We start from the raw sequence: 251,388 nt of genomic DNA on the forward strand, positions 1-251,388 counted from the left end.
TTGAACGGTTCAGGGACATTACAACTCTTCTGAGGTTTTTATGAATGAATCATGTTATGATGAGTCCCTTATGATGTAAATTTTCCTTATCCTCTAAATCATTTTTAAAGTTATTTTCATGAGACCTTAGGAATGTTTATCATTCATACTTTACTCATTTCTTCATTTTCACTATCATGCACTATTTCCAAAATTCAAACAATGCACCTAAAGCTTCATCTCCTAACTTTCATATGCCACTATCTCTATTCAACTTCTAAGAGTACACCATGTTTACCTACTTTTCCTCCTCTACAAGAGCCCTTACTTCTCACTTATCATTAGTCACTTGTGTCTTCCACGCCTCTTACTATAAAATCTCCTTACAAATGAGCTACATACTCTTCCAATCATTAGATGTTACTTTTCTCTCAAATAAAGACCCTCGGCTCTCCTCCTCATCCACTCTCCTCATCATGGGTTTAACATCTTGAGTTGAAACATGCATATATTAAGCTCAAGGAGCTAAAGGTGCAATTATATACCCTCACCTCTCCTCTTCCTTCACATCAAAAACCTTCATGGATGACATCAACAATTTCATCTACCATCCTTATATATCCTTCTTTTCCTAACATGGATTCATTTTGTTTTTATAATTATAATGGTCTTGGAGACTTATGTGACATGTATGACACTTCTATATCCTTAGCTTGACTATTGCCTTGATGAGCATGTTAAGATCAAACACTTTCCTAGAAGATTGATAGATAATGCATTAGATTTGTTCTACAATTACCCCCTAGTTCCTTACACACCTTTATTGATCTTGTTCATTCATATACCCTTCTCTTCTAAATTACTAGAGAACCACATGTTTCCCTTACACAAATTTCACATTGCAAAGAAGACCCCAACAAAACATGTTCACATGAAAATTCATCATCTTATTTCATGCTCCAAAGATATTTTTCTATAAATGCTTCTACCTTATATTCAAGTGAAATTACATCTTACTCATCACACTTCTCTTTTGATTTAGCTATGGGGCCCAACAAAGTTTATTGAATACTTACTTAGATTTGGGGCACTCCCTTCTTTCATTTTACAAGCTAGATAAAATAATTTATTTCATCGGTTGATTCTTATAAACAACTCTTGCCCCATCCCTTGGAAAATAAGCTAATCACTCGTCCACCTCTACCATTTTAGAAAATCCCTAATCAAAGTCAATTGATCCATCTATTTTGTTACTGTCATCGACTATTAGGTCATTCTACGAACCAATATTAATATTAAATAATATCCATTATATTATCAATGATGGTTCTATAGTTCTTTCTCTTAATGATACATCTCCCCCTTCTACTCTTGTTGATGATATTGATTTGTTTGATGAGTTAGGCACAACACAAAACTTATCATTCTTATATATTAATTGTATCTAGGATAACAATATAGATTGTTAGGGTTAATTAATGACATCCCAATATTATGCACCAAAATGAGTAAGAGTTTTATGTACACCCTTCTCGCTACATATGAATGTGTTATCAAATTTTATTAAGCCTTCACATAGACTCTTCATATTTACCTCATTTCTTTTATTCCACTAATTTCTATTGTGAATTATGCGACTTTCCATGATGCGTTTAGTTGACAAGTTGGCATTGGACTTGTGATATCTCTATAATCTCCACTATAGTTGATCACATTTATCTTTTCTCCATAGACCCAAAGCTAAGCATGGAGCCCATGAATAAATCCATATTGTCTATTCCCCTCGTATTTTCCCAATACTTGAAACTCACTGTGACTCCTAAAACCATATAGTGGATCATATTTCCCTTGTTTCCTCATCTAGTACTGAGTACCAAAACGAAAATTGATATTCATAAAAATAAAAATAAAAATTACAAAAAGAGGCAAAAACCTTGCAAGCCTAGAAAGATGACATTTTGATACAAATAAAAGACCAAGGCTCAAAAAATGAGTTTTAAGCTTTGCAATCACTATTTAATATGCTCATAGTTTTTGACAAATAACTTTTTGCATAGAAATATGAACTTGCAAATAAAGGACTTCTTTTACAAAAACTTGCACAATGAAAGACCTACAATTCATCTACATGAAAACACCATAAAAAAAAAATCACTCTTGAAATGTTAACTTGGATGTTATGAATGCTCAAAATTTTCTTTGCAACTTCAAATTTTCACCTTTTCCATCTGTTGGCATATGTGCAAAGTTTGATGACATGTTATTGTATGTTGTCATTGATGTCAATATGTTGAAGTATGAACCGATATATTGAAGAAAGCAAACTGGCAAGAGAACCAGTATGATGGTATGAAGTGAACCGGTATGATGATGTAAACCGATATATGTGAAAAGGTGAACCGGTATGTTGGAATGTGAACCAATATATGCAAAGTTTGTATCAGGGTTTCATTTGATATGACTACCGGTTGGTAGTCTCAGCTTCAGGGTTTCCAGTTGATGCATTTCAAGTCTGTGTGATTCGACCAACGACATCCTATGATGAGTTAGCATCAAAATAAAGATCAGATCGTGTTGCCACATCAACCTTGTGCGCATGAAGAATTTCCTTGAGGATCTTGCATGAAGAAGATTGATTCTATCTACCTCAGGAATGTGTGAAGTCTCAGTAAACGATGGAGAGGGCGTGATGGTTTATCAGCTTCCAGAAGCGGCAAAGATTGAATGATGGAGAATGTCTTGAGATGTGTTGAAGATTGTTTCACCCTATGCAATGTGATTGAACGGTCAGGATTGGACTGACTGTATTGTTAACCTATATGCTTAGGGTTTTAGGTTTTGGTTACCGACCTAATTGTAGTCTATAAGGTTGATGATGATTCTCATTCGAGGTTGTTGGAAAAAGTTATGTGTGTATCCAAGTGAAGAGATACTTGATTCTTGCTAGACCGGTGCAATGAGTAGAGATCTGCAAAGTGTGATTGCAAAAATATAGGAACTGAAGTGGATCTGCCTTGGCATTAAGTGTTGTTATCAGATCAGTGTATTACCTGTTGACTTCTAACCATTTCAGTAGTTGGAAAATCCCTTTATCGGGTAGCTTTAACAGGCTTTTTGTAAATCCTTTAATAGGGTGACTCAAAATCATTGAGTTCTTCAAATCCTCTTGCGAGGTAACCTTTAATAGGGTTCTAACCTTTAACCGGGTATTTAGCCATCCCTTAACCAGGTGATCCCTAGCAGGATCGGTTCCTAGCAGAACCTTTTGTAAAGTCCTTAACCGGACTAGGCTCCTAACAGATCGGACTTCAGAAGAGTTTAAGAACAACTTGTGGGTATTCATCCCCACCGTGGTTTTTCCTAGTTGGGTTTCCACGTGAAAAAATCAGTGTGTTATGTGTGATGCTTTTTCATGTGATGTCTTAGTGTTTTCTGTTAAGCGGTAAATCATGTCGATCCAGTGGTGATTATATTTCTGATGATGTATTACTTGTTTATGCATATGGGTGAAGTGGAAATGAGATATTAGGTCTTGTGAAGATCTAAGTGTTACTGGTTTATATCTTTCACAGTCTCACTGTGTTTTAATCGGTAGTGCCCTGATTTAGATCGGTGATGTTGTTTACCAGTTAGTACAATCTTTGCAGTTTAAGTTGTTAACGAAGTTTTTGTCTATACTAATTCACCCCCCCTTTCAGTATCTGTTGAGTATTTATTGTTCATCATTATTCATCAATTGGTATCAGAACATCCTCCAGGTCCTCTGTGTTATAAGCTTAACTGCTTGAGGAAAATATCCTATTCTAATGATGAAGAGGGAAGGTCCTAAGTTCAACAAAGATAACTTTAAGATATGGAAGGACATAATGAAGATATGCATAAAAGCATGGGTGCTCAACACTGGAACTATGTTGAGAATACTTATGTTGTCCCTACCGGTACTTTCACTGATGATCAAAGAAGAAAAATTCAGGAGAATGGGCAAGTCATGGAAGCTCTTATCAGCAATCTATCTGATGTTGAGTTTATAGATGTTTAGGAAAAAGACAATCCCAAAGATGTATGGGATACTCTAGAGTCTATCTATGGCGGTGATGAGCATTTGAACCAAGCTAAGGAAGAAAGCCTTAGAGGAAAGTCTAAAGACATGTGAATGGTTGAAGGAGAGACCATTCAACAATATGGGATAAGGATTAAAACTATTGTTGGAGACATCAAGAGTGCAGGAGGCACAATGGATGATTCCATCGTTGTTAGCAAAGTTTTGAGAACCTTATTACCGGTCTATGCAATAAGGGTTGCTGCTATTCAAGAGTTGAGATCTATTGACAAGACAAAGGTGTCCCTTGATTCTATCATTGCTAAGTTGACCGCATATAAGCTAAACAGTTATGATGGCAGTGTTCAGAAGATTGATTCAGCCTTTAGAGCATTTGTTGAACTATCTAGAAAGGGTAAAGAAGCTAGTACCAGCTGTGAACCTAGGCAAAGCAGAGATATGGATGATGAAGAGATCCTGATGGAATTTGAAGCTCTTTTTACCAAGAGACTTCCTAAGGGAACTGGAAAATACAGAGGTAAGCTCCCTTTGAAATGCTTTTCTTGCAATAGGATAGGACACATTGCTGTCAACTATCCTAATAGTGATAATAAGGACAAACCAAAGAAGTTCAAAAAGTTCAAGGAGGAAATAGGAGAAACTGTCTTGTTGCAGTTGATGAAGGTGTCACTGATGATGAATTAGAAGATGAAGAAAGTGAAGACATAGTGTTTGTAGCCCTCAAGGAAGATGTGTCAAAGAAGAAGGCTCTTGTCTCTCGCTTTGATGATTCTAATGAATGGATTATTGACAGTGGTTGTTCTCACCACATGACTGGTGATTGGAGAAAGTTTTTGTCTCTGGAAGAGTATGATGGAGATGTAGTCCGATTTGGTAATGATGCACCTTGTATGGTAAAAGGCAAAGGTTCCATCTCTCTAAATGAAAAAAGTAGTGCTGATAATGTGTATTGGGTAGAAGGTCTCAAGCATGACCTTTTGAGTGTTGCTCAGCTGAATGATAAAGGACTCACTCTGGAATTCAAAGATGGAGTAGAGTGCAAAATAAAAGGAAAGAGTGGTGAACTGATGGCCACCGGCATGTAGACCAAAGGTAACCTATTTTAGTTGAATACAAATATCAGTCAATGTCTAATGGCTAAGTTTGATGACAGTTGGATATGGCATAGGAGACTCTGCCATGTAAATTTTGATAACATTGTGAAGGCCAGTAAGATCAAGGTTGTTAGAGGATTGCCTATGTTGAACAAATCGGAGAATCCTTTGTGCAGAGAATGTCAACTAGGGAAAATGTCTTCCTCAACCTTCAAAGGTAAATCTTTCACAGCAGATAATTTACTTGATCTTGTGCATACTGATTTGTGTGGTCTTATGAAAACTAGGAGTGTTCAGGGAGATAGGTACTTTATGATTCTTATTGATGATTGCTCAAGAATGATGTGGGTCACATTCTTGAAAGACAAGTCTAAAGCTTTTGGAAAGTTCAAAGCCTTCAGAGCACTAGATGAAAAGGAAAGTGGTAAGAGGATCAAATGCCTTAGAACTGACCAAGGAGGTGAGTTCACTTCTGGAGAATTCAATAAGTATTGTGAAGAGAATGGCATCAAGAGGCAACTGTCTGCCCCCCAGACTCCACAACAGAATGGCCTAGTAGAAAGGAACAACCGGACCATAGTTGAAGCAACCAGAATGATGTTGATTCAAGGGAAGGTTGCTCACACTTTTTGGAGAGAAGCGGTGAGCACTGCAGTCTACACTATGAACCGGGTACTCATCAAGAAAGGTAAGGATAAAACTCCTTATGAGTATTGGACTGGTAAAACTCCAGTAGTAAGCTACTTTGGAGTGTTTGGTAGCAAGTGTTATATTAAAAGAAGTGAACACCAAAGCAAGTTTGATGCAAAATATGATGAGGGAATATTCCTAGAGTATTCCACCAAGAGCAAAGCTCTCAAGTGTTTTAACAATAGGACTCAGAGAATTGTTGAAAGTATCAATGTTAGAGTTGATGAAACCTCTGAGAAACCCGAGGAAACTGACAGTGAGCAAGCGGTAGATGAACTGGTTGTAACCTTCTGGGAACTGGTTGCAAAACAACTGAGTACAAGTAACAGTGCTCCTACACCAGTAGATGCTGATGTAGATGAAGATGAGGATGAAGAAGAAAAGCAAGAGGAATTAGTTAAGATCATTCCTAGGTATGTAAAGCTACGTCATGATCCAAAGCAGATCATAGGAGATAAGGATGTTGGAATTCTTACAAGAAGAAAGGTCAAAGAAAATTCTTGCATGATTTCTAAATTTGAGCCCAAAAAATTTAAAGAGGCACATAAAGATGAAGACTGGATTAAGGCTATGGAAGAGGAACTTGACCAGATAGAAAAGAATGGTACATGGTCTTTGGTACCCAGACCAGAGCATAAAAATGTTATTGGCACCAAATGGGTTTTTAGAAACAAGTTGAATGAAGATGGCACAGTGATAAGAAACAAAGCAAGATTGGTATGTAAGGGATATGCTCAAGAAGAAGGAGAAGACTATGGAGAAACCTTTGCTCCGGTAGCTAGATTGGAAGGAGTTTGAATGCTTCTTGCATATGAAGCCTTCAAGGGATTCAAAGTGTACCAGATGGATGTGAAATTTGCATTCCTGAATGGAATACTTGAAGAGGATGTATATATAGAGCAACCAGATGGGTTTTCCCTATCAAAAGACATTGATATGGTGTGTAGGCTACATAAAGCCTTGTATGGATTGAAGCAAGCACCTAGAGCATGGTATGAATGTTTACACTCACATCTTGTAAAGATTGGATTTGAAAAAACAAGTGAAGATAGCAATATCTATCTAAAGTCAGAAGGAGATCAGATTCTGATCTGTGAAGTGTTTGTTGATGACATAATTTTTGGTGGAGATGACAAGATGAGCCATGCATTTGCAAATGAGATGAAGAAGGAATTTGAGATGTCACTAATCGGAGAGATTAAGTTCTTCATTGGATTATAGATTCAACAAATGAAAGATGGTATCTTTATCACTCAGTCCAAGTATGTCAAAGAGGTGCTGAAGACCTTTGGCATGGAAGATCGCAAACCAGTTGGTACACCCATGATGACCGGTTGTAAATTGTCAAAATAAGATGACTCAGCATTGGTGAATGAGAAGGATTACCGGTCAATGATTGGTAAGTTGCACTATGTAGTACACAGCAGACCAGACATTGCACATGTCGTGGGCATTGCTGCATATTTTCAGAAAAGTCCAAGAGAATCCCACTTGGTAGCAGTCAAGCAGATTCTTAGATATCTGAAGGGAACTATAGATTATGGGTTGTGGTATCCATACAATAATGATTTCAATCTCAAAGTGTTTACAAATGTCGATTGGGCTGGTAATGTGGACAACCGGAAGAGCACAACCGGTGGTGCATTCTTTCTTGGTGGTAGACTAGTCTCATGGATGAGCAAAAAGCAGAGTTGTATCTCTCAGTCTAAAATAGAAGCAGAATATGTAGCAACATTTATGAACTGTACTAAGACAATTTGGATGAAGCATGTATTAAGTGGTTTCAAAGTCCTTGTATTTGAACCAGTGAGTATATTTTGTGACAACATAAGTGCAATTAATATTTCCAAGAATCCGGTATTGCATGCTAGAACCAAGCACTTCGAGCTCAAGTATCATTTCTTGAGGGAGAAAGTTCAGAACAAAGAGGTTGCATTGGAACATGTTTCCAGTAAGGAGCAGTTAGCAGATATATTCACCAAGCCTCTACCAAAGGCTACATTTACCTATTTAAGAGGTGAATTAGGGGTGTTGCCCCTTCAAGAGGTAAACTAAAAGTATGTGCTCCACATCAGTCAGGTATTGCATTGTCAAATATTTTTAGGATTGATGTGTTGAAGGATGCTACTCCTCAGGGGGAGCAGCATAGTGGAACATGGATGTCTGTGCCTCCACTTTGGCATTGTTGTCAAAGGGGGAGAAGATGTGAAGCAAAGAAGATATCTGCAATTTTGGAGACATATTATGGAAGAGATTGGGGAGAAGATGTGAAGCAGAGAGATATCTTTGTATATTGCCATCAATGCCAAAGGGGGAGATTGTTGGCATATGTGCAGAGTTTGATGACATGTTGTTATTGTATGTTGTCATTGATGTCAATATGCTGAAGTATGAACTGGTATATTGAAGAAAGGAAATTGGCAAGAGAACCGGTATGATGGTATGAAGTGAATCGGTATGATGATGTGAACCGGTATATGTGAAAAGGTGAACCGGTATATGCAAAGTTTGTATCGGGGTTTCATTTGATATGACATCGGTTGGTAGTCTCAGCTTCAGGGTTTACGGTTGATGCATTTCAAGTCTGTGTGATTCGACTGACGACATCCTGTGATGAGTTAGCATCAAAATGAAGATCAGATCATGTTGCCACATCAACCTTGTGCGCGTGAAGAATTTCCTTGAGGATCTTGCACGAAGAAGATTGATTCTATCTACCTCGGGAATGTGCGAAGTCTCAGTAAATGATGGAGAGTGCGTGATGGTTAATCAGCTTCCAGAAGCGACAAAGATTGAACGATGGAGAATGTCTTGAGATGTGTTGAAGATTGTTTCACCCTATGCAATGTGATTGAACGATCAAGATTGGAACGATTGTATTGTTAACCTAGATGCTTAGGGTTTTGGGTTTTGGCTACAGACCTAATTGTAGTCTATAAGGTCGATAATGATTCTCATTCAAGGTTGTTGGCAAATGTTATGTGTGTATCCAAGTGAAGAGATACTTGATTCTTGCCAGACCAGTGCAGTGAGTAGAGATCTGTAAAGTGTGATTGCAAAAGTATAGGAATTGAAGTGGATCTGCCTTGGCATTAAGTGTTGTTATCAGATCAATGTATTACCTGTTGACTTCTAACCATTTCAGCAATTGGAAAATCCCTTTACCGGGTAGCCTTAATAGGCTTTTTGTAAATCCTTTAACAGGGTGACTCAAAATCATTGAGTTCTTCAAATCCTCTTGCCAGGTAACCTTATACAGGGTTCTAACCTTTAGCCGGGTATTTAGCCATCCCTTAACCGGGTGATCCCTAGCAGGATCGGTTCCTAGCAGAACCTGTTGTAAAGTCCTTAATCGGACTAGGCTCCTAACAGAGCGGACTTCAGAAGAGTTTAAGAACAACTTGTGGGTATTCATCCCCACCGTGGTTTTTCCCAGTTGGGTTTCCACATGAAAAATCAGTGTGTTATGTGTGATGCTTTTTCATGTGATGTCTTAGTGTTTTTTGTTAAGCGGTAAATCATGCCGATCCAGTGGTCATTATATTTCTGATGATGTATTAATTGTTTATGCATATGGGTGAAGTGGAAATGAGATATTAGGTCTTGTGAAGATCTAAGTGTTACCGGTTTATATCTTTCACAGTCTCATTGTGTTTTAACCGGTAGTGCCCTGATTTAGATCGGTGATGATGTTTACCAGTTAGTGCAGTCTTTGCAGTTTAAGTTGTTAAAGAAGTTTTTGTCTATACTAATTCACCCCCCCTCTCAATATATGTTGAGTACTTACTGTTCATCATTATTCATCACCATCTACCTCCTACGATACTACAACCAAACATTCTTTCATGCAAATAAGCTTCCTCTTATTTTATTTTGAAACCAACCCATTCAATTTCTTTTTTTACAACAATATTTGAATCAAAATGACACTTGTGTAGCAAAAAATTCAATATAAAACAAACCCTGGGTTTGGAATTAACCTTATAATGAATTGAAATGAAAAGGAAAGTGTGCCTTGATAGGGCACAAGCTTGATTTGAAATTGAAATGCTTGAATGGAAATGGTTAATTGAAATGATTATACCTTCAATTGATGATGCAATGCTCTTAGTATAAGTCTTTCATGTGTTGATGCAAAAAGATAAATCATAATAAAATCCATCATAAATTCACCATGAAACTATAATTGAAGATGCCTTGCTATAGCTTGTTGCTCTTTAGACTCAAATGAATTGGAATGATAGCATAATGATGACATGATGAAATGAATTAGGAGTGATATCTTATATAGGGATCTCAAAGTAAAATAATCTTTTAACTAACTTAAAATAGTCATTCTTTTGTATAGCCGATAGTTCTAAAAATGACAAGACTAACATATTATCCTCCAAAATTTTAGCCAAAAAGCATTGGTGACAGGTGCTAGGCATCATTGACCTAACAAAATAGACCCAAATTTTTAGTGTCATGAGATAATAAGACCCTGATTCTACAAATATAATTTATATAAAAATTATAATATTTAAGTGCAAGAAAAATGTGCATTGAACTTTGAAATGACATAGGACCCATATAAGCATGAAAGGAAATAAGATAAAGGGAACACTTAAAATAAGGACCCAAATAATAAAGTGTTGATGTATTGAAGTGAAATAGGACATAATATTGAATCAAATATTAATTTAATGCAATAAAAGGTCCTATAATGAATAGAGGAATGATAAAATTAAAATAAGTGCTACGAGAGTGTGCAATTAGACTCCATGATTAAAGGAGCAAAATTTACGATGCTACACCACTAAAGAGAAGTAGGAGCAACATCCTCCATGATATATATGGGAGGTGCAAGAATCAAACTTTGTGTGAAGATATAAGTCAATGATGGAATTTTCGTAATTGATTCAAACATACAATCAACCAAAGATCGAGTGGGATAACTAGTGTATGAATAAGGATTTGATACATATGGTTTATTTCTAGTTCCACAATGTTGAGATTAGGAACATTGGTAGATTGTGATGGAGGAATATCCTCTATATTAGGGGGAAGTGGTATGGAACCTGAGCTTAGAGTTAGTGAGATAAAGATAAGGCAATGTTCTAGTTTTCATTTAGGTTATGGACGAGGTATGTTGATGTTTAATGTGGAGGGACAAAGTAGGGAGTGGAAAAAGGAAAATAGTCAAGAACATCAAGGATGATGGGAGGATTAAGGGAAGTAACATAAAGACCACATAAATGTGGCAACATCTCAAAATAGGAGGTTCCTTAAGAAAAAATAGAATTTGTAGGTTTAAAAGGTTGTGGTGGAGTGGATTAGGATTCATAGGGCTAGATGGTAGTGGTGGGAGTGAATCAGAGATATCATGAGTGGTAACATGATAATGATGCTTGCATAGTCAAGCCGATCAGTTATGTTGTGCATGTATGCTAGATTCGATGCTAGCAGAGATGGGGCCATTTACTTGGTATTCATTCCACTTTTTGTCTTATGGACAAGTGGTAGAACTAGGACAACCATAAAATGTCATGTGACCACACTATGTGTAGAAGAAGAAAGGGAATGATAAATAAACATGAGTTGTTTACCCCTTTATGTCTTAGAGGTAGGGAGAGGAGCAAGAGAAACCATAAGAGAAGGAATTTGAATCACCTTTTACTACTAATAAAGTATGTTAAAATAGTAATGTGCTAGAAGGGGTAGGCTAGAAGTAGTTGAGTGAGTTCAGTTTTCTTGAAACACAAGTGGTTGATATCCATTATATACTATAGTATGTATCAAACTATAGTTGGGAAACTTTAAACATGTGCATATGAAAAATGAAACAATTTGCATTAATATGAGCCATGAATTGTCCAAGTAGATGTGAAAGAAATTTGATATAGGCATGATTGTGAATTATCCAAGCTCTTTGGTCTAGACTAAATCAAAAGGGTGATGGAACCCATGGATGAAACATAAAGGTTATCATGCATGACAAATAAATACCAAACACATCATATTCATATCCATGGAAATGGTTGACATTTAACAATTTATTAGGCACTACATTCACCATGCTAATTAGATCAACCATAGAATAAAATATACTTTTCTAGTTTACTAAAATATGATTGTAGAGTGGGTCGTCATATATGTCATCAAGCATGCTAATATAAGTGAACAAGATGATGGGCCTAGGAACCATTCCATCTTGAAGTGCTTGGGATGAAAGGTCCACAATACCCACCATGCTAATTAATGGTGAAGAGGAAGATGGCTATCCAACACTAAGGAAATGAGAGGAATGAATGGATAAATATTAGTGATAGGGCTGATGGTATTTATTTAGAATTAGGAATAATTACTACATTAATATCATTATGAATTGAAGAATTTTTTTCTTTTGAAATTAAGAGCTACAAGAGCTTAATAAAATGATTTAATGCCTCATCAAGTAGGTCAAAGTAATCTTGAGAGAAGAATTGGTCAAAGACAATAATTGATTGGAGAAAGACATCAGAAAATTTTGAAAAATGAAAATAATTTTAGAATTCATGTCGGGTTCACCAAAATGTGATGTAGGGAAAATGAATCTACCTTATATTTTTTTTGTTTTATGAATCAAATTTTTGTCCTACACTAGTCTAGTATGAATCTAATATTCAAGTTTGAAAGTAATTAATTGAGTGTTTGTGCTACCAAATATTAGAAAAGAACAAATATCATTTATAGACTATCCAATATATTGATTTAAAACTTGGAAAAATGATTTCACTAAGAAAAAACAAAAGAATTGAATATAAAATGATAATCATTTTCTTGCTAGAATATAAATTTAGCAAACAAATGTTAGAACATAAAATAGAAAGAAAAATAGAACACAAAGTTGGATGCTAGAGATCTTTGGTTCAAATGCATGTGAAAAGCATGAATATATATGCAACAGATTATCATTCATATGCCTAATGTGATGGTGCACTTTGAAAAAATCACAATTCTCTTGAAATAATGCCCACAGGCAATAAAATAATAAATAACACATATCAACAATTACAATTATGGTAGAAATGATTTAAAAAACTACCTTAATCTATGAAATTTTTTAAAATGAAATAACAAGGAGAGAGAAGAGAGAGTGCAAACCCCCATTTTTTATGAAGAGTCCCGATTAAAAAATTGCAAGATGATCAGATGGAAAATTTTGGGATTGCTAAGGATCTTTCCATGAATTTTCTACCTCTATTTTGGTATTTTGACCTCAATGAACAACTAAAAGGTATGCAGGAGTAAAATAGTGTGTTCTTTTATCCTAAGTGTGTCTAGGAAGGTATAATAAGTGACAAAGTTATGGATACAATCATAGGGATTATAAACTACTATGTGAATCAGAATAACTAAAAAGAAATGAAGATCGCAAGGTGCTAATGCAATACAAAAATAATCATCTCTAACAAAAAAGAAAATAATAAGGAAAGATCACAAAAAATAAAACAACATGACCTAAAACACTTGAATAAACCAAGAGGGACAATGTTGGGTTGTTGGATGCTGCAATGAACCTTTATAGAGTGCTCCTATATGGAATAGAATGATCACATGAGAGTGACAATGGTTAATGATGTTATAGAGACATGAAAGGCTTGTTGGTAATAGCTTGATATTGCAAAATATAAGATTATGAGTGATAGATTTAGAAAATGAGAAGGTAGGAGGGAAATATGGGAAAGTCTAGTGGTGAGAGAGCCATTTAAGTTCACTCCAAAAAAGTCACCACTAAATTGGGTAGGTAGAAAGTGGTAAACTACTCACCAATGGATATTGAATGAAAAAATAGTGAATAAACTCTCATGCAATTTTAGCTCTTGGAAATGACAAACATTAAAAAATCATAAGGTTCATGGATATAAAACATCTTGCACAAAAGAGACTAGGGTAATTAGGACCTTGACACCATGGATGTAAAAGGGACAAGAAAATAGCTAAATGAGTCTAAAAATTTACTAAAGGAGACAAACACCAAAGTGTGTCCAAAATGTAATGGAAATTACAAGGATAGATCCAAGCATAAGAGGCAAATTGGTAGTACCCAAGGATTCTTGTCCTAGATTGTCAAAGCCTTGAATAGTAACTTATGGTTTATATAAATATGCTGAAATTGTTATCTACCTTATCCAAAAACTCTTTCATACAAATGTTTGAACATGACACATTTAACCAAAACTATTTATATAGCATTCTTGAAATGTGAAAATAACATGTAACGATAAATGCTATTAAATACTGTATGCAGGAAAAGCGGGTCGATAGAACTCAAAATGCGAAAAACGGAGCTCTATGGAGCCTTGCTCACACACCCACAGGACTTCTTGGTGCAAGCTATGGAGTAATGAAGTATCACTCAGCTTCCCAAGGTTGGTCCCATGGTTCTCTATCTTACATAGTCCCTCAAACCAATGTTTTTGCTCTCAGATCACTGAGCAAAATGGTTTAGGGATGGCAAATGCAAGAACGAGAGATGCTTTTTATTGATTTAATATGAGATGCATCCTAAGTTATGCATGATTCTAGAAATGCAATAAACTAACTATAAGATGACAAGGTTAGTAAACAAACTATCCTAGCATACTATATTAGTTAATGATTCAAGCTAATGATAAAGAAAGTACTCTAAACATGCATATTTAGATTAATTTCTATCTAAAAGAGAGGCTAAAATGATGAGCATAAAAATGGTATGAAAGCTTGAATGTATTTGAGCATAAGTATGATACTACAAACTTGGATGGATCTATGAAAATGGAGGAATGAGAGCTCTATTTATAGCAAAAACAAGGCAATGGATGGTCAGGATTGAAAGAGTTGATCAAGGGCCAAGTTTGAAAGTTGGGAATCCATGTTTGCAATTTGCACCAATGAAATGGTGACAAATGTCAACATAGGGTTGGGTTGAGAGAAAGGGGTTGGAGGCATTAAATGCCTGAGAAGACCTTATGGTTATCTAGAGGGTAAGGGTTAAGCTTAAGTTAGGCTTACCCATTGGATTAAGAGTTAATCCAAGGATAAACTCTTGTGCAAATGATTAAGAGATAATCATGGTCAAAGCATTAAAGGCTTGATGAGACCCTTGGGTTGGATGAAGGTTAAGTTAGGCAAAAAGTCTCTAACCATGTAAGAGGGTTGAATTAACCATTAATGGTTTGGGAGACTTTGGAAAATTAAGTGGTTGAAGACTTGAAGCCTTTAATGGTTATCAAAGACTTTAAGGTTTTGAGAAGTGACCTCCCCTTGCTTAGGGATGTGACAAAGTTTAGAAGATGGGTTAGGCTAATTAGAAGTGATTAGAAGAGTCTAGAAAAAATTAGGAAGGAGTTTAGGAAGGCAAGTGGGAGATGTAGGATTTTGCAAGTGGATGGAGGAATAATAGGACTTAATTGAAATAAAGTTAATTTAATTCAATTTGGTTGTTATTTGGGGAAATCAAATAAATTAGATTTATTCAATTTAGGATAAACTATTTAATTAAATTCAAATTTAATTAAAAGTGGATAGGGGGGATTTAATTGAATAAAATGATTTATTCATTAAATGGGTATAGTGAATTTAATTGAGTAATTTACTTAATTAAATAGAGGAATACGATAATTTAATTAAATTGAATTTAATCAAATAGAGAAATGAACATAAAATATTCATTTAGGAATATGGTCATTTTTATACGTCTACAAATACCAATATACTAGGGAATTCTTGAGAGACAAATAAGATGTTATAACCACAATTATAAATGATAACCAATACTTATAGGATAAACCATATATTATATAGAAATATTCTCTAAATCCTTTCTTATAATATTTCTATATAGTTCTAACGTATGCACAAGATCCCAGTTTTTTTATTGAGTAATGTTATGTTGATCAATCAAATTACACTTTTTACATGAGGTTTTATTAGCAACCAAGGTCAATGACATAATATCAAATCAATATATGTCAAAATTGGCTGATTTTGTTATAGGTTTTTGTTAGGCCAGGTGCTAATCTTCAAGAAGTATGCCCAACTAAATGTTAACCATGTGAAGTAGATGCTACATGAAAAGTAGGAGGGGTAGGTCTAGGTGAGTTGGGTATACCATTCACTACAAGAGGTAAAAAGGTGAGTTCATGAAATAAATAATGCCTCATGTAGGTTGTATGAGATGGGAAAGAAGCGGTTGATATAACATTGAATATAATATGAAAAAAGGGAGGAGTGTTGAAATAAATCATAGCACTAAAGTCCATATATTGTTCTTGAAGACTCCCTAAGGAACAACTAGAAGGAGAAAATAATGAAGTATGGTACACAATATGCCATATCATCACTCTAGGCCACATGTAATGATAATTGCAAGCATATTATATGATGGTAAAACACAAGATATCATGTATAAAAAATGATCTAATATCATATAAATTCAAGTAAAAGAAACTCATCAAAGGACATGCATGTGTAAACACCATAAAGATCATTTATGTTAGAGGTTTGAAATATATATGCACATTTTAAAGATCATACACTTAATAATGAAACACGATAAAGACACCACATGAGGAAATAAAACCTAAATATAATGAGTGCCTATAATATGATCATGAGGCAAAGAAGAGTAATCTTCAATAAAATGGAACCATTAGAAAAATGAAAGATAACATAAAATTAGAAAATGAACATATAATTACATATGAAATAATAATAAACAAATGCACCTAGATAAAAGAGCTAATTTATAGTTATTACATACATATGATCATAAGTGAGTGCTAAAATTGACAAAGAGGATTAAGGTACTTAGATCTAGGATTTGATGAAGAATATTTTGTTGTAGATGATGTTTTATGCTTTGTTGCTATGTCCAAAACCCAATTTGCATTAAGTGAGTCTTAACAAATTTTTGAATTGATTGTTCTTTGTATCAAGTTGATCTCACAATTGCAAATTTGATCCATTTGCAACCTTGAAATCTTTTAATGGATTCAACCTCCTCATGCAACTTTTGACCTATTGTTTTAAACATTTGAAAGTGTTTATTGTAAGTGATTTCATAATTCAACTATGTAGAACTTTTTTGCGTCAATGTTTTGCATCATGATCCATCATTAGGATGGGAAAAGAGTGCTTGTAGAAAAAAATGATAGTTTGCAAACCCAACTTAGATATTTGAGCACAATGGGACTAATGAGCACAATTAGAGTTTATGTGCTAGGTGTTGGAGATGACTTCCTTCCCTCCTTTTTCCTTAGCCCAATCCTTGGATCAATTTAATAATTTTGCACAAGCTGTAAGACATGCTAAATTTAATGAAAATCCCCTGTGTTTCTTTATCAATATAGATATTGATGATATTGAATTCATTTTTTCCATACAACATCATAATGCACAAAATTGAATATTTTATGTTGAAGCTGGTAGGTAACAACATGAGTCTTAAGGTGTGATGTTGTACACTTTTCTAGTGGTTGGGTTTGATGATTTTTTGGTCAACCATTGAGTGCAATTTGCCTTAGTTAGCTTTCTTGTCACACTTGATCAATCCAATAACCATTGCGTGTTTGTTTTGAAATTTGCTCTACATTTGACGTTGTTTTATTTTACATTTGTTTATGCTTGATGTGTACAAGTATTTGTCATGTATTTATGTTTATCTTAAAACATTGAGGTTGGGCTTAGTTGGCTTGGTCCATGCTTAAAATTTCTTTTTGGAAATTTGGGGGTTGAAATTGTAGCTCTAGTTTTGAGTTGTGTTAAGATCCTCACTTGTTGCTATAGGATAGAGAACAAATAGTTTGGAAAATTAATTCAAAGCCTTAGGATTTTTAAAGTTAGATTCAATTAAAGCCTAAAATTATTTGATGACTTTCACGCAAAATTCACCATACGCATACTAGTCAAATGAGTCCAAAAACAATAGATAAAAGTGCTAAATATGTGTATTTCATAAATGACAATATTGTAAAAAATATATTTGAAAAACTTAAAACATTGACATTTCAAATAATATCAAAAAATAAAAAATCTAAAAAACAAACATGTTAATTATTTCATTTTTTTCTTTTCTTTCTATATATATTAAAAAATGAACCCTTAGCTTTTTGACAAAGTTGAATGGTTCTAAATGAGTCTAGAGAGTCTTGCTAAGTGTGAATGCTTGATCAAAGAAGATGAACTTAAGATCACACCAACAAATTACAAAATTATTCAAAATATTTATCTTCTCAACAAAAATATAACATTTTTCAAACATATTTAGTAGAGTCACCAATTCTATTAGATTTTTGATTGTATAAGAATTTTTTATCATCAATATTTACATCACACTCTTGATCCATCCTAAAAATGCAAAAGAATTCAAGAAAATGTAAGATCATTCCCAAAGAATTGTAAGATCGTACAATATTTTGTCCTCTTTGAAAATAAAATTAAGTTCATGATTTTCAGTGTTAAGCATTTAAATTTTACACCTCCCAGGAGGCGCACGCGTGGCAGAGCGTACACAAAAACTAACATTGTTAAAAATAATAAATAATACACAGAATGGTATAAACTAGAAATCTCGTATGGTTAACGGTCAGATTGTCAGGCCACGTGGAAAAGCATGTATAGGCCACGTGGATGAGTCGTAGAAACCGGACACGAACTCCGTCAATGCCAGTCACAACAAATGTCTATGTGGCAGTCCTCGATTGCCTCCTTTGTGGAGATTCGTCCGTCCTTAGGTTGAGCTGGCAGAGATGGTTAACGTGTTTCAGCCCTTTTCTGAGCTAGTCGAAATCGTGGGTGTATATGTCGTGAGACAGCTCGTAGGGTTTACATTTGCAGGTCCACCTTTGACTATATATCTAGGGCATTTAGAGCGGTTAATGAAGTGAAATGATATGCCCCTAAATTAAGGGATTGTTTGAAAAAAGAAAGGCCTAGGGGAGCACATTTACAGAGCTGATTAGACTGTCATCATGAATTTTGGGAAGCTGGATGACTCGCCTATGTTTCGGAAACAGGTCAGCTGTACTTGCATTTTATTGTGCTTTGTTTTTTCTACTTTCACTTCTGGCTTTCGCTCTGAATTCCTTTTGGATAAATGGTTTAAGATTGAGTCAGATCTTTGCGATCTCAATAATGGAGGGGATCTGCTTGTAGCTTGTACAGATTTTTGAGTTTTTCTCTGTTTAGACTTTTTCGCCGCTCTCTATTTTTATGATTTCTCTTCTATTTCAGTTTTGTATCACTGTATTCTGGATGCTTTTTATATATTTGTTGAGCAAATGGGGTTTGAATGGGGCCCTTGTAAAAGAATCATAACAAAATCCCACCATTTGCACATTTGTCCCTTATTATAATTCACTTTGCTAGTGCATGATAGCAACGTTTGACTTCAGCAAACTGAGATCTATGATATAATTGGCTAACAATAATGTCTGTCTAGAATTCTGGATGCACTTTATACCGAAATAATTATCGATTTAAGTTTCTGCACATTGGCATTGGCTATTCTATCTGAACAGCACCCTATACAAGATAAATAGGAAAATGCAACTTCTTGATACTGGGAACATGGGATTCACGTCCTCACACCAGATCCTAACTGTGCCAACTTCCATAGACATGCTCACCACTTCCGCGTCTGAAGGCCCTGCATCCTGCTCCACTGTCTAAAAATGCAAGCAGTAGCAGAAGGTGGCTCAATTGCATAGACAAACAGGCTTGCTGGGGCATGATCCTGATCACCCGTACTCTTATGTAAGGATTTCCAATACTCAATCCGTCTCATCGTTACCAATTTACCATCGTGCACTGATACTTCTGCTTTTGGAAATTATTTCCATCATTATTATGTTGGCCTATTTAATATGCTTTACTTTATGTCATGATTTAACTCTTCATTATCAATGTAACCTTTCTTTTCATCTCGCATTATAATTTTTCTTAGTACATCATAATCACCTCTCTGATACTTCTGCTTTTGGAAATTATTTCCATCATTATTATGTTGGTCTATTTAATATGCTATACTTATATCATGATTTAACTCTTCATTGTCAATGTAACCTTTGCTTGCATCTCGCTATATAATTTGTCCGAGTAAATCATAATCACCAATGACTGAGCTCTGGAAATATGTGAAAATATGAGCAATATGATCAGCTGCTTGGGCGTACTCATGGTACGTGTGCCAAAGTACAATTTCATACTTTGGCCCGCTCAAGGAATTTCTTTATATTTGGAGTTGCCTGTCATTACCTTGATCATTCACATTGGGTCCACTTAGACTATTGATCTTCTAAAACCTGTCTCCTTCTCCACTCTTAATCCTTCAACCATTGCCATACCTTTAGCCTTTTTGTTTGTAACTGGAAGAATGCTTTTTGTTGCTCCTACCATAAATCCCTAAGAAGAACTCTAAAACCCATTGAGGGTGAGGTCTAGTGTCCCTCTTTTTCATAGCTTTGGAGTCGTTTTTCCTTAGCAGAAGTATGTTCTAGATACTTATAAGTTTATCACATAGTTAGAAATTTTAGACTCAACAATCCAAAATTTTGTCTCGAAGTTGGGTCTCGGCAAAATAAACATAATCACACAAAAGAATAGAGATCAATGCATGAGAAGTACAAAGAATTAATTTAGATAATACACAAGTCTATGTTGATCATATTAACAATACTCGAAATTGAGATTGATTGAACAAACCAAGAGTATAAAAATAGGGACAAAATGTCATTTGCTTTTTACAAGTCAAATAAAGGAAAAATTTGGCCTTCCTTCTTGTGCAGCCCAAAATAGTTTTTATGTTTTGCTTTAAAAGACTGGAGCAAGGGCCTGGGGGCAGCAGTGCCCTGCAGGGCCAAGGGGCAGTGATCCTCACGGGGGTCAAGGGGCAGCATTCACCAATGGAGTTGAGGGATATTGCCCCTTAGAGGGTCTGGGGTAGTGCTGTGAGCGCATTCCTTGTCATGGTATAGGGTGGAGCCCCGGCCACTAAGCCCAAATGAAGGCCTTAGAGGCTACAAGGGCATGCCATTTTTCATAATTTTATTTCTTTTAACCAACTAGTAAATTAGTTCCTTTCAAATTGCACTCCCAATCATCTAACATTTAATTCAATCCATTGAGAATGAACTCGTTGAAGACAAAAATGATGAAAAATTGATTAAATGAGTAACAAATGAAAAAAATTGATATTATAAGGCCCAAAATTGTCACTTTTTTTTCCACATTGCCAAGTTTTTGCTTAGGATTTGCAAGTTCGAGGATGAGACTTGCTAAGTTTTTGGGGAAAAATCATGCAGAATTTGTGAGTTTCAAGGTTTGTTTAGCGTTCTAATGTAATTTGCTAGACAACCCAAAATAGAACAATGTGTGAGGTAAAACTTGTGATAAAGTCTACCAAAAGTTTTATGACTTACCACACCTCTACAAAAAAGTTATAAACAATCCATCATACTGAAGCATTATATTTTTATTGTTTGACGTCTGCTGTATATAGTTGTGCAGCTCACTAAACACTCACCAAAAAGGAAAGAGAATATTAATAGCACAGATGCAGCCCTGGACGAGACTGTTGAAGGGAACCAAAGGGGTATCATCCTCTGGTTTTTAGATTTGAGAGGTTTCATCCTTAGAATGGTAACTGAAAACTAAAGCAGGGGAGGGTCTTCTAACGGCCAAACACCTCAATTCGTAACATAAAGGAGGGCTCAAATCGTAGTGCTCGCATATGTTGACTGCCTTCCCAAAATAGAAAATGCTATTCAAGTCAAGATTTCGTTACATTTGAGCTCCCCACTTTGTCAACATAATGTTCCCTTTGAAATTCAATTCATAACTCCCCATGATGCTTTATCAGAAATTGATGTAATTGAATTTTAAATGTTGTACCCCTCTTATAGAAAATCACGCTGCAAAATTAGAGATGCTAAGAGTGAAATATTTTTTTATTTTTTATTGCCAATTTTCCCAAACCATAACCTCCCAGAACTTTTTATTTCTCTAATCTATTGGGAAAAATAAGTGATGGGCTTTTGGGTTGCTGCATGACGAAATAATGGAAAGGGGACATTACAAGTATGTCCTTCCTAGAATTGCTTGCCCATAAGTAGTGCAATGTTGGATGTTCAAAATCTTTGGCTCCTAAGTAGCATCCTCTATGGGTAGGCTCCTCCAACAAACCATAATAGGTGGGTCCCATTTCTCACTTTCTTCTTTTGTATTTGAATGATGGCATTTGGAACCAATATAAGTTTTCCTTCATCATCTCGGGTTGTCAGATCAATTGATGGTGCAATATATTGGCTTAGTGCACTTTTGAGGCAAGACACATGCAAAACATTGTGAATTCGACTGCCTATTGGTAACTTTAGCATATAGGCCACGTCACCAATTCTTTTCATGATCTTATCAAGTCCATGGAAGTGAGGTTTAAGCTTTTCCCCACTTCACTTCATGGAAGCTTTCTTGTAAGTCTGTAGGTGCAAGAAGACTGTCTCCAACCTCAAATTTCCACTCATCGTGGTGTTGGTTTGTATAATTTTTTTGTGATTCTAAACCTATTGTAAGTGATTTTTGAGGGCTCTTAAAATATATTGACTTAGCTTAACCAAGTCACTTGTTGCTAGTACCCTACTAACATTAAGCACGAAATCTATAATTGTTAGTGCATTATAACCATATAAAGCCATGGACATGTGATGGGTGTTGTAGTCGTTGTCATGCCCCCATTGAAAGAGGATAATAAATAATAAAGAAGAAACAAAAATCATAGAGTTCGACACTTGTAATTGGATTGGCAACTCTTAAACATACATCATTATCAAAGAATAATAATATGTATATTAAGGTCATCCTCCATCTGATTAGCAATCAATTAGAATATAAATATAATTATTTTGTTTAGTCACAGCAGCGGTTGAAGAGGCAAAGGCTTTGTAGAGGAGATGCCTCTTTTGAGAACGGTTATTTTTTGGCAAATGTTATGACTATTCATCCCCTCTTGAGGGCTATATAATTAAAGCAATATTATATTATTTAATGGTCATTTAGGATAGTTTAGTTTAATTAGTTAGTTTCTAATTTAGCTTTTGTTAAGAATTGTTTCGTTTAGAAACGTTGTCTTGTAATTGTCTTTAAATGTAACTTTGTTTTCATTAATCGAATATCCAATTACCATTTCATGGTACCAGAGCAGGACTAAAGTTTTTTTGCAAATTTTTTAAATAAAAAATTGTTTGCAATTCTAAATTTTTTTGGGAGAATTTTCTTAGTGATATATTTTTTGAAGGACTTAATAGTAGAATTTTTTTTTGAAAAATGTTGGTTTTGTTTTTCTGCAAATTGCAAACTTCAAAATTTGCATTTTTTTGTTTTGTTTCTGCAAATCGTGGGCTCTTTCTGTTTTGTGGTGACGAAGGGTTTGTTTCATCGCTCTTCTTCATGCGACACGTCTTCCACTTTTCCCATGACGGTTTGTGTTTTTTGTCTGCGAGCGACATGATTATGTTTCAGCCGTAATGGGGCGATTTCTTTCGCCATGTCTGCATTCTTCTGTCACCTACAACGGGTTTTTTCGGCTCCTCTGTGTATTGAAAGATTTCTTTTTCTGCATTTTTTTTCCTCATCACCTGTGTTGTTTGGTTGTGTTTTTACCATGATTCTTTTTCCACGATTGATGCGTGACAAGATTTTGCAACAAACGCATGGCCTTTTGCAACCCACGTTTTTGTGGGTCCTGTTGTGACGTTTTCACACATCGCTCCATTGCAAATGGAGACCCCCTACTTTTTAGGCCCTTCCGATCTTTTGGCTTTGTTTTTTGGGTCTTTTCGCAAAAGTCTTGTTAGTCTCTCTGCTTTGCGAGTGTTTGGGGTCATATTGATTAAATCTGCTTATTTTTTTGAGCGAATTTGGTGAAGTCTAGAGCCCGTTTCATCAATTTTAGGGTTTCTGCCTTTAGTCCTAGATTTTAGGGGTTTCTTTTAGAGTTTTGGAAAAACGAAACTTAGAATTGGAATCGGGACCCTTCAAGGAACCCCTTCAGGGGACCCTTCAAGGAACCTCATAGTAAAATTGGAATTGGGACCCTTCAAGGAATCTCACAGTAAAATTTGAGCGAATTCTGAGCACTTACTATTTTTAGTAAGTTTCATTGCCTCTCGAATTGGTCTAATTTTGCCAAAAATCAAACTTACTATTTTTAGTAAGTGCTTTCTTGACCTATTTTGTCCAAACCCTAACATTTTGAAACACTTATTATTTGGGAAAATCTATTTTTTGGTAGGTTCTTCACAGGAAAACACCGAGAACTGAATGTACCTGAAGACGTTGAAGACTGAACGTTCCTGAAGATCATTTCTAAATCCAGAAGAGTCACAAAGCAGACAGGGAGAGTCAGAAAATGGTTAAGTGCTGGAAGCCTATTCTTGAAGTGGAAAGCCAGAGAAATTTGTCTAAGTCTGGGAAATCACCCCAAATTCATATATGGTGGCCTGATCCTGAAGAAGCTCAAAAAATCCATTCAAGTCTGGGAAATCAACCCAAATTCATATATGGTGGCCTGATTCGGAAGAAGCTCAAAAAATCCATCCAAGTCTAGGAAGACACTTCAAAATCACAAGGAGATCAAAATGTTCTAAGCTCGGATAATTGAATGATGAATTTCCATGCCAGGGAGAAATCCACACATGAACTCAAAACAAGGCACCGAATTCAATTGAGTCCGTAATTCATAAAATAATGAAGAATCCTCCATCATATCAGTTTAGTGCTCAGATGTGTAGATGGGTGCCAAATCTAAGTACACTTGGAAAGTTTGAAAAACGAGTGAATCCTTCCACAAAGTGAAATAGCGCCCAGACATGAGGGAGGGCGCTAAAATGGATGACTCATTGAAAATTTTGAAAATCATGAATTCCTTGGCTATGGTCAAATGTCGCCTAGGAACTAAGGAGGGAGCTAAAGTGGTATGCTCATGGACAATGGACAAAATGATGAAATCCTTCTCCATGATGAAATTCCGCCCTACTCCTCTGGAGGGCGCTAAAACACACAAGGCATGGAAAGCAAGACAAATGATGAATTCCTCCACAAGAAAGAATTCTGCTCTAGGAGTTGGAAGGGCACCAAAATGGAATGGTCATGGAAGGAAGAAGAAATCGTGAATTTTTTCTCCTAGGTGATATGGCGCTTGGACACTATGGAGGGCGCTAGATTGAAGAGTTCTTGGAATGCACAAAGAAGTTAACAAATCCTTGACCAAGTCAAAATACCACCTCGAAATGAAGGAAGGCGCCAAATTGAAGAATGCTTGGAAGGAAGGAAAATTGTTGAATTCCTCCTCCATGGTGAAATTCCACCCAACACATAGGGAGGGCGCTAAAGAGGGGTAATGAAGGAAAATCCTCCAAATCATGAGTTCCTCCTTTTTTTCAAAAATCCACCCAAGGAATTGGCATGGCGCAAAATGGAAGGTCCATGGAATTCATGAAGTGGATGGAATTCCATGGCAAATGCAAGATTGCGCCCAAAGGTGATGAAGGGCGCCAAAGTGGGGGTTGCATGGAAAATGAACACTTGATAAAATTCCTCCTCCAATAAAGAAAAAAAAAACAACTACTTGAACAAGGAAAAGATGATGAAACGACTAAGTCAAAGAAAAATCAAAGGAAGGAAGAAATTCCATGGCAGAGTGAATTCCACGCCTTGAGAGGAATTGCACCCTACTCCTCAGGAGGGCGTCAAATTGGCCTAGGCATGGAAAATCCAAGAAGTTTCAAAATTCCATCACCAAGTGAGTTTTGTGTGTAAGGAAGGTACTAGGATGCCAAAACTTGATGATCATGGAAAGCTTCAAAATCACAAAATTCCTTACCAATGCAGAATCATTGCCCAAGTTCAAAGGCAGGTGCCCAAGTCAAGGTATCAAGGAAGAGCATGGAAAGGATAAATTTCCTCTATCAAAGTCAAAATCCCATATCCAGTCAGGAAGTCGAAAATTTTCTAAGGCATGGAAATATTGAAACTCCTTCACCAAAGTGAACTCCACACCCAAGCCGGAAAATTGAGGAAATTGTCTAAGGCATAAAAATCCAAGGGTCAAGGAGGAATGGAAAAGTGGAAATCCCCTCAGAAATTTTTTTGAAATTTCCATTTTTGGACACCAAATCTTATCAGATCCGAAAATTCTTGCAGATTTGGAATCATGAGAGAATTCTCTCTCTCCTAGACCCGGGTCCTAAATTTTAGGAAAGTTCCTAAAAAATAGGAGATGGTTGTAAATCATTAAAAAATCTCCTCCAAAGCAAGGAAAGTTCGAGAAACTTTATGGATCAAATTCTTCTCTCTTGAAGTTTTCTCTCCAAGGTTTTCTCGCCAAGTCGCAGCCGAGTCAACGCATGAAGAATTAATGGAGCATCTTTTGCATGTAGTCATCACATTTAGGCATTATGGCAGATTCCTTTTGCACGCAACCGTCGCATGTGGAGGTGATGGTGCATTTATGACATGATGGGGCAATTTTTGCATGGATGAATATTCAACACATGTTGGGCGAATTTGAAAGAGGTGGTACATTTAATGCACAATGGATGCTATTTTGGGTACTTTTGAATTGATTATATAAGGGTATGATGGGTTATTAATTGCCGATTCCCACCTTTTTGCATCTTGAGTGGAGAATCTTCTAGGGTGAAACCCTAATTAGGGTTTTGCATGTAATCATGGCATGAGGCCTATATAAAGGGGTGACCCCCCTCATTTGTGAGAGGAGGGAGACTTGTATGAAATTATTGCGATAAGTTTTTGAGATAATAACAGTGATGCATTGTTCTCTGATGGTGTTCACTTAAGTTATTTTTCAAAACTTGCATGGTTTCACCTTCCTCACTTAGAGTAGAATTTTATTTTCTCAGTTGTTAGATAAAGTGCTTTGATTTCAATGGAGAATGTAATGGTGTTTGATGAATTCCCATGGTTCATACTTTTTGCATCTTGCTAATTGTAAGTTGTAGTGTAAAGTTAGCCTGAACCCCCAAATTTGTGCTAAGTTCGATTGTGAATAGTCATTTGGATTGCGTCGTGTTGGGTATTCAAATGCACTTTCTGAATGTGAAGATCCTTCAACATCCTCAGAAGATTGCACCGGTTCTTGCAGAGTTGTATTTAAACTTGGCGAAGCAGAGCTTGGTTTATTTGGAGTTTGTCCAATAGAGCTTTATCTATTGATATCACTGCCCTTAGGAGTAGATTTGGATCCTTCTAAACCCTTTTCCCTTTATTTTCAGTTCATTTTAGTCCATTTGAAGCAAAAGCATCGCAAAATTGCCATATCTGATGATGGAGTTCCAACCACAACAAATAAGTGAAAGAACGATCCAAATGTAAGGCCCCTTGGATTACCTGCAATCACATCAGCCTACTGAGTCACGTCCGTAGCATAAAGGAACCTTGGAGTCGATTGTTTGAACTTCTTGCAATCTTAGCATGCAATCGCACTTTGATCAAGAGAGAGTAAGGTGACTATTGAAACTTTATTCTGTGTTCGACGTAGTCATAAAAAACACGTCAACAATCCTTTTTTTCAGATTTGCGAGATCTATTTGCGTTTTCATTTTTTTGAACCCATCCTAAGGTTTTGACCACCATTCTTCTAGTTTGAAATTTGCTAGGGTTTTTTGCAAATCAAAAGAAAATCAACAATGCTCATTTGTTTTTTTCCGTCAAAAGCACCTAGAAAAATCAAAGGTCTTTTTTTGTAGACACTCACCTTGGGATTTGTGTTTGGTAGCATATTTTAGTGCCTTGGGATCTGTGATGGCTATTTTTTGATTTGAGTTTACATTAGAAGCTTTTGCCTTGTTTTTTGTGCCTACACAAGGTTGACCACTTTTGACCTGGTTATTCGTGATGGCGTTTTTGACCAAAATTATGTTGGAAAGTAGTTAGAAGTTCAATAATCGTAATTACAACACGTGGAAACAACACATGCTTACAATATTTAAGTATTAGTGCCTTGACTAAATTGTTTTGGGTAAGACTACTCGTCCCTCGACGACCGGAAAAGACTAGGATGATGTTGATGAGCACAACTAGGAAGCGGTGATGTTCATCAAATGATCACCGATAATCAGTTGCCTCAAGTGCAGTTTAGCAAGACAACTAGAGAGATTTGGACTCATTTGAAGGATCTCAATGAAACCTCAGATAAAAGCAGAGCATTTTTCTTGAGGGATATGCCGTTTTCCATTATGATGGACGATAAGATGTCTCTACAGGAGCATCTTACGAAAATCATGTCCGGGTTACTGCTTGTCCCTTCGGCCAATGGTTGTCCCATTATCCGTGTGCCATGTAGTATACTCCCGTGCTTTGGATAAATTTCGGCAACAACGCCAGATGTTTACCCTCTGGGTGAACAGTTTAGAACATACAGATAGAATATTCAATGCAAAACAATAATGCCATAGATACCAGATAAGATCAAGCAAATATATGAGATATAATTTCCATTCATAATCATGCGTGTCTTTACAAGTGACCTTCCATGGTATATAAAGGAACCGAGGGGGTGTAAGGGGCAATCGTCGCACCCGTAACTACCATCCCTAGGTTACCATACTAACAAAGATGAGTACTACTTAATTAACTATGGTTTTATTCTCGTACAATATTACCAATAACATCATCCCCCCCAAAAAACAAGGTCGTCTCCGGACGTCTTACAAACAAAATGGGGAATACTTTGTTACAACAAAACCCAAAATCAGAAACTAAGGGGGTGTAGAGGGCGTCCCTGATGAAGAGGGTGCCGATGTGCGGGGTGCGGTTGTCAAGCGAGCCCGTAGCTCATAGACCTGCTCAATCCGTAGCTTGAGGTCCCGCTCCGCAACCATTTGGCGTTCCATTGCTATCTTCACCATCATTGCCGCCTCCAAGACCTCTTTATCTTTCTGCTCTACCATCTCCGAGGCACTACCCAGGGGACTCTCCAACATAACCCTGTCCTCGCGGGTGTCCGCCAACTCTACCTCCAAGGCACCCTTCGCCGACCTCTACTCGGCTAAATACTGAGTCCAAGGTAGCGCGCTCTGCATCCCATGAGGCCTTCTCTTGAGCCAATTGCTCTTTGTGCGACTCCTCCATTTGCTGGAGTCGAGCAACCAACTCGTCTCGTGCCAACAAAGTCTCCTGGCGCTAGGTCTTGGTACTCTTAGCAATAAACTACGTCCTCCACAACTCATAGTAGGTCTCTCGGAAAACCTGCTTGATCCGCCGCAACAAGGACTGTCTACTGGTCTCGCCAACCTGTTCGTGGAGGCCGCAATCCTCCAACATCTGTAAGATTTCCGTAGCAGGCCATCCACCAGACTCAAAACACTGTGCAAAGTGTGTCGTGCACCGTCCCCTCATAAACCCGAGTAGCTGCTCCAACTCCTCTGTCCGAGCATCTCCTTGATTGTAGTTTTTTTTTTTTTAATTATTACTTCTTTGTGAGGATTCAGGGTCGGTCAATCGCCTCTGCTCGTGATATAGTTTTAATTTCGAACCATTGGTGCTGCCTGCAACCTCCCGTCCATCCAGTGTCGACAACTTCACTGCACTGTTCTCTGCCACCTCGCAGACTTTATATGGTCCTAACCATCGTACCTTGAATTTGCCTGGTTTAATCTCATTATGCCCATTATATTTCAGTACCAGTTGTCCTGGAGCAAACCTCATTTGTTTCAAGTGCTTGTCCTGCCATAGCTTCCTCCTTTGTTGGGCTGCCTCCGTAGCCCACTGGGCCATCATTCTTTTCTCATCCAGCTTGTTCAAGACATACAATCTCTCCCTCAGGCTCTCCATGTCCCCCAGTTTGTTCTCGATCGCAATGCGGAGGCTTGGCACCATGAATTCCGCTGGCACAACAGCTTCCTACCCGTACATGAGTTGGAACGGAGTCTGGCCGATGGTCACCTTGTAGGTTGTTGGGTAGGCCCACAAGACCGAGGGTAATTTTTCTTCCTAGTCTTCTCCCTCGACATCGCACGACTTGTAGATTACCCCCACGAGAATCTTGTTGGTAGCCTCGGCCTGCCCATTGGCTCGCGGGTAATAGGGGCTAGACAATGAATGAAAAATATTAAATTCAGTAGTGATGAGTTTAATAATGTGGTTCACAAAATGTCCACCCCTATCGCTAATCAACTGCATAGGGATACCATACCATGTGATGATTTGCTCATAAATGAATCTCGCTGTACTTATGGCTGAGTTGTCAGGTAGGTCCCGCGCTTCAAACCCACTTGGTTAAATATTCTGTGGCTACCACAATGTAGCGACACCTCCTGGCGCGACTGGCCTTGAGTGGTTCGATAAAATCCAACCCCCAGCGCTCGAATAGTTCCTGAGCATGCGGAGGGTTGAGGGGCATGAAATCCCTCTTTAGCGGCTTCCCCGCTTTCTGACACGTATCACAACCTACTACCCATTCTTTGGCATCGTTATACAATGTGGGCCACCACAGGCCTGCTAGCAACACCTTTCTTGCCGTAGTGTCTGGTCCCATATGGCCTCCTGCTAGCCCCTCATGTGCCTCCCTCAGAACGCTTGGCACCTCTTCCTCCATCACACACCGACGTAACACCTCGTTGGGTCCCATTTTATACAACAGTCCATTAATCAACTGAAACGTGCGGATTCTCAACATGAGTTTTCTTCTTCTCCCGGTGGCATACCTTGGGGGAATACGGAGGTGGAAAGATATTCTCCGATGACAGTATACCATGGTGGCAATACTGTGATCTTGAATAGGTGAGAATCTGGAAAGTTGTCATTCACCCCCTCTGGCGGCTCTCTGGACCTAATCCGGGACAACTAGTCAGCAATGACATGGCTCTTGCCTGGCCGTACAATTATTGTGAATGTGAACTCTTGAAGGAGCAGATCCACTTGCTTATCTTGCCTTGGATGATGGGTTTCTTTACCAGGTACATCAAAGCCGGGTGGTCCACATAGAAGGTGAAGGGTGTTGCCAGCAAGTAGTGTCGAAATTTTTGTATAGCATAGACAATTCCGAGGGCTTCCCTCTCGGTGGTACTATAGTTCTTCTCGGCTTTTGACATCAACCGACTGGCAAAGTAGATGGGATGATCCAACCCATGTCCCCTTTCTTGCCCCAGTGTAGCCCCAATGGCATAGTTCGAGGCATCCATGTGTAGGTGGAATTCTTGGCCCCAGTTTGGATAGGCCAGAATGGGTGCTGCCACCAGTCTCCTCTTGAGTTCCTCGAATGCTTCCCCTTGTGCCGATTCCCATATGTATGGTTCGCCCTTCCTTGTTAGTTTGTCCAATGGAAATGAAAGTTGGGCAAAGTTCTTAATTAACTTTCGGTAATATCCGATGTGTCCCAAAAATGACACGACTTCGGTCACATCAATGGGCGACTCCATTTCTCCAATTACCCGTACCTTATCAGGGTTAGTTTTCAGTCCAGCTTTACAAATGATATGGCCCAACAACTTCCCTTGTGGTACCATGAATCTACATTTCTGTGGATTTAAGGTGAGCCTCGCCCTTCGGCATCTCTCCATGCACTCTCTTAGCGCCACCAAGTGAGCGTCCTCGCTACTGAAAATTGACTAGTCATCCAAAAAGGCTTTAAAATTTCCCACAGACATCTTATTGAAGATTTGAAGGACTATCCTTTGGAAGGTTGCGGGAGCATTGCACAACCCGAACGACATCCGGTTGTACGCATAGACTCCATCTTCCACCACAAAGGTGGTCTTCAACTTGTCCTCCTTAGCTATCGAAATCTGGTTGTATCCTGAAAAGCCGTCGAGAAATGAGTACATTTCATGGCCAGCCACCTCCTTCAGGATGCTGTTTGTGAAGGGTATAGGAAACGGGTCCTTGATGGTGACTGCGTTAAGGCACCGAAAATCCACGCAAATGCGGATCTGGTTGGCCTCCTTCTTGAGTGAGATCACAATTGACGAGACCCACTCACTTGTCTCCACCCGAAATATGATGCCGGCCTCCAGCATCCATTCGATCTCTTCGTTCACTTTGGCAGCATAGTTCTTATTCATTCGGTACGGCCTCTTCCGTACTGTTTGGGCTCCCGGGACCAATGGTATCCAATGGACATACATTTCTGGCGGGATCCCCTTCAGATCCTTGTAGGACCATGCAAATACGTCCTTGTATTCTAGGAAGATTTTGAATGCTGCGACCTTCAGCACTGGGCTTCAATCGTCGCCTACCCAGATATTTCGGGGGTTGTTAGTGTCTCCTAAGTTTGTCTCCTTCACGGTGGGGTCTTCGTACTGCATTGGTCTATCCTTGGAGAATTCGTATGCTGGAACATCATTCACTTTGGCGTCTCCCTCCTTATACTCCATGTACTCTGGCGGGAATTCCTCCTTCTCGTCTGACTCATCCTCAATCTGTAATCTTGCTATTGAAAAAAAAATAAAAAATTAAGGGGAATATTACACACAAGTATGGTCATATGAAGAAAGATTGCAAGAAATGATTAGCGTTTGAGCAATTGAAGTAGGGAGGGTCTTAGTAGAAGGTCCATGTTGCAGAGAATACTAATTAGGAGTCTATCTTTTACGCTTTTATTGCCAAAAGACCAGTAGACCATGTTAAATCATTTGCCTAGTACATTGATTCTAGAGCTTCTTGACATTTCACTCATCGATGAGATTGGTTCATAAAATACACGCCATTTAGAGATTTTGTGTTCTTTGGAGGAGGCGAAGAGTATATTGTTGTCAGCAAGGGCAATGTTCAAATTTTCTTTGGAGGGAGCAATTTGATATTTGTCAATTTATACCATGTTCTAGACATGGAACTAAATCTTCACTCTGTTAGTCAAATTATGCGCCATTCTTCGAAGCTGGATGTTGTCTTTAGTGCACAGGAGTGCAACATTTGTTGACAAGGAGACTCGCACTACAGTTACTGTTGGCCTTGAGTATCATGGTCTTTACAGACTTGTTGACACTAGTGATTCTCAAGAGCATGCTATGGCAACAAAGAGTTCATCCATCAACACACTTTGGCATCCGCTGTATGGGCCCCTGAATGTTCATTATCTCTCTCAGTTGGCTCGAGAGGGTTTGGTTGTTGGGTTACCTAAGATTTAGTCATAGGCATTGGTGTTTGGGGAGCTTGCCAGGTAGGAAGGCAACATCAAACTCCTTTCTTAGATGGTGATGCTTGGAGAGCCTCCAAGGTCTTGCAGCTTCTCCTTGCAGATGTGTGTGGACCGGTGAACAGTGTATTAGTTGCTGGTAGTAGGTATGTTTTGTTATTTGTTGATGACTTCAGTAGGAGAATGTGGGTGTTTTTTCTTCAACACAATTTAGAAGTGTTTCCTGAATTTTAGAAGTTTAAGGCCTTAGTTGAAAAAGAGCTAGGGTGTCCCATCAAAACTCTTAGGTCAGATAACAGGGGGGAATTTTGTTTTACTAATTTCTCCAACTTTTGTGCACAACATGGCATTAAGTGCCAACTTACCACACCCTACACTTGTTGGCAATTTGGAGGAATTGATTATGTGTTGCATTGATGTTTTGTCATTGATGGCAACAACGATTGTTTTGGTTGTTTACCGGTTTCCGGTTGGTTTCGATGGAGTTGTTGGATTATGATATTGATCCGGTATGCTCCGATATGTTTTGGTTTGTGGAATTAATTTGGATTTTTCATTCATGCTATTCAGATGTGTATCACGATTAGTTGGTTCGGGATTTGATGACTTAGATACTATCATTTGTTCTAGTAAGGCTTTTAGTCACCGGTAAGGGTTTTATGGGCAGAGCTTTGTTGAAGCTCTTTTGATGCACGTGATAAGTGGTGTTGGTGCGACTTCTAGATGGCTTTCGGGATGCTGTTGGTTATCTTGTTGATTGATGGTGTTGGATTTGGGTCTAGACCTAATGGTGTCTTATTCGGCTAGGTTATGGACCGGTTTATGTAACGTGTTGGTGGGTAATCCCGATGCGTTACCAGATGGATTCATTGATTGGATTATGTTGTTTCGGTGTTAGGACGACTTGGTTGATCATTGGATTGCGGGTTAATGTAATGAATTTATTGTATTATCTTTTAGGTGGTCGACCTAATTGTTTAGGTCCCAGGTTGGTATATATATGATGTAAGATCTCTTTGTAGATCATGGGGATTAATGGGATTATGGTTATAGGATGGTTATGCGATTATCCGTGTGCGAATAATGCGGTAATCATATGCAGGAGTTTTGGTCGATCATAGGTGATCGAATTGGGTTGATAAGAGAGGTTTAAGACCTCCGGTATTGAGCTTAACCGAAACTGTACTCGGGCATAGGAGATGCTATCTTTTTAGTTCACTCTTCTTTCCGGATTGTAGTCTGGATTTATTTTGTAGTTAGTGGGGCTTGTTTTGTGATGAGCAGTGCGCTCTAGGCTGTTGGCCTTCTTGCATGTGCAGGCCCCTCATTTTGTAAACACATATGTACTGCAAAAGTATTATCTGATAGTGGGTAGGCTTCCCACTGTGGTTTTTCCCTTTACCGGGTTTTCCACGTACAAATATTGGTGTCATGTGTTCTGGATGGATGGTAACTATTCTATGATTTATGTTTATGCTTAATTGCTATATCAGTTATTCCGGTTTTTGGTTTATGCATTCCGGTATTGGGTTTATGTGTTTCGGTAATAAAGATTCGAATGCTTAAAGTTCTGTAATTTGTTGACAATTGATTCACACCCCCCCCCCCCCTCTGTTGTCCTCTGGTTATCTGAGTTGTCTAAGAACACTCCCTAGCAGAACGATGTTGTTGAGCAAATAAACGACACAATCACTGAAATGGCCCGTTCTATGTTGGAGCATAGACACGTTCCTACAAAATTTTGGGCTGAAGTAGTCTACATTGCAGTTTACCTTTTGAATGGGTCTCCCACATGGGCGATTAAGAAGATGACCCTAGAGGAAGCTTGGTCTGGGAGGAAGCCCAAAATCAACCATTTAAAAGTTTTTGGCTCTATTGCTTATGTTTGGATTCTAGTTGCAAAGAGATCAAAACTATATTCCAAGAGCCCAAAAATGATGTTCACGGGTTACAGTGACAACCATAAGGCTTATCGATTGATTGATGTAGACATTGATTGTCTCATATTTAGTTGAGATGTTGTGTTTGATGAAGGAGGGCCTTTTTCTACCCACTTCTCTTGTTTTGAGTCTTGAAGATTAGCCTTTCAAGGCGGAGGATTTGGGTGTTCAACTTTCCTTAGATCCACCTAAAGGGAGAGATTTTGTTGGTTTTGAACCAGAGAATGTTGAATCTCCTAGGCAAGATCTTGTTCCACCAGAATTTCCTCAAGAAAACCTAGATCAGCATCTCGATGAGTTTCTTCCAGACACTCCTATTCATGCCGATCCTCCGGTGTTAGATACAAGTGCATTTCCTTGTTGACCTAAATAGTGGGAAAAGACCATTGGTGTTGTTCGTAATGATGAACTTGTTGAGGGGAGATCTTCTAGAGGCAAGAACAAAAAGAACACAATAAATTTTGCTCTCATGGCAAATCTTTAGAGTATTTATGAGCTTTAAATGTATTTCGAAGAAAAATGAATACTTGAATGGGAAAAGGCTATGGAAGCTGAGTATCATAGTCTTTAGAAGAACAACACTTGGGTTCTATCAGATCTTCCACCTTGAAAGAAACCCATTGGTTACAAATTGGTCTACAAAGTAAAGTACAAAGCTGATAGAACTCTTGATAAGTATAAAGCTCGATTAATGGTTAAGGGCTTCTTGCAAATTGAAGGCATTTACTATGAGGAAACCTTTGCTCCTACAACAAAGATGAGCACCACCTGGCTTGTTCTAGCCATTGCAACACAATTTAGTTGGAAGGTGCAAGAGTGCCTTCCTCAATGGTGAATTGGAGGAAGAAGTCTACACGACTCAACTTCAAGGTTTCAAGGTTGCTGGTAAAGAACACCAGGTATGTAGACTGGTGAAAGCACTCTATGGCCTCAAACAGGCTCCTCGGGCATGGTACATAAAAATTGATCAGTATTTGGATGGACAAGGCTTTAAGAGGAGTCCTAGAGATCCCAACTTGTATGTCAAGAACACTGGTAGTGAGATCATTTTTCTTGTCATCTATGTTGATGACTTGATCATTATAGGTAGTGTGACACATTTGATTGAATAGATCAAACAAAATTGTGCTAGTCTTTTCATATGACATATTTGGGACTTTTGCATTATTGTCTCGGTGTAGATGTTTGGTAGACTAGTGGCAACATCTTTATTTCTCAGTCAAAGTATGCCAGGCGTTTGCTGGATAAGTTCAAGATGGATGATTGCAAACCTTCATCTACACCTATGGAGAAAGGGTTGAAACTATCAACCAAATCAGATTCACTTGTGATGAATGGATCAACATTCAAGCAACTAGTTGGCAGTCTCATCTACCTAACAACCACTAGACCTGATCTTAGTTATGTTTTGAGCTACATATCTCGCTTCATGATAGCCCGTAAGACAAAACATTGGGTTGCAGCGAAGTGTGTACTGAGAAATGTGAAGGGTACACTTGAATTTAGCATTCTATATAGCAGAAGCAAAGATCCTCAGCCGATTAGTTTTACAAACTCAGATTGGGAATGTTCTATTGATGACATGAAGTCTACTTCTGGGTATGTCTTCAGTCTTGGCACAAGCGCAGTCACATGGATTAGTAAGAAGCAGCAGGCGGTAGCTCTTTCCTCAACAAAAGAAAAATATTGGGGAACTGTAAAAGCAACATGTGAGGTAGTTTGGCTATGAAGGATTTTTTTTGACATGCAAATGTCTCAAGCAAGTCCTCCTCTCTTATTCTGTGACAATCAAGGGGTGCTGAAACTTCCCAAGAATCTAGTCTTCCATGAGCGCACCAAACATGTCGAGCTTCATTGCCATTTCATCCAATAGCTTGTAGAAGATGGATCATACAGTTGCAGTATGTTCCAACTGAGGATCAGATTGTAGACATCCACCAAGTCTCTTAGCCTAGACAAGTTTGTAAAATGTAATGTCCTCGTATGTTAATGCTTAGGAATAAGGGACAATTAACTTAAAAATCAATTGCAAGAGACTTCTTCCTAAAAAAACCTTTACAATGAATTTGAGTAGTGGCAACTGCAAAGTTAAATATCTTGTTACTATGCAAGAATAAGATCGTTGACAATGCTGGTATAATGATGATGATACTTATGCTCAACCATTTATCTTAACTTGTGGAATGGTATGTTTTAAGCATAGTATCATTTGATGTACAAGATGGATCTGATTTAGTCTATCTTTATGTAGCAAGGTTTAAGGACTATATCGTTACCAATATATCGATCAAAATATCTTTGATATCTGAACGGTTTTCTGGTCTGCAATATATATATGTCTGATGCTTGTCTTACAATCTTTCAAACAATATGAAGTTGTTGCTGTTTCATATATCACAGTGAAAATATGCAGATGATCTCCTTCGATCGACTTATTTGCTTATTTGTTATAATTCTCATGAAATGGTGATGTGACAATAATGGTTGATCCTTAAGGAATGCTGTGTCTAATATTACTCAATAAATATGTAAGTTCTTTCTGCTATTTGGTTCGATAAGACCTTCCACTATAATAATATAACCTGTCTGATGTAAATATTACAATGACGATCTTCCTTGGTACCGTTTCTGATATATGACACTGGATATATGCATTCTAGCCCCTTATGACTGCTGCTCACTCTTGATTGACCCAATGTTGGATAAGAAAATTGTTGGATGTGGTTGTTCATTGCTGCTGCTAGGATATGTTGTTGTCATTGATGTCAACATATTCCTGTGATTTATTCCGGTGAGATTGAGAAGATTTTCTGATCCAGTTTTGTAGTTTAGTTTTGCTGATCACTGCTTTGCCGAATCCGGTATTTCCTCCGGTATATTCCGGTGTGATCAGATCTGGTGCTGAGATTTTGGGATATTGTTCTGGATGATCTTGTGTATCTTTATTTCAAATGGTTTGTGATTTGGTGCTCCGCAAGTTATCTTTCTTCGTGGCAGTTGCTGATTGGTTGTGTTCTTGAGCTTCTAGACGTTGATAGATGAAGATTTGAAAAGTGGCATTGGTGCAACTGTTCCAGATGATTCTAACGTGCTTGATGGTTTTTCCTGGTCGTGTCCTATTTGTTCTGGCAATCCACATTGATCGTTGTGCAAGTTGTTGGTGATTTCTATAAACCGGTGGTGATTTACGTGTTATGCGGTATTTTTGGTGGTGTAGTGTGTTGCAGTTGATCTTGGCGTGATTTTCGGTGGATGTGATCATTTGGGAATTTGAATTAGGTCCATGCTATGTAATGTAAATCATTATATTGGTATGGTGATCGATCTTTGTATCGTGTAATGTAATTTTGTAATTGTGAGTTGTGGGTTGAAGGTTTAGCTGACCTTGTTATCAAGGTTGATGATTTGTATATGTGGGTGAGATATTCATATAATTTGAGTATTGGTATTGTGTCTGCATTTTCAGAGAGAGGTGAATGTGTGAACAAGAGATTTATCATTCAGTGAAGTGTTGAGGTGAGATTGCAGTTGCAGAGCAGACAATTGTGCTTAACCAAAACTGTCATCGAGCATTTGTAGCTGCTATCATTGCAGTTCATTTCTTCCGGATTGTAGTCCGAATCATATTGTAAGTCAGTGAGACTTCCCTGAGAGTTGTAGCCTTCCGGTCAAATATCTTTTGAGCAGTGAGCTCTAGGCAGTGTGCCTAAATGCATGTGCATTCCCCATTGTAATATTCTCACATACTACTGCAGAGTATCATCTTATTGTGGGTAGGTTCCTACCGTGGTTTTTCTTTAACCGGGTTTTCCACGTCAAAAATCTTGGTGTATGTTCCGGTGAAGACTGATTCACCCCCCCGCCCCCTCTCAGTCTTCCTTCTTGATTGCTGCTAACAAAAACAAAATCAGAAAAAAATGTTCCATCTCCTTTAAGTATGATTATGGATGCCTTCTTATATCTTATGGTACGAATGATAAGTCATGCTACCAAAGGGCATGTCTTATTATCAACTCCTTCCCCTTGTGTTAATTGGACCACTTCATGACAACTCCAAATCGTTGCATACATAGTCCATATCGGTTTGTATATAATAAAAATAGTACCCTTTCATTACGAGAATTGGCTAATCTTCTTTACCTGTTAGTCTCCTTTAGTAATCGCTGTCATTCATCACAAGGTAAACCGCTTTCTTAACATCGTGCCTCTTCAAGGATACCTAATCATTCTTAATCGATATTAACATCCATTATTTAACTGTGTTTGCATTAGTTTGGATGTCGATTAGTGGAGGATCAACACTCCAAGCTTAATTGATTTGTTATTCATTAGTCGACATGCTTAATATCATCGATTCCTTTAGAATACCATAATCACCATGACCAATCTCTTGACCCGCATACATGAGGATGTGAATGCTGTTGATAAATCGCTATCTAATTAACTCTTTAATTATCTCCAAGGATTGCCACAAAATAATCATTGATTTCTGTCAGTATGATTATTATAAATAAGACTCTCTCTCTCTCTCTCTCTCTCTCTCTCTCTCTATATATATATATATATATATATATATGCACACAGACACATATTTATATACATATGTATATATATTTGTATAGATGTATATATGTATATATATACATGTATATAGATGTATACATGTATATAAGTATATATATACCTATGTATATATATGTGTCTATATTATATCTGTATATGTATATGTGTGTGTATGTATATATATTATATATGTATATAACTATATATATGTGTACATGAATGTACACACATGCTTATATGTATGTATATGATACATGCTTATATGTATGTATATGATATATATGCATCTATATGTATGTATATATACAGAATAAAGCTGGAGTTCCTACATGGGTGAAGTAACATTGCTAAATGGACTATTTACTAAAGCTAATGGGTTGCCAGTTTTAGAGACTTAGACACATATATGATGTCTATATGAATAGAATTGTAGTAAGATAAGATGTCTCTCAATGAAACATATATTTCTAAGGTTCATAACGAGAGTTTTTGCTTGCACTAGCTTTTGCGAATTCCAGAAGTACTTTCAATTGCAAACCTCAGCTGTTCATTAATTTACATTTGCCGTTGTATTTCTGCTACAGGTACAAGCATCAGAAGAAAATGCAGAAGCATTACGGGAGCGTTGCCAGAAATTTTACAAAGGATGTCGGAAATATACGTGTGTTTCTGATAAATCTCATTGTATCCTCCTTTGTGTTCATTCTCTTGGATAAATGTTCATTTTAATATTTTTGTAAGGGCATATCAGTGATCTTCAATGGCATATGTGCATACTCAAAGGAAGTTATAACTTTTTTTCTATAGTTATCTGGAATTACATTGAGATTGATGAAGACATATATGTGCTGAAATTATTCAATCAAATACTCTCTCCATTATCATTGACCTTCACCAGTTCTTGTCATACTAGAACTATGGAAGCTTGAATATTATTGCAGACAGGGACTGGGTGGCTAAGGTAGGCAACCAGTCCAAGAAGCGACACACACACTCTAGTTATCAACAGCAGAAATAGTAGTAACTCAGAATTTTTGACAGCAAACAACAGTAATTCAATATTTCCTTATCCTAACTTCAGAAACAAGAGATAAAAAATTCAGAAAAGTTAAAATGTTGGAAATTTCTACCACATCTTCACTTAAAGGTACCTTGTCCTAGGCACCAGCCTTAGCATCACATAAAATAACAACTTATTGCAGATACAGCCATACAGCCTACTCAGAAAATACATAGTATTAACTTAGAATTCATCCCAAGTTCTTTGACCAGCATCAATCATGTGCAGATCCTCTATCACTGTCCTTGTCTCTCTTTTTCTGTATCCTACATCATATATCCCTGTATCCAGTGGTCGTTTGAGATAAAGGCCACAAAAAATGCTGCCAATAGAGTCCATTTTTTTAATAACAATGATCTGCCACTTCTGTTAAATTGCCTAGAATAGGACAGTCACTGCTAGCCAATAATAGTTGTAGGAAGTAACTGCAGGTCAGAAGTCTGCAGCAAAGTGGATAAGGAAAATGGTTACCCATAATAGCGAATGAAAGGGGAAGGCCTCTAGGTAACTACCTGTCAGAGTGTTTAAGACTCCATCCTCCCATAATCTTCACATTTATTCCCAAATGGAGCCACCAGAAGTAATTACTTGTCATGCAGGTCCCATTAATCAATTTGCAGGTCATAAGATTATAAAGTGAAACCGTCCCCCGCTATGACATAGAATTCTCATGTCATAGAGGATCATGCCAAGAAAAATAAAGGGAGAGATGTGAGCCCTGGGAGGAATATCCAAGAGTAACCAATCATTAGAGAGATAAGGGTAGGAAATCAATACCCAGTGGAAAGGAGCTAACCTACTAGAAGACTAAAAGTGTGGGTCTGGGCCAAGACATGTGAGCAGCAAATAAGAAGAATTTAGAATCTTCAAAAGATGCTGGTGGTGCCCACAGAAAAAGACGTCTAAGGAACAAGATTAACCCCAATAAAAGGACCTGCAAATAAGACCAAAACTACCAGCAAACACACAAAAATCAAACAAACGAAAACTGTTAAGCAGGAATTGGTGGTAAACCTGGATGCTCCCGCATCATATATCTGATGGTTAATCTTACTCCAAAATTATTGTCAAAACGAAAATCCAACATTTTTCAATCTGTCCAAGCCTTGCTCAATGTCGGATATGCAGATTTGTTCTTATCATGCTCAGGCTGCTTACAATCCATGGAAGAGACAACATAATACAATTTGTTCTCAGTATGTAACACTCTGAATAGAAATAATAATATCTTCAAATTTCTTGGGCACAACTCAATATCATTTTTAACAATGGGAAAGCTTGGTCCATCTACTGATTGTTTGTGAGGCCAGCAAAATGCCTATAATGCTTGCAATTAGAAGTTTAAATTATAAGGCAATTAACTTTTATGTTCATCTTTTGGATGAAATGTGATTTCTATTACTGAAAGAAGCTAAAAAGGAACAAATGCAAAGCAAAGGGTCAGATTAAATTTTAAATAAAGCAAGGAGTATGCCTTATCTTTAGCCCAATGTAAAGTCTAGATGTGAAATGATACAAAATTACAAACTGTTAATAAAATCCACAAATAGTAGTGGGATTGCAAAGCACAGTAAAATGACATAGCAGAAAACTGGGGTTCTATTATCATCCATGACAAAAAAGTAAGAAAGCAAAATATCAATATGAAGTGTGTTAGCCAAGTAATGCAAATTCAACAGCCCCATGCAATTACAGAAAGGCATAACAATAGCTGTATTTGTAATATGAGGTCCTTTAGAGATGCAAGAAAATTTCTAATCTTTAGTATCTGAGATGGGGGTATAGAGCCATTAACCGGTGTATATTCACTAGTATCAAAATTGATAATGTTGCCAAGAGAGTGGCCTTTGCTGATAGGGGCTGCTGTAGCTATCCTTGGAGGTAACAAAGCACTTTGCATTCTCCTAATATAGAAGGTTGATTTTTTGGAAGAGATAAAATATCTGCTTATATGGGCCTGGCTATACAATTTGTATTAAGTGCGGGGAGGATTGTTTGTCACTTTTTGATTGTAGTTAGCAATTAGAATTTGTTATGTATTGTTAATATTGGTTTAGCCAACTAGAAGTTGTGAATGAATGGTTATAAGTGGTTACCAACCATCATGGTCTGACCAAAAACAGTTGGGCCCTTAAAGAGAATAGGTTAAGGAAGCTGTCTGATCTGTGAACTGCTTTTCCTGATCTACTGTCATTGTAATTAAGCAATAACTTTGATAGAGCATCTAATCTGTTATACTTGTACAATCAATTTGGTATATAGTAACATACTGTTAGCTTCTGTATATTATTGCATTTGGTAGCATAATGATATAGCAATTAACAGTGAGGACTCTGTATAATAAGGATGGTAGATCTTGGAATGATGTGGGAGGTAACAATTCCTGACTGGTTTTCTCCTATGTGTTGGCATTAGCAGAAGCTGTGGGATGCTTGATTCCTAAGTTGGCAAAGATTGGGCAAACTGATAATGCAATTGATAAATAGGCCTGGGTGATCTTGCAATGCCTGACACCTAATGGCTAAAGGTCACAACCTATCTAATAAACAGGGACAATCATCTCTGTTTAGAATATTGGCAGAAGACAAACAGTTTAGTTCTCTATATCTTTGAATGCACATTGTTACTTCCCAAGATACCAAGATACCATAATAAACCGAACATTTGAAAATGAAATGTGCCTTAGTATTCACTTTACATGGAATGTGAAGCATATAAATCTTGTTCTCCTGAATATTATGGTGGTTAGTCTTAAGATAAAGCTGGTACAAAACACTTTCATTTGGCTAAAAAGGAATTTATGTTTATGTGACAGTGCTTATGCACATAGGTCTTTGGGAGATCTGGAAGAAACATTCTATAATTAGTGTCTACTTCAGGCTGAGATGCTGAAGAGGGTGGACTGTAGAGCCAAGTTGTCTTTATAAATTGTCTATAAAAGTCTCCGCAGAGCTTGCTCCCTACTCCTGTAGTATCTGTCAGGACTCAGCATAATGAGAGTGCTGATATTTATAGGCCTCTGAACTTTTGCTGTCTCTGATACCACTTCACTGTTACTTATCTGAAAACACTGTAAAGCTGCCCAACATCTGTCCATGAGTGCTGCATGGAGGTGTGCTATTTTGCTGTTGAAGAAACAATGATTGTCCCTGAGCACACCTGTCAGAGATAAACAGGGACAATCATCTCTGTGCCCAAAATCATCCCTGTAGGGAACAATTGTGTGCTTTTTGGGTGTTTTGGAGCTGGGCAGGATTGGGTTACTAGGAACCTCTCCATTCACATCCTTCTTTAGTGAAACCAAATTATTTATATTTGTAATTGGGTGTCTTTGAGCTAAACTATTTGTGCAACTAACAAGCTTTGAAAGTTAAAAATATTTCTGTCTTTGTAAAACATAAAACATCAGAAGGTTTTGAAATTCATTCATGCTTTGTTTCTAACCAACATGAAGCCTATTGATTATTTAGGGCTAACTCACATTTTGGTTATTGCAGCATGGTTGTACTCTTAAGCAGTAAAAAATACACCAGACCCCATTTCAAAGAAATGGAAAAAATGTTAGATGCATTTCAGATCAGCAAGCGTTGGATCTGTTTCTAACCTCTTTTTTTTAATTGTTTATCTTCTATTCAGAGTCATATGGATGTGCCTATGAGGAGGATCTTGTGATGCAGGTTGTGGCTTCTTTTGTAAATGTATCATTCCTACAAATTTCTCTGTTGGTAATGACACTATTTTGTCCTCTGCTGTTTACTTTTTTAATGTTAGAGTCAGGGTGTGATTTGTTTGTGCCCAAGAGGTATTTGGCGGATTGCTTTCTGGGTGTTTTGGGGCTGTGCGGCTGTGGTGATACTGGAGCATCAGTTCACATTCTCCTTTTTAAAATCAAATTGTTTGCATTAATAACAGGTGTCATTGAGCAAAACTCTTTTTACAACATTGCACATCAAACGGGCTTTGAAAGTTAAAACATTTTTCTCTTTGTAAAACTTTAGAAGAAGGTTTTGAAGTTTTAACAACTGAAATCATGCTTTCTTTCTGACCAAAATAAGCCCTATTATTTTGCTAGTGCTTGCCTGCAGTTTGATTATGAGAGCATAGCTGTATTCTTAAGCACTCCAAAATATGTCAGATCAATTTCAGTCCAGCTAGTGTTTGGTCAACTTCTGTTTTCATAAAATTTTCGATTGTGCATCTGCTATTCAGTCTCAAATGATGCATCCATAATGATGACCCTGCAATGCAATTTGTAGCTTCTTTTGTGAATGTGTCATCTCCTACAGATTTCTGTTTGTTAGCAACTAGCACTTGTTTAGGCCTTTTCTGTTGATTGCTCTTATGTCAGTGTTAGGGTGTGAATAACAAACAGAGAAATAGGGTGGGAAGGAGATCTGGTTCCTTTGTTTATGTCAGAGTTTCCAAAGCAGCTTTGAAGAGAATATAGGGCATCTGTTCCAAATCTTCTTTCGAAAGGTTTCTTGAAAAATAGACAGGAGAGTGTTACTACTGGCCAAACTATTGCCATCAGCTACAAGATTTGGGAGTTCAAATATGGTTTTTTTTCCCTGCCCTTTTCGTCACCAGAAAGGATTTGAATATTTTTAAGCTGAAATCATCTACCTTCTTCCAATCAAAAGAGGCTTCCTTGCACCAGCTTATAGTCATTTCACTGCATCCTTAGGAACACCTAAGACATTTATTATCCCTTCAAGATCAGCTAATGGAATGGATTCCTCCCTTAGGATGTTCTTCAGTATTGATGCTTCATTAGAGCTGCTGCATGTGTTGCGAAATAGAGCTGCTGCCATAGAAATGGCATTTTATAAAGATTATTCTGTTGGTAGCTACAATTTTCAGTCTTTTTCTGTTGGATGTTCTTATTTCAGTTTAATGGCAAGCAGTAAACAAGGAAAATAGATGTAATGTGAAAGATCCCTGATGGATCCCCTTGCTGATCTGCTGTAATTTTTAAAATAATAAACCATATTTTCCTATGATTTTTGCTGATGGTTTTACAAAATAGAGAGAAGTTGCAGAATGTTTGGTTTCTTTTTGAATATATAAGCAAGTAATGAATAAAGAACAACAAATAAGGAAGGAAACTGAAACAAGTAAGAACATTCAATTAAATCAGAATTGATACAAATCGTACCAGGCAGATTTTTGATTTATAAAATCCAGATTATTCCCTACGCACTGGGGATGTGCTTACATCCAATAATGCTTACATCCAATAATGGCACCAACTGAAGGGTAGATGATGAACACAAACCAAGAACACCAGCTATGACTGAATGAAAGTCTTCACCACTTCCAGCGTATAGTGTACCTGCTGTAATGGTGGCATCAAGTTGAAACAATTACGCCCTAGCTGGGAAATTCAACCACCTTGTTGAAACCCTCACCAAGCAATCCGAATCTCCACAAGGAATAGTGCATGCACTCTGACCAATAATGCCAATGCCAAAAGAATCCACTGCCAATCAATAGCTAAGGGCTACGTCTCAGCCAGTACCAATCATGGGGTTTGTGTCCCAGATTGAAGAATTGCTCTACTAGAGCAATATCGCACCAAACAAGTTTTCAATATGTAAAAGATAATGAGAAATTAGGTTTCCTTCTCCTTATATCTCTTTCCTTCTAAATCGAACCCTAAAGATATATGAAAAGTTTGCTTTAATATAAAGTCATATTTCCCAATATTGGGCGCCAGAAAAAACCACTTTTTCAATATAAAATAACTCCAAGTGCCAAAAGGACCCTGGCAAGTGAAAATCATTTAGAAAATTTCAAGACCTTTCCAACAAGCTATAACACATGGGCATACGAATCCAGATGAAGCCAAAAACCCCTTATTACTCCGAAATGGCTATAGACATAGCCTTATTTAACATATTAAAACGCTAACTTAGGAAATATTTAAATATATTAAAAATATAACCCAAATAGCTATAGAAAGCTCGAAACACACCAAAAGCCTGAAACTGAACCTGTCACTTGTCTGTGACTGATGTCGGAAATCATGGATCAACTGGCAGTCTCATCCCTAAAATCTAGGGATGCTCTTAGAAACTAGGAAACACACCCAAATCTCTTGAAACTGAAACCAAGGAATGGTCTCATGGAACCCCAACCCTGGACACTGTCACAACCTCCTAAAATGTTGGAACTGCCTCCTAAAATGTTGGAACTGCTCCAAACTGGTCTACTACTGCCAGAAACACCAAATCGAAACACTAAATATCCTGATTGAGTCTCTATCCACCATTGCCAACCTACAAGACTCCATAATAGGCTAACTCACAGGTCTCTGCTAGACAGAGCTAAAGAGGGGACATGACATAATGTCCCCTTTCTAGGCGACAGGAAATTAGGAGAGGTTTGACTTTTCATCGGAGTTTCCGTAGGTCAACCAGATGGTTAGGGGACTCATTTTGAGGAGCATAGAGCTTTGCGAGGGCTCTATGAGCCATTTTGAGCTTTTAGATGACAATTCCTATTTTTTAGGAAGAACTAGCAGTTAACAGGTTGACCACCCGGGGGACCATGGAGCTGAGCAGGAGCCTCTTGGACAGTTTCTAGCACTTTGAGCGAGGTTCCTACTTTTAGGGCGAGTTCCTATTTTTTAGGAGGAACTGCCAGTCAGCTTGCAGGGGTTCAGTCGTCAGCAGTGATCATAGCACTTCAGATGGAATTCCAATTTGAGCTATGGATCTCATTTTATTAATAAGGAAATATTTAAATATATTTTAATATTTCCTAAGTTTGGACTTAATAAAATAATAATAAAGTGATATTATAATCACTTTATGGGGAAATAAGTTATAATAATTCATTGGCCCTCTTACCTAGGCGTTTTAGCAAATATTACTATAATAATGAAGGGGCCAAATTAAAATAACGATGGAGGCCCCTTGTGGTTCGATTTTCATAAGGAGGCATAAATAAAATAAAGTTATTTTATTAATAAAAGGGGAAATGAAACCCTAATTCGAAATTAGATTTTGGGCTGAAAATAAAAGGTGTTTGGGAGCTCATTTTGCACATTGTGATTAAGATTTGTGGCTAGCCATGCCTTCCCCAGCCTAGCCGTACATTTCTAGCTTGCCTGGGAGTTTACAGAAAATAATTTGGAGGGTTTACATTTGATTTTTTTTTCCAAATTTCATTGTCAGCATTAGGAATAAATAATAGAATCATTCTTTCAGGTTTATGATATCATTGGAGAGAGATATGAGCAAATCAGTGGGGAAAATTGACCAAATTTAATGAAGTCTCCTGGGGGCCTGAAGGAAACAGCAGCAGTTCTATCTATTTGTGCAAGATTTGTTTTTGATAATTATTATTTAGGAGAATAAAACCTCAAGGAGCAGTTAGAACACCTTGGAAGCTCCTGTAGCAGCAACTGGATTCATTTTAGTCAATAAAAAAACCCTCCAGGCAAAGTGTTGGACTCTTGATAGGCCAATTTTGGCATATCATTGTTGAATTCCATTATTTATTGGCATTTGTTAATTGTTGTTATAAAATCAGTCAATCTGAAAATTTCTTTGTAGTCATTAGCTCATGTTTTATCATTGTTGTTTAATTGCATTGTCAAATTCCCAAGGCATATATATTACAAAACACACAAAAAAAGCATAAAACCTCAAAAACAAACATATAAAACCAAATTCCCCTACCGTTGGCCACAGAGATCAAAATTAGAAAACTAAATCAGATTGCTTCAATTAGTACTTGGTATCTTTTAGTGGTATCAGAGCATAATCTTGCCAGCCTGTGGGGTGGGAATTGCATTCACTTGGGGTGATTGGATTTGGTATTTAGTTGGACAGTAAAAAGAATCATCTTGACAGGGTTCTGCAAAAATAAACAAGCAGGGAGGGAATTTGATCAAACACCTTGAAAGAGTTCAAGACACACTAGAGGTACAACTACATCTAAAAGTACGAGGAGGTCCCCTGTTAAAACATTCAATGATATAGTCATAAGCAACTATCATAAGGATTGCTCCCTTCCAAAAAAGGTACAGGATATGCTTACTTTCACCCAATTTATGGGTATTCCAGATGAAGCTGAAGATGCTATGAATTCATATCAGTTGCAAAGGAAAAGAGAAGAACCGATTGACTCATCGATAAATGAGGTTTGTAAAAATCTCTATGAGGAATTTGATGAACATGCTACAACGGATGAAGTGGTACCTATGAATGTTGAAAACATGTCATAAAGGTATGGCAATCATTCTGATTTTTATAACAATAGTTCTTCATATGAACACAATGATGATTCAAAGGTCATGGCACACGAGGAGAAAGTTGTAGGAGGGACTCCTACAGTTGGCACGCAATATATAAGTGCTAAACAATAGGGATGCAAGGGGAAAACAAACCATAGCAGCCCTGAATTTTATGACAGCAGTCTTACTACTAAGCATAATCAAGATTTAGATGCTTTGGTACACGAGGATGATGGTTGTGAGGGGTTATCTCATGATGGATGAATCTTGCCCTCTTTTATTCATTTCAACCACGCAACTTGCCTTGCCTTTGCCAGAAATCTGTATTTTTAGAAAAAGTGGGATGGTCCTTCAGTGAGGGACAGGAGCACTTTTGAAAAAGTGGGATGGTCCTTTGGTGAGGAATGGGAGCACTTTTCACATCTTGGCGTACCCTTTTGTTCTTTAAATCTCTCAATTGCATCCAAGGCACAAAACATCATTCGTCCTTCGCATCCAAATCAAGTTTTGCCATAAAATATCAAACAAAGAAGAGAAACTTGAAAAAAGTGGGACGGTCCTTCAGTGAGGGACGGGAGCACTTTTTGTCATTTGGGTTGATTTACTCCTTTGTAGACTGCTTAAATTATATTCAATGGACAAAACATGCTTCCCTTAACCTCTTCAAATCATAAAATCACCTTAACCTTGCAAAGATAGTGCAAATTTGAAAAAAGTGGCACGGTCCTTCAGTGAGGGACGGGAGCACTTTTTGCGTTCTAAGCCAAATTGTCTCACTTTCCACCTCGAAATTCCTTTGCTAGGGAAGATTTCATCTTACTTCATGCTATGAATAGAAGTTAATGTCCAATAGAAGTCTAAAATTGTGCATATAAAGAAAAGTGCTCTGGTCCTTCAGTGAGGGACGGGAGCACTTTTTACCTTCTAGGCAAAAACTTCATCATTTCTTTGCTTTCAATCAAGTCTGGATGCTCCATAATGTTCATTTTGTCCTTCACCATGTCTTTGATGTCTCAATTTAACCAAACAAGGCCAGGAATGGCTCAAATAAGTCTTTTTGCCCTGGTCCCTCAGTGAGGGACGGGAGCACTTCGCCTTGGTCCCTTGGAGAGGGACGGGAGCACTTTTTCCTTTAACCTTCAGAATTCACCATTTTTGTGCCTTCAAAATCTTCAAAAGTATCAAGTCATGTCCAATTATCATTCCGGAAGACCCTGCACAAAACGAAATAGAAAAGTCAGTGACAAATATGCATAAAATAACATTTGTGCTCTGGTCCCTTGGAGAGGGACGGGAGCACTTTCGTCCTTTCTGGCTAAAATATTTCAAAATTTAGGTCTCCAATCATTTCACAAGGCATAATTAGGTCATCTTCAAGGCCAGGAATCAGTTATCTTGAAAAAGTGGCATGGTCCTTCAATGAGGGACGGGAGCACTTTCTCTGTTTCAGGCATCATCTTGCCTCCAAAATTTGATCAAAATTTACCTAGGCAAAAATGTACAATTTCATCTTCAAAATGCTAACACTTAGACAAAATTTGAATTTTCCCAAAAAGAACCCTGACTAGACCTAACCTGAGACATCTCTGACTTTCCTGACAGACTAACCTTACCTCAATAATCAATCTTCGGAAGGACGCTTAATAACTTTCAAAATTTGACTAGACTCGGCTTGAAAAATATCCAAAAGAAACCCCTAAGGCTTAGCCCTAGCCCAGACAACTCACTCACTCAAAACCCTAAAAGTAGAGAGAAGAACAGGCAAAACTAAAGCAAAAAGAGGGGGTCCCCATTTTAATGGGGCGATGTGTGAAATGGTCACAACATCTGGCGACACCACTGAGAAATGTTGGTAAACATTTGGAAATCAATCCTTCTTGAAGAAAAACTCAGAAAACCTCCCTCAATAAAACAAGGAGTTAAACAACACTTACAAGAAGAGATCTTCATATCGAGACAAAGTATCAAGTCCACAGTTACCCATGTGTGTGCAAATGAGTTAATTCCCCTCGACAAGACAGCCATGATCTCCAGGTTCCCCTGTGATAAGCTACGTAGTTTATCTGAACTCCAAAAGCATCCTGGATAGAGCCTCGCTGCTAGTCAGACGTCCATAGTCCCGACGAGGTTATCGCCGCAAGCTCACGAACATTGCTCCATTGCCAGCCAGGCGTCTATAGCCCTGATGGAGTTACTCGTATATTCCCTCTAGCCAATTTGATATTTTCTTTTCTGCTCATTTTTCTTTTATTTTCTCATTTTTTCCTTTTGATATTGCTTTTTGGCTCCATCAATTCTTTTGGCTTGTAAGCAGTGAAGCTAACTAGGGTTTGAGGATTGAGGTGGCGCTGAAGCCAGATTTTAGATTTTTCACCGATCACAGCTTTGCCTGAAAACCACAATGACTCGGAGATTATAAGTGTGAAAAGATATAATAATTGGAGGACAATAATATCTGAGCTAATCTTGCTTCATTGCAAATAGGGCCTGACTCAAAGTTTTATCAAAAGAAACCTCTTTGTATTTCCAAAAAGACCTCATAATTGCCCAAATGCAACTAACAACCGAGTGAGAAGTCAAAGTGCTATATGACAAAATCACCCAATTTCAAATGGATACCCCTCAGGACAAAACAACCAACCTAAGACAAGACACCTAAACTAAGACCCAGAAAGCAAAACAAAAGGCAAACCAAAACAAAACGAAAAAACAAAACGAAAAACGAAAGCAAACTAAACTAGCTATGTACAAGGGAAGGCCTTTTGCATCCTAAGACTGGAAATAATGCTTGAGATACCTCCCATTGACAGGCAATGGGACGTCTTCTCCAGTTAAAGTCTTCAGTTTGAATGCATTTTCTCCCAAAATCTCTGAAATTTGATAAGGGCCTTTCCAAAGCTTATCAAATTTGTCATGCTCTCCCCTTTTCTTGTGTGCTTTATCCCAGTATAAGACAAGATTTGAGATCCGGAACGCCTTGACTCTAGCTTGCCGATCGAATCATCTTTTCACAACTCCTTGATGTTTTGCAAAATTTTCCAACGCTTGATCTCTCTTTTCCTCAAGATTCATTAACTGTGTTAATCGGGCTTGAACATTGTCAGTGTCTTCCATGTATTCCTGAATAAATCTCAAGGTCGGGATCCTGAGTTGCATGGGGAAAACTGGGTCTTGGCCATAAACCAAAAAATAAGGCGAAATTCCTAATGCATTCTTGGTCCTTATTTTGTCTGCCCAGAGGGCAAATCTCAATTGGGTATGCCATTCTCTCGGACTTCTTTCCAGCAGTTTCTTAATAACACTGAGTAGGTTCTTATTAGTTGACTCAGCTAACCCATTACCCTGAGGATAATAATTTGATGAAAATTTGAGGGTTATTCCATACTCAAAGGCCCAATTCGAAAATCTCAATGATGTGAAGGCTGAGCCATTGTCGCAAACCAATGCATAAGGACATCCAAACCTTGTGATAATGTTTTCCTCCAGGAATTTAATTACGGCTTCGGTAGTGCATACCTTGAGCGCTTGTGCCTCCGACCATCTGGTACAATAATCAGTAGCAGTGATAATATACCTAGGTTGTGCTGAGGATGCGGGGTTGATGACACCAATAAAATCCATTCCCCATTTGGCAAATGGTCTTGCTTCGATCACTGGATTTAGCGGCATGGCAGGATTCCTTTCTCTGAAAGTTGCGACTTGGCATGTGTGGCAAGTCTTGATATGATTAAATGTGTCTTTGAAAAGTGTAGGCCAGTAATATCCTGCTCTTAAGATCTGATGAGCTGTAGCGAGGTTGGCCCCATGTCCGGTCCCAAACTTGGAATGGAAATGTTCAATTATTTGTTTGGCCTCATCTTTGCCAACACATCTCAGATATATTCCCTCGTGATTCCTGCGATATAGAACGGATCCTTGAAGCATATAATGTTGACACTTTATTCTTAATGCTCTTTTCTGCGTGGGTGTCATGCGGGCAGGGCACTTGTTGTTGAGTAGGTATGTCACGATTTCTTTGTACCATTCATCAGGGGTGACATCCTCTAATTCATAAACTTGCTGGATTAATCCGGGTCCGTCAATTGCCAATGTCTGTGCTAAAGCTTGTCCTCGAACAAGTTTCATAGGTTGAATTTCAATATCAAACTCTTGGATAATGGCGACCCACTTGCCTCTTCTTTCTCCTAGTTCATTTTGCATGAGGAGGGTCTTGACTGCTGCATCTGGCACTATTGCATAAATTTTGGCCCTTAAGAGGTAATGTCTGAATTTTTTAATGGCCTTGACCAGTGCGTATGCCTGTTTTTCAATGTTGGGATATCTGAGTTCTGCATCTTTCAGTGGGGTGCTCATGAATGCAATTGGATTCTCGTCCCTTTCTTCACTTCTCTGGGTGAGAATAGCAGCGCAAGTGTAGTCAGAAGCGAAGGAATATAGGTAGAAGGGTTTGAGGTAATCAGGACTGATCAATACTGGCGCTTCTGCGATTGCCGTCTTTATCTCCTCGAATGCCCTCTTGGCCTGTGGCGACCATTCGATCTTTGCGTCCTTCTTCAGCATCTCCTTCAAAGTTCTGACTATCTCAGCAAATCCGGTGATGAATTTTCTGACAAAGTTGATCTTGCCGAAGAATGATTTGAGTTCCTTCTTGCTAGCGGGCAAATTGATAGTAGATATAGCTTTTACTCTTTCAGGATCGATGGAGATTCCTCTTTCTGAAATGACATGTCCTAAAAGCTTTCCTTCTATTACCCCAAATATGCATTTCTTCGGATTGTGAGACACACCACATCTTTTGCACCTTTGGAAGACTCTTCTTAAGTCATCCACATGATCTCTTTTTCTGGAGAAAACTATGATGTCGTCCATGTATATAATAATGCATTTTCCAATTAAGTCTCTGAAAGCGATATCCATGGCTCTCTGGAATGTGGCCTCGGCATTGATAAGTCCAAAAGGCATTCTTTTGTATGCAAATGTTCCCCACTTGGTGGTAAAAGCGGTCTTCAGTCGATCTTTAGGCTTGACCAAAACTTGATTATAACCTGAATATCCATCCAGAAAAGACATCATCTGCGACCCATTGACAATCTGCAACACTTCATCCAGCGATGGCAGAGGATAATTGTCCTTTTTTGAAGCTCGGTTGAGATTTCTGAAATCAACACACAATCTGTTTTCTCCACTCTTTTTTCTGACAGGAACGAGGTTGGCGACCCATGTCGAATGCCTTACTGGGAAGATGATTTTGGTTGAGAGCAGCTTCTTAACTTCTTGATATATTAGGGGTTCCAATAAAGGATTAACCGGCCTTTGTCTCTGCCTAAATGGCTTGCTTCCTGGCTTCAAAGGGATTGTGTGAGTGATAATTGCAGTGTCATAAGTCTTGAGATCTTCATAACTCCACACGATGACATTTGGGAAATCTCTCATATTTTTCAAGATTCCATTTCTTTCAGCTGCGGTGTAGGACTTTCCAATGAACACATTCTTAACTTGTATGTCATCACCTATGTTGATTGTGTCACACATGTTTCCTTCCATACTGTGGCTTTTCATCTCTTTCAATTTGTCAGGATCAAAGATTCTTTCCAACTCCACCATTCCTTTTGGAATAGTGTTCGTCTTCAAATTTAAAACTCCTTCAGCATCTAATTCTGCTCCCTCCACTTCTTCTTCATCAATGATTTGAGCTAGGAAGACATCTGTGTTGGTCAAGAAATCCAGTATGTGCTTGTCATCTTCGAAAACTTGAAAATTGGTGATGTTATCCGGGACCGAAGGTACTGATGTTAATTCTACTGTGAACTTCTTTAATCCTTCCATTGCTAATGGTATCAAAGAGCTGGCGGCTTGTGCAAGGGAATTAGCCACTTGATTCTGATGCCTGTATATAGATTTGATGTTGAAGGCCTCAAAACTCTCAATAAGGTCCCAAATTCGATTTTAGTATCTGGTCAACCTTTTGTCATGGCAGACATACTGCCTTCTGATTTGTCTTATAGCTATTTCTGAATCTCCATATACTTGCAGTATTTTTGCTTTCTTTTTGATAGCCATCAATAACCCATGAATCAAGGATTCATATTTAGCTACATTGTTGGTGCAAGGAAATTGTAATCTATGAGCGGCAAGGTAAGTTTGCCCTGTTGGGCTAATTAATTCGTAGCCTGCTCCAGATCCTTGTTTGGACTTAGATCCATCGAACCTTAGTGTCCATATTACATTCTCTTGGTCTTCCGTTCCTCGGTCCTCCTGGCCTTCGGTTGATGTGTCAGATAGAGTTTCATCTTCTGAGGAGCTTTCAACTTCTGAATCTTGAATTTCTTCTCTAATCAATGTCTGCGGGACTCTTTTGTATACTTGTTCTAATGCAGTCTGGCACAAAGCACAGGATAGTTCTGAATGGACGGCATTATGTATCCTACACCAGTTGGGAAGCAGCAGATCTCGGACAGATTCCAAGTTACCAAGTTGCATACTTTGTTGTATATTTCTATGTACGAACTTTTTGAAATTTTCAAACATTCCATCATCTTCTTGGTCAGATCCTTGGTCACTTTCCACGACGATTTCTGTAGACTCCATCACTTCTTGTTGATCATATTGTCGGTTTTGTATCATCAGGACCTCTCCCACTTTAGGCTTGTATGTCCCTAAATTTGACTCTAAGAACAGGACTTCATTATCTTCCCCATACTCAGTTATCATAAGTCTTAATCTTGGAGTACTGTCGATTTTGATTTGATTTGGGACTCCTCTCCATGGTAGCCACATATGTGCAAAGTCGGTCGACACATACCCATTCAACTTTCGTGACCAATCTCTACTCAGGAGCATCCCATATGAATCAGGAATATCCACGACTGATATGTCTATGAAATTTTGAACCCTTGGGTCCGCAGCCAATTGCATGTGGATATTGTTCAATTCTCCCATGATTGGAACTTCTGTCTTGTCAAGCTGAGTGACTTTTCTTTTGGTAGGAGCGGGAGTTATACCTAGTCTCTAACAGACAGCCAGGGGCATCACATTACTGGAAGCTCCTGAATCATAGAGGCAATTGTGTAGTAATTTCCCGAAAATTTTGACTGACAACAAGAACGGGGCCGGTTCATCTTTTCCTTGGGAAGGGACTGAGGAATCCCCACTGTGTTCTTGATGTTTTACTTCATTGACCTTCAGATTGTTATTCTTTGCTGGGCCCTTTTCTTTTGAGTGATCCGTCTTATTTGGAGATTTCCCTTTCTTGACCACATCTTTCTTAACGACAACCTCTTTTTCTGGAAGAATCTGACTAGTGGTGAGGCTTTCTTTGATGGCGGGTTGAGCTTTCTTAGTCTCGCCTCTTTTGAGTAATACTTTGCCTTCCAACATATCTTCTTTTTTGGCTGGGAAGGTTATGGTCTGGACCATGCATTCATCTTGTTCGGATTGCTTTTTGTTGTCAGCTTCCCCTTGGATCACATTGACTGTGGCTTGGACATTGTTGGCCGTATCTTTGGATGGGTTCTGAACATTCGACCTTACTGTGTTTGAATCATTTAGATTATTAATCACTGCATCTTTAATTTCTGAGACCTTGAGTAGCTCATAGAGTGGTAGGCTAACTTTGACTTTCTTGAGTTCTTCCAACACCAACGTGGCCAATCTTTTCATTTCATCGCCCTTGGGAGGTGCAACATTCTTTTGCCTATATTCTTGCATATGTTGTGGATATTCTGGATTATTACTAGCCTGTGGATCTGGAGGAGTGGCGAAATTGTTCGGAGGAATCGATGTAGTCAGGGGTTCCCGATTTCTCTGATTTCTATGATATACCCTTTGATTCACACCTCCTGAAGACTGGTGGAATATCTCCTTTATCCCTTCAACTAGGACACTATTATTCAATGGTGGGAAATAATATTCTGCGTCTTCAACGGGTTCATTTGCGGATGCAGGTGGGAACTGAGAACCCGGAGGTACCATTGGTCCATTAGCAGATTCTGGTGGGAATTTCCCATTTCGAGCCTGATTATCTTCTTCTGGTGAATGTTTGTAACTTTCCACAATCATGGCTTGATCATACCATGTAGTTGGGACCATTTCGTATCCAGTCATGGGCGGATTTTCAGGTGGATCGTTGCTACGCATCTCCTACTGGAATATGTCGGTTGCGATTTTGAATTCAGGACACTGCAACTTAGAATGCTGGTTTGTATTGTGGAGTCTACACCAACTGGACAAGGCCGCCTCTGCTAGAAACACTTTACTGGTAGGATGATTTTCTTGATTTTGAGAACTTGATGGATTATCTAGTGGCGTCACCACGTTTCCATTATTAGGAGCAGTATTCCATGGTCTCCTCTGAAAGCCTTGGTTGTTATTTCCCTGATAATTGTTTCTGAAAGCTTGATTATTATTTCCTTGGAAATTTTGATTGTTCGTATGTTGGCCATGGTTGACCCTCTGCATGGTTTAGAGTTGATTATTCTGATTCCTTAGATGAGTTACTTCGGTTGACAGCTTCTTGACTTGTTCAATCAACTCTTTCATTTCATCCTTCTCTTCCTGTGTTCTTGATGAGTTTGTTGCGTTTTGCAGGTACACAGGTTGTACTGGTGGGGCTTGTGAAAGTGGAACTCCGGGATGAAGTACCAACTGGTTTGCTGGCTGTACACTAGGATATGTTGCTTGTGGAATAGGATTCATAACTGGAGTTTGGTTGGCCAATGCCATACTAACTGCTTGCATTTGATTTGGTGTTGCAATAGGTCCCATATGTAGTAACGACCCAGTAATATTCTGTCCCATGTGCTTATTGACTTCAATAGCTTTTGTATATGCTGCGTTTAGATCATTCGGAATAGGATGTGTCCTCACGAACATGGCGGTGAGATGATCTAGGGCTCCATAATAGATTTCCCTTGGGTCAGCAATGAGGTAGGGATGTCGTAACATCTTGTACGCGCGGTGGAACCTGTTGTTGAAAGAGGTGATTGGCTCATGTTCTCTCCTTCGGATTTCAACAAATTGTCTATACAGCTCGACTGGCGTGGTTGGTATACCAAACTTTGCAATAAATGCATCTTTCATTGCATCCCAAGTCCTGATTGACCCTGTAGGTAGGTGAATGAACCAGAAGTATGCCTCTTCTCCCAATGAGTAAGGAAAAAGCCTACATGCTACATCTCCATATTCGATTCGTCTGTTACAAAGAAGGTCTTCGAACATCTTGATATGATCCTCTGCTGTGCGATTGAAATCACTGACATTGAACTTGGAACAGAAATGCTCTGGATTCTTTGGCATATCGTGATAGATTGCAAACTCCAATGGTGATGGGTTGTTGATTAGCCAAGTAGTGCCGTTAAGTACATGAGCAGGAGGAGGAGGAGGAGCATTGTGAGCCATCGTGTTTCTCGAAGTTTGAAAGCTCGACAAGAGACTTGATGAACTAGCTTGGCTTGTTGGTTGGGAAATCGCCTGGATACTTGCTTGAAATTGCCGCTTGTACTTGTTCTTGAAGAGACGGAGCTTGTGATGACTCAGGAGATTCCTCTAATCTTAGTTCAAATTCCTTGGGAGTATCTTCTCTTTTGACTCGTTTCGACCTTAAAGTAAACTGAAGTTCACCCAGATTTTTGATGCCTGGTGTAGACCTCAATATTCTCTGATGTTTCTCGGGCGAGAAAGAACCAATGCGATCCAGTGTGAAGACTTGTCTTGCGGAGATTACTGTAGGTTCCTTTGATTGCGAAGCTCTCTAGCGGTGGCTCTTCGGTGTTCTTCAGCCCTATCTTCTTCTTGCTCCAAGATGATTCTCACTTTGTTATACTCAGCTTCACTTCTCCTTATGTTCCACGCTAGGTGATTCAATCCTGAAACAATATCTTCTTGAGTGTTGCCTATCTCTAAATTAGGTTGCACTACTTGATTCAATCCTTCATGTGGCAACGCATCGCGATTCATGATCATGCTTGAACTGTGTACTGTCCCTTTAATTCTTCGGATTTTGGTGGTTTTAAGAGCCCTCCTTCTAGCGCCAATTCTGTTGACGTGTATTTTGTACACTATCAAACACAGAATAAAATACCCAAAGGTACCTTATCCTCTCTTGAATAAAGCCTCTGATTGCTGAAGATGTCACGAAAAAGGATCAATCAGGATGACTCCAAGGTTCTTTGATGTAGGGTCTCTACGTGTGGATAAGCACCAGTGGTCGTTGTGAATGCTGTTTCATCAAGGGGCCTTACGTTTCCGAATTGCAGGAACAGAATTTCCTAAAACTAACAAGTTCTCAAAAAAGACCAAAAGGTAGGGTTTGCAAGAGCTGAATTCTAATCTAATCCTAAGAATGACCCAATGTAGGCTAGACTTGGTAAGACTCTACCAATTTCAGTATTGCCAAGGAATAACAACTCTACTGAAATTGATGCGATCTTCTAAGGTGACTAATGATTTTTCAATTCATCAAGAATCATAGACACTACCATGAAGGTACATATCAATAGTTCAATAATGATTGAAGGTTTAAGCAATCCAAATACCTCCAGTTGACCACACAAGGCGTCCTTACAATCAGTAAGAAGCTAGTGGTTTGGAACGTGAATCTCACCAAAGATCAAGCCCAACACTTAGTCCTTCAAATTTAAATACTACTTCGACCGAGAATGATTCAAGAAAGTAAACAACCATGAAAATAGCCACAAGAATTGCATTAAAACACCATAACTTAAATATTTTATTGATCTCAAAGCCAAAATAGACAACAATTGCTTGAAATTCTTTCTTCAATGCTCAATCTTGCTACAAAATAACTTTCTTCTCTCCAAAAGCTCTAATCTTCTAACTTCTAACTATCCAATCTCTAATATCTTATTCTAATTACAAAATGAAAATGAGTGAGGGTATATATAGCATCCTCAATTACAATGAACGGCCCAGATCAAAAGAAGATCAACGGCTGAGATTCTGACACCTAAACCCTAATTAAGGTTTGTTACAAAAAGTTCCCCTTTTATTGAACAATATTAAATGCATAGCCAAATATTTAATTGGCACAAAAATCTAGGAAACATAGACCAATGATAATTAAGGTGCCACATCATCTACAACAACCTCTCTTCTAGAACCTTATTCCCTTTCCAATGCTCTTTCTTAGCATATGCAATGAATCTGGACACACCTTCAATCTCAGCAATAGGAATCTCGGGAAGATTCCTCATTCGTTCTTCCAAGTGGATAACCTGATCAAAGGCCTTGAGAAGAGCTGCATCCCATCCAGGTTCGAGTTCTTTGATCTTCTCAATCAGGAGCATAGTAGCGAACATTTGATCCCATTGCTCATCTGTGATGACATTCTCATCTTTGCAAAAGATGACCTTGACTCTTTCTTCCAACTCTTGAAGATCCACATCTGTCTCAACTTCGATCCTCCTGTCAAGAATGGTACATAACACCTCAAACACCTTGTCCTGAATTGGATGGATGAAGCCCTCAACTTGATTGCATTTGGTGTGGATGTACTCGAAAAGAACTTCTTTCATCTGGAATAGAGTTGACCACTGGAGTAAATTATGAGCTCCTCCATCCATTATCTTTTCTTGTGCTAGGATCTTCCTTGGTGTTTGCCTGATTACTTGTAGAACAGGAATGATAACATCTCTAGTGTGGGCAAAAGTGGCTATTGTTATCATTAGGTTGTGGATGATCTCAAGGACCTGGATAGCTCGGTGAATTGTTTGCATCATTCTTGTTGCAAATTCAATAGCAACTGTGTGGGATTTGTCAATCCAAGAGCTCATAAGCTGAACCAAGCTCTCGACTCTCTCTGCCTCGCCAACTGATTCAAGGGGAAGTGCTTGCACAGGAGACACTGCTGGATCCTGACGTCCCAAGGGCTGATTGAGATGGCTAAAGTAGCCTCTCCAAGCACCGACCTCTCTCTCAAGCTTTCTATTCTTTTCCATTTCTTCCTTAAGCTTGTCTTTAAGTGCCTCAAATGAATCGGTTGTCTCATCCAGTGCCTGCTCAGCGGTGAGTGGACCAAGTTCAAATGTTTCTACATCATACTCCTCTGCAAGGATTTCACCTTCATATTTGTCCACTGCTGGTGTAGCTATCTGCAACTTCCTGGATCCTGTCTCATCTCTGATCATCTTGGACATCTTGGTGGCCTTCTTCTTCTCAGTTACTTCCTGAGAATTTCCTACAAGGCTCTCTAAGTCAATCACATTATCTTCGTCCTCGATCACAATCACCCTTGTTAGTCTCTCCTTCAACCAATCTGGAATGGCAGATCTTGTCTCTCTAACTTGTATCTCTTTAGGCAATGGTTCTTCTTCTCGGAGGGGAGATGTCACTTCATCATCATTCTTGTCTTCATGTAGCTCATTGACTTGGGGAGATTGACTTGATGAATTCTGGGGTGCCTTCCCATTTTCTGGTCTATCATTTTGTACTATTGACTCCATAGACTCATCCACCTCAGGCATCGTCATCTCTTGCCCTTCAACTTGACTTGTCCTTTTCTCATGTCGAGATGATGTACCTGATGAGCGATCTCGATTAGCCTCTTGCTTCTTCTTGGAGGGTTCCCTTTTCTCAGGTCTTTCTTTCCTCTTCGTGCCTCTAGGATGAGAATTGTCTTCACTTGCGCTTGCTCCTCCTCCTTTTGGTCTTTCCTCCAAAGTATAAGTCATTGGTACGTTCTGTTCTCTTAACTTTTGATGTTGTACATCCACCCATCTGCGAGTACATGACAGAACTAGAGCCATCAAAGCTCTCAAGTCTGTAATCTCAGGCTCGTTCCAATCTATCTTCACTGCCTTGTCTTCTCTATCATAGGATGACTGGATATGTCTACCACTGTCCTGAGCTCGATCAGCCACTTTGTAAATTTTGCACTTCCTGATGAAATCTAAAGGCAATCTGGAATGCATCTTTCTTTTCACTTCTAAATCACTTGAGAGATTCATCCAAAAGTCTTCTACCTGAAATTTGTGCTTGTACTTCCTACCATATGCCTCTTCTATATACCCATAAGGATCAAAATTCTCCCTTGAGGCAAAGAACGTGAATGAATATGAAGCCAACTCCCTCTCTGCATCATCCAAGGCTAGAGCATTAGGACATACCTCAATTGAATTCCCCAATATGATGGGTACGGGAGCTCCATTTCTATGCCTGTGTCTGAATGTCTTCGCATAGTCTACCAACTGCCTAGCCACCTCAAGTAGCACTAACTTGTCTGTCGGATACCTTGGCAACATGTAGGGGGGTGAAGGACATCCATGAACTCTGATATATGTAAACTTTTGAAACTGGATGAACCAAGCACCGTACCTCTTTATAAGTTCTTGTGCATCTTGAGATAGTCGGTTGTAAATCCCGCCTTGCAATATCCTGGTGATGTTCATTGTGAAGGTATCATTGACTAACTTGTAGTCACTTCTGGTGGATGATGCAAATGAACATAAGAATCACAAACTCTGACTTCCCCGAGTCCTCTTTCGATCACTCCTCTATGAGGTAGTCCTGCATATTCGAAACTCCTGATCAAGGCATATATGATGTATGAGCTCATGTGGAAGGACTTGGTAGCCTTTAGTCTCCTTAACTGCACGTCCAAGCAATGGCTAATAATTCTAGCCCAGTGAATCGTTCCTTTTCCTTGAACTATCACTTGGATGAAGTAGAACATCCACTTCTCAAAATAGAAGGTCTGAGGAGCCCCTGTAACTCGATTGAGCAAAGTTATCAAATCTCTGTACTCCTCCTAGAAGTTGATCCTATGTGGTGTGTTGGGAATCTTGCTCAGGCGAGGACGACTTTTAAGTAACCAATTCTTATTGATGATGTTCAAGCGAGAGTCTGGATCATCTTCATACATGGACTTGGCTCCTTCTAGGCTCTTGTAAATCATATCTTTATGCTCTGGAAGATGGAGAGCTTCACTTATAGCCTCCTCTGAAAGATAAGCCAAAGTGTTCCCTTCCTTGGACACGATTGATCTTGATTGTGGGTCATAATGGCGAGCACACTCGATCATCAGCTCATGGCACTGGACTGTTGGAGGAAAACCGGCTGCCTTGATGATGCCACTTTCAATTATTCTCCTTGCGACAGGTGATGGCTTTCCAATGTAAGGGACCTCTCGAAACTTCTTCACACTGAAGTTTCCCAAGTTGGTATCTCCAATGTTACTCCACTTTGACACGATTTTAGTATCCAATTCTTCACTCCTCTGATCTTCCTTCATGAGAGTTGGACGACTAGTGGATGCTCCTGCCTTTGGGGTCGCCATCTTGACACCTACACAACATTTCATAATGAGTAATATATTTTGCAACGTAGAAATATAGAGTAGAAAGGAAGACAAAAGATTTTAATTAGGAAACTTCATGATAAATCTTTGAATTATCATTTCCTAATTAACTACGCAATTTTCAAAAACTTGAAGTTCAAAATTCAAAACTTCAACGATGGGACTAGGATGATCTCGCCATACCTCCACTTGAGAATTAATTCCAAAAAAAGATGCAAAAATAAGGTGAATTTTGGCTAGGCGAAATGTAGATTGAAATTCTTCTTTTAGCAAAATGCGCCTCCTTTAGTCTTTACAAGCATCAACTTGTTGACGTGTATTTTGTACACAATCATACACAGAATAAAATACCATTAGGCATCTTATCCTCTCTTGAGAAAATAGTCTCTAACTGCTGAAGATCTGCAAAAAGGATCAGTTAGGTGGACTCCAAGGTTCTTTTAGTGGGGTCTCCACGTGTGGACAAGCTTTTTTAGTGGTATGATGTGATTTGCTGTTTCCTTCAAGGCTTCTTACGGATTCAATAGTTCGAAGGTTTTACTAATCTAAAAGGAACTTTCAAAAAAAAGGAAAAAGGACAGGGTTTGAGTAAATCTAATCTAGTCTAATCCTATGAATGACTTAGCATGAATGAGATTCGGCAAGACTCAACCAATTTCAATTTTGCCATAAGATAACAACTCAACTGAAATTAGTGCGATCTTCTAAGGTAATAATGGTGTTCAATGCATCAAAGACCAAGGACACTACTACGAAGGTACATATCCTAGATGCGAAAATGCTTGAAGGTTAAGGACTCAAAACGTTTTCCAGTCGACCACGCAAGGCGTTCCTACAATCAGCAAGAAGCTAGTGGTTTGGATTGCGAATCCTACCAAATATCAAATCTCACACTTAGCCTTTCAAATTAACAAACTACTTTGATTGAGCGTGATTCAAGTACATCCAACAACCATGAAGATAACTTAAGAAATTTGCAACAAAACACCATAACTTCAATATTTTATTGATTTCCAAGTCATCATATACAACAATTGCTTGAACTTCTCTCTTCAAGACTCAATCTTGCTACAAAATAAAAATTGCTTACAACTCTATTCTCTATTTCTCTATTGACTATTCTGTTACAAATGAAATGAAAAATGGGGGTATAAATAGCATCCCCAGTTACAATGAAAGGTCCAGATTGAAAGTAAATCAATGGACAAGATCATGACACCTAAACCCTAATTAGGGTTTGTTACAAATGACCTCCTTTTTACTGAACAACATTAAATACATAGCCAAATATTAAATTTGGCACAAAAATCTAGGAGGTATCAGCCAATGAGAATTAAGATGTCATGTCATCTGTAACAACCTTTCATCTAGAATCTTATTCCCCTTCCAATTCTCTTTCTTTGCATATGCAATGAATTTTGTCACAATTCCTTCGATTTCTGTGCTTGGAATCTCGGGAAGATTCTTGATACTCTCTTCTAAGTGGATAACCTGATCAAATGCATCTAGAAGAGCTGTGTCCCAAGTAGGTTCAAGTTCCTTAGTTCTATCAATTAGGAGCATGGTGGCATACATCTGATCATACTGCTCATCTGTAACATCTGCGTCCTTGCGAAAGATGATCTTGATTCTATCTTCAAATTCTTGTAAATCCACATCTGTCTCGACCTCGATCCTTCTGCCAAGAATGGTACGAAGTACCTCAAATACTCTGTCCTGGATCGGATTGATCACCTCCTCAACTTGACCACATCTAATACTGATGTCCTCAAAGAGAACACTCTTTATATGGAGTAAGGTTGACCACTGAAACAAACTGTGAGAATCGCCCTCCAAGATCTTCTCTTGTGCTAAAATTCTTCTGGATGTATGTCTTATAACTTTCAAGACAGGAATGACGACGTCCTTGGTATGGGCAAATGCATCTACTGTTGCCATCAGTCTGTGGATTATCTCAAGGACTTGGTTAGCCTGATGGGTGATCTTCGACATCCTTGTAATAAACTCAATGGCCACCATGTGAGATCTATCCATCCAATTACATGTACGCTGGACCATATTCCTGAATCTCTCTGCTTCATTGATTGATTGAAGGGGCAATGCCTGCAATGGCGATCTAACTGGATCCTGACGTCCCAAAGGTTCATTGATGTGACTGAAATATGTTCTCCATGCACCGACCTCTTTCTCAAGCTTTCTATTCTTTTCTACTTCTTCTCTGAACTTGTCCTTCAATGCCTCAAATGTGTCGGTGGCATCATCTAAAGTCTGCTCTGCTGTGGATGGTCCTAACTCAATAGTCTGTATATGATAGTCCTCTGCTAGGATCTCACCCTCATATTTGTCTGCTGCCGGTGTAGCTATCTGCAGTTTTCTGGATCCAGTCTCATCTCGAATCATCTTGGACATCTTTGTAGCCTTCTTCTTCTCTGTTGTCATATGTGAACGTCCAACAAGGCTCTCTAGATCGATTGCACTGTCCTCGTCCTCCATTACGATCACCTTAGTCAATCTTTCCTTCAACCAATCTGGGATATTTGATCTTGTCTCTTGAACTTGAATTTCTTTGTGTACTACTTCTTCTTGTCTGGGAGGAGATGTTACTTCATTATCTTCTTCTAAATCATAGTCTTGGAGAGATCCATCGGATGAAACATGCTGTGCCTGTTCTTCCTCCTGCCTGTCATTCTGTACCATCGGTTCCATGGATTCTTCCACTCGAACTGTTCTATCTTCTGGCCTGGAAGAAGTACCTAGTGTTTGATCTTTGTTAGCACCTTGCTTTTTCTTGGAAGGGTCTTTCTTTTCTGATCTTTCCTTTCTCTTTGAACCTCTCGAATGGAGATTGCCCTCACTGGCACATCGAAGGTTACCTTCACCTGAATTCCTAGGATTAGGATTGCCTTCACTAACACTGGCTCCTCCTTCGGCTGGCTTTTCTTCCAAAGTAAAAGACATGGCTATGCCTTGTTCTCTCAACTTCTGATGTTGAATGTCTACCCATCTGCGAGTACAAGACAAGACTGGTGCCATCAATTCATCTAAATCCACGGCCTCGGGCTCATTCCAATTCAAACTTATTGTTTTGCTTTCTCTATCATATGAAGATTGGATGTGCCTGCCGTTGTCCTGAGCTTGGTCGGCTACTCTGTAAATCTTACATTTCCTGATGAAATCCAGAGGCAATCTAGAATGTATCTTTCGTTTCACTTCGAGATCATCTAGGAGATTCATCATAAAATCTTCAATCTGGTACTCATGTCTAAATCTTCTACCGACTGTCTCCTCTAAATGTCCATGAGGATCAAAACTATTCCTCCAAGCAAAAGATGAAAAAGGATACAAGGCTAACTCCCTCTCTGCGTCATCCATGGCTGAGACATTGGGACATACCTCAACTGAATTACCCAAAATAATAGGTACCTGAACTCCATTCTGATGTCTGTGTCTGAATGCCTTCACATATGCTGCCAACTGCCTTGTTACTTCAAGTAACACAATCCTGTCTGTCGGGTATCTCGGCAACATATATGGAGGTAAAGGACATCCATACACTCTAATGTAAGTGAACTTAGGAAACTGAATGAACCAAGCACCGTACCTCTTGATTAATTCCTGGGCATCTTGAGATAATCTGTTGTGAATCCCTCCTTGCAACGTCCTTGTGATGTTCATCGTGAAAGTATCATTGATTAACTTGTAGTTCTTCCCTGGTGGATGATGCAAGTAGGTATAGGATTCACAAACTCTGACCTCGCCGGGTCCTCTTCCAATCACTCCTCTGTGAGGTAGTCCTGCGTACTCAACGCTCCTGATTAAGGCATAAATGACGTATGAACTCATGTGGAAGGACTTAGTAGCCCTGAGTCTTCTCAACTGTACGTCTAAGCAATGGCTAATTATCCTAGCCCAATGTATTGTACCCTTTCCTTGAACAATCACCTGGATGAAATAAAACATCCATTTCTCAAAATAGAAGGCATGAGGTGCTCCTGTAACTCTGTTGAGCATGGTAATCAAATCTCTGTACTCCTCTTGGAAATCGATCCGGTGTGGTGTGTTCGGTACTTTGCTCAGACGGGGACGACTCTTAAGTAGCCAGTTCTTGTTGATTATGCTTAGACAAGCATCTGGATCATCATCGTACACTGATCTGGCTCCTTCAATGCTCTTGTATATCATGTCCCTGTGCTCTGGAAGATGGAAGGCTTCACTTATGGCTTCCTCTGAAAGGTACGCCAAAGTGTTTCCCTCATTGGACACAATTGTCCTGGACTGTGGATTGTAATGACGGGCACACTCGATCATCAACTCGTGGCACTGAATAGCTGGAGGAAAACCGGCCGCCTTGATAATGCCACTTTCTATTATTCTCCGGGCGACAGGTGATGGCTTGCCGATGTAAGGGACCTCTCGGAACTTCTTTGTACTAAAGTTTCCCAAGTTTGTATCTCCAACGTTGCTCCACTTGGACACGATCTTGGTCTCCACTTCTTCAGTCTTCTGATCTTCTTTCATGAGGGCCGAGCGACTGGTGGATGCTCCCGCCTTTGGGGTCGCCATACCTACACAACATTTCATTATAAGAAATAGATTTTGCAATAAATAACGTAGATAAGAGAGATAGATTTTAGGAAACCTCATGATAAGTCCCTAGAGTTATCATGTCCTAAAATATAACGATTGAGCTAAGAGATTTTCAAGGATCAAAATTTGAAATATGACGATGAATGAATAAAACAATAACAATAAAATCGCCATACCTCGATAGAGAGAGCTAACTCTAGAATGCAAAAACAAAATTTGCCTAGGCAAAATTGAGGTATAAATAATCTTCAATATGATCCCCTCAAGATTGACTTCGCCACCTCTGGATAGAATGTGATCTTCACTTATCGCCTTGGACGTGGTCTCAAATGGATCTTCAAATTCGCACAAATAAATCTCCAAGTCTTTAGCAAATTCGCCTTAGGCGTGATCTTCAAATTCGCACCACCTTTGGTTTGGAATCGCACCACCTTTGATAGCTAAGCGCGCCACCCTTGGATGAATGAAACTCGCACCACCTTGGATAATATTCGCACTATCTTTAAACACACTTAACACTTTCCTTTGTCTTCCTTGATTCGCATGTAGAGAGGTAAAATAATGATGTGAAAATAATAGTTTTCACCCCCCTATATATATAGCGCTCTCATCGATTTATCTCTTTGGCCGACTTGATGAAATATAACAATTTCAAACGATTTTTAAATGATTTGCAATGACATAACAAGGCCGACTTCCATATATGAGCGCTTGAAATCGATTTTTTATTGATTAAATAATTAATTATTAATGCCTTGCGTTTTTTTATTTGCAAATTTCGATTTTAATAAAGGCAAAAATAATTAATAAATGTTAACGCCATATTAAATGCCAATAAAAAATGGATTTTCAATTTTTTAAATTGATTTAGCATTTAAAGAAAATTCAAATTGTTTAATTTGGCGCCAAAAAATATGTAAATGAAAGGGACGTACCTCATCGCTCTGGTCCCTTGGAGAGGGACAGGAGCGATCCATTATTTTGTCTTGGTTTTGCATTTTTTCACGATCAACTCCTTCATTTTCACGTCCCAAATCGATCATCTGGTGGTCCTTCGAATTTGAATGCCTCTCTTGTGCGAGCAAGTGCGTCCCATGACCATTATCGCCCTGGTCCCTTGGAGAGGGACAGGAGCGATCTCCATGTTTTTGCGTTCACCTTGCATTTTTGACCTTCGAAATATCATTGCTTGTGTCCTTTGCGCTTATTTCCATTTGCTTTTGCAAGGTACCTTCGATGTTATAAGGATCATCGCCCTTGTCCCTTGGAGAGGGACAGGAGCGATCCGCATGTTTTCCTTGGTCTTGGTGATTTTAAACTTCGATCCCTTTTGCAATGTCCTTCAAACGTTGTCCTTCGCACTACCTAACCTTGCTTCGCTTTGATCTTTGAAGGAACGGGAGTGTTTTAATAGCATCGCCTTGGTCCTTGTCCAAAGGACAGGAGCGATCTTGATTTTTTCACGTTCAATATGCATTTTTGACCTTCGATCCTTCATTGTGATGTTTTCCAAACGCCGTCCTTTGTCTTGCTTAACCTCGCCTTGCTTCGATTTTGGAGGAATATGAGCGCTTTTGATAGGATCGCCCTGGTCCTTGTCCAAAGGACAGGAGCGATGTGAGGCTTTTACATTATTTGGCGATGTTCGGACGTTCAAAACCCTTGCGAATTATCTTCAAACGATGCCTTGGACCATATGCTATCTTAGGACGTCTTGACTTAGCTTGAACTTGAAACAAACAAGGAATCCAAAGCAAATCGCCCTGGTCCCTTGGAGAGGGACAGGAGCGATATGGTTCCTAGATCCATTTTGGTGATTATTTAACGTTCAAAACTCTTGTTTATCATCTTGTTGTCGTACCATGGACCCTCTAAAATATTGCAATGTCTTGTCCTTACGTAAATTTTGCATGAAATGGCCAATGCATCTAACATCGCCCTGGTCCCTTCCTGAGGGACAGGAGCGATCTATGTTATAGGGTGTCAATTTCTTCATTTTAACGTCCTTTAAGTGTTTACGCATGATGAAAGCGCCTTGAAATGTCCTCGCCACCTTTTGTCCTGGCTTGGATCGGTCTTGAGCCTTGGAGGGACGACCTTGAACTTGAGAGGGACGTATCTTCACCATTGTATCGCCCTGGTCCCTTGGAGAGGGACAGGAGCGATTTTTTCCTTGTGGCTTTCATCTTACTTTGCCATGCTCTGAGTTTATATTCAACGGATTCGTCCTTCTTTACTCGATCCGTCCATGTCTTGACATTGTTTGGAATTTTGCAAAAAGGGGTAATTATATCAAAAATCGCTCTGGTCCCTTCCTGAGGGACAGGAGCGAACTAGGCATTTAGCACTGTTATGGGCGTCCCAAAAATCTTCAATTTATATTCAATGCGTTCATCTCATGTTTTCCCTTGTTTTTGAACGTAAACTTGCCTTGACCCTTGTCTGGATTTTGCAAAATGGAGGAAATCGCTCTGGTCCCTGGGAGAGGGACGAGAGCTACAAGGTACCTCGCCCTGGTCCCTTGGAGAGGGACAGGAGCGATTTAGTCAATATAGGTCATTTTCCTTCATTTTTTGCATCTCAAATTATATTCATTTGGCAAAGCATCTTCCCTTGGACGTCCTCAAATTGCTAAACTTTCAAAATCTTACAAGGACAAGACGAAATTTGAATTGCAGCTCCGGTCCTTCACTGAGGGACAGGAGCGATTTTCTTCCTGGAGGCCTTTCTGTGCTCATGAAAATCTTCAATTTATATTCAATGGAAAGATCTTGTCGTTCTCCATCACTTCAAACGTAAACTTCGTCTGGACTCTGCAAGGACAATGAGATATTTGGAAATGAGCTCCCGTCCTTCACTGAGGGACAGGAGCGATTTTGCTCCTACAGGCCAAAATAACAAGATTTTTCACATTTTAACACTTCACGAGGCGAAAACAAATCAATTCCAATGCCCAGGATCAAACTTCAAAAAAGTCAAAATTTGGTCAAAATATTCAATCAGACAAAAATTCACATTGACGGTCATCATTTAGACAAGTTTAAGCTCTGCATGAACATTCCAATTGAAAATTAGACCATTTTGGCGAATTTATTGCATTCAAAATTTGCATTCTAAAAAAAAAGCTCAAAAAGCTCTCAAAAGCGACTGGATTTTGGCTTGAAAAGGCAATATTTAAAACCCTAAGGCTTGGCCCTAAATCCAGACGACTAACTAACTAACAAAACCCTAAAAACGAAAGCGAAAACGAACAAAAAACAAGCAAAAAGAGGGGGTCCCCATTTGCGATGGGGCGATGTGTGAAATGGTCACAACACAACTCCACCACCTTTAGCCTTCAACACTTGAGGAAAATTCGCTCCAAATAGCCCAGCTTTCGCACTTCCTTCCTTGCTTCTCCAAATCACACTTGAAACAATGAGTGAATGATTTGAATAATGAAAACATGCCCCAAATATATAGAGCGCTCACCATTTCACCTCCCCAAAGGCCAACTTGATGAAAATAGGCCAAAAAATAAATAAAATTAAAAAAGGCAAAGGCCAACTTAATAAAATAATAAAAAAATGATACCTCAAGCGCTCCCTTTTTTTATTTTAATTTAATAAAAAATTAATTTTAAATGCCTTAATAATAATAATAATAAAAAAAAAAAATCGATTTTCCAAGGCTTAAAATTAATTATTAAATGCTATGCGCTTTTATTAAATGCCAATTTAATTAATTTTTTTTTTCAAAAATCTCGAAGTTGGCAAATTTGGCATTTCATGTGATTTGGAGGATATCAACGTTGGGATATTGCAAAATAAATAATGCACATGTTAAGCGCTCTGGTCCCTTGGAGAGGGACGGGAGCACTTTTCCATTTTTAGGCTAGGATTCTCAATTTTTTGAAGTCAAACCTTTGTTCACCACGCTTTAGAAGATTCTTCCCATTTCATACAACGTTGCCTTAGCATAATCTTGGAGGGAATTTGTTGTTTTCAAAAAAAGTGGGACGGTCCTTCAGTGAGGGACGGGAGCACTTTTGAAAAAGTGGGACGGTCCTTTAGTGAGGGACGGGAGCACTTTTGAGTCCATTGCATGTATTCTTGATCATATTAATCTTCAATTTACCCTCAAGGCGCAGAATATCGCATTTCACACCATCTTGAGCCTTGGAAATAAAAATATCATTTCAAAATGCAAGGTAAATGGTCGTATTTGGAAAAAGTGGGATGGTCCTTCAGTGAGGGACGGGAGCACTTTTGCCGGTTGTCGTCAAAATTTGCAACTCTCGCATCTCAATTCAACTTCAAGGCATTTTAAACACTTTTTCAGACTTGCGCCTTAGCCTCAATTCGTCCAAAATTGGTGAGAAAGGCAAGATAACATGTTAAATGCTCTGGTCCCTTGGTGAGGGACGGGAGCACTTTTGAAAAAGTGGCACGGTCCTTCAGCGAGGGACGGGAGCACTTTTGCAATTACAAGCCAAGTCGTCCTTTGCTAGTCTTCCAAATTATCTTCAATGGATGAATCTTGCCCTCTTTTATTCATTTCAACCACGCAACTTGCCTTGCCTTTGCGAGAAATCTGTATTTTTAGAAAAAGTGGGATGGTCCTTCAGTGAGGGACGGGAGCACTTTTGAAAAAGTGTGATGGTCCTTTGGTGAGGAATGGGAGCACTTTTCACATCTTGGCGTACCCTTTTGTTCTTTAAACCTCTCAATTGCGTCCAAGGCACAAAACATCATTCGTCCTTCGCATCCAAATCAAGTTTTGCCATAAAATATCAAACAAAGAAGAGAAACTTGAAAAAAGTGGGATGGTCCTTTAGTGAGGGACGGGAGCACTTTTTGTCATTTGGGTTGATTTACTCCTTTGTAGACTGCTTAAATTATATTCAATGGACAAAACATGCTTCCCTTAACCTCTTCAAATCATAAAATCACCTTAACCTTGCAAAGATAGTGCAAATTTGAAAAAAGTGGCACGGTCCTTCAGTGAGGGACGGGAGCACTTTTTGCGTTCTAAGCCAAATTGTCTCACTTTCCACCTCGAAATTTCTTTGCTAGGGAAGATTTCATCTTACTTCATGCTATGAATAGAAGTTAATGTCCAATAGAGGTCTAAAATTGTGCATATAAAAAAAAGTGCTCTGGTCCTTCAGTGAGGGATGAGAGCACTTTTTACCTTCTAGGCAAAAACTTCATCATTTCTTTGCTTTCAATCAAGTCTGGATGCTCCATAATGTTCATTTCGTCCTTCACCATGCCTTTGATGTCTCAATTTAACCAAACAAGGCCAGGAATGGCTCAAATAAGTCTTTTCGCCCTGGTCCCTCAGTGAGGGACGGGAGCACTTCGCCTTGGTCCCTTGGAGAGGGACGGGAGCACTTTTTCCTTTAACCTTCAGAATTCACCATTTTTGTGCCTTCAAAATCTTCAAAAGTATCAAGTCATGTCCAATTATCATTCCGGAAGACCCTGCACAAAACAAAATAGAAAAGTCAGTGACAAATATGCAGAGCAGGAGCCTCTTGGACAGTTTCTGGCACTTTGAGCGAGGTTCCTATTTTTAGGGCGAGTTCCTATTTTTTAGTAGGAACTGCCAGTCAGCGTGCAGGGGTTCAGTTGTTAGCAGTGATCATAGCACTTAAAATGGAATTCCAACTTGAGCTCTGGATCTCATTTTATTAATAAAATAAAGTTATTTTATTAATGAAAGGGGAAATGAAACCCTAATTCAAAATTAGGGTTTGGGCTGAAAATAAAAGGTGTTTGGGAGCTCATTTTGCACATTGTGATTAAGATTTTTTGAGAACAAAACTATTTTGCAGGTCTGCAACATATTTTGAAGGTGTGGATTGGAATTGGGGACATAGACCTCCATTTCTGAGAGAAAGGACGAAAACCCTTTCATATTTTGTCAATTTGGAATGCTGGGAATACTAATATCTATCCAACAAGGGGATTAATCAGAAGAATTTTGACACTTACAACAGCAATTGAATATGAGAATCAGACTTGAGCAGTTAGAGGGAAGATTATGGTGAAATAATGCAATTTGTGGCTAGTCATACCTTCCCCAACCTAGTCGTACACTTCTAGCTTGCTTGGGAGTTTACAGAAAATAATTTGGAGAGTTTACATCTGGTTTTTTTGTGCAAATTTCATTGTCAGCATTAGGAATAAAGAATAGAATCATTCTTTCAGGTTTATGATATCATTGGAGAGAGATATGAGCAAATTAATAGGGAAAATTGACCTAAATTCAGTGAAGTCTCCTAGGGGCCTGAAAGAGCAGTAGTTTTATCTATTTTTGCAAGATTTGTTTTTGATAATTATTATTTAGGAGAATAATGTAAATGATGTTCAATTTACATTCAATATGCAAGTTGTATTCTATTAAAATAATCTTGTTATATATATTATTGATTTAATGTATGAATCTGACTATCTTCTTGTTTGTGGCAGGTGAGAGGAGCATTTAATATTTTCTATGTCCTATCTCACGAATGCCACTCAATATAAGTACGCGGTCAAGCAATGCGTTGATCGATTATGACCGATCAAGACATTACTTGATTGTACCTCTTTGTTTATACTAGACAAATGCATGTTCCACGTTAATACCAATCGGTGTGCAAGTATTAAACAATTGATGTCTATCGGTGTTCGCACAATGTTAACAGCCGATAGTTATCGGTATGGTAACCTTAACAACCGATAACTATCGGTGTTGGCTTAACACCCGATAACTATCAGTAGCCTTTATTATAATGCCACCCAATATATCATATGCAACCCGATATTAATTGGTGTTTTGATTTAATCATTTATTTATCATTATTTATGTTAATCGATATAAATTTAAATACAAGATTTATAAATCGATGAATAGGTTTATATGCAAAATGTAGAATGGATATCAAAGAGGAATTAATTGCTTGAAGATTTTATCATAGTTATCGATATGATAAATGATTGAATGAGAGACTTCATTTATCTCTTATTCAATCATTTATCTTACCGAAGCTATCATGTATTAACACTCCCTCTTAGCTAGGTAAGATGAATGTAGACAATATATTCAAGCATCATAATTCCATTGATAGTTAGCATTTTAGACATTCTTTAGGAAATCATACCACCTAATCATATGATATGAAGTATCACCTAAACATGTGATACTGAAGTCCATCACCTCAATCTTGTGATTGACAAGATATCACCTAAGCATGTGATATCAGTATTGCCTGCACACGCAATACTTAAGGATAATCATATGAGAAAGATTAATTTCTCATCTTATCCAAGTTGTGATATGTGCACTAACATTTTATACAAATGTTTTATCACAACACAATCATGGCACATCCATGACACACCAGAGATCCAACATGATAACTGGTTTGGACATTATAAGATCGTCACCTTATAATGTCCCCATACAAGTGTTCACTATCTTGAGAGATCGTCACCTCTTAGATATGAACCCAGGGGATAGAATCCAAAAATTGTCCTATCATGACAAAGAGGTTTACACATTAAACATCTTATAGGTATGCAAATATAGATTACAAAGCAAATTACCTTTCTATCATAACTAAACCTTTTTTGAAGTGATCAACCTTCACTCTGGAAAGAGGTTTGGTTAGAATATCTGCAGTTTGATCTCCTGTACAAACATATTCCAGTTGGATTGCATTCCTATCTACCATATCTCACACATAGTGGTATGGAATCTCAATATGCTTTGATCGGTCATGAAACACTGGGTTTACTAAAAGTTTTATGCAGCAGCTCTGGTTGTCACAGTGTATAACAATGGGTTTCATAGGTTCTCCAAACAACCCCACAAGCAACTTCCTAAGCTATACTGCCTCTCGGGCAGCCATAGAAGCTGCAATGTATTCTGCCTCGGTGGAGTTTTGAGCTACAAAAGACTGCTTCCTGCTTATCCAAGATATCATAGCTGAACCTAGACTGAAGCCACACCCTGAAGTGCTTTTCCTGTTTGTCACACTTCTAGCCCAATTTGAATCTGTAAATCCATGAAGGTTTATATCAACCTTCTCATATTTGAGACCAAGGTTTAGAGTACCTTGTAGGTACCTCATAATGTGTTTTACTGCAACCAGGTGTATCTCCTTCGGTTCACACATAAACTGACTTAGAGCATTAACTGCATAACAAATATCCGGTCTTGTATTGACCAAGTACATCAGGGACCCAATCATCTGTCTGTATTGAGTAGGATAAGTGGGTTGTGACTCTGCTGCTGCTTCTTTAAGTTTATGCAAGTTGGTTTCCATAGGGGAGGTCATGGGTCTACAGTTTAGCATCCCGAATCTCTTCAAAATATCCAAGGTGTACTTTCCTTGGTTTAGTATAATGTTGTCAGAATTCTGCCATACTTCCAATCCTAGGAAGTAATAAAGGAGTCTTAAGTCCTTCATATCAAATTCTTTGGATAGATCATTCTTGCATTGATCTATAAGGTGATCATTTCCTGTGATTAATAAGTCATCAACATATAAAATCAATATTAGCATATCACCTTTATTTCTTTTGTAGTAGATATAAGGATCTGCATCATTTTTGGAGAAGCCCAATCCTGAGAGATAGGTGTCAATTCTTTCATACCAGGCCTTGGGAGCTTGATTGAGCCCATAGAGAGCTTTCTTGAGTCTACACACATGAGACTCTGCATCATGAATTTCAAAACCTTCAAGTTGCTCTAGGTAGACTTCTTCTGAGATCTCACCATTTAGAAAAGCTATCTTAACATCCATTTGGTGTACCTTCCTATAATGGACACCCTAGAATGCCCAAAAACTAAACCAACTGCTGATAGGAATTTAGTCAAACAGTTTGCATCCAACTCCTTATTTCTCTATTTAATGTTCAAACCCCATTAGGCTTCGGAAATGAAATGTTTGTTTGTTTTTAAGTCTTTATATAGATTTGAAATCACATAACATGAACTAGAAGGAAATTACAATAATATGCAACATGAAGATTGAACTACTGCGGATATGATATTATTTCTAGAATTAATAAAATCAAATACATAGCAGATATTTCAACTCGCTAAATACTTCAGCATTTTTGACATAATGTTCCAACAATGACTTCCCATCTTGCTGCTACAATAACATGAATAGTGCCGTGCTACAGTAACATGAATAGTGCTGCGCTACAATGGCGTGAATAGTGTTGTGCTACAGTAACATGAATAGTGCTGCGCTACAGTGCTGCTATAGTATTAATTAGTCTTCAATCAGTCCAATATCTTCATAAAATCATCCCTTAGAATGACATAAACATTTGGACAAGAAGTGAAGAAGGTATGAGCAAAAACACCAAATCTGCCTGTAGCTGGAGATGCACCCAATCTGCTTGCTAATGAAGCTGATAGCAATGGATTCCAAAGGCCAAACCCCAAAGGAATGACGTCTAGAATGTCACAAAAGAGGATAGATGTCCTCTAATGCCAAGAACGGATTTGCAACTCACACATCAATTTCTTCTCATATTCAACATGCCGAGTGAAGCCACAAAAGCTTCTTTTTATTCTTTCTCCAAGCGTCGACCCAACTCACTTGAGCAATGTGGGATAAAAGATGCGCAATATAAAACATATTAAAATATTCACTTATGTCTCCTTTGGGTGCCCCTTTGATTTGCACATATCCCCATAAAATAAATATTAAAGTAACACTTTAATATTTTACAATTAAATTAAATGTTACTTTAATAACACTTCAGGCATTAAAATATATTAGCAATCGGACTTCGAATAGTGCGAGTGATAGCTCGTCAGAAAACTCCCGCCGAGGAGTATCGAATCCAATCACCAAAGCTAGCCTCCGTTGTGTCCTGCTGACTTACTAAAAATAGTAAGTATGCTTGAAACTAAGTAAATCAAGTCCGTTTTAGCCCAAACTGGAAATGACTAGGCCAAAACACTCTAGGATCCCCTTAAACCCTTCGTTAGCCCTCGGGACCATGTAGAGCTAGGCTAATGCACATACACTTGGTCAACTGCTAAAGTGGGGACATTACAGTCCGTCCCCGTTGAAATTGCTTGTCCTCAAGCAATCTCAGTCTAGCCTGCTGTATCACCTGCTCATTCTCCCATGTAGCATCTTCCTTCGGCAGGTCTCTCCATCTGACCAAATACTCCTTCACTATTTTGTTTCTGAGTTTCCTCTCTCTGGTTTCTAGAATAGCCTCAGATACTAACACGAGCTTCCCCTCCTCATCCAAAGGGGGTAAATCTTCAGAAGGTACTACACTCTGACCAATGGTTTTCTTAAGCCTAGACACCTGAAATACATTGTGTACTCGACTGCCCTTTGGAAGCTCAAGCTCATAGGCGACTTCGTCCACCCTGCGAATCACCTTGTAGGGACCATAAAATCTAGGCTTCAGCTTCTCTGCTCCGCTCCTCTTGAGCGATGATTGCCTATATGGCTATAGACTCAAATACACCATGTCCCCCACCTCGAAACTGCGCTCTACCCTATGTTGGTGAGCATACAACTTCTGCTGATTTTGAGCATGCTGTATATTCTCCTTGAGCGCTCTCAGGATATCCTGACTATCCTGCAATAGATCCTTGGCTTTGGGCACTCTGCTGTCCCCCAAAGTCAAATCCATGAAGCTTGGTGCTTCATACCCATACAATGCCATAAATGGAGTCATCCTGATGGTCATGTGATATGTGGTATTGTAACAATACTCCCCCATGTGTATCCGCCTGACCCAAGCTCTCTGCTACGCAATCACATAGTTTCGTAAATAACCTTCCACCCATTTATTTACTATCTCCGCCTGCCCATCTGTCTGAGGATGGTAGCTCGTACTAGGTGTAAGATTTGTACTGCACAACCTGAACAACTCCTACCAAAAGGCGCTCATGAACTTTCTATCCTTGTCACTAACAATAAATCTCGGTAGCCCATGCAACCTAAAAATCTCTCTGAAGAACAAATCTGCCACCTGAGCTGCTGTGTAAGTAGAAGGAATAGCAAAGAAGTGAGCAAACTTCGTCAATCTGTCTACCACCACATAAATGCTATCTCTTCCCTGCACTCGTGGTAAACCAGTGATGAAGTCCATATAAATGCTTTCCCATTTCCTGTCCGGAATGGGCAAGGGCTGTAGTAAACCTGCAGGAAATGTGTGCGCATACTCCCTGACATACCTCTGAACATCATCCTTGAGCCCTCTCCATGAGAACCGCTCTTGGATCTGCCTGTAGGTCTTGAAGACCCCCAAATGCCCAGCTGTAGGTGCATCATGAAATGCCCTCAGTATCGCCTCTATCAACTGTGATGACGAAATCAAATAAACCCTGTCCTTAAATCTGAGCAATCCATCTATCACCTCACAACTATCATCCTGTATAGGACCTGAAATCAAACCAGAAGCCCAAGTATCTCCGACATATTCTGCTATAATCTTATCCCTCCAATCTCTTGTAATCTCTACAAGGGCACAAATGTGAGGTCTTCTGGATAAGGCATCAGCTACTACATTCTTCTTCCCTTTGACAAACTCAATGTCAAAGTCATAAGCCTGCAATTTAGTGACCCACTTCTGCAGCCTGCAATTCAAGTCTCGTTGGCTCATGAAATACTTTATGCTGTTGTGGTCCGTCTTGATCACAAACTTCTCTCCAACCAAGTAGGATCGGAATTTGGCCAAGGCATGCATGATGGCCAACATCTCACGATCATAAATAGAATAGCTCCTCTCCACACCTCGGAGCTTCCTACTCTCAAAAGCGATGGGGTGCTTCTCCTGCATCAATACTGCTTAGTTTGCTCCAACCCCATCACCTGATGGATCACAATGAAGCTCAAAAGGCTTTGTGAATTCTGGTAGAGCTAGGACTGGACATGAAGACATCACTTGCTTGAAATGCTCAAAACACCTCTATGCTGCCCTTGTCCACATGAAGGCCCCCTTCTTAGTAAGATCTGTCAAAGGAGCAACTGTCTGAGAAAACCCCTTAACAAACCTCCTATAAAAACGACATAAGCCAAAGAAGCCCTTAAGTTGAGTAAGGTTCGTAGGCGTGGGCCAATCAACAATAGCTCTAATCTTTTTAGGATCCACCCGAACTCCCTTTGCACTGATAATATGACCAAGGTACAAAAGCTCTATCATCCCGAACTCACACTTAGACTCCTTGGCATACAGTGACTCTCTCTCCAAAATAGATAGCACCTCAAGATGCTGCAAATGCTCCTCCCATGTCTTGCTAAAGACCAAAATATTGTCAAAGAAAATCAAAACAAATCTCCTCAATTGCCCCCTGAACACCTGGTTCATGCAACTTTGAAAAGTAGCAGGAGCATTGGTTAGCCCAAATGGCATAACCAGAAACTCGAAATGACCATAGTGACACCGAAAAGCTGTCTTCTCAATGTCCTCTGCCTTCATACTGATCTGATGATACCCTGATCTCAAATCTATCTTTGTGAAGAAGCATGCCCCATGTAGCTCATCTATCCTCAGAATGGGGTACCTGTTCTTAATGGTTTTCTTGTTCAAGGTCTTGTAGTCAATGCACATGCGCATTGTTCCATCCTTCTTCTTAACCAAAACAACTGATGAAGCAAAAGGGCTTTTGCTTGGCCTAATGTGCCCCATCTCCAACAACTCCTTGATGGCTGTGTCTATCTCATCCTTGTGTTTCTTTGGATGATGATAAGGCGTGATCATAATGGGCTTAGCTCCCTCTTCTAACTCAATGACGTGCTCTATCCCCCTATGTGGTGGAACACCATGTGGAATACTGCCAAATACCTTGGCATGTCTATCAAGGATGTCCTGCATATCAGGCAGATGACTATTAACTTGTGGCTCTGGTGATGTTGGCATAATCAAGCACTCCGCTGCCCACTCAACATCATCATGTCTGAACAACCTCTCCATCCTCCTCAAAGAAACTACCCTACAACTGCCATCTAATAATCCTCTGAGTACCACGGTCCTGCCCTCATGCTGGAACCTCATCTCTACTCTCTCCATATTGAGAGTAAACTCTCTCAACGATGCCATCCAAGTCATCCCTAAGATAACGTCATAATCACCCATGTCCACAACATAGAACTCATCCTGGAGCTCATAACCATCTCCCAATCTGATGCGAAGATTTGTAATCTTCTGTGTGCATAGTAACTTGTGACCACTAGCTACCATGACTCGAAATCTTGAATGTTCTTCAGTTTGCCACCCTCTCCTAGCCACTAACTGTGAATCTATGAAATTATGTGTGGCCCCAGTGTCCAAAAAAGCAACCACCTTCTGTCCCTGTATGGTGCCACGCACCTTAAAAGTAATTGCCTTTTGAGCACCTGTCAATCTAGCTAGGGACTTCTCATTCCCTGAACCCTCAGTGGCACTGCTCTCACCATCAGACTCTGACTGCTGCTCCTCATCCTCTGACTGTGACTCCTCAGCAAAGAAGCACTCCATCTAGTTGGCCTTAGCCTTCAGAGGACACTTGTGAGATAAAGCCCACGGTTCCCTACACTGAAAACATAGTTTTTTCCACCTCAACTCGTTCAATGTCTCATCGTCTAACCTCTTTGATTCTTTTTTTTGAGGCTGAGAATCCTTATGTAGACGTTTCTTATCCTTATCCTTCTTGAAGTGTGGATCCTTAGGAGTGAACTTACTCTTAGAAGCGGAAGGTGCAAGATCTCTCGCCTTTCGAATGGCATCCTGCAATGTGAGGGGATCATGTCCCTTCACCCAATCACGAAGAGGTTCTGACAATCCATTCACAAACAGTACAATCAACCTCTTATCTGAAATGTCTGTAACCAACACTGATAGACTCTGGAAATCTGAGATGTAACCGTTGATAGGACCTCACTGTCTCAATTGGGCTAACTCCTTGAAATGGAGTTCAGGATCCTTCATATCAAACCTTTCAATCAACCTCTCAGTGAACTCTGCGTATGTGTCTATTTGGTTATGGCCCACTCGTGTGCACTCCCATCCAAGTGCAATGCAACATACTTAATCGCATCCTCCTCAAGCATGGGATTAAGCTGGAAATAAGTATCTAATTTCTGGACCCATGTCCGTGTCGAAGCCTTCCTTGTACCATCATAGTATGGAATAGACAACTTTCCCAACTTCTTCCTCATCTCATAATTCTATTGTCGGTTTCCTCTCATGGGCATATTCTTGAGTCTAACATCCATATATTCCCTGAATGTCATCTTAGCCTGTAACTTAGGGCTAGAGTTCCTCCAATCATCCTTAATCATATCTTGAATCTCTTGCTGTGTAGGACTGGCATTATTCTGGTCATTCTGTCTCGGAGGAAACTGTGGCATGAGTGGTCTCGTAGTAGAAGAACCTGCTCTAGCATATGTCCTGGTTCCCCTGTTAACCAATGTGTCTCCATTACCTCCATTACCCTGTCCACCTCCTTGGTTAGCATTATTACACTGATTGGTATTATTACCTTGGTTACCATTATTACCTTGGTTGCCATTATTACCTTGGTTGGCATTATTGCCTTGATTTGCTCTCGTCAAATGTTGTGTAATGGCTATAGCCATCTGCTGCAATGTAGCCTGGAGCTCCCTCTGACCCCTAGCAAGATCACTGAGCATCTCCCTAGTGCTAGGTTCTCCCCTTTTCCCATCTCTGTCACCCATGGCTGGTGCTGAAAAAGGGTCACCTTCCTCTTCAATCTCTGGTGAATTCTGTAAGTTTGGGTTTGACTTGTTTCTCCTCAAGTAATACTGATGTGCTGGACGCATGAAACCCTCACAGGATGGCAGGAAAAACAAGCTCTGATACCACTGTAATGGACACCCTAGAATGCCCAAAAACTAAACCAACTGCTGATAGGAATTTAGTCAAACAGTTTGCATCCAACTCCTTATTTCTCCGTTTAATGTTCAAACCCCCTTATGGCTTCGAAAATGAAATGTTTGTTTGTTTTTAAGTCTTTGCATAGATTTGAAATCACATAACATGAACTAGAAGGAAATTACAATAATATGCAACATGAAAGATTGAACTACTACCGATATGATATTATTTCCAGAATTAATAAAATCAAATACATAGCAGATTTTTCAACTCACTAAATACTCCAACATTTTTGACATAATGTTCCAACAATGACTTCCCATCTTGCTGCTACAGTAACATGAATAGTGCTGCACTACAGTAACGTGAATAGTGCTGCGCTACAGTGGCATGAATAGTGTCGTGCTACAATAACATGAATAGTGCTGTGCTACAATGCTGCTATAGTATTAATTAGTCTTCAATCAGTCCAATATCTTCATAAAATCATCCCTTCAGAATGGCATAAGCATTTGGACAAGAAGTGAAGAAGGTATGAGCAAAACACCAAATCTGCTTGTAGTTGGAGATGCACCCAATCTGCCTGCTAGTGAAGCTGATAGCAATGGATTCCAAAGGCCAAACCTCAAAGGAATGACATCTAGAATGTCACAAGAGAGGATAGACGTCCCCTAATGCTAAGAACGGATCTGCAACTCACACATCAATTTCTTCTCATATTCAACATGCCGAGTGAAGCCACAAAAGCTTCCTTTTATTCTTTCTCCAAGGGTCGACCCGACTCACTTGCGCAATGTGGGATAAAAGATGTGCAATATAAAACATATTAAAATATTCACTTATGTCTCCTTTGGGTGCCCCTTTGATTTGCACACATCCCCATAAAATAAATATTAAAGTAACATTTTAATATTTTACAATTAAATTAAATGTTACTTTAATAACACTTGAGGCATTAAAATATATTAGCAATTGGACTCCGAATAGCGCGAGTGATAGCTCGTCGGAAAACTCTCGCCGAGGAGTATCGAATCCAATCACCAAAGCTAGCCTCCGTTGTGTCTTGCTGACTTACTAAAAATAGTAAGTATGCTTGAAGCTAGGTAAATCAACTCCGTTTTAGCCCAAACTGGAAATGACCAAGCCAAAACACTCAAGGATCCCCTTAAACCCTTTGTTAGTCCTCGGGACCATGTAGAGCTAGGCTAATGCACATACACTTCGTCAACTGCTAAAGTGGGGACATTACACTTCCACCCTTTTGCTGTTGCAATGGCTAATATAGCTCTTACTGATTTATACTTGGCAACAGGTGCAAAAGTTTCTTCATAATCTATTCTCTCCCTTTGTGAGAAGCCTTTGGCTACAAATCAGGCCTTGTGTTTTTCAATGCTGCTGTCTGCAACATGTTTGATCTTGGAAAGCCATTTAGATGAAACCACAGATTTCTTGGTTGGCCTAGGAACAATCTCCCAAACATCATTTTTCATAATGGACTGATACTCTTCAGACATGGCATCCTTCCATACTTGATGTTCAAGTGCATCTGATACATTGTTTGGTTCGGCTTTAGAGAGATCATTCATAAGGGCAACATAGCTAGTGAATTTATTAGGCCTTTTGCTTTCTCTGAAGGTTCCTAAGGGAGCAACAAACTTCTGAGCTTCTTCTATAGTTTTGGTGGCCCATAGTGGTCTTTTCTTGAGGTTCTCTCTAGGTGGACTCTAAGTTTCACTCATAGTTTCCTCAGGATTCTCCCTCTGAAGCTCAAGAGTAGGATCTCTATCTAAGCTAGGGTTGAGAATAAATACTTTAGGATCTAGAGGGCTTTGGGCTCTTTTGAAGGCTAAGTTTTCTTCAAAGATCACATCCTTACTTAGTTCAATATTCTTTTTACCAGGTATATATATCCTGTAGGCTTTGGAGGTTTCACTATATCCTACAAAGATTCCTCTTTTTCCAGAAGGCTCTAATTTTAATCTTTTCTCCTTAGGTACATGAATATAGACAGGGCATCCAAAAATCCTAAAGTGGCTTATATCCGGTTTTGATTTAGTAAAAACTTCCTCAAGGGTCTTATCTTCAAGATGAGAGTGAGGACATTTGTTTTGAATATATACAGCAGTGCTAGTTGCTTCTGCCCAAAGATTGATATTTAGATTTTGATCAAGAATCATAGCTTTGGCAGCTTCAACGATTGTCCTATTTTTCCTTTCTGCTATCCCATTTTGTGAGGGTTGTAAGGTATTGTTAACTCCCTCTTAATCCCTGAATTTTTACAAACTCTTTAAATAATTTTGATGTGTATTCCCCCCCATTATCAGTTCTTAAGGTTTTAATTTTGTTTCTTGAGTAATTTTCTGTTAGTGATTTGAATTCTTTAAACCTGTTAAGGATCTCTTTTGATTCTTTACATTTCAAAAAGTAGATCCAGGTTTTCCTAGAGTAGTCATCAATAAATATTACATAATATAGAAACCCCCCCAATGAATTTACAGACATAGGTCCACATACATCAGAATGAACTAACTCTAAGATTTTACTTGTTTTCCTAGTACTACTCTGAAAAGCCCCCTTAGTATTTTTACCTAGGGCACATCCTGTGTATGCCCCTGAATGATATTGCTTTAGCTTAGGTAAACCTGTGACAAGGTCTCCCATTGATGATAAAGCTCTAAAATTTAGGTGGCCTAGTCTTCTATGCCAGATTTCATTGGCATCTATAGTTTCATGAATTAGGGCTAAGTTGGGCTCTGTGCATAGCTCATACAAGTAGCGTTGTCTTTGACCAATTGTTTTAGCTTTCTTGATGGATGAATTCTTTGGCCAAGCCAACACTTTGTTGTCCATGAAGGTCACTCTGTATCCATTATCCTCCACTGCTGATATTGAGACAAGATTCCTCTTAATGCTTGGAACATATAGCACTCCTCGAAGTTGTAATGATACGCCCGACTTTAGCTTGATGGTGCAGTTTCCAACTCCTTTGATCGGGTGTGTAGAGTCATCTCCGATGGTTACCTCCTCATCATTCTCCTCTTTCATGGAGTCTAGTACTTCTCTGAATCCTGTGATGTGTCTGGATGAGCCACTGTCGATCACCTAGGAGTTCACTTTGTTTGATGCTTGATTTGTGAGTGCTGAATAGAGAACATACTTCTCGGAGTCCTCTTACCCTTTTGATTTTCTTGTTTTGGCAAATGTGGCTTGTTTAGCTCTTTCTGGACATTTGGCAACATAGTGCCCAAGTTTGTCACATCTGTAACACTGAATTTGAGAGAGGTCCTTCTTGGAGGAGTTCTTGCCATGATGACCTTTTCTCTTCCTGAATTGCTTCTGCTTGCCCTTTTTGTTTGACTTCGTATTTAGAACTTGAAGATCTTCATGCATATTCTTTTGTTTGATCCCTTTCTTATTTTGCCTTGATTCCTCTTGGAGACAGTCAGCCTTTAGCCTATCGAATTTTGGAAAGTTATCCCTTGCACTGATGCCTTGGACGAATGTTTCCTAGATACTAGGCAACCCATCTAAAGCAATGAGGGTTAATTATTTGCTTTGGATCTCATATCCAAGGGTTGCCAGTTCATCCCTTAAGGTAGATATTTGCATGAAGTAGGCATTGATTGATTCTCCTTTTATCATGGCTATATGATATATCTCTCTTTTTAGAGCCAAGGTTCTACTGGCATTGGATATCTCAAAAGCGTCTTCAAGTGCTTTGAACATGTTGAAGGCTGTTTCATGTTTCTTTATAATGGGCATTATATTGTTCCTTACCCCATCAACTATGATTTTGATAGCCTTATCATTTCCTTCTCTCCAAATTGCTTTGTCAGGTTCAGTCTCAGGTTCTTTAGTTTCAATCTTTACAAATGATTCAACTTTATTTTCTTTTAGAATCATTTGAATTCTGAATTTCCATGCGGAGAAGTCGTCGCCCCTTGCGAGTCTGTCTTCAAATCTGATAGCGCTAGCCATTGATAGGATTGTGATGTTGAATATATACTTGATTTGAATTTTACGTAAAATTGAATAGCCTCAGGTTCGATTTAACTATAGCTCTGATACCACGTAAATGATGTTCAATTTACATTCAATATCCAAGTTGTATTCTATTAAAATAATCTTGTTATATATATTATTGACTTAATGTATGAATCTGACTATCTTCTTGTTTGTGGCAGGTGAGAGGAGCATTTAATATTTTCTATGTCCTATCTCACAAATGCCACTCAATATAAGTATATAACAAATGGGGTGCGGTCAAGCAATGCCTTGATCGGTTATGACCGATCAAGACATTACTTGATCGTACCTCTTTGTTTATACTAAACAAATGCATGTTCCATGTTAATACCAATCAGTGTGCAAGTATTATAACAACCGATGTCTATCGGTGTTCGCACAATGTTAACAGCCGATAGTTATCGGTATGTTAGCCTTAACAACCGATAACTATCGGTGTAGGCTTAACACCCAATAACTATCGGTAGCCTTTATTATAATGCCACCCGATATTAATCGGTGTTTTGATTTAATCATTTACTTATCATTATTTATGTTAATCGATATAAATTTAAATACAAGATTTATAAATCGATGAACATGAACAAAATACATAGTATGATTATCAATGAATAGGTTTATATGCAAAATGTAGAATGGATATCAAAGAGGAATTAATTGCTTGAACGCTTTATCATAGTTATCGATATGATAAATGATTGAATGAGAGACTTCATTTATTTCTCATTCAATCATTTATCTTACCGAAGCTATCTTGCATTAACAAATAAGACCTCAAGGAGCAGTTAGAACACCTTGAAAGCTCTTGTAGCAGCAACTGGATTCATTTTAGTCAATAAAAAAGCCCTCCAGGCAAGGCATTGGACTCTTGATAGGCCAATTTTGGCATATCATTGTTCAATTCCATTATTTATTGGCATTCGTGAATTGCTGTTTTAAAATCAGTCAATCTGAAAATTTCTTTCTAGTCATTAGTTCATGTTTTATCATTGTTGTTTAATTGCATTGTCAAATTCCCAAGGCATATATATATTACAAAACACAAAAAATGCGTAAAACCTCAAAAAACAAACATATAAAACCAAATTCCCCTACTGCTGGCCAAAGAGATCAAAATCGGAAAACTAAATCAGATTGCTTTGATCAGTACTTGGCATCTTCCAATAGAGATTGTATGGCATATTCAATTGGTTAATTTAATAATCTAGCTCATAATTAAATTAATTTTGGGGAAGTGGATTTTATTTGAACAATGGAGTAGAAAATTTGTAGTGAAAACTTTAAATCTCTAATGCACATGTTTTCTTCTAGATAATCACAGATGCAAAAGCAATGTTGAAGATCTGGGTCTACTCCATTAGATGTTAAGAAGAGAAGTTGGAAACAATTCAATGCAGTACATTATGAAAGAGTCTTAATCAAAAAAGCAGAAATGAATGTTTCAGCAATGGCTTACATAATTAAATAATGCTCTCATTCTCACTGAAATGTAGAAAGGCAGAACTGTTTTAATTCTGTTTCCTTATTAATGAGGGGTCATATATTTTGTGTTTTTTTAATCAAAAATATCTGCATATATGCTTGATGATAAGTCCCTTTTGATGTTGCAAATATATAATTTTCTATCCATGGTCTCGAACTTATTATTCACTTCAAAAAGGCTTCGACATTTATGTCTGTTGTCATATTTATTTTGGCTGCAGCGAAGGACTTGGAGAAGCATATGATGGAGACATTGCTTTTGCAAGTTCTTTAGAAACATTTGGAGGGGGACATGATGACCCTATTAGCATAGCTGTTGGAGGTAGTTACATCTTTACTTTTTAATTCTGGCTTATTTATCCTTTTTTCTATCATCACCTACTGAATTCTCTTGTTTTTGAGCAGTGTTTTAAGTAGCCTTGAATGCATTTGGTTTGCAATGACAGCATAAGTCATATTTTTATTTCCCGCTAAGATTATCGTTCATGCTTACTTTTCTTTTCCTGATTTATACTTGAGACTAATTTGATTATATTGTTTGGATTATTTATGATCAGGAAATTCTCTTTTCAAATGCCAAGGTCCTTTTCCTTGTTCTCTAACGAATACTTGTGGTGGTTGAAATTGTTTTTTTCTTTTCTTTTCTCGCTATTAATTAATCATGGTAGAAAAGTTACTTGATGGACAATTTTTGAAGATCAAGCAGGCACCTCTGCTTTTGCACTGACCTGCAAAGGGTCAACATGCATTGCAGACCTACTATGATATTCTGATTGATCCAAGATAAGTTGAGCTTTTTAGCTTTAAAGAAGAGTAAACTCCCTTAGAAGTGGATGTGGATTTTCTTTCCAAAGGAAATAAATTTTAGGAAGCCATTAATTTTTTCTTTTTGTTGAATATGATCCCTGATCATTCAAATATCTCTGCTAGAGCTCCTTTAGAATGTAGGAGTCTCACAAAGAGGTTGTCACATTATGCTTGGTCTTCTACCAAAAGATTCTAGATGTTTTGCAATGCTGAAAGGTAGCATTGTTTTGTCTTGCTGGCATGTGACATGAGAAGCATATGTAAACCCTATCTTATATTGGCTGCTAAACGATTGTGAAGAAGTAACCAACCACCCACTGCATTCTGCTTGAAAGTAGATCTTATCTTCCATCAAAACCTTGACATTTATGCAGCCATATTTCTTCAGCGCTCAAAGTACTTCACTTCTTATTTGGCTGTGAGGAAACAAGAAGTTTATTGCTAACCTTGTCAAAGAGTTCATTTTTAGAGTAATAGTAGAAAAGTTTACCATTATCAATTTCTAATCTCTCTCCAAACAAGCCTTAGAAAATACATTTGCATTTCAAAATGACAATATCGAGGTATAGCACTATAGAAAGAAAGAAAATGTATTATTATCCATAAATGACTGAGAATAGGTCCAATGGACTGTAACTAACAGCAGTTAAAATAGTTAGGAACTAGGACAAAAATAGGGGCCCTAGATTTGGAGCAAATGCAAAAAAGCAAGAAAAGTAGGGGAAAACAGAGGGAAACACATAGAATAACCATAAGAAACAAAAAGCTAGCTCCCAATAAGTTCAAGTATAAATAGATGTGCAAGGGAGGACCTTCCAAGTTGTAGCACATCAAGACACCTTGATCAAGAACAAAATATCATACAAAATGTTGATGCAAAAAGTATATTTTTTCCCTCATCTTGATGGTGGATTACTTAGTACAATCCAAAGCATAGTAAGAAAACTTAGTGAGTACTTGATTGACTCATTGAAACTTGGGAGTTTTCCAACTCACCATGTGAAATCAACATGACTCGAGTATTGAGTTAGGGGTGAGTTGTCATGTTCCCTCCTTGATTGTTATATATATAATCTAAACCAAGAAATTATTATTATTAATTAATATAATATTTAATAACAAATGATTATTTGGAATTATTAAATATTTACTTTTTAATTAATATTTATATGTCAATTATAATATTCTTGAAATATTTAAATTAATTTTATATTACACTGTAATTTCTCATTCTCAAACCAATATTGGATAATAAATAATGATAAAATAAAAATATGAAAGGCTAAACAAAGCATCGATTATTAAAAGTTTAGTGACTTGAATGAAGATCAAACAATAAATTGTTAGTAAACCAACCACATCATAATGTCGTAACCTTAAGGACATCGATTACATAAATAAAGAGACTAATGGGGATCGATCATCCTAAGGAAGAAGATAGCAACTTAATTGATGACTAAGATTATCGATTTACAGAGTAAGTAACAAAAAAGGAGATTTATGACTTCGATTAGTCAAATAACCGTTAATTATGAAAGATGCTATTTGTTTATGGTTATAAATGTACCGATTAATAAATTGATATGGCAGCCATCATTCAAACCAATGCTAATTACATTGTGGATCAAGGGAAGAGTATTAATCGATAATAGTTATGAAGAGGCATGCCAATAAAGGATTTATTCAAACGATTTAAGTGAGAAGAGATACGATTTAGAGGATAATGACAGGGATTAAAGATAAGAAGGGAAATGGTTAGGAAAGGACGTGTCTCCTTAATCACATCCCTCTAATCATTAAAAAGACAATTGAATTCAATCTGAATGGGGGGGAGATTTATCGGGGTTCTAAGATATGTATTTATAGAGGGGTACACTTGATGGAGTAATTGCCTTTGGCATCAATCAGGTTGTACAGTTCGTAGGATTTGAATAGAAGTAGGAAACAATTTCAAAGCATCGCTCCATCTCATCAACAAGGCCCATTGAACCGGCCTATACCAATCATCCATTGGACAAATCTTGTGAATCTTAAATAAGGAACCAGTATCATAGCACCCTACAAATCATATCTATTTCATCGCACTAAATAATATAATTGCTAATTTGACGTGGTCATTCTATTGGTGACTCCCACGAATCAGAACAGGTCATAACTGTTATTAAGTTAACATGCAGTAACATATTTGTTCTTGAGGCTAGCGATGTGCCTAATATGAATTCTTAATATACGTAGCCCGATAATGTTGTATGCAGAATGTAATATTAATAATATTAACATAAACTACAATGATACTAATACTAAGGCATTCATACTTAACAATTTCACATACTGTGGCAGACCAGATCTGACGCACATCAGATCTGTCTGCCACTACAGTTACTAAGTGGAATAATGATTAGTGACTTAGTAAATGGGTAGTGATAGTAATTTATATTATAGGGAATATAATCTGATTTATTTATTTTATATGTGTATATACAAAGGTTGATTAGTCAACTAATATCTTATAAGGAACCATTCTGTTGTAAAACATATAGTGTAATACTATCTGAACTTAAATATATTTATGTATGTATCCGGTATATATATATGTATGTATGCAGTATATATATATGTATGTATGCAGTGTATATATATATATGTGTGTGTGTGTGTGTGTGTGTGTGTGTGTGTATGTATGCATGATACATGTATGTATGTAGGATCAATAATAGTAATTAAAAGGATGTAGAGGAAGGCATAAATTATAGATTAAAAATGATAATGAAATATAGAATGTTATATGAATAACAATAATGTGGCTATATGATGGAGGCTATTGGGAGGAAATTCCCTTAGCCTAATTTAGGGATTATGATAATCCTTGGTAGGCGGTATATATTGAGTATTCATATGCATATATGTTAAGGCTTGCGTGTCAGAAGGTCACCCAAGAAGAGACGGATCTGGCTAGTCCTCTCTGGTAGACTTGGATGATAAGATGTATCATCCAAGGCAAGGGATTGATCATATATGATGATCTTCCTTGGTAGGCTTGGATGTAAGATGTTACATCTAACACAGGAATCGAATTATCCATCGATTTCCTGGTAAGGCTTGGAACCATGATGGGTTCCAAGAAGGCAGGCATTACAACCGCCTAAGGACATATCCCAATACTTCATTTGTATCCTTTTTATTACCTAAGAATTGTGATTAGTTTTAATTAAGTAATGGGAGTTTAATTGCAAATTAGATTAGTAATATATATTTTGTTGCATTCTAATAGTCTATTTTGTGGGAAAGTGATTTCTAACTAGTAGGGACATTACATGAGTTAGGTTGAGTACTTGACGACTTTTTCTTGGGACTCAACTGTGTTTTCCATTGAGACTCATTAGTTCTCCGTGTGGACTTGCTTGGCAATGGGATAAAATAGAACCCATGTGATATTCATTCTTTCACTTCATTTTTTGACATTTTATGGTCTTATTTTACCCAATAGAAGGCATCTTCAGCATCCAAGTGACAAAAACATGTTGATGGAAGGGATATGGATGAATGAAGATTTGGTTAGAAAGAGTACGGACTTGAGGCTGGGGAAAATGAAATATAGTGATAAAATTATGAAAGATGGCATTTTCCATGAAGGTTTATGTGGTCTTGAATGCCTTGATTTGTTCTTGGTGGTAGGGGCTTTGTCACTGACCCCACCTTGTATTGCAATAGGAAGCACACTAGATGCATCGCCTCTGAACCCTCGTGAGGTGTGCTGTCCCCAACCCTTGCAAGGGGCATTGTTGCTCATCCTTGTTGGGGGCTTTGCCCATAGACCATTGCCTTCACTATCCTCATGTTGTCTTCAAATCCAAGCTGTTGGACTCTTGTTTCAAGACCGTGTGAAACCATGTCATTTACTGATTTGAGGGTCATATGACTTACGTAATATTTGAATAATGACAAATTGATGATCAAAGATTTAGAATAGATTTACGTGTTCTCTAAATGCATTAGTTTCTATTTTTTTTTGTGTAATTATGTCTTTTTGTCAAGTTTTTTTTGAGTCTTGAGTTTTAGTCAATGCCCCCCACTTTGAAATATAATTTAATTAAAAAAAATAATAATAACATTAAAATACAAAAGAATAAAAATAAAATTTAATTTAAAATATAAAAGATAATTAAAATAAATTTTGTTAATGAATGGTCAAAAGACATGAAATGAAAAGTTGTGACTCTCTCAAACATGAGATATAAAAAGGAGAAGAAAACCTCATTTGAGAGGGTGAGGAGAGAGAAAGGAATAAGTAAGGGATCATTTAAATCAAGGAAAGATTAATGGAAGAAGAAAAGGAATGGGAAGTAGATATGGAAATGGCTGTAGTCTTTCAAAAGGGTGCTAATTGTGAAAGGTTGTGTCTCTTGCCAAAAGGCATACGTGATGAAGAGGTGTGACCTCTCCCTCACATTGGGAGATATAAAGGGAAGAAGGTTCATTTGAGAAAGGGATCCAAGGGAGATCAGTTCGGAGAATAATATATTATTTTTAAATGCAGCAACGAAAAGTGGTGCCTCAATCCCTATGAAAGGCGGTGACTCTTTCACCAATAAAGTATAAAGGAAAGATCGTAGACTTTTGTTTAGAGAAGATTTGAGTGTAAATTATAGCATATTTCTAAAGGAGATTTATGTACAGATTTGAAGATCATTATAGCAGACTTATGAGCAGATATATAGCAGACTTGTGAGCAGAATTTAAGGATTATGGCAGTAATCAAGCCAGAATTACATCTGCATCAGCAAATGCAGTCATATCTACAACAAGGCGATCTGTTATAATCTATTAGATTGCTTTGGAAATATGCTTGAATCTAATATCCATACACTTATTGATCATGTGGAAGGGAGTGCAAGGAGGGGGAATGATGAAAGATAACTCTTTAGGTATGGTACCTCGTAAAGGACCACAAAGCCACCTCATGATGATGGTTGAGGACCATCAGTTAAGGACCACATAAAGCCAAGGAGGATAAGGTCCTGACCTTGGACCTAGGCTTGAGGGTCAAAGGCACCCAATTGCAGCTTCCCTACTATCTCCTTATTGAATCAATCTTAAGTGGTGAGTGGTTGACATGATGGAGGGGAATAGGTAAAGCCCTTGCTAGGTACACCACCTCATGATGATGGTTAAGGACCATCGGTTAAGGACCGCATGAGGCCACAAAGGATAAGGTCTTGTTGTTGGGCCTAGGGTAGAAGATACTTGGGGCACCTCATCATATCTCCCAACACAACCCTCGTTACGGTTGAGCTTCCGTGTAAACATTGAGATTTGTTGTGTAGATCGATATTATATATTTTCTGACCCTAGAATTGGATGTATTTCATGAATTATATCTAGATTGTTATCTAATTTGGTTGCTTGTTTCCAAAACTGGCTTATCTCATCTTATTCTTAAGTGAAGATTATATCTCTAACTATGTTTTGCCCTTTTTTCATTTTGGATTTGTGAATTTAGGGCAAAGTATAAGGTTATCCCAAAAAGGCGACATTACAAGTTGTATCAGAGCATGATCCTGCTAGCCTATAGGGAAAAAGATAAATTAATGGATGCATTCCAGTCAATGAGAAGGAATCTAACAATATGTGTATTTGCGTGTATGCTCCGTGTTTGCATATATCCATGTGTAAGTTACGTGTTTTAATGTGTATGGCTCTATGTTTGGTTCATACCTGATGTGTCCAACATGTTTATTCCATGTGTGTTTCCAAATCCATTTCATATTGGGAATCATTTTGGACACTCCACATGATCATTGCTTGAGGACAAGCAATCTTGGGTGGGGGGGATTATAATGTCCCCACTTTGAAATATAATTTAATAATAAATAATAATAATAAAATTAAATTACAAAAGATTAAAAATAAAATTTAATTTAAAATATAAAAGAATATAATTAAATATAATCAAAATTTAATTAAGTTAATTAAAATATAATGAACGTTTTAATGCCTTTCTTGCACTCTTGGTCACATGGGAATCCTCACTCTTCTTGCAGCTTTGGTGTTCTGTGCAGTTGTTTTGCCTTCATATTTTCTTTTATATACCCTTGGCTTCTTTTCTTTTGATTGACAACCCTTCGATGCTCCAAACCATAGTTTTAGGACTTGGACTCGGCAGCCCAAATAGGACTTGGGCTCGGGACTTAGGAAAAAACTCGGCCAAGACTCATCTAGGACTCGACAAAGAAGAAAAGCGTAGTTTTACAAAGAAAACAAAAAGAAATTGATTCATTTAGAGAACATAAGAGCCTTAATTCAAACATTACACATGTCATGATTTTCAAACACTCAATATTTGAAATTTCATCATTCATGAATCATAAATTCATAATCATACTCATAGTTTCAAATTTTCAAATGTATAACAGCATCATAGATTCATAAGTTTATAAATGTTTACATCTAATGATATGTCAAAATGAGAAAAACAACCAAATAAAATCTACAGCTTCCTCTTTCCTCTCCTAATGTAACCCAATATTCGAGGCCTTGAACTAGAAGGTGCTACAGGAGGAGGTGTTTCTTGTTCTTCAAATTCAAAACTGTCTTTGCAATCCTCCATTGCATCCAATTCTGTTGCTTGTGCTTCTTCTGCTGCTCTTCTCTCCAATTCTACAAGATCTTCAGTAAGGAGGATATCATCCTCATTTTGTTCACTAGCAGTCCATTCACCATATGGATCGATATCATCCAAGTCTATGGACTCATGTGAAACTCTCTCCACCTTTCGAGTTTGAAGGTGAAGGTTGTACTGGACGAAGACAAGAGTATTGAGGTGCTGCTGGGTCAACCTATTCTCTTCTTTGTGTGAATGTTCTCAAATAAACTCTAATTGCATTCACACCTAGAAGCATTACATGGCTGGGACAAAAAATGAATGGCTATCTTTTGAAGATTAGACATGCCAACACCATAATTCTCCCACCATAAATCTACAAAAATTATTTAGAAATATAAGAATTAAGTTAAAATGTATAAGAATCAAGTTTCTAATTTTTTCTTGTAGTATTGAACTAAATTTTTTACCTGCTGGTTGTTTTATCTCTCCTTTCCATTGCTTGAGATGAAGAAAAGAGTCTCCTTTCTGCACCCTTGTAGACCTTGAATAGATAAAAATTAAAATTAAATCAAATATAGAAAATTAGTTACTATGTGTGTAAAATGGATGTTTCTAAATAGTCAACATTGCCAAATTCATAAATAAGATATAGCAAATCTCACTTTCAACTCATCAAGAACCTTATTTCTCCACTCATGATCAAGCGCCATCTTATCAATGCATGTAATAAAACCTGCCATGACCTCCTCATCAGCCTTAAATGTATAATATAAATAGAATTTTGGGTTCAAGAAGTAGGCCAAGGCAGTGGTTTGTCCATCTATGATCAATGATGCACCAAATGATTTCATTTTTTTTTTGTTTCTGCCATAGTAATGTGAAATAGCCTCTTTGGCCCTATCCATGGCATCATAAATGAAGCCCATTGGCATGCCCTCTCCATCCACCATACGAAGAACCCTAACCAAAGGTTTCCTCACCTAGAAAAATGAAAACAAGTTTTAAATTATTAGAAAATTAACCTTTTAAAATTAAAAAATAGTAAATAGATTATCCTGTATAAATTTAATGTTTGTGTTTGTTACTTACCCCGATTAATTCCTCTTCATTTTTGTTGTATTTGTCATAAAAAAATATACTTACAATCTTCTCCCCTTCAATTTTCCTAGGAAATGGAGACCGCAACCAAGCATCGGACACAAACATTTTCTTGAGATGAGGAATGGCACCAAGAATGCTTTGCAATGTAAGGAAGTGGCTACCAAAAGGTACCAATCCACCATTTGAAGCCACTAAAAAATTTAGAGTTTTATTTCGTCTATCAGTCCATCCATTTGATAAGATGCTGCAACCTTTTCCCCAAAGATGAAAAACTCTTACTCGGCAATAAATCTTTTGGCTGAACATTTTTACAAAATTGGGACTCGGCAAAAAATTGGCAAATTTATTGAATATTTTAAAATATATAATTTCTTAAATTATTATTAAAAAAACACATACACTAAATTTATGGAACATAATACTGAATAAGTGAATATATTAAATTGAAAATATATTAAATTATTAATATTTAACTGTGACTATTAGACTTTAAATATAATATTTAACTGGGCGCGATTTTGAGTCTACAATTAGAGAGATTTTGAATATACAATAATATATTCATAGTCTAATATATTCTATTTTATTAGATTGAACATATTATCGTATATGCTTATATGGTGGTATTAGACTAATATTGGACTGATTTTGAAGTCAATTTAATACCTTGTAACCTAAGTCACAAGGTTTGAATTCGAGTTTGTGTTTAACAACGATAAAATTTAGATGAAGTTCGACAGGGGGGAAAAACTCGAAAAAAAACGATATTAAATTCGCCTTATATAATTTTTTTTTTAATTAATATAGATAATATATCTACAAAACTATAAAATTAGCTTAACAAAAGTATGAAAAGAAATTCTATTGAAAAAACATATTAAGTAAACCGAAATTGGAATATTATTTTTTATAAAAAATTAATAAAATTAATATAAATAAAATACTAACTATTTTTTATGTTAACATTAATATTAAAATATAGAATGCATGTTCAAATCTTTATGAAATATAGAAATTTTTATGAAAGAAACTAAAAAGGAACCCTAAACTACAAATGAAACTTCGGCTTATCTCGGAATCGCAGAGAATAGAACATGAAGATTATTGAGCTTTCCATAGAAATGGAACGAGGGGTCATTTGTCATTGTGACCAAGTGTAGCGTGTAGGTTGATGCCACTGCTAGGCTTAATGGAATCCATCGAATGATTCAGCTCGCCTTGTGATTTTTTGCTGTTGTGTCTCGAGACCTTTGTCACTCGGTCGTGATTGAACACAGAGTTGAGAAATGCAGAAAATGCTTCAGTCGATTTTGCCCACCGTTGCCATCTCTCCCGCGCAAAATTTAGGGTTTTTTGTGGCACTCTTCATTTAAAATTTTTTCATATTTTTTAATGCCAACGAGTCAATGCCGTTTTAATTGTGATTTTCAATGATTTTTTCAGTCAAAATCGTGCCGATTTTTCTTGCGATTAAATCGTTTAGGGTTTTGAATCGGGAGGAATCGCGATTTAAATGATTTTTCCCAATGTTTTCATCCTTGCTTTTCCCCACCAAATTTCGTTTTGTTCTTCAATCACAAGCTGTGTATTTCTTTTGTTTCCTCTAGAAATGGCCCACTCAAATCTACAGCTGTTGGGGTCTTAAACCCCTTACCTGCAATTGTCAATGCATTCACCCAACCTTCCCAATATGGTCTGTTCACTACATTGAAAAGTAAATTATTATAGTACCAAAATTTTGCTGTTGTCATACTTGCTTCATGATGTTTTTCTTTATTCCATCCTGTACCTTCAAGTGAAGGTTGTGCTCTTGGAACATTGCATGGAATAAAGTAATTTGGTTTTGATGGAGTAATCTGGCTAGCAGTAGCAATAGAAAAAAAATCCCTAGGACTCTCACCAAAAGAGGAAGAATGTGGTTGATTGTTGCTTGGACTTGGGCTACCAAGGTAATTCGATGGCATAGAAGTGGATACATTCGGACTCGTCGCTGCTGCTAGTGTTTCCTTAGTCTTTTGTCTTTCTTCTTCTTTCAACTCATAATTAGCAAGAAGGACCTTCATCTCTCTAACCATCTCCGAAGTAGATTTAGGGCATATGTCCACATTTTGTCTAGGTATTTTGGCAATGTGGTATTTTAATCTATTGATTCCGCCTGTTATCCATTTATCGCATTCAGTGCAAACGACCCCACCCTTCTTATTTCTTGGTATCCCATGCTTCCATGCAAGGTCTTTTCTATATGGCCTTAAAGTAGACATTGCTGTTTGAACATGTAAAAATAAAAAATTTCAGTAGAGTTTTGTGAAAAATCAGAAAAAAAAAGATAATCAATCATTTGAAAAAAATAGATTTATACCACAAGCTAAAAATACTAGAAAATAGGTAAAGAAGAGAAATGGAATTTTTTTTGCCAGCATTTCCCCCTATTTTTCAAGATTTTTCACATTTTCAATCGAAGAAAATAAAAAGAAGAGAAGAAAAATCACTTACTTGGCTCTAGTTCAATCTTGTATGCTCGTCTTCTCCTCTTCTTAGAACCCTATCTCAATGTGCAGACCTGTTTTTGGCAACCAAAGAGGCCAGAAATGATCAAGAAGTAAAAAAACAAACATGTTATAATGCTGTTTTGATGTCTAATTGGGTGCATGAGATTTCTAGGTTGGTACTTGCGAGTTGTTGCCTAGAACTCAAGTGAGTCCATTGCTAGGACTCAGCGAGTCCACGTCTGGACTTGCCAAGACACGTCTCACTAGTTCGTGGCACTTGGACTCGATGAGCTCCAGGATTCACGAGTCCAATGAATTTTGGCAAGTTTTGGACGAGTTCTGAAACTATACCCCAAAATTACTCTCGTATGCTTTTGTGAAGGAATTTGACTTTGTCTCCCAACTTCCCTCTATTTTTCCACTTACTTTGTTAGATAGTGATAAGTGCTTGGCTATCTCCTCCCACTCTTTGTATGTTTTCTTGTAGTGGAAATGCTTTTATTCTTCGATTAGGGCTTTGACTTTGGCTTCTTTCATACAATGGACTTCAACTTTGAACTTGTACAACTAGGGTTTCTTCCACCATCTCTTGTAATCTTCTTCTTCATTCTCTTTCTCTATGATCCTTAACGATCGCTTCATGTCCTGGTCTTGACCACCTTGTGGTATCTTCCTACCTTTATTAGGGTCTAAGGGTATTAATGTCTTAAATTTGACCAGATACTATATAGAGGAGTAAAAGTATATCTTTATCTGCACATGAAGTTATTACAAAAGTAGACCAAAGATGATCAGCCAAGGATCATACTTGATCATCCTTGATTCCTTCCTTCTTTGACGATACAAAGTCTATTTAAAGAACCCGATGGTTGACAATAAGATACAATCGTTGACCAACTTAACTCTTATAACTACCCAAAGTTGATAAACAATTAATACATAGTCGAATTAACCATATTATCAAAACGTAATAATAAGCACTATACACTAACTAGAGACCTTGTGGGAAAATAGCATAGTTTAAAAACTTGAAACAATATCAAAGTTTCATATGGGTACAACATGAACACTTTTGGTTACACATTGTTTCTATTTTAACTGGTGATTTAAGATTATTGCCAATTTTATTACTGCAAAGTTTCGAGAAATGTGTAGTAACCCACCATAATAAACTCAACAAAATTGAGTATTCTTTTTTTTTCTTTGTGTTTAATTTAATCATTATGTTTTATTCAATTGCATACTTTGGGCATCCATCCATTAGGATTAGGCATTCATCCATTCGGGATGAGCATCTAACCATACAGGTTAGGCAATTGTCCATACGGGACATTAGATTTCATCTATCCAATACGGGATAGGCATCTACCCATACGGGGTAGGCATCTATCCAAACGGGATAGGAGATGCTCTGGCCAGAGACTTAGACTCACCGGGACCATTTGGGTCCTGAGCCACTCACTAAGTACTACACTCTTTTAACAGAAGTGCACGGAGGTCGCCGTCCTTAGGAGTAATTGAATAACATAATACAAGCTTGAATTCCGCCTCGGAATTTGGCTTAAAGCCTTGAGAAGTCAAGCGAATCCATACGGGATTCCTTCCGAGTATGCATTGAATTACTTTTTCCAATTTTAATTATCTTATCTTTCAAATAGGATCCTTACTCAATCTTTCTATACCAAGCCTAGACCCTACCCACGAACGCCTGAGTACGAGGTACAACTCCGTCCCAAGACTGCCTACATACCCGCTTCGGCACGGGATCAAGGCGTAAAGTATGTAGTTCTATTTTCTAGTCTATGGTATGATGTAAACTGATTTGTGGGTACGCAACCCTTTCTAGGGTCAATGTCCCAGATAGTTTCTCTGCGATTGCTACCCACGATGGTAGCACTTAAGCAAAGGCTCAAGATGGCCTATTGCTTGTGGCCTAAAATAATTAGATCCTAATTCTTATCATAAGCGTCACCCTTGACCAATTGCCAATCGACAACAATATCTCTTCAAAAATTAATACCATAAAAGCATTTTTACTTAACCAACCCTAAAGGGGGTTTACTATGGTTTAACTCAATGGATGTAAAATCATTTGAAAATTATCTTATTAGATTATTGATCCAAGGGGGATTACCTGCCCCTTGGATTTTAACTTCCAAGTGTCCCTTATTACTCCCCGACGATTTATAGGGACAATGCCACAGATGTCGTTGATGTAGCTTTATTAGGCATTAAGTGCAGTAGTTCAACACGACAGCATTACCTGTAAGCGTGATCAAGAGGCACTGTATATACCAAACGCTACTTGGTTTTGGTTTTCCATCTTCCTTTGTTTAATTTTCTAACTTATAATAACATCATGTTGAAAAATAATTATGAAGTTAGACGTTGCACAACCAAATTAATTGAAATAACTATGGAATAAAAAGAACTATAACTAGAATTATTTATTCAAAAACTTGAATATAATTTGCATAATAATGAAAGCTAGGTAACTTGTATACCAACAATTAAATGTATAATTTGCATGAAGATGGAAACACCAATAATTGAATCAACGTAAAGATATATGCATGAAACGAAGGTAAGGTAAGTTGTACGCGAGAATGCCGCTTATAAAATCACTAACCCCAACATAGAATTTAGCTTATGTCATTTAATTGCTAAGTGGATCTTAATAGGACCTAATATAAATTTGTTAAAACTAGTTTATAAATTTAAAAAACATTACTTAAGTTTAAAAATTTTATTAACTAAAATTTATTTACATATCTAAAAAAAGAAATTTTAAATAACCTAAAATTTTAAACATATAAAAAAAGAATTTCAAAAAAAAAAAAAAGGGTAACATTGCCATCGAACTAAGTTCGATTGGCATGCATGTTGGTTAATGGGAGTGGGACCCCACGGTCCCCTCCACTACCCTGCGGCCACTGCCGTAGTGGTGACTGCAGGCTAGTGGAGGGTACCGTAATGGTACCACTCCCCCTGCGGAGTACTATCTCCGTCCACTTGCGAGCCGGTACGCACAAATCTTTTTTCGTGCCGTGCCACATCAATCACTTCGCATTATTAATACATAATGCATTAAGGTTTATATATATATATTTTGTGTCTAAAGTTTCCAGTTTAATTTTATTTAAAACCAGAATATGAGAGGTAAAGTATTAATGTGAACAAAAAGAATTTACTTATAGTAGCAAATACATAGAGAGTAGTATTAAAACAAAATACAAAAATGAAGCAATATGGATTTACATATTGGAGCGATTAACACAGAGAGTAGAATTAACCAGAATACAAAAATGAAAGCAATAAGGATTTGCATATTGGAGCGATTAACATAGAGAGTAAAACTAAACCAGAATACAAAAATGAAGCAATATGGATTTGCATATTGGAGTGATTAACACAGAGAGTAAAACTAAACCAGAATACAAAAATGAAGCAATATGGATTTGCATATTGGAGCGATTAACACAGAGAGTAAAACTAAACCAGAATACAAAAATGAAGCGATATGGATTTACATATTGGTGTAATTAATACAAAGAGTTATTCACAGAGGGACTCATTCCTTGGTTTTCAACTGTTATTTTCTAGAGAGGAGTAGATAACCAAACTCGAACAAATGAGAATATCGCAGAAAATTATTCACAGCGAATTCTATCCTTTCTTTCAACAATTTTTCGCAGAAAATATATAACCAGATAATTGAAAATATGTATAGAATCAAATGAGAAACATAGAGAAATATCCACAGCGAGATCTATGAGATTCAGATTTTTATTCGAAAACCAGAGAGATGAATTAGAGGGAGAAATAAAGATTGATCTAATCTAGTTCTCAACAAGAATTGAAACAATTTGATTTAGTTGAAACAAATTGATCTAATCTAATTTGCAACAAGAATAAGATGCATGATAAAGTAAAACTAAATTGAAAAAACCTGGATGCTTGCAATTGATGTAGAATCCCCTATGAATCCTTCAATTAGCCTCCCTTGATCCTTCAGACTTGAAAGAAGTCTTCCAAAGCAATCTTAGTTATTTTCAAAAATGAAATATGACTACAAAAGAAAAATTTACTTGAGAGAAGGATTTCTTTATGGAATAACGAACTCCCATTTTTGAAAACGTGCATATCATTTATAAGAAAAATCCCTCTATTCCACTACCTAAAATTTTAATTAAAAAAAAGAGATTCTTTCCTAATTTTGGACTTCATGCAAATTGATTAGACTTAGTGGGAGGAGTTACATGCAAGGTGGTGGAGAATCCTCTAGAAGCTTCTTATTCTTCCTACAACATGTGCCATAATTGGATGAGGAAAACTAAATAAATAATTAAGAAAAATGTATATTTTCCATGTGTGTGTGTAAGTTTTATTATTTTATCCTTTTATAATATTCATTCAATCATTTAAATAGCTTAACCAAAGAATATAATAGAGTTTGTTTTTTAAACCCAGAGGTGATAAGGGAGGGTTGTGACATCCTCCCCCCCTTAATTTGTGCATCGTCCCGATGCACTTATTGAATGCATCAAAAAGAGTCTATAGTTCATAATTAAAACAAAAAAGGAAACAACTGCTGCATCTCCTTAGTATCTTCCCACGTAGCATTCTTTTCATCATACTGGTTCCATTGCACTTTGCACTGATCAAGCTCTCTGTTGCGCAACTGGCATTGGCGCCTCTCCAAGATTCTGAATGGCTCTATCATTATTCCTCCCATTTCCTAGACCTGTAAAGCATCCCAATTCAAAATGTGTTTCTCATCAGGTACATACTTTTTAAGAAGAGATACATGGAAGACATCATGTATTCGGCTCAATTGGGGAGGTAAGGCCAACCGGTATGTAACTGGATTAATCCTTCCCAATACTTCAAAGGGTCCAACAGAACGAGGTGCAAGCTTAGTCTTTTTCCCAAATCTTATGGAACTCTTGTGTGGCTTAACCCTTAGGAAGACTTTCTCTCCTACCTCAAACTCCCTTGGTGTTCTGTTTTTGTCTGCATAACTTTTCTGCCTATCTAAGGCTTCCTTCAATCTTTGCCTAATTTGCTTAGTTTTCCTCTCCATCTCTTTCAACATATCCGGTCCAATAATCACTCTATCTTCAAGACTATCCCAACTCAAAGGTGTTCGACATGGTTTACCATACAATGCTTCGAAGGGTGCCATTCCCGAAGACGTTTGATATGTATTATTGTAAGCAAATTCTACTAGAGGTAGATATTCTTTCCATTTCCTCTGTTGGTCCATGCAATACATGCGAAGTAGGTCTTCCATAATTTGATTTGTCCTTTCTGTCTGACCGTCGGTTTCAGGATGGTATGCCGTGCTAAAATTTAGTTGAGTTCCTAGAGCCGATTGAAGAGTGGTCCAAAACCTTGAAGTGAATCTAGCATCTCTATCTAATATGATTTTCTCTGGTATTCGATGCAACCTAAATATTTCTTTAACAAAGCGCCTAGCCAAGGTAGGTGCATCATTCATCAGATTCCTTGGTATAAAGTGTGCCACCTTAGTGAGTTTGTCAATTACCACCATTATTGCATCATGCCTAGAAGGTGACATGGGCAACCCTTGCACAAAATCCATGCTAATAACTTGCCACTTGTGTTGAGGTACATCGTGCAATTGTAACAATCCAGCTGAATGTCTATGTTCTGCCTTTACTCTTTGACACTCCAAACATTTAGCCACATACTTGACAATGTCATTCTTCATCCCTTGCCAAAAGTATAACTTCTTTAGATCTGCATAAAGTTTGTTAACTCCTGCGTGTCCTGAATAAGGGGCATTGTGAGCCTTTGACAAGGCCACTTCCCTTAAGTTTCCTGAATTAGGAATATAGATTCTATTATTGTATCTGAGCAACCCATCTTCGTCTAATGTATACCCTTCAATCTTAGGATCGGTTGGATTGTATTCTAAAGTCAATTTGACTTGTTCATACCATGGGTCATGTCCTTGTTGCTCCATTACCTGCCCTTTGAAAGAAGTTTTGAATGTTGCTATAGTCATCAAGTGTCTCCTACTTAAGGCATTTGCCACCCTATTTTCCTTCCCTTTAATATATTCAATTTCAAAATCATATTCACTTAGAAACTCTAACCACCTTCTTTGTCTGGCATTTAAGTGGGGTTGGGTAAAGATGTACTTTAGTCCTTGGTTATCTGACTTCAATTCAAAGGGATTCCCTAGCAAGAAGTGTCTCCATTTTTGTAGGGCATGCACAATCACTGCCAACTCTAAGTCGTGGTGTGCATAATTGACTTCATGAGTCTTTAGCTTTCTGGATTCGTAAGCTACTACCCCTTCATTTTGGACAAGTACTCCTCCTAAACCTTCAATAGAAGCATCAGTTATGACTGTGAAGCGTCCATTCGGATCTGGTACCTTTAGAATGGGTGCTGAAGTTAGTTTCCCCTTCAAAATTTGGAATGCCTTATCACTTTGTTCTGTCCACACAAACCTTTTACCCTTCCTTTGCAATGAGGTGATGGGGTTTGCTATCTTAGAGAATCCTTCCACAAACCTCCTATAGTAACCTGCTAGCCCCATAAAGCTTCTTATCTCTGAAACGTTTTTAGGGATTGGCCGTTCTACTATTGCCTTTATTTTATCTGGATCAACTGCTATTCCTTCCTCTGATATTATATGCCCAAGGTAGTGAATCTTTTCCTTGAAGAAGGCGCATTTTGACAATTTCCCATATAACTTATGTTCTCTCAACCTTTGCAAAACAATTTGTAGGTGCACTAAATGCTCCTCCTCATTCCTAGAGTAAATCAATATGTCATCTAGAAATACCAAAACAAATTTATCCAAGTAGTCATGTAGTGTACTATTCATTAGGTTCATAAATGCAGCTGGGGCGTTGGTTACACCAAAAGGAACTACGGTGAATTCATAATGCCCATATCTTGTCCTGAAAGTTGTTTTCAGAATGTCTTCCTCCTTAATTCTGAGTTGATGGTACCCTAACCGGAGGTCTATCTTTGAGAAAACTGCTGTTCCTTTCATTTGGTCAAAAAGATCTTCTATGCGAGGTAAGGGATACCTATTCTTTATTGTGACCTTGTTCAACATCCTATAGTCGATGCATAGCCTTAAGGTTCCATCCTCCTTCTTAACAAATAAGACTGGCGCTCCCCATGGTGATACACTTGGCCTTATTAATCCCTTAGCTAAGAGTTCCTCTAGTTGCATTTTGAGCTCTTGTAATTCAGTTATGTTCATTCGGTAAGGTGCCCTTGATACTGGTTCAGCTCCTGGTAGAACTTCGATAGCAAAGTCAAACTTCCTCTTGGGGGGTAAGCTGGGTAATTCTTCTGGAAAAACATCCTTGAATTCTTTTAAGAAGGGGGTATTTTCAAAGGTTGGTGTATTTTCCTCTTTTCCTTCATTAATTTCAACCAGATAGATTAAGCCTCCTCTTCTCCTTTCCTTCTTTAATTGCATCGCTGAGATGGTTTCTATATTAATGGGTTTAAACTTTCCTTGGATTTTGACCTTTTTCCCCCCATCATCCAAACATTCAACAATCTTGTTATAGCAATCTACATTAGCTTGATGGTCTGTTAACCAACTCATCCCAATAATTACATCATATAATCCCAGGGGTGCCACATAGAGATCTACCCTTGTTTCAAACTCAGGAAATTGTACCCTTGCCTTCGACAAACATTTAGTTACTTCCCTAGTTGCCTTATCCCCATATTGAACCATCCATGATGACTCCATTTGATTAACTTTTAATGCATATTTGCTTACTAATTTAGGTGAGATGAAACATTCAGATGATCCACTGTCAATTAGAATTGATATTGGTTGTTCAAATAGTGTACTTGTAGTTTCCACGGGAACATTCTAGTATCTCCCTCTTCGGTTCCTAACCGCTGCATGAATCCTTTGTTGGGGCCCTTGTTGGGGTTGATTGTCCCTAATTTGTCCTTGCATCCTGGGGCACTCTCTAGCAAAATGGTTTCCCCCACACATGAAGCATCCACCTGGAGGACCCCTCCTACCTTGATTTCTAGGGGGATCATTCCTTGTTTCATTGACCCTGGGTGGATAAGTTACCCTGTTCTACTGGTCATTCCTGTTATAGTTGCCTCTGTTATTATTGCCCCTGTTATTATTATTATTTCCATTTCTCTGATATTGATTAGGAGGTGGCCTTCTGTTGGAAGAATTATTCCTTTGACCCTTGTTGAAATTAGTGTTCCCATTGAATTCCTGCTGCCTTTTAAATGAGTGGTCCCCATTATAGTTCCGCCCTGCTAGTGTTTGAATCTTCCTCTCTTGCCTTAGGGACTTTTCAAGTACTTCATTCATGTTTCTGGGTCCATGCATGTCAACCTCTACCCCTATGTTGGTATTTAGCCCCAAAATGATCTTCCTTGCTTGACCTTCTTCATCTTTCTGGTACATAGGTACATATTTAAGCAACTTGGCGAACTTATCCCAATATTGTTGAACGGATAGGGACCCTTGACGTAGATTATGGAATTCTGTCACCTTCTCATCAAAGAGCAATTGAGGGAGCCACCTATCTCGGAAGTGGTGAACAAATTGATCCCATGTGACCGTATCCCTGCTATACCCATTCTGTTCCTTGGTGTTGGTCCACCAACTGGCGGCCTCCCCTCTGAGTTGATAGGAACCCCATAAGGCCTTGGTTGTTTCGCTAAAATCTCTTAGCTCAAAATACTTTTCCATTTCGTTTAGCCAATTCTCAGCTCCACCAATTTGCCTCCCATCGAACTTAGGAGGGGTGATTTTCTTTAAGTCCTTGGAGAGTTCTGTTGTGACGTTTTCACACATCGCCCCATTGCAAATGGGGACCCTTGCTTTTTTGCTTTTTAGGGTTTTGTTAGTTAGCCTTTGCATTTTGAGTGTTGTCGGGGAGATCAATAGGGTAGCAAGTCCGGCTTGAGTGAGGTCCTGATCCTGAAATTTGGCTAAGTCTGGAATGTCCTGATCCTGAAATTTGACTAAGTCTGGAAACTGAAAAACCTCAAAAAACTAGATTTTGCAATATAACTCCTGGAGGTCTGAAACCACTCTCAAACATCCTGAAAGTATATATGGAATATAACTTAAAGTATAAGAAAGAAGAAACATAGAAGGAAATGTCACTTATAACTTAAATGTTATATTCCATAAAAATTATCCTGATAGAGAGTTCGAAAAGTCAAATTTCGCTCCTGTCCTTCACTGAGGATCCAGAGCGAACTTCGCTCCTGTCCCTCTCAGGAGGACCAAGGCGAAGCGCTCCTGTCCCTCACCAAGGGACCAGGGCGATAATACTTATTTGAGCCATTCCTGATCGTGTTTGGACGAATTAAGACATCAAAGGCATGGTGAAGGACGAAATGAGCATGATAGAGCATCCAGACTTGATCAAAAACAATGAAATGATGAATTTTTTGCCTAGAAGGTCAAATTCGCTCCTGTCCCTCACTGAAGGACCGGAGCTCAAAATCAAACATTGCCTTGTCCTTGCGGGATTTGAACAACTTGACGGTTTGAAGAGATCAAAGGAGATATGTTTTATCAGTTGAATATAACTTGGAGTGCCTTCGTGAAGGACAAATGCCCCAAAATGCAAAATTCGCTCCTGTCCCTCAGTCAGGGACCAGGGCGAAATCCATTGTAGCTCCCGTCCCTCTCCCAGGGACCAGAGCGAAATTCTTCATAAGGCAAAATTCAGGTAAAAGCAGGCAAGTTTTAAGTTTGAAGGCAAGAAAGGAGGGTGAAACGGATCCGTTGAAGATAAATTTAGAAGTTAACAAAGTGTGATGGAGCCTATAAGTTCAATATCGCTCCTGTCCCTTAGCCAGGGACCAGGGCGAAATTATGATTATGTTGCCTTTTCTCCAAGTTCAAACTATTCCAAGTCAAGGTGAAAGGTGGCAAGAACGTTTTGAAGCGTCTCAATGAAGAACGAAGTATCAAAGGTCGCCAATATTGAAAGAATTACACCAAATGTCCCAGTTCGCTCCTGTCCCTCAGGCAGGGACCAGAGCGAAAGTGTTTAAATGAGGCCAAATTTGGATTGCTATCCACATTTTGAAATGCTTGAAAGGGAGTAAAGGACATCGTTTCGCACTTTGAAGATAATTGCAAGTTAATATGATAAAGATTTTGCACTAAATGCTCTAGTTCGCTCTTGTCCCTCAGGCAGGGACCAGAGCGAAATCTTCATGAGGGCCTAAGTTTTGAAGGCTTATCAAGTATCAAGTGTCCAAGGGGGATCAAAAGACTTCATTTTACACGATGAAAGCAATGGCAAGTTGATGAAAGCAAGTATGAGCTCAGGACATTGAAGTTCGCTCCTGTCCCTCTCCAAGGGACCAGGGCGATATTTACTATATTTGCCAATTCATTCAAAATTCACGCCAAGTCAAGGTTGTACAAGGTCACAAAGGGTCCAAGGTATCTTAAGAAGATATGTAAAGGTTTCAAGCGTCAAAAGACTATCAATTTGAACAAGGAAGCTATATCGCTCCTGTCCCTCATCAAGGGACTAGGGCGATTTTCATTAAATCATTCGTTTTCCTTCAAGATCACGTCAAAGTCAAGGTTCGCAAGATCAAGGATATCATTTGCAAGGTGATGAACAAAGAGTAAAGTTTGAGAGATAGCAAATGTTGGCCAGAGCATGAAGTTCGCTCCTGTCCCTCACCAAGGGACCAGGGCGATATCCACCTTAGAGGGCATTCATCCACCAAATCAAGACGATCAAGCTCGAGTTTTTTGGCAAACATGCCAGTCTCAACGTGAGGATGGAGGTTTTGAGCGTGGAAGGCGAAAGATTCAAGACTAAATTGATAATTCGCTCTTGTCCCTTAGTCAGGGACCAGAGCGATAGGTTTGTGTCCTTACCTCTTCCAAATTTGGCGCTAAAACATTCTTTAGATTTTATTAAATGCTAGGAAAAAATCGATAAATTTGAAATCCAATTAAAGTTAGCATTTAACATTAGCGCATGGGCCTTTATTAATTAATTTTTGCCTTTTAAAAATCGAGTTTATTTAAAATTATAGGCATTAAATTAATTAATTATAAATAAAAATGGGGCACTTGATTTAAAATTTGTTTCATTTTACAAAGGTCGGCCTTTAAGTTTATTTTAAATTTGCCTTATTCACCAAAGTCGGCCTAAGGTAATGATGAGGGGTAAGCGTCTATAAAGGGGGAGGTGAAAATTTCATTTTCACATCATCATTTATCATCTTTTCATATGCGATTTGGAAGTATACAAAGGAAGGGCGAAATTATCATTCAAGAGGAGGTGCGAGTCTTATCAATAGGAAGGCACAAGCATTATCAAAGGAGTTCGAGTTTCAAGTTAGGCGAACTTGCCAAAGACCACATCAAAGACATCCCCAAAGGTGGCAAAGTTGATAGGAAGGACGTTCATTATCCTTGAAGATCACGTGGCAAAGGCTTCAAACGTTAATTTTGCCTAGGCGAATCCATTTGTTTTGCATTCTAGAGTTAGCTCTCAAGTGAGGTATGACGATATGAATTTATTGTTTTGATTTTGAACGTTGATCGTCATAGCTTAAATTTTGAATTCCAGTAGCTCAATCGTCGTTTAGGAAATGATAACTCAAGGACTTATTATGAAGTTTCCTAAATTTAATCTCTAATCTGGTTATTCATTGCAAAATCATGTTACTAATTTTGAAATGTTGTGTAGGTATCAAATGGAGATCTCATCAAGGAAAATCAAGCCAGATCAAGGACGGTCTTCGCCGGGACGATCAAGCCAGGACAGGGGCAACCTCTTTCAATCCAGCGTTCCAAGGCGAGGTACATCATCATCCTGCACATCAAGGACACATGGAGTTAGAACAAGGGCTCGTTGAAGAAGCAAATAGTTCCAGATGAATTAATTAAAGCAAGCTTCTCAACAACATCAAGTTGAATATTTACTAAGTTACAAGTGTCAGACGAGGTGGCATCCTAGTCATCACGTCTCCAATCAGTGAGGTCCACCTCAGCATGTCTAGATTCAATGTACTTAACTCATGGAAGGTGGCACAAACTCCGATGTACCTACCCCGGCTATCCATTGGTCGATTTTTCTAGAGGGGACATGTGTCCAAGCAATACAATTTTATCATTGGTCAAGCATTAAATGTTATGTAATGGTTGTAACAAACCCTAATTAGGGTTTTCATTGTTGAATCTTGGCCATTGATCTCGAATTGATCTAAGCCATCAAATTGTATTGTGGGCACTATATAAGCCCTGACATTTCATTTTGTAAAGTTAATGGGAGATAATATAGAAATAGTTGAAAGCAGTTAGTAGGTAGAGAGTAGTTAGAAATTGATAGAATAGCAATTAGAGTAGAATAGGAGGACAAGGCAAGAAATTGTTGCCATTGATTGTAAACAAACTCCATTTTCGTTGAAGTAATGGTGAAGTGTGTCGTTTCTTGCAATTTGCATGGTTTCTTGTTGAGTCTTCAATCCTAGATGGTAGATGATTAGATGAATGGAGGAAATGTGATTGATTGAAGATGGAATTCGTATATCCATACTACTAGCAGTTTGTTGATTGCAGACTTGCCTTGTGTAGTCAACTGGAATCGTTCAGCTTAAGCTCAATTTCAATTTGTCGCTGCTTCATTGATATGCATCAACTTGATGGTGTCTATACCTGCAGTGATGATTTGAACATCATAAAGCTTCCCTTAGAAGATCGCACTAGCCTTGTGGAGATGGTCCATTGATGTCAAAACAAGACCTAGTTAGAGTCTCATCAAAGATCAATCATTGCTCCTACATTCTTAGTATTAGGATTAGATCCTCTCTTCGCCCTTATCCTTTTTCCATTTTTTTTCAAATCTAAGTTAGTAAGAGCCTGTGTTCCAGCAAAGTAGATCGGAAGTTCAATCATCAAATGTAAGTCCCCTTGTGATTCCAGCAAATCACATCATACCACGGCGAGCTTATCCACACGTAGAGACCCTACATCAAAGAACCTTGGAGTCATCCTGATTGATCCTTTTTCGCGATATCTTTAGCAATCAGAGGCTTTATTCAAGAGAGGATAAGGTACCCTTGGGTAATTTATTCTGTGTTAGGCAGTGTACAAAATACACGTCAACAAGTTCCAATATGTTATTTTCCTTTCTATCACCCACCATATTCCCTTGATTGCTACCAGGGTTTCCATTTTCGGTACCACTTATATTTTCAAAGTCATTCTGCCTTTCCCTAAGGTCCTGCATTGATTGTTCTAGGAAGTTGATTTTATCTCTTTGTTCGGTTAGAAGGTCGATTATAGCTTGGACCCCATGTTCGTTATTTCTTGGATTGTGTCGATCCTCTTCATGGTCTTCCTCATGGTTTTCTTCATGGTTTTCTTCATGGTTTTCCTCATGGTTTTCTTCTCTTTGACTCCTAGTACGTCTTCCATTACCCCTTCGTCTTCCTCTTCCTCTTCCTCTTCCTCTTGCCATTCTAGGTTTTTACCTGAAAGTTAGATTATGCAGTTAGTTCTTGATTTAGGATTTTAAAATTTAATTTCTACCATTGCAAAACATTCCCTTAGTTGAATAATTTGAAGTGAGCACAAGGCCTAGATTTGAACCTTTGCTCTGATACCACATGTAGTAACCCACCATAATAAACTCAACAAAATTGAGTATTCTTTTTTTTTCTTTGTGTTTAATTTAATCATTATGTTTTATTCAATTGCATACTCTGGGCATCCATCCATTAGGATTAGGCATTCATCCATCCGGGATGAGCATCTAACCATACGGGTTAGGCAATTGTCCATACGGGACATAAGATTTCATCCATCCAATACGGGATAGGCATCTACCCATACAGGGTAGACATCTATCCAAACGGGATAGGAGATGCTCTAGCCAGAGACTTAGACTCCTTGGGACCATTCGGGTCCTGAGCCACTCACTAAGTACTACACTCTTTTAACAGAAGTGCACCAAGGTCGCCGTCCTTAGGAGTAATTGAATAACATAATACAAGCTTGAATTCCGCCTCGAAATTTGGCTTAAAGCCTCGGGAAGTCAAGTGAATCCATACGGGATTCCTTCCGAGTATGCATTGAATTACTTTTTCCAATTTTAATTATCTTATCTTTCAAATAGGATCCTTACTCAATCTTTCTATACCAAGCCTAGACCCTACCCATGAACGCCTGAGTACGAGGGACAACTCCGTCCCAAGACTGCCTACATACCCGCTTCGGCACGGGATCAAGGAGTAAAGCATGTAGTTCTATTTTCTAGTCTATGGTTTGATGTAAACTGATTTGTGGGTACGCAACCCTTTCTAGGGTCAATGTCCCAGACAGTTTCTCTGCGGTTGCTACCCACGATGGTAGCGCTTAAGCAAAGGCTCAAGATGGCCTATTGCTTGTGGCCTAAAATGATTAGATCCTAATTCTTATCATAAGCGTCACCCTTGACCAATTGCCAATCGACAACAATATCTCTTCAAAAATTAATACCATAAAAGCATTTTTACTTAACCAACCCTAAAGGGGGTTTACTATGGTTTACCTCAATGGATGTAAAATCATTTGAAAATTATCTTATTAGATTATCGATCAAGGGGGATTACCCGCCCCTTGGATTTAAACTTCCAAGTGTCCCTTATTACTCCCCGATGATTTATAGGGACGATGCCATAGACGTCGTTGATGTAGCTTTATTAGGCGTTAAGTGCAGTAGTTCAACACGATGACATTACCCGTAAGCGTAACCCAGAGGCACTGTATATACCGAACGCTACTTGGTTTTGGTTTTCCATCTTCCTTTGTTTAATTTTCTAACTTATAATAACATCATGTTGAAAAATAATTATGATAGACATTGCAAAGCCAAATTAATTGAAATAACTATGGAATAAAAAGAACCATAACTAGAATTATTTATTCAAAAACTTGAATATAATTTGCATAATAATGAAAGTTAGGTAACTTGTATACCAACAATTAAATGTATAATTTGCATGAAGATGGAAACACCAATAATTGAATCAATGTAAAGATATATGCATGAAGGGAAGGTAAGGTAAGTTGTACGCGAGAATGCCGCTTATAAAATCACTAACCCCAACATAGAATTTAGCTTATGTCATTTAATTGCTAAGTGGATCTTAATAGGACCTAATATAAATTTGTTAAAACTAGTTTATAAATATAAAAAACATTACTTAAGTTTAAAAATTTTATTAACTAAAATTTATTTACATATCTAAAAAAAGAAATTTTAAATAACCTAAAATTTTAAACATATAAAAAAAGAATTTCAAAAAAAAAAAAAAGGGTAACATTGCCATCGAACTAAGTTCGATTGGCATGCATGTTGGTTAATGGGAGTGGGACCCCACGGTCCCCTCCACTACCCTGCGGCCACTGCCGCAGCAATGACTGCAGGCTAGTGGAGGGTACTGTAATGGTACCACTCCCCCTACGGAGTACTATCTCCGTCCACCTGCGAGCCGGTACGTACAGATCTTTTTTCGTGCTGTGCCACATCAATCAGTTCGCATTATTAATACATAATGCATTAAAGTTTATAAATGCTATTACTATATATATATATATATATATATATATATATATATATTTATTTATTATATTTTGTGTCTAAAGTTTCTAGTTTAATTTTATTTAAAACCAGAATATGAGAGGTAAAGTATTAATGTGAACAATAAGAATTTACTTATAGTAGCAAATACACAGAGAGTAGTATTAAACCAGAATACAAAAATGAAGCAATATGGATTTACATATTGGAGCGATTAACACAGAGAGTAGAATTTAACCAGAATACAAAAATGAAAGCAATAAGGATTTGCATATTGGAGCGATTAACATAGAGAGTAAAATTAAACCAGAATACAAAAATGAAGCAATATGGATTTGCATATTGGAGCGATTAACACAGAGAGTAAAACTAAACCATAATAGAAAAATGAAGCAATATGGATTTGCATATTGGAGCGATTAACACAGAGAGTAAAACTAAACCAGAATACAAAAATGAAGCGATATGGATTTACATATTGGAGTAATTAATACAGAGAGTTATTCATAGAGGGACTCATTCCTTGGTTTTCAACTGTTATTTTCCAGAGAGGAGTAGATAACCAAACTCGAACAAATGAGAATATTGCAGAAAATTATTCACAGCGAATTCTATCCTTTCTTTCAACAATTGTTCGCAGAAAATATATAACCAGATAATTGAAAATATGTATAGAATCAAATGAGAAATATAGAAAAATATCCACAGCGAGATCTATGAGATTCAGATTTTTATTCGAAAACCAGAGAGATGAATTAGAGGGAGAAATAAAGATTGATCTAATCTAGTTCTCAACAAGAATTGAAACAATTTGATTTAGTTGAAACAAATTGATCTAATCTAATTTGCAGCAAGAATAAGATGCATGATAAAGTAAAACTAAATTGAAAGAACCTGGATGCTTGCAATTGATGTAGAATCCCCTATGAATCCTTCAATTAGCCTCCCTTGATCCTTCAAACTTGAAAGAAGTCCTCCAAAGCAATCTTAGTTATTTTCAAAAATGAAATATGACTACAAAAGAAAACATTACTTGAGAGAAGAATTTCTTTATGGAATAACCAACTCCCATTTTTGAAAACTTGCATATCATTTATAAGAAAAATCCCTCTATTCCACTACCTAAAATTTTAATTTAAAAAAAGAGATTTTTTCCCAATTTTGGACTTCATGCAAATTGATTAGACTTAGTGGGAGGAGTTACATGCAAGGTGGTGGAGAATCCTCTAGAAGCTTCTTATTCTTCCTACAACATGTGCCATAATTGGATGAGGAAAACTAAATAAATAATTAAGAAAAATGTATATTTTCCATGTGTGTGTGTGAGTTTTATTATTTTATCCTTTTATAATATTCATTCAATCATTTAAATAGTTTAACCAAAGAATATAATAGAGTTTGTTTTTTAAACCCAAAGGTGATAAGGGAGGGTTGTGACAAAATGAAATATGAATCTTATAGCCAAATGCAAAAGTTTGATTGAACTAGAGTGTAGTTCCTTTTGTCCTATCTGTGACTAGGGATTATAATGATAATTCATCTGACTCTAAAACAGAGTACAAGCTTTGAAACATTCATTTATACTTGTGTTATACAAGTGTTCGTGAGATATATTCTTTGCAATTGAAATTCAAAATTTTCTTCTCAATAGATGAAGAGATTTATGACTAAGCTTTCCAACTACTTCAAATTATTGTATTTGTTATATACTTAACATTAATTTCCCAGTGATTGCATCTTCTCTTTCTGTTCCAGAAATGTGTAATATTTTCTGAAAGCAAATTGATCGGAATATTTTATTCTCATCATGTTTCTCATTAGCAGAGTAATGGGAAATGATTGTTACTTTTCATAACATACTTTTACCCTGTTGTCTTTCTAAATTCACTGAAGGTTCTATTGGAGTCCAATGTGAATATAAATTTTCTTTGTTTCTTTGGTGTCCACAATGAGAAAGTGCAAATTTATAAACACAAGGCATGGGATTACATCTTTAAACATGGTTCACCTTAAAACCATTTCTTTTGTATTCATTTAAATTTCAAATCATTGAGGATATGCCTAGGGTATGTTGATGGCTGGTATGAGAGGTGTGAAATATGGAGTTGAAGATTATAATGCCACATTCTTGTAGCATTAGAAGGGTTGTAATTGAGCAATGTAAATATTTTATACAATTGTGGTTTTTTGGTTTGTGACAGGACCTGTGATGACAAAATTCACTATTGCTTTGCGTGAAATAGGAACATACAAAGAAGTGCTTCGATCTCAGGTAGATTTTGGCATGTATACCATTTTTAAGCAATCCTCCTCTAACTTGTAAGTGTAAATAGAGAGAATTCTAATATAGCTAATTTTGTTGGTTATTGTTCCCAACTTCTTGTGAGCTAGTGATTGCCACTCATCAGAACCTAATTTTTAATCATTTAAAATGGATTTTTAAAATTTTTGGTAATAAAACCAGTTGGTCAAATGAGCATTCCCTGGAGTTGCCTATATTTGATAGATGTTGTTGTTGAAGTAGATGTTCTCCAAAATAAATGACCAACATTGCATCTCTTATAATTGTTAGTTTGTATCAAAATATATTTTATCTTTATCGTTATTGAATCTATTGAAGATCCGGTATGGAATATTTCTCACTGTCAAGCAATAGATTACACATTTTGTTTATTCATTTTGGATGTTTACTAGGGGATGCATGTCTTTTTAATGCACTGGAAAATCTTTAAATTTCAAACGGGGTGTAAAAAATTACATTGATTCTCAAGGATAGAGATTAGGCACTAGGTGACCCTAGAAAAAATAGGTGGTGAGTACAAGGCAAATGCACGTTATCCATTGTTAAGAGCAGACTACCAAACTCAAGCAGCTCTAAATCACACTCTTGAAGCACTTTTATTTGATTTTACATTTCTATTTGGGAGGAGTATTTAAGACCGGAATGCTCTTGATTTCTAATGAATTATTAGTTTGATCATGGAGAATGTTGACCTATCTATTTTATGTTAATCTGTTTAGTCAAGTAGGGGCTCATCTCTACAATTGCCTTCAAGGAGGCAAATCTGAGTTTTCAACTAACAGGGTGCACCACACATTTGGTGTTTCCATTACTACTATTGCCATTTGGTGTATCTGCACCATTGCCATTTGGTGTATCTGCTCTGTGTCAAATGGGAGTTTTTCATCAATCTCCTCCTTCGTTATGGCCTTGAACAGGGCAGATGCAAAACTCATTTTGAACAATTTTCCTTCTTGGATTGTACCAAATCAAAGGCGTTTATCTTCCAACTGCCCTCTATTCTTGATTTTTATCAGTATTTGGCCAGCTTGTACCTTTGTTTTAATGTTCTGTTGTTTTCACCTACTGTATAGGGATTCTTTGGGGAAGAAAGCCTGCTCAGTTGCCCACAATTGATACAAACCTTTGAGTTGAAGTTTGATTGGGCTTGGGATTGACATCAAACAAGATTAATGCAAAACGTTCTGTCATATTCTTGGTAGCTTCCAAAGCTTAACTTCTCTAAATTAAGCCTTCAAATGACATTTTAAATCGGCAATGCATTTATATTCAAATGACATTGATTGTGATATATTTCTGGATTGAACTGTGTAAGAATTGATGCAAAAATTCTTACATAGTTCAATCCAGAAATATATCACAATCAATAGCATGGACTGTGGAAATTTGATAAATTTGATTCAAATGACATTTTAAATCAGCAATGCATTTACATATATATACAACAGAGTCAATAACACTTCTTTTCTGATGTTATTCCAGCACTCTCAGAGTATTTGTAAAAGATAGTAGATATATATCACACAATCATATAACCAGGGGTATGATTTGTTGCATGTGTGTAATGCAAGTGTTATATTTGTTTACTAGGTTTCTGAATAGTAATGATTTATGTTGACATCCATTTGGGCATTTTGCGAGTACTATATTTCTATTTATTGGTTTACTTTAGAATATTGATGACGTTTATTGATTTCAATTGATTTATAATTTCATAGATTTAATTTGAGAGAACTCATTTCTTACCAGAAATTTAGCTCACTGGGAGTTGCAGGACCATGTCTGTCAAGCTTTTCTCTAAAAAAGGAATAATTTCATCATAGTCCTAACACAAGGTTGAATGTTAAATTACAAGATTTATTTTTGGTCTGGGTGGTGGGGTGGGTGGTTGTAGAAAGGATATTCCAGTGGGAGCAAGAATTCACTGTTTCTGTTTACTATATTCTCATCTACTCTGAAGAGGTTACATTTTTTGTGGTGAAAGAGAATATTATGAATGGAAGGTTTTATTTGTGTTGGTAAGTCTTGTCAATTAATTCTCTGACTTGTTATTTGTTTTCTTCTGTTCAGGTGGAGCACATGTTAAATGACAGGCTGGCAAATTTCGTGAATAGTGATTTACAAGATGTAAAGGTATGATATTTTGTCTGCAGTTGGCTCATGGAGCTAGAGGTAGTTGCCATTGTAATACCTAAGACAAGAAGTTCAATCAACAACACATTTGAAGAATCAAAACAAATGAAATTTGTAAACAAAAAAATATAAATACAACTCAATAGTTGATTCATTTTTAAAAATTAAGCATAAGGCTAGAAGAATGAAGACAAACCAAATACTTCAAAACAAACCAAGAGAGCTCATTTGTAAAAGAAAAATGTACAAAAAAGCCGAAAAAATTGAAAAAGCCTACCTATTTTGAAGAAATCTTCCTTTATGATCTCCTTGACAACAAACGAACACTTGTAAATGCGTAGGAATATCACAACAACTAGCTTGGAGCATTCAATGATCAATCTTCAACTCTATTTGTGCAATGGCAAGCAAGAAAATAAGTTCAACAATGGTGGAAAATATATATTTTTTTCATTCAAAATATGAAAATTAAGTTTGTTTTTGCCTTTTGGATGTTGTGTCACATTTTAGGGTTTGGGGGGCAAATTGTACTATTTAGAGTAATAAAAGAATTTTAAATGGCAAAATTTGCCCATTTGATGTGGAGACCCCCCAAATTCTCCCCAAGTTCGCCTCGGTACATCTGGTATGGACTCACAAGCTATGGGGGGACCATACCCAAACCCATAGGGGACGAGATCTTGATCCTGAACTCAGGTTGGATCGGACGAAGACCTGGGCCATTTAACTTCGATCCCTCTCCTAATCAATGATCGGTCCTTCAAGATTTTTAGAGAGTTAAGTGCCAAAAATGAATGAAAACTTTCATTAACGTGCAACCCATAATCATCAATATAAATCTCCCAAGAAAAGAAAACTGCTTACTCATTTATCTACCCTTACCTCACTTCATTAACACAATGAAATCCAAAAGAAATATCAGCACTTCTTTCTATCTTGCTTAACATTGATTTTTTTTTTTAAAGGTATTGGAGCCAAACGTATCCTCTTGCCAAGTGTAAAAATCATATCTTGAAGTTCTCATGCCTGCATCTTTTCTTGGGGTGCCTTCTCTAAGACCAAGGATATGTTGATAATTTTCTTGTATTTATCTCTATTGGATACCATACATACCAATGATGATTCGTTACCAATACTATTGATCCTCATGTCAAATATGATTCTTATGCCATTGACACAGCCTGATAGTTTATGGGAGGCCATATCAAGTTTCTTGGCTTCTCATACATCAGACTATTTGAGAAACTAAGGTCTGACCTTTGTGCCTGTGTCTCAATGTTTCATTTGTAATGTCTTTTTGCTGCTCAATTGTTGACGAACTTAACATCCATTCAATTTCAGAAAGCTGCTGCATATCTGCTTACTGTTTAGACTGGGGGGTTCACTAATGTTTTTGTTGAATCATTAGAGGTGTATTATTACTTATTTCAGGTGGGTGGATTCATATATAAATTGAATTCAGATTATTTTGCAGCACCAAGAACACTGCTACGTGGTTTACATGAAATCGGTAGTCATAAATGAAGTTTGTGGGAATTCCGCAGTCACAGGCAACACGAACAAAGAGAAAATGGAGTTCAAGGTAAGATGTGCCTATATGGAGAACAACTTATCTCCCTGATTAACATGGCGTTTTACTTCATGCTTGTTATGCTGTGGGAGGAAGGGGAAGCCATGGATATAGACTATTTCATGTGGAGCTAATAAATCAATCCTGAGAATTTGAATAAATAGCTGCTTCAAATGAAGATGTATTTTGGTTGTTATGGAGACAGTGGCAAGCAAAAGGCATAGTTTGTGAGATTGAGGGTGACTGAATTGTACTACTTCTTTGGGTGAGTTGTGTGCAATCTCTCCGAAAATAGGATCAACTACCTGTACAAGGTTGGGAATAGTTTATGCATTTCATCATGACCCAATCCTATGGGGTTAATATTAAAATGAGAAGCTTATCAGGCATCTATATTGCAGATGCAAAAGCAGGACTACATGCCATGGTAGCAGTTTTGTCTGAAGTTATGGTAGTGAAGTGCACTTGCAGCCTATATGAACACATTCAAAGAGACTAAGCATTATTTGATCTTAGGCCCTTGGAGGAGATCAAGAAATTGCTGAAATGTTTGTAGACTCATAAAGTGCATCCCCAAATTTCTACCATCATCACACTGAGTTAATTCTGCAAATCCATTTCCAATGCTACTTAAATGAACAATACCTATTTAATTAACTCATTTGATGATTCTTCTAATGTTAATTAAATACATTCAAACTATTCAATTAACCGATTTATTGTTTCCTCTAGCATTAATAGAAGAAATTATCTATATTTATTCAATTAATTTATCTCATTTAGTATTATCTTCTAATGCTCCCACCCTAACTGAATAAGTCACATTTATTTAATTAATTCAATCATTTTCCAACATTCTCTTATAAATTAAATAAATTAACCAATATCTATTTAATTCCTCTTAAATTTCCCTTATAATTAGTTGAATAAACAAATTAGGTTTGGTCAACTAATTAATCGTTTGCACATTCCTCCACTAAATATTGATTAAAAATCAAAGGTCAACCTTGCACAAGGATGGAAGAGAAATGGTGGGGTGGAAATTTTGTCAAATCTTTATGAACAGTAGAGATTGAAAAAGTTTTTATCTTGTGCACCAATTGTACGATGCAATTTGTCATCTTTCCACTCTCCTGCATGAGAATTAGCCCTAGTCCTCCATCTCATGAGGTCTCATCTCATTCATCCATTCAGTCAAACCCAAAATCTATAAATTGAAGATTTCCCAAGTGATTGTTAAGGAAGAAATTTGGATGCAACAAAGCTATGCTGCAGGATTAGGTATCCACACTTACTACTTGGAGCAATCACCTATGTCCATTAAATGTTTGTAATGGTGAGAGATTGCATGACTTTTGTCATTCTTGCACTCCTTTAGCTTTTATATGAGGTGTATGCTTAATATTGGATAGGAATAGAATTTTGTATTGTTTTCTATTGTTCTAATCTGATATTTTGGTGTTCACACTATTTAAAGCTACAAGAAGTAAGGATGATTGGGTGAAAAATTATGCTGTCAAGAGTTTTAGAAAGATGATCTCAAACATGGATTAATGAAACTTGACTTGAAGGATAAGAAATGATTTGCAAACATTGCCACAATGACAGTTTGAGAAACAAAGTTGATTATTGCATCCAGCGTTAATTCTGACAAACAAGGTAGGAAAGAAACTTGAGCTGTTGCAAAATTAAAAGTGGAATCATGTAAGACTGGTTTGACAAAGTCCTTGCCAATTGAGGCACAAAGTATAGTGATGTAAAAATAGGTCGAGAAAAATGCAGTGGTCCCTTAACAAGTATTTAGATCATAGTTATATAGATGGCAACTGTGGATGATGAGTCCAAGACATTCCTGATTCCAATCAAAATATTAATGAAGAATCGATCTATAATACCTTGCAATACTCAAGCAGAAATTTAGAATACCTTCTAAGTTCTAACAAAAAGAGTATGCAAATCTAAATAATGTTCTATATTAGATAATTCTACCCACTAAGGCAATTAGAATCATAAAATCAATACGACCTAGAACTAGGTCAGCCAAACGATAATACTTCAATCTCTTGCAATCAAGAATGCAATGAGTCAAATATACTTAGCTTGAATGACGTCGAAGAGTCAGATCTTCAAGCATATTGGACCAAGATGTGACCATGCTAAACCTTTGATCACAAAACCCTTTCAATCTTTCCTCGATCCTGGAACCTGTCATCAATTTTACGACAGCAAGAAAGTGCAAGATCTAGGCTACAGGATGCTAGATCTGATTACAGTTAGTACAACTTGGCTTTGATACCATGTTGATTTTAACACTTTCAAATTAATGTAAACTCAGAAAATCAGATTTTAATTACTAACTAAATTGATTAAACGAATAGGTTATAGTTTTCCAGATTTAAGCATAACCAAGAAAAGAGCAAAATAAGTACAAGACACAATTACCCTGGGAAAATCTCCTAGGAGGAAAAAACCAGCCAGAAAAGATCCTCAGATCTGATTATGGATTGAATGCATATGAAGGTTACAACACTTATCTCAAGTACTTGAAGGTGATTGCACTTAGGACTGATAGTGTCTTAATCAGATTGAATGTATATGAAGGTTACAACACTTATCTCAAGTACTTGAAGGTGATTGCACTTAGGACTGATAGTGTCTTCCACAAGACTGCACTTTCATAAGCATCAAATTGTCACATCTGCCCCCTTTAACAACAATCAGGTCCAAACCCTAGATCTGCAATATTTGCATATGAAGTCTGCTCTTTTATGGACTGCAGCCTTAGCACTCAGTTTGCTCTCCACATTGATGAATTTCACACCTTAACTAGCAGATGAAGTTGGCTTTAATGGAAGAGGTAATTCGCTGTAATGGCAGATACAATGTTGCTCCTTTAAGTTCGCATTAGGTAGGCACATATATTTCGCATGGAAAACTGAATGAATAATTAATGATGTGAAGTTTGTGTTTATTTATATGTGGAGCAATAGTCTTAATCATGTCGGCTTGCCTTGATAAATTAAAGTCCTTTAATTTATTAACCGAAATGCATAAGGATAGGGTTGGCCCTATGTTGGCGTGTTAGCTTGTATGTATGTAGCGTGGAGATGTAGCGTGGGGTATAGGCCCCAACCCTACACGTTGGGAAGGGGTTGGCCCCCTTGGGTGGATTCCAATGTTGCCCAAGGCAATTGGAATCCGCCATTCCCTAATTATAATCAACACTCATCAACAAACCTGAAAATCAAAATGGTTGAAAATAACCAAAAAACAAAGTCGCCTAGTAAGCTGAAAATGAAGTAGAAGTTTATTCGGTCCAAAATTTAGCCAAAAAACTGAAATAAATCAAAATATCGCACTAAGGCTTCATTTGGCTATGAAAAGAACCTAAAATCGCACAAAGAAGTCTATTTGGTCAAAAATGCTTCAAAGTTCAAAAATCGCACATATAGGTGACAACAACGTCTAAGTTGCACAATTCGGCCAAATTAGCCGAAATATTGAAGACAAGAGGGAGCTGTAAGGCCGAGAATGAACAAGGAGCCAAGTTCTCTGACAATGGCCGATTTTTGCCACAAGGGTGGGGGGGCATTTAAACCTTAGGGTTTAAATCTCGAATTTTAATCTTAAAACCCTAATTTTGCAAGAGGATGATTTATATTGTTTTAAAGGGCGAACGTCTTTCGTTTTTGCCAAAACAAGGCTTGACATCGCCTAAAATTTTGATTTTTGTTAAATTAATTTTTAAAATTTTTCAAAATGATTATTAAAAGTGAAATTCATTGTTTGTAGGACGATGTTGAGAAGACATGATCACAATCAACGCTAGGAAGTGAGAATGCAAAACACACCATAGAGCGCAACACGAAGCATGAAGAAGCGCGCCATCACGGACCACAAAGTCGAAGTCCATTAGCCAGACCGAAGACAAAGAACACACAAAATTTTATAAATATGCATCTTCTCAGAAGGATACATAGCTGGATTTAGTTCCAGAAATTCAATTTCTAAAAACTGAAATTGTTTATTGTAAAAAGACAACTGCCTATGGGCCCTACCTAATGTATTCAAAACAAAGAGACACATATCAGTTATGTCCAACTACTTGATTAACCAGATTAAAGCCAAACAGTTGTAGGTAGTTGAGAATGTGGTTGAGGGCATAACTAAAGATTGAATGGGCATGGGTTAAAGCTGCCAGGCTTCTAGAAGGCAGATCAGGGCCTTAGGATGCAATCAATCCTTGCCTCTGGTTCAAATTTGTAAAATCTATAAAAGGCAGAGGTCTTTCTCTTGTGAAGGGTTAGATTCTAGTTAGATTTTGAGAGTTAGAGAGTTAGAGAAGATTTTAGAGTTTTTGTTAGAAGGTTAGAATTTAGCAGTTAGGAATAGAGTAGAACTGTTGCAGAAATTGTTGTAATAGCAGCTGAAATCAATATATGGACATTGATTTGGTGTTTATCATCTTGTTTTTATTCTGTTTGCATGGTTTCTTTCAGTTAGTTAGAATTAGAGTTTAGTGATTTCAATGGGAAAATGTGAAGGGTATTTGATGCATTTCAGGTTCATACCATTGGGGGCCTACTGATTGTAGGTCACCGTGCATGGTTAGTCTGAACCCAAATTGTGCTTAGTTCAACTGTAGGCGTTCGTCTTAGGCTGCGCCAGAATTGGGTGCCTAAATGAGTGTCTCTGGTCTGAAAATCCTTCATCCCTTGGAGATTGCTCTGTTCTTGTCTAGTTGTGAGGGTGTCTCTGGCGAAACAAGAATCTGTTTATGGAATTTTGTCTACCCGCTACACTAGTCATTCTTATCGCTGTCCTTAGGATCCCTAAACCCTTCCGTTTTTCTTTTATTTCCTAGTTTGAGAGTCAGATGCAGACCAACTTGTTGCAAATGTAAGGCTCCTTGCGTTCCTAGCAAAACACATCAAACTGTTGAGCTATCCCGCAGTCATGAATTGACATTTGGAACCTTGAGGTTGTCCCCTTTGATCAACTAAAACAACATTAGGGCTTCCTTATACAAGAGAGGATCGGATACTCAACTAGAACATTCTATTCTGCGTTGGCTAGAAGGAGTTGTAGCAATACGATTTTAGCCACGTCAACATAATTGGCGCTAGAAGGAGGGCCCTATCAAGTTGCTTTGTAGCAAGTTGAGTCTATTGGACCTTTTAAATGTCATATTTGGGATATGCAAGATCCCTGTTAAAGCTGAAAAAAACCAAGAAAATCAGAAAATCTGAAAATACCAAAAATTTTTTGAGTCAAAATGCCGAAGTAGCCACTTCATGAAGGCTGTCCACACACCAACATTTTCTAATTTTGGCAAAGGTTGAGTTTGCAGCTATATCCTAGGCATTTATTCGAGTTCACATCAACAGGTCACTGTAGAATTCATGGCACAACAAAGCACAGAGAGTTGAATTGTTTGACATTTCTGTCAAGGGTCGAACTAGCGTTGCAGGGACAAATATTTTTCTGGGACATTCCCAAACTGGAGGAGCTCATACAGTTGGATATCCCTAGTCCCCTATCAAGCATTTGATGAGTTTACACGATTTAAGGACTGGATTGAGAATAACTTTAGTCTCAATGAAGAATAATGCTTGGAGACCGTGTTGTCACCTTGGTGGTGCAAAATTCATCAGACTCCACATTCATAATTCACTTGCTTGCTATGCATGGAGGCCGTCAATCAAGTCAAAGCCCAGTACAGACGACCAGAAGAGTCAAAGGAGCCCATCACCAGCAAAGTGTGAAGTGCCTACCTCGTTGCTGACGAGTACAAAAAATCGCAAAATCAATGTAGCGCCACACTCTCCAATGATGAAAGGATGGAGTTGCCAAGTGTTGAGCAAGGTGAACCAGTCAATTAGACTGTGGCAGCGAATGATTTTTCTATCCTTGCACCTGAGGAAGATGTTTTTGAAGATGAAAATCAAGTGCACCCTGTAGAGCAGCCCGACATTGAGGAGCAGTTTGCAGTACCCCCACCAATGGAGGATATAGTCCAAGAGCTCGTTGAAGACGTTTTTGAGGACCAAGCTATTGAAGAGTCCCTGCTGTTTGAAGATATGTTGATAGAAGCGCATAAGGCTGCATGGTTTATGCAACCCGAAGATGCAACAGTGGATGATGCATTCCACTTTCCTAAGTTCGAGTTTGGTTTCAAGATTGATTTTCAGCTTGTGCAACCCAATGAAGAATCTGATGTTGATTTGCGCGAGTCGGATGTGAGTGAGATTCTGCACGACCAGCGGCAACCTCCTGATACAACTGTCGAGGATCTCCGATCTCCTACCGCACAACACCTCGCACAACTCAAGAACACACCGGGTTGTTTCTTTCCCTCCTGCTGTTAATTCTGAAAAAAATTCCCGTTTAATTTTGAATATGTCGAGAAAATAACCTGTAAATTGATTAACCACAGACTTAATGAACTTCCCCAACTAATAATTTTTCCCGATGTCCTGGTTAAATCTGAGAGTGGCCAACTGAAAATTTTCTTTTCAGCATACAAGGACAAGTCAACCAAATTTAGAACTACCCCCGCTGCCCTATTACTGCTGCACATATTGAGAAATCAGCCTGGGGCGGGAACGCATGCATATAGTCCGCATTTTTGTACAGTTGGTTCTTCTTGGATAAAGGTAGTTTAAGGATTTTTTGTTTTCTGTTTTAGAGTAGTTTGTTTTATGTTTTTAGTTTAGTTTCCTTGTTTTCCGCCTTAGTTTAGTTTGCTTTCCGTAGTGTAGGTGTCCTTTCGGAAGGGGTTGTCTCCCTGTCATTTTTGTAAGGGGTTTGTTTGTTTTTCTCAGCATTGGTGTGCGAAGTCAGGATGTTTTCCGGTCTGTTTTTTGGATCCCGACATTGGTAGAGCATCTAATTAACGGTTGCCCCGTAGTCAGTACATTTGGTTTAACGCTTAGTGTAATGTCCCCACTTCGAAATAGAATTTAATAATAAATGATAATAATAAAATTAAAACATTAAAAATTAAATTAAAATATAAAATAATATAATTAAATATGACTAATTAAAAATTAATTAAGTTAATGAAAAGTCAAAAGACATGAAAGGAAAAGTTGTGACTCCCTCAACAATGAGATATAAAAAAGATAAGAGAACCTCATTTGAGAGGGAGGATAAGTTGGAAATGAGAAGTGCAGATCTGATTTAAATAATAAGTGCAGATCTGATTACGAAAGGTTGTGTCCCTTTCAAAGGGTAGAAATAATGAAGAGTTGCACTCTTTCAAAGGGTGCTAATGGTGAAAGGGTGTCTCTTGCCAAAGGGCATACATGATGAAGAGGTGTGACCTCTCCCTCATATTGAGAGATATAAAGGTAAGGAATCAAAAACATCTAGTGAGATACATCGATTAGAAAGGATAGCTGCGTAGGCAGAGGCAAGAGAGGAGGGGGCACGGGAGAGCATTCGGTAGCAGACTTTCGTGACCAGCAGGTAAGAGGTAAGGTATAATATATTATAAACAACTAATATATTAATGTTGATTAAACTTATAGTGTTTATTGAACATAGACAAGGAATGTGTTAAGGCAGTAGTAATATGCATTAAAATTACCATTTACTAAGTATGATAATTAATATATTTATATTAATTAATGTATATTTCATTGAGCGTTGGTAAGAGTATATTAAGGCTAAAAATGTGTGCATTAATGAATACAATTAATTAATATACTAATCTACACATAGGGAATGATTAAGGAATATAGATGTTATCAAGGAAGGTGTAATGCATATGTTAACAATGATAGGGTACATTTGATATGTAGTTATGTTAAAGAATACATTAGGAATACATGTTAACATAAAATGTGGATTAGGAAATAAAATAGTACTAAATCATCAAAGTGTATTATAAATGCAAATGTAAACACATGTTGGAGGCTATAGGGAGGAAACTCCCTTAGTCTAAGGGAGGGATTATGAAAATCCCTAGGGCAGTATATATACTGATTATTGATATGCATATGTGGGGCTTGGTTGATTAAGTTCAACCAAGAGGAGATGGATCTGGCCGGTCCACTCCGAGGACTTGGGTGATGGGATGCATCACCCAAGGCAAGGAATGACACATGGTCTTCCTTGGAGGGCTTGGGCGTAAGAGGTTACACCCAAGACAGGAATTGAAATAACCTTCGATTTCCTGGAGGGCTTGGATGTAAGAAATTACATTCAAGACAGGAGTCGAATTCACCTTCGACTTCCTGGAGGGCTTGGAACCAAGATGGGTTCCAAGAAGGCGAGCTTCACGGCCACCTAAGGACATACTTTGTATGGCATTCGTATCCTTTTTATTAGATTAAAATTATGACTATGTTGATTAAGTATTAGATAAGAATTGTGATTAGTGTTAATTAAGTATTTTAAGGTTAAATTGCAAGTTAAATTAGTTATATATGTATATTTGTTGTATTTCTAACAATCTATTTTGCAGGACAGTGATCCCTAACTAGTAGGGACATTACACTTAGTCATTCTAAAAATTTAGTTGCTTACTGCGTCTTGTCACCAAAATTGTGATCAGCGCACATTTAATGCTTAAAATCGCTCAAGTCTGTTGTTTTATCAAAGGGAAGTCATTGCAAGTGAAAATCTAAAGCTCTTCTTCAGCGACCACTATAATGCTCAATCCCACATAGGCTTCACTACTTACCGACCAAGGTGAAAAAGTGAAAACAAATAAAAGAAAAATCAAAAGAAAAGAAATTGAAAAGCAAAGAAATATCAAATGCTTGGCTATTGGGAGTGCAGACACCTCTGCCGGTATTCGAAAGGAGTCTATCGGAAACAGAGCAATCTCTCGAGCTTATAGGCAATAACCTCGTCGAGGCTATAGACGCTCGCTGGTAGCGAGGCAATATCCAAGTTGCTCTTGGAGTATGAGTCTGCAAGGTAACTTGTCTTGATTGAACAATGATGTTACAACTTTCTTTAAGTTGGAATGAACTTCATTGCACACTCTTGATTTTCAAGGTTGGTGACTTGATTCAGTTTGCGACCTCATTTTTACTTTGAATCTGTCTTTTGTCATTTGGGTTGTGTTATGGGGTATATAATAGGGATTTTGGGGTTCGATCCGGATAGTCATCCTTGAAATGTTCAGGAACATTTCCCAGTCGAGTCGCCATTTGTTGTGCATTCTGCACACACATCCCGACCTCAATGGGGACCCCCAATTATTTTTTGCCCTTATAAGAGGAAGAGCAAGGCTAAAATCGCACAAAATATGAGGAATGAACGAGTTTCACCTAACAAAGGGTGGATTACTAAGTTGTTAGGGGGAGAAAGTGTGAATCATGTTGAAGATATAGCTTCGATAGAGATTATTGGCTCCTTATTTATCTAGTCTAGTATCGGCTCCTTAGCTTCTGTTCCTTCCTTGCCTTGTTTATTGTTAGTGACTCTTCTTGTTGCAACGACTGTCAATGAAGGTGATGTGGTTGTCGGTGGAAGTGATGAGGTTGTTAGTGAAGGTGATGAGGCTGTCCGTGTAAAAGTAACTGTCCATGCCTCTACCTCTCCTTTCGTGTGACTCTTCATTGAAATTTCAATATGTTATATTCGTCATTCTTCCTTGTCACGTCTTCTTCTTCGACAATTTTCTATATTGGCTTCTTCTTCCTTGAGATCGTGTCTGTTAGATCAAAATATTGTGTATTTCTTTTTGCATACAAAGTTTCAAATATTTGAAGGTTTTGGTTTGTATTCGAGTTGTATTAGTTGAATTCATTTTATGATTGACTCATAGAGAATCGAACTCATATTATTATGATTGATAGTATTATGAGACTATACATATTATGATTGATAGTATTATGAGACTATCATCAATTGTATTCTTTTCTGAGATATAATAAAGTTAATTTTGAGTGGGCTGGGTTTTTCACCCTCAGGTGGAGGGTTTTCCCAAACAATCTTAGAAACAAAATAACACACTAGTCCACCTAGGTCCCAAGGGAAGAACTGTGTACCGCTGATACCAACTAGCTCCTGTAACACCAACACTAGAATCACTGATTGGACCTGGCGAACCAAATCAATACCAACATTTGGTGTCGCTGGATGAGATAACTCAAAGGGAAGCAACTCAAAAGGTTGACAAAGTTTACTTTTGTAAACTGCGCAAGGTGAATTGTCATACACACTATCTAACACATGCGCAACTGAACTATGCATTTGGAAAGGGGTCATGCACATGAGTATCAAAAGTAAAACTGTAGGCACTCCTCACAGTGTAAACACCTGGAAACTCCTCAATGAGCTTTGTTTGAAATCTCGATGCACTGGAAGGGTTCTAGACACTACGGTCAATGCTCATCTCAGGTTTGGGTTTAAGAGAGCGATCAACATCTAACTCGAAAAGGGGATTATCATAAGACAATGTACTATCTGCTTCAAACAAGGGATTTTTCACAAACTGAACAATACCTCCATGCTGATCTAATTCATCCAACTCTGAACCCCTGGAGTCATGTGCAAACACGAACTCCACCTGGATCATTTCATGCTCCTCTTCAATAATCATGATAAGCAACATCATGTGTGCTATCACCAGTGCACACATCAACAACTAAGGTACTACTGCTATGTGCCTCAAAAGATGACTCAACTGATAAGGTAGAAGCTGCTGATATGACAGTATCTTCACACGTTTCACGCCAAATGTAACTGCATGTCCATCCGAGTCACAATCCTGGGATTCATTGCCAACCAATGAATTTTCTGATTTATTTTCCAAGGTTTGATTTGCAAAATCAGACTTGTTGTAGCATGAATTTGCATCATATAATTCTGTAATGTCCCGTTTTAGGAACAGTGCAATATAACTACAAAATGTAATTCTTTGATACTACTGGTAATGTCCCTTATTCAGTTATTTAGAAGGTAGGGATAATTATATATCAAATATTTGTTTAAAGGGATGTCTTTCCTTGATGATACTGATGTTATCTTGCAAATGTATGAATTATGAAATATAACTGATAAACAATGACAATATTATTCAAAAAGAACAATATATGGATTGGATAACAGGTTGATGCTATATGTGATATGATCCTTAGAAATATGCAAAGTTATTATATTCCAATCTACAAATTATATCTACAGAGATATGTGCTCTTTCTGATATATTGATATGAGTTATGCAAGAAATCTCTCATAATGCTGATAAACTTTCCCTTTCGCCTAAACTGATGTAGAGTGAATTGCTGTTTCAGATTGATTCTTGATAAGTATACAATTGATATCCACTTACATCTTTTCTGTGTATGGATATGATGATATCACCTATAGTGATAGGTTGCTGTTTCTGATCTGGAGATATATACTTGCAATAAAGATGGTGCTGTTTCTGATTAATGAACTTGGATGCATGCAATCTGATGTGCCAAAGGCAAAACTGCTCTTAGAAGAGCGATCCAAACTGCATAAAAAGAAATAAAATATAAACCCACACAATGCCCTTTTAATGATTACAACTGTCTTCTTTTATCTTGTGTTTGGAATGATGAGACATGATGCCAACAGACATGTCTCCTTAGCATCTCCTTTTCCTAAATGCACCCCGTCATTACTAATCACTGCAACCCAATTATTTTATATACATCGGCGTTGCTGATAAGTAGTCATTATTCAGTCCTCTCATAATTGCTGATCATAACATTATTATATCTTCTCCACTTATTTATTAGGCATCCCTTTATATAATATAACTCTCGGTTTGTCAGTGATTAGACATAATCATTGTTTAGTCATTATCGTGCCATTTCATAAGATACGGAGGGGTGGATGGATATGATAATCAATAGTTAATACTAACTAATTATCGGTGTTTGCACTAGCTTGGATATCGTTTCAATCATCATCAATTATTATAATAACTTCCATTGCTATCGATTCATGCCTGAACCTAGTATGATCATAATCGATCTTTGAAGCATTGTTATCACCGATTCTTCTAATCATTATATTTGAGCCATAATCAATCTTCATAATAATGTTGATTAGATGCTGATTTGCCTCCTTGCTTGAGGTGTCGTTATTAATCATTGTTGGCAATAATATAGTTGCCAACTATAGTTTGTATATGTTATGGCATCCTTAAATATGATAGCCTCCTCAATCACTGTTTCGATGGTGTTTATATTACTCTTTTCCTTGTTGACTCTACTACATGTGTTCACCACGTAGCTGAGTGTATTGCTATGTATGAAGACTGCATATGAATAATTGACGGTGCCAATATCGTATCTGTTGATCCTATATCTTTGACATCATAGTTTTCTTGATGATGACCGGAAGTGGTATTAATGGTTCCTTGATATCATGCTTGTTTTCTTATTAATTAGTTTAAATCTTTAATTTAAACTTATTTAATTGTTTATCGATTTTAATTGTCTCCATGTCCGGCTAATGTAGAAACAATTCTGAAATGGCCAACCCATCAATAGTGTAAAACGGCTATCTTAACATCGATTTGGCATATCGTTCATGTATCATAGTTATCTTTACTCGTATGCACTCACCGGATATTTATTTTATTATTATTATTTATTTATATTACTTATATTATTATTATTTGATAAATATGAATTTAATATTAAGCAATATAAATTTTATATAAAATCTTATTTGTTATTAATAAATAATGATCATATATAACATAAATAATAATCATAACAAATAATAATAAACATTAATAATTATATATTAGAGGAAAATCGTGAAGTCTCATAAATGAGACGATTTTCCAATATTATTAAATGTTAATTAATAAATGTTTTAATTATCGTATTTATTTAATCATAATAATCCAATGTCCAAAGAGGGGTTATGACAAATTCATTTCTAATGCCCAAATCTTGAGTGTCAACATTAGGGAACTCCATACATCCATCTTTCACACATGGAATGACGGTTACCTCATGACGGTTACCTCATGATAGTGCACATAATTCTGACTGTTGCTACAAAAATCAGAACTGCTAGAGCTTGTATCCTCTGCACATTCCTCATCTTTGATGCTTCCAACTTGCGTGCCCACATTCTCATCATTTACTAACACATCTACATCATGATTAAGCTCAAAAGTTTGGCTGCAATGTAGATCAGCATGTGTATAAGTCTCCTTAATCTCAATGGCTTCATCATGGGATCCTCCTTGTCCTTCCAAATGATGTGACTCATGAACCCCATCATCTTCATGCAACAAGTGCATCTCCAAATCTGCCTCCTCCATGGCTTCCTCTTCAATGCATCCGAGATCCTCATCAAGCTCCTTTACCTCATTATCTGTGCATTGGTGGTTAGGCTCCCAAAAACCTTTGCAAGTGAAGCATAGACCTTGTCTTCTCATTTCATTCCTGCTAATTATGGGAGTTCCTGTAACCTGATCATTGAGCTTGGATGTATAACCATCTTCATTATCTACTTTAGTAGTTTTACCATATCTTCTCACTTTGTGCCCATGACTGAATTTTGCCCCTTTAGATGAAATTTTCTCTTTATACACCCTCCTAATACTTTACCAACCCAATCTCTTCAGGCATCCAGGTGACAAACAAGTTCAGATAATCATGAAGAGAGTACTGTCCTTCAAATTTATCTGGCATACTCTGATAGCCCTCAAAGAGTCAAAGAGCTTCCTGTTCATATCTTTCCCTTATCTTGATGGCATCCTGTTCAATCTCTTCCTTGGATTTTCATACAATACTATAGTAACCCATAACTGAAACTTATGTGTGCTGGTCACTCAAATGATGCAATGCGAGCTCTCTAAATATTTAATTCAAAACTCCAACAGGATGGCAGTAAACCGCTCTGATACCACTGTAGTATCCCTTGCTATAATCTGCCCTTAACTTGCTGATTTATGGCTCAAAGAATATCGTCAAACACATCGCATGAATCCTCTAATTTGCTGTCATTTGTTTCAGACTGATTTGACTTGCTTGAAATGGTTTCAAATGATGTTTAAGTGATTGCAAATTAACACCATAATGTCCAAACAAAAAACTATAAGCAAATGCAGCTACTTTTGTTCTTTTCATATGTGTATATATGAATTCTACATGTAAAATGTGCATCTACAGTCATCTGTCATTTTCACAAACATTTGGCATGCATACTAAGAGCACTCCAATGTGCTGATAGATGTTAATTTGTTGAATGAAAGGCATTATTGTTGATGAATGGTGAAACATAAATGTTCATAGTCATACCACTTAGAATTTGCTGATTGTAAAATGCAGCATGTTGTTAGATTGTACTTGATCAAAATCTTAACTTCAATTACTATATGCCCATTGTTCGTCATGTTGGTGTGCATAGGTGATATGAAAATCATTCGCTTATCCTTAGGAAATTGCATGATCTTTGTGTAGTTGTTTTGTCATGGTGAAGAAAAGTTTGGTTTGGTTTCATCAAGTCAACAATCATTTCTTACATTGTTAAGTGTTATCTTAGATTCTCTATCCCTTATCTCCCTTTTGCCTATATTTTTCAAGTCGGTTTAGTTTCCACATATGTAAGGACCGCTAAAATATAAAATTAATATAATTCACAATTTACATATCAACAAGCATACATTAATACCATGTATACAAATATACAAGATTATAGATATATAATTATATATTTTGACATAACATTAGAGTAAGCAAACAATAACAAACCTAAACTTAGGGGAAATATATACCTTTACAATTAATCACATGGTCGAACACAATGAATACACAGGAGCAAAACTTGATGATCTCCGTAACAAGAACTCCCAACGTCTATTTCCCTCGCACACATCATGGGTGAGAACATTACCGGAGCGCGTTTCCACCCTACCATGAAGTGGTTACACTTTCCCATAATCTTTGATGACACGAAAGATACCCATCCCAGCACGAGGAAGACTAACAATGCAAATCCTGAAGGAGTAATGGAATTATGTGCAGTATGATATTTCTACTCTTAATGTTACTATAGCATTATCATGATATGACAGTGAGAGAAATAAAAACGATCAATACTCACAAGTGAATAACCCCAATACACTAGGCATATATAAGAAGAGAAAGCATGGATCCATACAAATCCATTTATCACTTACTTGCAAGCTTTAGTCACTTGAAATCAAAGAATACTTCAGTCACACACAATACATCATGAACTTTTACATAGTCATGAAGCAAAGAGATTGGGGCAAATATTTTAATATAAGCAAATGAAAAATTAAATTTTTATCATCATAGCAACAAGATATCACAAAACTTACTTTCCTAACCCACACTCACTTATTAATTAAGATTTTGGAATACATAAATCAAGCATATCAGAGCATCTTGTTTAAGTATAATTCTAGATAACCATACAATAGAAAGAAAAGGAAATATTGTCCTTTCACAATAATCTAGAGAAGAAAAGAAATATGTGCTTAACCCACTATCTTTATTAAGTAGTTTTAGGTCTCATTGTTATATTTGCAGCTGAAAGGTTCTTCTATGTTTATAATTTTATTAATGTGCACTTTTCTTTTAATGAAAAACCACTATCATACCGAATCGCCATTTACAAACCTATACACTTATCAATTAGAAATACAATCAAGTGTCATTCAAAGATGAATTATTACACGTATTTTCATTTGAAATCAAAGGACCACTATATTAAGTACTATTCTTAATTATACTTACTCTTTACAATTGATAGAATTCTTCTATTCCAACGGGTAAGGTAATTTGGAATCTAAAAGAACAAAGTATTCCTGCCCTAAAACTATCTCAAGATGGGTCTATAACATATCCTATCTAACAAGTATACTATAATAATCTGTTTGCAAGATTAAAAGCATTTAGCTTATTATCGTTGTCTACCTTCTACCACAGGTAAATTTATAAGAGGTCTTTTTTTCAATTTTTATATTCACATTCCTTATCTTGAATCATGTCTTTTTTTCAATTTTTATATTCACATTCCTTATCTTGAATCATGCTAACTAAAGATGGTCTCTTTTGTTAACGTTATACTCAAATTTCAATTTTATATATATATGTGTGTGTGTGTGTGTGTGGGGTGGGGGGAGAGAAACGATCAAAATTCCTTTCAATCACACTAAAAGAAGAATTTTCCAAGACCCACTCTTTTCTATGTAATAAGCCACTAGATTCTTGATAAATTCTCTAATATAGAAAGAGACTGACAAAAATAAAAATAAAAATAGAATATTTTAAAATGATCTGAGCATAATAAGGGATACTGATGTTTCAATAGTAGTGATATCTCTCAGTTAAATCAAGACATAAAAAAATCGAGGAGGGATGTTATGGATATAGGAGAAAATAGCCTTCACATGCAAACTCCTATAGCTCTATGGCTTCGAATATAATACGCACAACTAGCTGGAAAGACTAGTACAACATCACAAAGGCATATTTGGTCATTTCCAGATCTGATTTGGTATTGCCTTGGATCGATCTGTTCAGGATATGGGATCAGCAATCAGACAACATTGGATTCGATCCAAAACCCATCATAAATTGGTCATGGCTGAAAAATGCTTATAAGAAAAAGAGAAGTAACTTATAATGGTGTCTTTGATCCAAAAGGAAAAAGAATATAATATTGTGTTAATTTTAGTCTTTTAGATTAATTCAATACTCAGAAAATAGAAATTTAACTTAATTTCCAGATTAAGATTAATTGCTGTTAGTACTTAGGAATTTCCAGAATTAAGTAAAAGTAAATAAATGAACAAAATGAACACACAACACACAAGTACCCTGGGAAAACCTCCTAGGAGGAAAAACCCAGCAAGAAAGATCCTTAGATCTGATTATGCTTTAAACACAATATTCTGATTACAACACTTATCTCTGATTGCTGTCCAAACAACGAGTTGCCAAGGAGATGTAGAGTGATGCCCTAGTTGTAGATGATCAAGACATCCATCAGCAGAAGATAACTTCAACAGGCTAAAGCAGCATGTAACTAAATGTTCTTGTAGTTCACCAAGGAGCAGATTCGTCAAGTGTAGGAGGGCAGATTGCATTTAGGAGCAGAGCAGATCGCATTGTTTATGTGATATGAATTACTTTACTTCATTTGATGCACCCATATATATATCTTCCTCTAGATGTAAACCTCTAAAGTCGGCTTAGCATAAATAAACTTAATTTATTATTTATTCCTTAGCACGTTTCATAGCCACATCAAGTGGCTTGAGGATAGGTGTAATGTCCCCTAATATGTTAATACATTCCTAGTCGAAAGTAAGACTAGAATATTAATTATTTTATATTAGAATCCATCAACAAATATAAATTAATTAATGATTTATTAATATTAAAATTAATTACTTTATATTAGAATTTTCACATAACTAATATAAATTAATTAATAAATAATTAAAACTTATATTAATAAGTTTTTCAGTGGCGTAAGTTTCTTTACGGGAATCATACCCGTATTTGCGCCTATTTGAACGAGGATGCGGGAGGAAGGAGCAGGGGTTTTTTTTTGAAATTGAAAGTAAGTGATTTGTAAGAAAGAAATTTGAATTATTTTCCTTTCGACAATTCATGCTGTCCTATTGGATTAATTGTTTCATAGTATGCATTCACAGAGGCATGGAAGTATAATATCTAGTTGAAATGTTCTCAAAGCCGAATACAAACTAAGATGTGAAGATTGCCGTATATGGGAATAATAAACCGAAGGCTTTGCCAGTAACCACTTTGCTGTATTGGAGTTGCCACGATGGATGAGATGGCATCAAAAATTCATGTTCGAAGACTCCACAAAACGGCGACGACATCCCTTCATTATTTCACTGTATCATCAAGATTCTACGAGACCACACAGGAAATGTTCTGAAAACTCCGTTGGAACAATCGGATAGCAAGTTCACATTTGATTGGGATCAATATTACTTGTTTCTGTGTGTATCATCCTCTGCTGTTTCCAGGCACAGACGAATGGTCTTACTCAAGATTGTATGGAATTGAATGAAATGATATCGGGAAAGTTGTGTAACAGAAAAGCATATTACATATAAATTGTTGACATGCCTACACGTGCAATAACGATCCTTTACTCTGTTATTTTGAAACTTTGCATCTAATTTAAATTTTTCATTGTTTCAAGTATTGAGTATATAAATTTCAGTCGGGTTCAATTTTCTGAGCAGTATTTTCTTCGAATAGAATTGGATAATAGTTTTGAACAAATCAGATAAGAATTATTGTACATCAATGGGAATAATTGAAGTATTTAATTATTACCACATCTGGAGTGTATTGATTGTTTGAAGTCTAAATATTGAGGAATAATTGCCTGTGAAATTAACTTGGATTAAGTTTCGGAATCGGTTGTATCACATTTAAATTGGTTACATAATTTCTCATTGTCTGTTTGAAATAGATTGGTTCAGGAAGGGTTCTTTACAGTGGTGTCAAAGCTTTTGAATCCTATCAGCTTGTAGGGTGTTTTTGAGCTGAAAATTCATGAAAAATCTATGCACAACTAAATATGCACTAGGGAAATTATAATTTTCGGAATACTAGGGTCTGACAAAACAGATATGAAAACTCTCCTTCAGCACAAAGTAGTTCTTCTATTCAGTTTGAAATTGAGGACAGCCATACTGAAGTTGACGAAGAGATTATTTTTGAAACAAACAGTATGGGGGAACCAGAAAACAATAGGGATCTCATAGCAGCTTTAGTCATAAGTCAACAAGATATGTAGGATAATGTCAACAGAATGAGTAATTTAATGACCCAATTTATGGCACAAAATATTAATCAGCATCAAAATAATCGTGGAAATAATCAATATCAAAATGCTGGGGTAAATAATGGGGGTAGAAATGAACATTCTGTTAATAATAATTGGCCAGAAAGAACAGGAACAACCAGACCCTTTATGCCAACTTTCACTGCTAGGAATGTGCAACCAAAAAATGAACCGACAATTAGAGAATTACAGGATGAGATACACCATGATTGGTTATTATCTAGGGATGATTTTAGATCAACAATGACATTTAGAGAATACTTGGATGTCAGAATGAAACATAGGCCAAGAGGACAACGAGGAAATAATAGTGAATTGCAAAGGAAAATTGGTAAGATGTCTATTCCTTACTTTGATGGGTCGAGGAAAACCACAACGACAGCTTGGGTGCAAAAACTTGACACCTACTTTCAACTAAATCCCATGTTGGAAGACGAGGCAATCAAATAGGCAGTATTACATCTTGATGGTGTAGCACATGAATGGTGGCACCATGGGCAAGTAACTTTGGGTCATAATCAGATTGTTACATATGTTGAATTCAGTAAGAAACTTATTGACAGATTTGATTCTAAAGATCCTGAACTTCATCTAAAAGACTTAACTTAGCTTAAGCAAACTGGAACTGTAGAGCAATATATCTTAGAATTTGAAAAATTGGCTGTTTTAGTAACTAAAATCTCCGAGAGGCACAAAGTTGTTATATTCATCGATGGTTTGTCTGATTCACTAAAAGGATGGTCAAATCCTTAAATCCTCCTACATTACAAACAGCTATTAAAAGGGCAAGAGAATTGGAACCCTCTTCAAAAGGGAAATTTTTTAATAAAGGCTTACCGCCAAAACTAGATAAAGACAAACAACCTTTCAACAAAGATAATTTTCCCCAAAACAGGTTGGATAAAGAAGAGAGGGAAGAACTCAGAAGGAAAAAACTATGTTTCAGTTGTAGAGAATCATGGCAGCTAGGACATAGATGTTTGGGAAAGGGAAATATTCATTATATTGAGGTGGTGTTAGATAGTGATGATGAAGAAAATGTAGAACCGAACATAGACTATGTGCCCAAGAATACAGAATCAGAAACAGATATTAAACATGGAGAAGGGGTAATAGCATCTATGGCAGGAACACCGCATTATAATATTATCAGAGTTAGAGGAGTTTTGAATGGACAGCGTGTTGTTGTTATGCATGATAGTGGTTCTACACATAATTTTATAGATGCAGCTCTTGCAAACAGAAAAACATGGGTTGCAAACAGAAAAACATGAGGGTTTTGATATTAGAGTAGCAGGTGGAACTAATGTGTTTAGTACTCATAAAGTTCCTAAATTGAGTATTACTCTTGACAATTATACTGTTACTGATGATTTTTATGTGATTGATTTGGCTGATACTAATGTTATTTTGGGCATTCAATGGATGGAAACACTAGATGAGTACACTCAGAGTTTTAAAAGATTGGAATTTTCTTTTAAGATTGATGATAAGAAAGTAGTGCTTCGTGGTATGTCTAATGGTGGTCCCAGGATCGTTAGTGCTAAACGAATGGAGGCTATTTTCAGACATGGAGATGTGGCATGGTCAACACAATGTTTAATTTCCAACAAGGTATCAAGATTTGAATCTAAATCTTATCAAGATGATTTGTTAAAAGTATTAGATTCACATCATTTGGTTTTCAGTGACATTCCTCCAGGAGTCCCACCTGACAGAGGTTTTGAACATACCATTGAATTAGAAGAAGGTGCCAAACCAATTATCACCACTCCTTACAGACATCCTAAAACATTCAGGGATGAAATAGAAAAGACAATTAAGGAATTGTTGGATATGGGGCATATCAGGCCTAGTTCCAGTCCTTTTGCATCATCAGTAGTCCTGGTCAAAAAGAAGGATGGAACTCTTCGAATGTGTATTGATTACAGGGCTCTTAACAAGAAGACAATAAAAAACAGGTATCCAATACCCTGAATTGATGAATTACACGGTGCTGTTTATTTTTCTAAAATTGATTTGAGGTCAGGATATCATCAGATTAAGTTAAGAGATCAGGATATTCATTAAACTGCTTTTCGCTGTCATTATGGTCATTATGAATTCTTGGTTATGCTGTTTGGTTTAACAAATGCTCTGGCAACATTTCAGTCTTGTATGAATCATATCTTTAACAAACAGTTGAGAAAATTTTTGCTAGTTTTTTTTGATGATATATTGATTTACAGCAAAACCTGGGAAGATCACTTGAAGCATATTGATATAGTTCTTGGTATTATGGAATCTCAATCAGTATATGCAAAGGCTTCTAAATGTGAATTTGAAATGACAAAAAATATGTATTTAGGGCATATGATCAGTACTATAGGTGTATAGGTTCATCAGGAAAAGATAAGAGCTATTTTGGATTGGCCACCGCCACAAAACCTTATTGAGTTAAGAGGGTTCTTTGGTCTATGCAGTTATTATAGGAGATTTATTAGAGGCTTTTCACAGCTTGGGGCACCATTGACAGTTCTTACCAAAAAGGTGGCATTCTGATGGACTGAAGAAGCACAACAGGTTTTTGAGAAACTTAAAGAGGTAATGAGTTCTTGTCCAGTACTTGCACTTCCAGATTTTAATCAGCCTTTTGTTTTGGAATGTGATGCTTCTGGTGAGGGAATAAGAGCAGTTTTAATGCAAAATAAGCATCCTATAGCTTATGAAAGCAGGAAACTTAGTAACCTTGAGAGATTGTATTCCATTTATGACAAGGAAATGTTGGCAATTATGCATGCATTGACAAAATTTAGACAATATTTGGTTGGTGGCAAATTTGTAGTAAGAACTGACCATAACGGTTTGAGATATTTTTTAGGACAGAAAGACTTGAATGATCGGCAGCAAAAATGGATCAGTAAGATCCAAGCATATGATTTTAAAATTGAATATGTGAAAGGTAAGAACAATGTTGTTGCAGATGCGTTATCTAAGAGGCCTGAAATAAATGCATTATCTCTAGTAACAGCTGATTGGAAATCTTTATTGCTAGTTGAATATTCTAAGAATTCGTTTGCATGTGATTTACTAGATTGTAATGTACAAGATGATAAATATAAGGTTGTAAATGATGTTATCTATTACAAGGACAGGATTTATTTGGTTCCAGGTTCAAAGTTGAAAGAGAAAATATTCCAATCAGTGCATGATATTCCTTTAGTAGGGCACCCCGGATACTTTAAAACTTATCGGTAGATAAGAGAAAGGTTCACATGGAAAGGATTAAAAAACGATGTCCTTCGTTATGTCAAAGAATGCACCATTTGCCAGCAAAACAAAGCAAAGCATACTTATCCTGCAGGTCTATTACACCCGCAGCCTATACCAGAATAGAAATGGGAAAGTATATCAATGGATTTCATCACAGGTTTACCAAGGTCCCAAGGTAAAGATTGTATTTTTGTTGTGGTTGATAGATTAACTAAATTTGCACACTTCTTTTCTATCACTACAAAATTCACAACTGTTCAGATCGTAGACTTATTCTTTAGAGAGATATTCGGTTTACATGGTTTATTGAAGAATATAATTAGTGATCGAGATAGCAGATTTTTGAGTATATTTTGGGGGGAGCTTTTCAGATTGACGGGTACAGAGTTGAATCACAGTACCAGTTATCATCCACCAACTAACGGACAGACGGAAATAGTGAACAAGTGGATCGAAGGTTACCTTCGTAACTATGTAGCGGGACACCAAAAAGTTTGGGTTCGTTGGTTATATCTGGGTGAATATTGCTATAATACTACATTTCATATGTCAGTTGGTATGACTCCTTTCAGAGCATTATATGGTTATGATGCACTCTCTTTCCTTGACCTTGCTTTTGATCAAAGTAATGTTCCTAAATCTTGTGATTGGCTTTAGGAAAGCCAAGATATCTTGTTAGCACTTAAGGAGAATCTGCAATGTGCATAGAATCAACAGAAACTTTATGCAGATAAAAAGCGAGTTGAACGCCACTTTGATGTTGGTGACTTGGTGTATCTTAAGTTACAGCCATATCGATAGTCATCTCTCAAGCGTAGTGGGGTTGAGAAATTAAAGCCTCAGTTTTATGGACCATATCAGGTTGTTCGGAAAGTTGGTGTCGTAGCATATGAACTTGATTTACCGACAGATAGCAATATACACAAGTGTATTTCATGGATCTTGTCTCAAAAAGGCTTTGGGACAAAAAGTGACCGTTTCAGAGGATTTACCCCCAATGAATGATGAAGGGAAGTTGGAAATGATTCCAGAAGTGATTTTAGAGACCTGGGATAGGCATTTGCGGAACAAGACTATCCGAGAATATCTCATCAAATGGAAGGATTTGCCACAGGATGATGCTACATGGGAGACTGAGCATATTTTGGAGCATTCACAGTTGCTTGTGGGCAAGCAACAAGAGGCTGGGGAGACTGTAATGTCCCCTAATATTTTAATACATTCCTAGTCGAATGTATGACTAAAATATTAATTATTTTATATTAGAATCCATCAACTAATATAAATTAATTAATAATTTAATAATATTAAAATTAATTATTTTTTATTAGAATTTTCACATAACTAATATAAATTAATTAATAAATAATTAAAACTTATACTAATAAGTTTTTCGGTGGCGTAAGTTTCTTTATGGGAATCATACCCGTATTTGCACCTATTTGAACGAGGATGCGGGAGGAAGGAGTAGGGGTTTTTTTTGGAAATTGAAAGTAAGTGATTTGTAAGAAAGAAATTTGAACTATTTTCCTTTCGACAGTTCATACTGTCCTATTGGATTAATTGTTTCATAGTATGCATTCCTAGAGGCATGGAAGTATAATATCCAGTTGAAATGTTCTCAAAGCCGAATACAAACTAAGATGTGAAGATTGCCGTATATGGGAATAATAAACCGAAGGCTTTGCCAGTAACCACTTTGCTGTATTGGAGTTGCCACGATGGATGAGATGGCATCAAAAATTCATGTTCGAAGACTCCACAAAACGGCGACGACATCCCTTCATTATTTCACTGTATCATCAAGATTCTATGAGACCACACGGGAAATGTTCTGAAAACTCCGTTGGAACAATCGGATAGCAAGTTCACATTTGATTGGGATCAATATTACTTGTTTCTGTGTGTATCATCCTCTGCTGTTTCCAGGCACAGACGAATGGTCTTACTCAAGATTTTATGGAATTGAATGAAATGATATCGGGAAAGTTGTGTAACAGAAAAGCATATTACATATAAACCGTTGACATGCCTACAGGTGCAATAACGATCCTTTACTCTGTTATTCTGAAACTTTGCATCTAATTTAAATTTTTCATTGTTTCAAGTATTGAGTATATAAATTTCAGTCGGGTTCAATTTTCTGAGTAGTATTTTCTTCGAATAGAATTGGATAATAGTTTTGAACAAATCAGATAAGAATTATTGTACATCAATGGGAATAATTGAAGTATTTAATTATTACCACATCTGGAGTGTATTGATTGTTTGAAGTCTAAATATTGAGGAATAATTGCCTGTGAAATTAACTTGGATTAAGTTTTTGAATCGGCTGTATCACATTTAAATTGGTTACATAATTTCTCATTGTCAGTCTGAAATAGATTGGTTGAGGAAGGGTTCTTTACAATAGGGTCTGCCCTATTTGAGGTTGGCGTGAGAGAGATGGCCCAACCCTAAGAGTGGCGTGTGGGAGGAGAAGGGTCCAGCCCTAAGAGTGGCGTGTGGGAGGAGAAGGGTCCAGCCCTAAGAGTGGCGTGTGAGGGAAAAGGGGGCCCATCCCTAAAGGGCGGATTCCAATGTTGCCTTAGGCAATTGGAATCTGCTCTTCACCCTAATTACAACTCACACTCCCTCTTAATTAGGAAAAAGAGAATATAATCAGAATATCGCTATCTTCCATCTTGCACACAAGCAAAGAATGGATTACGTAATCAGAACATAGTAGACTTCCATCTTGCACACAAGCATAGAATGGAATTACATAATCAGAGGTCTTCCATCTTGCACACGAGCAAAGATTGGAATTACATAACAAAAGATCTTTTCATCTTGCACACAAGCAAAGACTGAAGCCAAATTACATTGCTCGCAGAGGGCGGTGAGGATCTTTTCTACCATCTTTCATTGCCCATAGAGGATGGTAACAATTATTCTTCTCCCTCTGAAGACTACCACCTTACATTGCCCGCAGAGGGTGGTTGATGCAACACAATTCATCACTGGGGAAGAGACTCCCTCTCAACCAAGGTCTCATTTTCTGAAATCCCAAGCCTGTCTCTAAAGTACACAAACTTCACCTTGGATAGAGGCTTGGTGAGGATATCTGCAACCTGATCATCAGTGCTGACATACTTCAGTTGAATAACACCTCTTTGCACCATATCTCGAATGAAATGATAATGAGTTTCCACATGTTTTGACCTGTCATGAAACACTAGATTGATAGACATCTTGATACAACTCTGATTATCATAGTGTATAACTGTAGGTACCCAAGGTTGTCCAAACAACCCAGCAAGAAGCTTACGAAGGCACACAACTTCTCTAGAAGCAACACTTGCTGCAATATACTCGGCTTCAGCAGTACTTAGTGCAACAGAGGATTGTTTTCTGCAAGCCCAAGAGATCACTGCAGATCCTAAGCTGAAACAAATGCCAAAAGTGCTTTTCCTGTCTTTGACACGTCTAGCCCAATTTGCATCTGAATAACCTTCCAAGGTTATTGAAGTGTTAAGTGGATACTTCAGCCCATAACCAACTGTGCCTCGTAATTATCTTAGGATGTGCTTGGCTGCAACGAGATGAGCATGTTTGGGCATGCTCATGAATTGGCTGAGAGCATTCACTGCATAGCATATGTCTGGTCTAGTGTTAACTAGATACATCAATGATCCAATCAACTGCCTGTACTCTGATGGATTTGCAAAATCAGAGTTAGCTGCAGAAACACTTAGCTTCTTTAAGTTAGATTCCATAGGAGTAGACATAGGTTTACAATCCATCATTATAAATCTTTTCAAAATATCAATAGTATACTTTCCTTGACTTAGAAAAATTTCGTTAGATCTTTGCCATACTTCTAGACCTAGAAAATAATGCATTAGACCTAAGTCCATTTCAAATTCTGAAGCTAATTCTTTCTTACATCTAATGATAAGTTCATCTTTACCAGTAAGAAATAAATCATCCACAAATAGAACTAGAATTAGCATTTCATCATTAGATATCTTAAAGTAGATGTTAGAGTCAGCATCATTTTTACAAAATCCTAAACTTAACAAGTACTTATCAATTCTTTCATACCAAGCACGAGGGGCTGTTTGAGGCCATATAGAGCTTTCTTCAATGTGCACACATGAGTTTCTCTATCCTGAATCTCATAACCCTCAGGTTGTTCAATATAGACTTCTTCCTCAATGACACCATTAAGGAAGGTAGTCTTAACATCCATTTGATGTAGCTTCCAACCTCTAGCTGCAACAATAGCTATTATAGTTCTAATAGAGGTATATCTAGCAACATGAACAAATGTTTCTTCATAGTCTATGCCTTCCTTTTGAGAAAAACCACGAGCTACAAATCTAGCCTTATATTTTTCAATACTGCCATCAACATTATGTGTAATTTTGAATAACCATGTAGAGGAAACAATAGATTTACCTTTGGGTCTAGGCACAATGTCCCAAACATCATTCTTGATGATTGACTGATACTCTTCATCCATAGCAAGCTTCCAAGCATGATGGTTCAAGGCTTCTTCAACATTGCATGTCTCAGACTCAATGAGATTGCTCATCAATGCAACGTAGTTGGAGAATACTTGAGGTCTCTTGGTTTCTTGAAAAGTCCCACTAGGAGCTACAAATCTTTCAGCTTCTTGAATGGTGTTTCTTACCCAAAGTGGCCTCTTTTTGCTAACAACAATGTCACTAGGTATATCAATGGGATTCATTGGCTCCGGTGGATCATTATGCTCTTCTTGAGGTGGAGGTTCAACAGGCTCCCTCTGAATCTTAGGGTTAGTATCAACATTCATATCTTGATTGTCATTAACTTCATCACTAACAAGAGACCCTTTTGATTTCTGAAAGGCAATATCTTCTTCAAAAGTAACATCCCTACTTACCTCAACATACCTTTGACCTGGAATATAGATCCTGAAGGCCTTGGAGGATTCACTGTATTCAACTAGCATGCCTTTCTTTCCGGAGGGCTGCAACTTGGTTCGCTTTTCCTTGGGCACATGAACATAAACATGACTTCCAAAAATTCTTAAGTGACTGATGTTAGGTTTGGATCCTGTGAAGGCTTCTTTAGGAGTCATATTCTTTAGAACACGGTGAGGACATCTATTTTGAATAGATACCGTTGTTCTAGAAGCCTCAACCCATAGAAAGGTCTACAGATCTTGATCATGAATCATAGCCTTTGCAACCTCAACAATTGTTCTATGCTTCCTTTCAACAACTCCATTTTGCTGAGGGTTGTATGGAACACATAACTCCCTCTTAATTCCTGTCTCAACACAAAAATCATTAAAGCTACCAGAGGTATACTGACCTCCATTGTCAGATCTTAAACATTTAATTCTTTTACCAGAGGTGTTTTCAGCCAATGCCTTAAACTCTTTAAATCTACTTAAGACTTCATCAGATTCTTTAGATTTCAAGAAGTAGATCCAAGTTTTCCTAGAGAAATCATCTATGAAGATTACATAATAAAGAAATCCACTAAGAGATGTTATAGACATAGGACCACATAAATTAGAGTGAACAAGTTCTAGTTTATCTTCAGCTCTACTTTCACTTTTATGAAAAGGGCTTTTAACATTTTTACGTAAAGCACAACTTTTGCATGTATCATCATGAATTTGACTGAGTTTAGGCATACCTTTGACTAACTTTCCAAGGGAGGGAAGTGCTTGATAGTGTAAGTGTCCAAGTCTTCTATGCCATAGCTCACAGGATTCGAGAGCTTCATTAATGAGGGCTTGAACAGGGTTAGTAGAGAGCTTATATAAACTATCATGTCTATTACCAATTACACGAGCAGATTTAAAACTAGATTTCTTAGGCCAAGCAAGTACTTTTCCCTCGTAAAATGCAATTTGATAACTTTTATCTTCTAGAGTAGAAATGGAAATTAAGTTTATTTTAATTCCAGGTACAAACAAGATATCACTAAGGTGAAGTGAAATACCAGAGTCTAAATTCAAAAAAGTAGTGCCAGAACCTCTTACCGAATATCGAGCATCATCACCAATTACCACATGTAGACTGGTATCATTTTCTACTAAGTCTGAAAGGTGATCACTGTAGCCTGTGATGTGTCTGCAAGCACCACTGTAGCCTGTGACTTCATTTAGGTTGGCTTCTCTTTGCGTAGGATCATTCTGACATTCTTTAGCATAGTGATCAAATTTGTCACATTTGAAACATCGAACACGAGAGATATCTCTTGGCATCTTCCAAGAATGCTGAGAACTAGGTGGTTTGAAATCTCTATTCTTCTTGGGATAATACTTCTTCCAATTTCCACCTTTCCTGCATTGGGTTGCAAGCATGTGTTGATCATCTACTTGAGGACTTTTGAGTTGCCCCCTTGTGATAAGACGCGACTCTTCTTGAATGCAATCATTCTTAATGCGATCAAGGGTGGGTAACTCAGTTCTACCACTTATGGTTTGAATAAAGGACTCCCATGAGTGTGGTAGACCATTTAGGGCAATCATAACAAGATCTTTGTCTTCCATGTTATGTCCAATTGTACCTAGCTGATTCTTTAGTTCTGAAATCCTCGTAAAATAAGACATAGCAAAATCTTCTTTTGACATTTTGATATTAAGTAATTGCTGCCTTAAAGTAATTGCCCTATTGAGATTGTTAATTTCATAGGTACCTTGTAGATGATTGAATATTTCTCTTGCAGTAGTGAATGAGGCAACGGAGGTGACTAGGTGGTCTTTAATTGAATCAATAAGAAGCTTTCTGGCCTTGACAACATCCCTTTTGAATTGCTTTAGCTCAGCTGCATTCGTAGGTTCAGTTAGCTCTTTCACTTCTATGAAGTGAAGAAGATCTTCCTCTAGAGCAACCATGATTCGAACCTTCCATGCAACAAAGTTGAGATTTCCATCAAGCCTATCTTCAACTTTCAGCCCCATTGACCTGACCTGTGAATGAGACAACAATCTGGAAATAAAAGAGTACTAAATTCTGAAATTTGAAAGTTATAGCTCTGATACCATGTTAATTTTAGTCTTTTAGATTAATTCAATACTCAAAAAATTGAAATTTAACTCAATTTCCAGATTAAGATTAATTGCTGTTAGTACTTAGGAATTTCCAGAATTAAGTAAAAGTAAAGAAATGAACAAAATGAACACACAACACACAAGTACCCTGGGAAAACCTCCTAGGAGGAAAAACTCAGCAAGAAAGATCCTCAGATCTGATTATACTTTAAACACAATATTCTGATTACAACACTTATCTCTGATTGCTGTCCAAACAATAAGTTGCCAAGGAGATGTAGAGTGATACCCTAGTTGTAGATCAAGACATCCATCAGCAGAAGATAACTTCAACGAGCTAAAGCAGCATGTAACTAAATGTTCTTGCAGTTCACCAAGGAGCAGATTTGCCAAGTGTAGGAGGGCAGATCACATTTATGAGCAGAGCAGATCGCATTGTGTATGTGATATGAATTACTTTACTTCATTTGATGCACCCATATATATATCTTCCTCTAGATGTAAACTTCTAAAGTTGGCTTAGCATAAATAAACTTTATTTATTATTTATTCCTTAACACGTTTCATAAAGCCACATCAAATAGCGTGAGGATAGGGTCTGCCCTATTTGAGGTTGGCGTGAGAGAGAGGGCCCAGCCCTAAGAGTGGCGTGTGGGAGGAGAAGGGCCCAGCCCTAAGAGTGGCATGTGAGGGAAAAGGGGGCCCAGCCCTAAAGGGCGGATTCCAATGTTGCCTTAGGCAATTGGAATCCGCTTTTCACCCTAATTACAACTAACATATTGAACATGCATTCAATATAGAGTTGGTTGATAAATCCACACAAAAGATATAGGTGCTGGCTGAAAACCCAAGACAACCATTCTTAGTCCCTAAATAATATTGACATACCTGGAGCTATGCTACTGTGTTTTGTACTATTCTACAGTTGGGCTGTTCTCATGTTTGATCTCTTTTCCCATCAGATAGATCAACTTTTGTCCCTGCACATACTACCAAATCTGATCTAATATATGAAAAAGATTTTCTTTAATAAATATTGAAAGAGCTTCATCTATGCAACATTGTGCTTCCCCCTTCCTTCCTCTACCCCAGTTTGATTGAAGAAAAAAGAATAGCTTCATATTCTCCTTCATTGTTTCGTTGCTCCAAAAGGCCCCCGTCTCTTTACAAACTTCAATCTGATATACTAGCCCCTTCCCCAACTCCCTATTTCTGTGTCTTTTTTATAGTGTTTGGTTTTAGTTTTCATGCATAAATCTGCCTTCATAAAGTTTGCAACCATTGTAGAGGACATGCATGCAATCGCATCATTGAAACAAATTTATATTTATGTAAACAAGGCTACTGAAAACAGAGATAATTATATTGATCTGGTCATCATTGATCTAGTAATGGCTTGGCTAGTTTTTAAAAGAAAGTAATATGAAAGACATGCATGTGATCTGCTTCTCGGTCTAGGAAAAATTTGAACGAAGAATATGCATGAAAGAAAAATGCAAAGGTACAGGATACTCATCTCTTCAGAGACTCCTCCCAATCAAAATAACAGAGGCAATTTTCTTCCTCGTGATCACTCAACCTGTAATTCCTACACAGTCTCCTCCCTTTTGCATGCTTCCCCTGCACAGTTGCATGAATCTCTCCCAAATAGTTGTGTAAAAATCATAAAAATCAATGAATATCATGAATTGCCCATTTAATGGAGTTTAAAGCCTTTATAACACTCAGAAAACTCTTTCAAAAGTGGCGGCAAAACAAGTTTCGTTGAGGAATCCATGCTCATGGGGTAGTCGACTTCCCCAAACCCCACGTTCTCCCCCATAAACCTGCAAAATTTAGTAATTATAGCCCATGCGTAGGCTTTTCCATGCTCACATGGATTTCCTTACTTAGTGATACTTGGTCAAACTACCATGCAGTCCCACCTACTTTTGTTCTTTATATATTTTTTTTGAATCAACAAACACCTTTGACATGCTTAAAAGCAATTCACTAATACTTTTTAAAATATATGATTCCCTTGGTAAGTTTACATTTTGTTTATAAAAACAAACTTTGGTTTATAATATTGCTCCTAATATTAGGACTCTAACTTTCAAAAAGTAAAAAGTATAAGATTTTAGTTTAGTTTTTAAATAATAAAGAAACTCATGCTCTTTTTTAAAATATTGATTCATTTATTTCAGCTTTATTTTAATTAAAAGATTTACTTTTTCCTTTCTTAAAAGAAAAGCATGCATTATAATATAAATATTTATATATTTAATAAGTAAAGGTTGTTTAAATAAATAATTAAATAATTTAAAAAAAAAAACATTCATATAAATAAAATCATATATATAGCAAGATATTAGATCTATAAATAATAAAGACATTTTATTTTTCTAAGAAGTCATTAATTTTCAAACAAAATCATATATATAAAATTTTAATTTATTTAAATATAACAAAATAAGAGGAAAGAAGGGTTGTGATAACATTCAAGCTGTGTTCATAAGCGTAAGTCCCTTTGTGATTAGCAGCATTATCACATCAACACATTGAGTCTATCACGAGCATAAAGTCGATTGTTCGCATTGTAAACTTTGGAGTTGTCTCACTTGATCATATTATTTAGCATGTGAGGTTTCTTTGTTCAAGAGAGGATAGAATACTTAGTATTTTATTTTGTGTTCAAGGTGTCCTAAAAACCACATCAACAGGTGTCAATGGGGTGTTTGTACGGTCTTTTTGTTCTTGTAATTCCACTTGTTAATTTAGGCCGTCATTTTTCATGCATTTTAATCCCTGCCAAACCTGGAACCCAGGATTCAGTTCTAATCCGAGAAGATGATGTGAAGAAAATATCAAGAATACCATTTCGACTACTTTACACTTATTCTTAACTTTTGTAACAATAGGATAATCCATCAAATTTAAAATTGACTCACCTCAATCATTTTCTTTGGGTAATTAGAAAGTCTGTACATTGTAAAGTGGTGTGATTCACAAAGACTTGGGAAGCAATACAGTTTTTGCATATGTATAGAAAACCCTAGTTCGCTAACATTCATTTTAGATCTCATCCTTCTACCTGGGATAGAGCTGTGCACAGGCAATAAAAGAGGACATGTAGAAAGGTAAAAGCAGGTTGATTCACAAAAAAAAGTTTTAACATGCTCAATTTTGTTTCTATTCAGAAATCGGATTCAGCTTTAGAGATGGAGATAAGCTGTTCAATTTAGGTTTACTGGAACTCCTCTAATTTGAGATCTGTTACGACTTACGGTTTTTTTAAATCTTGCAGTAAATCTAAGTTTTTCTAAGTCTTTAAATTTGTATTGATGGTATATGGATTGAGATTATACCTGACAAAGTCCTACAATAATATGCAGGAGGTCCGGAAGCGTTTTGATAAAGCTACACTGCACTATGATCAGGTCTGCTAATGATATGTTTCCCTGGTTCTTATTGTGAGATGTTTCAGAATGTCTGTTACATTGGAGCTGAATGAAATAACTTTATTTCTTGATATGTAGTCAACCATATTTCAAGTTCACATAGTTTTATGGGTACAGCATTTGCAAAAGTATCTTTCTAAGCTCTTTAAGTTAAACAGCAGACGTCTTTGTGGGATGAATGCACAATTGAGATTTAAAAAAATAATTATGCATCAATTAATTCCATACTATAGTTACCAGATAATTATTCAATTATTTTTAACAATCCTTTTGCCAAAAACTGTAATTATAATTTACATACGAGACGTAAAATTACATGGATAATCATACCAATAATACATGTCCATTTTTAAATGGAAAAATGTAGTGGTATGGATATCTAAATTCAAATCTCTGATACAGGAGATCTGCCGCAATGTGAAATGCATATTAGCTCATGTATGTATCTGTGTTTGGATATTATGCATCAGATATAACTGTTACATTATCTGATCTGTATCCTGTGAAAATTTTCGAAGGAAAACTAAGAGAAAATCAAAATCTAATTCTTACATATTGCAAATAGGGGTAAAATGGTCAAAGATCATGTTGGTATAGATCAAAACCAGGAAACCAATTTTACTTATTCTGAGACATTTATTTATTCATTTCTTGTTTGGTAGTACAGTTGTACCTCTGTTAGTAGGTGACTCTCCAATTACCCATATCAACTTAACATTTTCTAATGCTAAACTGGCACACAAACAAGCATACCTTTTATCTCATCCATACTAATCTTTCAGCTCATATTCGAAAGGCTTTTTAATGCCATATGGGCTTTGGCAGTTTCAGAAAAATTTGGAACTGATTCTTGGTTGTGGAAATTCCTAATCTCCATATTTATATCTGTTTCTCTAAGTTCTGGGATGGGGGTACAGGGTTCTATAATTTGCACAAAATGTACCAAATTAGAAAGAGAATTGAGAATACACATGATAATTGATAATTTAATGTCAATTATCTATTCATAAATTTTAATGATAAACCAAAATTGTTTAAATCATAGTAGTAGCATTACTTCTTGTAGTTGGCATAAAATGCCTATGGTTATATTTGATAATATTTACCGCTACAACTGGTAAAGTAAATACATAATTATGTACATGACAATGCATACCGGACATGGCAGTAAAATATATCTTTATTCACACATGCAATTATTACAGAGAAGAGATCAGAGAAGGTCGGCCAAAGATTATAATAGACCCGACTATACCGTACTACTTTACTTGGTGGTACACAACATATTTAAAAGGACCCAGCGGTTGCCGAGAGGTACACAACCGTCAACCAACTGACACCTAACTACCTGAGAGTGACAACCCACATAATGCAATTAATTAATACATTGCCGGATGACAAATATTATCAAATATAACCATAGGCATTTTATGCCAACTATAGTTGTGTTATTCAGTTGAACATAATTGGAGTACATACTCCTTTATCCACTTAGTTAAGTGTAATCGATTGGTTTCAACAAAAGCAAAAGATTTGGTCTACATTCATTCCAACTTGGAACTCATGTAACTTAAGAAAGTTGACTAAAATTTGGATGCATTTGTTATAGAGCTTTCCAAAGTGACTTTAGATGATGATGTGGCTTGGATGCATGATGTAGCTAGTGGGAGTGGCACTATGGTTGCTTGTTGTTGGAGTAATTAGGAGATTTATCTAATTATTTAATTAATTAGGTCCATTACTTTTTCACTGAAGCTAAACTTAGGTGCATTTTGTTATTTAAAGTTTGCTTTTCTAGCTTTATTTCAACTATAGTTGAGCTTAATTTAATTCATACTTTGCATTGCTTTAGTTCTAATTTTGGCATTAGGGTTTTGCACCTAGGGTTTCATTCATCCTTTATAAGGATTCATTCATTCATTCAAATTGTATCTCCAATATTGTTTTGTGCAATAATACAAGATTCTCTAGTTGTTATAGAGCATACAATCTTTGCTTGATTGTTTTTCTTGCGGATGATTCTTGGCTGTTGTGGTTGATCATCAACTTCTTCATTGTATTAGAGCATCTGATCTATTAAGTTCCTGTCCATATTTTTGAGGGATCCAACCTTGACTGATTTTTTTGTGCACATTCGGCTCTAAATGAAGAGTCGAAATTGCAAAAATGAGACATCGTCAGAAAGCTGATTTTGGCGTTGATTTGAATGTGGTGGTGGTTTTGCAAAATCTTGCACCAATTTTCCATACCAGGCTTTCAAAGTTAGCCTTCATTTTTGTGCTTCTGAGGCCATATCTTGCACATCTAGACTTGCTTTTTTGAAAACTAGATATTGTCAGAAAGCTCTTAGAGTCCCCTATCCTGATATTAGTATTGTCCGTATTTTTACATTCACAAAATTGGACAACCCCTTTAAAATTTTTGTTCAAAAAATGAAATTTTTCACTCTAAGGAATGCATCCCGAGGTTAAATTTTTGCTTTTGGTTAAATTGGACTAATCTTCGATCAATCCTCGATCCGTGTTTCAAATTTCATCGCGTTTCAAGTTCGTTTGCTATGTCTTTCCTTCAAAATCGGGTTTTATTTTTTGGACTGTAAGTGGAAAATTTTCTTTCCTTTGCAAGTTTAGACTTTTCTCTATGTTTTAGTGTTGTAGGGTTTTTTTCTAGCAATTACAAGTGCACTTTATTTCAAACTTATAACTTGCTTTTTATTTTCCATGTCCCTTTTTGTCTTTTAAGTTGTTTGTAGGAACTTTTTGGACAAATTGCAAGTGAATTTAAAATTACAAGTTTAAAACTTGTAAGTTCTCATAAAAGTTCCTACTTTGTGCTTTTAAGTTGTAATGAAAATTTTATTTTCCTATTACAAGTCTTTTTAAGTGTTTTTATGTCATGTGTCTTGTAATGGGAATTTTATTTCCCTGTTACAAGTTTTTATGTTTTTATTCCTTTTTAACTTGTAAAAGGGATTTTATTTCCTTATTACAAGTTGTTATGTTGTTTCTTTTTGCTCTTCTTCTTCTAGAACCCGAATTTGCCTAAGTGATGAGAAAAGTGAAGTCATTTAAAACTTGTAAAGGGGTTTCTAAAACCCGATTACATCTTTTTTGCAAGCATTTGCTACTTGTATTGGCAACTGAAGAACCCAACCTGCACAAATGACTTCATGAACCCGATTTTTGTGGATTTTCTCCCTTGAGTCCAATTTGTTTGGTGTTAGGTGTTGAGGGAAGGAGACATGGGACGTTTTGTTCCTCATTTGCTGGTTTATGAGCCATGTTTTTGCCCTTTGATAAGCGTTTTTTGCTGGTTTATTAGTCACAATTTTCTCCTTTCTGGGCATTTTTGGTAAACACGTGTTGTTGTGTTTTGATCCTCCATTGCAAGGCATTTCTCCTTCATCCCCAACATGGATTTTGCATGCATTTGGAACATCCTTCTTCCCTCTTCCTATGCCGTTTTTTGTGCAAGGAGTTTGAATCCGAGTTTGTTTCGGAAGCAAGAGGGGTTCCAACATTTTTCCTCGCTCTTCTATTTATAGAGTTGATTGGTTCTTTCAAAGTTTGTTCATCTCTTTCAAGGGCATCTTGATCAAGCAAGGTATGTTTCATTTTCATTTTTGTAATTATTTTATTTTTATTGTTTTAAATTTCTTGATTGATCATGATAGGTATATGTTTTGCTCTTGTTTCAATTCGGTTTTGTGAGAGTTCTTCCCATTTTGCCCAAATCTTGAATGCAACTTGGAAATTGCTTTGGTTTTCCCCTTTATATTATTTCCATCTACTTGCATTCGGGTTTCTAAAATCCGATTGCAAGTAAGTTGAGAAGTTGGTTTTTCCCCTTTGGTTGAAAAGACTTAACACTGTTTTTGCCAAACTTGCAAGATGAAAAAAGTTGTTGTAAAAGCCTACCCAACCCATTCAAAATCGGGTTTTATAAACCTGATTACAAGTTAAGTTCTTCTGATTTCACATTGTGGTCAAAATGAGATTATTCTTCCAAATTCCATTCATAGTCATTCATGGTTACTATCCTTGGTCATAAACTTCATTTTCCCTCATGTCAAAACCCCATTTTTACCATTTATTGCATATTCACTCTTTTTTCCCCTTTCAAGTCTACTTGCAGTAGGGATTTAAAAACCTGATTGTAGTTATGTCTTTCCACAAGTTTTTCTCTTTTTCATACTTGCGATACGTCTCCCAAGATCCGAAATTGGTCAAAAGCTCAGTCTTTAAAACCTCTTGTTTATCCATCCTCCATCTTCAAAAGCTTTAGGGTTAGAGTTGAGTTTTTCCCCTCTCAAGAAGATCATATGGCTCTTTTAGCAGATTGCGATGTTGCATTAATACTTCTAGATTTTCATTGCAGTGTTACAAGTTCTTGCTCAATGACTGATTTGCTAGCATTATCCTCCCAAAAGAAGATGAAGCACAAATACGACAAGTATCAGAATGAGTTCTCTCCTTCTAAAGTCTCTCCTTCATTGGATGAGATTAAAGATACAAAGATTGGGCACATGGACATGTCAGGCTTTCTCAAGAGGGTTAAAAATCTCGTGGATCATAGCATGTAGCACTTGTTGGATAGTCATCTTCATCTTGCCTCTTCCTTCCCAGTGGCTTCCCTAGAGCTGGAATTCGTTCTTGCTTGTGCCGCTCACTTTGATCAGGATACCAGAACCATTAGGGATGATGAGGGTGAGGTAGTTATTTGTCTTGATGGTGAAACTATTGAAAATATTTTCAAAATACCTATAACTCCTGTTTATGTAGAAATCTCAAAGGAAAGTGCAACTGAATACTGCATGAAGAGGGAGAAGGAATGTAAGCGTCATATCAACAAGTGGATCCAAGAACCTAGAACTTGTCTTACCCGGTGGGCTAAGTTGTTTCGCTGTGATTTTAAAGAGGAGATTGGTGATACAATTACCCTTTTGAGCAGAATTATGGGTTTAGAGCATTCAAATGTCTTTGAACCATGGATGTATCAGTTCATCATACTTATCAGATAGTCCCAGCACATCTTTTGGGGTGAAATCATTAGCGACACTTTGTGTGAGCAACTTGCCAGAGTTCCCACCATTTTGACATTCTACATGAACTCATACTTGGTGTATATATAGCAGCATCACTCAAGACACTTTCTTGGTCTTTCTACCAAGGGTGATCGCTCGCTTGTGCTTGTGTGGGATTACTATGATCAGCTGCCTTTGAGACCTAGCAGATTGCATTATAGGAGAGTCCTAGATGCTTTCTATGGCCACTACATGTGTCTATTTGACAGAACATTGAAGAACAAAAAAGTGTCAAATGTTGCATGGGAGAAAGTAAGTGAGTATGGGTGTCTTGTCCTTCAATTCCCAACTTTTGGTTTTTGAAAACGGATGCTACAGTGGGCATACATGCTTCGAAGATATCCAACCGACAAAATCATTCTTATGGAATTGGGAAGGCAACTCATGGCAGTTTGTGCACAACAATCAGTTCAATGTAACGCTGGGATGGGGATATCTTCTAACAACCCATTGTGGATTGGTCAATATTCTCTCATGACATCCACAAAGGCTAGAGCGATGGAGACTAAGATGTAGGAGATCAAACTCAAAAGGTTCAAAGCGATAGCAAATTTTAATTACAGGGGCATGAAGGAAAGGATTAAAAGATCCTTTATTAATGTGCATCGCATAGAGGACATCTGGATTGATCTTCACACAAAAGAGGAGATCCATAGGATGGACTATTGTAGGCTCACACTTGAGCAGATTGTTGATTTGGACCTTGTTAGCATTCTTGAAGGAATGGTTGGATGGGAATGTACTCGATTTTGAGTATGTTGAAAAAAGAGTCGATGAAGCACCACTTCCATCGATTCAATGGTCACAAAAGGAATGCACTTCTATTCTTGATAGATTTCAGCCTGTCTTAGCTAACACTAATGCTTGGCTCAAAAGCAATGGCATTAGACTCATCAAAATCAAGATTAGAAAGGAAGATGATTCTATAGGGCCAATCCGACGCAAGTCTGAAATTAGAGTTGATACCAAGGAAGGTGCGTCCTCTTCTACTGCAAGAATCAAGTTGAGAGGTAGCAGAGTAATGGTGATTCCTCCCGAAGAAGTGACAGTGAAAGGGAAAGAGAAACCACAACTTCATATTCATGTCATTGATCCTGAAGATCTAGAAGAAGAGCAACAAGGAGATGATGCTCCTAGGTCCACAACCTCGGAGTCACCTCACGAAGTTCCTCCTCAAATCCCTTTGGATTTGCCTATGTCTCCTTTTGACACAGATGTGGATTCTTTTTCCACCGTCCACATTGATCTTGTTCCATTAAATTTGAATGCAGTAAGTGTCATTCCAATTTCAGCAGCATAACCATCTCTTGATCACACACAAGAGGATTTGCTGAATATCTTTGAGGATAATCCTACCCATGTCTCTTTGTCTGGCTTGTCATTATCGGAGATTGATACTTCTACTTCCAGTTTTGATAAATTCATGTTGTAGGCATCACATCCTCTAGTGAATGAATGGGCCATGGTTGTTGTTAAGACAAAAACCTCTCCCAGGGTGATCACTATAGTTCAAACAAAAACCGCTTCTTCCCCACCTCCAGCTACTTCTGAGGCAAATTCAATGGCCTTACCTCCATGGCTAAGCTCTTTCACTCCTTAGAGAAAGAAGCGAGAGATTTCTCTTGACATCTTAGATTTTCAGCAACTCAAACAAACTAACCCCAAGGTTGCTAAAAAAACCAAAACTGTTTCGAGAGTGACAGTTGACAGCAACAGGATGAAAGTTGCAGAGATCGTTGAACCAATGGTAGATAAGCCACATGAAGAGATGCAAGCTTCTGACTACAAAATCGCCAGGGTGGAGCTTGGTAAACAAACACATGCATTCATTGGTGCAACGATATGATGAACTCCTAACAAAGAAAGACAAGCTAGAGGAAGAGAATTTGCAATTCATCTCATTTATTCAGAAAATCACCAAGTCTTGTAAAGAAGGGACCAATCCTTCGACTTCTTTCAATACCAAAGAATCAATTCATGAAATTGAAAGAGCTGCTCGGAAAGTGCAAGCACTAGATTCTTGGGTAGATCAAATTATTGATCTATGTGTTCGAGTCTTGGAGGAGGTTTTTTAGGTGATGGTCAAGATGGAAATGATCAAAGAGAAATTGAATCAGACTTCTGCAATGTTCAAACAGAATCTGGAGAAGGTTGAAAGTAACTTGAAAGTTTGGCACAAGATGCCACAGGAAAAGTTGAATGTTCTATAGGAGAATGGCATCCTTCCTACTAGAAACATGTATCTAGAATTTGGAGAACTCCTAGAAAATAAATCTCTTGTCCTGAAATCACTTATTGAAGAAATTGATGATACTTTGGGATTGTTCATGGAAGTGTTGCAAGATATTGTTTCTCACTGTGAGAAAGTTTCTTGTAAAATTGTAAATCAAATGTGGAGTTGTTGCCAAAAGAAGATGTTCTTTCAGATTTGAGAAGGAAGATTCAACAGGAATGGCAAGATGAACAATTTTTAGTTGCATCAATCCAAACCTTGGTGAAGTACCAATTTTTTCAATAGGAAATCCAGGCTACTCTTGAAAAGCATAATCCAACGATTCTTAGGTTTAGTGATACCATTTTCAAAACAGTGATTGTTGCTAAGAACACCCATGAGCCAAATCCTGATGAGTTACAAGGAATTATCCAGAAGTTTGAAGAATACATGGTCAAACATGCTACTATATAAGTGTTTTAGCTTATATTTCAGAATTGTAGTTTTTCTTTTGACAAGTTTACTTGTAGAAATACTTTTGTAGTTGCAAGTTGATCACTTGCACTTTTGTAATTGCAAGTAAGTTGATTACAAGTCAATTTAGAATAGGACTTGTAATCTTGAATAAGTCTTAGTTAGTAGTTGGAATAAGTCATGGTGGTTGAGAGAATTTTTCAAGTTAGCTGGGACCCTCCCACCTTTTTCTCAAGACCTCTCTCCTATAAATACTTGAGGGGGTCTATTGTATCTTTTTATCTTTTTGGAAAGCAAGAAAACTCTGCAAGATTTTCTACTCATAAAGACTTTGAGCTTTATAGTTGTAAATTTGCCATCTTTGAATAATACAAAAGAAATGAGGAATTGCAGACTTTGTGTTGAAGTCTTGCTTTGTCCCTTTGTGTTCTTATGTCATTTTGGGGTATAACTTTGTGCTTACGTTGAAGATTGTAGAATGTTGATAAAGAGAGCTTCACTCCATCTAATTGCAGACTTTGTGTTGCAGCTATTGGTAGTGGAATTAGTTTAAGAATTACAATTAGAGTTGAGAAGTATCTCAAGACTTTGTGTTTGTGATAAATTCTCATATAGACTAGTTTTAGAGTGCATTCTATTTGTAGACTTTGTGCTGTTGTATATTGCATTTGGTTCTGAAAAGTTATTATTATAAAAGGTTGATAGGATCGCAGGTATTGTTTTCTCGTCCCGGAGGAAGTTACGGAAATCTTTGGGTTTTTAGGGAACTTCATTTCCTCTTTTTCATTTTATGGTACAAGTTATTATTGATATTTGCTTTTAATTGCTATTCTTTTCTGTGAAGAGGAAAGAATATAGTTTTTCTTGAAAGAAGAAGGAAAACTATTGTCCCATCCATATTAAATTAGTTTAGATAGGGGGAGCCTTCCCTTAGAATAAGGAGAATATTTACTCACGTCGTGGCTGAAATCCTCAACTTTGTACAGCTATTGAGGTGTACAAAATTTTCAACCAACAATTAGGTCAATTTTTCCAGATTGTGCTCCAAGAACATTTTATTTAGATTTTTGTGTTTTCACTATCTGGTCAATTAATTGGATGTTTTGGCACTTAAGATCGATCTGTTTGTTGGAAGGGGTTGTATGTGATGTGTCCTACATGTGTTGAGATTCTTGAGGTTTGATAATTTCATTTGAGGAGGTATCATGGGTTTTTCTATTCACCCTTCAGTTGTCAACCTAACAAAGGGCAATTATGAGTCTTGGGGACATGTTATTTTAACACATCTCAAGTGGCTAGATATGTTGCCTTATTTGTATGGACTCGTACTTGAACCAATGACTCCAGGAGGTAAATAAGCTCGGGGTAATCTCAAAGACCATGTAGGTGTGATTGGTTTTAGTGTTGATTTTGACACTGTGTGCTATATAGGAATTGAGTGTCCTCGCACACTTTGGACTTGCCTTTGGAAGATCTTTGGAGACCCTCGTATTTCTCCATTTCCAGAGGATCCTGCAGTAAATTTTCTTTTTCCCTTTGCACATGCAGATTTCATATCCTATGATGATGATACTACAGAGGAGCTTGAGTATATCAAAGGTCTTGCATGCTCCAATGGATCAAAGGCCTATCCTCATGTTCCTACTCCTCACATTAAGATCACATCTCAATCATCTTCATCTTTTGTTGTTTCTAATCAGATTGACATTGGCTCATGCATAGCCCCCATTGATTCAGTACAGTAGGACATTGTTTTTTCAGATATGGCTGGTTGGGATTCATATCTTGTAGACATATGATCGTTGTTTTTTGAATCCCATATTGCAAATTTGGAGGATTATTTTGAGGACATTCATCTCCTTTTCATTGACAACCTCATCAGTGTTGTCAATGTTGATGTTTGTAGCTTGAGTCGAATGATCATTTATAATACATATAACATATGTTGATTAATAATAATATATTATTATGTTATATTATTATATTATTATTAATCATATAAAATTTAATATTCAATATTAATCTATTATATTATTCTAAATTAATAATTGATTGATGAAACATTATAATATTGATTAAATTATTATAATTAAAGGAGAGACATGTCCGTTCAAGGACATGCCTCTCCAAAGGAATATATATAGTATAATGTTATTCAATTTGAGAACACATAGAATTCTAAGAATGCAAGTATCAGATTGAATTAGATATATACATTAAAATACATCCAATAAAACCTGGGAAAATTCAACATGGTATCAGAGCTCAGGTCTGTGAAGTTTAATTTGGAGGTTGGAGGGTTGGAGAATTCAGTTTTTTTAGAATTTTCAGTCTGAAATATGCCATTGCACGGCCCTTGGTTGGCCTCAAAATGAGGACTATAATATATGGATGGAAAGATCTGTGTTTCTAGTTTTCAAATATGTTTATCTCATCAAATTTGATTCAGTTTTGTGCAAGATATTACGACTTTGGTGCAGGTCACTTGAAACCCTACCTAGGGTTAGCAGTTTTGGGAAAAATGTCATAACTTTTTTTTTAACCGTTGGATCTGGCTATAACTTGGAGGAAATGTTTGTAATTAGATTTTCTAACATCTCACGGAGAGATTGGATAAATTTGGTAAATTTCAAAAGTTATTAACGACTGTGTGTGGCAGATAATAATGAAAGTGTTGATCAAAATTATGAAAATGTTCTACATCATTCAAAGGGAATTATGATGAGAGATGATTCATGCATGATATTTATTATATGGGCTTACCTTATGAAAGGAAATTTTTTAAACTTAAGATAAGTATTCCATGTTTTATTAAGGCACATGAATTATTGAGTTTGTAATTTATTCTATAATATTGGCTAGTAAAATCTTGTATGCTTCCATCATTGGTATTTTTGTTCGAGATAATTTAGTTTATGAGCTATTTGTAATCTCTCTCTGACATAACTTTAGGACAAAAGCACAATAAAATTGAATTAAAGGGAGAAATAAAATGATGCTTATAAACGAATTGATGATTGAGACCAGATTCAGAGGGAGTCTAACATTTCATCAGAAGCAACCTTAGACAAGGAGGTTAGATGGTTGATGTCAGATTCAGAGGGAGTCTAATATTTCATCAGAAGTAACCTTAGACAAGGAGGTCAGATGGTTGATATCAGATTTAGAGGGATTCTAACATTTCATCAGAAGCAACCTTAGACAAGGAGGTTAGATGGTTGATGTCAGATTCAGAGGGAGTCTAATATTTCATCAGAAGTAACCTTAGACAAGGAGGTCAGATGGTTGATATCAGATTCAGAGGGATTCTAACATTTCATCAGAAGCAACCTTAGACAAGGAGGTCAGATTATTGATATCAGATTCAGAGGGAGTCTAACATTTCATTAGAAGCAACCTTAGACAAGGAGGTCAGATGGTTGATATCAGATTCAGAGGGAGTCTAATATTTCATCAGAAGTAACCTTAGACAAGGAGGTCAGATGGTTGATATCAGATTCAGAGGGAGTCTAACATTTCATCAGAAACAACCTTAGACAAGGAGGTCAGATGGTTGATATCAGATTCAGAGGGAGTCTAATATTTCATCAGAAGTAACCTTAGACAATGAGGTCAGATGGTTGATATCAGATTCAAAGGGAGTCTAATATTTCATCAGAAGTAACCTTAGACAAGGAGGTCAGATAGTTGATATCAGATTCAGAGGGAGTCTAACATTTCATCAGAAACAACCTTAGACAAGGAGGTCAGATGGTTGATATTAGATTCAGAGGGAGCCTAATATTTCATCAGAAGTAACCTTAGACAATGAGGTCAGATGGTTGATATCAGATTCAGAGGGAGTCTAACATTTCATCAAAAGCAACCTTAGACAAGGAGGTCAGAAGGTTGATATCAGAGGGAGCCATGCCATCATGAAATAATGCTTAATGCATTCTTCTCTGTGAGAGATAAGTTTGAGGAGCAAGCCCTTGTTAATACACTCTTCTCTATAAGGGAGAAGTTTGAGGTGAAGGCCCTTGTTCCACCCTTTGGGAGTAGTCATGGTGAACATCATGATGAGATGAAAACATTACGTTGAGCAACTCTGTGATGGGCACTTGTGTTCATACTTCATATGCATTCTCATACATTGGAGTAGCCATGATGGATATCATCATGTTGAGTACCGTGATGAATCGTGTTCCACTCTCTAGGAGTAGCCATGGTGGATGTCATTCCATGACTATATTATTAACAAGGATTCCTCCCTAGCTAAGAGGGAGTTTTTATGTTGTAGTGGTCACCCTTGTGAAGAGACAAATGGTGTCATTAAGGACCGATCCCTTGTGAAAGGGTGCCTCCCTCATATATATAGAAGATGCAAACTCATTCTCTGATCCATTCAATTTATGTGAAGAGCAGTTTATATATTAGTTAGAGAAGATCGATCCTCTGAAGAAGGCCAATTAGATTTGCTCTTGTGAAATTTGCTTCAAGGAGTGAAGCAACATATATTGGGCCCATATCTTGCATTATTGCTAGACATATTTGATATATAAAGAAGATATTTTATGCTTGGTGGTTCTCTCTTGATTAGGGGAGTTTTCCCTTGGAGATCAAACTGTAGATATTCTGACCAAAAAAAAAAAAACCTCTTTCAGAGTGAAGGTTGATCACTTCAGAAAAGGTTTAGGTATGATAGAAAGGTAATTTTCTTTGCAATTTGTATTTGCATGTTTAATGTGTAAACTTCTTTGTCATGACAGGACATTTTTGAATTTTATCCCCTGGGTTCATATCTGAGAGGTGACGATCTCTCAAGATAATGAACACTTGTATGGAGACATTATAAGGTGATGAACTTATAATGTCCAAACCAGTTATCATGGTGGATCTCTAGTGAATCATGGATGAAGCCATGATTGTGTTGTGGTAAAACATTCATATGAAATGTTAATGCACATACCACAACTTGGATACGATGAGAATTGAAATCTTTCTCATATGATTATCCTTAAGTATTGTGTGTTTAGGCAATACTGATATCACGTGCTTAGGTGATATCCTATCATCACAAGATTGACGTGATGGACATTTGTATCATGTGTCTAGGTGATACTTCATATCATGTATTTAGGTGATATAACATTTGTATAAAATGTTAGTGCACTTATCACAACTAGGATAAGGTGAGAAATTAAGATTTCTCATATGATTATCCTTAAGTATTGTGTGTAGGCAATATTGATATCACATGCTTAGGTGATATCCTATCAATCGCAAGATTGATGTGATGAACTTCAGGATCACGTGTTTAGGTGATACTACATACCAAATGATTAGATGGTATGATTCTCATGAATGACTAAAATGATCACTATCTATTAAATTATGATGCTTGAATATATTGTCTACATTCATCTTACCTAGCTAAGAGGGAGTGTTAATGCATAATAGCGTCGGTAAGATAAATGATTGAATGAGAGATAAATGAAGTCTCTCATTCAATCATTTATCATATCAATAACTATGATAAAACCATCAAGCAATTGAATCATCCTTGATAGTCATTCTATATTTGCATATGACCAAACTATTGATTAAATCATACTATGCATCTTTCTCATGTTCATCTATCTAATGAATCTTGTATCTAGATGAATATCGATCTAACATAATGATGACTCCATTTAATATATATTATCGGATTGCATTAGATCAGATTGCATTAGATCGGGTTGCATATCGGGTAGTGTTCTGTTAGTCTGCACCGATAGTTATCGGTTGTCAAGGATAACACACTGATAACTATCAGCTGTTAGCATTGACAACAAACGATTAAGGCAATCCATGTAAGAGCTTGTGGATAGAATTGCCGATTGAGGTAATCCACGTGAGAGATCATGGATAGAATCACCGATGGAGGCAAATTCACACCTTGAGACTATGGTCCCCTGTGATGAGCATCATATGGTTGATGCAAATACTCCCAATATCATGAGATGATATTTTTGAGTTAGGGTGAATATCATGTGCCTTGATATTCTTGTTTATACCATACTTCCTGATATCATAGTGAGATAATATTTTTCTTTTTTTCCTATTCCATAATTAATCTAGACTTAATGCATTTGCATTGATTTTATCTTCCCTAGCTTAGAGGGAGTGTTAATTATGTTTTGTGTATCTATGGTGAGGGCCATAAGTGTTGACATGGGAGATCACTACACATTTTGTCTGATCATCCTCCCTAGCTAAGAGGGAGTGTTGATGTTTGTAGCTTGAGTCGAATGATCATTTAGAATACATATAATATATGTTGATTAATAATAATATATTATTATATTATATTATTCTAAATTAATAATTGATTGATGAAACATTATAATATTGATTAAATTATTATAATTAAAGGAGAGACATGTCCGTTCAAGGACATGCCTCTCCAAAGGAATATATATAGTATAATGTTATTCAATTTGAGAACACATAGAATTCCAAGAATGCAAGTATCAGATTGAATTAGATATATACATTAAAATACATCCAATAAAACCTGGGAAAATTCAACAGTCAACCCATCTTCATCACCCATGGAGCTTGTTCTTCATCAGTTTTTGTAGTCTCCTAATTTGTCACCTCCTACATTGATTAGGCATGTACTTGATTAGTTTGTGGCATCATCATCTTTCATGGACATAGTAGCATTTGAGTAGTTTCTAGAGGAACACATAGTTTGGATTTGGTTACCTACTTCTAGTTTATGGGAGTGGCTTCTCTTATCTCCAGTGGATTTGTTTCTTCCTAAGGAGAGAAATGTTGTTTGCTAGCAGTGGATCATGTTCTATCTTCAGGCGTTCATCATTGGCACAAGAGCTACTTCTTCATTGGAGGGATTCTTATCCTCTTTTCTCTCTCTTATGGGAGGAATATTCATTGTACTATTGTGACAAAAGCAGTCCTTGAGGGGTCACATTGAATCCTTTCCTTCTTTCTCTAATATAGTTTTTTAATATTCTCTTTTGGAGAGGAGTTTTCTCCCATTGGGTTTTCTCCTTTTCTTTGTTTGTGAGAGATGCATTGGTTTGTGCATGAGTATTCGATCAGGCATGCATGCATTAATATTAGCTCTTTGTCTTATCCCTAATTTAATCTTAAGGGGGAGTGTTGGAGTAATTAGGACATTTATATAATTATTTAAGTAATTAGGTCCTTTATTATATTTTCACTTAAGCTTAAACTTAGGTGCTTTTTGTTATCTAGAGCTTGCTTTTCTAGCTTTATTTCAGCTGTATTTGAGCTTAATTTAGCTTGTACTTTGCATTGCTTTAGTTTTCCCAATTTGAGCATTAGGGTTTCACACCTAGGGTTTCATTCATCCTTTATAAGGATTCATTCATTCATTGTAATTGTATCTCCAATATTGTTTTGTGCAATAATATAGAGTTCTTTGGTTTTTATAGAGCATACAATCTTTGCTTGATCTCTTTTGTGTGATAGGTGTTTTGCTTGCAGATGATTCTTAGGTCCTATGGTTGATCATCAACTTATACACTATGGCTGCTTGTGGTTCAAATAAGATTGAACTAAGTGATGACTTAAATATAAATGCTTTTGTTAACAACCAAGATACATATTTTTTATTGTATTTACTAATATCGTGATAGGTTTTGTAGTGATTTGACAAGTCTGATAAAATATTGAATTATTAATTGTCTTTATCACTTTCAACTAGCAAGTATCATGATATCAAATATATATATATATATATATATAGTTGTACTCACACTTGGGAGAAAAAAGTTGTATTGGCATACTGGCATGCTGAACCCATGCCCTTATTGATACTAGAACTGGCAGCTTAGCTTAAAAGAATTATTTTTGTATTTAATTTCTTAAATTCTTTTTTGCACAAAAGCATTTTAAATTTTTAAGTTTTATTAACCTCTTGTATTGAATCTTGTTACTAATATGGCTGTTATTTTCTTCAAAACATATAGGCTTTATCAAAGGCTGACTCATATTAGAACATATTTGTACAGCCGAAGCATATGGATTAGGTCTTAAATTAAGCATGTTGTAAGACAGTTTTAAAATGGGAACTTTCAACAAATTTGTGAGGGAATAGAGTGGAACATTATTCCTTATCACCCTCACCATAATATTGCTTCTTTGATTCCACATTCACAAGTGAATGGTATTTAACCAATGGCATCTTCATTTTCCTTATCCAAACATATTAGGAAAAATCTGATTATTAATGTTTAGCTTCAGTTGCTTGTTGAAGTAAATTGTTCTCTGTGAACTTATCAAAATGCTTTTGTACATTATCAAAAAATTAAAGCTTTTTATGCCTTTCTAGTCTATTGCTTTTAAGAGTTGGTAGCTTTTACAAGTTTAATTCCTTGTGGAGGATGTACATGCATTGTGCAAATTTGTTGGATTATGGTCACAAATTGGTTTTGTGCAGTGATTGTGTAATAGTTCACATATTTTGGTGTTATAATTTTAGATTGCTGGCAAAGCCTTGTACCCCACCTTCCTTGAATGTTACATCCGACTTGCTATTCTCAAGTCCAATAGTTCTCCACATATACCCCACCTTCCCTGAAAGTTACATCTGACTTGCTTTTCTATAGTCCAATATACCAGTATACTATTTTTACAATTTTGATTCTTTATAGGGGATACATGTGCATGATGCAAATTTGTTTGACTACGGTAATACAGAATTGAATTTGTGCAATGATTTTGTGGCAGTTCTCCACATATCTTGGTATACTATATTTAGTACCACCTTCGTTGAATGTTTCAGTAAAATTGGATGTGCTTTTCCGTGCCACTTGGTTTAGGACTTGATCTCTCAATGAAGGTGGAGTAATAGATTGTGTGACAAGTTTTATGGACTCAAAACCAGCATCCAAACATTTATATGTAATCACCTTGGTCTTTCAATCATCAAGTTGTCCTTATATTGGATGTTGTTATGATTGGTTTCTATTTATGAAACAAATTTCTGCTGACAAACTTGACTAGGTCTAGAAAAAGTTCTAGTAAGCCTTTGGTTGATCAGGGATATTATCTCATGCAAGATTGGTAGCAGATTACATAAATGGCCAACATAGGTCAGTGGATCTCAAAAATGAAGTCAACATAGCCTATAATTATACGAAAAAGCATGCAAAAGCTTAAGTTTCTCCTACTAAATCAAGCAACAAAAAAATGTAAATGGTAGGGCTTTACCAGGAGTGTATATCAAAAAATCCTGATAAAATAAAATAACACAGTACATTTACAAATGCAATTGATTTCTTTGCCTAGAATTACATGGTTCAAATTCATTCATGGTTTTTAAAACTTGTAATTTATGCTTCTTCTACAGGTCCGCGAAAAGTTTATGTCATTGAAGAAAAGTACTAGAATAGACATTGTTACAGAAACAGAAGAGGTATTACATATTGAGATTGGGCTAATATGTGCAAGTTTTCAAAATCTCATCAATAATTGGTCTGTTCTCTAGGTCATCAGTTTCCCATTTATCTTGACTGCAGGATTTGCATAATGCAAGGTCAGCATTTGAGCAAGCTCGCTTCAATCTAGTATGTATGAAGTCACTCAACTTCCATATAATTGTCACTTAACTTATTTTATTTTCGTGCAATTTTAGATGCTGCAATAGAAAATGTTGTGCATTGAGTTTCACTCATCTAGACAGCCATTCATACAATGGTATTACATATGAAAAATCCAGGTGACTGCTCTCTCAAATATTGAAGCTAAAAAAAAGTTTGAGTTCTTGGAAGCTGTGAGTGGAACCATGGATGCCCACCTGCGCTACTTTAAACAGGTATTCTGATATTAACACTGCAGTGAACAGGATTATTAAGGTTCAATTTAAGAGATTGCAATTGCCAGATTATGGATTCTTCTGTTGAATGCTTCAGCTGATGAACTCCCTTGTATGTCATACATATAGGGATATGAATTACTGCATCAAATGGAACCGTACATCCACCAGGTTATTCTTTTTGCTTGAATACTCATAAGAACTCGTATACAATTAGAATACATAAATCTTATTCTCAGAATTTAGAATAAATTGCTTCCAGATACTTGCTTTGTAATTCACAACCCTAATATATGTGCATTAAATTAAAGTTTGGAATTGGATACTTCATTCCTAAGAAATCTAATTCAGTATGCAAAATATTTGTTTGGTGGAAATGGAAGCTTGATACACTTATATTCTTGAAAAGCTAAGTTGCCAGTTCCGGTTTGTGGGTTCAGCCAAATTTTTTTGGGGGGCTTTTGGGTTCATTAGTAGTAGTACAAAAGCATCATATAAAAATAAAAAAAACATATACATATATGCAACAGTAGTTAAGTTCAAAATACACCATTAAGCTAATAGTCAAATAACATAGCAAAATACACCACCATATTAATAGTGAAAACTTGATTGTCATGATGTATATACCAAACTGATGGGTGCTGATGTGTGAACATGGTAGCCTAGTTGATGCCTCTTGGGGATGTTATTCACTTCATCTTGTAGAGCCTTGACCTGGAGGTGGAGCATTGATGGGTTTTGTGTGGGGAAACTCAAGAAAAAACCATGTTTTGATGGGCTGTACAGTTCCAGGCATGTTGTTTCAGCAGCAAATCACAAGCAGACCTGTAGGTGGTTGTTTAGTGCAGCAAACTGAATGTTTTCAATCCTTCAATGAGTCTTGGTATGAGTTGGAGCTAATATTTGAGGTGCTGGTACAGGTTGAGGCTTTCTAGAGTGTTGTTGATGAATTTGGAAATTAGCTAGGTTTGCTTACTTGCTTTGCTACCTGATACAGAGTGTTCCCTATCCTTTATTGGTCTATAGCTGTCCATTCCTACATTTGGAGGGGTCTATTCAATGCTGGGCGTGTTAAAAAACTTATTGCAGACTTGTAACTCACTATTTGCTGCATATTGGAGACTTTGGGAGGCGTACCTTGAAGTATGAATGCCCTAAGGGGGTGTTGTACAATTTAGATCACCAACTGATATTACATATCAAACCTTTTTGGCAAACAAAAAATGCTTTAAAAAAGTTTAAAATATTGACTTCAATGCCAAATTCTTCCTAGGTTCCTTGAAATTCTCCAAAATTCTGCCCGGGTTCTTCCTGGGTTCGCAGGGCCGAACCCACAGCTTGTGGGCAGGATCCTATCCTAACCCAGAGGGAACTGGACAAGGACTAGGACCCGGGGAGAACCGGACCAGGAACCTGGGGGGCCTCCTTCAGAACCCAGTAACTTAGTTGAAAAGGACTACAAATCCCCATTGACTGACATTTCTTGTAGAGTCAACTCTGTATTGACAAAAATATTTACAACAAATTACAATGCACTCACTGAAGCAAGAGATAAAGGAAAAAATTTCTGGCCTTTCACCACCATGTATAGCTTGTATCTGTACTTTATGATTAGTAAATCTAAAATGTGTAGGAACATTGTTCAAGAGTTATTTAAATTCTTAAGTTTGAATGACAATTTCATTTTTGTTAAAATAACAGCCAGATATATGAGTTTCCTGCAGTCATAGCTGCAAACAGATTACTTTTCTCCATTTCACCATATCGTGATAGCTTTTCTGTCAATGTCATTCAGGTTTTAACATATGCACAGCAGTCGAGGGAAAGAACAAACTATGAGCAATCTGCTCTTGCAGAAAGGATGGAGGAGTTTAGGAAGCAGATAGAACTAGAAAACCAGCGCTCTTTTAATGATATTGACACTTCTCCTTCTGGGGATGGTATCCAAGCTGTTGGCAGGAGTTCTCATAAAATGATTGAAGCAGTTATGCAATCCACCATGAAAGGAAAGGTATCTTTGTTGGACCTTTGCTGATGTTATTTCTTTATTCATATTGTTTTAGGGATGGCTTAATATTTTCTTTGTGAAGGACCAAGGATGTTGGATGGCTATAACCTTGAGCATGACCATTTCTGGTACATCTTTGATCAAATGAAGTCATTAGACCATCTGGCCTTGAAACAACTGGTCTTGAAATTCAAATATCAGACTGTACTGAAAATCACATTTGCTTAATGTTTCAGGTTCAAACAATCAAGCAAGGTTACTTGTTAAAGCGGTCTTCAAATTTGAGGGGTGATTGGAAGAGAAGGTTTTTCGTCCTTGATAGTCGTGGAATGTTGTATTATTACCGCAAACAATGGAGCAAGCCAGCAGTAGGTTTTCGTTGTGTCTATATGCTCTTAGAGTGTCTCATTGTACTGATAAATTGTGAGCAGTATGCTTGAGGTGAGGTTTCATATTATGAGTTAATCATGCCATTTGTTTTTCAGGGACCTGGAAACCAGCAATCTATTCAGAGGGCGCCCTCCTCATCTGAACATGTTGCTGGTTTGATAGGCCGGTTGCTCTCTTCCGGTCATAATATACCACAGGAGGAGAAGAGTGTGACACATCATACTGTAAATCTTCTTACATCTACCATAAAGGTGGATGCAGAGCAGACAGATTTACGATTCTGTTTTAGGATAATTTCTCCAACAAAGAATTACACCTTACAGGTACATGCCTGGATTTAGTCTCTTCTTGAAATAATTCTTAATATGTCTACTCTTGTTATGTATTGAGGCTTGCATGAGGAAGACCACCGTTTGTTTTGATCTTCTTTTGTATGTAAGCAATGGAGGCAAAATTTGCCACATTTGAATTTTAGTGTTTCTGCAGCAGTGCACTTACTTTGTTATACAACCAAGCACCGATGGATACAGTGTTCTTATTTTCAATGTATTTAATTTTTACCATTCTATTGGATTGTTGTATCTTTATCTTCAGATCAATGAGATGGAGCCCATTGATCTAACATATGCTATTCCTCTTTTAATTCTTCTTTACAGGCAGAGAATGCTGTAGATCGAATGGATTGGATTGACAAAATTACTGCAGTAATTGCCTCACTATTGAATTCTCAGTTGCCAGAACAGGTAAGAGGAATATTGTTGCTGTGCTTAATCCATTAAATTTATTAGAATTTATAGTCAATGTGATGAAGCTGTTTTGTCACAAGGGTTACAGATATTTCTTCGCAGATGGGTTACTTGACCACAGTTACAATTTTGATAATAACTAGCATGATATAGAATAGATAAAATAATTATTGCTAGGTTTAATGTTGGATTCTTAGATTTTCTTACCCCAGATTTCTAATTAATTAATTTTCAACTTTTGGAACTGCTCAGGTGGGTTATAGCCAGAGGGTTTCTCGTATTCCAAGAGTTAGTGGACACCAAGGCAAAATTAGTGATACAAATTCATGGAGTAGCTCTTCTGATTTGGAGCAATCAACGGCTAATGAGTATGCATCCGTGAGGAGTTATGTTCCATCCTGTCAGGATACTCATAGAGGTATGCAGGGGCATGTGGCAGCTGAACAGCAAGAGAGGCCCCTTGATACACTGAGAAAAGTTCCTGGAAATGATGTATGTGCAGACTGTGGTTGCCATGATCCAGACTGGGCTTCATTAAATCTAGGCATCTTACTATGCATTGAATGCTCTGGTGTTCACAGAAACCTTGGTGTTCATATTTCAAAGGTAAACTTTCATAATTGATTGATGATGTTATATAGCTGATCATAACAAGTATCTAGATTCTAAACATCAAAACTGGATCATGTTCTTTATAAATTGTCTTATGATTGGAAAGAATGCTTTAAAAAAGTACGGTTGTTCTCAGGAAACAGTAATGCAAGGTAGACTTAATTGATCTAAGGCTGTTTGTCCTTAGACCCTAATTAACGAGATATTGTTTATTCTGCTGGCTTGTATAAAAGTAAAATTCATCTTGGGGGACCTTTGTATCATTCTCTTTGTGGTACATATGCTGTTGGAGTTTATCGTGTAAGTTGTAAACAATAAAACCAATCACACAAAGGCTTTAATTTTTGGGTGCACTTTTCCGAGCTAGAAGTCTTGCCATACTTGTTTTCATTTTCCTGCATCACTCAGACCTATGTGTGACCAGTATAACAGCTGTGGTGTGCATCTTCTTTTAAGTTCCTTTGGCCGTTCTATTGCTAAGGAGCTATGCTATGGATCTGTGTTCCTTTATAACTCAAGGTTCCATTTTTCTTCAGGTTGATTGCACTGATCAGAAGTTGCATAGTATCTTACTGTTGGTGTTTCTATTATTTCCAGCTTTTCTTGCAGTGGCGTGGATAATGGATTTACTCTAAATTCATTATGGATACAAGTTTTTTACTCGAAAATCTGTATTTCCTCCATCCTTTATGTCAGGAAATAGGTTTGAGTTTGACAAAAATATTCCTTATTTTATATTATTTATTCAAACCAATGACCCTAAATGCTGCATCCACCATGGAGATATCTCTGTCTTGTCATAGTACTTCCACCATAAAAGTGTCCTTGTCTGCTCCTAGTAAGTATTTTTATTTGATTGAATATGCTCCATTCCTACAAAAGAATCCAATGCATTCTCTAGGTCAGTCTTACAGTGGGCCCTTTATAGCCATATCTCTTATGTTTATTCTCTCTGATGCATAAACTTTGTAGTCTTTTTCCAACACATTATGGTTATTTCAGTTGATCATATACTCTCCAATAGGCAATACTTGTAGAGTGACTGTGGCTAGCAGTATCAATTTGATTAGCAGGATTCCGTCTGTTAATGACAATGACCTTAATGATCTAATTGTTTATTTTTTTATGCATTTTTATTTTTACCCATTCCCCAGTTGTGACTCTATGCTGTTTCTGGGTTCTTGAGAACCCCGGGTGGATGATTGTAAGTGTAGCTTTGTTGATACTGTGTTGAAAATGTTAGCTAGCTCAGATACCTGATTATGAAACACTTAATGTTGTCAAATGACAATTAAATTTATATGTATTATCTCAATTAAGTTGTTATTGGGCTGGACCCAAATGTAACGTGGGAAGAAGTTAATTATGTTATTGGGCTGGGCCCAAATGTAAAGTGGAAGGGAAATTCAATGTCTATTGGGCTTGACCCAAATATCTAACATGGGAAATGTATAATTAATAATACAACATTAATTAATTATCATACAAGCCGACTTGAGGATGATTGGCGCCAAAAGGAAGATATATAAACCACTCCAAGATGAAGTCATTCAACACACAACCATCATCAAATGCGATCTGCTCTCCTAGCAGTGATCTCTTCTCATGCGAACTTGTATAAGGCGGTTATACAAAACCCTTCAAGGTTGAATGTGGCAAACTTGTAAAAGTTCTCCATAAGGTCTCTTGTGCGAATCTGATTTGGACATATGCTGTTCCTCCTTATCACCTGCTGTTAGTGAAGGGTTGCATTCATCACTGATATCTTGAACAGCAATCTGAGATAAGTCATTGCCTTGTAAACTGTCTATATTTGAGATAATACATATCACATTTAAAGGCTGAGTTTTTCACCTCCAAGAGGGAGGTTTTCCCAGGGTATTGGTGTCTTGTGTCTTATGTTTTATTGCTGTTACTGTTTATTCACAGTCTGATTATAATCCAATTGGTTAAATTAACATCTGATCGCGTAAAATTAACATACTGAACACATTCATTACTCTATTCCTTCTCCCTATTGCCATGTTTTGAATTTCTTGGGACATTTATGTATCTCAGTCCTCCAAAAGCTTCTTGATGTAGATTTTAAAATAATTGTTGAAAGCCTTCATTTCCTTCATTGAAAGCCACGTACAAGACAAATGTTTTCAGAAAACTGTTGTTTTGTGAACCTTTTGTCACTTGAAATTGCTCTTTGAAAGATCCCTAAATAGGTCTTTTGCTGCCCTGTTTAAATTTTAATTTAATAAACTATATTTTGGAGCCTTTTTGGTGTTCTTGGAGACTAAACAGAAGATGCAGAAGAGTTTGTTTCTTTGGTGTTGTTTTTTGGTGATGGGGTTTGCAACATATGACAAGAAACAACATAAAAATGAAATCTAATCAAGAGATCAGCTTCTGATTTTTTATATGACAGCAGATTACAATTATCTAGAAGTGAAATAACATTCACATGTACAAGCTAAAAACATACCAAGGATCCAGGGCTAGGGTTTGAGGCTAGTTTGCCATCCAGAAAATGGATACAAGTTGAGAAGGATGATGTAGAAGCAGATCAGTGGATCCAATCTGCTTATTCTGCCATAAGATGAATTACCAATAACAAATTGGGCAAGAACCTAATTACCAGCTGGAAATCCAACCTTTGCCAGGCAAAATTATACAATTTTGACCTTCTTTTCCCATTGTTTTGCTCACCCTGATCACAAATCTAGTCAGTTGACTGTGATTTCTCCCACACTACCCTTTCTAATTCCAACAATGAGATCAAGCACAAGAAATGGAGTTAGAACCCTCCATTTAATTTAAAATTGATGCACAACCTTCTAGAATGGTACGACACTGCCTAGAATGGTGCGGCTGCAATTATGGAACCCACACTTGCTGCAATTTCAAGATAAACTGCTCAGAACTGATGTATCATACTATTGTGACGTATTCACACATCGCCCCATTGCAAATGGGGACCCCTACTTTTTTTTGCTTTCTAGGGTTTGTTTTCTAGGTCTTTTAGGGTTTTGTCTGTTAGCCTTTGCAAGATGAGTGCTGTCGAGGGGATCGTTGGATTGCAGGCTTTGCTTGAGCTAGGGGAGTCAGCAGGTGCCCCAGAATTAGGGTTTCTTTGAGAGTCTTCCTTAGGGCCTGGTTTTCCTCTTATTGCTAATTGTGTCTTGCTTGGTGAGTGAGTATCATCCTTGAAGGTTTGAGTTAGGTCAAGTTGATGAGTGATGAAGTCTGGAATGTCCTGATCTTGATCTTCAAATGCCCTGAAATTTGGCTGTCTGGAAAGCCCAGATCCTAAAATTTGGCTAAGTCTGGAATGTCCTGATCTTGAAATTTGACTAAGTCTGGAAAACTGAAGAATCCTCCAAAAACTAGATTTTGCAATATAACTCCTGGAGGTTCGAAACCACTCTCAAACATCCTGAAAGTATATATGGAATATAACTTAAAGTATAAGTGACATTTGCTCACTTATACTTAAATGTTATATTCCATAAAATGATCTTGACGGAGAGTCCAAAATGTCAAATTTCGCTCCTGACCCTTACAAAGGGTCCAAAGCGAATTTTGCTCTTGACCCTTCCAAAGGGTCCAAAGCGAAATTCTCCATAGGACATTCTACTTTGACCAAAACCTAGAACTAATGCATCCCTAGGCTTGAATGAAGGCAAAAGCACTTGTTTGAATGAAGAAATGCGAAAAAATGAAGTCAAGATCATGGTCTAAGGTGAATTTCGCTCCTGACCCTTCCAAAGGGTCTAGAGTGAAATTCATATTTCCTCTATTTTTCTCCTTAGCTTGATCAAGTTTGTAGACTTTTGAGGCATAATTGAGGAGGTTTGATGCAACTTTGCCTTGGAGAGGAGATTTTAGACCTTGGGATGATGGATTCTAGCTTGGGAGGTGATTTTTGCTCCTGACCCTTCCAAAGGGTCCAAAGCGAAAATCCTTATAACTCTTGTTTTCCTCCTTATTTTGGCTAGGCGTTGGCTTGATGGGAGATGAATGGATATGTTTTTGCCTTGAGAGGGAGTTTGATCGATTTTGAAGAACAAGATTTTGGTCTCAAGGAGAATTTCGCTCCTGACCCTTCCAAAGGGTCCAGAGCGAAATTCGTCATAAACTTCATTTACTACCTTGTTTGACCTTGAAACCTTCTTCCTCAAGTGGAAAATGATCTAAGTTTGCTTCTTGAAGTGGTTTGGAGTTTGAAAAGTGAGTAATCTAGCCTAGAATGAGATTTTCGCTCCTGACCCTTCCAAAGGGTCCAGAGCGAAAATCCTCCTAAGGCTCATTTCCTCCCTAGTTTGACCAAATTTTGAGTTGCAAGGCATCTTGAAGGGAAGTGTGGACATGTTTGGACTTTTGAAATGTTTGAAAGCGTTGGAGAAATGAAAAATCAAGCTCAAAACATGATTTTCGCTCCTGACCCTTCCAAAGGGTCTAGAGCAAAAATCTACTTAAGATGCATTTCCTTCCTTGTTTGACCCAATTTTGATGTCCAAGACATGTTGAAAGAGAGAATGGGCATATTGAAATCTTTAAGGGCATTTGAAAGAGTTAAGGAATGAGTGTTTTAGCCAAGGAAGGAAATTTCGCTCCTGACCCTTCCACAGGGTCCAGAGCGAAATTCCTTACAAGCCTATATTTTTTTTAACCTTTCTTGAGCTTAGACCTTGTTCCTAGGGCAAAGAGAGAGGAGATTTTACCTTGCAAAGAAGATTGGGATTGAAAGAATGATGATTTTGGTCTAGAAAGGGAAATTAGCTCCTAACCCTTCCAAAGGGTCCAGGGCGAAATTGTGCAAAACCTATCTTTTCCCTTAGTTTCATGCCAAGTCTAGTGTGGATCATGATTAAAGAAGGCCTTAGGAATGACTCCAAATTGCCAATGATTATCAAGATTGAAGGAATTGAGCTAAATGATGAAAATCGCTCCTGACCCTTCCAAAGGGTCCAGGGCGAAAATTCTTCAACCACCTATTTTCCCTTGTAGAATCAAATCAAACTTGGGTTGGATGTGAGAGGAGAAGTGTTTTCTAGCCTTTTGAGGTGAATTCAGCTTGAAATGATGGAGGAATAAGCCTAAATTAAGAAATTTGCTCCTGACCCTTCCAGAGGGTCTAGGGCGAAATTTCACCAAAACCACCTTTTTTCCAAATTTTGTGACAAGACAATTGCAAACTAAAGTGAATTGGGATGGAAGAAGTCTTTTAGGAGTAACTTCAAGTTGCTAGGAAACATTGAAATTGAAGGAATTGAGCCTATACATGATTTTCGCTCCTGACCCTTCCAAAGGGTCCAGAGCGAAAATCCTTGAAAACATCGTTTTTTCAAAATTTTGGGCAAGGCCAAGCTAGGACAAGGGTGTGAGAAGGCATTTGGATTGCCTTAGAATGAATTTTGGTTGCCAAAAATGCAAAATTGAAAGCCTAATGAAAATTTCGCTCCTGACCCTTCCAAAGGGTCAGAGCGAAATTTCTAAAATTCCTCTTTTTCCTTGCAATTCAAGATAAGATTTTGGTTTTTATACCATGGGAAGGAGAAAGACAAGATGTTCTATGCCTTGGAAGTGATTTGAAGTTGGAAGGATGGCAAGATAGCCCTAAAACAAGATTTTTGCTCTTGACCCTTCCAAAGGGTCCAGAGCGAAAATCCTAAAACCTACCCATTCCTTTCAAATTTATGCTAAGACAAGACTTGACTTGATGTTGGTTTCCAAAAGTGATGATTTTAGGCCAAAGGAGGATTTTCGCTCCTGACCCTTCCAGAGGGTCCAGGGCAAAAATCCTAAAATCTCCTATTCTGCCTTGCAAAATGAAATCAAACTTGGATTGGGTGAAAGAAGAAAGATATTTCCTAGCATTGTGAGGTGGATTGAAGTTGAAATGAATTTATCATATGTCCTATCTTTTGGTTTGTTTTGGCAGATGAAAGAAGACCAAGCCAGGACAAGGACGACCTTCTCCAGCCCAGCTTCCACAAGGACGACCTTCTTTAGCCTAGCCTCATCAAGGACAACCTCTTCCAGTCCAACATTTGAAGGAAAGACAAGGTGGCATCCCAGTCATCACTCCTCCAGTCAGGTTGGTCCACTTCAGCATGTCTAGATTCAACGTACCTGACTCATCAAAGATGGCACACACTTCGATGTACCTACCTCGGTTCTCCATTGGTCGAATATTCCAGAGAAGACATGTGTCCAAATAATGCAATTATTTCATTGGCAGAATTGAGTTTGTTGTAACAAACCCTAATTAGGGTTTTCATTGTAAAATCTCGGCCATTGATCTCAAATTGATCGGAGCCATTGAATTGTATTGTGGGCACTATATAAGCCCTGGCTCCTCATTTGTGAAGGCTAATAGTTAGTCAGTAGTTAAAAGGTGAATAGTTAGCTAATAGTGAATAGTCAGTTGATAGAATAGCAATTACAGTAGAATTGAAAGAGAAGGCAAAGATTGTTGCCAAGATGTTGTTGTAAAAAACTTGTAAACTTCATTGAAGAAATGGTGAAATCTATGGGTCGATTCAACAATTTGCATGGTCTCTATACTTCTCAGATTTGATTTCATGTTATTAGATGAGTGGAAGAAATGTGTTTGATTGATGGTGAAATTCGTATATCCATACTACTAGTAGTTTGTTGATTGCAGACTTGCCTTGTGTAATCAACTAGAATTGTTCAGCTTAAGCTTAACTTCAATTGTCGCTTCTTCACTGATATGTATCAGCCTGATGGTGTCTATGCCTGTAGTGATGATCTAAACATCATAAAGCTTTTCCTCCGAAGATCACACTAACCTTGTGAAGATGGTCCTGGGATGTCAAAACAAGACTTAGTTAGAATTTCATCAAAGGTCATTCATTACTCTTACACTCTTAGTGTCAGAATTAGATCCTTTCCTCGCCCTCATCCTTTTTTTTCTTTTTTCAAAATCTAGTCTAGTGAAATCTTGTGTTCTAGTAATATTCAAAGCAAATCAGACGTTTAGGTCGTCAACTATAAGTCCCCTTGTGATTCCAGCAAAATCACATCATACCATAGAGAGCTTATGCACGAATAGAGAACCTACAAACAAGAACCTTGGAGTTGCCTCGACTGATACTTCGGCGAGATCTTCAGCAATCGAGAAACTTTGCTCAAGAGAGGATAAGGTACCTTTAGGTATTTTATTCTGTGTTCACTTGTGCATAAAAAACACATCAACACATACCTAATGGTGATTGCTGGGTTGGTTTTGTTGCTAAATTGACCCCCATTGGGTCTAGACAAGGCACATCCTTGTCCCACATGAGCAAATTAGTGGGTACACCTCCACTACCAATGCACATCTGAGGGTTTACGTCCTCCAAACACCTGCAATTTCTGCTGCTAATGCAGAGCTGAGAAAATCAGAAAATAAAATAATAACATAATGCCAATTCCCTCCTCCAAAATGTCTAATAACCTTTTCCAAAGAGTGGTGTAACCCTAAATGGAATATCCAACTAAAAAAGCATCTTCCTTAGCATCTTTTAGGTCCACGTAGCTTAAAAGCTTAAAGGCTTATAAAGAATGACAAGGGTCCCACCATGCCATGTCATTTAAGGGATTTGAGCCACTTTATTAAAAGGTAAGCATAGCACTTTATTCAAACATAAGCCTTTATTAAAAAAAAGAAACTTAGGCTTATATTTAAAGTTATTTTTTCCTTATTAACTTTTGACACTTAGAAATTTTTAAGTGTCTTTATTCGTCAAATGCAATGTGAGAATTGTATCAAAAAGATGGGGACATGACACTCTTGATTCAAAGGCCTCTTTTTCTACTCTTGCTCTTTGCAGTATTCTGTTTAATCTTATCGTTGTTATGAAACAGAAAGTGTTAGTGTTTACTGCCTAGTTCTACTTGAATGATAATTGCAGAGTAAACAGTATAATAGATGCAGAATTATAAAGGAATTACAACAGCAATTACTTAAAAAATTGTCAATGTATTCCATGCATGAGATATTACAAAATTAGTTTGGGAACTTTCACACATGTGGTCCCCCAATCATGTTTACAATGAAAATATATGAGGTGGCCAACAGTTTTTGAGAACTACCAACTGTTAGCAATTGTCAACCGCTTACAGTGGAGAACTAACTTTGAAAGACTAACAACAAAACTAATATAATTATTTGCTGATTACAGTCAGTTGATCTCCTTGCCCTAGCCCCCTCGTATATTGGGATAATGGTCCTGGGATTCTATTTATATTAGAGAAAATGCTAGTTTGGGTTTGCAGCTTTCAATCCATTGAATGATATTTTTTATGAAATTCATATTTTCTCATTATTCAAAGGCAATCACACAATCACCTCTATCAAAGAATTTTGACATATCGTGGAGGAAAAATAAATTTAAAGTTTGATTAGAAGTCCTGGGTGCATATTGTGGAAGAAAAATAAATTGTTTTATTATTACACCAGCAAAGATACCCTTCCTGCTCCACCCCTTGACAAAACCAGTCTGCAGCAGAGAACTAATTGCTTGTAAGAGAGGTTGAAGTTTGTTTGCTATTGTTTTTGAAGTATTTTCTTGTACTATGTAAAATTTTTTGTTCACATCTACTTTTTGGGGGTATCAATGATTCAATTGATGTAGGATTTAGTTTCTTCCCTTTGCTGCCAAGAGGTCAATTTAAGTAACTCTTGGAAATTCATGAAAAGCTTGTGCTCGAGTCTTGAAAGCTAGCTGGTAGTGGTTTCTTCTTTTACATTCTCCTTTGATGTTGACTACAGTAGATATGCATTCTGTTTTTTTGTGGTCAATTTGTTGGATATTTAGTTTCTTCCCTTTGCTGCTAAAAGGTCATTTTATGTAACTTTCAGAAATTCATGAAAAGGTTGTGCCTGAAAGCTAGCTGGTAGTGGTGCCTTTCTTCTTTTGATGAGTACAGAAAATATGTATCTGTTATTCTATTGTCGATTTTGTTGTTTTGAATTGATGTAGGATTTAGTTTCTTCCCTTTGCCACCGAGAAGTAATTTTAAGTAGCTTTCAGAACTTCATGAAAAGATTGTGCCTGAAAGCTAGCTGGTAGTGGTGCCTTTCTTCTCTAACTCTCTGCTCTGATATTAACTACAGCAGATATGCATTCTATTTCTCTATGGTCAATTTTGGTATTTGGGATAGCAAAAATTGTGGGTTTTGTTTGACCTTTATTTGGTAGAAGATATTTGTAGTAAGTGGTTGTTTCTTAAGCAGCTGATGCTATGGATGTATCTTTTTTATGACTGTATTGTGAAAGAACCTTGTCTCCAATAGATCTCCTATTTCTTTTGTAGCCCAATAAATTTTATTAGACTGGCTATTTTATTAAACAGCAAGTGATGTTTGAATTTGTCACCTCAGGGCTGACCCTGTATAACGAGTAACTACTATTGAGGCTCTTTCAGAAGGCTGATTATCCAAAAATGTGTGATTCCATCCCTTCAGCTTCTCCTTGAAAATCCAAAGTGTTGAGAAAAAAATATTTAGTTTTGTCCTTGAATCTTTTCTCCTTTTATCCGCACACTAAGATTAATTAATGAATCTCTGTTTGATTTTCCATCATCTTGACACATATTTATTCCCAGGTCGTTTCCCATTGTTCTTCTTCAGTGGATTTTCTTCTTTTATCTTTCTCTCTTGCTGGAGAGGACAGTCTATGGCCAAGTTTCCATACTCATGCCAATTTTCTTTGTTTGCTGGATGTTCCCATACCATTCTTGTCAATTCAGATTTTATTCTGTGTGGTTCAGCTGAACACAGATCTTTGTGCAGTTTAGAACAGTTTATTGTTGACCCAGTTCAAAGCTGTTATGCATTTGCTAATAGAATTTACAGTTCTTTTTCTTGTGGTTTCTCATCAAATTTTTCTTTGAAGGCTGTGCAGCCATAGCCATATTGACACCTTGTGGATGGCAGCTCCTCTGTGGGGTTGTAGGTTTGAGCTCAATGTTAAATGAACACGTACAAATTGTTTTTGAAACATGGACCTCCTTGCAAAACTACAAATATTCTGTCTTTGTGGAGAGATAGTCATGAAGCACTTTGGATCATCATTATATCTGTCGGTCCTAATGGTTCACAATTTATGTATATTCATTCCCCGAGTTTTTTGACACTGGTTGCAATCCTGTGAATTTGCATATCGTTGCTTGCTCCTTTGTGTGCCATATTTTGTTTGTTTTTTTGAAAAAAAAAAATGGATTTGACTGTCTTTTCTGCTTGTTGGTGCAGACTTGTCTGTAAATCATCTCTAGAAGTTGGCTGCACTTCCTGTGTGATTGCTACTCTCTATGATTGAGAGAGAGATTTGAAGTAGGAAAGGGAAATGTCCCACCCCTTTTCTGACTTTGCTTATGATTCTTTTTTTTCTGTTTTCTGAATATTTGCTTTTTTCATGTTTTGCAATTATTGAAAGAAATGCTGGAAACAAAGGTGAAAACAACTTCTAAAACACTATTAAATAACTAACTCCACAAAATACAGAATTTTATTGCATTAATTATTGATATTGAACATATTCAATTCACATGCCCAGCAAGGCAAGATGTAGGATGATGGAGGAAGTACAGCTGCTAGAATAATTCTGTGTTCTGTACGGCCAGGATCGAGTCTGAAAAATCTGCAAATTACTATCACTGGTTTGTTATTTGCTAGGAAAACCTTATTAAAATCTGCCCTTCAATTGCCTCAAAACTCTCACGCTAGACTCTCTGAAATGGTACAGCCTGCACTAGAAATGGTACGGCTGGAGAAGTGAATGATACTGCCTGCGATCTATGCCTCCAATCGCCTCAAATCTGCAATCATTCATTACTTCAAATCTGCTCTCAGTTACTCTACAAAAATTCTGTCAATCCTTCTCTCAATTAATTCAAATAAGCTCTCCTGCAATCGCTGTAGAACACCTCAAGAATACCCTAGAGAGATCTTTCACTTCCACAGGCGTCCAATCTTGTGAAGGTTTCCATCTCCACAAGCTGCTGGTTTAAACCCTTGCTTCAGCTCTCAAGACAAACTCTCCAAAATTATTTTCCCGTGAAATGACAAGAAATGGGTGCTCAAGCTCTATTTATTTCTTCCTTACAAAAAGCCCCGCATAAAATGAAATTATACTTTAGCTGCATATCCTTTTAATACTTCACGTATTTAATTTCACTTATAAGTTTATAACTCCCTAAGTTAGGCGCCCAACATGAAATTAAATAAAATATTAAATAAACACCTTATATCTCCCTTTTTGTCGCCTACCCACAGTCTCTTCTAATAAATTAAAATAACATTAAAGTTACTTTATCTTTTCTTTAATATAATGTTATTTTAATATTAATGCTCTAGGACTAATATAACTGCAAATGAATATAAATTCTAGCATCCAACTAACCTTCCAAAAATAGAAAGCCTCTCAATTGACCATGTCGGAAATCCTCCAATGACTTACTAAAATTAGTATGGTCCTTGGACTTACTAAAAATAGTATGGATAAAACACATCTGAGTGCTCAAACAAAATCCTTGCAAGGGCATCCAATCTCCGGACAGGTTCCCTAACCACTCAATTAGCCTATGGGAACCAAGGTGAATAGGCTAATCACATAAATAATGTTGATACCTAGGAAAGGGACATTACAGAAAGGGCCTCTCTCATGTAGGCACTTTAGATAACCCATCAGGTCCTACCTCTATTGTCAACTTTAAATCCTAATTGTTACTTTGAAAATCGTACAATTTGTAGAATGTGAGACAAATGGTAGAGCTATGACTGTGTCATGGTACAAGGTCAAGTGAGCAACCATCAACCATTCATCTGATCAGATCAAAGACACAATATAAAGCAAAAACATGAACACATTCAAAATAGAAAACATGGTGTTATTCCATAATTTCTTTAAAAGATTAAAGTATTTAGAAGAAATATATAACATACCACATCTCTACACTATTCAATCTGAAATTACAGTCTACGTCTATTTGAGTTTTGAACTTTCTGGCAATCTCTTGTGTAAGTTGCATACACTTCATTCCTAGTTAGCTCCCCTCACCTTGCCATCTTTACTATTTCCAGTTCTAAAAGTCATTATCTCAAATTTAGAGTGAGTGTTTATCTTTATGGTTCTCATCCGTTGTTGGATGGAAGAATAATCTGTAAGGAAGATAAAATATTCTTCTTCCAATAGTCACAAGCCTCACAACTATTAAAAGGCATATCTCTTCACATTGCATTTCTTAACCAATTATGCAAATCGCACTATTAAAACACTCTTTGCAAAACACATCTCTTCATGGAACAAACCATTGTCTTAATAAGTCAGTGATATTAACTTATCGCTGCCTTCCAATAATATTATTGACTAACGATCTTTTCTTCTAATTGTTTTCCACGTGCTTCTTTTTCTCAAGCAGTTGTATCCTCTAGTTCTGATTTGACTTTGATTCATTGGTTGTTCACAAGCATTGTCTTAATCCAATATTATCATTGTTTATTATAGGTTTTGTCTCCCCCCTTTTACACCGTCTTTAATGTTAACAAGAGTTTGTCTTTTTATAATCAAAGTAGTCGCTGTCTTAAAACTCTCTCTCTAATAAACAAATCATATTTGCTTGACTTGTATCCTCTGAATTTGTTTTGATAAAGAGTTTACCTCAGATCGGTTTCCTTCAATAATCTTCATCGCTGCTCTTTCATTAAATACTTCATAGTTATTTGTTTATTAATAATCTCAAAGAAATGAAATCATAGCTTTCCATATATCAACCACTTCTTAAGGCTTCATACGATGTCTAATCATATTATTTACACAATTATCAATTAGACATATCAAGTCGCTGTCTTTAGTAAAACAAATCTGTTCTTTATGATATTTCTTCTTATTACTGAAGATAAGTTTTTCTTTTATCATTGTTTAAAGTCTTTACTGCTCCCTTGCTGCTCTTTAAGAATTTGCTATTAATACATCGATGTTCTTGTTATGTCTTTTCTTGACATATCAGCCAGCATTAATAACAATCTATAATCTCTGTTCTTTTATGACATTACGGCCATCATATTAATCTGTTTGTCTTGTAGGATCAATATCCAATATCCCTTCTTCTACATAGAAGTTCACTGTTGTCTTATTGTCTTTAAAAATTCTGTCGCTGCAATATATTATACATTGGTTCTTTTATATAAATCTAAACGGTGTATAATAAATGTTGACCTTTTAACTGACATTGTTGCTTCTTTAATCTCTCCCTTGTATCACTGCATTACTATGATATGCTTAACAATGACCTTTAATAATCTTGCTTGGTCTTGTGTGCTATCAACCTGTCCATCGATTAGTGGCCTACGGCCTTTTATGATTTCTTTGACATGGATCTCATTTGACATCAACAATAACCTCCCTTGGAATCAATGACCATATTCAATTGTCTATTAATCTTATTCATTCATCAAAGATAATGAATATCTTCTTGACATCAGTGACAAACATTCCAACAATAACTTCTTTGACTCTATTGTGAGGATCATGATTTTGCTTTATCATATTTTTGTTTTCTCAATTCTTCACCTCTGCCAACTGATTTAGTTTCATCTCTTTAGTCTCTTCCTCTTACACTCTGTCATCTTCATAATCTCTCTTCTCCCTTAAAAGCCATATAATATGATTCTTATATAGAATGCAGTTTAACCATACCAAATTCATGTTGCCTAGAATTTCTAAGGCCATTTACAAACGTGACACTTTTTTCTTCATCATCTTGTACATAAACTGCTCTAATGATTATTAAATAATATTATTCCTTGGTGAAATCCTTTATTCTCAGCTCTCCTAGACCTAGGATATGTGACTTCTGGAACAAATTCAACTGATAATCAGATGGAAACAATTTCCCCTTAAGTTTTGAAACTGTCCTACCTAAAGTTATTATATTTTCTTTCCCCAGTCTAATCGTTTTCAACTCAGCATGATCTCACCAAAGAGAAGCATGATCTTTGAACCTAGCGCATGCAAACTTCACTTTATTTGGGTCATTTATTTCCTCCCAGTTAAATGTTTTTTCAATTCTGTAATCCAATTCATCAAGCCCTCAAGATTTAAACCATACTAATTAGGGCTATCAATCTTTGGCTTACCTTCCAGTTCAGAAATGACTTTGATGGTTTTTTCTTCAGGTGTGAGCTCTTTGGCTTTTCATTGCTAGACTTCATGTTCTTCTTTAACATCACTTTCTTCACTGATTCCTACAGCAACTCCTCTTCAATGGCTGTCTACACAGATTTCAATCTGGCTTGTATGGTTCACATAACTTTAACCATATCCAAAGTTCTTGGTGCAAAAATCTCTTATTCTTTCATATTGTATTCCTCTATGGGCCATATCTTATATTTCTCTTTAAAGCAGTCTTTGTTATCGGGAAAAAGTGTATAGTTAGTAATGTTAATTATCAATAGTTAGTTAGCCGACGGGTAGGTAGTTGGAGTTGCGACGGTTGTGTCGCACCCCTTCGGCTGTCATATATTGTACCACCTCCGGGTGTTGGGGGACATGTAATGTTGACGATAGATTATAATATGAACATCTTTTGACATTAATGGCAAGCTTATTCTGGTACTTCCTTTGTAATTGCATTGTGCATTTCTGTTCGATTTCTGTATTCTTCCTGTTTACCTAGTGAGGTAAACATTTGGCGCCGTTGCCTAGACTAACTTGAGAACGGAAGACACGGATGGCGCATAGACCAAATGGGCCTACCCGTTGGTGAAATAAACCCAGAAGTGGACGATGCCCAAACAGAACTCTACGTAGGAGAAGACACCGCGACGAGAGAATTTTCAATTCTACTCCAAGTAGCCATTCAGACCTACGTGCGACGAGAGGCGGCGGAGGCGGAAGTCCCACCAAGTGCCGTGTGGACAGCGTTGGAAGTGAGTCCGGAGGTAAATCGGTTGATGAACCATCTCCCCCGACTGCTAGCACAAGCATCGTTGGCACAACAAGCTCGCCTGGAGGAGATTGCCCGGGAAGAGCGACGCCAACAAATTTTGCAGCAGTACGAGGAACGGGAAGCAGAACGAGATGGCGCCAGGTCAGGGGCATTTGAACCGTGAGCCATACGGGGCGGAATAAAGAACACTTATTGTAATAATTATGTCATATTGTTGGCATAAACTTGTCTTCCACATTATGAATGAATAAAAGTGTTCTACTTTTTATGTCATTAAGTATATAGAAAGCGGTCTGGGAATTAATGCCCAATACACTGAATAAAGACAAAAATAAGCAACAATATATAGATGAACGTGCAGTAGCCCAACGTGCCTTGATCCTTGAACAGCAAGCGGAAAGGCGACAGAGGTATAAGCGAAGAGAGGAGGAACGCTCCGAAGGGGACGGTGAGGCCAGCGGCCACCAACGGAGTCGGGAGGAGTTACTTGCGAAAACCCGCCGTAGGATAGAGTGTACCAAAACTCAGTTGAGGGATTTGAGGGACTTGCCACACACACCAGAGGCTAGGAAAACTCCAAGGAGTGGGGAGGAGGCAGGAGAGGGAGAAGACACCGGGGCTGCCAGAACTGTCGGAGGGACACCGGGGCACGGCGGTCAAGCACCCCTTATAGGATCTGACCCATCCGGAGTAGGACAACAACCACCAGTAGTAAAAAGACAAGGCATGGCACAAAAACAAAAACTTCCAAAGTTCCATGGGGATGGGAAAGAAGACCCTGTCCGCCACTGTCGCACTTGTGAAACAATTTGGGGAGCGAATGGTGTTACCGATGAGGACGAGTGGTTAACACAGTTTCCCGCAACCCTGAGGGGCGTAGCCATCGACTGGTTTTCGGATACGGATAAGGCTAAAATTAGCACATGGGCAGACTTGAAGAAGGAATTTCAAGCAGAGTTTCGTCTCCTAAGAGACGATAATGAGATCGTAGCTGAAATCTACGGCATGAAACAGAGAAAGGACGAGACTGTTCGAACCTACAGCCGGCGGCTCAAAGAGCTGCTAGGAAAGATGGAGAACCAGCCAGCAGACGGACTGAAAAAACGGTGGTTCGTGGAAGGTCTAAAGAAATCCCTTAGACGAAAAATGAAGATAGTACCTCCCTCTTCATATTCCGACGCCTATAACAGGGCAATGGATTTAGAAAGTGAACAGAAGACGTCCAAGAAGAAGAAAAATAAATCGTCGTCGGAGGATGATTCCTCTTCTGACAAAAGTGATAGCAGTGATGACGACTCTAATCGGAAGGTACGGGCTCTCCAGAAAGATATGGAGCGAATGATGAGAGAGATAAAGGCAACCAAAGGAAGCACAAGCAAGGGCGACGAAGGGGAGTTATGGTGCACGGACTGCAGTACCGACGGACACACCAAGGGGTCTTGTTCGAAAAAAGCATTTTGCGATATTTGCCAGATTGCCGGACACCTTACCAAGGAGTGTCCGTACAATATGAGGACACGTAACCAACAGGTTCTCTTTACAGAACCATCTGCGTCAGCCGGCACGTCCCAGCCTGCGAGCAACAACGCCTCGTCTGGCGACTATCGAAACAACAGGTGAGGAAGAGGTAATAATAACAATACGAATAATAGAAGCCGAATCCAATACGACGCTAAAGGGCGGTCGATGATACAATGCCGAGCTTGCAATCAATGGGGGCATTTCGCCAGAGACTGTACAGTGGAGGAAGCACCACAAAAACTTTGCAAGTGGTGCAGTCCGGGGGACCATGATGATGGCAATTGTCCCAAATCTGGTGTGAACCTATTGAATGTAGAAACGGAGGATGTACTCGCCATAACAAGGTCCAAGACGAAAGCAACCATTTATCCAGATCCCCGCACGGAAAAACGAAAGGCACTGGAGGCACGAGCGGAACTGGAGAAGGAGATGTCAATGAGCAAGGATGCACAGGGGCTGGCGGGTACTTCTCGCTCTGAAGCAGAAACAAACATTATAAACCAGCTGTTACAGGTCGAGATACCCGTCAAAATGAAGGACCTCCTAGAAAGTATGCCGCACTTGAGAGCGACATTGGTGCAATCCGCAATGATAACCCCAGTAGGTCGACCAATACATGGCAAGGACAACCTTGGCGAGACAGCGGCAGACCCATTAGCCCTGACGATCAACAATGGTAGACACCTAGCAGTGGTGGAAATGGGTGTATTGGGCACCATCCTGACTGACACAATTGTCGACGGCGGGTCGGGAGTAAATGTCTTTCCAGAGGAAACATGGAAAAAATAAGGTAAACCTACTCTCTGGCCGTCCACCTTTAATTTATTGGGAGCAGACCAACATGGCATCAAGCCGCTTGGCACACTCATGGCGCAACCAGTGACGATCGGAACACAGCCGTTCGTCTTGAATTTTGTGGTCATCCCATTGAAGAAGGGGTATGATGCCATCCTCGGCAGAGGCTGGTTGGTGGCGGCCAAAGCAAACCATAATTGGAAGAACGCCTTGTCCATGGAAAAGGCTGGCAGAAGGTATACCATTGACCTCAAAACTCAACTGGTCAGTGAAGAGTTGGCGTCAGAGTCAGAGTCCGACAGAGACAACGATACCGACGAAGGAAAAGATGGCAGGGAACCAGATGACGAAGGCATCTTAGGAATTCAAGCTTGTTCTGAGGATGAGACGGATTCTTTGAGAGGGCTCTTCCATTGGCAAATGGAAGACTATGAATTATTGTACGGGTGCAATATGTTGGGGATTGAAGGACTTGACATGAACGAGTTTCCGCCAGAATACGGACAATACAGGGAAGGGGATGTCCCTATGGATGACGCACCAGCGCACCAGTTTGACAAAAGTAAGCCCATAAGGTACGAAGAATCCGCATTTAAGTTACAAACCTTGGAGAAACTTCAGAACAAAAAAACATTCTAGTCGGCGACGACTGGAATCCGGTCTTAAAGACAGCGGCATTCAAAATCTTCACAGAATACAAAGATGTGTTCGCTTGGACGTATAAGGACCTCAAGGGGGTACCACAAGAACTTTGTGTACATCGGATCCCTCTGGTTCCTGGAGCCATGCCCGTACGGAAGCGGCCATATAGGATGAACAAAAATTATGTGGCCAGGGTAAATAACGAAATTGACCGCATGCTGGAATCAGGAATTATCTTCAAGGTCCAGACGAGTGAATGGGTATCACCCATTGTGATATCCTTGAAAAAGGAAGCCGATCAGATAAGAATCTGTGTAGACTTCAGGTGTTTGAATGCTATCACAATTAAAGATCCATTTCCCATACCATTCACAGACACCATCCTCGAGGAAGTCGCGGGTCACGAAATTTATTCATTTATGGATGGATTCTCCGGATATAATCAAATTTCCATTGCGGAGGAGGACAAATTGAAGACCACCTTTGTCGTAGAAGATGGCGTCTATGCATACAACCGGATGCCATTCGGGTTGTGCAACGCGCCAGCTACCTTTCAATGGATAATCCTTCATATTTTCGATAAAATGTCCGTAGGAAACTTCAAAGCATTCTTGGATGATTGGTCCATTTACAGCACGGAGGAGGCACACCTGGCTGCACTTGGCGAATGCATGGAGAGATGCCGACGAGCCCGCCTCGCCCTAAATCCCAAGAAATGCAGATTCATGGTGCCTCAGGGCAAGTTACTAGGGCACATCGTCTGCAAGGCTGGATTGAAGACGGACCCTGACAAAGTACGGGTCATTGTGGAGATGTAGGCACCTGACGATGTCACTGGCGTCAAGTCATTTCTGGGGCACATCGGGTATTATAGGCGGTTTATTAAGAACTTTGCCCAAGTATCATACCCACTTGATAAGCTGACACGAAGGGGGGAGCCGTACGTCTGGGGGACGGCCCAAGAAGAGGCTTTTCAAGAGTTAAAGTCACGATTGGTGGGTGCGCCAATCTTGACATACCCAGACTGGGACAAAGAGTTCCATGTACATGTCGACGCATCCAACTTCGCCATAGGGGCCACCCTGGCACAGGTTGGCAGCCATGGGCTGGACCACCCAGTGTATTTTGCAAGTCGACTCTTGTCAAACGCGGAGAGGAACTACAGCACGACGGAGAGAGAAGCCCTCGGCATGGTATACTCCGTCCAAAAATTCCGACATTACCTATTGGCGACACCATTCACATTTTATGTGACCATTCACATTTTATGTGGATCACCAGGCGTTGATGTATTTGGTGAACAAGCCAATCATCCAGGGGCGGATTAGTCGATGGCTGTTGCTGTTACAAGAATTTACGTTCAACATCATTGTCAGACCTGGCAGGAGCCATGTCATAGCCGACCAGCTATCACGGATCAAGTCGGGAGAGCCGGCTGAAGGCGTTAGCGAGGATTTTTTGACGCCCATCTTTTCCGCATTGCCATCCTTCCTCCCTGGTACACGAGTGTGGGTGAATACCTGTCAACATCAAAATTTCCTAAGGAAATGTCAACAGGCGAAAGACGGAAACTTGTATTAAGATGCCGAACATTCCAACTTATAAATGGCCTTCTCTACAAAATGGGACTTGACCAGATCCTACGACGATGCGTCTTAGAAGAGGAAATCCCAGGAGCATTGAGAGAAGCCCATGAAGGGGCCGCTGGAGGACACATGGGACCGGATACAACAGCAAGGAAGGTCCTACTAGCGGGCTTATGGTGGCCGACACTGCATAATGATGCCAGAGAATGGGTGACAAGTTGTGATACATGTCAGCGTGCTGGGCGACCGTTAAAGAGAGATTTCATGCCACTTAACCCGTCGCATGCTCAAGAGTTGTTCGAAAGATGGGGGTTAGACTTCGTTGGTCCATTGAAACTGAGTCGCGCCCGACGATGTAGATACATTGTCGTGGCGACAGAATATTTGACCAAATGGGTCGAAGCGAGGGCTTTGGTAGACAACTCTGCCGTCAGTACGGCTAAATTTATTTATGAACAGATTATCACCCGGTATGGAATACCTATTCAATTGACAAGTGATAGAGGAGGGCACTTTGTAAATCATATCATTCGACTACTGACAACCGAGTTCAAAATTTTTCATTCCCTATCAAGTCCGTACTATCCCAGGGCAAATGGTCAGGCTGAGGCGACCAACAAAATCATGGTGTCAGTAATTTATAAGTCCTGTGGGGTTGAAAAAGAAGACTGGGAGGAGCGTCTGCCGTCGGTACTTTGGGCGTACCGAACAACTTACAAAGTAACCACCGGGCAGACACCTTTCCAATTGATGTACGGCCAGGAGGCTGTGGTACCAGTGGAATTCATGGTGCCAAGTCTCAGAATCACTATTGACAATAGGCTAGGCGACATGGAAAGCCTTCAAGAGAGACTATACGCCCTAAATAAGTTGGATGAAAGACGGACGATGGCACAATGGGTGACAGACGTGGCCCAGCAACGAAGGAAACATTGGCACGACCAACACATTCGGCGGGCGAGGTTCACCCCGGGGCAGTTAGTTTTGAAATATAATGGACGAAACGAAATTAAACTGGGGAAATTCAAAGTTCGATGGTTAGGGCCCTTCCGGATACGTGAGGTCAACACGAACGGGGCGATAAAGTTATGGACGCTGGACGGGAAGGAGATACCAGACGCAGTCAACGGGTCCAAACTGAAGGTCTATCACGAACGGAGGGAACCGGGAACCTCCAGTCAGATGGCCGTAGCTAAAAATTAGAAAATTTGAAAAAAATATATATATATATATAAAATGGAAAAAAATATATATATGAAAATTTGAAAAAAAAGTATATATAAAAGAAAAATTTAAAAAAAAAAAATTGAAAAAAAAAATAAAATAAAAAAAAGAAAAAACGAAGAAGAAAAAGACCACCGTACGGTGGACACGTAGTGGCACCACCAACGGTGGATACCACCATGCGGTGGCACCACCGAAGGTGGAATCCATCGTGCGGTGGAAGCCACCGACGGTGGAAGCCGCGAAGGCCCGCGTGAACATAAAGCCGCACAAACCCCACGGAGGAAATAAAACTCACCGCACTGCCAAAACAAAAAGCGCAGAAGGATACTGCACGAAGTAAGGAAGAAAGAACACCGCAAAGAAGTCACCGCACCACAAGGGAAGTTTTCGCACTTAAAGAAAGTCTTTGCAAACAAAAAGAACTCAATGCACTGCACCAAGCAAACACCGCACAACAAGCAAACACCGCACGCGGAGGAAGCAACCACCGCACTGCACCCTCCATCGCACGTTAAAGGAAAAACACCGCACGATAGTTTAGGTGGACTTACAGTTGGTGTTGTTGCAGTCACTGCCACTAGTTCGTTCTGTGAGGCGATATTTTCCTTGGATTGAAAGGGCTTCATGGCGGAGGCATGTGCTAAACGCACACCCAGCTAACCATTGTGGGGGCACGGGGAACCCACACCGCACGAACGCAGCGAAGGGGAAGGGTGCGGGAGATCCTCCGCACGTAAACCTTGTTCACCGCATGTAACGCAGCGAAGGGAAGTGTGCGGGAGAAGTTGGAGGCGCTGTGCTACGCACAGAGTAGGGCATGGCATAATTGGAAAGGTGTCTCAGTTTGTTGTCGGAAGCTGGAGAATACCTCTTGATTAGCAGGGAATTGTGCTCAGTTCTTACTAGCCAGAGTTAGTTGTGATTACCGCCGTATGACCTAACCTGCCAGGAGGTAGTTAGGTGCCTTCCGTCCGACAAGGGAAAATCAAGAAGTGGCTACCAGGTCAATGGAGTCTGCGGGAAAAAGAAATTGGAAAAAACAGTTGCAGGATAGCAGCCATAGGAAGCCGGATGCACGTATTCTTCCTTCAGGTGTTCGAATAGCAGGTGGCACAATGGAAGCCAGGCAAAAGAAAAAGACACCACAGCAGCCCACTGCACGAGGGAAGAACACCTTCACTTCACAGAGTATCACCTTTGAGGGATTGAATGGGGCGGAATGTCGGAAATGGTGGCAAGAAACGCCGGATGATAATTTGGTGAAGACAAGTCTTCGCAAAGCAGGGGTAGAATGGGCTATCCGGATGCCTGTGTTCGCCATTCGCGAGTACGTGGGAGCATTGCGATATATGGTTGATACCTTTGATAGCCACTCACGGACGAGCACATTTGAGTACCTTGGGAAGGATATCACCATATCCTTCAAACCTGCAGATTTCACGAGAGTATTTGGCATCCCAGGCATACATGGCAAGAAAGTGGACTTGAAGGCCAAGAAGATGACACGGGAGGAAAAGGAACATTGGATTACGCGAGTGTCCCGAGACTTGACCCTAGCAGAGTTGGCGAGCATTGTAGACGCCACGAAGGGTCGTGGGATGCGTAGGTCCTTTGTCGCAGAGGTCATTGGCGGTGCATAATGGACGTCATCAAAAGCAGGTTGACAGGGTCGGGTAGGGCATCCGACATCGCTCTGCCACAGATCGTATTGATGAACGGGTTACTGAACGGTGTCGTGTATGATTGGGCTACCTTGTTATCCGAATGGATGTGCGCATTCTTGATGATGGAGCATCGCACGTTTTTCCTGCCCCACTATGCCATTGGACTGTTTTTAGAGGCCACGCGGGAGGTTGTGCCAGAGGCCGAGTTGGAGGTACGGCCGCAGGGACCTTTGGCAGACGGTGAGCCTCCTATCATGCACTGGAGACACCTGGACATTGGACACTCTTCCGCGAAGCGGAAAAGGATATTAGAGACCACCTCAACAGAACCTGATAGTGGGCGAGAAACGTCTAGCAGTGCAGAGGATTCGGAGGATGAGGAGGATGAGGATGACAGTAGCAGTCGGGCCACAAACGAGGGGAGGATGGAGCCTGCCGGAGAGCAAGTGTTGTTTGCACCACCCACACTCCCACTTGGCACACTTGTGGGGTCGTCAGCGGGCAGTACTTCGATTCCGGCATTTGGGCAGAGCTGCACGCTTGTTACACTCGGGCCCATGCAGCCGGCCGCATCACCTTCTGCCATACCACCGCAGCAGGCTCGTGCACCAGCCGCAAGACCGACTCCCGCAGAGGCATGTACTGACAGCAGGGCGGAGTCGTGTGGTCCACTGCAGGGAGGCGTGGCAGAGGAGATGGTTCAGACGGAGCCTCAGGTGCGAATGGACGTTGTGGGATCCGAGGCAGTGGTGACGGTTGCTGCCTCCTTGTTGGAGGAGCCCATCGCAGGACATGTTTCTGAGGGGGAGAGAGGGTCGGAGGTGTTGAGTGCAGCTCCATCGGTGGCGGCTATGGGGAGTTGGCTGACCCGGAGATTCCAGATGACAGTGATGCCACCCCGTAGGAGTAGCTGTATTCTCACCTCGGCAAGAGCCTCCCACTGAGGTGGTGGATCTGGAGGATTCCTCGGCGGAGATGCAGGCACCAGCAGAGGGACAGGTGACTGGAGAGGGTGTTCCTACCGGCCCAGAGCAGGCGACTGCTATACTTGAGGGGGCGGGGGAGACACCATTGTGCGAGAAGGATGCAGCAGGTGTGGTCCCTGAGGAGACTTTTGACTTACCACGTGGGCTTCCTGTACCCACATCGGGGCTGGATGGAGAGGATATTGAGGTTTACTTGGCAGATATGGTGACGAGGGGTCGGCGAGTGGTGGCCGCGGCTCAGACACGAGCTCTGCAGCAGGTTGTGGAGGAATTAGAGCAGGTCCTCCAGTTTATGCGAGACGGCTGTCCCGCAGCTTTCACTTCATGTTTTGAGGCACGAGGGTGGCCAGTTATCCAGACGGATGCGATGTTGGAGGCTTGGAGTGTGCCTCAGCCCGTCGTGGAGAGTAGGGTGACGACTCTCGTCCGGGAGATTGAGCAGGTTTACAGGGAGGCCTACTATGCCTTACGCCAGACGCAGCATGAGTCTGCTGTTCGCGAGGCTGCTCGAGTTGAGTTAGAGCAGGACATGGCTAAACAACAAGCCTCGTGGGCAACCGAGAGATCAGAGTTGGTAGCACAGCTTGAGACAGCCCGCGCAGAGAAGGTTGCGGTGGCCAACCGTCTTTTGGAGGCGCAGAGTGCGCGGAGTCTCGTCCAGCAGGAGTTAGATGTTGTTCAGGCTCAGTTGGTTCGCATGACAGAGTCCGCCGATACCAAGGAGAAGGAGCTACTGGAGGCTGCGCTTATGGTGAAGACAACCTTAGAGAAGGTGTTGGTGGCAGAGCGGGATGTGGCAGCACGCACCCAACAGGTCTATGAGCTCCGCGCCCGCCTGGCGGCCCAGACACCCGCATCTCAGCCTTCGACTTCAGGGACGCTTCCTCAGCCCCCTCCTTGACTTTGTTTTGGGTATATATATGCATTGTCTCCATTTTGTTGTTAGTTGTCGGAGACGACTTCTTTTTTTTGGGGGGGATGATGTTATCGGGAAAAAGTGTATAGTTAGTAATGTTAATTATCAATAGTTAGTTAGCTGACGGGTAGGTAGTTGGAGTCGCGACGGTTGTGTCGCACCCCTTCGGCTGTCATATATTGTACCACCTCCGGGTGTTGGGGGACATGTAATGTTGACGATAGATTATAATATGAACATCTTTTGACATTAATGGCAAGCTTATTCTGGTACTTCCTTTGTAATTGCATTGTGAATTGCTGTTCGATTTCTGTATTCTTCCTGTTTACCCAGTGAGGTAAACAGTCTTGATTTCTTGACATAAAAAATCCTATCACCCAACTTCTTGTAACACCTAAACAAAACAATTGTAGTATTATACATATTTCTCAATTCTGGACTCAATAGTTAAAATTGTAACCACATTATGTCAGTATGGTAGAACGTCAAGTGACCAATGATAAACCAGTCAACTGTTAAAAGTGCAGAAGCACAATATGGAAGCAAAAGCATGAACACTTCAAAATGGAAAATATGGCATTCTTCATTAATTAATCAAAATAATTTAATTGATCAGATATTTGTAAGAAATATTCACTACGTTTTCCATGCTCTACTCTTAAACTGAAATTGAAAACTCAATTTTATCTTGAATCTATACTTTTTGGTGATCTTGCAAGCTGCATTCACTCACTTCCTTGCAAACTCCCTTCTCCTTGTGAGATTCACTCTTGCCAAATGTCAAGTGCCTGTTGAACTTCAAGATTCAACTTCCAAAAGGTCAAGTGACTGCTTCACCTTAAAGGAATCCCGAAATTGTGCTTCAACACGGAGGATAAAGCTCCCTTTTGAGGGTTGCTCCTGCATCAAAGCTCATGAGAAATATAATTCAAATCTACTACACAACATGGATTATAAAAGATGCTAGTGATTATGAATTTATGTATATTGTTGGAGTTTGGATTCTTTTTGAAATGGTTTTGTTTTATAGCCCAAGAGTTTAGGCATATTCCTTTGGCAATTGCCATGTTTTATGTGTAGTTTTCACAATTAATACAGTTTGCCTCATTAAATATTGAAATTTTCCACCACGAATCTAAGGAGTCGACATATTATAGGGCTCATGGCTATGAATATCTATCATGTCAGCTGCACATTATTGGGCAGTTGGTTCGTTAACTGTTAAACAATTTCCATCTTAGTTGAGAAGTAGACTTTAGGTACAATGTGTAGTGTTCTGTTCACCCTCCAGTTAAGAGGACTCCAAGAGTTCATTGTATCTATTGGTGCATTAGAGTATGAAATTTATAGTATGTAACGTAAGCAATGCAATACACTTATGAAAGATTAGAATTAAATAAAGAAATTCTAGTAATGGCAACAAATGAGCAGTAAGTTAATGAGACTAAAAATTACAAGTTGCGATAGTGATAGTGATGAAAGGAACAGCAATGACTGAAAAATTAACTAACTAGAAGGTGAGAATGCTAACTGTGTAAAGCCTAGACAAGTCAGAAAGGACAAAGTGATATAATATAAAAAAAACTTCAACAACCAAAAATAGTTTCAGCAAATTTAACTTTTGGTGCATACAGTTGTGAAGTATGGCTCCTCAGAGGAAAGATTAATTGGTGATTATAAATTAGTCTTCATTATAGAAGCAATAATTGGGAAAAAACCACAGTTAACTCTGTGCAGGCATGTGGGCTGTGAAACCAGCTGGCTGTTTTTTTTTCTGTTAATCAGTCTTTTTAGTCAAAAACTTTGTATTTTTTTTATGAAGACCGAAAATGCGAGGTTTGTTCAATAAACTGGTTTTTTGGCAGTTTTCTGAAAAGTATAACTAACCCTAAAAGTGCATTTTTTGGAGAACTTGGAGCTTAGTTAAAGGTGGTAGAGTTATGACAAATGATATGTGCCATGAAGGTCCCTGTGGCCTCAAATGATTCAATCAGGTAACCTGCTAAGGGTGCTAAACCTAGAGATGCTACCCCTTGACCCCATTGGTGTCTTCTACCCCTAAACTCTAACTCTAGTTTTAGAAAGAAGAAAACAAAATTGTTTTGGACTGTACCAGATGGAGAAGCAGCATTTATTGTACTCTTAAGACTTAAGTTGTAATGGGTGCACCATACTTGATTGAAAATTTTGATACTCATCATGAATTTGAGAGTAATTTGAGACATCTAATCTTTATTTCTTATGTTTGAACTTTATTTCTTTATGCCCATCTTATTTGGCATGAAGTAACAATGATAGTTTTTTGGTTCATCTTTACAAACATTTTATTGTTTTTTAATTTGCCTAAATTTTTTCCATGTTTTTCCTGTCTTAAACCCAAGTAATAGTTTTCCACTTACTCTTTCAGTTTGCCATGCCAATGGAATGCCTCTATGGTTTTCAATGTTCATTGAACAGAGAAATTGAAATATTCGCATTGCTATTTCACTTTGAACAGGATAGATTGGGGAATCGACACCAACTTCTAAAAGTTCATTTTTTTCTTGTGCAGGTTAGATCTTTGACACTGGACGTAAGGGTTTGGGAACTTTCTGTTATCAGTTTGTTCCAGTCACTTGGTAATATGTATGCCAATTCAATATGGGAGGAACTTCTAGAAACTGGAAAGCATAATGGTGATGCCCATAACAGGTGAGTAAATGCAGAAGATGGCAAGAATCCTTCCCAAGCATCCCAAGTCATTTTATTTTATAACATCACCTTCTTCTGGTGGAGAACAGGAGTAAAGTGCTGGACCTGGATTCGATGCACTGAAGATAAATCTTTGTTCATGTTAAATGATTCTTTCATGCAGACTGGATAACCATCAACAAATGGCAGATATCATGTCTATCAACAAACCGAAGCCTAGGGATGCTCTTTCAATTAAGGAGAAGTTTATCCAGGCAAAGGTACTGCATCCTATTCTTAAAAAAAATCTCTTTTATTGCTTTTAGGTGAATATTTCTGTGCTATTGCCATATGTAAAGTTAATATGATTCTATATGTGATCCTGTATTGATTGAAATACACAATTTTGTAGTTTAGGAAGGCTAGAGTGTCTATTGGACTGTACTTTTGTATTAGGAACGCTTCATGTTGGTGTCTGAAGTGAAATATGTGTAATTCAAATTATTTGTCATACCCAGCATTTATGGGTGCTGTAAATGCTTATATATTTTTTTAAGTAATCTGTTTATATGTGAAATGTTCAATTTGATGTTTGCCTTTTCAAAAGCACACGTGTGCCTGTTTGTTGAACACTTGCATGTTCACCTATTCATTTTTTGTAATGCATGTCTGATCTAGATCATTGGCCAAAATTTATCCTCTTTAATCTTTTTGTTAATAGAAGATGGAAGTGACATCCATATAGAGCAGCAGTGGTGGAAGGCAGTATGTTGTCATAACTGAATAACCACATAGAAGCCTTAGGAAGAAAAGAAATTATATTAATTCCAAGATATGATTGGATCAGGTTAATGCAACCCAAAAGTGAAAGCTGTAGCAATAACTTGCAAGAGTGAAAACAACCTCCAAGGAATAAACTAGAAGCATATCAATAAAGTAGTCTAGCTCAAATGAGGAGTGAACTTGAAGCAGATTAACGCTATATGTGTAAAGGAAATAATGCCATATATTACAATAGTTATAGATAGCCATGCAAAAGGAAAGTCTATCTTCAAAGAAGATAGGCCTGATGAAGACCGTAGATGGACGCAAAGGTTGCCCCTTATCAAATCTTGTGATGGAAGATTGATCCTGTTAGCATCAACTATTGCGAAAGAGCCAATACAAGATCTGATGATGCCTGTGGAACTGTGGGAGAATGTCTCTTAGCTGGGTGTATCTTGTGGAGTACAAAGGGTGTCTCTTGAAAAGGATGTTTCCCACTAAAGCTCTCCTAACATCCATGATTGAAGATCCTCAAGTTATAAAAGGAAGCTGGTAACACAAATCTTTGTTTGGATCCCCTGGAATGTAGATGATGAGGTTTAGAAACTGACTCTCTAAATCAGGGAACAAAGGATGCACCTTTTCAGAGTGAGAAAAGGAGGAAGAAGGAGATATTACAATGGTTGCATGTGGAGTTGGACACAGCTTCACTGATCTATCACAATGTTGGTATGAATTTATAGTATCTAAGATTCTAAAGGACACTTAACAGTTAATGCCAACCAATGAACTAGGCTTGAAAGAGTTGATTAATCTGGTGGTCCTCAGGAACCCCTGTAAAACCCTGAGGCTGTAGAAAATGCACAACTTCTGCTGAGTTTATGTCTAAAATGTTGGCCTTATAAAGAGAGTGGAATACCAAAAGTTCAATTTGGAAATCCACTCAAGTCAAAGTGTGCACAACAAATTCTGTCTGCACAATGCATTAATGGTGGTCCACATTGATTGGATCATATGTTGAAGCTTAATATTTTCTACTCCCTTTAGGCATGCCCATGTAATATGACCAAGATTTGGTACCTAAATCTTTGAGCCATAGAGAAATTTAGGATTAATAATTGTTTCAAAAGGCTGCATACTTGGATGCATTTGTAATGATGGAGTTGACAATCACATTATGGAATCTTTGGTAATGAGGCATTCTCCTAGCATACTTGTGGAAAAGTTGGTTTCAAACTGAAGTAATTATGTATAAAGTTATAAACTGCATTCATAGGTCATTCTAGAAGTTGATCTTGACAAGATGCCCTTTGAAAGGGATAAAGGGAAGGGGAATCTAGTCCATGACCCCAATTTGGCCATGGTTCATGATCAAATATCTTAACATTACTACTTCAGACAAGGGAGATAATCTGTCTTCAGATCTCTTAGGAGAAGCAGCTGACAAAACCACATTATCTGTGAAGTGGGGAATTGAGGTTATAACAAGGAATACAAATATGTTTCCTTTATGGGTTTCTTAAAAAATTTCTCCAGCTTATTGGTGCAGATACCAAGTAGTTTATGGAAGAGAGGGCAATTCTGCCTCAGCCTAATACTGCTTCTGATAAAATCAAGAAAGCCCTGGACAATCAGAAAATGTCCCGCATCTATTTTGTACAATCTCACATTAATGACTATAAAAAAATCAAACGCCACATGGACGCTTGGCCCTCTCAAAGAAAAACTGGTTGGCTACTGGATTAAAAGGAGTTGTTAAATAAACAAGGCAGAACATACTCTTGTTGACCTCTGCCCAGACTTCTTATTGATAGCTTGGAGAGTTAAGATGTGGTGCACAGTTCGATAATCTCAAAAATCTTTTGACCCCTGGCCTTGAGCTTTTGCTTCACAAAGAATTTAAAAGAATGAATCTCAATGGTTGTAGCTTTAGAATAGCTTAGAAAAAATATGACTCGCCTTAATTATCTGAAAGTAATTCAGTTCAAGCTATCACCTAATAAGTAGATAGGTGCAAAATGGGACACTTGCTGGGAATATCCTAAAGAGTATGAAAGATCGAAGTTGTTGAATCAATATCAGCAGGAATAGTACACTTACTTTTTGAAAATTGCAAAGATTCAGTTCAGTGGTCAGAAGAGGATGAAGTACAATAGCATATTTGATCCTTAATTAGCATAGATATTCTACCAACTCAGGATCACAAATCTAAAACTTATATGAATCCATGTCAGAATTATGCTTTCTGTCCTCTGAGCTTATTTATGTAAGAAATAGTAAACTACCTCAGAATTACGATGTTTATGTAGTGAAATTATTATTGTAGTTGTCAAACATGATTTAGAAGCAAGTGAAAAAGTACACATGCAAGAAAACAGGACTAATACAATTGATAACCCTAGTGAACCTAATTTGGGAAAACTACTGAATAGTGGGGATGTGCTTCTTCATGCCACATCTCTATGCAAGATTTACAAGCCAGTTGACTTTATTGAGGCTCACAGAACATTGTGGAACTTCTTGATTACTGCCAAATAATAACACTACCTACGGCAATGTAAACAGATTATAAGTTATAACAGAACATACCAAGAGATTAAATACCAGTATCATTGATTGTTTTATGCATTCAGGGTAGTGCTTGTGCAATATGTGGACTGATGAGCATCTATTAAGGTCAAACTACCTTCCTTGACTATGAGAAGCATATATAAAGTGCCTGGCAGTTGCCAAATAGAACACAACTGTCAGCAACTACTTACAACCAAATCCTAGCAATTACTTACAGGCTTTCAAATAATTATCATAAAGACAATTACAATCAAGTACCACAACATAACAAGTTTATTTATATGAACTTCACTTCTATATTGACCTTCCTCTGTGACTTATTTTTATAACTCAATGTATTATTCAACTCAGTTGTAGATTACATGCCACAAATTCAAAACTCTAACCTGGATGATTTATATGATGTCCAAGGGGGGTATATTTACAATATCAGCAATTGGACTGAGCAGAGATCCAAAATGATAGAGGAGCTTGAAAAGACAGAATTCCAAATGATGTAAATTCTTTGGAAACTGTTAAAGTCTGCTGATTTGTCTTATGTGAGATGGGTTTGGCTAGGTAAAACCACCTATTTTCATCACCCTGTTCTGTAAATGATGGACTTTTCTTAAGCCAAACATGCTTGATAAGTTTGTCTGCAGAGGGGCCTAGAAAGTATGACTGTTCTCACCAGCATTGGGGCGTTAGGGTGCTTGGTTCATCCTTGAACTTCTGCATCTGTTTCATTCTTTCTCTACCTGGCCTGTAATTGTGTACTTGTTGTTTCTTGGGAGTATGTGGAAGAGTCTCAAGTGACCTTACTTAGTCGAACAAAATTAGTGGGTGTATTAATCACATTTCTTTCACTGAATTAAACATTTTCATGATTTAAATCAGATTACTAATGCACATAGATAACTTTTGATAACTTTTTGTATTCCTAAAGCTATTGTTATATGTGTTACTGTAAGTGTATATCATCATTACATGCTTACACATTTATTGTTAAACAACACATAAAATTTTGACTCATTAACTCTTAGTACAAACATATCACCTCATACCTATGTACAATTATATACAAATGGAGATCGTGCCCATTTCTTTCCTTATATCTCTATGCTCCTGTCCTCCACCACTGCCCTTCCTATCCACCCCCTTTAATGGTCATTGCTTGTGGTTTAGTATACTTATCAAACTTATCTTTGTTTAAGGAAATAATGAAGATGTCAGCTTCTTGTGCCAAGTAGCATGGTATGTCAAGTCAACTTCCCCATTGCACACCTTATCTTTTATGGAATGCTAATGTCCTTGTACATGTTTGGTCCTTGCATGTAAAACTGCATGCCTTATCAATCTAATTACACTTTGATTGTCATACCCAAGTTTTGTGCCTTTGACTGTTGCAATTCTGAAACTTGAAGAAGTCTCCTTAAGAAATAGCACAGCATGGTATACCATTTGATGTCTTGTATTCCATTTCCTTAGAGAAAATGAGTTTTTTATGATACCTTTTACCAATCCCAGAAAGAAAGAAAGAAACAATGTTAATGTCTACAAATAACCAAAATAGATCAACTGGACATTGAAAGGGCAACTGTACCTCAACTTAGATGGAATTGTATAATCTCTAATAGATTCTTTGCAATTAACAGATTTTACTCGCTCTGAGTCTGTATAGCCTGACAACTTAAAGCCCTAACCTTTAAAAAATTCAATATGAGATGCACAGTTATTGCACCAAAAAAATCCTCTGAGACACATTTTTACGAGTGATATTTGGTGTGGTCATAAATCTTGAAATAGTTATCACCACATAACACAAATGCACTTACATTTTGTTGGGTACATCTACAAAATTATGCATACTCTGGATATGATCAAGACCATGGATTGTTTGTTATTAATCCTTAAATTTTCAAGATTTGATTGAGGTTGTGAAATTTTTGTTACTGCTGCAATTCAGATAGTAGGTTGATCATTACCAAATGGTACATTCACTTCCATCTCAGATTCGAATTGACCGTCAATACCATTGACATTTGAGTTGCCATCCTTAATATTTGTGTCACATCAAGTTTATATTTGATTGAAATAGTAATCTCCACATAGCAGAAATGCACATGAATTTTGTTAGATAACTTTACAAAGTTGTGCTACTTCCAGAGTAGAACAGGACCATGAGATTTTTGTTATTAATTGTTGAATTTTTCGAGATAAAAGGTTGTGAAAATTCTGTTTCTGCTGTAATTCAGATAGTAGTTTGATCATTGTCAAGCTGCACATTCACTTCCGGCCTGGACTGACTTTAATCATCTGAGCTACTATCCTCTATATTTGTGCCATAACAAGTATACTATTTGTTTTGAGTTTGGGCTTTTGAGAGAACTATTCCTTAGTTATCTCCTGTTCTTCATGAGTAATCTGATGATGATGTGGTTGATTATATCTAGTTGAATCCTCTTTAGATTCATTTATGATATCATTCTGAGATGAAAGTTGAAATCATAGAACTTTCCTTCGTTCCAAATTTTATGTTCCAATCTTCTTGTTATTATAGTATCATCTTGAATTATCAGGATATGCAATACTTGTATTTCTTCTCAAATTTATGATTTGAACCCCAATGTAGGCTTGAATTGATTGCACTCCAGTAGTATTTGAATTGGGGCTGATATCATCTCCCATTCTGACATGTAGTCATCTACTGATCTTTTGAATTTGATGAACCTGTGTTAGTTTATCAAAAGGTTAGTTTCAGGTAGCCCATCTTTTTGGCAAATCATTGAGAAATCCATGTCAGGTGCACATAAACCCTTATGTTTTAATATATCACCATGTAAACCATTTGAATGCTGTTCTTACAAATACAGAGAAGTCAGTTTTAACTGGATCAAACTTTAAGTACGTATTGATATTGATGTACAATCAACTTCTCTGGTTTAGTGCCACTAAACTTTGGAGGGTCAAAAATTAAAATTGGTCATTATTTTATGCATATGTGAGTTTCTATGGTCATTATCAGCTTGTGAATTTTGTCTGTTTTCTTCATCAGGATTTAGTGGCTGGGAATTAGCATGATTTTTTCCCACTTCGAGGAATCTTAAGGGTAGCAACCTTATAGAAGGTCCCTTTAATTTCCCACCGTTATCACTACTAAATCTGTGAGTGGATCTACACTTGAATAACAACAATCAGTTTATGAAAAATTAAGAACTGCAATTTTGCAGCTAAAACTGGTTGTGCAACTTATTACAACTTAGTTCTGCAACTAGTGTCTAAGTTGATCTTTTTTAAAGCAGGAGTTTCTCCTAGGCTTGAGACTGTGCTTTGAATCACTTACAAAGAAATAATGAAGACAGAACAATGGAAAATATACAAATATATAGAATCTGATATAATATATAGTTGAAATGAGATGAGAAGAGTGAATAAACAAATACACACACACAAGGAATGGGATGTGAATAGAAGGATGCATCTCCCTGAATATACGTAATAGTCTACTAACTAATTAGGATTATAAGTGAATAAAATTCTATTTACATGGCATTGCAAAATTATAACTGGAATTCAATTACCTGGGTATAAATTGGGAAAATTCAGCAAAAATTTGGGAACTAAACAGCAATGTATCAGTTATAAAAATAGAACATGAATCTACTTTGTTGGTTCATGTCAATTAGATTGCTTATAGATAAAAACAAATGTTATACATTATATAAATGCTAATAATAAAAAAAACGCATAGGATAAAAAAAATATATTTCCCAGGTTTATTGTTTCAATTAAGAGGGTTTATATGAAAAACATATGGCTGGCCCTAAAACACTATGTTCACTCTGTTATGAAGCATGGAATTGAACTACTATTTCAGGATCAACTCTGTGGGTTTTACCTAAACCCTTATTAGGGTATAAATTAAAGGAAAAACCCTCATTGTGATACAATTTTAACTTCTAAAAGAAATCTATTCAAAAGTAAAATTTACAAAAAAATTTAAAATACCCTAACACTAACCCTATACTACAAATGTTCAGCCAAGCCTTTGCTCTATGCAATGAACTGTAAAATTAGCCAAAAAAAAAGATTAAAAAATCAAAAAATCAAAACCTACGTTACCCGAAGATTCGTCCCCAGGCTAAAATCCCCCGTCCCTGTACCAGGGACATTTTGGGGACTTGGGGACGTGTTGTCTTCATTTTTGTTTTCAATAATGATGGATCATTCCATAAATTTTTTGTCAAAAACAGAAAATTTTACTCTATGGCATGCTTCCTGAGGCATAATTTCGCCTTACCCTTGGACTTGACTAATCCTCAGTCCATCCTCAAATCATGTTTCAAATTTCATCGCATTCTGAGTTCGTTTGCTATGTTTTTCCTTCAATTTCGAGTTTTTTTTTCTCCCTGATTGCAGGTGGGAAATTTTCCTTAAGTTACAAGTTTTATGTTTTTCTCTTATTTTAGTGTTGTAGGGAAATTTTTAGTTAATTATAAGTGCACTTTATAAAAAATAGAATTTGTAACTTACTTTTTATTTCCCCCTTGTTGCTTATTGGCTTTTTAGTTATTGTAGGAACTTTTTGGACATATTACAAGTGAACTTTAAATTATAAAGTTTAAATAAAACTTGTAATTCATTTAAAAAGTTCCACTTAAGTGATTTTAAGTTATGGTAGGGGTTTTTCTCCTCCATTACAAGTTTTATAAAGTCACTTTAACTTGTAATAGGGATTTTATTTCCCTATTTCAAGTTTTATTTTTAAGTTATTTTTGTGACTTGTAAAAGGAATTTTATTTTCCCTTTACTAGTCTTTTGTTGAATTGTTTAAAACTTGTAAAGGGAGTTTTATTTCCCTTTTACATGCATTTTAAACTTGATGTTTGCTCTCACAAACCCGATTTTGCCTTATGCTTGAAAAAGTGAACATTTTTAATTTGCAAATAGGTGAAAGAAACCCGATTTCTTTTGTTCTATGCATTTTAAACTTGTCATTCCTCCTCAAGAACCCAACCAGCAATATTGGAGGATTTAGTTGACAATTTCCAACGATTTTTGTGGCTAGATTCAAGGAGGAAGAAGGCGTTTAGGTTTCTTTGCTACTTTCATGCATTTCTCAACTCCTTGCATGCCATTTGGAGGATGTGTTTGCTGGTTTTAATGACTTCAAACAGCAAAACACGTGTTTGTAGAAAACCACGATTTTGCTCCTTGGAATGCCACGAATCTTACTTCTTCCAAATCGTTTTTGCTTGTCTTTCTTAGGCGTGGGGTTTGAATACTTCTCTTGACCGATTCCTCATGCTTTGTGTAAGAACCTCAAAAGGCCCTCAATTGAGATAACTAACGTTTTTCTGAACCTGTTGCGTTTCAAGTGTGTTCTTTGCAAATAATGACAGCAAATAGAATTTTGACAATCTTAAGCACAAAAAGCAACTAATGGTATTTGCTGGAAATCAATTTATATTCAACACTACTGATCAAACCCTCATTACATCCGTTCATCATTTATTTAATACTCAAATAAAAATAACAAGAAGCTAGAGAAGAACTGATAAATACTAGTATATTCTGTTAAAACCCTTATTTTCCTATTGCTGGTCATGCACAGATTTTATGACAGCAAGCTGCAATTTATTTTAAACTGACCCAAAATACTCGCATGTTAGCCCGATGGAAAGACATTGGCAAGGCGTCCCTTCTGGCATTTGTTTCGGAATTTTTGGACTCCTCCTCAGCAAAAATCGTACCCTTTCAAGGAAGAAAGGTACGGCAAATCAGCAAGTTGTACATGCACAAAACCCCCATCTGTCACACACTTATTCCTGCCTCTGTTCTGACTCTGCGGCTGCAATCAATCTTTTGCATAAAAATTAATAAACCCCTTTCCAATTTGTCCAATCTTGGTTTTTGGATAAAACCAACTGAAAGAGCAAGATCAGCTGATATCTCACAACCTCTGATGCTGTTGCACAAGAATCCCACGTTTTCCTGTACCGATACCTCTGATCACTGCAGAAGAATCTTCTGCTGAAACCCTAGGCCAAAACTCCTCTCAGAGCTCCAAACAAAAATATCAAAACTTAGCATAATGAAAAGAAGACCTAAAATCTTCTTTAATCTTCTCCATTTAGGGTTGGCGCAATTCCCAAGAAAGGTGCGACTTGGCCTTTAATGATGTTTTAACTTTTATTATTTATTTTTGACTATTGAAGTGTCAAAAATAAATCATCTTCCATTTAATATAAAAACTGGCCCCATCTGATGAGAAATAGACCCTCACTTAAGTTATAACTTAAAGTGACTTTTTAAAACATTAAAACATTAAAGTTTGCCATTTGATATTTAATTAAAAATAATTAAATATTAATATCTCTCTAAGTATTCATCAGAATTGCCTGCCGTCTGAATTGGAGACTGCCAAACCATAATCTGTCTTTGCCCAATCTACTGGCTATAAATAGCAAGACTGCTAAAAATAGAAAGTATCTCAAACGGAGTCCTGGAGACCTCAAACGAAGACCAGACCTGGAGTGCTTGCTCTGAAGGTGGTGAATCAAACTCTGGAGGACCCTCTACCCAACCTCATCAGCCTACGAGGGTCAGTGATAGGCTAATCTACTCAGCTGACAGATGTCAACTAGAAGGGGACATCACAGTCCGCCCCTCCCAAAATTGCTTGTCCTCAAGCAATCTCAACTCCGGATGCTGTAAAATCTCCTCGCTCTCCCAAGTAGCATCCTCTACCGGCAAATCCTTCCATTTCACTAGGTATTCTGTGATAGTTCATCTCCTGAAATTCCTCTCCCTGAACTCAATGATAGCCTCAGGTACAAGTATCAACTTTCCCTCATCATCCAGGGGTGGTAAGACTGTGGAAGGAACAATACGGTGTCCCAATGCCTTTTTGAGACGTGACACATGAAACACATTGTGTACTCTGCTATCTGCCGATAAATCCAACTCATAAGCCACCTCACCTATACGCCTGGTTACTCTGAAAGGGCCATAATATCGAGGCTTGAGCTTCTCTGCTCCACTCCTCCTGAGAGTAGACTGTCGATAAGGCTGCAACATCAAATACACCATGTCTCCTACCTCAAATGACCTCTCTATCCTCTTCTGATCAGCATATTGTTTTTGCTGATTTTGTGCCTTGGCTATATTTTCCTTAAGAGTCTTCACAATGTCCTGACTCTCCTGTATCATGTCTCCCGCACTAGGCACCCTACTGTCACTCAGCAATAAGTCAATGAAACTGGGAGGTTCATACCCGTACAGTGTTGTAAATGGAGTCATCTGAATGGACATGTGGTGAGTGGTATTGTAACAATACTCACAGAGGTAAATCCACTTCACCCACGCCTTTTGCTGCCCTGAAATATAGTTCCTGAGGTATCCCTCCACCCATTTGTTAACTATCTCAGTCTGGCCATCAGTCTGAGGGCGGTAACTGGTGCTCGGTGTAAGATCGGTCCCACAGAGTCTGAAAAGCTCCTGCCAAAAGTGGCTCAAAAACCGCGTGTCCCTATCACTGACAATAGTCCGAGGCAACCCATGTAATCTGAATACCTCTCTGAAGAATAACTCTGCTACCTGAATAGCTGAATAAGTGGTGGTGATCGGATAGAAGTGAGCATACTTCGTCAAACGATCCACAACCACAAATATGCAATCACGTCCCTGCGCTCTCGGTAACCCTGTGATGAAATCTATAGACAAACATTCCCACTTCCTGTCAGGAATTGGAATTGGCTGAAGTAAACCAGCAGGGTATGTATGCTCTTGTTTATTCTGCTGACAAACAGGGCACTCTCTAACATAATGTAGAACATCCGCCTTGAGCCCTTTCCACGTGAAGCACTCATGCACCTGTTTGTAGGTTTTGAAAAACCTGGGATGTCCTGCTATCGGTTCATCATGATAGAACCGCAGTACCCTACTCCTCAACTCTAATCCTGGGATCAAGTACACTCTCCTCTTGTAAATGATCAATTCATTTACAACTGTATACCTGCTGTCCACTACTAACCCCTCTATCACACCTGCAGCTTAGCTATCTTTGGCGTACTCTGCCACTATAATATGCTGCCAATCCTTTGCTATTTGGACCATAGAATTTAGGTGGGGACGACGTGTCAAGGCATCTGCAACTACATACTGTGTGCCTTTGATATAGGAAATATCAAAGTTGTAAGCCTGAAGTTTGTTGACCCACTTTTGTTGCCTGTCATTTAAGTCACGCTGCCCAAGGAAATGTCTCAAACTATTGTGGTCAGTCTTAATGCAGAACTTGCTGCCCACTAAGTACTGTCTAAACTTGGCTAGTGCATGCATTATGGCCAACATTTCCTTATCATAAATGCTGTAAATTCTCTTAGGTCCACGGAGTTTCCTACTCTCATAAGCAATAGGGTGCTTGTCCTGCATAAGCACCGCCCCAATGCCCTCACTAGAGGCATCACATTGTAACTCAAATGACTTCGAGAAGTCAGGTGTAGCAAGTACTGGACATGAAGTCATGAGCTCCTTGAACCTCTCAAAACACTCCTGGGCCTCAGGAGTCCATAAGAAGGCACCCTTTTTCATCAAGTCTATCAAAGGTGTCGCATGGTGCGAATAACTGTTAACAAAACGGCAGTAGAAACCATAGGCCCAGGAACCCACGCAACTGAGTGAGGTTCACTGGAGTAGGCCAATCTACAATAGCACAGATCTTCTCGGGATCCATCTGCACTCCCTCTGCACTGATAATATGGCCCAAGTACAATAACTCAGTCATTCCAAGGTCACATTTGGATTCCTTGGCATACAAGGACTCCCTGCTCAGAATGCTCAAAACTGTATCTAGGTGACTGAGGTGCTCCTCCCAAGTACGACTGTAAACCGGTATATCATCAAAGAACACCAATACTGATTTCCTCAACTGATGTCTGAAGACTTTGTTCATTGTGGACTAAAAAGTAGCAGGAGCATTGGTTAGCCCAAATGGCATAACCACAAACTCAAAATGTCCATAATGACAACGAAAAGCAGTCTTCTCAATATCCTGCTCACGAACACTGATCTGGTGATAGCCTGATCTCAAATCAATCTTTGAAAAATAACAGGCCCCATGTAATTCATCTATGAGCTCATCAATACGCGGGATGGGATATCTGTTTTTGATCGTCCGCTTATTAAGGACCTTGTAATCAATACACATCCGCAATGTGCCATCCTTCTTCTTCACCAAAACAACTGAAGAAGCAAAGGGGGACTTACTAGGCCGAATATGTCCCATGGCCAGAAGCTCCTATATGGTTTTCTCTATTTCATCTTTCAGGCGCTTCGGATGTCTATATGGAGTAATCATTACTGGCTTCGCTCCCTCCTCTAGCTCAATGATGTGCTCAAAACCCCTATCTGGTGGCCTCCCTGATGGTATGTCACTGAAAACCTTGCTATGTTTGGTTTTCAATATCTGAATGTCTAGATGATATTCGACTTTTTGAGCATCTTGTTGTATGGGCATGATCATACACTCTGCTGCTCACTCAGTCTGATCATGGCGTACAAGCCTCTCCATCCGCCTGAGTGTAATCATTCTGAAATTGCTGTCCTTAATCACTTTCAGCACATGTGTTTTCTCATCAATGGTGAAAGACATCTCCATCTCCTGCAGGTCAAGTGTAAACTTGCCTAGTTCATGCAACCACTTCATACCAAGGACCAAATCTATGTCTCCCATCTGAACCACATAGAAATCAGTCTTGAATTCATAATTGTTTACACGTAATGGGAGTTGTGTGATCATCCTATTACACTTTAAAGTGTAACCATCTGCCACCCTCACACGAATGCCCTCGAACTCCTCTGTTTGGATTCCTCTCTTCTCCACCAACCTAGCATCAATAAAGTTATGTGTGGCTCCGGTATCCAGCAGTGTAATAACTTTCTGACCAGCAAGTACTCCTCTCATTCTAAATGACCCTTCCTGCTGAATACTTGTGAGAAGTGCCTCCTTAAGGTGCTCATCACCTTCTGCATCCATTTTGTCGAGTCTCGGAGGACCCTATGTGTCATCTTCAGCCTCTAAATTCTCATAACCAGCAGGCTGACCTTCATGATCAGATTCAAAATCTTCATAATATGCCCACATTACTCTGTTTGCCCTGCCCTTAGGCCTCAAAGGACAGTCATGGTTGGCATCATATGGACCTTTGCAATAAAAACAGAGTTTCTTTTGCCTTAAATCGTTAAGTGTCTCCCGATCTAAGGGAGGGGCTGCTGGCTTTGGCTTGTAATCATTTCTAAAGTCTAATTTTTCTTTTCTTTTGCTGAAATTCCTATTATCTTTGAAAGATGTTGATCCTTTTGTCCCAAATTTATTTTGAGTGGCTGTCACATCCATACTCCGTGCCTTTTTAATGGCGAGTAGAAGTGTTGGGGGATCAAATGCCTTTACCCAGCCTCTCAAAGGCTCCATGAGTCCCTCTATAAACAACACTACTAATCGCTGATTTGACATGTTATTTACCATGCATGACAGCTTCAAAAACTCTGAAACATACACCTCCAAGTTCCTTGTTTGTTTCAGCTGTGCTAACTCCCAGAAGTATGACTCAAGGTCTTTCTTATCAAACCTCTCAACTAACAAATCAGCAAACTCCTGGTAGGTGGTAATCTCATCATGTTGGAGAGTGATGAGTCCATTATGCTACCACTCATGTGTAGTACCGTCCAAGTGTAAGGTTGCAAATTTAATTGCATCCCTTTCAATCGTGGGTCTTAGTGTGAAGTATGTATCCAGTTTATGGATCCAAGATCTAGCTGTAACTGCACCGCTGCCATCATAATAAGGAAGGGTGAGCTTGCTTGTGGCAAACTCAAGATCTCTATGTTGGGAATGAGGCCTCCTCTCTTGCCTGTTTCTCTCTACCTCCCGTTTTTGCCTCATGAACTGATCAAAATTCAGATTTTGCCTCATATCAGGTGGAAGAAGACTCCACTCATCATGTACCATCATAACATTATCAACAAAGACAGGTTCTGCCTCAGCTCTGGCAACATCCTTAGGTTCTTCTGCCAAAAAATTAGGCCTTGAAGGCCTGTCAACTGTGCGTGTAGCTACCCTGTGAGGTCTAGGAATATTCACTACACTCCTATTGTCCTCTGGTTCTTGATTGTTTCGGTTTGGGGGATTCATACACTCCATCATGGTGGTGAGTGCTTGTAAAGCCTGAGCAACCTGCTGCTGCCCAGTGGCCATAGTCCTAAAGAATTCTCGTCTCCTCATCCTCAGCTTTGTGACCTCTGGTTGGACTGCCTATATGCCTTTCACCCATGGTATCTGACTGCCTGTTAAAAATCTGTTCTCCTTCACGAAAGGCTTTGCTGCGTGTGTAATACCTGTGTGAACCCGTTTCCTGTGACTGCATGTAATTGCTAAACCCTTAGGATGGCAAGATTTAGCTCTAATACCACTGTAAGAACCTCAAAAGGCCCTCAACTGAGACAACTAGCGTTTTGCTGAACCTATTGCGTTTCAAGTGTGTTCTTTGCAAATAATGACAGCAAATAGAATTTTGACAATCTTAAGCACAAAAAGCAACTAATGGTATTTGCTGGAAATCGATTTATATTCAACAACACTGATCAAACCCTCATTACATCCGTTCATCATTTATTTAATACTCAAATAAAAATAACAAGAAGCTAGAGAAGAACTGATAAATACTAGTATATTCTGTTAAAACCCTTATTTTCCTATTGCTGGTCATGCACAGATTTTATGACAGCAAGCTGCAATTTATTTTAAACTGACCCGAAATACTCACATGTTAGCCCGATGGAAAGACATTGGCAAGGCGTCCCTTCTGGCATTTGTTTCGGAATTTTTGGACTCCTCCTCAGCAAAAATCGTACCCTTTCAAGGAAGAAAGGTACGGCAGATCAGCAAGCTATACATGCACAAAACCCTCATTTGTCACACACTTATTCCTGCCTCTGCTCTGACTCTGCAGCTGCAATCAATCTTTTGCATAAAAATTAATAAACCCCTTTCCAATCTGTCCAATCTTGGTTTCTAGATAAAACCAACTGAAAGAGAAAGATCAGCTGATATCTCACAACCTCTGATGCTATTGCACAAGAATCCCACGTTTTCCTATACCGATACCTCTGATCACTGCAGAAGAATCTTCTACTGAAACCCTAGGCCAAAACTCCTCTCAGAGCTCTAAACAAAAATATCAAAACTTAGCATAATGAAAAGAAGACCTAAAATCTTCTTTAATCTTATCCATTTAGGGTTGGTGCAATTCCCAAGAAAGGTGCGACTTGGCCTTTAATGATGTTTTAACTTTTATTATTTATTTTTGACTATTGAAGTGTCAAAAATAAATCACCTTCCATTTAATATAAAAACTAGCCCCATCTTATGAGAAATAGACCCTCACTTAAGTTATAACTTAAAGTGACTTTTTAAAATATTAAAACATTAAAGTTTGCCATTTAATATTTAATTAAAAATAATTAAATATTAGTATCTCTCTAAGTATTCATTAGAAATGCCTGTTGTCTGAACTGGAGACTGCCAAACCATAATCTGTCTTTGCCCAATCTACTGGCTATAAGTAGCAGGACTGCTAAAAATAGAAAGTATCTCAAACGGAGTCTTGGAGACCTCAAACGAAGACCAGACCTGGAGTGCTTGCTCTGAAGGTGGTGAATCAAACTCTGGAGGACCCTCTACACCACCTCATCAGCCTATGAGGGTCAGTGATAGGCTAATCTACTCAGCTGACAGATGTCAACTAGAAGGGGACATCACACTTTGAATGGGCGGTTTGATCCATATGGCGTTTTGGCAAAAACGTGGCTAGGGTTTGGAGTGTGGTTTATTGTCTATTTAAGAGATTTTCTTTCTTCTTTCAAGGATTGCTTCTTGCTTCTTGGAGGACGTTTTGATTGATCAAGGTATGTTCTTTTCCTTTCTTCTTTGTTTTCATTTCTTGTTTTTTGTTTGTTTTGATTTCCTTGGTCAATTTGTATATATGTTAGTTTTGTTTGTTCTTGCCTAAAATCGGTTTTGTGAGAGATTTTCCCCTTTGTTCCAAGTTTGCAAAACAATTTGTGAATTGCATTGTACTCTTTACTTGCATTCGGGATTAAAAAACCCGATTGCAAGTAAGATGAAAATAGTTGTGTTACTGAAATTTTCATGATATTTACAATTCAATGGAAAATTTAAGTACCTAGGCAAAGATTACAGTCACATAAGTGAAATCTTTCAATTGTTATTTTCATTATATTTTATCAGTTGAAAGGATTACGAGAAGTAATCTAAAATAAATTTTCTCTCACACAAGACCGTGAGAGTAATCCTTACTTTCTTATGCAAAGGAGAAAAACTGAGTTAAATAAAGCAGATGCATAGATAAGATAAGAAAGGAACCAGCCATTGCCTGGGTGTATATGGTTGGCCTAAGTCTGCTCTCGAAGTCGTAGGTCTGCAATTTTGAAATCCAGTCTCTTCTTGGTCCTAAAAAAAGTCAAAAGGTGAAGTGGGTTAGATCAAAAGATCTAAGCAATGACTAAATGCTTACTGATCTTACCTATACATTTGCATCATTTAATCAAGCTCCCCTTGACAGAAAAATAAACATCTTGGAAGACAAAGAACAAAAGGTCATCTTCATTGCATGGAGAATTATTGTTTTCTAACTATTTGTTTAATGTGCAGAGACAGGTAAAGAATTACAAATTTCAGAGGGTTTATTATGAGTCGGGTTAAATGAGGCTCCCACAAGGGTTGAGCCCAGCTCATAAAAACTATGTGATTGTTCAAAGGGTACTTGTAGGTATACACAGGAAGCATAAGATGGTGTAAAGGCAGCCATAGAGATGCAGAATGGGAGCCTAAGTTCTGAGGTCTGAAGGAATATGCCAAGCAATCGTCAATATTGCAAATGGAAAGGAAAACCACATCTATACTGGAAGCATAAGGATAATCTGAAGCTATGGTAGCTAATTCTAATGCAATAGTAAAGGCAATTAGAATGCTTTTAGAATCTGTTCATAAGCATGCATTGCGATGGAGTGTCAGGTCACAACTTTGCCAACAAACATTTCAAGCCGAGGCAGTTCACCATCGGGATTCATTGACAAAAGAACCAATGTTACAGCCGACAATAACCACTGCTTCTATGAAAATGGTAACAAATGTTGGTGCAAAAGCGTACAAGGTAAATGTAAGTTTCAGACTTGCTCACTGTGATGGTAAGAATCTTCAGTAGAAAATACCTATTCATCCATTTGAGTGAAACTTATTACAGCAAGGATGAATTGCTCCAAAAAGCTGAAAATGATGATTCGTTTAAATTTGCATAAGGAAAAAATTACAAAATTTCATTTTCAGAAAAGTGCAGAAATAACAGAAAATGAAAACCCGTCAACATTTTGTGCCTATACAAATTTGCAGAGCCACTTGTGCGTGAAAACCCACTAGCAAAGTTTCATTCAAAGGGAAACAAACAGAGATTCCTTCTTTAAAGTGCAAGCAAAGAACCCAGGAGAAATTACAGATTTTCCATTCCTTTACAACATTCTTTTCAAAAAAGCACAGAAAGTGAAATTTATAGGGAAATAGAAAATTGCAGAGAGGGTTTCTTACCCAAAAAAGAAAAAATTCGTAGGATTTTGTTCAAGTATTACCTCATTTACTTTTCCAGCAGAAAGGGAAAGAGAAATTTGCAAAAAATGGTGCGTAAAGAAACTATCAGCAATTTTTCTATCCAAAGGAAATTAACAATTTTCCGTTTCAGAAAGGTGCAGAGATAACAAGGGAAATATGAAACAAAAGCCCCAATTTCCTTTTCGAAAATGCAGATAACCCAGAAAATTACGGAAATTATGCATAGTTTTTTCTAGAAAATGCGAATGAAAATTCCACTATCAAAGTTCATGCTGAACACAAATGTCAAAGTTCACAATCGAAGTACAAGAAAATGCAGAGGAGTTTTCAAAACTATCTTTTTAGCAAAAAGAACTTCGAAAATACCTCATTTTCTGCAACAATGGAGCAATGTCGTGGCTTTATGAAAACCCTATGATTTCAACGCATGGAGCGGACCTGTTCGAGTCATGAATAGCTGCCAGTGGAGGAGAAGTTAACATTTTGTTCCATCTACAGTCTGAAACCCTAGGAGCTCGGCCGAATATCTCTTAAGCGGTGGAAACGTGCAATGCAAAATGAATGTTATTTTTAGGTTTTCCATCGCTTTTACCTTGTTCATCCTTTGCTCGATTTTTATGGGATTATATTTCATTTTATGAAATGCAATGTAATAGATGCATGGTGGTCGAGGTTTCCACAAACTCCCACTTATGGGTTAAATTTAACATAAGCTTTGCCTAGCCATGGGGAGGCTTTAAAATCCCTTAGTCTTTTTTAGACTTATCAAATTTTAAAAGATGTATAATTAATTACATATTTAGTAATTATATCAATGTTGTAAAAAATTGTTATTTTGTAACAACATTTATATAATTAATAAATATTTAATTAATTATTTTTGCACATGATAAATTTCCTTGCAATATTCTTAAAAGGAAATTGAAAATTTTTGCATCTTTTAACAGTTTAACTTTAAGATTCAATACCTTTCTTCCATATACACATGATAATGTAAAATGAATATTTAATTGGATGGGTTATAAATCCAATTAATATTTATTAAAATTGTGTCTTTAAAATCATTCCCAATATGCACATGGAAAGAAAATATTGAATCTTAGATAGGTGAAGTTATCTCAAGATTTTGGGGTCGAATTTGGGCTTGGGATGTAGTTATTCATGAGTTTGGGCTAGTTCTTCAGCAGTTAGAGCCTGATTTTGAGTATTTCATGGGTCAACCTTCAGTTGACCAAGTGTTTACACCTGATTTCACACAATTATGCAAAGTTTGAAGCCTTTTTGTGGGGGTTTCTTTCCCTACTCGGATTTGGAGATATTTTTGACTTGGAGATCACTGAGACTTTCAGTTGAACACTAGTCATCCTATCCTTGCCTTTGGAAGGCTTTTTGCATAAAGGAGGGAAGGATTTCAGTTTATGGAGGTCCTGGATTTTTTTCTCAAGCCTAGCTGAGTTTTGTATCTTGTAACCCATTTTGCAGTTCTGATAGGAATTTCAATACAGATATCAGTTTATGCCTTTTCTCATTTCTGAGTTATTTTTCCATTGTGTGATTGAGAGCAATTTTCATTTTTGTGTTATTTGTGAAATAACCTTTCTTGAATTTTCTATCTCATGCATGAATCACAGGTCATGCATTGTGGTTTATCAAAATAATTGTTTGTGAAAGTCATTTCCTTTCAAGTTTTTGAGCAATGATCCTTTGCATGAAACACTTTTGTGATATGAATTCAGAGATGTCATATGTGTAGAACAGGTGCATTTAAAGGAGTTTTCTTGTCATTTTTCAGATCATATGGTGCATCACCTTATTTAAGTTGTTATTTTTCCTTATTTTTTTCTCTCCCTTTTCCCCAAAGGTTTTTTTTTAAGGTCTTGTTAGAGTTAGTGATCCGTCATTTTCAGGAATCCGCCTATTCGGAGGTTCAATCACAATAATAGTTTACCCACAGACTTATGATTGTCCCCATGTTATCCCAAAGTGCTAAGTTTTAATAGCTTAGTTATCGGGTGCATTTTTGGGCGTTAACAAGTTGATCTTCCCCTTTGGTTGAAAAACCTTAACTATCTTTTGGTGAAATTCCAAGTTTCTAAGTTGGAAAATACTCATCCTTTCAAAATTAGGTTTTTTTAAAAATTTGATTACAAGTTAAAAGTTCTTCCCATTTTCATAAAGATGATCTTCCCAAAATCTTTTCATTTTCATCCATACTCATTACCATCATCCGTACCTACCACTCCCACCATTTCCCACATGTCGAAATCTCATTTTGCACCCATTTCTTCATTTTCCTTTTTACAAGTATACTTGCATTTGGGTTTCAAAAGTCCAATTGCATATTTGTTCTTCCCCACTTGTATACTTGTAAAACCTTCCCCAAGATCCGAAATTGGTCAAAAACGAAGTTTCAAGCATCCCCATTTATTTCCCATCTTCCTCTCACAAAGTTGTGAAGTGCAAGAGTTAGAGTTTTTCCCATTTGAAGAAGAGAAGATGATAGTTGCAGCTGATCTTGATGTTGCTTTGACACTTTTAAGTCTTCATCGCAGCGTACCAAGTTGTTCTTCAATGTGAGATTTACCATCATCTTCCGTTCCAAAGAAGATGAAATATAAGTTTGATAAGTACTAGAAAGAAGTTTCTCCTTCACAAGTTTCCTCCCCTATGGATCATATCAAGGATACGGAAATAGGGCATGTTGACATGTCAAATTTCATCAAAAGGGTGGAGGATCCGCAAGATAGTAATATGCAACAACTGTTGGATAGCCACATTCACCATGCTTCTTCTTTTCCGGTGGCTGCCCTAGAACCTAAGTTTGTTCTTGCTTGTGCTCACCATTTTGATAAAGAGACAAGAACTATTAAAAATGATGATGGGGAGGCAATAATCCGTCTTGATGTAGATACTATTGACAAAGTTTTCAGAATACCATAAGCACATGTGTATATGGAGATTTCCAAGGATAGTGTAGCTGATTATTATGTCGAGGGAAAAGGATTGCAAACATCACATTAACAGATGGATCCATGCGCCATGAGCTACTTTCACAAGGTGGGCTAAGTTGTACCGTTGTGACTTCAAGTGGGAAATTGGAGACATAATTACTCTTCTCAACAGGATGTTGAGTCTAGAGCATTCTAATGTTTTTGAGCCCTAGATGTATCAGTTTATCATTTTCATAAGGTAGTCCTATCACATCTTATGGGGAGAAATTATCAGTGACGCTTTGTGTGAACTACTTGCAGCAGTCCCTACTACCATGACATTCTATATGAACTCATACTTGGTGTATTTAGCAACATCACTTAGACATTTCCCTGGTCTTTCTACCCAGGGAGATCGCTCGCTTATACCTATGTGGGAATACTATGATCAGCTGCCTTTGAGACCCAACAGATTACATTTCAGGAGGGTTTAGGATGTATTCTTTGGTTATTTTATGTGTTAGTTTGACAAGACTCTAAAGAATAGAAGAGTATTAGATGAGGCATGGGAAAGGGTGAATGAATATGGTTGCTTGTTCCTTCAATTCCCAACTTTCACTTACATGAGAGTTGGATGTTACAGCGGGCAGCTGTACATGCTCCCTAGATACTTAACTGATAAGATTATTCTTATGGAGTTGGGAAGACAAATCATGGTGGTTCATGCACATCAATCCGTCTAGCATAAAGTTGGGATGGGGATTTCTACAACTAACCCATTAAAGATTGGTCGGTATTCCCTTGTTACATCCACCAAAACCAAAGCTATGGAGACCGAAATGTAGGAGATAAAACTCAAAAGGTTTAAGTCAAGAGTAGATTTTGACTATCGAGGTATGAAGGAGAGAATAAAAAAGTCCTTCATATATGTGCATCGCATAGAGGATATTTGGGTGGATCTTCGTACAGAAAAGGAGGTTCATAAGATGGATTATTACAGGCTCACCCTTGAACAAATTATTGATTTGAACCCGATGGACATTCCGCAAGGAATGATTGATGATGGGAATGTGCTTGATCCAGAATATGTTTCACGAAGAGTTGATGAAGCTCCACTTCCATTAATTTGGTGGTCACACAAAGAATGCACTTCCATTCTTGAGAGATTTCAGCCTATCCTAGCTAATACCAACACTTGGCTCAAAGGTAATGGTAATAGACTCATCAAGAGCAAGGTTGGAAGAGAAGATGATTCTACAGGACCCCTCAGACGCAAGTTTGAAATCCAAATAGATAACAAGGAAGGTGCAGCATCTTCGGGCACAAGAATCAAGTTGCAGGTTACTGTAATGTCCCCAAATCCGCAATCTAAAGAAAACATATAAACAATGAATTTCAACAATTGATTTTGGGTACGAATAATTTATCTAGAGTGTAATTAGCCAATTCACTTTAAGGTCACTTGTTATCAATAAGTCAATTCCCATATTTAGTTCCTAATAAGATCAAGGGGTCTAGCTGCAATAAGATGCCCGTAGCGCTTATCAGGCCCAAGGGCGTTACACTCCCCCTTGGCCCAACCGTCGGCAGACCTTTAGTCATCCGCAGTGGGTGGCCTACCTAACAGAGGCCTAGTTCCTGCTATCCTTATTACTCTATTCTTCATTAATCTCATTAGGTTTGGATATGCAAGTTGCCTCATTCATTAACATGGTAGTATCTTATATCATTTCTACTAGTCCTTAATTGAATAATGTTGTTTATTCCTCAAATAGTAGTTGTAATCTATTTATTAGTTAATTTAGTCCATGAGAATTTATTCACATTGTATACCCATATATATATATATATATATATATATATGTTAATATATTATATTGATTTTTATTATATTAATCTCTACACCATTGTATTCTAGCCATATCTATGTATATGCTATGAACTGCATTAAATAAACTACATACATTTATGTATTGATGGTTTAATGAACAACTACTCTTAGGTATGTAACCCTACTGATTTACAAATAAACTTACTGCAGAAGTAATATTGGCGGATGAGTGACTTACCTGTGCACTTCCCGCTTTTAACTCTGTTTTCACTCGATCCTATCCGTGGCGCCTCCCTTCCTTCTTCTGCCTCACATCATGCTCTAAATACTAATCGCGAGGGTTGGCGCGGACCCGACCATGGGTCGTGACTGTTGAGGAAGGGGTGAGCGGTGGTGACTATTGGAGTCACCACTCCCTGGTTCCTCGTGACTCCTTTCGGCGCTTTAACCTTACGCACCGTATCATGCCTTACCATCATACGCATTGTATCACATTTAATGTGATTTGCTGGGTAAAATACGCCCATAATAATATTTAAGGTTTTTAACATTATTTTATAAGGCATCGATATATTGCAAGTATTTTGTTTTTGTGTATTAATATAGTTCTATTTAATAATATCGCATGGTGATAATATCTTATTTCATAATAATAATAATTATAATGCATTAAGTTTTATATTGTATATTTATAGTTTATATTTATTTAGTAACACATTATCTGGTAAATGTTATGTATCAATAAATATATATTTATTTAACAATATTTTATGGTAAAGTTAATTTAAGAGTTAATAATTAAAACATGATCATTATATTAATATAAACAAGGAGTCATTTCTTATTTAAATAATGGGAGGTATAAATGTTATCTTTTATTAAATAATTACAAAAATGTGGGGTTATGACAGCCCTCCCCACTCAAAATTTCTTGTCCTCAAGCAATCTGGGATTAAGATGATTAATGGTCTCATCTCCCTCCCATGTGGCATCTTCCCTAGGAAGGTTCTTCCATTTGACTAAGTACTCCGTTATGGTCCTCCTTAATTCTCTTTCTCACTTGTCAAGGATGAGCTCAGGCTCCAAAATCAACTTCCCTTCATTATCAATTGGGGGTAGCTCGGTACAAGGGGAAATGTGTAGACCCAAAACCTTTTTTAGTCGGGATACATGAAATACACTGTGTATTTTACTATGATCTGGTAGCTCCAATTCATAGGCCACTTCACCTATCCTTCTCAAAATTTTATAAGGACCATAGAATCGTGGTTTCAATTTCTCAGCTCCACTGATTTTAATGGATGACTGCTTATAAGGTTGGAGCCTTAAAAATACCAAGTCTCCTACTTCAAAAGATCTTTCAATTCTTTTTTTGTCTGCATACAGTTTCTGTTGATTTTGTGCTTGGTGAAGGTTATCTTTAAGGGCATTCATGATATCCGTGTTTTGCTGGAGGAAATCTTTTGCACCTGGTACATGACTTTCTGAGCGGATGAGATCCCCAAAGGATGTTGCTTCATACCCGTAGAGGGCTTTAAAGGGACTCATTCTAATTGACATATGATGGGTTGTGTTGTAACAATACTCTCCAAGATGAAGCCATTTTATCCAAGCATTCTGCCGACCTGAAACATAATTCCTTAGATAACCTTCTATCCATTTGTTTACGATTTCCGTTTGCCCATCGGTCTGTGGATGATAACTGGTACTTGGCGTTAACTCTGTCCCCGCTAGCTTGAATAGTTCTTGCCAAAATATGCTAAGAAATCGTCTATCTCTGTCACTCACAATATTCCTGGGTAAACTGTGTAGCTTGAAGATTTCCTTAAAGAAGATGTCGGCCACTTGTGATGCTCTGAAACTTGAAGGAATGGCCATAAAATGTTCATATTTTGTTAATCTGTCTACTACTACAAAAATGCAATCTTTATTCTATACCTTTGGGAGTCCTGTTATGAAGTCCATGGATATACTCTCCCACTTTTGATTTGGGATGGGTAGTGGTTGGAGTAATCCTGAAGGAAAAGTGTGTTCTTCTTTATTTCTTTGACACACCATGCACTCTTGGGTGTGCCTCAGTACATCTTCCTTTAGCCCCTTCCATGAAAATCTTTCTCTGATTTGCTTGTAGGTTTTATAATACCCTTGATGACCTGCTAGAGGAAGGTCATGATAAGTCCTTATAATGTCTACTTTCATATTTGATCCAGATGGAATATAGATTCTGTTTTTGTAGAGGATGAGGTCATCAATTACCTGGTAATTTTAATCTGTTTCTTTCCCATCTAGAATGTTGCTAGAGAATTTGTCTTTGGCATATTCGGTACTTAGAGCTGCCTTCCAATCTGTAGATAAGACTGATAAAAACCCCAAGTAGGGCTTCCTTGAGAGGGCATCTGCCACAACATTATACTTCCCTTTCATATATTCTATGTCGAAATTATATGCCTGAAGTTTACTCACCCATTTCTGTTGTTTATCATTTAAATCTTTTTGATTGAGAAAGAACTTCAAGCTGTTATGATCAGTTTTAACTATAAACTTCCCACAGATCAGGTATTGTCTGAACTTCTCTAATGCATGCATAATAGCTAGCATTTCTTTATCATAAACTAAATAGGTCCTTTCTGTGTCTCTAAGTTTCCTGCTTTCAAAAGCTATGGGATGTTTCTTTTGCATTAAGACAGCTCCGATGCCTTCTCCTGAGACATCACAATAAAGCTCAAAAGGTGCTGAAAAGTCGGGAATTGCTAAGACGGGGCAAGAACTCATCACCTCTTTAAGCTTTTCAAATGCGGATTGGGCTTCATCTGACCATAAAAATGCTTCCTTCTTAGTTAAATTGGTTAAGGGAGAAGTTAACTTCGAAAATCCTTTAACAAATCTTCTATAGTAATTGCATAAACCTAGGAAACCTCTGAGATGAGTGAGGGTTCGGGGCTTTGGCCAGTTTTTGATGGCTTCAATTTTTTCTTCATCCACCTTAAGTCCATGGGTACTGATCTTATGACCAAGATACAAAATTTCTTCCATCCCAAACTCACATTTTGACATTTTGGCAAAAAGAGAATGTTGTTCAAGTAGGCCCAATATTTAATGTCTCAAGTGTGCTTCCCAAGTTTTGCTGTAAATCAATATATCATCAAAAAATACTAACAAGAACTTCCTTAACTGTCCCCTGAAGATGTGGTTCATGCATGATTGGAAGGTGGCAGGGGCATTTGTAAGGCCAAATGGAAGGACCAAAAACTCAAAGTGGCCATAATGGCATCAGAAAGCTGTTTTGGGAACATCTTCCTTCCTCAATCTTATTTGATGGTATCTTGATCTCAAATCTATTTTTGAGAAGTATACTGCTCCATGTAATTCATCTCTAAGTTCATCCACCCTAGGGATGGGGTATCGGTTTTTTATAGTCTTCTTATTGAGTGCTCTATAATCAATGCACATCCGCATGGTCCCATCCTTCTTTTTTACCAATACAACGGAGGAGGCGAAAGGACTGGAGCTAGGTTGAATGTGCCCCATTTCTAGAAGGTCTTTGATAGCTTTCTCAATTTCTTCCTTATAGCCCCTTGGATGGCGATAAGGGGTGGAGATTACTGGTTTTGCACCTTCTTCAAGTTCAATAGTGTGTTCAAAACCTCTTTTGGGTGGCAATCCTTTTGGGATGTCTTCAAACACCAGTTTATGTTTTCTAATAATGGGTTTAATATCAATATGAATGGCTTCCCCTTGGTTTGAATTTTGGTCTAGTACCATGCATTGGGCAGCCCACTCTCCTTGACTACGTCTAAAAATCCTTTCCATTCTTTTGGAGGTTACCATTCTGGTTGTGCCATCATGCAACCCTTTGATTAGTACCTCCTGCCCATTTTGAGTGAAACATAATTCCAATTTGGGGTGATCGAGGTAGAATCGTCCCAAGGAGTGTATCCAAGGAATTCCTAGGATTACGTCTGAATCCCCTCACTCGACCACATAGAAATCTTCTTTGGTGGGGTATTTCCCTAATGTTATGCTTAATTGAAGGATTTTTTTGTTACATGAGGAAGTGGATCCATCGACAAGGGCTACTTGGAACCCTTTAAACTCCTGTGTTGTCAGTTTCAACCTCTTAACCAAGCTTTTATCAATAAAGTTGTGGGTAGCCCCGCTATCCAGTAGTGCAATTACTCTCTGCCCTTTGATCACACTTTTGATTCTAAAGGGATGGTGTTTTGAGGCTACAGAGATTGCTGCTAATGATACTTGCACGTCTTCGGTAAGTTTTTTCTTTTTGCTTGGGGGTTCATTGAGTTCTTCTTCTTCATCGCTAGATAAGGCTTCCAAGTTGTGTGCTTGGCTCTTCCTCCCACATATGTGACCCGGTTGCCACTTGTCTTTGCACTTAAAACACAAAATTTTTCTTCTAAGCATATCTCTTTCATTTCCCTCTTTGCAAATGTGACCACGTTCCCATTTCTCGTGACAATGGTAACATACGTTTTTTCTCTTAAGTTCTTTTTCTTTAGCGGTGTTTCCCTTTCTAGGCCATTCTTTAGTATATGTATTTTTAGTGAATGTTTTGGATGATCTTTCCCTGGTTGAAGCGTCTTCTAGGCCCAAAGCTTTATCTATGGCATCGTCTAGGGTAGGGGGTTTCAATGCTCTCATCAATCCTTTAATGGAGTCTTTGAGTCCCTCCACAAAAAGATAGGTGAGCCTATCCTCATCCACTCCTGAGACCCTTACGGAAATTTTTTGAAATTCAGTGATGTATTCTTCCACTATTCCCCTTTGTCTTAAGAGAGTTAATTCTTTGAAATCTTTTTGTGGGTGTTTCCTCTCAAATCTCTTAATGAGTTTCTGAGTGAACTCGTCATATGTTGTTATACCATCATGACCTTGTGTGAGGGTGCCATGATACCACCATTCATGGGCTAAACCTTCTAGGTGTAAAATGGCAAATTGGACTGCATCATCTTTTGTCATGGGGCTGAGATTTAAATATGTATTAAATTTTTGGATCCATGCTTGGGCTGATATTTTTCCCTATTATTTCCCTCTCTAGGTAGGAAATTGGGTTTTTGGATCCTGGAGCTAGAGGATGTATTATGAGTGTTTTCAGAATGATTAGAGTTTTCTTCTCTGCCATTGGAATGATTCCTAAGAGTATTCATGGTGGTATTCATATCTTGTAAGGCTTGAAGCAAAGCCTGACTTGTTTTTTCATTTTGCTCTATTAGAGCTTGAGTTTTTCTATCATTGTTTTCCATAAATGTTCTAAGTTCATTTTCCAATGGTTCACCCATGTGGTTACTACTTCCTCTGGTTCTCCTTTGATAAGTTTGCATTAACAACCCTTAACGAGATGGCGGAATCAGGCTCTGATACCAATTGTAATGTCCCCAAATCCACAATCTAAAGAAAACATATAAACAATGAATTTCAACAATTGATTTTGGGTATGAATAATTTATCTAGAGTGTAATTAGCCAATTCACTTTAAGGTCACTTGTTATCAATAAGTCAATTCCCATATTTAGTTCCTAATGAGATCAAGGGGTCTAGTTGCAATAGGATGCCCGTAGTGCTTATCAGGCCCAAGGGCGGTACACTCCCCCTTGGCCCAACCTTCGGCAGACCTTTAGTCATCCGCAGTGGGTGGCCTACCTAACAGAGGCCTAGTTTCTGCTATCCTTATTACTCTATTCTTCATTAATCTCATTAGGTTTGGATATGCAAGTTGCCTCATTCATTAACATGGCAGTATCTTATATCATTCCTACTAGTCCTTAATTGAATAATGTTGTTTATTCCTCAAATAGTAGTTGTAATCTATTTATTAGTTAATTTAGTCCATGAGAATTTATTCACATTGTATACCCATATATATATATATATATATATATATATGTTAATATATTATATTGATTTTTATTATATTAATCTCTACACCATTGTATTCTAGCCATATCTATGTATATGCTATGAACTGCATTAAATAAATACATTTATGTATTGATGGTTTAATGAACAACTACTCTTAGGTATGTAACCCTACTGATTTACAAATAAACTTACTACAGAAGTAATATTGGCGGATGAGTGACTTACCTGTGCACTTCCCGCTTTTAACTCTGTCTTCACCCGATCCTATCCCTAGCGCCTCCCTTCCTTCTTCCGCCTCATGTCATGCTCTAAATACTAATCGCGAGGGTTGGCGCGGACCCGACCATGGGTCGTGACTGTTGAGGAAGGGGTGAGCAGTGGTGACTATTGGAGTCACTGCTCCCTGGTTCCCCATGACTCCTTTCGGCGCTTTAACCTTACGCACCGTATCATGCCTTACCATCATACGCATTGTATCACATTTAATGTGATTTGCTGGGTAAAATACGCCCATAATAATATTTAAGGTTTTTAACATTATTTTATAAGGCATCGATATATTGCAAGTATTTTGTTTTTGTGCATTAATATAGTTCTATTTAATAATATCGCATGGTGATAATATCTTATTTCATAATAATAATAATTATAATGCATTAAGTTTTATATTGTATATTTATAGTTTATATTTATTTAGTAACACATTATCTGGTAAATGTTATGTATCAATAAATATATATTTATTTAACAATATTTTATGGTAAAGTTAATTTAAGAGTTAATAATTAAAACATGATCATTATATTAATATAAACAAGGAGTCATTTCTTATTTAAATAATGGGAATTATAAATGTTATCTTTTATTAAATAATTACAAAAATGTGGGGTTATGACAGTTACTCAGGCGATGGTACTTCCTCCTGAGTAGGCGACAGTTTGTGGGAAGGAGAAATCTCAGCTTCACATTCATGTGATTGATCTTGAAGATCCAGAGGAAGAACAATAGTCAAATAATGCTTCTAAGTCACTAACTTCAGAGTCACCTCATGAGGTTACTTCCTCAATCCCCATGGAACTACCTTTATCTCCTCTTGACACAGTAGTAGATGAGTCTCCTCAGAATGTCGTTCCCATTTCAGTAGTTTAGCCACCTCTTGATCATTAACAAGAGAGTTTGCTGGAAATCTTCGAGGATACTCCTGCATGTATTCATTTGTCAAAGATTGATACCTCTACTTCCAGCTTTGAGGAGTTCATGAAACAATCTTCATGCCCTTTGGTTACTAAGCAAGCCATGGTTGCCATACAGATAGATACTTCACCTAGGATGACCACGGTTGTTCAAACAAAAATTGCTTCTCCTCTGCTTTTAGTTGCTACTGAAGGAGAGCTAATGGCTTTACCTCCATGGCTCGGTTCTTTCACTTCCAAGAGAAAGAAGTAGGAAATTTCTCCTGATGTCTTTGATTATCAATAGCTTAAGCAATCTAGGCCTAAGGTTGCTAAAAGGGGCAAGACAATCTCAAGGGTAATTATTGACAGCAACAAGATGAAGGTGGCTGAAATTGTTGAAGCTCTTGTAGACAAGTCACATGAGGAGATGCAAGTTGTTGATTACAAGGTCACAAGGGTAGAGTTGGGTAAACAAACACATGAAGTAGTCAATTATGATGCCCAACAGTCTGTAACTTCACTAGTACAGCGATATGATGATCTTCTAGCCAAAAAGGACAAGCTAGAAGAGCAAAATAGGCAACTTGTTGCAGCTGTTCAAAAGATCACCAAATTCCCTAGTGAAGGGAGCAATCCTTCAAGTTTTTTTGGTCCACAAGAATCAATTCAAGGAGTTGAGAGAGCTGCTCAAAAGGTACAAGCATTGGAATCTTGGGTGGATCAGCTTCATGATTTATGTGCACGGGTCTTGAAGGAGGTTTTTCAAATGATGGTCAAATTGAAGACCATTGAGGAACAATTGAATCAATTCAAGGAGTTGAGAGAGCTGCTCAAAAGGTACAAGCATTGGAATCTTGGGTGGATCAGCTTCATGATTTATGTGCATGGGTCTTGAAGGAGGTTTTTCAAATGATGGTCAAATTGAAGACCATTGAGGAACAATTGAACCAGGTTTTTAACGCTTTCAAACAGAACTTCGAAAAGGTGGAAGATAGCTTGACAACATGGCTCAAGATTCCTCAACAAAGGTTGATTGTTCTTCTAGAACATCAGGGTATTCCTTCGAGGGTTGTGTATCTAGAATACCAGGAGCTCTTGGAGAACAAAGCCCTTGGTCTCAAGTCACTTGTTGAAGACATTGATGATTCTATGAGACTGCGATTGGAAGTATTTTGGGATATTGTTTCTCGTTGTGAGAAAGCTTCTTGCAATATCATGGATCACAATGGCGAATTATTATTAGAAGAAAGGGTTCTCTCAGATCTACAATTGAAGATTCATCATGAGTGGAGTGAACCATTTTCAGCAGCATCTATTCAAGCTTTGGTTGCCTATCAAGTCTTCTTGCAGGAAATTCATTCTTTCTTTGACAAGAATAATGCCACAATCCTTCGTTGCAACGATGTTATTGTGAAAACCATGATCGTGACAAAGAATACCGATGAACCGAATCCTGATGAGCTGAATCCTGATGAGCTGCAAATGATCATCCAGAAGTTCAAAGGATTCATGTCTTCACGTGCTGCAACCTAAGTGTTTTTCAACACTTAGTTGCATTTTTCAGAATTGTAATCTCTTAGTTGTAGTTTCGCTTTTGACATGTTTATGTTGAGACATGGACCAAATAGGACTCGAACCTAAGACCTTCCATACACTGCTGGAGTGCTCTACCACTGAGCTATTGACCCCTCTTGGACCAGTCCATCGTCGGTCCGGGTGTGGCTTACTTCCAACACCAACACCCCCCCTTAAGCCACACCTCTCGTGTGCTTGGGGCTCCTAGCCTGGACTTGGCTCTGATACCATGTTGAGACATGGACCAGCTAGGACTCGAACCTAGGACCTTCCATACACTGCTGGAGTGCTCTACCACTGAGCTATTGGCCCCTCTTGGATTAGTCCATCGTCGGTCCGGGTGTGGCTTACTTCCAACACCAACAGTTTACTTGTAAAAAAATTTTGTAAATTGCAAGTTAAGTCACTACTTGCACTTCTGTAATTACAAGTAGACGAGTTACAAGTCAATTTAGAATAGGACTTGTGACTTTGAATAAGTCATAGTTAGTTATTGAATAAGTCTTGGTGGTTGAGAGAAATTCTCGAGTTAGTTAGGATCCTCCCACCTTTTTCTCAAGACTCCTCTCCTATAAATACTAGAGGGGGTCTATTGTATTTTTTAATCTTTGGGGAAAGCAAGCAAAAACTCTACCAAATTTGCAGCAAAGAAGTCTTTGAGGGTCTATTGTATTTTTTTATCTTTTGGGAAAGCAAGCAAAAACTCTACCAAATTTGCAGCAAAGAAGTCTTTGAGCTTTTATGTGTAAATTGGAGAATTGAAAGAAATAGAAGAAGATTACTCAAGCTTTGTGCTACATTCTTGAGTTTGTGTTCCATATTATCTTTCTTGCAAGTGTTTCTTGTAGAGCTTAATCGAATTTGATTTGCAGTCTTTGTGCTGCAAGTATTGGAGGTTAATATAAATTAGAGTAAACATTCTTCTAGGAAAAGTTGTAAGACTTTGTGCTTACACTTGTTAAGAAATTAGAAATAGATTTTGCGATAAGAAATAGTTGAGTCTTTTAGATCATACTAGTTCTTACTATTTTGTGTAAAAAAGAATAAGATATTTCAAACTTTGTGTTGCTATAATTTGTTCTTGGTATTATTAGCATAGAAAAGGGTAGATAGGACTTCGTATATTCAAGTCTTTGAGCTTGATGTTGATGTCCCATCCCGAAGGAAGTGACGTAAGTCTTTGAGTTTTCAGGAAATTTCATTTCTTTTCTCTCATCTTATTTCAAAAAGTTGTTATTGTTGTTCTAAGTTAACTTGCTATCACTTTTTTGTGGAGAGAAAAGTATATTGGCTTTCTTGAAGAAAGAAGAAAAATTGTTTTCTCATCCTGTTTAGTTTTAGATTAGATATAGATAGGGGGAGCCGTCCCTTAATTAGGAGAGTTTTACTCACACATTGTGGTTGAAGCCACAATTTTGTATATTTCCCCAAGTGTACAAAATTTTTAACCAACACGACGGCCAAGGGACGTCCCTCTGCCATCCCCAAAATTGCAAAATCTGTGGGAAACGTCTCAGAAACTTGGGGACGGCAGTGATTCTCAAAGGGGACGTCCCCCCATCTCCAATATGGTTGGGGACATCTATGACGTCCCCTAACCATCCTGGGGATGGCCAACCCTTCCCTTTTTCTGAGCACATTAAGAAAAGAAAAAGTCAAATGCTCAAAAAAGAAACATTTTTTAATTAAATTATAGGTCTGTGAAACTAGATTTTCACTATTATGAAAGGTAAACATGTCTGAATCACTTCCAAAAGCACTTGGAAATAATGAGCAGCAGCATGGTAATAAATTTCACAAACACTTAGAACTCGGTAGTGCATAAAAGAGTGGTTGCAGGTATGCAATATTGGACTTTTCACTGATATGAAAGGTAAACAAGTCTTAATCATAGCCAAAAGCACTTAGAAATATGAATAACAGGTTGGTAATGAATTTCACATACACCCAAAACTTTGTCGTGCATAAAGAAGTGGTTGTAGGTCATATAGTAATGGAAGACTATCAAAATATCCTCCAACCAGAAAGAAACAATGAACTACATGTAAACAAGTGTTGGCTTATTGACATTGAATTCTGAATTCTGAATGCATATTGAGTATTGAAATGAATTGTGAACACAAATGTGGTATCTTAAGGTTTTATGATGCACATATACCTGCTTTATTCATGTTTTCATATAAATATAATGTATATATAAATGCTTTATCTATTTTTCATATGAACATTTTAAATTTTCCTATATATTTTAAATGTTTCCTATATTTAATATAGCCGTCCCCTTTGCCGTCCCCGTCCCCGAAACTCGGGGTAACATAGATCAAAACCACTTCTTGAAAAAAAATGGGAAATGCAGTGAGTCGTGATCGGTTGGGATTAGTCACAGTGTTTTTTTGTGTGTAATGCTACTATCATTATAACAGTCAGTGTTTACCAATGGTATGACAGATATTCTTGAAGCTTTCTATTAGAATTTTAGTGTTTGATGCTCTTTCATTGGTTAAGCTATCATGCTCTTTTTCCTTTAGCTTTTGAATTCTGCTGTAGTAAAGATTGTCGAACTTTTAGTCTGTTGTGCCAGTTACCACTGATTATTCCTTCCAGATATTATGTGCTGTACTTTCAGTGTGGTAAATTTTGGTGTGTGTGTGTGTGTATGATGTACTTTTCGATTTGCAATAGAGCTGATTGAGTACTTTTCAAAAATCCATTTTTCTGTAGTATGCTGAAAAGCAATTAGTATCAAAGGAAAGGTCTGATCTGGAGCTACCATCAGTGGATTTTCGAATGTGGGAAGCAGTTCAAAGAAATGACAAGCAGATGGCTTACTGTCTTCTTATCATGTCTGATGCAAATATTGCTACAAATTACGAGCAGGCTAAGTCAGGGATCAAGGGGAATTCTGTTGATCATGATATATCTGAAAGTAGCTGTAGGGAAAGCATGCAACACTCAGATTCAGGAACATCAAGCCCAAGCATAGAAACACACACGGATGATTACATTGAATTAGAGGGTGGCTTGAAAGGATGCTCATTACTGCATCTGGCATGCCATACTGGTGATCTGGCTATGTTAGAGTTATTATTACAGTACGGTGCAGATGTCAACGCACAAGATTATTATGGGAGAACTCCTCTACATCATTGTATTTCCAAAGGGAATAATCAATATGCAAAGCTGCTGATTAGAAGGTACTTAAATCTTTCATTTTGACAAGTTGAAAAACCCCTCATTATTGTACTTGCCTCTCAAGAAATCTTATATTGTCTGCTCTAATTTTAATACAAAGATATATAATTTTAATACTAAATATTTCTTCTCAGGGGAGCAAGTGCTATGATAGCTGATGGGAGAGGCAAAACTCCTTTACAGAGAGCAATGGAGATGGGTGCCATTCCAGATGATGAACTCTTTCTCCTACTATCTGAACATAACTGATAATACATTCTAGATATCATTACTTAGACAAGAATACTCATTTATCTATTTATTTGAGTTCTGGCATGAGAACATTTTGTATTATAGATCCCTTCTTTCTGACGGGTACTGGTCAACCTAAAATTTCATATTCAAAATAAGTAGTTGTATTAAGTATCCGGTGTCAAACGTCACATGGATGCTTAAGAATTTGTTGCAACACTTATAATGTAAAATATGTTGGGATTTAAATTATTAGAGCCCACATCCATGTATTATTAATGCCTTAAGATATTCTTTTTGAATGGAATTGTTTATCCTTCCATTCTTTGTTTTTCTCTCTTGATTTTAACCACTAAAATCTGATATGTTCTGACTAGATATTTGTATTAGGGATTGAATTCAAAATTGATCATGTTGGAATTGTTCCCTACACATCATGACAGTTACCACAAATCTGTTATTTTACTAATGTTAAATATCTTTTAAGTTTTATTTTTGATATGATTGTAGTTTTTTCATCTTCACGAGCATGGAGCATGACTTAATCTATAGGTTCTAAAAATAGTAGCTAGGTAGAAAAATTAAAGCTTAATTGCTCATCTGCCATACATGTAATGAACTTAGGCAACTGTACAATAGTCTTATAGTGATGAGAATTATAAGCCTAAGAACATTGTGAGACACATGTAGAGAAAGATTGGGCATTCCAGATGCAAGAATTAGAACAATGTAAAGATGTCATGACCGTTTCTTATATTAAGCGAAGGAAATAATTAAAATAATATCTGAAGTTGTCCAAAAGATTTTATTTTATAAAAAGACTATATTTCATAAAAAGACTATATTTCGTATTTTTAAAAATAAAACCTTCAATGCAATGTTAAAAAGTGGACCTAATAAAGTGTTATTAGGAGAAAGTGGACCTAATAAAGTGTTATTAGGAGAAAGGACAAAAACAATATTTAAAAGTCTAAAATAAACAGTGATGAGAAAAAAAGGAGTTCTCAAAAGATTATAAAAAGGGAGTCCAGATTCAAAGAGAACCAAGCAACCCTCTTGAATTTAAACCCAAGGTCCTCAAAAGAGTTTAGAAAAGTGAGTCAAGGTTCAAAGAGAAGTAATCTACCATTTTGAAATTAAATATGAAGTCCTCAAAAGAGTATAAAAAGGAGGAGTTGAGGCATAAAGAGAAGCAATATACCATTATGAAAAGTTTTTTGACAAATGGATTGAAGACAAAAACATTCTTGTTTATTTGAATAATTTCATTTTAAAGATTACCTATATGTTGCATCTCCATTATAATAAATTCCATTCAAGGGTAACTAGTGTGCTGAAAGTTTGCATTTGATTTCTAGTTTTTGATTTTTAGTTTCAGTTGGTTTGATGTTTATTGAAGATTTCAAATTTTTTGTTGTGTTGTAAGTTATTAGTGTGTAAAAGATTTTTAGATTTCTATATTGTTTGTTCTAGTAACTACACTCTCTTGCCTTTTGCACAATATTACAAGAGCTGCAATTTATATTGAGGTTCTTTTGTAGGATAAAAGGCAATTTATTTTTATCAAAATAATATTAAATTTATTTTATAATGGTCATTTTAGTTGTTTTTTTTAATTCATTTAGTGTAATTACTTTTTTTATTAGAAGGTGTAATTAGCTTTTTAGTTTCAATTTGAAGATTCAGTAAAACGATTTGTTTTTTTTAGAACACCGTCATGCAATTTTCTATATATGTGTTGTATATTCATGAATAAAATTTATTCAATTATTTGAGCAATTATTTTTCATGGTTTCACGGATTTTTTAAAGTGGTGAATTTTTATTATCATGGTGGAATTTATTTCTAAAAGAAATTTAATCAATTTTTTTAATGAAAAAAATTCTTGGATTTTTTCATGAGCCATTTTCTTCATTTTTGGTCGTGTGTCAAGGGTTTTCATCACGTTTGTATTTAATCTGTGGTAAAATTGAAATTTTTTTACGTGATGGGATTTTGCAGATTTTTTATTCTACCCGTGTCAGATTTTTTTGGAGCCGCAACTATGTTTTCCGGAGTTTCTAGGCTTGCAATTTTCTTGCAAGTTTTTTGTTGCTTTTTCCTTGATTTTTCAGTGGTGATTTTTGCATTGTCGTGATGGATTTTTTTTCAGTGCATCTACTAGGGTTTGCCTTTTGGGGGGGGGGGCACACTTGTGTATTTTCATGCGCTTGTCGGATTTTTGGTGTGGTTTTCTTGGCGGCGTGTAATCTTCGTGTTTGTTTGCCACAATTTTTGCAAGTTTTCTATTGTAACCCCATTTTTTGAGCCTGACAGTTTTTTTTTACCAAACTTGTTTCTGTTGTTTCTTGACCTATGAATTTTGTGCTCTACCATGACCTAGGTTTCAATGGCTCATTTGTTTTTTTTTCTGACATTTTTTTTTTTCAAAAAAAAAAGCCATCTATTTTTTCTGACTTTTTTGTTAAAAAACTTACACGTTAAGTTGTAGAAATTTTTATTTTCTAGGGTTTTGAAATTTTGAGGGGTTTTTAAAAAAAAAATTCCACCAAAAATCATGGGAGGGTTTTAATAATGTTTTTTTCAAAAATTATTTGTTAGGTTTTTATAAAATTTCAAAAATTATTTTTATTGGTTTTCATGAAAGTTTTCTAAAAATTTGTTTATGGGTTTTAACAATTTTTTTCTATAAATTGTTTGTGGGGTTTCACGATTTTTTCCTAAAAACTTGTTTGTTGGGTTTTAATCGATTTTCTCCTAAAAAATCGTGTAGTATCTATAATTCGCGATGTTTGCATGGGATTTTGTGTTTCTTGGGTTTTAGTATTTTTTTCATAAATACGATGATTTGTAAACCTCAAATTTCAAGATTTGTTTATTTTTTCCATAAAAATTGTGGTTTGTTGCGGTCTATTTTTGGTCGCACCTTGTGTTGTTGGGGCGAACATCTGCAATTGTGCTATCTTGCAGTTTGTTTTGAGCTGCACTTGGAGTTGTTGGGACAAACATTTGCAATCGTGGTATCTTGCAGTTTATTTTGGTTGTTGGAGCAAATAGCTCAGTGCCCATCTGCAAAGGTTTTTGTAGTTTTTGATAAAATTATGTCTGTTGTTCTTTGGAGGGTTTGCCGATTTTTCCTCAAAATCATGGTTTCAAGCTCAGTTTTTTGCACATGACAGTTCTATAATTTGTGTGTGAGGATTACATTAGGTTGGACAACTTTTAGTACTCTTGATCATTAACATTCTACAAATCCTTGGAGGGTCTCTGTAGTAGCAGAGTGTTCTTTGCATTTGTGATCAAGTGACATGTAGTTTCTTCAGTAGGGTATTTAAATAATATTATATTTATTTTATAATCGTCATCTTAGTTGTCATCTTAATTGTCTTTTTTTAGTTCGTTTAGTGTAACTACAGTTTTTTTTATTAGGAGGCGTAGTTAGCTTTTTAGTTTTTAGCTTTTTAAGCGTATTTCTATCTTTTTAGCTTCAGTTAAATGGTTTGTTCTTTTTAGAACACCAACCCCTCTCTCTCTCTCTCTCTATATATATATATATATATTCATGAATAAAAATCATTTAATTATTAAACAATTATTTTTCAATTTTGTCTTTTAGATGTCTTACCATACAATAAAGTGGTTGCAACACTTTGGAAAGACTTACCTCCCAAAAAGACTAGAGGTGTAGATAAAAATACATTTGGAAGAGAAAGAAAAACTACAGCCTTAGAAATTGCCAAGGAGACAAAGATTTAAAACACTTACAAAGAAGAAAATTACACTTGTCACAACGGAGAATTGTATCAAAAACAGACTTAGAAGTGAAAAACTTTGCTTATTATGCAAAGAACCTTGAGAGCTAAGTCATATATGTTAGAACAAAGAAGAGAAGTCAAATGGAGAGCTAGGAAAGATTACTTTAGAACTAGAGATTGTGATGGATACACCTCAACCACATTTGAAAGAAAGGGTCAAAGAAGAATTTATGGAGCATACACGTGGAAGCTAAGGATAAGAAAGAAAAAACAAGAAGATAAAATCAAGGAGGAATCTACCATAAACGTGGAAGGTAAGAATCTTTATTGAAAAGAAGATATCACATTGACTTCTAAATTGGAATACCAACAAAATGAAGCTCAAAAAAATCACTTGTTCGATGCATAATGAAAGAAGTACCTATCAATCTTTTAAAGATTGAGCTTGTGTCCTATGAAGGTAATTTGCAAGATAGTTGTAAAAATAAAAGTGATAAGAATCTTTTAGTAAATCCTAAATTCAAAGTTGCCAAAATAGTGGCATTGGTACAAATCTTTTAGAGACAACAAAAGTACACGGTTATACTAAGAGGGGTGAATTAATATTACAACAAACTTTATCAATTTAAACTTTATTAATCATAATAATATTATTCACTATCTTTTAAACAACCTTGCACTTAATAAAAACAAGGTAAAATCACAATGTTGTGTCACACTTTTATAAAGGAAGTGGCCAACACAACTAAAACTGTTTAACTTTGACCACATAAAAGTGACATTTATAAATTTAATTTCAAAATGATGTAAATTGATCAAATATAAAAGTATTAATGAAATTTATGTCTATTATTTTTTAAATTGATTTTTTTAAAATTGACATTTATTTTATATATTCAAAGACAGATTTTTTATTGTTGAAAAATGTTAAAAATTAAGAGTTCTAGTTGACGTCACCAAAAAAAAATGAAAATGAACTTAGTTTTTTTTAATTTTAATTTTCCAAATAGAGAACATATATATGCAGTGTTAAAAAAAAAAATTAAATTTTGATGTATATTTTTTTTTCGTAATAATATTTTTAAGTCCAACATAACTGAATTTGGTAGTTTTGATTCGGTATGACCTTTTGTTTACTAAATTTATGATTATCAAAAAAAAAAATTATACCCTTTTGTAGAAGATTTTCTCATTTAATGAAAAATAAATTTTAAATTTTTTTCTAATGTTATTTAATTTAATTTTTTAAATTTCTAATTAACTTCTTTTTTAACTTTAAAAACCTACTCCCAATGTTTAATTAATCAAAATACTAAAAAAAATATATGTTTAAATTCGTGACTTTGAGCTCTACAAAAGGGTATTTTTTTTATTTTTGTAAAAAATATTCTGCCTGAAAAAAATTGAGCAGAAGTGAAAAATTTCAGAAATACAGACAAAATAGGTGATTTGACTGCCACGTCACCTACTACATAGGTGAGTCTGACTAGATTGAATTCGATCAAACTATTTTGAATTGTTTAAAAAAATTCTAAGCTCAAGCGCTCACAAAAATCGAAATAAGGCAACCAATAATCCAATCAAATTGCCACGTCAGGGCGCCACGTGGCGTGGCTGGGTGGTAGTCTAGTCGGACTCAGTCCAACCGAACTCAGTCCGGACGGACTATCTCCATTTAGCCCCAAGTGCGAGTCAACTTCATGCTTTTGCCCAACACATTAACACAATGTTTTACATGGAAATCTAAAATGAAGAAAACAAAAACAAATTATTGCTTTTATATATATATATTTTTTTTACAATGCTTTGTAGGCACCAACCCCTAACTCCGTTTGTGAGCATCAACCCAGCGGAAGCACAACTCCCAAATCTGAATATTGTGAACATCAACCCACAAAGATGAAGCACCAACTCCACCTAAATGAGGCACCAACCTCCAAATCATGATTCCACCTTTCAATATTGCTTCTTCAATAGATGATAGATACTATTTTTTTTCACAGATCTGAATACATTTCTTTCTCCAATCTGCTTTATGACAATGAACATGTCACAAAACTGATTACAATCTTCTGATAAGACTCTTGTAAATCTGCCATACTAATAATTCACAACCTTTTCTTCAATATACTTCATGATGCTGCTCCAAAATCTGCTTTATGACAATGAACATGTCACAAAACTGATTACAATCTTCTGATAAGACTCTTGTAAATCTGCCATACTAATTCTTTACAACCTTTGCTTCAATATACTTCATCATGCTGCTCCAAAATCTGCTTTATCTCTGCCATGAAGTGTTCAAAAATCTTCATCTGTATCTGATATACTGCACACACTTACATCTCAAGTATCTTTTTATTTCATACTCTACACATCCATACTCTCCACACTGCTATGCCCTTTATATATTTCATGATACGTATGAAGTGTCATACCTTTTGGGTATAGACATTTTAAACCTGCCTCTTCTTTAAACAAATCGCACCTCTTGGAAGTTTGATAATTTCTTCTTAAAAACGCATTTCTTTTTCTTTAGAACTTGTAACTCTTAATCACATCTATACTTGTGATTAATGAAATCGCTCTCTTTTGAGATCGCATCACCTGATGTAATCACATTGCATCTTCAAAACTTACTATTCTTATTGCCACGTAAGTCACACCTCTTCATGATCATTGTTATTACATACGTTAATCTTTTAATATATTATTTACCTCTGTTCTTATTATATTATTTAACAAAGTCACTTATTTATCCAAGCGCTACCTTCATAATAATCACAGCCTCTAATGTTATTGTCGCTACCACTCATCATCCACAAACTTATACACTCATTGGGTATGACTATATCCTTCACAAAACACTTCGATTCGCTGCTCTATAGGTTTGTTGTGCATTGTAATCCCAATTTAATATTGTTTTAATTCAACGTACATCCTGTTGCTACAAAGAAACATGTCGCACAGTTGCCTTTTACTATATCATCGTTGCCTTCATTAATCACTGAACGTCTTTAAGACATGAAGTCGACTGTTTGAGTTGTTGGTTCTTATCTTATTGTATGTACTACCTTGTATATCAAAGTCAGTTTCAAATATTATATATATTCTTCATTGTTGTCTTCTTAATGGGTCATTCTTAAATTATACACATTAAACAATATATTAAGTCTAGAGAGTGTTAGTCAATTTTAAGTGTTTAACATTTTTAAGCCTAGAAGTGTATTCTTAGTGTGACCACATACATTAAGAAACATATTAAGTATAACCGCTGCCATCTTTATGATATCAATATCTTTTATATCTTTTGAATCGAACAAACTACTTGATCACTTTTTTTTATCGTTATTCTCCATATGAATGGTGAAGACTATCATTTGCGTTGAAACCATATAGTCACGGAGTACTAGATATATGTATATGTTTTCACTTTACTTTGACATGTAGCTTTCTCATCACTTAAAATATTCATCAATTTACTATTATACACTTTGTTGTTGTATATCTTTTTAACAGATCACTGCATCGTTGTCTCCTTGCCTTATACGGAATATCATTATAACTGTTGTTAGCGATGAATGGTGATCATTCCTTTCACGTAATCATCGTCTTCTCAATTTCTGCCTTTGTACTTTATCAACCTTCTAATATAGTCGTTGCTTTTTTTATAATAAATTTTTGTCTACTTTGTTCCTTTATTAATAGAGTCGACATCTTTATATTATTTTACCCATAGATATTGCATATCTAATGTTTTCTGTGTTCTTATATTTAAATGAGTCGTTGTTGGAATGGCTTAAATCACACACACTAATCTTATACTTCTAGATTTAAAAGTGTTAAATATTTAGAATTGATCGACATTTTCTAGGCTTAGTATGTTGCTTAATGTATGTTGTCACATTAAGAATACACTTCTAGACTTAAAAGTGTTAAACACTTAGAATTGACTAACATCCTCTAGACTTAATTTGTTGCTTAGTGCATGTAGTTTAAAACTGACTATCATCGTTCTCTTCAATATTCATTTATGTGCAAACATTGAAATCATTGCTACTTTGATATTGCATGCACCACTACATTATTGTGACACTGGTTAAATACACAATATTCCTTCATTTTATATTGTTGTCTAAAAATTTTGTCTTGTGATTTCCAACGTTGCCTATGATTCCTTGTAATTACTGTTTGTCTTAATCAACAAAGAACTCCCTTGTAGATGCATATATCTTTCTAAACAATGAAGGTGCTGCAAAAACTATACTGCTCTCTTTAGTAAATCCACTGTGCATTATGAAGTCGATTGATGCTTTATCATTAGTAATGCATCTCTTCAATAGGAAAGCATATGAACTATTGTTATTTTGCTTTGACATCAATGATAGTGAATTCTAATCATTTACTTAACCTTGACATCAATGACAATATTTCCAACAGTCGGAGCATACTTGTGCTTACAAATCAGAAAATAAAAGGAAAGTTCTAATACAATAAACATTTGAGATTAATTTCTAGACACACTTTGTTAAGAGGCGTGGACTTGAGGGGAATGTTGGTTTTGAGATCACATGAATTTTCTAATTATAGTTTGACTGTTTCCGTGTGGTTATAGCACAAGGCATGAAGGAAATGGTATCTAATTATAGTTTGACTATCTCTGTGGTTATAGCACAAGGCATGAAGAAAATGGTATTGGCAGAGAATTGATGCTTCATATTGTGTAAGTATAGATTTATTGTAATCATTGAAAACATCATAAGGAGGGCGAAAGAGTTCAAATACGGCTATACATAAGAGTGGGATTCTTTGAGATATTTTGTACCAAAGTCCAAATAGAACTAGCAATTGGTTTCTACCTAATGCAACATCTTGTTGGTTGTTCTTAAAATAACCATCCCAAATTCTCAAGGCATTCACATTATGCATGATCTCATTGGAACTATCAAGAAAGGGAAAGATGATCTTTTGAGGTAGGTCATTGATGGCCAATGGGCTCCCAAGTAGTGCAATATCCCTTCGAAGTGTAACAAAGAAAAATGATTCAAGATTTCTCTAAGATGAACTTTAATGACTAGTGGATGTTGTGCACAAAATATTCATGATAGAGTTATTAGCTCTTGGTTATACCAAAGTGGCATAGCAAAAACATCATGGTGAATGCATTTTCCACACAAGGAAACCCCTAGGAAAGTCAGAAATTTTCAAGGATGATTTGAGATCCTAGTATTATGGAGACTTTAAGTTGGGGAGAAGCAAAACATTTGGATTAGTCTTGTCTTGGGGTAAAAGCACAATATTGTTGTTTCACACTTTTATAAAGGAAGTGGCCAACACAACTAAAACTGTTTAACTTTGACCACATAAAAGTGAAATTTCTAAATTAAATTTCAAAATGATGTAAACTAATCAAATATAGAAATATTACTGAAATTTATGTGTTATTTTTTATTTTTTATTTTTTTAAAATTTAACATTCGTTTTATATATTCAAATATAGAATTTTTATTGTTGAAAAATGTTGAAAATCAGGGGTTCTAGTCGGCGTCACCAAACAAAATGAAAACGAAGTTATTTTTTTCTCTGATTTTAATTTTCCAAATAGAGGACATATGCATTGTTAAAAAAAAAATTAAATTTTGATGTATTTTTTTCTCGTAATAATATTTTTAAGTCCAACATAGCTAAATTTGGTAGTTTTCATTCGGTGTCATCTTCTGTCTACTAAATTTATGATTATAAAAAAAAAATTATACCCTTTTGGAGAAGATTCTCTCATCTAGTGAAAAATATATTTTTAAATTTTTTTTAATATCATTTAATATAGATTTTTTAATTTCTAGTTAGCTTCTTTTTTAACTTAAAAAAACTACTCACAATGTTTAATTAATAAAAAATATTAAATTAATCAAAATACTAAAAAAGTTATATGTCTAGATTTGTGACTTCGAGCTCTACAAAAGGGTATTTTTGGATTTTTGTAAAAAAATATTTTGCCTAAAAAAAAATTGAGAAGAAGTGATAAAAATAAAAAATACAAACAAAATAGGTGATTTGGCTACCACATCACCAGCCACATAGGTGAGTCTAGCCAAACTTGGTCTAGTCAGACTGAGTTTAGCCGAACTTTTTTGAATTGTTTTGAAAAATTCTAAGCTCAAGTGCTGACAAAAATCGAGATAATGTAGCCATTAGTTCGACCGAATTGAACTCGGCCTAACTTAGTTTGACCAAACTCTTGGCGCCATTTAGGCGCCATGCCAACGACACGGGGCACCACATGGTTGGGAGGTCCTGTCAGACTACCTCCAATTAATTCCAAGCTCAACATGGCTTCATGCTTTTGCCCCTTGATTTTTTTCGACCCTTTCAATAAAGTTTATTAGTTTACTGAAGCAAAGATTTCTAAGGTTCTTAAACCTTGACGTACATTTTTCAACTTATAAATTTTTGCATATTTTCCTTTATCTCAACTATCTCTATTGGTTTCAAAACTTTTGTTGGGAGTTAATGAGAATCTCACAACCTCATCAGCCTCCAAAGAGGTTTCATGGAAATTTACAAGAATGGACTTCGATAATAAGAGGTTTTGAAACACCTTTCAAAACCTGATAGGATTTTCAAAACCTATTAAAGTGTTGATAAACGTATTCGAGTTTTTATTTTGAAAAGTATGGCATGACGTGTCACTTGAAAAACTTAGCTACATCACAATTAATTATCATTGACACACTGAAGTAGTAGACACGAGGGCACTCAAAACATCAAAAGCACTAAAAAATAGCTCATTTAACAAGCATTCGAAGGAGATTTCACAAAGAACAAAGGATGAAAATTGTAGATGGCACATAGAAGGGAATCAAGGTGAATATTCAAGATTCGCTCAAAGGTATAGTAAATTTTTAGCTCTCTTAGCTCACTATATATTAGCAAACAATTTAAAAGGGGTTTTAAAATCATTTATTTGGGAGAAAATGCATTTTTAGACTAAAAATTTGTCAAATTTGTTTCTTGAATGTGAATTTTCCTTGCTTTCACTAAATCTTAGTCACCATGAAGTATAAGTACTTGGGTTATGAATATTTGTTTGGTTTGAATAGGAGCATGCTAGAGATCGGTGGCACTAGGTTAGGGCACATTAACCTAGATGATTTTTGGGAAAAAAATTAATAAGGTAGATAGACTCTCGGTACCTAAAGAATAATATATCGTGGGCTATTAGAATTTGTTAGGATTTCCATAGTTGTGCAATGTATAGACTTGGTGATTGAATGTATAAGTCACTACAACCTAGAGACTAGAGAGATAAGGACGAAGGGCAACAATTTAATAATCATTATATTTAAAATAGAGATACCATTAGCGCATGTGCTCTCATCTACTTGAAAGGGAAGCAAATAAAGATTTGAAATAATTCCTTTCTTAGCAATGATTCAATGAGAAGAAATGCCAATATAGGAATGCAATTGCGTGAGAGTGGTTTGCCACTTCTAAGAAAGGGAAGTCACAATTGCCCAAAAGACTACACATGCCCCATTTTGTAGAATTTCTCTGTGACATGGTACTTCTCTTACATAGATTAAAAGGTAGTGAGACTACCCATGACTTTTAATGATGGATGTACTTCTTTATACATGTAATCATTAATGGTGAACAATATTTAGATTGGGCACAAATTATTAGTGAGCAATTGATTTCGATGATAACATATTTTTCATTAAACAAATTATTTTGTGTCCTACCTATTCTATGCATTGGGTTATACTAGACAATGGTTGAGTCTATGCCTTATAGAGGTTCATGATGACATGGTTCAAATTTATGATTATTGCACCCAACTTCAACTGAAAAAACAACTACAAGAGGTTTTGGAGAGTGAAAGATACATTCACTACGAAATTAGTAAGAGAGATACAAGGGGATATGTATCCAAGAATATCTCAAACAATCCAACTAGTAAACAAACTGCCTAAATATGTAGAAGATAAATTTGTCCTTATAGAGATATGCAAACAAGTGGCGGAAGTGAACAAGAGATTCTACAAGAGAAAGAAGGTAGGCATCCAATTCCCTATTGGCCTAGGCCACTATTCTTGTAAATCCATGTCTGGTACTCTCAACATTGAGAGAGATTTGGTTAAGTATTATATGCAATTTTATGAGATGATATTTCTAGTTGATAGTAAAGATTTTGTAAAGAACAAGTTGCGATCAGGGCTCAACTTCCATCATATCCCATACCTAGAAGATTATTGGGTAAATTGTGTTGGTGAATACGAGGTGAGCAGGAGAACTTGGATGAGAATGACCTTGAGACAAATTGTGACATTTAAATTAAATTGGGATATCTTAGATGTAAATGATAATGAATATGATTTGGTGGATCGTATATTCATCAACCATGTGTAGATGCAACTCATAGTGCTAATAGATTGGAGCATCAAGGAAATTGGAGACATTAGAATCAAGATTGCATTGGTATTGAAAAGAAGCAGGAGTGGTTGGCAAAGAAAATTGTAGAGACATCAAATGTGAAGTCATAGGGATCACAAGACACTACAAGACAAGGCAATAGAGGGCAAACTCAAATTGCATCATTTTCAACTACATCTCTTCTAGCTACCCAATATATGGCTTCATCCAGTAGAGGGAGTGATGGTAAATAATCTCCAGAAATAGGATTACTAAAAAATACTTGTGGACATGCTCCTCCAAAAGTTAAAGAGAAAGAAATAGAGAAGGAGAAGGAGGTAGTTGTAGTTCAGAAGTTGTAAATGATACCACATCTCAGTCTTAGGCAAGTGAATCTTCTCATGCTTCTCCTAATCCTCCAAAAAAATCACCACCAAGGGTTAGTCTTACTCCTCCATCTTCTCTTGATAATGAAATTTCTAGAACTCTCCCCTCTGCGCCCCACTCCCCCCACCCCACCCCCGCCTTAGGAGAGCTTTGTACTTTGTTTCCCTTGGTTCAAAATTAGTGACAAAATCAATAACAACTCCTTCCTCCCCCTTATGGCTTGAGGAAAACATTTCAAAGAAAAGGAAATTAGTTCAAGTAAACCTACTAGATAGGAATGTTATAGGTCAATTGTTACAAAGGACTCCTACGGCCCAAAAGTTGAAGGCCACATCTAGGCTAGTGGTGGAAAACAATATTGGGAGCCAGTATGTACAAGTAGCTCATCGCTCTACACATAAAGACCCAAGTCAAAATATCCCCAAGGACTTCAATATTACAAAGATCAAATTGGGGCCATGTAGCAAAGATGGAGATGTGCACAACTTCCATGTAACAACTTCGAAGCTTGTAGAGAGGACAACAAAAGATAAACAAGATGAATTAAAATAGTTGGTGAAGGTTCTAATTGATTTATTGAAGTCTTTAGTTGATCCATCCCCTCAACCAATAAGTCAAGAAAGTGCCTCATTTGATTCAAGTTCAATTGCTGGAAAGGAGATGGTTGATAAAGCTCAAAAATACAAATCATATGGTGAAGTAAATGAGGACTTGGTGCAAGATATTATGATCAAAGGAGCCACATTTACCTAAGGTATTTAGAAGGTCTATGATGATATTGAACCCTTAAAAAGGGGCATTGATATAGAAATTGTAAACACAAAATATGAGGAATCAATGTGGCAGCAAGTAGAAACTGAATTGATTGAAATCCTTGAGTTGGGAATGGATAAAGTAGTTGTAGACCATATTGTCCCAAGCATTGATGACACCAGAGGTATTATGTGGTGGAAGAGCATAGAATGGAGAGCCACATTCTTAAATAAAAACATCATAGAATAGAATAAACTACTAAGAGAGTGTAACCAAATCAAATCTGGTATTCAAAAAGAGTTGTTGAGTATAGGTGTTCACTTGAAAAACAAAGACAATACAGGAGAGGAAACAACAAAAGTGTTGAAGAGTGAATTTGAAAGAGCAATTGAAGAGTTGTTCAACAAATAATCATTTTGTATAGAAAACAACATAAAAATAACAATGATTGATTCTACTATGGCACAATGTGAATTAGGCCTTCACAACTAAGTTGGCCAACACCAAAAGAAATAAAAACTCTTTGGATACAAAGAACCAAAATTGTCATCACAGCTCAACATGTTGAAATACCAACACTGACTCAAGCGTTCAAAGATTACAAAGCTAGATGTGCAACCTAGTTAGGATATGGAGAAGGGAACAATATGGACATGCAAAATGTGCCACCTCAGTTGTAGCTCTATTGGATCGATGAGATATTTGAAGACTTTAATATTTTATAATATTAAGATTTTTATTTTAAAAGCCTCAGTTAAAGATTTGGTTATGTAGTTACATCTGAAAGTTTTAAATATGTAACTGAAAGACAAAAGGGATTTATCAATATTATTTTGATTCATGACTAAGAGATAGATAATAAAAAATAAAGTTTTTTCATTTTTTGAAGAGAGTTTGTGAGTCTGTGCTCGCAGATTCTAAATGCTTAGATTTCAAAAATTATTGTGTCTTGTGTGCAACAATTAATTTCTGGTTATCGTTCTTCTATGTGGGTGTGGTATCTATTTCTAAACGTTCAATTTTTTTGTAATGTGTCAAGTTCTTTGATTTGAAATGATTATATTTCTCAATTGATATTTAAGATTGTGTTCTCAAATATCATTGTGAGACCCATATTCATACGTACTAAATTTTTGAATGCATTTCCTACTTTCTTAATAAAAGCAAATCCCGATTTTATTATTCAAAAATTATAAAAATATTTATCTTACAAGAGAGCTATACCTCCAAAATTTAGAGGGAAGTTGATAATCCATACAACTTACCCAACTCTTGGTGGAGGTTAAAAGAACAAATTTGTATTTATATCGGTTATCCAACTATATAAATTTATTAACCAAAAATTATCATTGTTAGAGGGCAAACAATTTTTAAAAGGATAGAGTGTCATGTCCATTTTTTTGGATTAAGCTAACGAAATAATTTTAAAATACCTTAAGTTGTCTAAGTAATTTTTTAATGAAATAACAATTTAATATTATTTTATTTTAAAAAAAATGTCCAATGTAATATTAATTAAAATACCTTTGAAAACAATTTTGAATAAATTGTGGAGAAAAGGGGGGGAGTAAAAAGATCACAAACTCTTTAAAAAGGGAGTTAAGATTCAAATAGAAGCAATTTTTTATTTTGAAATTAAATCCCAGTTTCTAAGACCAAGCCTTCACCTTTTTGTGTACTATATGAGTAATTTCATCTAGGGGATTACCTGTATGTTGCAAAGATTGGATTTGAGGATGAAAAACTACATCTACATTAGAGTGATTTAATTCAAAGGTCACTAATGTGATGAAA

The 251,388-nt window shown here is 37.3% G+C and overlaps 1 protein-coding gene across 5 annotated transcripts; it reads left to right on the top strand.

Moving 5' to 3' along the window:
• Positions 1–18,452: 18,452 nt before the first annotated feature.
• On the top strand, positions 18,453–236,594 carry LOC131056616 (ADP-ribosylation factor GTPase-activating protein AGD3). 5 transcript variants are annotated; one of them, XM_057990921.2, is made up of 21 exons: positions 18,460–18,842; positions 19,347–19,581; positions 40,062–40,138; positions 44,174–44,262; positions 88,241–88,341; positions 116,818–116,888; positions 118,989–119,051; positions 153,106–153,150; positions 170,305–170,370; positions 170,474–170,521; positions 170,674–170,769; positions 170,899–170,940; positions 172,568–172,783; positions 173,017–173,148; positions 173,266–173,493; positions 173,827–173,913; positions 174,169–174,522; positions 201,366–201,505; positions 201,669–201,765; positions 235,586–236,058; positions 236,191–236,594. In XM_057990921.2, the coding sequence occupies exons 4-21, from the start codon at positions 44,234–44,236 to the stop codon at positions 236,303–236,305; spliced, it is 2,403 nt and encodes an 800-aa protein (XP_057846904.2). In that variant the 5' UTR covers positions 18,460–18,842; positions 19,347–19,581; positions 40,062–40,138; positions 44,174–44,233; the 3' UTR covers positions 236,306–236,594. The 5 variants fall into 5 exon arrangements, 4 of the variants coding, with proteins under 4 accessions (XP_057846904.2, XP_057846905.2, XP_057846903.2 ...); XM_057990920.2 differs by lacking the exons at positions 19,347–19,581; positions 44,174–44,262 and having other exon boundaries at positions 18,461–18,842; XR_009108732.2 differs by lacking the exons at positions 19,347–19,581; positions 44,174–44,262; positions 236,191–236,594 and having other exon boundaries at positions 18,453–18,842; positions 201,595–201,765; positions 235,586–235,637.
• Positions 236,595–251,388: the final 14,794 nt, after the last annotated feature.

The sequence above is a fragment of the Cryptomeria japonica genome, chromosome 6 (genome assembly GCF_030272615.1).
Source record: "Cryptomeria japonica chromosome 6, Sugi_1.0, whole genome shotgun sequence".
NCBI lineage: Eukaryota > Viridiplantae > Streptophyta > Pinopsida > Cupressales > Cupressaceae > Cryptomeria > Cryptomeria japonica.

What these genes read in the sequence shown, in the direction of transcription:
- LOC131056616 (XM_057990920.2), top strand. Translation starts at nt 18,798, where the DNA reads ATGAATTTTGGGAAGCTGGATGACTCGCCTATGTTTCGGAAACAG. An exon ending in AAGAAGTGCTTCGATCTCAG is followed by an intron (nt 116,889 to 118,988) that starts GTAGATTTTGGC and finishes TCTTCTGTTCAG; the next exon opens with GTGGAGCACATGTTAAATGA. An exon ending in CTACACTGCACTATGATCAG is followed by an intron (nt 153,151 to 170,304) that starts GTCTGCTAATGA and finishes CTTCTTCTACAG; the next exon opens with GTCCGCGAAAAGTTTATGTC.